Source organism: Asterias amurensis, chromosome 3 (assembly GCF_032118995.1).
Source record: "Asterias amurensis chromosome 3, ASM3211899v1".
NCBI lineage: Eukaryota > Metazoa > Echinodermata > Asteroidea > Forcipulatida > Asteriidae > Asterias > Asterias amurensis.
The window spans coordinates 17,211,409-17,430,037 of record NC_092650.1 but is presented as its reverse complement, the minus strand read 5'-3'; the positions used below and the strand labels follow the sequence as shown (position 1 = coordinate 17,430,037).

Genomic DNA, 218,629 nt, shown 5'->3' with positions numbered 1-218,629 from the left:
GAGGTGAGGGAGTCGGGGTATTCTTAATCACATCCAACTACAATGTTCATTTCACTCGGTAACCCTACACTAATCACTATTGCAGCCACACACGCATCCACAGATTTTGCGCTGATAAAGTTTGACGTCTAAAACTCCGGGGTGAGCGACGCGAGCGAGCGGGACGCTGGGGCTGCCGTGTGCGTTATAGCTGCTTGTTCGCATCAATAAAGTGAGTCATATATGTATTGGTTCTACCAATTATGGGGCATCATGTGAACAGTGAGAGGCTTGTATCTCCGACCCAGACGGGGCAGGCTGGGACTTTGCTGAATGCGCATCTTTAAAGGGCAGGTCTATCTGGACATTTGCCTGTTTGGTCTAGTAGTTCGCTGCGCGGATTCCAATTTGTTGTAACGGTTCCTCATTTAATTGATAATGCTCAAACTACTAACGAGAAAGTGATCCACCCGTATATTTTTAATATCATTGAGGCACAAGTGCACTCTAAATGAGTATGTACATATTTGACAAAAGTTCCAGGGCTAAATATACCCCAGTCTCACAGACCTGCTTAAAGACACTGGACACTATTGGTAATTGTCAAAGACCAGTCTTTACACTTGGTGTATCTCAACATAATATGCATATAAAATAACAAACCTGTAAAAATTTGAGCTCAATTGGTCGTCGAAGTTGCGAGATAACTATGAAAGAAAAAACACCCTTGAAACACGAATTTGTGTGCTTTCACATGCTTGATTTCGAGACCCCAAAATCTTACTCTGAGGTCTCGAAATCAAGGTCGTGGAAAATTTCTTCTTTCTCGAACACGTTGTCACTTCAGAGGGAGCCGTTCCTCAGTGTTTTATACCATCAACAGCTCCCCATTACTCGTTACAAAATAATGTTGCATGCTAATAATTATTTTGAGTAATTACCAATAGTGTCCACTGCCTTTGAGCACAAATATAAGCTAAGCAAAACAAAATGTGCTAACAAGGATATAGGTTACCAGGCAAAATACCATGTACAATTTTGTACTGGTATCCTGCTTATTATTTCTAGGCAGTGATTTTGTAAGCAGTATTTTCAGCTCTGTGAAATTGGTCCAAGGGGAATATGCGTCATGGCCGCATAGTGCGGAAAAGTACATTTCAATTCCGTGCTGGGGGTTTAAGTTAACCCCCAATACAGGTCAAGTGACCCCTATAAAGGTCATTTATCAAGGGAAGGGGTGTTGATGTTCCATTACTGCAAAGCAAACAACATCATAACAACACGCAATCAACCGTTCGCTTCAAACAAAGGGTGGAACAAAACACGCGGGAAACTGTTATTAATAATAATCACCTCAACATTAATTGTCTGCTCAGATTTTCATCATCGCTGAAACCACTAGGGGCTAGTCTAACCATCGCGCATGGGTAGACAAGGTGATGACTTAACGCGGGGTGACAGTACTCTTGGACCTGACAGGATTAGCAGTTTGGGGGGGGGGGGGTAGGGGGGCTTGGATGGATGTGGTCGTCCATTAATGTGGTGCCCAATACTATTGTGTGCCCGACTCCCTAGCAATTTACCTGATTGAAATTACGGGCAGATTTTGACATAATTTGATAATAGGATGTTCTATGCTGATGATGATGAGGAGAAGGGGTTGTGGTGGGGGAGGAAAACAACACTGCCTTGTTACAGGCACTTCACATTGATATGCTAAGCAAAGGTATAGTTCAGATTAGCATGGATGGGGGATACCACTGTGTTGTGAATGTTACAATAGATGGAGATATGCATCGGGGATAAAGAATATTTTTGTTTTTTGTTTTACTCATATAAACACGGTAACTGTATAAAAAAATGACAGGCCTAACTCACTAACTCATCAATATGCTAAGCTAAGTTGATGGGGGGACACCATTGTGAACGTAACGACACACTTCACATCGATATGCTTATCACACGCATCAAATCGCTTTAGCAAGAAGAAGGGAGGGGGAGGGGGAGGGGACGGAAACACCACTGCACATCACAGCGATATGCTAAGCACAGGCATAACTTTGCTTAGCAAGGAGAGGAGGAGAGGGGGAATGAATCTTATCCCAATACCAGCGCTTCACATCGATATGCTTAGCAAACTCATCATTTTGCTTAGAGGAAAAAATGTGTGGGGTATGAGAATACCAGTGCCTTTGCTACAACATAGGTAGCACTTCACGTTTCACACTTTCATTATTTGTCTTGCAACTTCGATGACCAATAATTGTTGAGCCCAAATGCAAATGTTCACAGGTTTGTTATTTTATGCTTTTAGGCTTAAACCAAGTGAGGATTGACAATTACCAAAAGTACACTGCCTCCAAAAAGCTGAAAGTGAACTCAAGTTGTTTTTCGCATATGCTTGTTTAGAATCATGTTTCAAAAACAAACAAATTATTTACAAGGGCCTGGAACTGCCCCTGGTTTGGGGGAAAAATACCAAGGATTGAAATTACATCATCAAACAAAAATGTGTGCAATTTAGGGTGTGTCTGTCACCAAACACAACAAGTTCCATGAACATCTTAAATTGCAACTTTCCTTTCCGAGTTCACCAAATATAACAATTGACATAATAATTTACTGTTCAAAACATGTTGAAACAACTGGGTATGACCCGTGAACTTTTTGGTAGAAAGGGTCAGACACGGAATGTTTTATATCAAAAGTTGTAATAAAACCCGCTCGTAAAGAAAATTGCAGAATGTTATTGACAGCACACTAAAAACAGTATTTAGAATTTCTGTACCCACTTTTTCAACATATTTCTGTGTGTGTGTGTGTGTGCATGTGTGTTGAATATTGAGCAGATGTCGAAAATGATACTAGGCATTTTCATCCTGTAAACATGTTTTAAAGGCAGTGGACACTATTGGTAATTACTCAAAATAATTATTAGCATAAAACCTCTCTTGGTAACAAGTAATGGGGAGCTGTTGATAGTATAAAACATTGTGAGAAACGGCTCTGAAGTAATGCATCTGAAAGCACACATCTTAGTGTGACAAGAGTGGTTTTTTTCTTTCATTATTATCTCGCAACTTCGACGACCGATTGAGCTCAAAATTGTCACATAAGGTTTGTTATTTTATGCATAATGTTGAGATACACCAACTGTGAAGGCTAGTCTTTGACAATTACCAATAGTGTCCACAGTGTCTTTAAAGTTTGTAAAGTGATGAATAAACTCTAAAAAGAGTTTCAGTGTATTAAATTCATAAACTGTGGGCACTGTCGTTCAACTACTGGCTGATATATGAGTCAAATATGGAGAAAAAATGTACTTGTTGGATTTTAGTTAAACCATTGATATGGATGGCACACACGGTAGAACCTTATGGCTTTATTACATACGGTATCATATGTATTTTGTGAATTCATCATTGGCTTCTGTAGAAGAGGTATTTGATTCAAGCCTTCGTAGTTTTCAAGGAGTATCACTTTAAAATGTATCAGGTGGAAATTACATTCAAAAACGTGACCGCGTATTCGAGGAAATGTTCAGTGCGGTTAAATACCTCCTCCTGCCCGATGTGATTTAAAGGTATACGGTTTTCGTTTGGTTCGTCAACGTATGATGCTGATTTATAGAAACAAAAATACCAGGAAGGATGCAATAAAAGTCACTATAAAGTTTCAGCTGAACACAGATCCTACTCAAAAAACAGCAACAAATATGACAGCTTCTCACAAGGACGTTGAATCCATCCCCCTTTAGCGAGGTGTCAGCTGGCACCAACCGCATCTCTCTGTCGCGAACGGACATAAACCCTCAACAATCTGAGAAACGATTCATTCGTGAGTCGTTCCTCACATTCATCTTTTCTCCCCTAATCAACAGTGGCTTTTCAGACGAAATAACTTAGCAGGATGCTCTCTGATGGAAAGTTTAGGAGCTATCAAAGTATGACGTATGACCGTGTCGTCTCTTCTTATAAAGACAATGGACACTATTGGTAATTGTCCAAGACTATTCTTCACAGCTGGTGTATCTCAACATATCCATATAAAATAACAAACCTGTGAAAATTTGAGCTCAATCGGTCACACAAAGTTGTGCTTTCAGATGCTTGATTTCAAGACCTCAAAATAATTATAAATTCTCGAAATCAAATTCGTGGAAAATTACTTCTTTCTCGAAAACTATATTACTTCAGAGGGTGTTTCTCACAATGTTTTATACTTTCAACCTCTACCCATTACTCGTTACCAAGAAAGGTTTTAACCTAATAATTATTTGGAGTAATTACCAATAGTGTCCACTGCTTCATTTTGTTTGAAGAGTATAATAATCAACGGGGACGTTTGGGACGCTAGGTGGCAGCAGACTTACCATGTGAATCAAACGTTCTCGGTATTGTGCGCAAGCTCAGAACTACGATAAATACTTGAAATTTACCTACAGGGGTATAAGTCTACTGCCAACTAGCATTCATAAGCATTCGTAGTTTTCAATCAAATTGGTGGTTTCCTTTCGGTGCGGAAACAACATGGTTTATCTTTAGTCAGTGATTTCGTGTGCGTTCATGCTATTTAAAAAAAAAAAAGCAATCGTACCTTTTATACCACAACAATCCATACACAGCCCTGTGTATTCAACAGAATTAAATAACTTCACTGGAGAAGTAGAAAAAAGTTGTAATCCAAAAAGCTCATGTTCTGGCTTCCAAACACAAACAACATTTCCCCTTTCATCCAACCCAATATGGAAATGCATCAATACATGGCCTACTACACACAGTCCATTTTTTTAAGGGCAGTGCACACGCAATGGCTTACAAGATAGCAATTTTCATTACCCTCCCTATATGATAAACCGTTGAAACAGATTTAAACCATGACCCCCGGAGTCAGCCCTACAGCAATCACAAACTTTATGATACTACTACTCTATGATAATCCCATTGAAATACTAAGTCTAGAACACTCCTTCGCCAATACCATAGAGTGGAGGAATAACCAACAACAAATAAGACTCTCCTGGGATGAAAATTATTCATATTTTTGCGGTTAATGAGATTAAAGCAATCTGGGTCAAAGTCTGGTTCTGGGATTCCGAGGATAAATCCCCATAAAGTGATAAGACATTAGATGGATCGAGAAAAACATTGGAAAGGAACAGATGGAAAACATCCTTGTGGAAATAGTTTCTGGTGAAGTTACTACAGTGATGAAGTGATTCGCCTTAGGGAAACATTTTCATTTCTGAATCCCCCACTCCCTTCCTTATTCGTGTTTTGCCTTTTCTTTTTGCGAAATTAAATATTTTCGAGTGTTATTTGTGTTAAAGTTTTCAATGCAAACATGGACGATGCTCACCCCAATATACAGCTTTTTGTATAATGTTGTACTCATTTTGTTAACTTAGTTTACTTTTGGTGAAATTTACTTCTTTTTGCACGGGCAGTCTTGGGTGTTCATTTTTACGTGGGTTTGATATTGTAGAATAGCTGTGCTGTGTGCAAAATTACAAAAATGCACTCAGTGAACAAAATAAAAGTTTAAAGATGAATTATGTCCGAAGGTTTAAAACAAATAAAATAAACAACAAATTACCCTTGTCACACTATGGCCACACGAAGTTGTGTGCTTTCAGATGAAATCTCGAAATCAAATTCTTGGAAAATTATATCTTTCTCAAAAACTACATTACTTCAGAGGGAGCCGTTTCTCACAATGTTTTATACTATCAACCTCTCCCCATTACTCGTAATAAAGAAAGGTTTTGTCATTTTGAGTAATAGTGTCAACCGTCTTTAAACACGGGTTTTTTTTTTTTTTTTTTTTAAACAGCTCTATGAAACCATAGAGTAAGGACTGTCCTTACTCTATGATGAAACTAAGCCCTAAACAAAAAGTGTGTCGACGCTCACGTGTTTCTAATTTGGATGCATGTTTATTTACTACGCCGGCAGTTTGCTTTGTATACGAGGCCCTACCGTATAGAAAAATGACACTTAGTTCATAGTTCAAGCTACAACCAGAACGGTGGATATTTAAGAATGTTCACCTCGCCGGCCTGGGCAAAATTACATTAGCGGAAAATACTGCCTGGCAATTTTCATGGCTAAGCAAGAACTAAGTGGGGTACAGTCGCAGCAATGGTAACTGTATGGCATTCTGGCTGGTATGCTTGGTTTGCTAAGCAGAACTATCAATTGCTTAACAATTTTTTGTGCTAGTTACATGCTTTATAAAACTATGGGCCCATGTAGGCCTAGTACTAGTATAGCAAATGGTGTACCGTGTGGTGATACCTTTTACTTAGCTACCCCTTTTCCAGCCAGTCATAATTGACTATAGCTCCCATAAACAGTGTTTTTAAAGTCTGTAAAGGCACAATCTCTGTTTGAGTGAACAGCAAATAATTTCTCCTTTTTAATCGTTTTTTTTTTGTGTATGGGGGACAATGAACGGCTCCCGCTATATTGCCAATAATATATCTCCACTCACTATCACAAAATCAACAAAGTCGGCTCACTTCAAAAAACAAATCTCCTCCGAAAAAATTATTGACAAAAACTTACGTTTATGGAAATCATTTTCTCTATGACAAAAATTAGCAGCCTGGCACATTCGGCTGATAACATCTTTCATACTCTAAATTGTGAAAAGGCAGGATTATTTTTGTTATCAACATGATCAAAGCCTGTTTTTCGGTTGGCTTACTTCTGTAATTATTCACCGTGCTGATGTTATCAGATAAAGAATTAAGGGAGCACGCATTGCAGACGAAAAAAGCGAATAAAGAGGATTTGTTTTGTACTCTCACCAGCCCATGATGCTCTCCATTAAAATTTAAAGGGTGGAAATTGTCAATGGTGTATCTCAATATCTGCATAATAAAATAACAAACCTGTATAACTTTAGGACCAACTGGTCGTCGACGATGCAAGAAAAAAAATGCAAGAAACAAATACACTGAGAAATGCCTGTATATGAGAAAGCTATAGGGTTTATGTACGAAGCGTTTCTCAGAGTCCAGTTTTGGGGGTAAAATATTATCGCTTTTTCTAAAACTACACAACTTCAAAGTGGATCGTTTCTCTCTCTCAATAGTTTCACAATATCAAAAGCTCTACTTAACAGTGTTTCTTACAAGTTGGTTTTGTTGTGGTCGTTATCCACAATACAATTCAGCAAGCCTCAAGTGAAAACAAAACCCTGCCCTCATAGGAAACTAGAAACTTCGGTCACACTGTGCTGATGGCAAATCTTTATGTTTTAGCAAAGCTTTACAAGTTCGATACTTAAGTTTAGAGCAAATGCGTGCATAATGGTCTCAACTAACCCAAAGATTAAGGATTCAAAATAATGCCTAGCTCAGTTATCTCGTGTTGTTATTGTTGTTGTTGTTGTTTTATTTTTTATTTCCCCCCTTTTCTTTTTCCTTTCCGAAGACTTTCGTCTTATCACCCCTCTGTCATTAACCATGCAATCCTCAACAACCGATGCCGATTAAATGACTCAAAATGAGGTCACTCACTAAACGCCCACATCTCCAAATTTACCCCTCATTCCTGTGGTTTATACGAACAGCACACTGCAGAAATATTTCTTTCCTCCTCCACTCGGGTCATTACCATCTGAAACAAACAAATTACACTTTGCAGTGAACCCCCTCAACATCAGCCTTCAACCCGAGGGCGTGACACACAAAACCCCACGTCAATAGACCTTTTCGCAAATACTGGGGCGCGCGCGTAAAGCTTGGAATTAGGTGCATTGTGGTCTAGCTGGTAGCAAAATTTGATTCATATCTATCCCACAATGCACCTCATTCAACAGTCTGCGCTTGCGCATTGGTATTTGCGATAAGGTCAATGACCAAGAAACAATTGGTTTTGATCCATACCTTTGGTATTTCACCTGGATTTGACTCCCGCCGTTCTCAAGTTATGTCGAGGGTATCACAACAGTTTATTCTCATGGCCCTCTAGAGGACGGTCGAGTTCGCTTCACAAGTTGCCAAGTTTGACTTGTCATCAATCATTGTGTCTGTGGGACTCTGCGGGGAAAGGGAAAAGAGGAACGCTTTGTATTTTATTTTTGTCTTAAAGGGAATTTATATCTCTGATTTTTGGAACCGTTCGATTGCTTTAATCCTTTTTCAAAATGTCCACAGATTTACATTAAACTTACAGGGTTTGAAGATAATGATAGGGAAAGCTTCTCTTTAAATATTACTAACTAAGGTTGTGTAGTTTTTGAGAAATGAGTGAAACAAGTCACAAAATCATTTTCGTCTCATGGGACCAAAATGATTTTAGCATGTAAAATCCCCTTAACCAGTTATGATATTATACCAAAACCATAGCATAACTGGTTAATACGTTTTTACATGCTAAAACTGAGATGAAAATGATTACTTTTACTCATTTCTCAAAAACTACAGCACCTCAGTAAGTAAAATTTCAAGGGAAGCTTTCTACTATCATAATCTTCACACTGTGTAAGTTTAATGTAAACTTGTGGACATTGTGTTTTTTGTTAGGAAAAAGTACATTATACCTTTTAAAGACAGTGGACAATATTGGAGTGTCAAAGACCAGTCTTCTCACTTGGTGTATCTCAACATAAGCATAAAATAACAAACCTGTGAAAATTTGAGCTCAATCGGTCATCGAAATTGCGAGATAATAATGAAAGAAAAAACACCCACATGTAGTTGTGTGCGTTCAGATGCTTGATTTCGAGACCTCAAATTCTGAATCTGAGGTCTCGAAATCAAATTCGTGGAAAATTACTTCTTTCTCGAAAACTACTCCACTTCAGAGGGAGCCGTTTCTCACAATGTTTCATACTACCAACCTCTCCCCATTACTAGTTACCAAGTAAGGTCTTATGCTAATAAGAATTTTGACTAATTACCAACAGTGTCCACTGCCTTTAAATGTGGGTATATACAATAAAAAACTAACCTGTGGAACAAAAAGGTAATTTTTCAGAGACACGTTATATCGGTTTGTTTCTGTGGAGGTTTAATTTGAGAATGACCAAGGGTTATAATTATTACATTTATTATATAAATCTAATATACAATGTTCTTTCGAAACAACAACAACTAAGTGTTTGGGAATGTTTAGGATGGTGTCCGGTTCCTTGGAAATACATGAAAGATTATAACAAACAGGACCCAAGACCTTCGATGATTCATAAACTGATATCTGTGTATTATGTTTAGGGTATAGCTCGACACTTTTCCTCCAGGCAAAGCAATACATGAAACCTACTACACATTATTAAATAAACACTCAACAAAATATCACTCAGTTAAAAAAGTCTTTTCATTTCCCAATGGAGATCCACCTTTAAAATAATAATTTCCTGTCAGTTTCTTAACCTAGATTATTTCCCCACACCCATATTCCAATTGTAATAGCTCAGGGGGAAACCACCGTGTTCCCCCATCCCCCTGCTACCCCCTCCTCCCCACACACACCGTTAAAGAAATGAGTGTTTTTTCAACCGCAGGACGGCCCAATCTATCTTGCCATGGCAAATTGATTGCCTAATCTTAGCGTGATTTCACGGCAAGCTGGGGGAAACCAGCCCCCTAACGGGGGGTAGTGATTCTGCACCACCCCGAGGCTGAGATTACGCCAGAAATGAGATCTGGTTAATAACTGGTTTGCTGCGAGCGATGATTGAGTCACATGTGTGAGGCAGGTTTTTTTTTTTTTACTCTCCCTCTCTCCCTCTTCCACTCTCTCTCTCTGCAAGCGGGACTACAACTCTTGATAGCCCCGTATAATCCAGCACAAATCCCTCAAAGCATGTTTCCATAAGCAGTTTTAAACCATCACCTTGCTGCACCTTCCTGCTCACTAAAGGAAAAAAAAATGGCATGCCACGACTCCCATCTTTCTCTCGCGGCGGAGCCAAACCAATACTGTTTTAAGAAATTCTCTTGGTGGATGGTTGGAGAGAGATGATTCTTGAGGCATAAATGTTCTTAATTGAAAAGGCCCAGGTGAAATGCTTTCAGGGTGGTGAATGTTCTTTAATTGAAGTATAGTTTACTGTTGAGATTGACCTGCAAGGTGGTCTGACATCACTGAATCTATTAATATCCCGGTTTATATGAAGTTTAAAGCTATTGTCCGTGCTTATGAATTAAACACCCTTTTGATAAATTTGGGGGATCGGAACATTTTTCTTCAGAGCTACCAAGGCTAATATTTACCAAATGAACTCATACTTAAAGGGAAGGTATACGTTTGGCAATCACTCTTAAAAATGAATGGCAAATTAATATAAATTTCGGGTTTTTTTTTTTTTTACCGGACTTGCAACGTAACCGAATTCCAAGCTCTACCAATGCCAACATTTACCATACTTTATTTGAAGGTTTACTGTAGGTCATCATCAACCTTTGCCTGTATTTGAAGCGAGTCAATTAGAGGAACACGTTTCCTTGGATCGGTCGAGTTGGTCTTTGAAAAACATTTGAATCGTTTGTCATAAAATGCCTATGGGTAGAACGATGTTTTACACTAATCCACACAAGTTTGCCTCGAAATTGCGTGGTTTTCCTTTTGCTTTGTGAACTAACACGGTCAGCCATTTATGGAAGTCATCAGGAGTCATACATTTTGACTCCCTTAAACAGCCGACCGTGTTACTTGACGTCTTTCGACGAGGTAAAAGGAAGACCGTACAATTTCGAGGCGTGTTTGTGAGGATCATTGTATTCTACTGACAGCATCTTTCTACCATAAGCATTTTATAACAAACAGTTACAAACGCTTTTCAAAGACCAACTCGACCGGTCCAAGTCAAAGTATCATTTAATGTACCAATACGAAGAATTGGGGGCCTTTCGTTTTTAAATTTACCGAAAAAGGAAATCTTTAGGAGACAGAGCGCTTCTACCATGAAGGTAGGATTTATCCTACCTCCATGGTTCAACTAACACCAAAGACTCGATATCGAGCCAAACCCAATACATTGAGCTGTTTGAGCAGAAATTATTACATAAGTGTCTGCTAAGCAAAACTCCCAGTCACAGATCGTACATGTGTGACATAGTAGTTTGGCTGGTAACCTTATTCTAGTAAGCATACTTCTGTTGTGCTTAGATGCTTCTTATTTTGCGTTCAGTTCAGTGATGAAAGAACATCATTACTTGCGGACAAAACGTGTTATTAACCAAACTCATCTTCAGATGGATGTAAAGTGTTTCATGAGTTCAAACCAGATACCTTTATTATTGTTCAGGACACATTACGACGTTACAATGATGCAATGACATTATATAATGAACAATATAGTGGATAGTGGTAGTATTGTGACGCACAGTTAATGGCGGTACTCTCACGGCAACACAAGAGGGCGCCCTTTCGTACGAACGGATCCACAAAATTTCACCATTGAGCTGAGCATGTTGTTGAGTAGACTCGAAATCGTATGGTCATGCTACCTTCATGGTATGATCAAACCATGGAGGTAGAATCAAACCATATCAAACCGTGATCAAACCACATTCTTTTACTCATCTCAGAAGCATAGCGGTTCAGGAAAGAAAAAAACATATTTCAAGGGGAAGATTTCAACTACGGCAATCCATAGAGCAAAAGTTATGTGCAAATCTAAAAACATTTAGTTTATGTTCAAATCAACCTTACCAAAATAATGCTGTTTACACTCTTAGGTCTTATGGTTTAAAGCGGCGGCTGTGCCCACATAATAGAGCTCCTTATATGTACATAAAGTCGTCCAGCCAAACAAAATTATACTTTAAAGGGAAGGTACACGTTTGGTAATTACTCAAAACACTAATTAACTTAAAAACTGACTTGGGAACGAGCATTGGAGAGCTGTTTGATAGTATAAAACATTGTGGGAAATGACTCTCTCTGAAGTAACGTAGTTTTTGAGGGAGAGGTAATTTCTAACTAAAATAATAAAAGACTTCTAGCTAGAAGTCTTTTATTCCTATCTGAAAGCACACAAATTCGTCAAAAAAGGGTGTTTTTTCTTTCATCATTTTCTCGCAACTTCGATGACAGATTGAGCCCAAATTGTCACAGGCTTGTTATTTTATGCTTATGGTGGGATACACCAAGTGAGACGACTGGTCTGTGACAATTCCCAAACGTGTACCTTCCCTTTAAATAAATGCCCATAACTACTAAGTTAAGTTTAACTCCTAGAATAACAGCCCCACAAAGGAAATAAATAAATAAATAAATAAATAAATAAATAAACAAACAAACAAACAACCAAACAAATACAAACACACCCAACATTGATATGATTACAGGCAGTGGACACTATTGGTTATTGTCAAAGACCAGTCTTCTCACTTGCTGTATCTCATTATATACATAAAATAACAAACCTGTGAAAATTTGAGCTCAATCGGTCATCCAAGTTGCGAGATATGAGTGAAAGAAAAATAACCCTTGTCACACCAAGTTGTGTGCGTTAAGATGGTTGATTTCGAGACCTCAAGTTCTAAATCTGAGGTCTCGAAATCAAATTCGTGTAAAATTACTTCTTGCTCGAAAACTATGGCGCTTCAGAGGGAGCCGTTTCTCACAATGTTTTATACCATCAACCTCTCCCCATTACTCTTCACCAAGAAAGGTTTTATGCCAATAATTATTTTGAGTAATTACCAATAGTGTCCACTGCCTTGGCAGTGGACACTGTTGGTTATTACTCAAACATTATTAATAAAACCTTACTTGGTAACAAGTAATGGGGAGAGGTTGATAGTATAAATTATTGTGAGAAACGGCTCCCTCTGAAGTGACATAGTTTTCGAGAAAGAAGTAATTTTCCACGAATTTGATTTTGAGACCTCAGATTTAGAACTTGAGGTCTCGAAATCAAGCATCTGACAGCACGCAATTTTGTGACAAGGGAGTTTTTTCTTTAACAGTTATCTCGCAACTTCGACGACCAATTCGGCTGAAATTTTCACAGCTTGGTTATTTTATGCATATGTCGAGATACACCAAGTTAGAAGACTGGTCTTTGACAATTACCAACAGTGCTCCTTCTTGCACAGTGTGTGTAACTTTATTGTCTTCAGTTCCACATCAAATACACCACACTCCATGCCCCTGGAATTTGCCTTGGTGCCACTCAAAAAGGCTTGTCCAAGATTGAGGTATCATACCTGTACATTATGAGTGAATGCAATGAATAACCAGGGGTCGAAATTGCCACTAGCCCGCTAGCCCGGGACTACCAGATTTACAGCCGGGCTACTGATTTTTCCAGTTTGATAGCCCGACGGGCTAGTGGAAAAATAATGCAAAAATCATCATCACAAACAATAAAGAACTATGTTATTGGTGTATTGTAAAGTTTGAGCCGTGACGCGAGACATAATGTGTCTTTCGGGCTACCAAAATCTAATCAGGGCTACTAAAAATTATTGGTCACTAGCCCTGCTGACTACCATGGAAATACACTTAATTTCGACCCCTGATAACTCAGCTGGAATGTAATCATTCAAATTGCTAATCAGGAACAATGCCCAATTGTTTTCAGTATTCGAAAAGAACTCCAATGAAAGTGTCTTTGCAAACTGTAAAATGGCCTTGCCCTCTCAAAGATTAAATCCAGGCCGGTTTGGCAGGAGATTCTGTCCACCCATGTGGCGAACTATGTACAAACTACTTCTGACAGCGCCCTCTTTTGAATCCTCCTCCTCCAGCCGATGTTAATGTACCATATGGGGGAAAGAATCTCCAGCAGAAGGAGTTCCCAGGGACACCGGCACTGACGTAATAGCTACAAAGTAGAGCCATATTGTTTCCTCACATCGAGAGGGACATCCACCGTGATAGGTACAGCTACCCAGTTACTTCGGTCAATCTGCGAGAGGTCATAGTTCGTACTGACGTACTCCCGTTCTCCTTTTGTTCCATCCTGTCTACACGTCAGTCCATCACCAGTGAATAATTCAAACATCCGTAGTTCACAGTACAGGAAGAGCCTCGTCTGCCAAGCTGTCTGGGGCTTCGGCAGTGAGAGATACTTCTCGTAGCTCATATACTGAGGACCCGATGTGTCACTCAGTGTTGAAATGAACTTAAAGTCGACCTCACGCTCAAAGAATTCCACTGGGTTTGCTTTAATGGTGTCCCAGTGGGTAAGAACTGATTCGAGAGCAGCAGGGTAGAAGATCTGGATGAATTGTTTCAAGCCATCCCATGTGGCAGCTAGAATTGGGTTTTCCGTCGTGTTTAGTGTTTCAGACAGAAGGATGATCCAGTATCTCGATTTCTTGATACAAACCTGAAATGAAACAAAATATACAAGAAATAATTCAATATGGTTCAGATGTGAGATATTTTTTCCCCCAAATATCATGGATGATTTTTGACTTCTTGGAGTTAAATACTGCATTGGAATTTATGAACTTGATAACTTAGCTAAGTACAGTAAAGCAAATTTAAGTAATTAATAAAAATGATATAAGAATTATACTCATGTTAGCTCACAGTCACTAACCTACAGCACAGGACCCATTTTCATGGCTCTGCTTACCGCCGAAATCGCTTACCTGCAAGCGCCGAATTTCTGCGCTGGCCTTGTAAGCAAAGAATGCCTAGTAACGCGGAGTACGCACGCGCAGAAGCCCAAGTTCGCCGCTAACCCGTGAAATATGCTTGCCGTATTGCACGAAATTCCTTGCTTCCGTAACGCAGACGGTAAGCAGAGCTGTGAAATTGGGCCCTGATAGATAAGAGAGATATTATCAATGTAAACAAACCAAAACAAAGTACAATAAAACAATTTCAAAATGAAAGTTTCCATATAGTAAACAATCATCACCTTAGAATAAATAAAAGCAATTCAGTGGTTTACTTAATCAAACTGTTAAATATAAAAATAAAAATAAATTGTTAGGCCTACTGTTCAGATTTTAATTTGTTTTTAATATTTGTAAAAACGAGGTAAAGAATTATAAAAACTATACAATTACAATGTGTAATTTCTGAACAATATCTGGAATTTGATGACAAGTGCATCCTGAATCCTAACCGTGTACATTTGTTTTACTCCCACTTTTATAAAGTAAAACTGAAATTTCTTCATTGTGTTCTCACCGTGACCTTCGGCTTGTGTACTCTAGTCTAGGATGCTGAAAATGAAAAGGCTTTGACAAGTTATTAATATAGAACATGTTTTAGTTAACATATAATTACCTTTAAGTGGATGTATTCTGGTAAAAGTCCCAAATGAAGTAGTAGTTCGTACGGTTTCTTAGCGAGCAGCGCACCGCACGCAGTTTCTGGGCCGAATATAAAAGCGGTCTTTCGGCCCGGAGCAGACGACAATATTTTCACAGTCTCGCCGTCGCTGTCAGTCGTACAAATACGTCCATAAACAGGTCTTTTTAAAAGCTCATTACATGTTTTACCTCGATAGTATTCTCTATCCGATGTTTCACTGTTGTTCAAACTTTCCAGTAATGTGCCATACTCATGTAACTCTAAAGGAAAACTGTGTTTCTCAGCCTTTTTTGAGTGCATTTTTGTTATTACCGTTCCCATGTTGTGTAGGTTTAGTTATGTCAGCATGCTTTCTATCATGACAACCACACTTCCGCAGTTCGAGTCGCCTAGGTACCCAATTAATGTAATCAACAGAGGGCGGTGTTGCTACTCAGAGGAGAACGTTCGACTAGACTACAACATTTCCACCTCCAATTCGTTAATCATGTCAGAACAGAGACTAGAAAGAATAAAGAAGTCCATCAATGCCGTGCCAGACTTCCCCAAGCCGGGTGTTTTGTTCAGGTAGGGCCAAACATTTTTACACATCGATCCTGCACTTCATGTACATGTGCACCAACCAAGTCGACCCCGGCCCATCCGAGAACATAATAAGAACGATGAAACCCCATACCTTCATGTACACACCATAGTTCATGCTACATAACAGTACACATACGTACCGAACGATCACTTCGGTACATTAATGTGCGGTCACTGTTCCGTGACTGCGTAACTGTAGCCGCCGGCTACGAGGTAGTGCTTATGAGTGGCGGGGTATTCTGCAATTGAGCCGCGCTAGATTCCTTTCTAAAACTAGATGACCGAAAATTTCAAAATTTCGAAAAAAAGGAATCTAGCACCCCAGTCACTTGGTGTACCCATGGAGCTACAAAAAGGACCATAGCTCCATGGTCTACCCGTATGGTCTACCCGGTCATACCGTACCTACCAACTATGCCTACCTGCCGATCGTATAATTACAAAGGATTAGCTATGTATACAGTGATTGAAGCTGCACAAGTAATTAAATTATGCTAATCTTAATAAAATAAAACCAATTAGAATAACAAATCCTTTAACAATCTTGAAGCTGCACAAGTAATTAAATTATGCTAATAATATTAATTAAATAAAACCAATTAGAATAAAAATCTTTTAACAATCTATTGGCATTGCACTTGTCGTTGATCATAATTGATCATAAACATGTCATTGATTTTCTAGTTTAAATCGAAGAATGAAAATGTTTAGTTTATAAAAACAAATAAAGTTTGATTGTAAATAAATTAATCATTAACGATTGTTTTTGGGAATGAATTTTGTGTTGGGCTCCCCATTTTGTCACTATCGCTTTTCGGGGGTGCAATTCAAAAGCCAAACAATCCCCTTGTGGTTTAATATTGAAAAAAAAAAATCAATTTAATTTATCTTGTTTGTCTTGCTTTTTAGGGACATTTTTCCGCTGTTTCAAGATGTGTCCGTAATAACGGAAACTATTTCCATGATGGTTGAACACGTCAAAGAGAAATTTGGCTCTGTTGATGTTATTGTTGGTAAGAATCACACCGCCCATGTTGTAAATTTTTAACTTTTGAAAGCTTGAACATTTTATTTTTCCAAGTGCTGTGTTTAGTGAAAGCACGTACATTAATGTTTCCATTTGAACGCTTCAAGTCAATGACAAATCCATTAATTTTTTGGGGGAATTGCTGAGAGAAGGAGGAAGCAGGGTTGAGGCGAGCACAAATTTCTTTTTGGATTTTAATCCAAGGTCATCCATAAACAAAACCACGGTAGAATCAAGTAAACAAATAAAATGGAAGGAGTAAAATGTGAACACAATTTTACAAAAACTTTTTCTTTTTTTTTACATGTTGTTTTGGGGTTCTCAAATCTGTCCAGATGGAATATTTGAGGGCTGTCAAAATATTAATGGGATTATGCTCTGTTGTCTGGGGTGCACCTTTAGTAAATTATGAACACCATATTGTTTCAAAAATGCTGTGTTTTTTTACTGAGCACCCTACTACCTCATTCAAACCCCTACAGGATTAGATGCAAGAGGCTTTCTATTTGGACCAATGATGGCAGTCCAATTGGGATGTTCATTTGTCCCGATCAGAAAGAAGGGCAAGCTCCCAGGGAAGTGTGTGCAAGCGGCATACACACTGGAATATGGAGACGTAAGTATACAATGGGCAAATGCATAATGTGGGGTATCGTGGCTGTGCGGATGAGAGCAACGGACTCATGCTCTGGTCAGCAGGGTGTGGTCTAATCATGGTTGACACTTAAAGGCAGTGGACACTATTGGTAGTTACTCAAATAACTATTAGTATAGAATCTTACTTGGTAACGAGTAATGGGGAGAGATTGATAGTATAAAACATTGTGAGAAACAGCTCCCTCTGAAGTGATGTAGTTTTTGAGAAAGAAGTAATTTTCCACACCATTGATTTCGAGACCTCAGATTTAGAATTCGAAATCAAACAACTGAAAGCACACAAATTCGTGTGACAAGGGTGTTTTTTTGTCATTATTATTTCGCAACTTCGATGACCAATTGAGCTCAAATTTTCACAGGTTTGTTATTTTATGCATATATTGAGATACACCAAGTGAGAGACTGGTCTTTGACAATTACCAATAGTGTCCAGTGTCTTTAACCATAACTGTTGAGTCCCTCAGATGGGACGAAAAATTTAAGGTCCTGAGTGTTGTGTATTGCACGTAAAAGAAAGAACCCAGTGCACTTTAGTTCGCAGAGAGAAAGGGCTTCCTCTGGTGTTCCTGGTCTGATCTGCAGCATATTAACCACATCAGCCAGTTTCTGTTAAGCAGTATTTGTCTGCGCTTAGTAAGTTTCTATGCGTACAGGCTTGATGCTTGATGAAGTTTGGCCCAGACAAGCACACTTTGTATTTGTTGGCACAGTATTCTGCCAGCTGGCCAGCCATCACTGAAAATACTGGACCAATATATATTTCCAAAATTGTTTTTGTTTTATCAGGATGTTTTGGAAGCTCAAGTTGGTTCCATCAGCAAAGGACAGAGAGTGGTGATTGTTGATGATTTAATCGCAACAGGAGGTAAAGTGATTAATAATATTAAAAATAATAAATAACTCTTATAATAAAGCGCCTTTCACAATAACGTCTCAATGCATTTTACATTAAAGGAACACGTTGCCTTGGATCGGTCGAGTTGCTCCCATTCATAAATGCCCTTTTGTTAAAAAACACTTTGACAATTGAAAATTTGAGGTTTGGAGTATTTTTTTCCAAAAACTTTGTGAAGAATCTGTTTGATGCGCATGGGTTGTGTGTACGCGCGCGCTTAGAAATAGATTACACAAATGCTTAGAAATAGATTACGCGCAGTTACTATTAGCTCTAAATTGCACGTTCCACGTGATATTATTGGCAAATGCGCGCGCCTGACACGTGGAAGCCAGTGGGTCATAAACAGCTCTAGCTGGTCATTTATCAACCCTGTAAACACCCACACATGAGGGGCTCTCCTCTAATAGGAGTAGCGAAACTGTTGCGGGTTTTTATGAATGTGATTTATACTGAGATTAGTGATATGGTTGATAGTACTGCTGAATGCATACACGACCAACACAAAATGTTCACAGTCAAATCTGTTTACAGTTGTGCTATCATTGTACACAGCCTGTGTAGGTGAATGGTTCAATACCGGCCAATCAACTCACTGGAAAATGTTACCAAATGACATATAGGAGTAGTAAGTGACACAAACCATCTCAATAACTTGGCTTTGCCTTTCCGAACTAGCCATCTCAGCTTTCTTAAGATATATTTCTGGATTCTCACACAGGAACAATGAGAGCTGCCTCCAGCTTAGTCACCCAAATGTCTGGAACCGTCTTGGAATGTTTAGTTCTTATCGAGCTCTTGGACTTGAAGGGATCTGCAACTCTGAAACACCCATTCCATAGTTTCTTGGAGTATTAGAAGGCTTACAATTTCATCTCTAAAAGGGCTAGGCCATTTTCATTCAATGGTCTTCCCTTCAACGGAAGTCTGAAATTCCTACTAGGAGATATAAATGCCAAGCTGGCAACAGCCTCTTGCTCAAACAAACATTGGTTTAGCATCTGTTAATATGAGTTGCACAAATCAAGAAATTGTGATTCAGTAGACAACCATTCTTGTTTTAGTCATTGTGAAATCAGGGGTTAGCTTTGGGTATTCGAACCAAGTCCTGCAGTCTTACCACTGGACCACAGTGATCGCATTTAAGCACTTCCATTGACAAATCATGAGCTTACTGAAATAATGGAAAGAACAAGCAGAAAAGCAAAGACCAGATTAGCTCGTTTAAATACCGACTAAAAACGTTTTTACTAAATTCCCAACATAATTGATCGATTTGCTTTTTTATACTGGTAGTTGGCTTAGCCGTTACTTACCTACCTACTTACTCGTCTATGTTTTCTAATTTGTAGTGTGGCGAAAAGTGCCTTTTCCCCAGAGTTTATTATGCTTAATCTTTGCTTAAAATAGAGCTGTCAAATATAATGGTGTTCAAGGGTTTATCGTATTTTACTGTGCTTGGCACTTTAACATTTAGCAGTATTCACGATACAGTCTTTGACAATAATTACCTGTAATGCCAATGAATGTTTATTACTTTAATCCTTAAGGTTTACAGGAACAGTTGTTAAGAATATATGAGAGAATGTTCTAGAATTATCCAGCTGAGATCTCGTTAAGATAATTAAGTATTCACAAGTTTCCGATGTATGTTGTTTAACGTTAGATTGTCTGTACACGTATATAAATTGCGTACGTAAAACAGCCTATGTAAATGTACATGTAACTAGTACACTCACAGAGTTCGTGAAATGTTAGCCTTGCTCAAGGCAGTCGCATTATTCGCTCCGAAAAGACGCAGCTGTAAACCCACCCGCCGTATACCCTGTGCATGGTGTGTGCGATCACACCGAATGACCCACCCGTATACACACTGTCACATCGCACGAATACTTTTCACACAAGTCATCGCACTCGTACACCACTAACCGCATGCGGAGGCCGTTAGGCCGACAGCCTTGTCGGGTCTGTATCTTCCCGTTTTAATGTGTTGTATTGAAAAAATTCCAATAGTGGACGAAATTGGGGGGGCTCTAGGATATGCTAGTATGCAGCTCATGAATATGTATATCGCTCGTCAGACCTATCAGACAACACAGGATGTGAGGCAAATGAATTATTCATTTTGACGTCCAATCACACACGCCTATCATGCTCGCTGAGCGTCCGTGGTGGTGGTGTGTGATGATGTAGACATGTTTCATCTTTCGCGGGCATTATGGTAATGAGCTGACCGTGGGATCTCTTTGCTTATTATAGTAATGAGGTCAGTGGCTTCAACACAGATCCTACAAGGCTGTCGGCCTGACGGCCTCCGCATGCGAATAGTGTACGGGGGCATCGTGTCATGCGATGTTACGCACAGTGAATACGGGTGGGTTTTACGCACAGTGAATACGGGTGGGTTTTTATACAGCGGCGGTCTTTTTTCGGAGTGAATAATTCGACTGCCTTGAGCAAGGCTAGTGAAATGTATAACATTTGTATGTGCACTTATTTCTAATCCTGCTGATGTCAAATTTACTTTGTTTAGAACCCTGAATCATTACTTTTGTACAATTCAACCCAATCTTGCAGATTTGGGGTTTTTTTCCAGTTTATTTTTTCTTGTATGATTTTAAACTGAATAGTGTTCTTCATCCTGTTGAATTCTAAAATGATGATTATTTTTTGTAATTAAAATTATATTTGATTTCTTCTGAAAATGCTCTTCTGGCACAAGGATTTTTGGGGCAAACTACCTGGGAAGAAAGACTATTCTTATTCAAGTCTCCACAGTTTCTTGTAGTTAGTTAGGCTGTGTCCGAAAAGGAGACTTTTGGTGACACATGGAGCGAGTTTGAGTGCACTCAGTAGTTAAATTCAAAATCTTCCTGTTAATCGCGCAATGATTATTATGTACTTCATAAAATTATCTAGAACAACCAAAGAAATCTAATTTTATTTTTGAATAAAAGATCAATATATTGATATTATAATGAAGGTGAAATTTATGTTTCCAATGTTATTTCTAGAGTCGCCCACACTTTCTTATTCAAGTCAAGTATGAAGTTTCAAGTTAAGCGACAACGCGCACCCCCCCCCCCGCCCCAAAGAGTTAGGTCAATTCAAAGAACATGTTTTCCCCCATGCTAAATAAAAGCGCGGATGTGGGATAGTTAAAAATCACAGCTTACAAATTTATTAGCAAAAATAAGCAGTATAAAAGCAACAGATAGAACTTGTTATATGGTATTTAGGATGGTAACCTTATTCTGGTAAGCATTCTGCTTAGCCGCTGAAATTATTAGGCCCATGGAGGAAGAACGGTGAAAAAATAGTGGTGGACTTGAAGAGCGCCCTCTTTTGAAATATTTTTGCAAATCAACAAACCTAGCACAGAGTCTAGTCGTGTAAACACGCCCGGCCCGCAGAAGCAGCAAAAGTCCGGGCTTAAAACTGAAATTTTTGCAATATTTTTAGTATAGTTAAAAAAAAAATTAGCCTCTTTAGTTCAAAGGTTGACAGCCCACCATCTGGACTCTGATTAGTCCAACAAATATCGCAGGGTTTTCAGATAATGCGTCGCCGTCGGAAGGCACTTTCGCACCATGGGTCGACTCGAGCCCGACAACGGACGCTCGCACCTGACAACGGCTTGCACGGCCGGGGAGAACCCGGTGCGTATGCCGGGGAAGAGTTGGATATCGTGATGCCAGTGCCGGTGGGTGATATAACTTAAAACAAACAAGATCAAACAATTATAACGGACGAGTAGCCAAAGAACAAAGCTCGAAGTCTATTCTCACTCACTGTCTATACTATCCCTATATAATATAGGCCTACTAATAATATACAAATATTGACTGCTTCGAGTGCTATGGTTAAAACTATGACTCCCGAGGTGATCCCCGGAGCGTTCTATAGCGAAAATAGAACGCTCCGGGGATCACCGAGGGAGTCATAGTTTTTAACCATTGCACGAGTAACAGCAGTCTATTTGTTTTATAACACCCCAAACATTTCTAAATACTGTACTATTATTAAGTTACAGACCTGAATGCTACAATCCACGGACGACGCGAATACAGATTGCAAACACTTTTACTTACTGTGTTGCATGTAGTGTCGTGCAATCCGAAATGGTTACAGACTATTAATTTATCATCCTCGTACACACAACGGACGTCTGGGTACTGCACGCCGTGTGCTAGTCTGTCGGACTAGCGCACGGCGCCGTGTGCTAGTCTTTGGACTAGCGCATGGCAAACCGACGCACTATCACACGGCCGTCGTCTAGCAAAACTAAGACATGTCATGTGACGCGCTCTAAACCAATGAGCAGGCAGAATACTTGCCAGGGGTGTTATAATATAGCCTATCAGTCACTATCACTCAGATATGTCTTAGAAGTTTTTCAATTCAAAGAAAGATTAATTAAACTTTTAATAAATAAAGCTCAGCCAATAAAAATAAATCGCTGAGTTTTTTAATTGTTTGATGTCAGTTGCTTACCTCGGAAACACACGTTTTTTCATGTAAAATGAAATTATCAGAATTGTTTTTACTAATGTTGTACTTAGACCCAGTGACTGGGGCGCTTAGGATTCCTTTTTTCGATGTCAAAATTTCGAGGAGAAAAAAAAGAATCTAGCGCCCAAGTCACTGGGTGTATTGTTTACTACTAGTATACTACAGTACAATCTCTGTAGTGTATAGTATTTGGTTGTATATTAATACAACAACAAAACCTCAAAAGCAGATTAAATATTCCCAGAAGTTTACTTCAAAAAGGCTTCCATATATGTCACACACGTAACCGGAGATAATCCATGAACAAACATCTATACAGAATAGGCCTACTTACTACTGACCACGATTGTAATTACTTGCCACAACGAAACCCTCCCCTCGACCCTTACGACTGTCCAGAGGAGGATACGGCCACGTGGCCATTGTGAGGAGAGTTACGTTATCGCAGCTATTGTTATCGCAACCTATATTGTATTTTGGACTATACTTTAGACTTTAGTTGCAATAACGTTACCCTCCTCTTTGGCCTCCTCCAGGAGGAGAGTTACATTTTAAAAGACAAGTATGTGGACTAATGTACATACCATACTAATGTACTGTAATTTTAAGCGGTAAGCACAGTGTTTTTATTCATGGGAGACCCTCTTTTTGTTTTGTTTCTTCATCACAGATGAGCCTCGAGCAAGTCAGTGTGGTATGTTTTCAACCAGCTTCCCACAAAAAATGTGACAGAATATTGTCGGGCACCATACAACTTGAAAGTGGTCTGAATTTAAACTCAAGAATTGCATCTGGAATCTACAGGCCCCAACATTCAGCAGGAAGCAGGACAACAAATCAAGGGGTCACCAGACTACAGAGGTCCAACTCCACTGACGAGACACTTTCCATGTCATCGAGGACTTCATCCACTCCTGCGAGGAGCGTGAAATTACCAACTCTTACCAAAAACACCCCAAAAAGTAACAGCAGTAAATCAGCCATCAAGCCTTGTCGTAAAAACTTAGGTGGTACCAGTAGTGGTAAAACTACAAAGAGCCAGCCGAATCGAACGAAAAAAGAGCTTGCCAATAATGTAGACTTGAAGCCGGGGTCGGCACAGCAGGGGAATGTCTCTGGTAAGCCCCCAAAGAAACCAAAGAGTGTCCCTCTCTTGGCTGCCATAACACCTGACAATGTTGAGGAGGAGAAGGCTAAGTTTTTCAGCAGCAACTATTCCTACAATCCACAGTTTACGTACAAGACTCCACCGTCTGCTAAATGTCTCCAAAGACATGGGAAGGCCTCCGACAAGCTGATTCAATCGGTGGGTCAAAAATTTAACTATGTATTTTTTACATTTTTTTATTTTTGAGAGATCGCCTAGTATCTCAATGCCACAGAAGCCACTTCAAGGTGAGGGCTACACTTAATTGATTTGGACTATCGACCCAAATCAACTGCAAACAGTGCACGTTGCCACCTACTCCTGAAACAGGGTTACCCCCTTCACAGTCCAAAACGATGTAGGCATGGGTCATCCACTAGAGCCTGGCTAGTAGAACAGAATGCACCTACCCAGCATTTGACCGGGTATCAAAATCAAACCCACACTCTGTTTCTGCTGTACTTTTAAAGCACGCGGACAACATTGGTAACTGTCACTTCATGTGACCCAACAAGAACAATGAAATGAAAAACCTTTGAAATTTTAAAGGCACATTTAATTTGAACCATTTGATTGTTTCAGTCACTATAGAAATTATGTAGAGATACAATAAAACTAACCTGTACAAATTTCATTTTTTTGTGGAAGTGCTTGAGGTAGCGCCCAAAATCTGAAGCAGTTATAAATGTCCGTGCAGGAAGAATAGTTCGTAATCAGAAAACACAATCTGAGAAACGTTTCATGCTCAAATTGAAACTCAAGTATTTAAAAGCGAGTGACCATAGGTTAAATGCTGTTTTTATTTCTGCTTATTCTCCACAGGCTATAAAAATCTTCCAAGTCACCCTTGAAAGATTTAAGACCTATAAGAAGTTTGAAACCTCAACAGGTGGGAGACCCATCACGACCTCCCAGTTCACGTCAATGTTCCACCAGTACCTAGCCCAGGAGGGTCTCGTCAACAAAGTGGCACTCAACCTCAGTGTAACGCTGGTGGCCAGGGCGTTGATGACGAGAATGAACGGCCGGCCAACGCTTAATGTCAGACCGAATATCTTGAAGTCACAGTGGTCAGACGGTTTGTTGAGGCATGAAATAGGTATGGGATACATATCATCTTGTCATTTATTTTTGTTTGTAAATATTTGAAGTATAACCTGTGCTGCCATTTGCCAGGTTGCATCATAAACTTTGGTGTATACTGCAGTGACAAAGGTTGAATGACTGGCACCCCAAACAAAGACGCTGACAAAATAGGGAGACTACCAACATTAGGGCTAGACATGCCAGTTGGTAGAGCTTTGGTACTTTAATCCAGAGGTTGCAGGTTCGAGTCCTGCACTAGTAGTTTTTTTACCTTGTTCAACCTCGCATCATTTGGGTGACTTCAACCATTAATCTTTAGAGTTGTATTTTAAATTTTGAACACAAAAGTGTTTGCGTTAATTGTGTGTTTGCGCAAGAGTGGTGTAGTTTGTTGGTGAACGTGCAGTTTGTCACAAGTGCACCATGACATCTAGCCATTGGCTTTAACTTTCCTGTTACTGATCACATTATTTCTTTTGTAGAATTTGGTAGCCAATTGAATAAACTAGCTTTGGGGCCACTCACTCCTATTCAGAGATATTCTGCCATGAATACGTCTATTTATAACTTTCCATAATTCCCTTCTTCTGTGTTTTATCAAGGCACCCATTATATCCGAAGCGCAAACAACTGCGAACACCCGTGGAGTTCAGCCAAGGTTCGAAGAAGTCATCGAATTGGTCCAGTCAAAGCAACAGAAGAAGGCATCGCAAGTCTTCACAGCGTCTTACTCCGCAAGGAGCCTGTCTTGTTCCGCTCAGCGATGTTGTACTACTCCACCTACACTGCCTCCAAGATGTCTTTTGTCGGCTTGTTTGCCGATTTGGGAGAGTACGTCGAGGATCCCGATATAAGATGGGAGTACTGCTTGAGAGCAAAGCGTGGTCAGGTCGACACGTCTAAACCAGGTCAGTGCTAGTCTCACTCTTCCTTGTTGCCTCTTCAATTTTTCAATGGAGGTGCCCTTTGCAAAATAAAAATGGCCTTGCCCTCTCAAAGACAACATTCCAGGCCTGGGACTACAAACTATTATGTCTGAGATCTTACAGCAAATGTAGAATTCTTGAGGATTTGCAGCCAGCCACCTAAACTTCTGTAATTGTACACTACAGAGGAGTTACATTAAGACAATATTGTTGGGTTGAGAAAACTATCAAAGCAGTTTTTCCTTGGAGTCAATGTTTCTTATAAACTTGTCCATTGAACAGGAAAAGCTCTTTTGCACCACGTGTCAGATTACGACCATCACAATCCTTGGAAGTCTTTTCTAATGCAAGACACGTGGTTCAAACCAGCAAGAAGAACAAATTAAACTCCACATGAACGATGAGTGAACCTACATGTAGCTGGTGAAGTTTCAATACACAGTTCTGTGTGTTTTAAAGACAGTACGTATTGGCCTCTGACTGGCAACCCAAACAAAGATATTGACATGATGTATGTAGGCAGATCACCCACATTTAAGGCTAGAAAGCTCAGTTGGTAAAATGCTGGCACATAAATCCAAAGGTTACAAGGTCCTCTCTAGTAGGGTTGTCTTTGTTCAACCCAAAATTAAATACAGTACAAATTCAGTTATGTTCCAGTTAACTTGTCACTGTACTTACACAAAAATCTCTTCGGATGACATGACCATTTTCATAATTTCAGGATGTTTTAAGAAAGACCAAGTGTACTTGGAAGGTGCCTTAAAGGTTCTACGCTATCGCCACGTCATCGACTTCCACACCCTGTACAAACTCGGGAAAGTCGCTCTGGAAGATGTGGAGAACTTAAAGGGTCATGCGGACCTCGACTCTCCCAACCTGAAAATCCCAACCTTTATGGAAGACCTCAAGGAATATCGTAAAAGACTAGACTACATCGTGCTGAAGAATGGGCTAAACGATGAAGAATTGGCTGTTCTTTATCCAGAGGAGTCACCATGTAAGGCAGTGGCTGTTACATTGCCAGTGGAACGCGAAGAGAGTTGTGATGTTTTGGAGGAGGCAGGGCTAAGTTCTGATGCGGATGATAATTCAGAAGTACATTAGCCGATGAGTTGCCAGTGAATAATTCATTAGTATATTAGCCGATGAATTGCCAGTGGGTATAATCAAAGTGGATCCACATGGATTTAGTTGACGACCCATGCTGTACTTAGACTAAATCGGGTGACAAAACGGGATCCAGCAAGTTGTTTATTACAAGTGGGAGGGATAGGGGATTGGTTTAGCTTCATTTGAGCAATTTGAAATGCTTTATGCCATGGTCAGGCATGCAACTGTAACTTCACTAAAAGAGAGGAAATTTCAAAATGTCAATGATTTTGTATAGTATTCAAAAAATTTGTATGGTAAAAATGAGATTACAAAAAGAGGAAATCAGCTGATCCTAGGAAAAGTTGCATGCTTGCATGGTTCTCCCCGTACAAGCTTGCACGTCCGACTGATACACGCAATTGGTGTGTCGGTACGGCCAACAAAATATATATGGAACTATTTCATGTATAATTTCACCAACAAAAATCAAGAGAAGACCATAGAATGTTCTAGATTTCACAGTAAGGCTTTAAACACCAAGACCTACACCAAGTAGAAACCATTCCAAAGACCTTGCTTCAATTTGGCCAAACTTCATAAAATTTAGGTCCAGTGAATGCCCCAAAATTTTGAAAATTGCCGGGGCAAACCTAGAATTGTGGACAAGTCATTAATGGTCTTCCGCAGTGAGATAGTCGAGTTGTGACGGTGCTCTCGCGAGATCACTGCTCTTGCGCGAACTGCTGGTTGCCGTCTTCTACTCCCCATTAACTAAATGGGACCGTAGTCATGGAAAGCAGTAGTCTTGCGGGAGTCTGGAATCACAGGATTCTTGGGGAGAGTTGGAATGCTATCACCGCGACAGACATTTAACGACTTGTCCACAAGTCTAGGGCCAACCCTAAAAGAGATATGTTGCAATCTTTCAAGAAATGAAATGTCGTAAGCAATACTAAGATGTTCATAATATTTTATTTCATTAGCAATGTTAACAGTGTTAAAATATATAAGCTCAGGAAATTCTTTCCATTTCATGCATCAACACCTAAATAGAGAAGTACAACCGATACAAATATGATGGGCAACGGTAATCCCTTAGCCAGGTATGCCAAGTAGACTTGAAATCACAAAGGTTACTACTGTGGCTACAAGTTTTTGTTAATAGTATCAACAATTTTTTTGTTAAGCAGTCTGAAAAAAGACTCTATTTGCCAACTGAAGGTTGTTAATTGTCATTATGCCAACACAGTTAACATGGTTAAAGTACATGCATGATTTAAAGAGGGGCTCCAAGGTTAAATTCAGTTTAAAGGCATTGGACGCTATTGGTAATAACTCAAAATAATTATAAGCATAAAACCTCACTTGGGAACCTCACAAGTAATGGGAAGAGGTTGGTGTTATAAAAATTGTGAGAAACGGCGACGTAGTTTTCGAGAAAGAAGTAATTTTCCACGAATTTGATTTTGAGACCGCAAGTTTAAAATTTGAGGTCTCGAAATCAAGCATCTGAAAGCACACAACTTCGTGTGACAAGGGTGTTTTCTCTTTCATTATTACCTCGCAACTTTGATGACCGATTGAGCTCAAATTGTCACAGTAAGGTTCACATTTATAACAAAACAAATACCTAATAACGTTGTCAAATATCCGAATATTGGAATTAATATCTTTTGGGCAAGATTGAACAAATAGTTTTCTTTTTAGATAAGTGTGGTTCGATCACTGGGCACTTAGTAGGTTGTCATTGCAATGGGCTCTTAGTGTAAGAACGTAAGAACAAACACTATATTTTTTTATATTTCTATGTATGAAAAACTAAGAGAGAATAAAAATCAAATACTTGTAATCGTTCGTATTTGCTGTATTTTGGTATTTTTGTGTGTTATTATTACAGTCATATTTTTTTGTGATTTTAATGCTTTCAGTTGTCAATGGAATACAGTTGTCTGTATTTTTAATGCAGACGTCACTAAAGAAATGAAATAGTTTAATTAAAAGGTGAAATGTTTTGAACAATTTCCAAAATATTAAATATACAGGTTTAAAAAAGTAACAAAAATAAAACTTTGTCTTTGATTATATGTTGTAAACAACTCATGAGTGAGGCAGTTCTTAGAACCATTATGATGGATGGGTGGGGGAAGGGCAGGGGACAAAGGTCCAGGTCTTACACTTGGATTACAAAGGCTGAACACAAGATTTTTACAATTTGAAAGAACTTGGAAGATTAACTATCATATAAAATTGCAACACAATTATCATTTGAACACCTAGCAGGGTTGATACGTGCGCGTTACAAGTATTTCATATTATTTATTATTTATTATAATGAATAGGGTAGATGGCCTTAGCTTTCGATCCAATCCGGACCTTCTTCAGAGGCATAAAACAAGTACAAACAAATACATATCCATTTATAGGAAAAGAGAGGGGGAAAGGAATTAAGGGAAGGATCCAGAAAGACGCGGGAAAATAACAGCCAATCAAAGTTTTTATTTCAGAGACAACATTACGGTCAGTGGCATTACAGTTTTCCTTGCCTACATGGAGCCCAAGCTGAGTTCTTATTTGGCAAAATTGGGTTCATTCCTTGTCAACAACTAAAAATAAATTGGTTTCATATGTTAGCTATAACTTCTAAGTGGAAAGAAAGTGGTGACAAAAACTTGATTTTTTTGGTGTCATGTCCATGTTTGCTATGAATTGCCCCCCTGATTTCCTGCGTTTTCTACTTTAGTTATGAAGTACAAAAACTAGTTCTGGTATAGTAAAGATAGACATAATATATTTCTAATTCTGGTATGGAGTTAATAAAAACAGCTCTTTGAGATAAACAATTCTACATATTCTAACAAATATTTTGTATAACTATTTATCCTGCACCGTACCTTTAAAGCCATTATACACTTTCGGTACAGAAATGTTCACAGATTTACAAGTAATTTACAGGGTTTACAGAAGGCAATGGTGAAAGACTTCTCTTGAAATATTGTTCCATGAAATGCTTTACTTTTTGAGAAAACATTAAAACAATATCAATTCTCGATAGCGAGAATTACGGATTTATTTTAAAACACATGTCATGACACGGCGAAACGTGCAGAAACAAGAGTAGGTTTTCCCGTTATTTTCTCCCAACTCTGATGACCGATTGAGCCTAAATTTTCACAGGTTTGTTATTTTATATTATTAGTTGTGATACACGAAGTGTTGGACTTGGACAATACTGTTTACCGAAAGTGTATAATGGCTTTAAGGCATCGGAGAGTAGTGTTCTTCTACTGAAGGCACACGACTAATTATTCTCATTTTGGTCTTTGATATTTTTTCACTCGATATCAAAGTCATAGATACCGTTGATGTAGTTGCTGAAAAACTTGAGGATCACTGAGTCTGGTAGTGCTGCCTGCTGGACTGCTGTGTCTTGCTTCATAGCATCACGGTAAGCTGTCAACTACAATGGACAACAATGACAAATAAGTTGGGACGTGCTTTACAAATGATATTAATATATCCACACAAATGGTTTTCCCTCACATTGTCACTGTCTAACCATTCAGTAATTTTCACATGGCTTCTGATTGATTGATAAACTATGCCAGTCTCCTAATGTTAATTTATCTATACAGTACACAGTCAACCCTCCTACTTTCTTAACCTTCAATATCATTTACATGGTTTTATTTGATAAACTGATTGATAGATATGCCTGCCAAATGATACCGTATAGTTAATTGATCTATACCACCTATACAGTACACAGTCAACCCTTCTACTTCCTTACCCTTCAATATCATTTACATGGTTTTATTTGATAAACTGATCGATAGATATGCCTGCCAAATGATACCGTTGATGTTAATTGATCTATACCACCTATACAGTACACAGTCAACCCTTCTACTTCCTTACCCTTCAATATCATTTACATGGTTTTATTTGATAAACTGATCGATAGATATGCCTGCCAAATGATACCGTTGATGTTAATTGATCTATACCACCTATACAGTACACAGTCAACCCTTCTACTTCCTTACCCTTCAATATCATTTACATGGTTTTATTTGATAAACTGATCGATAGATATGCCTGCCAAATGATACCGTTGATGTTAATTGATCTATACCACCTATACAGTACATAGTCAACCCTTCTACTTCCTTACCCTTCAATATCATTTACATGGTTTTATTTGATAAACTGATTGATAGATATACCTGCCAAATGATACCGTATAATTAATTGATCTATACCACCTATACAGTACACAGTCAACCCTTCTACTTCCTTACCCTTCAATATCATTTACATGGTTTTATTTGATAAACTGATTGATAGATATACCTGCCAAATGATACCGTATAATTAATTGATCTATACCACCTATACAGTACACAGTCAACCCTTCTACTTCCTTACCCTTCAATATCATTCACATGGTTTTAATTTATATACAAACTATGCCAGCCTACAAAACGATATTATGGAATGAATACATCTACACAGTACACAGTCAACTCCACAGATTCATACTATTCAATGGTTTCGAATGATATGCTTACAATAATGGGATGGGAACTTTTTAACTTCATCAAAATGTTTCTTGAAATATGGTAACCCTTACAAATTACAGTCCCAAATCCTTCTTTATCAAATTACAAAGGTAAACAGTTCAAAAGGACTGGGACAGCCTGTATAGGTCTAAACAAAAAGTGCTTTCACTGGGTCAGACATTACAATCTGACCTAAGTTCAGACAATGTGGAAAGGCGAAAGGAGCGACATGGTAGGGTTGAGGCCAAATGTTAGCAAGAATATTGAGTTCTCAAGATTCTTGTTACTTGAGAGTGGGCAATTGAAATGATAAAAATAATAATGACAACTGCAATGAATTCAACTTATTAAATTCTTGTTGAGACCATTCAACAACATGTATATGTATCTATGATACACTGCACTGGTTGAAGTAACCATCAAATCTTGTTATACCTCGGTAAAAAACTGTGAAGTTTGATTGGTCGAGAACCAATCATGTGACGCGCAACAAAACCGCATGTGACGCGCAACAAAACCGCATGTTACAAAACAAAAACGCATGTTACATGGCTCGACGGGCCGGGTAACATGAAAAGTGATGTACACCGGTGTACATCACCTTGATCGTTCCCAGGGTTGGTCGATTTCCAGCACTGTGTACGAAACAACCACGAGTTCGATGGAATTGTTTCTTGTTCGTCTGCTTATTTAACAATGAATAGTCCGTCGTAATAATGTTTGAAGATGACACAGACAACAGAACTTCGAGAAGAGGAATAACAATTATACAAAGGTATAACCAAAACAATTGTTGCCCGCTGTGACGGGGTCCATGGGTTTTGTACACCCTCAAGGGAAAATGGCACCCTCGGCCTCGCCTCGGGTACCATTTTCCCCCTCGAGTGTACAAAACTCCATGGATCCCGTCACAGCGTGCAACAACTGTATAATGTACTCATTTAGAACTCTGATAATCATCACAAATAAAAAATCACAAAACAAATGTTAAACATTTCAATTCACAAGTAAACACTTAAAAAATTGCAAAACAGAATATATGGTAAACAAATTTCAGTCACTGCAATACATTTTCTGAATGACTGTAAACAAAACACAATGCTTATTATAAGTACAAACACATTCAACATTTTCATCGGTAATTAAGTTCTCATGAGAATTACAGTCAATGCTTCACAGTCCCTATAGACCTTATGCATTGACGTCATCCAGCCACCATTTTAGAGGTACAACAGTGATGAAACAATAAAAATAAACAGATTCGTACGCTAATGAACAGCCTCCTTTTGACCTCTGGGTGAGGGCGCCCTACTGAAATGACATCATGTGCATCAGGTCTAAACACCAATCAAAGGTTTGGCAAAGACTTTGACTCTGGCTTAGCCTCTTGCTTAGCTTCTGGCTTGGGCTCTGTCCACCTGTTTGAAGGTTTATACTTTCATTTTCAAATAAATTAATGGAGCCACAGCAGAAGTTTTAAAAAGGATCATACGTCAATGTTAAATAGCAATGCAAAGATATCCAGTACCAAGGTTAAAGCAATGACTTCAGCAAAATCCTTTCAAGTAATTCTTAATAATAAATAATAAATGTAGAAACAATACTTACAGTTGGAAACTTATCGAAGGGGAATTTATCGCCGAACACGACCTGACGTTCAAACCAAGGCCAGATCAAGTAGTCCAACATCCCGGGCTTGGATCCTTCAAAATAAAACGATGGAAACAAATGAAGTTGATTGATTGATTGATTGATTGATTGAATTTAGTCAGATAGAAATACAGCAAGAACGTGCCAAAAATACAACAACAGGAGAAATGACAATGAAATAAGATAAACCAAAATAGAACACAAGATAGAAATACTGCACAAAAGTTATTTTGTCTTTCATCGGTTTTTTTCTGTCCAAGCTATGGTGGATGTAGTGTAGAATGATGGGATAGGGTTGTGGGTATTAACAGTAGAGTTGTGGGGGAAAAAGTTTGAGATCCCTAAACAGAATTATGATTATCCACCGAATCAAACAAAAGACTTACCTCCGAAAAACGGTGTATTCCTCTCTTTGAGTTTCTCCTCAATCACAGCGAGATGAGTCAGATATTCCTGGAACCACTTCTCTTCCTCTCCTTTGACAGGATAGTAGGAGCACTTGAAGAAAGCTGGACTTACCTAAATGAAAGTCACACAAAATCTATGAAAAAACTTCCACTAAAAATGTGTTTGTCTACTTGCATGCGATTAAGCTTTTTGTAAAGAAGCCCACCAGACTAGTACATGTAAGTAGTAAACTGTGCAATTTGAATTGAGTGGTGATGGGTGAGTCAAAAGGGTGGGGTTGGGATCTTAGCTATGACACTAGAGCAAGACACTTTACTAAAACTTCAGTCATTCAAGAACCACACCTTTCAACAGTGAAACCTCGCAAGCTTGCCTGGTACGATCATGTGACCCTTCACGCCGCCCTGTCCAAAAACTATCCTCCAAGAAACAGTTGAGGGCAAGCAACAGAGAGCAGACAAAGGAAATTCTGATCTGACAACATCCGCAACACGACAGGCCGAAAACATAGCTGTCCTTGTAGGCACGTCTAAGGACCGAGAACTGTTGCGATCCCCGACAGCAGATGCATCCATCATGGTACCCCAATGACCAGAAGCCAATTACATAGAGCTGCTTAAGCAAAAAATTTGCTTAAGCACGAAAATAGCTTGCTTATTTTACACAGGTAACTGGCCAAAATTTCATGCCATTATACATTGCTTAGGACTGGTATTTAGCGGTTGTTTATTTAACATATTAATTGAGTGGAGTCTTGGCCGGTTATCTGATTTTACTAAGCAAGGATTTTTTTGCTTAAGCAGCTCTATGAAATTGGGCCCAGTACAACAGTCTCAGGAAATGAGTGAAATGAACTTTCCAACAACATTTCTTCTCATACATACCTTGCTGGAGTGGTAATCCAGGACCATCTTATCTCGGGCTTTCTGGTAAGGGTCTTCTGGCCAGAGTGGATTGCTACTAAATGCATCATCGAGGTAGTCACATATGATGGCAGAGTCGGTTACGATCTTCTCATCGCTCTCTAAGCATGGCGTGGAGCCTAGAGGGTTCTTGGTGAAGTACCATTCTGGTTTCTGCTTCAGGTTAATGTTAATGATGTGGTACCTGACCATTTACATATTAAGAGAGAACAAAATGCAGATGTTACCAATAGGTAATGATTAATGGTAATAGACACTATCGGGTAAGAAGTAGGTCTACTGCAGCTGGATAGCATAATGCATCTTGAGAAACTGTTCACTTTGAAAACTGTTAGAACGATTCATGCATGAATAATTCCTCAGATTAGGTGGGATACTGAGGCCAGAGATGCTATTGGCATGATTGGGTCACCTTGCTAAACTAGGCCTACACATGTGTGTACAATATGGTTGAGATTTGACATTCTTTGTGAAAATAATGATTTTTTTTTGCTGTTTACCCGTCTAGTAGACACTGCACTCAGCTGAAACTTTCACATGTAACTGGTATTGTATCTAGATAATTTTGCCCAAATATCAGCATTACATTGACCAAACCCAATCTATGAACCTTCATTTATTTAAATGTCTGATCAACTCACGTTATTTCCTTAGCTGCAAGAGTAAGTCTTGCTCTGTGTGCAAAGGGACAGAATCCGTTGCTATAGAGACGAACCTTTCCTTGCTCAAGAGGCGGCAAAGGGTCCCCTGGACAGATGCAAACAAAATATTATGTACAGATAGACTTGCCACAATGTAGGCCTAAGTTTATTGTAAAGTAGATTCTAATATTATATGGCAAATTGATTAGTCTTTGCTGTATCTGACTGTCACTTTGTCACCCATTATAATAAGTTAGAGTACAAAAAAGTTGCGATAATCATAACCCCAATTATCCCCACCTGTGTGGCCTAAACCCCAATCCTCTTGAAAATCCGTTCCCATTGGTCAGATGGGGTTTACAATTATTGCAATAAATAGACTTCAAAGTTTAAAAAGTGTAGTGCGTTTAACTTGGCAACGGTAACGTAGCCCACTTTACATAAATAACTTTTGATGAGGCATTCACTCTGGACCCTTTCGGTTCAGAAAAAAAATAAAAGTTCACAGATTTACACATAATTTACAGGGTTTACAGAAGGTAATGGTGAAAGACTTCTCTTGAAATATTAGTCCATGAAATGCTTTACTTTTTGAGAAAACGATAAAACAATATAAATTCTCGTTAGCGAGAATTACGGATTTGTTATAAACACATGTCATGACACGGCGAAACGCGCGAAAACCGGAGTGGGTTTTCCCGTTATTTTCTCCCAACTCCGATGTCCGATTGAGCCTAAATTTCCACAGGATTGTTATTTTATATATAAGTTGTGATACACGAAGTGTGGGACTTGGACAATACGGAAAAGTTTCCGTATGGCGCCACCACTTTTTCATTCGAAATAAAATAATATAGTATCTAATTTACCTGATAGATATATATCCCTTTTTGTAAAAATGAGTGAAAAAGTGGTGGCGCCATACGGAAAGTTATCCGACAATACTGTTTACCGAAAGTGTATAACGGCTTTAAAACTTGGCAGTTTAAAAATACAGTCATATTATCGAGAAAAAAAGTGTCATGTCATTGCTTCCATACAGTATCCGTACCTAACCCATACACATTCTTCGGGTCTTATTTATAATACAATTCCGTGGCACTAGTAATAGTACTGGCAATTTACAACCATGCCACTAATTGTCTGCCTAAGGAAAACCAATCCAAAACCCCACTGAAATACCATGTTTAGGTTTAGTTTTATCACAACATAACTTGAATTTTCCCAAATTCAATGAACTGCCTTTAGTGTGGTTGAATTACCGGTGCTCTACACGTACTTCCAGTGCACCGTGTGTGTGCATGGTGTGTGCGCCTACAGTCAGGATAGTCTACACTATGACATTGACATTACATTCTGCTGTACCGTGATTGTAAATACACAGGAAATAAACAATTATAACAACGAAATTTCACTTAAGTTTCATCTTTACATATTAAACATACGTACCAGTTACAAGGTGCTTTGTTTGCTGAGGTTGCGGCATCTTGTCATTCGTTCTCCCGGTGAAAATGTGGTGAACAAAAAAAAACTCGGTCACCGGCGACGTTTCTTCCGGACTCTATGCACCCCTCTGTATATGACTAGACTACGGAACCGGCGGAGGTTTGTAAACAAAAAGCGCGTACGTGCAGCATGCAGATATCGAGGCCACTGCTAAGTAATGGGCGTGTTTGGGGGAGGGAGGGGGCGGGGCTGCACCGGGGGGGGGGGCTGCACCAAGAACATGTTCAGAAACGGCCGCACCAACTCAACTAGTGACACGTTCAAAAAGGCCCATTAAAGTATTCATTTTTGACCGTGGACACTGTCAAGTACCATGTGAAATGACCCTTCAAAAAGAATTTTTCACGTTTTGGGGAAAGAAGTCTAATTTTGTCACAACAAGATACAATGGCCCAAGTTTGACTCACCAAATATGAAAAGACCAATGTTGGCCCTAATCACAACCGAAAGGAAAAATTTTACGAGACCCCTGGCAAGTTGGTTCTGTGGGGTCCAAAACTAGGTTAAAAATGTTCTAGAAACATGTATATTATACTCTCTAATGCATGATGCGAAAGTTGCACATGGGTGAAATTTAATAAAGCAATATAAAGTTCCTCAAGGAAGACCAAGGATGATATTCTTTACAATTTGGTGGGGTGCAGCTGTAAACAATATGAACTAAAATCAGTTTTTTTTTTGAGACACCAAAGTTGGCCTAAAACATCTTTATTTTTAATTGAACATGCACTTTTGTTTACTTGCACCCCAGGCCCTTCCACCCACAAAGTATAAACAATTTTGTTTTGACCGTGAGCACATAAAAAATATGTCAAATATGTACCTGAACTCACTTAACTCTTGTAGGATCAACTGATATGATCACTCATTACAGTCAATTAAACATAATTAATGCTAAACTGTTCATATTCCACTAGGAAGAAGAAATAAAATGACATTTTTGAGGCAGGCATTAGTTTTATTTTAAAACAATTTTTTGTATTTATACAATTATAAACACAAAGGGATATAAAATAAATCACACATGAAGTTGCTTTGGCAAGATGACATATCATTTTTAACATACAAATTCTATATATTGAGTATCCAACCAGATGGAGAAGTCTTGGGTTTATTTTGTAAAAAGCGCTTACACTAATTGATTGATGCAGCAGACTATGAAAAGATACTTCCAATCAAGTCATATTGGGACGCGTTCGTTTAGCTTCCCTGGGTCTACCCGCGGTGCTCACTCGGGTGAGCCCCTAACAAGAGCTAAATGAACGACTACTCACCGCTCTCGTAGTCACGCCGTTTACCTGGGGCCAGCCCCCAAGTGACCCACTCCATAAGCAGGGCACTGGGGGCTGACCCAGGTGAGCCCCTGGAATGACGTCAAAAGCTATTGGAAACCAGCGGGGCAGACCGGGGATGACCCAGGGAAGCTAAACGAACGCACCCAATGTATGGTATCATGGCCGAGCGGTTTTAGAGCATCAAATTCAAGTTCTGGTGGTTAAGTCATCAGGAAATTGGTTTAAATCCAAGTCATACAAAACTTGTGTCCTTGATAATTGCTTCTCTTCACCCAGGAGGGTATCCTGCGTGGGGAGAGGTTGATATTGTGTTTGATGTATACTTGGAGTGCCATGGGTATGTACAATAGTAAAAAAAAAAAAAAAACTCTGTTTGGTATTGATCTCTTTCATGCCATGTGAAGCTCGACCCTTTCGTTGAAGGGCATGCGGCTCTGGCTGTACACTCCCCTGGGAGCTGAGAAAGATTACACATAAATGTTATGGGGGCCTATAACCAGGGCACTAATGTAAAGTGCATTATTACGTTATTGTAAAATGCGCTATATAAGAACTAGTCATTCCTATTAATATTATTGATGAATATCCCATTATTGGACATCAGGTACGTTTGTGACACGTCATAGAAGAGAATCAAATATGTAGCGCCTTTAAATTAAAATAAAACTTCACAGGGAGCAAGTCCAGGTGGGGTGACTAGAGTCCAGTTGAAATAACCATAGTCAATCTAGAGCAAATTGGAGTGCACACGTTTAGTTAGACTTGGCCTCTGTCTTTATCCGTAAGGATAAAGACAGGTACCTGCTACTCTCAGATCCAGTTATTTCATTGGATATAATGATATCATTAGATAAACGTGCAGTGACATGAGCTTTCCATAGATGCCCAAATAGTACACTCCCATCATGTCCGCCTTAGAATTTGACTTTACATGTATATGAAATGAATGTAGGTCGAAGGTACATGCCGGCTGAGGTCCGATCTCTGCATTTTTCACAAAATTCGAAGGGTTACGTCTGATGTACAGGCTAACATTTATTCGAACGACTCGTTTGGAAGCCTAGTCAACTATTGGTACCATGGTATTCAACACAGGGATGCCAGTGGCTCTTTCCTTCAGAGCCTGACATTTTTTTTTTGAAGGAAAAGGGTTGTGTGATGAAACAAGTTTTGTACACTGTTCAAGGTGAACAAATCTGCTTAAGTTGTGGGTTAACAATAAGTAAGTTTTTTTGGCCAATAAACTTTGCTAATCATTAAGATAATAATTTTTATTGCACTTTAAATTATGTGAGTTAGTTTTGTTCAGAGCAAATACAGTTTTGTATTAATTTCGTCGTCCTTTATTGCCACATTTGACAAATTAATGGACTAGATGCATTCGAGTGAAACACAGACCACGCATCATGAGTAATTGAAACGGCAAATTAACAACACAAAAACACCTCGGCCCAATTTTATAGAGCTCTGCCTAAGCAAAAAGCATTGCTTAACAATTTTCTGCTGAGCAGAAATGAGCAGGATACCAGTCACATATTGTACTTGTGACATCGTAGTTTGGCTGGTAACCTTATTCTAACAAGCGTAATTTCAATTTGCTTAGATACTTTTTGTGCTTATATTAATAAGTAGCTCTCTGAAAATGGGACCTGAACTTGCTAAGGTATTCTAGGCTTTACTTCGGTTGTATTTCATGGACAAGAGTTAATCTTCGGCAAGCTTGAGTACATATCCTAACGATGTCTGCAGGGTTGTTAAACAATAGCCTTCTTCGCCAAACAGATATCTGTGAAGAAAGAATTACAAATATATTACATCTTCATGAAGTTTTAAATAAGTTAAAATCTGGAATCATACTCGAGTAAGTTTGTAAAATAAATGCATTACTTATTGATTTTGTTTCAAGAGTGGGCCAAAAGGGCTTTGTTTTAAAGGAGTGTGGTTAAAAATAGGAAATTTACCAAACACAGGACCCATGATGAAATGGTCATTGCAGAAAATCTAAATATGCAGCACTCTCCTCTCTCGGCGCCGTGAACACCCAGCAGGGTGGATATGTGCGCATTACAAGTCTTATTATTATTATTATTATTTTTTAAACAGTGCTTTGCTGACCAAATGCCAGTTAAAACACCCGAGCACCAGGTCAAAATTCTCTTCAAACTATGAAGGGCTAACCCTGATGTCAGTAGGTTCTCTAGACTGGTTAAATGGTTAAGTGGTTTAACTGCAGGACTTGAAATCATAAGGTTGTGGGTTCGAATCCCCCAGCTAACTGCTGGTTTCACAATGACTATCGTCGTCTAGTAACTGAATCACAGTTTCTTGATTTGCGCAACTCATAATCATAGACCTTAACCCAATTGTATGAGAGAGATTGGCTGTTGCCAGCTTGGTGTTTATATCCCTTGGTGGGAGTTTGCCGGGTTCCCTTGATGGGAAGACCATTCAAACAAACAAACTGTGCCAGACTCATGTGTATCACAAAAGAGAAAACAGTTGGAACAAAGACTTTTATTTTTCTAAGATATGGGGGGCAGGGGACTATCTTACCCTTCATGAATGAACTCCTCCATGACGCTACATTCTGAGACGATATGAGGCAGGGCAGACTTAATGACCACAAAGCTAAGGATGGGTAGAAGGTCGTCACAACCTCTGAAGGTGAGAAGTAAGAGGAAAACCGATGTTTCATTTATAGTTAATTCTTATTGATCAAACCAGGCAAAGCTTCCAACATCACTTTACTGTTGAACATCTTGTCATGGTGGTGGACAACACTTTTCATCTGGGCCCAACTTCTTAAAGATTTTTAGAAGAAAATGCTTCTCAACAAATGTCTTTGCTGAGCGAGAAATGAGGGGGACCCCATGTCTGTTTCTGCTAAATAGCAATGTTCTGTGCTGAGCAAAATTTTGTGCACAGGCTTTTATTGGGCCCTTGTATTTAATGTTTTTCTGTAATTAAAAAAAAAATTCTCTGTATTTTAAATGCAATTCAGCCTTTTGAAAATTAAATTAAAAAAATGAGAATAAAATTTATGAATAATGAGGCTTTTGGGGAAGAAATTTAAAGAGAGCAGAGCTCAGAATAAAGGCTTTTCTATAATCTTTTAATACTTGCGTCAACTTTTCTTTATTGTTTGTTGGTTTCTCACCACAAACAGAACAGGAGAAGTCAACACAGACTCCACGTTATTACACAAGAAACTAACTCGTCAGAACAGCCTGCCCACAGTCAGTATTATACAAATAATGGTACGAATAATATGTTCGTGAGTTGAAAGATGGAATGTTCTATTCAACGAGGCAGAGGGGAGTTGAATGGAACGAAAGAAAACATTTGCACTATTGCACGAATTAAAAACAATCAGTATTTGTTTTATATACTATCCAAGTATATCTTTTTTCCATTTTGATTGGAGGATACAATATCAAAACAAAGTGTCTGTTTTGAGACTCGATGATGCCTAAATATGTGCCTTGCAGTAACATTGCTGCATTGCCCAAGACGCTCACACAAGTGATGTTTTTACTCACCGTGACATAGTATTTTTCGGATGGAACGAAAAAGTGCACGGTGAGTGACTTAGCGTGCATTAGTACTTATATTTGCTAACACGTGACGGAATTAAATGCCCTAATTATGGAGGAAAAAACTTACACAGCATTCTCAGCATTTTCTCTTGCCTGACCCTGAGCTTCATAAAAGTCTCCCACGCAGGTAATGATGGCCCGTGAAGCTTTAACTGAGACCGAAAAAACAAAATTACATTTATTTGATTACACATCCAACGGCACCACTAGCGCTGACAACAGGTTGACAAGGAAGCTAGAAGAATTGGTTAGTTTTAGATGTGGGAGGAAAACCCCTTATGGACAGGGGTGAGAGTCATTACTAACAAAAAAGGCCTGAAACTTGGATACAAATTCAAAGCTATGTTGTTGAAATAACAGCATTTCTACCGTTTGTTAACCCTGAGGTTATAGATTCCAAGGAGCTTTTGGAAACAGTATCCAAAGCACTAGAGAAGGAGACCAATCAGCAGGATTTCTGTATTTGTGGAAAAAGAAATTGTCTGATTTTCTTCACCAGGTCGACATAAAAAGTCTGAATTCAGCCAGAAGTCTGAACAATCTCATCCCTGTATGGGGGAAACCCACACTTTTTGAAAAAGGAATTACATGGAGATAACAGGTGTTAGTTGCCAGAGGAAAAGGATGTTTTTCTGGCCTTTTAAAGCCATTGGACCCTTTCGGTAAACAGTGTTGTCTGAGGCCCACACTTTGTGTACCACAACTTCTACATCAAATAACAAACCTGTGAAAATTTAGGCTCAATCGGTCATCAAAGTCGGGAGAAAACAACGGAAAAACCCACCCTTGTTTCTGCGCGTTTCACCGTGTAATAAAATGTGTTTAAAAGAAATCCGTAATTCTCGTTAACCTCATTGCCTTCTGTAAACCCTGTAAGTTATGTGTAAATCTGTGAACTGTAATTTTTTTTCTGAACCGAAAGGGTCCAATGGCTTTAAAGGCACTGGACACAATTGGTTACTACTCAAAGTAATTGTTAGCGTAAACACTTACTTGGTAATGAGCAATGGAGAGCTAATGTAATATAAAACATTGTGAGAAACAGCGCCCTCTGAAGGAACATAGTTTTGAGAAAGAGGTTAATTTCTCAATCAAATATTAAAAGACTTCAGGCCTAAAGCCTTTTTAGGCAACTGAAAGCACACAAATTTATGCAGTTAGGGTGTTTTATTCTTTCACTATTCTCTTCCACCTTCGATCACCAAATTAGTCAATAACCTTCACAGATTTGTGAACAGGTTTGTGATTTTATGCTAACTGTACACCAAGCAAAGTGAGAATACTGGTCTCTGACAATTACCAAAGGTGTCCAGTGTCTTTAATGGAGTTTTCCCGTCATGACTCACCAACACATTCCAGTTTATCAAGAGGGCTGAAGTAGCCACTGATTCTCCTCAACTCCTCAACAGCCAGCTGGTACGGGTACGAATTCTCGTCTTGAGCAGCGCCCTCTGTTGTCAGGCACAGCTTCCCGATGATGCCGATATTCTCCGGCAAGGCATTCTGGTATTTGGTCATAGCTGTTGCCGCAGCCATCTCTTTCCTGAGATTTGATCGCCTGAAGGAGCACGAGGTTCAATTGAGGAAAAGAAAACTTAAAAACTTAATTATGGGCCTAAAAGCCATGACATGTGCTGAATTGAGAATGCGTTAAACGACAAACCATGGTGGCAAGACCTTGGTCTTGAAAGAGCATGTAATGTATTGATCAAGCCATTTGAGAGTTTCATTTGATTACAGTCAGGTACAATGACGCGCTTATTCACAACTTACTGTAACAATTTGAGTTCCTGTAGACACAGGGTACTTGAACAATCAATAACCATAAAAATATACTTAGTAAAAAGCACTGGAGAGCTATTGATATTAGAAACAGCCCCCTTTGAAGTAATGTAGTTTCAGAGAACGAAACAATCTAAGAGGCTTTTTGTTCTCAGAATCTGAAAGCACACTATTCTATGCAACCAGGGTGTTTGTTTCTTTCATTATTAATTTTCTTGCAACTTCGATGACAAATTGAGCCCAAACTTTCTCAGATTAGTTGTTTTATGTATAGATATATTGAGATAAACAAAGTGACCATACTGGTTCTTGACTATTTCCAAAAGTATACCCTGCGTTTATTTGACAGTAGCAAATATCAGGCCTGATGCTTTACAGAGGCAAAAAAGGCAATTGCCTCTCCATGCTCCAATAAAATGCTACAGCAGAAATTTAAAATTTCCTCAAAGGGTGCCCTTTACCGAATAGAAAATGCCCTTGCCCTCAAGAATAAAGCATACAGGTCTGATATATTAAGGGAATCAATGTGTGGTGAAGTGGTTTAATCCCACTGGGGCCTGGTTCTTGATAATTTTACCGAGACGAAGTCGAAAGAACCAGGCCTCGGCGGGTTTAAACCACTAGTTGAAAACCGATTCAACACACTTGGATTTCCATTCATAAATACCTTTTTGGTTAAAAGGCGTAATAAAGTAAGAAACTCTGTAAAACTTATCCGTTTCCAAGTGCTTGAGCTCTGTATGTTTCCACCTCCGTGGAATGTTCAGTATACATGTTACATGGACCATGTACGATGTCCGTAAGCACGTGTTTTCTGGTTCCGTTCGTTTCTGGTTCCGTAAACAAAGGTTTAAATACCCCACGTGATGCGCTCTCCACCAATAGGAATAGCGAAACTGTCTGAGGTATTTATAAATGTAAATTAAAAGGTCAGAGAAGACCTCCACAATCAAACCTGTGTACCTGAAGAGTGTAAGGAGTGGTTGCCAGATGTAGTGGAAGAAATGTTTCTCGATGACGGCTATGCACTGCTCCTTGGCGAGGGCGCTGTCTAGTTCCTCATACACAGCAACTAACAGGGAATGTAATTTATCTGCATCACAAACAAACATTTATACATTTATTAGCGTCTGTTTTACAGATTTTAAGTTTTTATTTTATTTAAGTATTCCATCAAAAGATTGGATTATAAGGCTCTCGAGTCATAGTTATTAAGTTCTCTTTATTAATCCCGGCGATATTTAGAATTTTTTTCTTCTTATGTTCTTTCTCGTCTTTCTGACTAATGTTGCCTTTTAATTAGGACACAAGTTTCTAGTGCTGGGCGAATAGTGAAATTTTGTTATTCGGATACCGCTGGCCAACTATTCGAAATTAACCGGATATTCGAATGTTTTTTTCGCCGCTAGAGGGCGCTATTTAAAAAAAATAATTAAAAAAGTTTTATTTTTGTTTGTCGCTAGAGGGCGCTGTTCGTTTGTGAATGAGATGTTATGGGCGAATTGATATTAGTTTTAGACCAGTGTCACTCGGTTCATTCATAAAAATGACTGGATCTAATTTAAAGATGGCGATTTGCTTTTTCTTTTGATCGTGATTGACTCTACGTGTAGGAAAACTTTTGTAATCTTTGAACAAATTATGTCAGAAATGTCATTGTTTTAAATCTTCACGGAGGTGAGCATAGTTAAATACTTAATATATGTTTTTTTATGCTGTTTTAATAGAAGTTTCATAAGGATTCAGACAAAACAATTCATATCAGTTGTCGCCCGACGTCCGCGGATATTCGGATATTAAAGAATATCCGGTTACTCGGTTGTACTTACAGAATTATCCGGTTTGTAAATAGGTATTCGCGCCCTATGCGGATATCCGGTTAAGTAAAAAAAGGCATTCGCGGTTACGGATAGGAAAACATATTCGCCATTAACCAAACATTCGAATTATTCGCCCAGGCTTACAAGTTTCACGACCGGGACCCAAACCACCCCTCTGATAACTAAACCACTGGAACTTTGATGCTCTTAAAGACAGTGGACACTGTTGGTAATTGTCAAAGAAAAGTCTTCTCACTTGGTGTATCTCAACATATGCATTAAATAACAAACCTGTGAAGATTTGAGCTCAATTGGTCATTGAAGTTGCGAGATAACTATAAAAGAAAAAAAAACACCCTAGCCACACAAAGTTGTGTGCTTTCAGAAGCTTGATTTTTAGACCTCAAATTCTTAATCCGAGGTCTCAAAATCAAATTTGTGGAAAATTTCTTCTTTCTCGAAAACTACGCCACTTCAGAGGGAGCCGTTTCTCACAATGTTTCATACAATAAACCTCTCCCCATTACTTGTTAGCAAGTAAGGTTTTATAATAACAATTATTTTGAGTAATTACCAATGGTGTCCACTGCCTTTAACCACTCGGCCATTAAGTTATTATCAAGACATTTTACCTAAGTAGTTCTGAATATCCTTTGAGATGTGCTTGAGATGCCTCTGCAACGCCTCCTCCTGTAACCGGGCTATCCTCTCTTCAGCTTCATCCTCCTCTGTCTTCTTGGTTTCCTGTCTCTCCTCTGTCCTCTCATAAAGCCTCGACGACAAGTCTGCATCTTCAGAGACCTGGTATTCTCTCACTGCGTCTTCTCCATGTGTGGAGCAATCATGACTTTGGTCATCAGAATCCAAGCAAGTATCTGTGTCTTGGATTGAGTTTGATTTGAGGTTATGATCAAGAGTATCTTCAGGTAACTCTTCACTACTAACATTCTGCTTCCCTGCCGTCTCCGAGTCATCATCACAAACATCTTCAGTTCTTAAATCAGGAGCAACATCTGACTCATCGCCACTGTTGATACAGTTTGTTTCTTCTATATTTCCATTCATGTTTCTTTCCGCGACTGCCGAGTCTTCTGCGACCTGGTCTTCAAGCTCCTTTGTGAGTTTGTCGCCCTCTGTCAGGGCTTCTGCGAGATCGTCTTGGATCTCTAGACTGACACTCCTCATCCGATGAACGACATCAGTCTCTACAAAAACATCTTCTCCATCTTCTTCTTCAAGATTCTCCGAACTCCTTGAAGGTTCTCTTGATTTTTCAATATTACATTCAAGATCTCGCTGTTCCTCATCACTTTGAAGATTATTCTGTATGACATCGGTTTCCTCACCCGACTCCCCGACTGAAGCCTCTCGACTTCTCAATGGGGAATCATGTGTTGCTGCGTCTCCCTCACCACCTTCTGTCAGCTCTTCATTATTCGGCAAACGGGTCTTCAAGACCTCTTTCTCATCACCCGAGTCACCTACACTCTTAACTGAGGTAGTTTCTGAGTGATTTGATGGAGCTTCTTCTTCACCATCTCCCTTCCTTGTCTCCTCCTCGATTCCATCCTCCAGGGTTTCATCCCCGGAGTTCAGCTCATCCCACAAATCGCCCTCCTCCTCCTCCTTGTCTTGCGAGGAAGACGATGCCAGCATGTTACCATACAGAGATTCTCTTTGGTCAATGTGGCTGGATGTCCTCAAGGCTTTGAGTCGACGCATCAGGTCCTCATCTAGACTTTCATCAAGATCTTCAGGAGCTGCAAAACTATCTGTAGGGATGACTCTCGGCTTGGAATCTTAAACAGAAAGAAAGATAAGACAATGACAAATTTGTTTTTAACTGGAATTTTGTTGGGGGAAATTGAAATACAACATGTTTTAAGCTGTGTCTTGCACATCACCTTCTCTTTCAATTTGGAAAGACAGTCATTTTCAAGTTGAACCACATGTATGCAAAGAGTAGATTGGTCAATTAAAGCCATTGGACACTTTCTGAACAGAACAAAAATTAAAAGTTCACAAATTTACAAATAACTTGCAGGGTTTACAGAAGGTAATGGTGAAAGACTTCCCTTGAAATATTATTCTATGAAATGCTTTACTTTTTGAGAAAACATTAAATCAATAATCAATTCTCGATATCGAGTATAACCGATTTATTTAAAACACATGTCATGACACGGCGAAACGTGCAGAAACAAAAGGGTGGGTTTTCCAGTATTTTCTCCCGACTCCCATGACCGATTGAGCCTAAATTTTCACAGGTTTGTTATTTTATATATAAGATGTGATACAGGAAGTGTGGGCCTTTGGACAATACTGTTTACCAATGTTGTGCGAATGCTTTAAGTGTAGATTCCAAAAAATATACATTTCATCAATAGAGTGATGTCACAGAATAAGTTTAACATCAGTGCACTATGTTTCTAAAGAAACTAAAACACAACTGAATTTTCCTTGCAAGTAAAAAATACAGACCCCTCTAGCGAGTTTTCTGAACACAAGAGTTGGCACAGGACATTATTTTCCCCCAGTCATCAAGGTCGCCAGAGACCAATGTCACAGAAGTTTGGACGACTCACCGTGATGTCATGCCCTCCTTCCCATTCTTCAAGGGACAACCCGTTACTCAGAGTTTAATATGACATGATGAAATCATGTTTGGGTGCCGGCCAACCACGCTGTATAACATACAAGGTGCCTTGGTCAATGCCTTCAAACAATCTCTGTGATTGTGCCTTGATTGATACTTTGATGTCTCGGGCTGACTCCTAGTTTGTATTAAAGGCACTGTACACATTCGGTAATTGTCAAAGACCAGTGTTCTCATTTGGTGTATCCCATCATAAGCCTAAAATAACAAGCCTGTGAAAATTTGGGCGCAATCGGTCATCGAAGTTACGAGCAAATGAAGAAAGAAAAAACAACCATTTGGGAAGAATTTGTGTGCTTTCAGATAGGAATAAAAGACTTCTAGCTAGAAGTCTTTTATTATTGTATTGAGAAATAACTTCTTTCGCCAAAACTTAGGGATTAGTGTTATGGCCAAAAACTTGATCTACAAAAGGTATCAAAACCCTTTAAAGGACTAAGGTACTTTTTCAAAGTGTCCATAGATTTACAATAAACTTACAGGGTTTGAAGATAATGATAGTGGAAAGCTTCCCTTCAAATATTACTTACTTATTTGTACTGTATTTTTTTACAGAAATGAGTTTTTGAGAAATGAGTAAAACAATGAAAATACGTTCGCACATGCTTAAAATAATTTTCGTCTCATGAGACGAAAATTATTTTCATGACATTGTGTTACTCATTTCCCCAGAACTACAGCACCTCAGCACGTAATATTTTCAGGGAAGCTTTCTATCATTATCTTTGAACTGTGTAAGTTTAGTGTAAATCTGTGGACATTGTGTTTTTTGTCCTACAAAAAGTACATACACCCTTTAAGCCTTGTTTCGTAATAAGATGTCGGTCAGACTCTGGGGAAAGGTTAACCTTTTAACTCGTACTGTCAGACTGTCTGGCATGGTTTCTTCTACATGTACATCATAAGGGAACGGGGAGAGTATTTACATGTGTTATATTTTGGTCTGTATTGAACTTGTACATATATTTTTGATGTAATTTTATTGTTAACCAAATACCATTAGTCTATGACTTTTTATTTGGTCCTGTATTTTTATATGAAAACAAACCAATATTGAATTGAATTGAATTGAATGTTAACTTCTTTATTTTCATAACTAGATGTTATATCTGCATTGGGTTGTTAGGGATAAACAATATTATCAGTGTTATAACCATGCACCAAGGGGTTTTGATGCCTTTTGTAGCTCACATTTTGGGCTTTTTGACATGAATTCCTACTCTCCGTACGAAGACATATATGTAATATAATTTATCTGTAGAAGTTTCAGCTTCATTAGTTGTAATATGTTATGAAAAAATGAACACAATATTAAAGCAATGTTGTCAGGAGAGTTCTGGAAACAATTTTCTTTTGTCTCATTAAGAGAAAAAAACAGATTTTACAACGTAATATTCTAAAGGAACACGTTGCCTTGGATCGGACGAGTTGGTCAAAACAAAAGCATTTTTAACCGTTTTTTATATAATGCATATTGGTTGGAAAGATGTTTTAAAAGTAGCATACAATGATCCACACAAGTTTGCCTCGAAATTTCGTGGTTTTCCTTCTACTGTGCGAACTATCACCGTCGGCCATTTATGGGAGTCAAAATTTTGACCACCATAAATGGCCGACGTGTTAGTCGACGAGGTAAAAGGAAAACCACGCAATTTCGAGGCATGTTTGTGTGGATCATTGTATTCTACTTTTACAATATCTTTCTACCCATATGCATTTTATAAAAAACGGTTACAAACGTTTTTCAAAGACCAACACGACCGATCCAAGGCAACGTGTTCCTTTAAGGGACGCTTCATTATCTTTAATGTGTTTTGTGTCGTACACAAAATACCACAACCCTTTAAAAAAGCAACAATAATAATGGTTGCTAAATATAACAAGTGGTAGTACCTGACATAGCGAGAGGCTCCACCATCTTGTAAGGTACTCTGATCTGCTCAAGGGCCTCCGCATCTTTCTGGATGAGTGGAAGAAGACTCTGGTAGACGGAAAACTGAAACTTCTTAAGGAGTTGTGTGAAGGGATGATCTTGGCAGGCAAGGATGTGGCTGATAAGGGCGTGGATGAATTTCAGATCTTTGGGCGCCTCACGGAGCTTTTCCCTCCATTCAAGAAGCCAGGACTTCAAAGAAAAATTACAATCACAAATAATTTTGACTGTCTAGGACGACTGCAAAATCGTCAACATTTTCATTCAGACATGTAAGAGACAATTCTTTAAAAAATCATTCATTTTGGAAAATCAACGTTTTTAATCATTTTGGATGTTTTTTTTTTACATCAAAAATTTCCCCAAGCTTTAAAGGCAGTGGACACTATTGGTAATTACTCAAACTAATTATCAGCATAAAACCTCATTTGGTAACGAGTAATGGATGTTGAGATGTTGATAGTATAAAACATTGTCTGAAGTGACGTAGTTTTTGTGAAAGAAGTAATTTTCCACGAATTTGATTTTGAAACCTCAAGTTTAGAATTTGAGGTCTCGAAATCAAGCATCCGAAAGCACACAACTTCGTGTAACAAGGGTGTTTTTTCCATTCATAGTTATCTTGCAACTCAAATTTTCACAGGTTTTTATTTTATGCATATACGTTGAGATACAGCAAGTGAGAAGACTGGTCCTTGACATTTACGAATAGTGTCCACTGGCTTAAGTGATAAAACATAACAGTTACGTTACAACACTGGTTAGCAAAAGGAAAATTTCACAAAACTTAGTATTAAACAGCCACCTTCCGATTTGACTTTTTGTTACATTGAAGTACAAAGTGCTGATACAATGCAATGCCAAAAAGTATAATTCTGCGTTTTGAGATTTCATGAGGAGAGACTTCGTATAAACTATATCGTAAATAAATTTAAGTTCTCACAAAGATACTGTTAAAGGCAGTGGACACTATTGGTAACTACTCAAAGTAACTTTTAGCATAAAAACTTACTTGTTAACGAGCAATGGGGTGAGGTTGATAGTATAAAACATTGTGAGAAACAGCTCCCTCAGAACAAACGTAGTTTTCGAGAAAGAAGTATTATTCCTAGAATTTGATTTTGAGACCTCAGATTTAGAATTTGAGGTCTCGAAATCAATCCTCTAAACGCACAGAACTTTGTGTGACAAGGGTGTTTTTTCTTTCATTTGTTACATGTATCTCGCAACTTCGACGACCAATTGAGCTCAAAATTGTATTTTATGCATATGTTGAGATACACAAAGTGGAAAGACTGATATTTGACAATTACCAAAAGTGTCCAGTGTCTTCAAGCAGTTAAACTTATTAAGCTTTTCAAATAGTTGAGCTTAGAAATCTTGCCTCGTTATTTTCAAACTCCATGACGCTGGCGTAGATCTGTCGGAGTTCAATCTCCATTTTAGTCGGCTCTCCGGTGGACGAGAACCGCCTTGCAGCCTCTTCCTGGAGACGCTGGTGGCGCTCATGGATCTTCTTAGCGAGCTGGTCACTCAACAGGTCAAGGGTCAAACTACAAACAGATCTCTAAATTGAGACCAGAGATAAACGTCACACTTGTTTGTTTGGTTTTCTTTTTTAGATGATCTGTCTGTCAAGGGAAATCTGCAAGATCCAGCTGATCTCTCTCACACAAACATTAATTTTGCGGTGTCTAAACCATTTTCTCACGGCAAAAGTAGGGCAATACAAAAAATTGTTGATAAACTTCAAATTCAGAAAAATAGTTTGTAGCACTGAATTTTTGCCATGCTACTCTTAAATAAAACATTTGAGCTAAACGCTGCTCTTTTGTGAAAATTAGTTTGTCACTTTCTCATAATTAGAGTTTGTTGAAAAGTCCAAAAGGCCTGAAATCATCAACTAAATTACCAGTCAATAAAGAGAGAAACAATTTGAGTGGCGACTATATAGGAATTGCAAAACGCAGCATCGACCGCCATATTATATTTTGTTGAATTAACAAGGAATAAGTGCATGCGCATACACTTTCCCTTTTTAATAAATCAAAGATGGCGGTAGGTGAGGCATATTGCAACCCATCTGGTAAATCTGATTTGAAACAGCCATTAAAAAAAAAAAAAAAAAAAAAAAAAAATAATAATAATAATAGAAAAAAAAAAAAAAAAAAAAAAATAGAAATGTTATTTTTTTCCTGTGAAGGATACCCCTGCTTCTCGTGCTCTTGCGATGGCCATATTTTCCATTAACCTCCGTTGTAAGGCAAGGTTCTGAAGAAACAAAGAGAAAAAACAAGTGCAAGAATAAGTAATCATCAATAAAAATTTCTATATTTCAGGAAAAGTTCTGTTTTTTATTTAGTTGTCAAGACAGTCTAAAAATTGTTCAGACGTAATATTTCTGCGGAACAAAAATGGCGTAAAAATAGCCAAAACCATCACATTACAGTCTTTATGGGGATCGACTTTGAAGTTGTACACGTAGTTTTAGCCACAGCACTTAAGGCAGTCAACACTTGTATCCCCTAGAAGAAATTGTTCAAATTTTCCCTCTAAAGTTTTGCACCTCTATGATGTCAATTCATAATGAAATTAATGCACCTTTTTGATCCAAGTTAACAGGATGCCTCAAACATACAAAACTAAAAACTGTAGAATGAAGATCCATCGGGTACATTTTCACTTTGGTGAAAAAGTTCCTTCCTAACGTGACTCCTACGATCCTCACCCTAATGTTGTCAACCAGCCACCTCGAGGCTGCATGAAAAGCACGAACAATCCCCAGGGTTAAATCACAGCTACATGTAGTAAATATCCAACATAAATGTATCACCGTCCTCTCTCAATGAAGACACCTAGTCAAAGCCGATCGAAACGTGGTACATGTATCACACATAGCGTCTCCAGAACACATACTTGGCTCTCGAGATGAAAACTTAAACTTTCTCAAAGAGAATCTCACTAGCGGAGACAAGATCTGGATCTGGATAACACTGTACAGGTCATAATGATTTACACTATAGAGGTCTCGTTTTAATGCAACAATGCATTATTAAGATCAAGTACACACCTCAACGAAAGAAAACATCACCTACATGTAAATGTACAGGAGCCCTTTACTCTGTAAGAAGTACATTTATGTACAAACAGCAAGTTTATGACGAGACAGCTTCACAGTCAAAACACCAGGTGACTCTCCCAAACTCTAGGAACTACGCAAGATCAACAGCTGTGGGTTATGACACACACACACTGTGCCCTTGCAAAGAATACAATGTGTCATCCCCTTATGTCTGTAACACCTCATTGTAGTTTCAATGACTCAAGACCAGGGACCCCAATTTATGAAGCCATTAAGCACAAATAAACCTGCTAAGCACAGACAAATTGTTGCAACTAGTGGCTCACTCATTTTCTTGCTTAGCAGAGAAACTCGCTACGCATTTTTTTCTCTGCTTAACAGCTTATTGAAACTGGGCCTAAGAACCCTACTTTATGAAACCTAGGGCCCAATTTCATCGCACTTCGTAGCGGCTGATTTTGTGCTTATCCTGTGCAGTTTCTATTTCATAGCGCTGCTAACCGTAAGCACACAAAAAGACATGCTAACCTTCCGGTGCTTACCGCACGAAAATAAATGACGTCACAATGCAAATTCACCGTAAACTCCAGTATGGCTGCCCAATTTTTCTGCTAAACTGTGAAATACATTAAGGCTTAAGCAAATCTTTCTGCTACAGTAAGCACGCAAATTTGCTTACTGTTTAGTAGCGATATGAAATTGGGCTCTGTAAAGAGTAAGCTATCTGAGCTAAACAAAACAGTGCTAACCAAAAGACCAAGTCATACAATTTGTGGCTGACTTTTTTAAGCAGAAGGGGTTCGCCCCGGTGTTCCTGGCTGGATTGGCAGCATAGTGCGCCACAGCACCTTGTTAACCATTACATGGTGCTTAAGGATTAGGTCTTATATCTCAAAATTCGCCCCACTCCTTGCAATAATAATGAAAAGTTGAACTCGATTGGTCGTCAAAGTTACGAGATAACTACGAAAGAAAAAAAAAACCTTGTCACACGAAGTTGTGTCCTTTCAGATGCTTGATTTCGAGGCCTAAAATTCTAAACTTGAGGTCTCGAAATCAAATTTGTGGAAAATTACTTCTTCCTCGAAAATTTTGAGTCATTACCGATAGTGTCCAATCCCTTTAAATGGCATGGTTTTGATTGCCCACTACTTCCACGGGCTTTACAATAGTAGAGGCTACAACTTTAAGTTTTATTACGATTACAATGTAGGTGACACATTGACAATCATGGTTTAAACAATATTAAGGAAAGCTGCCTCTGACACCTGTCTGATGACACATCAAGATGGCCATGTTACTTCTAATGTTTTGCTCTGCCAAAATCTTTCAACTTAAAAGGTAAGCCTGTCATGGTCACAAGTGGCCATCTCAGCAGCAGATCAGCAGAGTGTGGGTTCGAATCAAGGTCATGACACTTGTGCCATTAAGTAAGGCAGTTACATGTAACAATAGGTTGTATCATGGAGGAATAAATTAGATATCAACCAAATTGACAAAAACATTTTATGGTCTCACGTTAAAGACACTGGACACTTTTGGTATTTGTCAAAGACCAGTCTTCTCACTCACTTGGTGTATCTCGCATTAACCTGTGAACATTTGAGCTAAATTGGTTGTCGAAGTTGCGAGATAATAATGAAAGAAAAAACACCCATGTCACACAAAGCTGTGTGCTTTCAGATGCTTGATTTCGAGATCTCAAGATCTAACTTTGCGATCTCCTAATCAAATTTGTGAAAAAAATTACTTCTTTATCAAAAGAACTCCACTAGTTCAGAGGGAGCCGTTTCTCACAATATTTTATACTCTCAATAGCTCTGCATTGCTCATTACCAAGGAAGGTTTTATGCTAATAGTTATTTTGAGACATTTTCAGTGTCCACTGCCTTTAAGACCATAGCAGAACTTTTCAAATTTTTTTAGTGGCTCATAAAATCATTTGAAATACTTGGCCTAAACTTTAGCTTCTTGCATTTTTAAGTTATACACCAATTCAGGCGAGCAGTGTTGAGCACCGTGGGCCATTGCTGGGGTGTACATGTGCCCAGTATTGTGCACAAAGACATGAGGAAATCATGTTCCTTTTCACTCTTTATGGGAATTAAATGTTTCCCTCAACGAATAACACAATTTCCTTGCCAGGACATCATGATATACTAATGAAGATCACTGACTACAAAATTTGCAACTAAATAGAAACCGAATCATCTTGAAAGCGGTGCTTGTCTTAGGTGAATTATAAGGAAAAGACTCGGAAACTGCATAAAATAGTCACTAAAATGATTTTTTTCCCCAGACTTTCAGTATTTTCCTTTGAGCTAATTAAACAAAAATAGCAAGAATGTAGTAAATTGTCATATCATGTAGCCATGTCAGAGAAATCGCATAGATTGTCGAGAAAGACATTAAGTTTCCATAAAAAGAGAAAAGAAACATGATTTCCTCATGTCTCTGTGCACATAACTAGGCAAATGTTACCTCAGCAATGGCCGCGGTGCTTAACTTTTGTGCGCCTGATGCGCGCCTGAATTGGTGTATACAAGAAAAATTAAAGCCTAAATACGAAAACCAGCTGTTAATTTTTTAATTCTGTAATTCTAAATTATTTAAATTATTGTCAAATTGTTGAAATTCAGCATCATAGAGGCTGCCTGGAACAATAGGCTATACAATAGGGATGTAATAAAATCAGAAAAATTTCATTTCGGACAAGGTGGGCCCGCTGTTGAGATGTCGCCAAAATTTGGATTATTGTAAACACATGAAGAATAAACCCCTGTAGAAATACACAACCTGAGAAGTATACGTATATAGGATTTGAGGCATTGCATGGTGAGGTATAATGTATATTTGGTTTGCGGTAACACCATGTGTGTATCTACTTGCCAGGTAGAGTTGTTCTTAGGGAACTGTCTTGCTTTATTCTACTGCCGTGGAGTAGATAATCGGAGGTCCAGGAGACTTCTCAGTTCTAAAAAGAACTGTCCTGCTTTTATAACTATTACCAGGGCGGATGGTATAGAAACTAGACTGGACTACAACTTTAGCTTATAGGATCATAATAGCTGTACTGCCGCGGAGTCAGTTCTGAATTGGTCGAAACGTTGAGACCAATTCAGAGCTGACTCCACAGCTTATAGGATCGTAATAACTGCACTGCCGCGGAGTCAGTTCTGAATTGGTCGAAACGTTTAGACCAATTCAGAACTGACTCCACAGCTTATAGGATCGTAATAACTGTACTGCCGCGGAGTCAGTTCTGAATTGGTCGAAACGTTGAGACCAATTCAGAACTGACTCCACGGCAGTACAGTTATTACGATCCTATAAGCTAAAGTAGTAGTCCAGTCTAATTTCTATACCATCCGCCTTGGTAATAGTTATAAAAGCAGGACAGTTCTTTTAAGAACTGAGAAGTCTCCCGAACCTCCGATTATCTACTCCACGGCAGTAGAATAAAGCAAGACAGTTCTCTAAGAACAAACTCTACCTGGCAAGTAGATACACACATGGTGTTACCGCAAACCAAATCTACATTAATCTGAGAAGCGTTAAGCGGAAATGCTTCTCAGATTCAAATCTTGGGGCATAAAAACTTTTAACAAAATAACTCCAGAGTGAATAGTTTCTCAACATGCTTTACTATCGGAAGCTGCTGTGGTCTCCAAACCAATACTTTTGGTTGCCGTTGATTTTAAGAGTGATTGCAAAACGTACATTTTCCCTTTAAAGTTTGAGTGGGCAAGGCTTTCTGATGGTTTCATGACAGCAGCCAATACACGTAAGTGGTTTTTCGCATCAAGCAGTTTGTTCCATTAGGGCCTATAATAAGTGTCCATCAGTCTGCCAATCAATGGAGCATTAAGAACAAACATCATCGTACCAATCAACGTTTTCTTAAAAAGGTAATGCATTCTGCTCTACCAAACACAGGCTCCTAGTCATAGTTATAGTGGATGCATGGAGTTCGGGTCATCTCGTACCCAAGTCAACTCGTACCCAAGTCAACACGTACCCAACTCAACTCGTACCCAAGTCATCTCGTACCCAAGTCAACTCGTACCCAAGTCAACTTGTACCCGAGTCAACTCGTACCCAAGACAACTCGTACCCAAATAAATTGTTACAAAATTTTGGAGTTTCAACTCGTACTGATAAATATTGTGGTTTATTTATTTTTTGCTATGTAAATCGTACATTGTTTTATTCATTGTTGTTATGATTTCTTTTTTTCATGTTGCAGATACATGTAAAAAGATAATCAGAACATACGCAAATGAATGAATTGAATGAATTTTATCATGAAATTTTCTAATGGGAACTCTTTAACAAGAAAAACACGGAACGTTTGCGTACTATACATTGTGAGTTTTTACATTGGTGAGTTTGTTTTTGCGCAAAAAAGAGAAGAACATAAAAAAAAGTTAACCTTTTTTACGTCTCATATTTTGTCTTTATAAGCACCAAACATTAAAAACGAAATTACAGCCTGCCTGTTTAAAACATTGGAAGAATACTACTGTAAAACATCTTAAAGAAATCATCCCCCCCCCCCCCCCCCCCCGAGAAAAAAAAGGGCAGAAGAGAGATGAACATCTAGCATTATTATAAACAAAATTCGTGAGAAGGTATTATTTTTGATAAAAGTAAGTAGAACATAAATTTTATTTCCCGTCGCTTATAAAATCACGCCGCACGGATTCTCCGTATCGGCGTACGTTATACGGTACGAGTTGACTTGGGTACGAGTTGACCTGGGTACGAGTTGACTTGGGTACGAGTTGACTTGGGTACGAGTTGACTTGGGTATAATATTTTGGGTACGAGTTGACTTGGGTACGAGCTGACTTGGGTACGAGTTGACCTGTTTCGGATGCATGATACCCTTGCCTACAATTGCACATCCTTATGGCTTGTGAAGGGGGTAACCCTGTGACAGTTGATTTGGGTCGATCAGTTGATTTGGGACGTGTGACCATTGTATGACAAGGGTGTTTTTTCTTTCATAGTTATCTCGCAATGTTCACAGGTTTGTTATTTTGTGCATAGGTTGAGATACACCAACTGTGAAGACTATTGACAATTATCAATAGTGTCCATTGTCTTTAAAGGTTAATGAATATGAATGAGAGCCATTACACTTGCACTTATGTACATGTATGATAAAAAAAACACTAAATTGTTTTGAACTCCAAAAAACGACAAATATCAAAGTTCATACCAGAATTTTCTTTTTGGGGTCAAATATTTCTCTCTGAAATGAAGTCATATTCAAATAAACTGTATCTGAAAACCTACAAAAATGAAAATAAAAAATACAATCAGCTGATTTGGGTTGTTACGGTAACCACTCAAATTAATGATTATATGCTAATTATGCAAAAACTGCATGGCTTTTCCACTATTTTCTCCTGACTCACACAACAGATTAAGCACAATTTTTTGTTTTTATATTAGTTATCATTGATCATCAAACACAACACGAACAGTCTCAACTACTTTGCCAGTTCTTCCATTACTGTATATCAACTTTAAAATGATAATTCAATGGATAAAAGCCCTGTCCAAAATATTTCTTTCAAAGGAGTACAAACTTACCTCCTGCAAAAAATCAGCCAAGTTGCCAAACGAGGCCTTGATAATATCCATGACTTTCGCCACTTGTGCAAACGGCAAGAAGCCCTCTGCAGACGCGGAATTGGAAACCATTTCCAACTCAAGATTGTGTGATTAGAGACTGAGAATATTAAACAGCTTAGGATGATCTTAGGATGAACTAAAGATGATGATCTGAGGATGATCTCTTACAATTTGAAAACCCAACCAGTGAGTCACAGTCATTGTCACAACAATAACTCTCATTTTAATTTTGTTTGTTAACGCTAGATCTTGGATCCCATCTTCGGGTTTGGGCCAAAAATGCCAATCAAAATTTGCTTTAATTTGTAAAAAAAAATACAAAATAAAGGCATGCCTGCTTGCAGCGCTTCGTAAGTACTTTTTGTACTCATCAAAGAGAAAATAAGTAGGGGGCCCATCCACATTCAACACAGACTCTACTCAGTATAATGCCACTTCCAAAGATTGACACGCTCCATACTGAATGATCTGTTTACTGTTGTTTATGTTCCTGTTTATTGGTTTGAATCTACATATCAACCGCCTGGTGTAGAAACAAATCCATAACCTACTAATTATTTACCCTTGGAGGTAGAAATAACTGTAAACAATAGAGGAGGATTTTGTGCTGGTCGTCCTGGTGGGCGTCATCCATTGCCTGACTGCAGGATATACAATCCCTTTGTGAGTGACACTACCAGTATATAAATCAGGATGCGTGTTTCGTAAGAGTTACTTATCAAGAGTTACTTATTGGTGGGATAACCAACAGCAGGCTTAAAATAATCCATAGCACTCATAGCAACAAGCTTTTTTGAGGAATGGCGGACAATGCTACAACACCTAAGCCCAGTTCATACTTCCTGCGAATGCGAATGGGAAGCGAATTTGATGCGAATTTGACGCCACAACCCTCCTTTCGCTTGTTGAACAGCTGCAAATTATTCGTTGCGAGTTTGTGACGTCAACATGCGTATCGCATTCGCATGAAGTATTAACCAGGCTTTATAAGCAGACCTACCAAGTCTCACGCCTTAGGCGTGAGACTCACGCATTTGCGCTCTCGTCTCACGCTCACACGCACAGCTCCCATTTTCTCACGCATTGGAGCCAGACCGAGTAAAAAATAAAAATTCACGACATGTATTGCCAAATCGCGCTCGTGTGTACAAAAAAACGCAATCTACAATGTTTTAATTATTCTAAATAGGTGTTTGATGCATTTTGGAACACCTTTTTGTCAACAAGTAAATATCTGATTTTTTTTTGTATTTAAAAAAAAAAAAAAAAAGAGTTGGGCGGCGATTTTGAAAGGCCTTCTAAAACTGGCATTTTTTTTCCCGAGGGGGAGGGGTTAGCTTTGAAAAATCTCACGCATAGCTGGCCTCTGGACTTGGCATATCTGTATAAGGTTTGGGTAAATTATATACACCCAAACCAAACAGTACCCTATCACATCCGCCATACCTCACAAATGATTATTGCTGTGGTTTTTCTGGAAGAACAAATCTGCTTTTAAATCACTACCCAGGGAGGAAGGCAATCCGCCAGCAACCTTCACTTTTTTTGATCCACCAAGCATAATTCCCTACCTTTCCATGCTAATAATTAAAACTGATAAACACTTATTTTCTGATCTCAGTGGTCTCTTGATTTCTGTTATTTATTCCGCGGCAAAACCATGAAAACTGTACAAGCATTTTATCAAGTATAAAGCCAGACAAGTGTTCGCTAAAAAAAAAAAAAAAAATTAGAATTAGAACTAGAATTATTTTATCAGCCAACGTTAAAAAGTTAAAAAACCTAAAACATCTAGCTTTAATGATCACAAAATTACATTTAAAAACATTACGAAGCAAAAAACATAAATATATGCAAGTATATACACGTGTAGGCTGCCAAAAGCAGAAAACAAACTAGTTATCATAAAAAGCACGACTAGCATGAGGATAACAACAATCTGTGAACCGCTTACTACCTTTAAAATGCTTAAGACGACGATTAGAAGGGAGGAATTTGAAAAAATCAGCTGCTGGGTGAAATTGGTCAGACTGCATTATGGAACTAGTGCGTTTACACATTCTGTCATAATAGATTGGTTCCAGTGATGGCAGGCTAGCACCGATAATCCTCTCTGCTGATCGTACAACAGAATTCAGCTTGCGAAGATCACTGGCAGAAACACGACCAAACCAAACAATGATGGATGAACAAAGGATGCTTCCAATTATAGCACGGTAAAAATTTACTAAAATACACTTACAAACACCAAATGAGTTCAATTTACGTAAAAAGAATAAACATTGACGGGCCTTTTTCAGAATTTCATGGCAATTAATGTTCCAGGTAAATTCATGGGTAATGTGAGTACCAGGTAGTTTTAAACTATCTACTTGTTCTACAACGTTGTCATGGATATAAACAGGCCCTTTAATGTTCTTATGTTTCCTACGGAAGTCCACAATCAACTCCTTTGTTTTGTCTACATAAAACAAAATGCCTCAGCTAGGTTCATTTTGAAAGTACATAGTAGAGTTGTGTGTTGATTCTTTCATGTGCCACATGATTTTTTCTCAAGGCTCTTCCGCCCATTTTACAACAGAAGTAATCTGAGCCTGATAATCATTTTCATTGTTATTTTCAATTAAACCAATTTGAGTAGTATCATCTGCAAACTTAAAGACAAGGGAATTACAGTATAGTATAGTGTGAAAATTACTTCTTTCTCGAAAACTATGTCACTTCAGAGGGAGCTGTTTCACACAATGTTTTACACCATCAACCTCTCCCATTACTCGTTACCAAGTTAGCTTTTACCCTAATATTTATTTTGAGTAATTATTAATAGTGTCCACTGCCTTTAACTCTTCGTATGCAAAATAATAATAATAGTTGTGCCTACTTATAGTGCTGCGAGAAAAATTGATACACGGTACACGACAGTTCACACTTGAAGAGTGTCCAAGTCTATAACTTGCAGCGGTTTAGAGAACGTGGCAACCACAAGCGGCATAGTACATAAATGCCTCAGCTAGGTTCATTTTCAAGTACATAGTAGAGTTGTGTGTTGATTCTTTCATGTGCCACATGATTTTTTCTCAAGGCTCTTCACTTGTCTTCCCTCTGGAAAAATTAAACACTTTCAATCTCTGGATGTGCTCCGTGGACATTGGTCGATGTGGCTTACTGCAAAAGGTGTCTTTTTAATGCAAAGGCTAGACCAGTTTCAGCAATTCAGCCTCATAGCTGTACATGTAGGTAAGGATGATGAACCTCCTAAATTAATATGACATGCTATGGCCACACTCATGCCTTCTCTAACTCTTCCATGACAACCAGCGCCCAATTTCATGGCTCTGCTTACCGCCGAATTCTGCGCATAAGGTAGCCTGTCTTTTTCCAGTGCCGCTGCTTTGAGTTCAGTGATATCACAAACTGACCATTCTCACATGTTGTCCACATATGTAGCGCATTTCTGTTCGGCCCGCAGAACAATGGCATCCCATCCACAACGGCTGCAGTCCAAAATCAAGATGGCTATAACTAATGTCTGCAACTGGCCAACAGCTAGAGAGTGTCCAATGGAAACACTTTATTCCTCATAACTTTTCTCTTGTGTTTCCACAGCAATACTGCTAGTTTATCTCGGAATCGTTTGTTCGCAACGGAGTAGATCAGCGAGGTACCTAGACACTTAAGAGTCACACAAAAGATCGACAGATAGAAAAGAAAACGTACGATTCCGTTGGTCCAATTGACAGCTTCAAATCTGTTAATGAAGAGCAATGTACTCATAGGTAACTCCACTGCCATGGTTAAGACAAACATGCTTATGATAGTGACGAACAGACTGTATTTAGCGTGTTGTATGGCAGCTCCATGGACGACGCCGCGTTTCTTAGCGAGGTGGTTAAATCTAACGAAGATCCGAACCAAACAGATAACTGCTATCATGGGGAAAATAATGACAAAGATACAGGTAGAACAGGCACCAAAATACACATACATGCTGAATCTGTACAATACACATTTTCCTGATTGTTCGTCGACACCTTTCGAAGGAATAATAGTCACTCCACAAATAATTAAAGTACTTAGCCAGTTGAGGAGTATCAGAATCCTTGCCTTGCCTCCACAGGTGAACCACAAGCGATGCTTTACGGGATAGTAAAAGGCGCAGTAGCGTTCCATCGACATGAGGCTCAGATTCACGATTGAAACGGACAGAAGGGTTGTGAGGACCAAGTGAGAAGACCAAAGGCAGCAGTTTAAACGCGACGCCACAGTCTGGTCAAAGTATTCTGTTTTCGGAATGACTACTTGCAGGATGATGATAATCGACGTACACAAGTCGATTACACACTGGTTGAGCTGAAACAGCAGTATGGAGCAGCTCTGAAAGTTGCGTTGGGTGAGGAACACCGCACACGCCAAACTGTTGCCGACGATCGCCACTGCGTTGAACAACAAGCAGATTACTTTGAAGATGGGCAGGGCGCCGAGATCAAACAGAGGTGTGTCATATACTGATGTGTTAGCCATTTTTGAAGTTGTCCGTGTTTACATGTGCAGCAGTCTCCCTTGACAGTGGTCCGCTGGCCAAATGCCAGTTAAAACAATGGAGAATTAATCAAAATTTACTCCACTTGGTCCGGCTGGCTAAAAAGGTATCGGACAAGTGAAAAGACAAGCTAACAGATCCTGTTGGACAGCCACAAAACAAGTTAAGAGCAAACCCTAACGTGCCGTATATACCTCGACTTTCATCAGATAATTTCAGGTATATATAGTTTTGCAGAAACTGAATAACCCCTTTACAATGCTTGGCTTCCGTCTAACACATCTCACGTTGCTTGTCCACTCAGCCGCTTACTTTACAGGTGATAGTTTTTCAGTATGTACTGTAGACCAAAGACAATTTGTCTATAATTCTTCACAACCTAACCTGAATGAACATGTTGGCTCCATGACGGCTTCCTGTACATGACTTTCAAATTGACAGATTGCATTATACAAATTGCTGCAGTACACCCTTGTGCAACCAGTAATCTCCCCTAACAGTGGTCCGCTGTCCCAAATGGCAGTTAAAACACCTGAGGACCAGTCAGACTTCTCTCTAAGTGGTCCAGGAGGTTAGTTCAGTGTTGAAAAGCAACCATGGTCAATACAAATTATGAACCAGCAGAGAGCGAACGCTGACGGAACAGTGAAATGAAAAGCAGAACTGATCCTGCTGGCCTTTCACTGCAAAATTAAAGAGCAAACAATGGAAACAAAGCAGTGGTTTTGCATTCAGGGCAAATACACATCCTAAATGCTGCACACGTCTATAATCAAGTTCACTTCCCTCCTTGGTTGGAAACCTTTCAATATAAATCAGGACTCCCTAATGAGTTCAGGCATTACATCAGCTTTATCATCTCATCATCAGTCAGTAGTCCATTGTCTGCTTCAGCATTCGTCCATTAACCAGTCCAGGTTGTATTACATGCGTTAAAGGCACTGGACACGTTTGGTAATTACTCAAAACAAATAATTAACTTAAAAACTGACTTGGTAAAAACGGGCAATGGAGAGCAGTTGATAGTATAAAACATAGTGGAAAACGACTCCCTCTGAAGTAACGTAGTTTTTGAGAAAGAGGTATTTTCTCACTAAAATAATAAAAGACTTCTAGCTAGAAGTCTTTTAGTCCTATCTGAAAGCACACAAACTCGTCTAACAAGGGTGTTTTTTGCTTCATAATTTTCTCACAACTTTGATGACCGATTAGCCCAAATTTCCACAGGCTTGTTATGTTAAGCTTATGTTGGGATACACCAAGTGAGAAGACTGGTCTTTGGCAATTACCAAACGTGTACCTTCCCTTTTAAGGCACTGGACACATTATTGGTCTATGTTAAAGACCAGTATTCTCACTTGGTGTATCCCCATGCATAAAATAACAAACCTGTGAAAATTTTGGCTCAATTAATAATAATAATAATAATAATAATAATAATAATAATAATAATAATAATAATAATAATAATAATAATAATAATAATAATAATAACAGGTATTTAGAAACGCTCCCCAAAGAAAACGATATTACAGCGCTTACAAAAATTGAAAAATAAACGCACAATAAACAATTACAAAAACTTATCGAAAAAGCTACATACACAATGTTTGAAAAGCATGCGAAAAAGAGAAAAGCTTAAACAGGGAAGAGATGTGTTTTCAGAAGTTTTTTTAATTGGTCAGTGGATTTAGCGGCTTTAATGAAAGAAGGGATGTTGTTCCATTCTGTGGATGCAGTAACAGTGAATGTGCGATCACCAGATTTGCTACGGGTCCTAGGAATGGGTAAGCAAAAATGGGTCTCGAGAAGAGCGAAGATTAGGGCGAGATGGGTTATGAAAAGTAAAGCAATCCTTGATATATAATGGCGTCTGGTCATGGAAGGCTTTAAAAACAAACAAAAGTACTTTGAAGAGAATTCTTTTCTTTAACGGGAAGCCAGTGGAGAGATTTAAGTAGAGGACTGGAGTCATGACGACGATCTAGCTTAAAGATAATGCGAGCTGCCCAGTTCTGTAATTTTTGCAGCCGCTTCAGGTATGCCTGGGGAACAGATGTTAAAAGGCACCAAATTTGCAAGAGAATAATGAAATACAAAAACACCCTTGCTGCATCACTTTGTGTGCTTTCAGAGATGCATAAAAAGGCTTCATTCAGCTGAAGTCTTTTATTATTTGTGTGAGAAATTATATAATTACCTCTTTCTCAAAAACTTTGTTACTTCATAGGGAGCCATTTCTCACAATGTATTAATGGGGGGAGGGAGGGGGGCTACTATATCAACAACTCAACAATGCTTCTTACCAAGTAAGTTTTTCTGCTAACTATTCTTAATACCAATAGTGTCCTGTGCCTTTAAAGGGAGATCAATCACTTCTAATAAAAAGGCGCTGCCAAGCTGAGCCAATGCTTTCTGTTACCTCATAAGTTTGTACTACTCAGTAATTAATTGGCAATATAGTGCTAGCTCGGTTCAACAGGCTAGCTTTCAGAGCTTTTAATGAATAAAAATGTCAGTCACAATTATTTTGACCGACTGAAATTGACAGTTGAGTTGTCACAACGGTTTTTCAGTCTAAAAAATATAATGGGCTGCTTAGGCCTATTACATGTATAAGTGAAAACAAAAGCATAGTTTGCCCTTTTTATCTCTCTTGCCCCTTTTTTACCAATATACAATAGGAACAAGTTTCTAATAACATCCTGTGCATATTATTGCCATTTCAATACTTTACTGAAAATCCTGCGTTATATCACACATTGATCAAAAGACTTGACCAAAATTGATGTTGATATTAGGGCATTTGTTAATATTGATACTACTCTTGCTTTAGACCTATTTCTTTTTTCCCCTCATTATGTATATTTGGTCTCTATCAGTCTTCTTTAAGTAGAAGGGCTTGGGAGATTGTTGGTTGGTTTATTGTGGTGTTTGTTTTTTTATATAAAAAAATCATAGTATTTTTTAATAATTTTTTTATCATTCAAATTTTATTTAGATCTTTACGACCAGTGGTTTGTGGAAAACGCATCTTTTTAATGACAGTTTTTATAATTATTGTTATTTTTATTATTATTTGTTTTATTTATTTTATTTATTAAATTTACAAACAAAATGACCAGCAGTAAGTAATAAAAATATTAAGAAGAAAAAAACATGTAAAAAATATAAACAATCAGACATTAAATGGCAATTTTAAAAGCTGTTGTACTTCTCTGTACTACTCCTGGTCAAGCTGTTTTATTGTTAGAAGATTTTAAACAAACAAATAAATAAATAAATTAATAAATAAATGTGTAGGCTTGAATAGACATTTCAGGCTGTGTTAATCACAATTTGTTGCAGTTTTTTCCAGGGGCTGGCAACAAAAATAGAAAATCAGTTTAAAGTAGGAAGAATATCATGCTCGCAGTCAGGACACATACATGTACAACCATAACTTCCTTGTAGACAGGGATCACACCCATGTTTACGTTACAACAATATAAATAAATAAGTAGAATAAACATTCAACCATGTACCTTTCCTCTGACCTAATTTATTTTATTGTTTTAGTTAGTATAACTGCTTAGCAATTTTATGTCTTTGTATTGAATCAAATTTGCTTACCAGATTAGTCTTGTTCTGCTTGCCTCGTCCCCTGCTAGTCTCCATGAGTTTTAGTAGCCTGGCTTGGTAAGCACTCATTAAGCGACGATTTTCCAAATAGGCGGCTTCCAATGGTGTCAACTTGTCATTTCTGGTCAATAAAAAATAAACACAAATTTTAATTAATAAATGCAGACTGTTCATCCTATTAAAAAAAATACCACTTTGATTTATTGACCACAATTCATGATATAATAACCGAGACAAGTCTGGTTCATACTTCACACAAAAGCGGAGGAGAAGCTAATTTTGGTGGCACAATACTCAGCACGCGCCGTTTTTATAAACCAGCAGGGATGGATTTCACAAAGGTAGTCCTAACTTAGGACTAGTCCTAGGCAATGCTAAGAGATAAGACCAGTCCTAAGTTAGGACCAGTAACTCATCCTAACTTAGGACCAGACCTATCTCTTAGCATTGCCTAGGACTAGTCCTAAGTTAGGACTACCTTTGTGAAATCCACCCCTGGCCCTCATGTAAGGATCCAATACAATTTACATTGCCCTCATAGAAGTGCCCCTTACCTGAAGAAAACTGCTGTGCCCCTTCAAGAAGCAAAGTTCAAGGCCTGAGAGACTTTCACTTTGAAACTATTGCAAATTGCGATGGCGCACTAACACAGGTTGGCAAAATGAGGAAACATCGTGCCTTTTTGTATGCAGCTGATAGTGGTGTGACGCATACATGTTTGTGTGTCTGCCTAGGGAACAACTCTATATTGTTTGCCAACCAGTAGTGTGTCTCCATATGAATGCAACAATGTTTTAAGCACATTTTATTGGAAAGGTGAATTGTAACCTTGTGACTGTAACTGTGGTCCAGTGGTTAGACAGCAGGGCCCAATTTCATGGCTCTGCTAACCGTAATCACAGAAACGGCGCTTACGGAAGCAGGGAATTCTGTGCTTACGGCAAGCGTATTTCACGAGTTAGCGGCGAATTTGGGCTTAGGCTTTCTACGCTTACAAGGCTAGCGCAGAAATTCGCCGCTTGCACGTAAGCGGAGAATCGCGATCGTAAGCAGAGACTTCGGCGGTAAACAGAGCCATGAAATTGGGCCCAGGACTTGCAATCACAAGGATGTGGAATCCCACCAAGCTTATTGCTGATTTCAAAATAACTGGAATAAGTAGTGTCGTCAGAATCACAATTTCTTGATTTGTGCAATTCATAATCATAGACGTTAAACCAATGTTTGTATTTAAGAGAGATTGGCTGTTGCCAGCTTGGTGTCTATATCACCTTTTTGGGAGTTTGCAGAGTTCACTTTCATACTTTACACAAAGATCACCTCTAGAAACAAACAAACAACAAACAACAAACATCTTTGTGCACCACCAAGCCTAAGTACTTAAGCAGCATCTAGCAACAGAGTCCAGCATTCTCCTTAAGACGATCAGAGCATACTGACTGAAATGTTGAGTCCTTAAAGGGTCTATGTACTTTTTCCTAACTCACAAAACACAATGTCCACAGATTTACATTAAACTTACACAGTTTGAAGATTACGATAGTAGAAAGCTTCCCTTGAAATTTTACTTACTGGGGCGCTGTAGTTTTTAAGAAATGACTAGAACAAATAATTTTCATCGCAGTTTAAGCATGTAAAAACGTATTAACCAGTTATGCTATAACTAGTATAATATACATGTAACTGGTTAATGGGTTTTTACATGCTAAATTTTTTTTCTATGCTAAAAGTCTTTTTGAGACGAAAATTATTTTGTGACTTGTTTTACTCATTACTCAAAAACTAAACAACCTCAGCTAGTAATATTTGAAGGGAAGCTTCCCAATATCATTATCTTCAAACTCTGTAAGTTTAATGTAAATCTGTGGACATTTTGAAAAAGTACCCGAATCCTTTAACCAACGATTCTTTTCAGAACCAACCCTACTCAAAAGAGGTACTCACATGGTGTTACCGCAAACCTCTCTTGGCATAAACAACAGACTGAACCAACCTTGTAACTGGTCTCTTGTAGCCCATAGGGACTGGCAATGAAGTAACCGTTCCCTGACCAGCTCTTAATGATGAGTACTCAGTATGTTGCGGCACCAGACCGAAGGCTGATGGAGGTTTGTAGGCTTGAGCGGGCTTTGGTTGTTGTTCCACCATCTTGGGCACTGGGGGTGGCGATGAGTTGAAGGTGATGGAGGGACTAAAACGTCCTGATTGGGCAACAGGTGGTGGGGACAGTTGATCTGTCTGTCCATAAGCTAAGAATCAAACACAAAGTAATTTTGGTTTGAGCAAAGAAAGAATAATTAGAGCATGTTTGCAAATTGTGAGCTATGGTCTATGGGCGGAAAGCTAAATCTGTCTGTCCATTGCTAAGCATCAAACACAAAGTATTTTTGGTTGGAGCAAAGAAAAAATAGCATGAGCGGGATTAGAACCTGTCAATTGCGACCCATGGGCATTAGGTGGTGGGGAAAGCTTATCTGTATGTCCATAAGCTAAGAATCAAATTTCTATTTATTAAGTTTGTTTACTAACTGGTTGAATGTTTTTATGAATTTTTCACTCCCGTTGTTATAATTCCGTATTTTCTTATTTTTTAATTTGTCTATTTTTCCATGTTCAGCACTCTAGAGCAAGTTTACATGATCGTGCGCTATATACATTTGGTATTGTTATTTTTATAAATCAAACACAAATTAACTTTGGTTTGAACAGAGAAGAAATTACAAGAGCGGCCCGATTAGAACCTGGGACCTATGGGGAATTAACAAGCTCAACCAACTGAGCCATCTAGCGCTAAAGCTGGTGGCCTCCCTACACTCTTGGTGCTTTCAAGATACATAAAATAGATTGTATATGTACGACCTTGGCACTGAAGAGTTAAGATCGGTTTTAAAGTTTTTATGAATTATGAGACCGATTTATGTAGCACCTTATAAGGGTTTAAAAGGAAGGTACAAGTTTGGTAAGTATTGTCAAAGACCAACCTTCTCACTTGGTGTGTCCCATCATAATTATAAAATAACATTTTGGGCTCAATTGGTCATCGAAGTTGCGAGAAAATGATGAAAGTAAAAACACCCTTGGTGGACGAAATTGTGTGCTTTCAGAAAAGAATAAAGGACTTCTAGCTAGAAGTCTTTAATTATTTTAATGAGAAATTACCTCTTTCTCAAAAGCTACGTTACTTCAGAGGGAGTCGTTTCCCACAATGTTTTATTCTATCAACAGCTCTCCAATGCCCATTACCAAGTCAGTTTTTTGTGTTTTGAGTAATTACCAAACGTGTACCTTCCCTTAAAACGGTGCTACTGCGCACACGGCAGCCACTGCCAGAAGCACTAGGGTGAACCCCTTCGCTTAGTGTTAAATGTGCTTGGTTCTTCTTTGATCAGATCTCCAATGTTTTTTACCTGTGACTTCCATAATGGCGGAAGTTCGGTCCATGCACTGCTGAGCCAACTTGACCATTCTCTCAGTACTTTTTGTCTTCACTGATCCCTGATACCCTGGTACAGAAAAAAAAAGACATAATCTTTACACCCTGGTTTATGCCTGGATAATCTATGAAAGTGGGAATTGTTCAATACAAGGCTGATCAACAAGGTATCTTTCCATACATTTTCTACTGGAATATATACATGTATAAAGACCAAATGACTAAACGAATACGGGCAGTAGAGCCACCAACATGTGTATCTTCCATTCATAAATACCTTCAGACAGTTTCGCTATTCCTATTGGTGGAGAGCGCGTCACGTGAGTGTGTATTTTATGACCAGTAAAAAGTGTTGAAAAATGGGCGTGACATGCGAGCTTGCACCTGTTCTTATAGACAGTTTCTTTATTCCTATTGGTCGAGAGCAACGGCTGAAACAGTTGTGCCACATCACGCGATACGTGCGACGCGCACAACATTCCCTTATAAGGAGTTGTTCACCAGAGGGCGGCGGAGGGCTTTACCATTTCATAGCTGGAGTGGTGTTGTATTGAAAGAAATCATTGAACAATTATAATTTTTGCATTTATTTTACTTTTTGACCAAAAAGTGTTGATGTTTTTGACCGAAAAGGTATTGATGAATGGGAATCAAAGTGTGTTGAATCGTTTTTCAACTAGTGGTTTAAACCCTTCGAGGCCTGGTTCTTGATAGTTAACCTCGACTTCGTCTCGGTAAAATTATCAAAAACCAGGCCTCGTTGGGATTAAACCACTGGTTGAAAACCTCTTCACCACACATTGATTCCCTAAAACCGGAAGATTTTGTACAACAGTCAATAATAAAGTTAGTTCTTTTTTTTTAGAGTTTATTTTACAATGGCGTATCAACACGCCTTACATTTAGTGCCCTGGTCATTGGGCTGATACACTGTAACACTATTCCTTTAATCTTTCACAGCTCCCTGGGGAGTATACAGCCTGGGGCTGTGTGGCCCCCAAAGTCTTTTTTCATACATAACATCAACTTTGTTTACCCATGGGTGAAGAGAAGCAATACACCGATCCATTCCGCCAGGCCCAATTATCCTTGACCAATCACAACCGCGAAATCTGATCACCATTTGAACCGTTTGGTGATCTTTGCACTAATGGTGATCGGGTTTCCAACTGTGATTGGTCAACTGTTAAGGAGGCGGGGCGTAATGGATCGGTCTATTCAAGTAAAGCATCCGTCTTGGACAAGTTTCATGTTCGATGACTAACATAATAGGGAAAACATTTCCAATATATCAGGGAGATTTACAAATTCTTTCATCAGAACGTGAAAAGACTGCTTTACTTTCAGGGTTGGCCATTTACACCCTCGCATATATGACCATTTGCAATAATTACTACCATGACTACTATTGAATCAAGAAAATTGAGTGGTTTGTGTATTGACTCACCCTGACTTTTGGCTTCTTGGAGTAGAACTTGTGAGATGTACTGAATGCAGGCAAGATACCTGAAGTATGCCTCCTGTAGATAAAATTAAAAGAAGGAATTTCAAGAAAGTTTTTATGATTCTTACTTTTCAGAGTTTTTACCAATTTATGACCCAACATGTACCTTTTGATAATCAACCCAACATGCAGTACCTTTTAACAAACTATCATCTACATTGTAGTCAGGGTAGTATTTAGGGTTATTCAGGGTGGCATGGTTGGCTTGTGCGTAAAACGCTCGCCTCTCTTAAAGGAGACCCCGGTTCGATTCCCAGACAGGGCCATATGTGAGTTGAGTTGTGCGTTGGTTCTCAGCTGTGCCACAAGGGTTTTCCAGACCATCCAGTTTTCATCCCTCTGGAAAAATCAAACACTTTCGCTCTTGGCTGTGCTCCGTGGTCATAATTGATTGATGTGGCTAGCAGCCAAAGGCGCCCTTGCATGCCTGCTTCTCGAATACGTTGTAGCCGCGTCCTTCCAAATTCAGCTCTTAGCTGTGAGTAAGGATGATTAGCCCCCTAATCTATCAAACTATTAATTTAGCTACTGAGCTATGGCCACAATAACATCATCATCATCATCAGTCGGCTAAACAGCAGGCGAACACAAGCTGTTCCCATTCTCTCCAGTATTGTGCGTGCTATTCTCTGAATCTCAAGCCTGGAGAGCAGAAAATCCGGAGAAACTAATCTTCCGAACAACTCAGGGTACAGAACATGTAGGTGCTGGCGACCTTGTTTGCGGCGGCAACAATAACATCACATTATAAAGAGCTTAAAGGTTCTATTTATTTAAAATGATAAATATAATGAAATGATCACTTACCCTACTGTTGCCATCACCGTCGAGCTTGATAGCCTGGCCAACAGCCTTCATTGCCGACTGCAAATGTCCCTCCATAGAAATTTTTGTGAAGGACTATACAAGACCGTCAGGATTTCACACTTAAATGACAATGAGCATTGGATCTGTTGGTATTGAAAGATTCATAAATTATTATTGATAAGAATATTGGTACAAATACATAATGGAGCCTATTTCATCTTGATTTACACATTGACAATGAGAAAAAATTGGCATAATAAATTATTGCAGTTGACCGGAGCGTGGCACTGGTTCTCCTTGACATGAGAACTTAAAAGTAAAAAAAAAAGAAGTTTGTTTCTGGTTCTCACTTTACCCGAGGCCTATTGGTCGACTAGTGAAATTTACTACTCTACTAGCGACTAGTGACTTTGACACTAGTCGCAACTAAGCTAGTCGCAACTAACTTTTCCCAAGATGGATGTTTGACTAAAATATATTAAAATTAATGGTGAAAAGATTGAAGGATTGTGTCACCCACTGCCACTGGTGTCTGATTGTGTTTTGTAAAGTACAATCGGTTCACCAAGCAGGTAGTCGCAACTATTTTCGTATTAGTCATGGCTGCACGATTAACCAAGTACTATATCAACTAGTTGAAAAACAGTAGTTGCGACTCGACTGAGCAATCGATAGTTGCGACTTTGACACTAGTAGCACAGGCTTATTGTCAATATGCTGCTTGTATTTAAGAGTGTCTAGTCCAGGGTGATGCCTGGGTATTCACAAGGATATATAACAATGATGCTGTATGGATTCTTGGAAGTTGGATTGTATTGTATAGGTTCATTCCACTATCGTTCATGAGGACAATTAGCAAACAAACCTTAGTTCTAGGAGTACTAGACAGTTTCAGGCCTTGAATTATACAGAGGCCACGGATCTTCTGTTACCCCTGGCCCTGATGTCGGAGTTGGTGCCCCTTCAAAAGCTTCCTGTATACCTTAATAAGATTTTCAAATGGCAGCGTCATTTGTAAATTTAAATGGAAATGCCCTCTCAAAAGTTGAGGTCCCAGAAAATTCTCCAATCAGGAAACGGTGATGACACACAATGGCCAAAGTATACTATTAAGCCTATAGCTACTTTACATTTTTAATACAAAATTATAATTATTTTCTGCAAAGCAAACTCAAAGCATCTCCTGCGACTTGTTGAGTTGGTTGTGCTTTGGTTGGGGTCGCCAAAACACACTCCAGATAAACGTGGAATGAGGTGCATGCTGGTCTAGCTAGCTATCAAAGTTGATCACTAGCTAGACCAGCATGCACCTCATTCGACAGTTTGCGCTTGCGCAATGGTATTTGCGAAAAGGTCTACTGCTGGGAAGGTCTTCACATGACACCCACCCTCTGTTGTTGATAAGCGCTTAATCTACCCATATCAAAATGGACTGGTCCAAACATGGTTTTTAAGCCAAGATGGCGTCCGACCGCTTTTCGTGGAAGTTAAGGTTTGGATAACTTTCTGTATGGCGCCACCACTTTTTCACTAATTTTTACAAAAGGGGATATATCAATCAGGTAAATTAGATACTATATTATTTTATTTCGAATGAAAAAGTGGTGGCGCCGTACGGAAACTTTTCCTAAGGTTTTTTTCTGGTTAAAAATTCACACTTTTCGTGAAGCGAGTCCATTATATTTATGTTTGTATTACATTATCAAAACGCACATAGTTCTAATATATCTATGGTTTATTTGCCATTTTGGAGGCATTTAAAAGTAAAACTTGTTGTCGGCGTGTTGTCAGCGCTCTGGACTTGATGTCGGCTTGTTGTCGGCTTTTAGCAGAACCGCTTATAAAAGTAACAAAATCATCAACAAATGAAATGGATTAGTTACTATGTTAGCTTAGCAGTTAGAAAGTTAGGAGGAGGGTTACGTGATCGCAACTAGTTTAGTTGCTTTTTATTCTGAATGTTATTCCACACACGAGACGGGCGGACAACACTCCACCCAACAGGAAAACAATCGTTTTAATTCCAGTCCAGAGCAAACAGGTTAAAATTTAAGGCCCCGACCCGACTGATGATTATGACAGCAGTGTCACGAGTGTGTGTGTCATCATTCAACCCCAACTCAATGGCCATTCAGTGTTGTGTGGTCACTCCTCAAGTCAATCCTCAATGCCACATTTTGTGTTTTCTTCTTCGTTCGCGCAGCTACCAATGGCTGCGGCGGCGGCCGGGTGTACAAACGGGAATACGCATTACAGTTTACACCTTTTTTATTACCTGATCGATTGAGTCCAACTCGTTCTACTGTAGATAGGTCGCCAGCTGTAAGAATTTGATAGGAAGTTCGGCAACTGGGGGGAAAATTAACTCGTCTTCTCTACACTATCACTACCACACACTTGCGCTTGACTGACATAACAAACGTTCTCACACTACAGGCTCCAATTTAACTGTACACATTGCTGTAAGGCGAGATCGAGCACCAGTTAACAAGTGGGGTCGACGGCCACAACTTGTCAGGCTCCCACTACATCTACGTTGTACGTATGCAATAATTTTGCAATCCGCTGCCACAGTATGACAGGGACCAGTTTAAACGAAGCCGTATCCATTCGCGGTGGCTGCGGCTACGGTTACATTGCTAAAAACTTTTTTAACAAAAAAGGGTGTACAATTGTTATGTCTATTTTATTACTTAGAACTTCCTGCTGAAGCAATTTGACTAATCTGATCTAAGAACTCAAACAGCATTGTAGCAACTTAGTAGCATGGGGTAACTATGCTATGTGCGGGGCGCAAAGACTAGAGGGGGGCACCATTTCTTACAGGGGGGTGGGGAAAACACGGATCAACTCACAGACAACTCACAAACCCTCCAGACCAACAGTATTTGCAGACACCTGTAGGAACAAGACCGCCAACAATTCTGACGCTGCAACCGCTGAAAGCACCATTTTACCAATATTACAATTGACCATACCATTTGTAACTATCTATTTTTTATTTAACCGTTTTCAATTAAACTATTCATGAATTGGAATTAGCTTTCATTGTCGAAAAACATTGTCTACCCCCACCCCCCCCCCAAAAAAAAGAGATTAAATACCCAGGTCAAAATGGCAGCGTCAAGCTAGCACCGGATTCAGCACCGGATTCAGTGTCGCCCTTATTCATTGTCGAAAAACATTGTCTACCCCCACCCCCCCCCCCCCAAAAAAAAGATTAAATACCCAGGTCAAAATGGCAGCGACAAGCTAGCACCGGATTCAGCACCGGATTCAGTGTCGCCCTTATTTTGGTTGTAACAGCCAGTCGGCTATGGTATGTTTTTGGTATGTAAGGTTTTCAGATACAGTTTTAGGCCTGAAGACGGTATAACAAGGAAGCAAACAGGCCTAAAACTGTATCTGAAAACCTTTTTAAAAACATACAATAGCCGACTGGCTGTTACAACCAAAATAAGGGCGACACTGAATCCGGTGCTGAGTCCGGTGCTAGCTTGACACTGAAGGTCAAAATTCCAGTTGAACCCAACTAACTGGGGTCAACTGGTTAGTGACTCGTCCATTTTCCATTTTCCATATTAACCAATTGGTTTGGACTAGGTTTAACTGTGTTCAACTAGGTTGAAATTATAAACCAGTTGGTTTCTGTCCATTTTCCATACTAAACCAACTGATTTTAACTGTGTTTAACTAGTTTTTCAACTGGTTTTCTACTAGTTTCAGTTTAACCCAGTTTAACTAGGTTCAACTGGAATTTTGACCTGGGTAATATATAAAAATTAACCTGATGGTAAGTATACATGCAGAATTGCAAAATAAAAATAATAAAAATTATTCATACACAAGCCAAGCACGCTTCTCTTTCATAAAAGTTGTATTTATTTCATATTCTTCAGTTCACTTTTTTGTAAAAAAAAATTCCACTCAACAATGTTGTAAAATATCTTTGCAAAACATTGGAATTAAATGAGCCTTGACGAAGCTGTTGATACTGAACTATCCCCTCACAAGCTTAGGAAGATTTTCTCACATAAACCGTAACTTAAATATACAGGGCTCCAGTTGAATCCCAGTCATGACACTTGTGTCCCTGAGCAAGACACTTCACTATAATTGCTTCTCTCCACCAAGGGGTGGGGGGGGTACCTGTGAGGGCAGAGATGGTTCTTTTGATTGATTTAACCGAGTAGCACATTTGTTGCACAAGGCTGATGTATTCCCCATGACAGTGACCAGGGGTAATAGTGTTAGAGTGCCATGAGCATCACTACCTGACTGACCTGAGGGCCATATAAGAATCAGGAGCCATTACTATCAAAATAGTTTCTAGTTTATAACTCAGACTGGAACACTGAAAATCATAACTATTCATATCTCAAAGATAGTCTGATAGTATTAGAATTTAACATAGAACAGAAACCAGCCCAACAAACCTTCCCCTGCGTGCTGCAACTCTTCCAAATGCTTGTTCTATCATTTCATGATGAACCAGTTAAAATAATAATTTGATAACGAGATGGGTGCATTCCAAACAACTTACACAAAAAAAAACTACAATGTACAAAATAGTTGGAAATAAATAACACTTAGATTTCCATTAAACTTCAGACTAAATACCATAGTTTTATCACACTCCAGAAAATATTCACAGTACAAGTTGAAAACATCATCAAGGACAACACTAAGGGGAACCTGTCCCCTGTCGTTCCCCTGCCCCACCCCTTCTTTTTGACACTGGTTTAACACATTGCTTACCAGACCAGCAGCCTGCTCGTCAACTGAAACGCAACATAAGGCAGCCAATAGAAGATCCTGAAAAAACTGGATATTAATTTCTCACACACTTTCAACAGATCTAAAATGAGTATTTTTTTGGTCAATAGATCTGTATAAATTTGCATAAAAAGAGTAACAGTTGCATCCCATTTCTGCAGCATTTTTCAATGTTGTGTAATAAAGTTGGGTGTTTCCGTTTTTGAAATGGCCGGCCCTTTCTGTATGTTAAACACCTGTTGAATATCTTAGGAAATAACTTCAGGTACCAAATTGGAGGACCCAAACTTTTGACCCTGTCTGAACAGAGGTCATCTTTATGATCAACCAATCTCTCGGCTGCTCCTACATCAGCGGACAGAAAAGCAGCCATCTTGAAGTCAGAATGAGACCGATGTCACAAGACAGACTGGTGCCTTGGAGGTGGTGGCAAATACCATCACCACACTCATTGCACATTTCAGGAACTAGTCATATCTCACTCTCATCAGTCACTCTCTGATGAGATCAGGCCTCTGTTATCGGACTCATAGTCAAAAGCTCCACCTAGGCTTCCATTCTCTCGGTGTGGCACCTTTAAAGACTTTTGTAGCTTAGCTTTCATCCGTCGGTTATCGGACGTCGCAGTCTGCCAAACTGTCTCAAGTTGATCCTCAACTTTCCTGAAAAAAAATTGCCAGACGAACAAGTAAAAGCAAATAAGTTAATGTCTATGTGTCACATTGGCATAAATTATTAGCCCCTGAGAAAACACATATGGTTTGCAGAGTTTTTAAAAGGGATCTTCACAATTGCTCATCGCTTACCTTTTATCAGAAGCTAGGGAGTCAAGTGAGTCCTGTTTCTCTTGTAACAACACCTTCAGATGGGACATCTCCCGCTCATACTCCCTGAGCTGGCTGGAATGAGTCGAATCCTGGGCCTGCATACGACTGGATAGATTGCCGAGCTTGTGGTCTGCTTTCGAACGGTATGACTGTAAAGTGAAACATTTTTTTGAGAGTATATGATCACAGAGATTCAAGGATCATGCAGCTGCTGTCTTGGCCTTCAGGCAAACAACCGAATGCGAGTCATCTAGCATCCTTGAGAATATTACTTCTCCCCTGAACGGGTTGCCAGTCCATCGCTCAATATTCCAAAGCTCTTGCTGGTATCCATTTGTACTCTTATAATAATAAAAATAATATCGAAGTCTATAGCGCCAGATCTACCAAACTGACTCTTATGTGGAGAGAAGTAATTGCTCAAAACTGCCAGGATTTGACCACACATTCTGTAAACAGTTACTTTAGTTTACCGCCTGAGACCGCTCAGTCAAGGCTTTATCCAGGATTTGGTGAAAGGTTGTCAAAATTTGCTGGAAATTTAAAAAGTCGGTTTTTACATTAACATGAAAATGACAGATAAAACAAGGAGTCCAAAAGACACCCCAGACCCTCCTCTGGCTAACACTTTGCGCTTCATTCTTTGCACTCATTTGAAACCTAGTTAAACCCCTGTGACTACCCTGAAATCATGAGAGATAACTTCAAATCCCTGGCTACTGATGATGGAAAGAGATCCCTGACCAAGTCTGAAAAACAAAACAAGATTAAAACGGAACATGATGAAGCTGGATGGTACCTTTAATTTCTCCTCCAGTCGTCCGATAGTGACATTACCCTCCAACAGTTTGTTCACAGCTTTCTTCTTTTCTTGTTCTTGACTCTTTGCCTTTTAATGAAAAAAAAAGTCAATAAAAGATGATCTTTAACAAAATGGAATATGAAATGATCTGGGACTCTCCAGTTTCTTTCTTTTTTCCATTAGTTTTGTAGTCATTTAATTGATTAATTCTGGCTAGAAGCCATGGATTCGCAAAAAAGTTAACTTTTGGCTGCGCTACAATGGTTAGCCAAAGATATGATTAGATAATCTAAGTGCCATTGCAAAATTGTATATCCTAAAATAGCTTTTACCTACCACTGGAGTTTAAAATCTGGTTAAACCCACAGGCAACAGTATACCTTGTATATAGAAGAGTTTGCGGTAACACCATGTAATAACGATTTCTAAATGAGTTGGGGTGGTTCTGAAAAGAACCGTTGGGTTAACTCGACGTTTCGATCAGTATGCTCTGATCGTCTTCTGGAGAATGCTGGACTCTGATGCTGCATGCTGCATCAGCAAGTATTCCTTGTCTCTGCAAGAAGCTTTTTTCATACGCTATTGACCCCTTACACGCACGCCAAACGCAGCGTAGGTTTACCTGTAAACTCTACAGGGCCTAAAATCTGCACTTCACTGACTGTGCAGACAGAGTGACATTGCCCACCAGTATGGCACATCCAAGATGATTCTGATGATGACATCAGGGCCCAGTTTCATAGAGCTGCTAAGCACAAAAATTTGCTTAGCATGAAATTTCTTTCTTGATAAAAACAGTATTTCCAACAAAATTTCCACATGATTTTCAGGATAAGCAAACAACAGTTGAATACCAATAACAAGAAATACGCAACAAATGGAAGTTTTGTTGGTAATCCTGTTTTTATCAAGGAAGAAATTTCATGCTAAGCAAATTTTTGTGCTTAGCAGCTCTATGAAATTGGGCCCTGGTGAATTGGGTCAATACAACACTGTTATGAAATTCGAGATACAACATTTTTTGCACTGACACGGTGAAATATACCCAGTTGACATGAGGTCTGCCCAAACGCAATGGGGGACTTTTGAAAGCTATTTCCATTGTTAACGTCATTTGAAGAACAATACGTTTACCCGATAAGTCTGCTGCCACCTAGCGCTCCAAAAAGTCTCCCATTGACATTTCATGTACATTGTTTAATAGGTCAATTTACTGACACTGTTTTCTCCCCAGCCTCAGTGACACTCACCACTTTTGCGAGGGAATCTCTTTCCACCGATGTCTGCTCTGCAATCTCAAGAACCTTGTTAAGATGCTGATTGGCTAATGCCAATTTGTTCTCGCTGTGTTCCAACTCCTTCTTAAGAAGCCCGATGGTGTGCTGGTGCTTTCTATGAAAATAAAGATACAAACTTGAATGAATAATCGGCGGCTCAGGACTATAAGGTCGTTCATGCAGTTTGATAAGGATTTCATCCAATTGCTTTTGCATATTAGAGTTATTGTTGGAAAAAACAAACGGTTTGTGGATTTTCACTTACTTTAAAACGTGCTAAAACTTATACTTATTTTTCATCTACCAACCTTTTGATTATTACGAGTATGAAATTTCAATGCACGACCTTGGTTATAAAACAAATACTTAACTGATAAAAGCTGATAAGAGTCACAGTGAAACCAGTAAGTAGAATTAAACAATTTCAGCTAATGCGAAACTTATAATAATAAGACTTGTAATGCGCACATATCCACCCTGCTGGGTTTTCAAGGCGCAGTAAAAACCAAAAGCACAACAAAAACAAAAACACAACACAGAGAAAAACAGACACAAAAAATTTGTCAGTGAAAACCTGTGACATAAGATAGAGAGGTAGAGAGTTCCAGATGCGTGGCGCGGCTGAAGAAAAAGACCTGTCACCCCATGAGTGTCGAGACTTGGGTTCAATGAGGAGAAGCATGGAACTTGCTCGAAGATTCCTTGATGGAGTGTAAATGAAGCAGTTCAGAATAATATTACTTACTTAAAGAGTGGTAAATGAGACTGTTAATGCCAATGTAGTTGATCTTTAGCAGCATATCCGATGAGGGAAAATCCAGAGGTTTCATCAGTAAAGTACTAATAATTATAAATAAAACAAGTTTGTTTACTTTTGTGCTCTGTTCATTGCCCGAATCTCCCCTTGCATTTGACTCTTCTCTGCCTCACTGTCCGCCATCTTCATCGATAAGCTCTTCCTCTCCCCCTGGATCGAGGACAGCTTCATCATTACATTCTGCATCTCAGACTGGTGTTTATGCTGTTCTTCTTCCAGAGCCCTAAAGGGAAAAAGAGTTCATAGTTCACTGTGTATCACAAGCATAACATTTACTGCATAGAACATGTTAGTATTTGAGGAGCAGTGGTATAATAATAAAAAACAATAATAAAAGGTATTTATACTGCGCTTTTCCCAAACATGATCAAAGCGCATAACAAAGAAAAGGATAAATTAAAACTGGCAAGAAACAAATCATTAGTCTACTATTTAGGAAAGAGATAAATTTTAAGTTTTTTCTTAAAGGTAACAACACAACAAAGGTTTACGGACATTAATTTGGGAGATTGTTCCAAAGTCCAGCAGCAGAGTGTGAAACGCCATGGGGCACGAGACCCACAATGGTACCCTAGAAAATGTTGAGGTTTATTATGATTTATGGTGCATTGTTAGCATGTACTGGGCTTTTTTTACATTGTTGTAGTTGAACATTGTTGTTGCCAGGCATATATAAGGCTTTACAAACAAAAATAAAAAAATTTGCAGTAAACAAGGAATTCCGCAGAAACACGGAAGAGTTGCACACCTGAATACAGTAACAACAGCATCCAATTTACCAGTATCCCCAATTACCTTTTGTATTCTGCCAATGAGCTCATGTGTTCCTGAATGGGCATCTTGGTTTCTGCATCTACGACGAAACGATTATGCTGCTGCTTGAGGGCGCTGTATCGATGTTTTGCGTCTGTCAGCTGGGCCTCAAGGTCACCTTTCTCTGCCTCCTCCATCGCAAGACACTTGCTCAGTTTGGAAACTATTTGGATTGAAGAATTTTTTAATTTTTTTTTTTAAATCAAATCCATTGAATATAAGGATGAATCCCACCCTCTTATAAATAGCCAGTGTTGTGGTAAAAATAAGAAAGTAATAGACTGAGACTAAGATTTCCTCTCTGAAACCTCTTCTACCTCCCCTCTTCTCTGAGAAAAATACCAAGATGTCAATGTCAGTGATCAAGAAGGCCCAGACTTCTTCAACGAGTCCAAGCCAAAGACCTACCAAACATCCCTCCCCTCCTCTAAAACAGAGAACAATGTCCAAGATCAAGACCAAGACCAAGTATTAACACTTCCACAGAGCTGCCATACTTTTACATCTTGCAAGCACGAGGATGAAGAAAATGGACAGAACGGCTTATTTTCAGGGAACTTTCTGTCGCATCAGGAAAAGTTGGAAGCTCTGACTAAAGGCCCGGTCCACACAGGCCCTGATAGCAAGAACTAAAACGAGAACGATAAAAATGCACGCCCTCGATTGGTTGAATTGCACCACGCAGCATACGCCCACACTCAATCATCCAATTGAGCGCGTGCATTTTTATCAATCTTATTTTTCATTCTCGTTATCGGGGCCTGTGTGACCGGGCCTTAAGGTGTTTTTTTCCTACCTTCAATTGAGTGTGCTTTTTGCATCTCCTTCTGCTTCTGCTGTAAGACTTCAAGTTGACTGAGAACCACCTGATTCTCCTCCAAGACTAGTCTCGCATGTTCCTGAATACGATGCCTACAAAGAAACCATTAATAGTCAAAGATTATACAAGTCATTTTCTCACATTCTCTTTCCCCCTCCATTGACCCAATTTACAATACGCCAATGTAACAATAATCTTGGTGGCGTCATTTTGAAGTCAATGTCCTTGTGTGCTATTAAATAAGTGTTGTGCACATTTGGAGTCATGCAACTTTTTATCAAATACCAGAAATTTTACAACAGATCCACACAGATAAAATGTCTTTAGTTGTCCGTTCTGTACCATTTGAAACAATAAAATCAACAACTGTTTTTTGACCCCAAATCTGACTTTTTATTTTCCAATTACAAACAGTCTTGGAAAACACAGTGTTTTTATGGTTTCAAATGATACAGAACAGACTACTGGAGACATTTTATCTGTGTGGAATGATAAATATGCCAAAGTTTGAGATTTATTGAGAATTTTTTTTAGTTTGAGTTTTTGGCCCCAAATCCCCCAAAAGTCTGCCATGCCGGCATGAAAAAAGTTGCAGATTTTGAGTAAAAAACTGTTGGTGATTTAATGGTTTAAAATGATATAGAAGAGCTAGCGAAAACAAAATTTTTTGTGAGGACTGGATTAATTATCAAAAATTTCAAAATTTATTGACAATTTTGTGGGTTTGAGTTTCTGGTTTCAAATAAAGCAGAAAGGACTATCGAATTTCAAAATTTATTGAGAATTTTGTGGGTTTGAGTTTCTGGTTTCAAATAAAACAGAAAGGACTATCGAATTTCAAAATTTTTTGAGAATTTTGTGGGTTTGAGTTTCTTGTTTCAAATGAAACAGAAAGGACTATCGAAGACATTTGATCTGGAAAGACTGGTTAAATTATCAAAATCTCAAGATGTATTGAGAATTTTGTGAGTGTGAGGACTGGTTTCAAATGTACCGACGACATTTTATCGGTGAAGACTGGTTAGTAACCCGATTTACCATTCCGCTGGAGTGACCGACGACGGCTGTCCAACCTGCTCCAGCTTCATGTGTAACCTCTGGTTCTCATGAATGACCTCTTCGGCTGACCTCCGTAATCGGTTGAGGTCATCATGGGTCATCTGAACGACCTCATCCTTGGATCAAAAGTACAGAAGGAGAAACTGTGTTAGCCAGTGGCAGAATAACCATGGGAGGCAAGCTCATCTGGAAGAGAGCGGTGAGAGGGGAGAGGGTACCGTCAACCTCGTTTCCAGGGGTGATCGGTCTCGCCGCGCCATTTTTTATCCCGGCATGCCTTGCTCGATCATAACCCCTGGAAGTGTTACTCCAAAATATCCAAATATAAGGGATATAACATAAGTGGTGCGCTGTGTGTAATAAAAGTCATAAACTTGCCTTGGCGTTCAGTGCTGCGTGACAAAAAAAATTTGGACATGCACAGCAATTAATAAGGGAGCTGAGATGCTAAAAGGAATCACTATTTCACCAAGAGTTCAGATCGATCTTAGCTGCGTTTCTAGTATAACAACTCATGTTCAAATGAGTCTTTTGCAAATGTATTAGTTCCGACAGCTCTCACCCACTTCACTTGAAATTCCAGAAAAGCCTTACAAGCAATCCATCTCTTCTAAGAGCCATCAAAACCCGGAGGTATGGCAGCTCATTTGTTCTGGCTGCCATTCAATTATATAATGGCCAGCTTGACCGGTGAGTTGCTGTATCATTCTGTATCTAAACGCCTTTGTTTTAAGTGCATTTTTACTTATGTTGTTGTTGTTTAATGTTCTTTTTCCATCTAATGCCCTTTTATCTGTCCGTGGTTCACTTTTTAACTCTGCATTTATTAGGCCCACTATTTTTATGTTCTATCCCATTTTTGATGTTGTACCTTTTTACTGGTGACTGTATTTTTATGTGAGCAATAAGGCCAAGGGAATTTCCCTTGCAGGGACAATACAGTTTTATTGTATTGTATTGTATTGTAGAATCGAGCCCAGGGGTGGATTTCACAAAGAGTTGGGACTAGTCTTATCTCGAGTTAGGACCAGCTACTCGTCCTAACTTTTAGGACTATCCATGCAATTTGTATATCTTATAGGACTACATGTAGTCCTAAGTTAGGACTGGTCTTAACTTTTTGTGAAATCGCGCCCAGGGGTAATAACATTATTGTTTCTTGTTCTTCCTGTTTCCTTGTTGTACGTATCCCTACAACTCACCTTTTCCTTCAGCGCCTCTTCGTATGCCAAGATGAGTGGGGATAAGTATTTAGTCTCTGTTAACCATCGCGGCGTCCTGCCCCTAGACGGTAATCCATGCGCATCATCTTTCTAATCATCAACATTCAAAAAAAATTAAATTGTTAAAAAATATACTTGTCATACAATCTAGAGATGAAATTCTTCTGGAAATCCTAAACACTAAAGCCCAGTTCATACTTCCTGCGAATGCAAAGCAAATGTTGACGTGCCATGGCAGTTTTCGCGCCTAAATTTTGCAAAAGTTTAACACAGTTTAACAGTGCAAATTATTTGTTGCAAATATATCACACCTGCAGGAAGTATAAACAGGGCTAAAAATGGCAAAATTAAGGCGGCAAAATAATCTTAGCAAGAAACCGAGAGCTTACCCCTGGAGGCGAGTATTTGGCCTGATATCTACTCAATTGAATATTGAGTTTATGGATGATCGTCTTGAGCTGGTCATTCTCAGTAACCACCTCCTCAGCGTGTTGCCTCATAAGAACTCCCTGGGTGTGATCTGGAGACAGATGGCAATGACAAACAAAGAAATATCGCTATGTATAGTGCAACAAGCTGTTTGGCATCTATCTCTTTTGCATCTATCTCCATCTCTATGAAAGAGTCGTGGCCGATTGGATAAAGGGACACGTTGCCTTGGATAGGACAAGTTGGTCTACAAAAAGCGTTTAAAACTGTTTGTCAGGTGTTTGTTATGAATTGCGTATGGTTAGACAGGTGTTTTAAAAAAATAAAATAAAGATCCACACATATATGCCTTGAAGTTGGATGGTTTTCCTTACACGTCGTGAACTAACACTGCACGCCATTTTGTAGAGTCAAACTTTTGACTCCATCACAAAACGGCCTAATGTATCTCTTGAAGAGCACCAAATTCAAACACTGGTGTTTCTGATCAACAGAGTGTGGGTTCGAGTCTCGCCACAACATACTATACAACGAGTAGGAATTTCTTACCTTCATCCCTGATTGACTCAGAAAGGTTCCTGAGTGTCTTATTCTCTGAATGGAGACGGTCGTTAACCTCCTTAATGGCTTGGTTCTCAAGACGTAGCTTATCACAGAGTTGGTGCATCTCGTCTAGTCTTCTCTCCATATCATCTAAATTAAAGAGAGAAAATTAACGACACAAAATGAATAGAGCGGGATTTGAACCTGCGACCTCTGATTTAAAGTGCAGACTCTCAACAACTGAGCTATCTAGCCCTATTGTTTGCAATCTCCATACTTTGACAATATCTTTGTTCGGCGGTGCCATATAACCGCTAGCTGTTATAAAGATGGTAATGGTGGCATTAGGAATCCTGCCATTCCATCTGTAGCCGCCATTTAGCTAGGGATCCCACCTAAATTACAAAATAACTTGGGTCCCAAAATCTTGAAAAAAAAGGGGAAAAAAACAAGCTGAGCTGTCATACCAGATTACATTGTAGTCCACATGTAAATGCCCTTTAAAGTTTATAATCATTGAACTATTTTCCCCGGCAGTCGACCCACCTTTGATGAAACTCAGCTTCTTCATCCCTGCCCTCAGTTCTTCCGTCTCCGCCCCTTCATCCTCACCCATCCTCCTCTGGTGGTGAGGAGGAGGTGACAAGTTCTTAATACTCCCCTGGAGCATGGACTGCGTCTGGGCCTGCTGCTGGAGAGTCTCTAAGAGCTGACTCCTCTCCTTCTGGACCATGTCTAGTTCCTTCTCCAGGCGGGAGTTGGTCCTCCTGAGGTAGTCCTCCTCCTGCGTGATCTGGCTGTCTCTGGAGTTGGCCGCGCCGGGACGCTGGATGTGTGAGTAGGAATCTAGGAGAGATTAATTGTTAAGGTTAGTTCATGTAGATGCTTGAGATGATCATAGGAGGCTCTTCAGAATGATTGTCATTAAGTTAGAATGTATGAAATATCAAACTGAGTTGAAATACTTCTTTTCACACAAACATTATCTTACAATATTCAAGCACAGTAGTCATCTGTACCCTATTAAGGTGAAAACCAGTCATCTCGCACCAAGGCCTGTCTTTACAGGGATGCAACTTTTTATTTAAAAAATCAAGTCAAAACTCTGGTGGATCAAGAAATTATAAAGAATTGAAAACTCTGTACAGGCTTAAATGTACCTTCTCGTCCTGTTCCGACCCCCATGAGTCCACGAGAACTCTGCAGTTTTAACAGAGTAATGGCTGGAGATCACTATTCTGAAAGTTCTCCACAAAAACGCCACAATCAAGTAATTAGCCAACAAACATGGCACTGTTGGGTGCATGGCCATTTTAAAACTACATGCGGTGTGCCATTCTTTTGGCGTACCTAACTTTGTCCTTGCATGATTTTAAAATTGCGCAGGATAGCTCGAGCGCAGACTTTGTACAATGCGTAATCTTTGTCTTTCAACTATAATTCTCACAACCTAATGTAAATTAAACCCTGTATGAAGAGAGTTTAGGTCTAGTGGTTAAATGGGTAAGCTCAAAGAAATGTTCTGCAGGATCTTAACTTCCGTCTGGAAGTGATACTTTTAATAAAAAAATGGGTAGAATGTCAAAAAAACAGCTCTCTTCACAAACTGTTAAATACCAAATTTTGCCACAAAGCGTGGGGATGTGACAAAAAAGCTCTCTTAGACATGTTAGACCAAAGGGTGACGGAACGAAACTCATTTTCTAGGCATCTTTTAATTTAAGCTGAATGGCCTAAAGATAAAAATCATTGCCTTGTCACTGATCTACTTTACCCAAGTCATCTTGGTTTTGTTGGGAGGAACTTCTTGGGGCTGGCACCGGGGATGGCCGCTTCATTGCACTGGTATTCGACGCATCGACTCTCTGGATAATCTGTCAAAGAAGAACAAGGACATCTCAATTATTTCATTTTATTTTATTCTGTTTTCTGATTGTGAAGCCAAGGACTCCCAGAAAATCAAACTTAATCACTGTACTGTCCAATAACTCCAATAAATGAAGAGAAGACAAGAAAAGAAGTTTCAGATTTAGATGGGAGGAAGACCCCCGGGGAGTTATTCCAGGGAAAAAAAAACCCTAGTCAGTTAGGGACTGACAACCCAATCCACGTAGTGCCTTTCGACATGATTCGAACCAGGGACTTCCAGGTGAAAGGTGGGGAATGATACTATGCAACTGTGGTCTTTAAATTAAAGGAACACGTTGCCTTGGATCGGTCGAGTTGGTCTTGAACAGCGTTCTGTAACCATTTGTTGTAAAATGTATATGGTTAGAAAGATATTGTAAAAGTAGAATACGATGATCTACACAAATATGCCTCGAAATTGTGAGTTTTCTTTTCACCCTGTCGACTAACATGGTCGGCCATTTATGGGAGTCAAAATTTTGACTCCCATAAATGGCCGACCATGATAGTCCGCGACGTAAAAGGAAAACGTGCAATTTCGAGTGATACTTGTGTGGATAATTATATTCTACTTTTTAAACATATTTCTAACCATATGCATTTCATAACAAACGGTTTCAAACGCTTTTAATAGACCAACTCGTCCGATCCAAGGCGACGTGTTCCTTTAATTCAGTCACAGTTTTAATTTGACAATGATATTTCAACAACAAAAAATGTTTGATTCAGGTGTTCCAAAAAACCAATACTGTGGGCAGTACAAAAACAATTCTGAACAAATCTAAACTGATGTAGGCCCAATTTCATTGAGCTGCTTAATTAAAGGAACACGTTGCCTTGGATCGGGCGAGTTGGTCTTTGAAAAGCGTTTGTAACCGTTTTTTATAAAATGCATATGGGTAGAAAGATGTTGTAAAAGTAGAATACAATGATCCACACAAACATGCCTCGAAATTGCGTGGTTTTCCTTTTACCTTGTCGACTAACACGTCGGCCATTTATGGGGGTCAAAATTTTGACTCCCATAAATGGCCGACCATGTTAGTTCGCACAGTAAAAGGAAAACCACGCAATTTCGAGGCAAACTTGTGTGGATCATTGTATTCTACTTTTAAAACATCTTTCCAACCATATGCATTTTATAAAAAACGGTTACAAATGCTTTTGTTTTGACCAACTCGTCCGATCCAAGGCAACGTGTTCCTTTAAGCAGACAAGGTAGCAACGCACAATGAAATTATGCTTATCAAAATAAGGTTGCCAGCCAAAATACCATGTCGCAAGGACATGTATCATATTTGGTATCCTGCTTATTTTTGCTTAGCAATGTTTTTTGCTTAAGCAGTTCTACGAAGTTGGGCCGTGGTTTATAACTAGTGATTCTTACAGGCTCCGCGACAAGGCCGTCTGTGAAATCTTGGGACGTCATTCTATCACCAGTGAGATCTTCCTCTGTTAATCTATCTGGGCTGAGTTTACCTGCTGGCAGAAAACAATAACAATCAACATAGTAAGGTTTGCAGTAGCCCTACAAAATTCAAGATTTGCGCGTCGTGCTTCTTGTGTACACACCGCAGACTGTGAGAGTACGAACACAAATTTGAATTTCTTAACGTTGGGAGCTGCATTTCTTCATGAAAATGACGGATTTGTGAAGAATATTTGACGATCAAAACCCACCGCAGAAAAATATATGCTGCCATGGAATGTGAATCTGTTGAAATTGGTGCTTTCTTGCAGGTAAGATTTGAGTTATAAAGCTTTGAAAAATTTTCCGCATCAGAAATGGGCCCTGATATCCAGGACGTCACTGTAGTACAATACGAAAGTGTAAGGCCGCCAGGGCTAGGTTTTCAGTAACACCATGTAAATGATAATCTCTAATTGAGTTGGGGTGGTTCTGAAAAGAACAAAAGGTTTCAACTTAATGTTTCAGAAAAACAAAAACAATCAGCTGGGCCTCGTCAAGAATTGAAAGGAAAAACAATCAAGGGTACCACTCTTCTACTCAATATCACTTAAAGGCACTGGACACTATTGTGACAACAGGGACAAGGGTGTTTTTTCTTCCATTATTATCTCGCTGCTTCGACAACCAATTAAGCTCAAATTTTCACAGGTTTGTTATTTTATGCATATGTTGAGACACACCTAGTGAGAATACTGGTCTTCGACAATTACCAACAGTGTCTTTACTAGTGCCTTTAAGAAATACACAAAACAATAGATACAGCTTTCTCAACTGATCAAAACGTTGAGTTGAAACCAGCGGTTCTTTTCAGTACCACCTCAACCCATTTGAGATTATCATTACATATGGTGTCACCACAAACCATTGCAAACCTTGCTATTGCGTACCTCCACCATGCCAAGTTTCAAATCCTACTTACATGTATGATACAGTTTGTGTGGTGAGAGACTCTTTTGTTATACATAATTTCAAAAAAGCTCTAAAAGCTGGGCATCTTAGGTTCAAATTGTAAAATAAAAAGGAAAAAAAGTGGCACTGAAAGAGTTAAAAGTAGCAACAGCACATTGCCCATCACACGGATGGATACTGCTTCATGATTGGTCCCATAGATTGAAGCAATTGTGTACCCAGCTTTTGAATGCGGCGTGTTTCGCAACCCCTGTTTCCATGTTGGGTGGTGTGATAACAAACTAGCAACGACACAGATACAATCACCGGACAAACCTTTTTTCTTTTTCTTGCTCTTCTGTTTCCATGGGGGAGGCGGCGTGATGAGGTCAGAGAAGTCATCTTCTTGTGGGCTTGTTACCATGGTTAAACTACTGCTCTCTGAAAGGTCGGTTGACAATCGTGGGGTTGGTTTCTGAGAGAGAGAGAGAGAGAGAGAGAGAGGGAGAGGGAGAGAGAGGACGAGGATAAGGGTCATTTCTATAGCAACCATAATCGCGTTGGAATCGTTATAAACTACATCAAAAATAACAGTATACATCACACAAACTTTGCCAAGCAATTAAAGACACTGGACACCATTGGCAATTGTCAACATATGCATAAAATAACAAACTTGTGAAAATTTGAGCTCAATCGGGTGCCGAAGTTGTGGGAATAATGAAGAAAAACACCCAGCCCTGTCGCAAAGTTGTGTGCTTTCAGACATGTCAGATGCTTGATTTCGAGACCTCAAATTCTAAATCTGAAGTCTCTAAATCAAATTCGTGGAAAATTTCTTCTTTCTTGAAAACTACATTACTCAAGAGGGAGCCGTTTCTCACGATGTTCAATACTATCAACCTCTCCCCATTACTCATTACCTAGTAAGGTTTTATGCTAATACCAATAGTAATAACCAATAGTGTCCACTGCCTTTAAAAAGCAATTAACTTATTTTACAAGCAATAAAGCTGAGGTTAGAAAAGAAAACGTTAGTATTAAAAAACGGCCAGATATATTACAAGATAAAATGGAAGAGAGAGGGAGAGGGTCAATGAAAACTATTGGAATCTGGAGCATGTCTCAAAAATGTGCGGAGCCCGGGCGTTCTCTTCGCCTATGTATGTACATAAGAGGAGGCAGCAAAGGAAATCATGTCTCGCCTTTGTTGTAAAAGAAAAACAAGGGAAGCGAGTGCATTTTGATATTGTTTAGACTGGCAATAAGTGCGAAGGATCAAACTGAAAACCAGTACATATACATTTGTACGTATATGCGTCCCTATTGAACTGGCAGTCTTTGATATTTAGAACTGTTTTTAGGCTTCATCTTGTACACAGGAAATACTTGATATAATGTGCGTATGTATACTCCATATATACTCTATACCCAATTTTCGATGTATCGGTTATTTAAACAAGTCTGACATTGACGGTGTTTGATGATTACCAACTCACTTTCTTCTTATGCTTGCTGCTCCTAGAGTATATATCTTCCACATCTTTTGCTGCAGCAGCCGTTTCTTTTCTCAAGATTTCTTTTGATTTCTTCAGGTCCGCCGTCTTCCCCCGTCTCCTTTCTTCCTCTCCTAGACTCTCCGCCTCCCCCTTCTCCAGAGTGTGATAAAACCTCTGCTGGGAAGACGAATCCATCTGCTCTTTACGTCTCTCAGAGGGTGGGGCACTTTCTTCTCCATCTTCTTCATCATCATCGTCGCTGCTGTGCATGGAGTCCGAGTGGCTGGGTGTGGCCAGCTTGGCTCGACTACTGATGGTGTTACGCTTCTGATGGATATTAAGTGGGATACTGGAATACCTGACAGTGAGAAAAATGACAGTGACTATTTCATTGGACAAAATTCATTCGGGAAAAAAAAAGGTAAGGATAATAATCTTTAAAGAGGTTTCATAAGGCTACGGATACGAATATGTCAATGCATAGTTTAACATAAACACTATATAGATCGATCCAGGCGCGCAAGTGCTGGGCACCGCCATGCACTGCAGGCCACTGCTGGGGTGTCTTTGTGCCTAGTTTTGTGCACAAAGACACGAGAAAATCGTTTTCATTTCCACTTTTTATGGGAACTGAATGTCTTCCTCGATAATCTATGAAATTTCCTTGATATAACTGCTTGATATAACAACGTACTACATTCCTGATATAACAACGTACTACATTCCTGACAAGTTTTTTAAATTAAGCAGAAAGTAAAATACCTTGCCGATAATGCATTTTAGCAACTTTTATGCAGTTTCCGCGTCTTTGACCCCTCACTCGCCTAAGACAAGCATCTTCATATCCCTGATCCATGTCTTCTCCTTCTTCTTCTTCTTCGCTGTCGTAATAATCATACATACTGCTCCTAGCCCCTCCCTTCCCCTCCGGCACCCAAATAAACCTACTGGATGTACCCATTTCATATGCATTTTCAATTGCTACACCCATAACACACCTTACACTTACCCAGGATCTTCATAACCCTGATCCATGTCTTCCCCTTCTTCTTCTTCTTTGCTGTCGTAATAATCAATACTACTCCTAGCCCCTCCCTTCCTCTCTGGCACCCAAATTAACCTACTGGATGTACCCATTTCATATATGCATTTTCAATTGCTACACCCATAACATGCCTTACACTTACCCAGGATCTTCATAACCCTGATCCATGTCTTCACCTTCTTCTTCGCTGTCTTAATAATCATACATACTGCTCCTAGCCCCTCCCTTCCCCTCCGGCACCCAAATAAACCTACTGGATGTACCCATTTCATATATGCATTTTCAATTGCTACACCCATAACATGCCTTACACTTACCCAGGATCTTCATAACCCTGATCCATGTCTTCCCCTTCTTCCTCTTCGCTGTCGTAATAATCATACATACTGCTCCTAGCCATGCTGTTCTCCATGCTAACATTCCCTTCTTGCGTTCTCGAAGCGCCGAGTTCTCCTGTGCTCTTCAAGGTGTTATTATCAGGGGGCGTGGCAATGACACGCCCTAACAAGGAGGCATTTAGGAGGGCGGAAGAGAGGGCAGATAGAGGACGCTCTTCAGGTACATCTTCCGGTGGCTCAGGGGAACGGGGAACTGCAGCAAACATTGCTCGAGGGAAGAGAGCCGACCCTATATGGGCCTAAAAACAAAAGATATAAAATTCAATACATGAACGATGCCCCAAGCTTTCAGTAACCATATTCAATCACTGATCATTGATGAACCTTAAAATAGCTTTGATGTTCTGCTCGCATTTAAAATTGTCAAAACGCAGTAGGCCTACTCACTTAAATACGTAGATACCAGACAAAACAAGTCTGCACAGAGATAACGAAATTTGTGAACGGTGCAGTTTTCGAATGGGCTATGCAATGTTTTATTTACAAAAAAAAAAGGGTTTTGCATTGACACACAAAGAAATGTTCCCTAGTTGATGAATTTAGTTTATACTTGTTGCGATAATCGTAACCCTCCCTACCTCCATGCTCCCACTGGCCGGCTCCACCATCGTCGTAATCGAGGGTTAGAATTATTCTCACAATTAACAACGTTGTGCAGCCTTGCACAAAATTGTGTTGAGGTTTGTTTGGTTTAAAATTATTATGTTTATAATATTATTTTATGAATTATAAATGTCAAAGTGGAAAGATACTTACTTTTTTAAAAGAAAAAAAGAAAGAAAAAAAAGTCAGCCTACTACACGTTGCACAGGTTTATAATTCTGGTCAAGAACCATGTTTAGTTACGAGGTACAAACAAGGGATTCCCAGCCCATCCCACCACAACAAACCAAACAACAAAGTTAATAAAAAAGGGTAGGGGGGCCTATGTGTATTATAGGTTTCTCTTCTTCATTCGTTATTATAAACTAAAATAGAATGTACTCAAAGTCAAAATCAAATAAGTCAAATGAGATATTTCCTTTAGTAAAAATGAGTAAACAAGTGGTTGCAGGATACGTGAAGTTTTCCAATAAAACTTAAAAGTGCATACTGAACCTGAATTCCATTTATTAAAAAATTTGAATTGTTGAATTTACCCCAAAATTATATTTTGTCCACATTTTAACTTGCAAAAAAAATCCTATTCCCGAGCTCTTTAGTTTAAAAAACTTTAAAATGCTGTCTGAATGCGCCATATATTGCCATTACATGTAAACAAAGTGAGATAGATCAATGATTTTGTCAAGAAATAGATAAAACACGGCGAAATCTGAACTGCCAAAGTGGCATGGCAACGTATACAACACAGTAAACACGCCTTTGTCAAAGCTCAATCACATAAAAATACGCCCCATAACATGCATTGTTTAATAATGGGGCGAACTGTGTCATGTGTGCCCACACTGCAGTAGTCATTCGTGGAACCGTCCGTGGGACCGTGAGCATAAAACACAGCAAAAATATCCCGTTTATCTCCAATTTCAAAGACATATTTGTTAATCTAAATTAACTAATAGCAAACGGTATATTGGAGTGATTCAACAGTTAAGATATTCTTACCATTGGCTTTTTGCTCTTCCCTTTGGAGCGAATTTTCGGCTTCTTTTTCCCTGCCATTTTCAAAACCGTCTGCAGAATGTACTATTATGCTTTGCGCACGCGCAATACTCGTGGTGAAATAGGATGGGGCGGGGTGAATGGTGCGGGGGGGGGGGAGATAGGTGTTTTACTTTGGAGAATAGGATTTTATTTTGCAGTTGAAATCAGTGATTTTCTTCTAATTTTGAATTATGTAGTCGGCAAGGCATCGTAATGGAAACCTCACACCAACTTTTTGTAAAGAGGACACGCCCAATGAGGAATAAAACTAGTTTTAGACATGGAGCTGGATGAGGAAAACCCCCTACATTAGCAGTCAGACGGGGACTGAAAAGCCCAATCCACATGCAAGGCCCTAGTCCAGATATCAAACCGGGTTCCACAGAGGTGAAAGGCAGGGACAGAAACCACTGAGCCAACCTGACAGCCCGCCACAAGAAATACTTATCAACTTAGGAGTATTTGGTCGGTCGCTTACTTTTAGGTCTCAGCATAGAGCAAGCCCAGTTCTCAGTTTTACTATTGAGTTTTGAAAGGAAAGCTGCATTGAAAGAACTTTTGAGTTTGACAACAAAAAGTGTACATCCTTATCACGTAGTGGGTGTGTTTATGATGAATTAATTGGGTTTGAAGTCAGCAGCCTTACTATAAAGGGCCCAATTTCATAGAGCTGCTAAGCACAAAAATTTGCTTTGCATGCAATTTCTTTCTTGATAAAAACAAGATTACCAACAAAATTTCTATTTGTTGCATATTGCTTGTTACTAGTAATCAGCTGTTGTTTGCTTGTCCTGAAAATCACATGGAAATTTGGTTGGTAATCCTGTTGTTATCAAGGAAGAAATTTCATGCTAAGCAAATTTTCGTGCTTAGTAGCTCTATGAAATTGGGCCCTGGTTTGTGCAAGATCCAACTATAAGTCCACTGCTTGGAAAAGGGATAACGTGAAGATAACAGTTGCGAGTTGCCACTGCAGAGGAAAATGATGTTTTAGACTGGCATGGTTCTTTAAAGGCACTGTACACCTTTGGTAATTGTCAAAGACCAGTGTTCTCACTTGGTGTATCCCATCATAAGCATAAAATAACAAGCCTGTAAAAATTTGAGCTCAATTGGTCGTCGGAGTTGCGAGATAACTATGAATGAGAAAAAAAACACCCTTGCCACACGAAGTTGTGTGCTTTCAGATGCTTGATTTTGTGACCTCAAATTCTAAACTTGAGGTCTCAAAATCAAATTCGTGGAAAGATACTCTTTTCTCGAAAACTATGTCACTTCAGAAGGGAGCCGTTTCTCACAATGTTTTATACTACCAACCTCTCCCCATTACTTGTTACCAAGTGAGGTTTTATGCTGATTATTATTTTGAGTAATTACCAATAGTGTCCACTGCCTTTAAATGGAGCTATCCCATAATGAGTATCAAGGGTTGTATGCAGGGATTGCAATAAACACACACAAGACAAATAATGGAAACAACAATACCCACTTTTTTTTCTTCTAGATTTTTATTTCTCAAGTTCATTAAACAAAGCAAAATTTCCTGATAATACAGACAAAAGTTGAACAGTAGAATGACAAATATTTTCAAGTACAAGTATTAACTCTGAATGAAGTTATTGAAGTTCCAAACTTCCTTTGACCGTCTTAAAGGCACTGGACACCTTAGATGCTTTCAGATGCCTAAAAAAGGCTGCAGCCCTGAAGTCTTTCATTTGATTGAAATATTCAAGTGAAAAATTACCTCTTTCTCAAAAACAATGTTACATCAGAGGGAGCTGTTTCTCACAATGTTTTATACCATCAACAGCTCTCCGGTCGTTGTGCCTTTTACCAAAGGAGTTTTTATGTGTATAATTCTCATAGAATTTTCAGACTTTCCAATGGAAATGCCCTAAGCAAAATGAAAATTGCCTTGCCCTTTCAAGGATGAACTTTCAGCCGTTTTTTGGACTGCTAATGTCTCTGGAGGGGTTAATAACAGTTATTTCTGTCTTCTATAGATGGCAGTTCGAATGAGAGCAAAACTCAAACCTATGACTTCAACAAACAAACTATACATTGAGCAAGTTCGAGCAAGAGACTATAGTTGACTATTGTCGGCCATTGGGTTATTTTGCCTGGTACCCAGGATGTATTGCATGCATAGGTTACCATGGAACATTGACTAATGGTTGACAAGTCGAAGATCGCTGCTCAAACTTGCCCTTTTTTGAAAGTTTTGCAAATTTACCCGAGGGAACTGCGAAATGAAGAGAAGTTAAAATAAAAATTGGAACTCATTTGATTCTCTAGTTCATTTTTCTTTATTTCAATACGCTTCTAAAAAATAAAAATGAATTTCTCCAAGCTAAAAAATACACCAATTGATGGATATTTACATAATTGTTTCTAAGGTTTCTTACGACAGCTGACGAAAATTTTAGAATTTCTCAAAAACAATAATTTACTGTAAACATAAAAATCAATGTAAAACCCCAAATACTAGACGACCCTAAAAGGTGAAGAAAAAAACCCTGACAGTATAGTTAACCATGCCCCTCAGATTATCAAAACTTTAAGTTGAGATTAAATTAAATTTCTAAATCACAAATTCGTGAAGCACACAGCCAATATTGAAAAAATTTAACTATGCAAGTATAAATGACAACAACCTAGTCTTCTGGAGTACAAATAATTTATCCCTATATCAAAAACATCACAGATCATTCAATATCCAGGCCATATCAAATGCCACAATTCTAAGCTTCTTCCTGTCTTTTAACAACATCAACTGATTTTCTATAAAGACAACCACGGCGGATTTCCTAGTCTTGGTGCAAGATGTTTCTCGTTTCCCTTTCACGCGCACACCGCGGCCAATTCACCGACAGCGCGCGCACCGACTCACCTGACTTAGTCCACTCACCGCCCTGGAGAGCAGTGAGTGGACTAAGTCAGGTGAGTCGGTGCGCGCGCTGTCGGTGAATTGGCCGCGGTGTGCGTGAAAGGGAAACGAGAAACGTCTTGCACCAAGACTACGAATTTCCATGTACACCTTACCTGACAGCCCAACCATTGTAACAAGTTACAGAAAAATATTTGTGTTTACTCATACACTGGTGTGTGTAAAAGGGAGCGTATATCTTAAGTTTTTTAGAAATGTTAAATTGTTTTAAAACTATATTAATTTAGACATACACCAAAAAAAACCTGAAAATTTCATTTAAAAAAAAAAGGTGGCGTATATGAAGTATCACTGAAAATCTGAAAAGGGTTATTTCCATGCAGGAACAATAATCTGCAACTGGAATACTGACAGATATGCTTCTCATATTCAATTTTTTGGAATAAAAACTGACAACTTCTTCCATAACCAAATAACTTCGGAAGTCAAATGGTTCTCACAATGTGTTTACTTTTCAAAAGTTGCAGTACTTCTTACCAAGTAAGTAGTTATTGCCATTAATTTTAAACGTATACCTTCCCTTTATGAACTATGTACTCGGGACATTCCACGAATCCTGTGTAACAAAAAAAATCTGCAGGCATATTTCTTGGGCAGGATTTAAACGCACGGTCTTCAGCATTCAAGAGAAGATGTCTTACTGGTCAGTTTTATCACCTGACTCGGGGAAAGTACCGAGTATGCAGTACTTAACACACACTGGTATATGGGTTAACACAAATAATATATTTTTCCTAGTTGCAAAAAAAAATCTATTAAAATGGGACAGAAAGTTAAATCTACTGAAAAGACAAAAATATTTTGGAAAACAAGATCTGAAAGCAATTACCTCATTTTATTTTAAATTTTTTACCATTACCCCCCAAAAAAACATTTCTATACAAACCATGACAGCTAAAAAAAAAAAAAATGGTTCACTCGTCCGAACTATGTGGTCTAAAAGTCACTGACTAGAAAGAAAACAAAACACGAGGAGCAAAAAAAAAGGGTCAAGATTTTCAAGGCAGTCTTTAGAGGACATGGGCTCTGTATCACAGATACCGACCTTAATAGTACCCACTTCACAAAGTCTGTATTTACTTTTTTTTTTTTTCCCCCAGAAATGCCCTTCTGTAAAATGTAAATTTACCTTCCCAGCTGCAGGGATGAAAGTCCAGGCCAACAGAGGTAAATCATAAAAAAACACACAAAGCATCAAACCCATCATAATCCAACTGTATTTCTTTTTTTCACAAATTGATGACAGCCCGTCATTTGACTCCAGCAGAGTTATTTACCTTTTCAAAGGCTAAAGCCCGGTTAATACTTCCTGCGAATGCGAATGTGATGCAAATTTGATATGAATTTGACGTCACAACTCCTCTTTCGCCGCGATATTGGCAAGAGAGTTGAGCACAACTCAACTCAGTACGAATTTCGTTGCGAGTTTGTGACGTCAACATTTGTATCGCATTCGCAAGTGCAGGAAGTATGAACCGGGCTGAACACTCTGCTACAGACATGCAACTTTTATAATGCCCAAAGAAAGGAACACTAAGAAAAGAGGGTAGTGCAAAGAAGAGGGGATACAGCATAGCAGTAGCACTACAAAAAGGAGTTGGGGTGGGGGGGGGGGTTGAGTTACATGCCTGAAGGAGACATGATAGAAAACATAATTCACATAGGTTTGAGGGATTCTGTTTTCATCTGCAGGCACTAGCAAAGAAAGATGGCTGAATCTCAATTGTTTTTGAATCTAACAATGATGGAGTCTACCCTTTGCGTCAAATTGTGATGCGTGGTTTTAAAGACTAAGAGAGAAAAACAAACAGTAAGATGACAATTTTGGGGGGTATTGAAATGTTTATTGATTTTTCTATTTTTCTAAACATGAAGAGAACAAATATGGGATGAAAACACACAAAAAACTACACAAAACCCCACACTCAAACAAAATAAATGCCAGGAGTAAAAAAAAAGAAAGAAGGGTAACTCATGAAGGTCTAAAAAGTTTCATGATATCTAAAATATTTGAATGATGCAGTTTTGAAATGAGCAGCAATTAGGTTCACAAGACATGGATAATCCAAAAAACTAAAGTGAGAGAAGTGACTTCTAGACCACTTAGTACATACTTACTTACACAGGGTGTGCTTTGGGGAAGACGACACCTAACGTCTTCGTCCTCGACTCCTGCTTCGGGAGCGGCTACGACGCCGTGCACCCCGCGCTGGCGCTCTGGCTTTTTCCTTCTCTCTCTGCTTGTCCTCCTCCTCTAGTTTTCGTCGACGTTCCTCTCGATCCTTTTCACGTTGATCATATTCTTTGGTTTTTACTTCAACCTATTGTATGAAATAGAAGAGCAGCAACAGCACGATGAATATAGATGAGACTTTAAAGGGTCTGGGTACTTTTTACACAATGCCCACAGATTTAAATTAAAGGCAGTGGACACTATTGGTAATTACTCAAATTAATTAATAGCATGAAACCTTACTTGGCAATGAGTAATGGGGAGAGGTTGGTAGTATATATCATTGTGAGAAACGGCTCCCTCTGAAGTGGAGCACTTTTTGAGTACACAAATCCTAAACTTCAAAGGTTAATTGAATTAGAAAGTTTTGCAGTGACACTAAATCTCTTTTGAGTGATGGTGGCTCTGAGATGAACCGGAGGGCTCAACAATTCAGACGGTGTACTCTGTTTCGTCTTCTGGATGAGCACAACTCCATTTAGTTTTGCAAATCAGGGGAGTTTTTGTATTTGCAGGGCGATATTTATAATAACATTCAACATTAGAGTTTCCATAAATCAGGATTGTCAAATTTGTGCATCAAAACATGGACAGATTAGTTGATTTTCAAGGCACTTTTTGCAGAACCAGTATTAGAGTTGGCAGCTCTGACAGACTTTTATGCATTGACATCATTGAGCTGCAATCTAAGAGCCAATTCAATGACAAAACAATAATTCTCTGAGGTTTTCCTCCGACATATAAGCGTCAAACTTCCTTCCTTTCTGACAGACTTTTATGCATTGACATCATTGAGCTGCAATCTAAGAGCCAATTCAATGACAAAACAATAATTCTCTGAGGTTTTCCTCCGACATATAAGCGTCAAACTTCCTTCCTTTCTGACAGACTTTTATGCATTGACATCATTGAGCTGCAATCTAAGAGCCAATTCAATGACAAAACAATAATTCTCTGAGGTTTTCCTCCGACATATAAGCGTCAAACTTCCTTCCTTTCTGACAGACTTTTATGCTTTGACATCATTGAGCTGCCATCTCAGAGCCAATTCAATGACAAAACAATAATTCTCTGGGGTTTTCCTCCGACATATAAGCGTCAAACTTCCTTCCTTGTCTTCTCTCTATATGGACACTTGCCTTATATAGTGGTTAAAGGGAAGGTACACGTTTGGTAATTACTCAAAACAAATATTAACTTAAAAACTGACTTGGTAACAAGCATTGGAGAGCTGATGATAGTATAAAGCATTGTGGGAAACGCCTCCCTCTGAAGTAACGTAGTTTTTGAGAAAGAGGTGATTTCTCACTTAAATAATAAAAGACTTCTAGCTGGAAGTCTTTTATTCCTTTCTGAAAGCACACAAATTCGTCCAACAAGGGTGTTTTTTCTTTCATCATTTTCTCCCAACTCCGATGACCAATTGACCAATGGAGTTCACACTGGTCTTTGACAAATACCAACAGTGTACCTTCCCTTTAAGTTTGCTTTTCTGAGACTCTTTGGCTTCAAAATCAGAGTCAACAAAATATGTATACAACCCTTTGTTGTATTTGATTTGTTGTAAACAATAATTAGTTTATCAACCTGTTCTTCAGTCAGTGGTAGCCAGTAGATGCAGGGTGTTGCTTTGGTCTTCTTGAACAGGTCATCAAGGAGCTTAGCGGGAGGCTCTTCAACTTCTTCTTTAGGTACTGTAAAATAAAACAAAGCCCAGAAAAGTTTTTTAAAGAAATATTTTTAAAGAGATATCGCCAGATGGCCACTTTAAAGACACTGGACACCTTAAGGAATTGTCAAAAACCAGTCTTCTCACTTGGTGTATCTCAACATATGCACAAAATAACAAACCTGTGAAAATTTGAACTTAACTGGTGGTTGAAGTTGCGAGATAATGATGAAAGAAAAAAACACCCATGTCACACGAAGTTGTGGGCTTTCAGATGCTTGATTTCGAGACCTCAAAATCTAAATCTGAGGTCTCGAAATCAAATTCATATATTTAAGTGAAAAATTACTTCTTTCTCGAAAACTACGTTACTTCAGAGGGAGCAGATTCTCAGAATGTGTTATACTAGCAAAAGAGCTCCATTGAAGTTTTTAAGCTCACAATTATTTTGAGCAATTACCAATAGTATCCAGTGCCTTTAAGGTGAGGGCTCAATTAACTGATTTGGGCCGTCACGCAAATTAACTGTTACCAGGGGCCGTTGCCACCTACTCCTGGGGCTGAAACAGGGTCACCCCTTTTCACAGTCCATAAGAATATATGCATGGGTATCAACCACTAGGAGGCATGGGTATCAACTACTAGGAGCCAGACTGGTAGAGCAGAATGTACTACCTTCCCACTTTTCAAGCGTTTGCTCACGAGCACAAGTGTGATGACCGGTTTTGGAAACCAAACTCTGCTGCCGACAACACCAGAGCGTGGATCCAGTGAACTACAAAGTATCATTTCTCTAGAGGTACAAAGAAAGAAAATGCCGGTAAGGCAGGAACAAACTAACTAGTGGTGTTGTCCGTCTGAAAGTTTAACTATGCCAAAGCACTTCCCTATTCTTAAATGGGACCCGCTACAGAACCTGTTTGCTGGTTATTATTGGTAACAAGACTTCAACCCGGTTAATACTTCCTGCGAATACGAATGCGAAACGAAACAGTTGAAATGTGGTAAACTGCGAAAACAGGAAGTATGAACCAGGCTTTAGGAAAGCGCTGATGGGTACCTTTTTGCTCAGCATGTCTCTTCTCTCGTTCACGGCGTCGTCGTTCTCTAGACAGACTTCTCTCTCTGTCTCGATCCCACTCCCTTACGGGCGGCTGACCCCCTCTCTGGTCTCGACCTCTCTCTTTATCTTGTTCCCGCTCTCGCTCCGATACACGGCGTTCCCTCTTGGCCCGATCCACCGCGGCGGGCTCTGGTTTGGGCTCCGGTTTAGGGATGCTCTTACCCGTGTGTCTGTCCATCTGATAGTTCAAACAAAAAATTTATTAAAAGTTGGATTTTTTGTAAAGACGACAACAGGGAATAGGACAAACAATAATAATAAATACAAGCATCTATAAAGCACATTTTCCAATACAATCCAATGCAATGGTGCTGAGGACAATAACTCCAGAGAGGATCATTGTATTGACCAGAAACCTTAATGTAAAACATTGTGTTCAGAAAATTAACTTCTTTGCAGATCTCCTTGCCCTTTTCTTATTCCAATGGAATCATTTACTTTGCTATTACAAAAAGTCTGTGACATTATTTGTACAAAAGCAATCAATAGTTAACAGGGGTAAGAGTCATTACTAACAAAAAAGTCTGAAACTTGGATACAAATTCAAAGGTATGTTGAAATGATGCCATTTATACTGTTTGGTAACCCCCAGGGTTACAGATTCCAAGGAGCTTTTGGAAATGGTATCCAAAGCACTAGAGAAGTAAACCAATGAGCAGGATTTCTTTATTTGTGGAAAAAATATTGTCTGATTTCCTCACCAGGCCTCGGAATTCAGCCAAAAGTCTGAACAATCTCATCCCCGAGTTAATGACCTGATGGTCTTTCTTGTACGCTAAATGACAACACAACAAACATAAACAGGTAACCAAGTGTAACATAAGCAGTGAAGTGCATTGGCCAAAATGTTTGTGTATTTTTATAACTTTATTTATTTTATTTTATATTGTATTTTTATTCACAGATAAAATGACCAGAAGCAATAGGAACAAGGCTAAAAGAGCCACTCATCAATAATAAAAATATAAACACAGGTAAAAGTACAAACACATTCTAAAGGGCCAAAAAAGTAAAAAGTAAAACATTGACAAAACTTTGAAAACAAACTGTCCCTATTGTAACATTCGGGCACGTTGTGGAGTGGTAGATTTCATGTATTTATCGGTGTTCAATTTAATCCTTCCAATATTGCCACCATACCTCATCTTTAGTGGCAAAGTCAACACGGAGGGTTTTGGGGTTGCTAGAGGGCCATTTAGTCCCATGAAGATCCTCCCTACAGGCTACCGCTTCTTCAGGTGATGAAAACTGGGGAAGTAAAAAAACACACATAATGACGGCATAGGAAGAGGATGAAATAGGGGTTGTAATAGGTTTGTTGTTTGTTATTTCAACTACAATAAACTCATTTCAAGCACGATACCGACACTAAAAATTGTCACGGACAAGTATCCACACTTTATGTGACACAACATACACATCTGATACACGTGATATAAAAAACCTGTGAAAGTTGTTAAGCCCAATGAAAGCATTGGAGTCACAATAAAAAAGTGAAGGAAAAAACCCAGAAAGGCATTATATTTTTACCCTGTTTTAAACAAACACGTTTTGCATTCGGAGATCATAAGTATGTTTCACTCTTTGATAAAAAACTACACTACTTGTAAAGCTCAGCACACTTGCTACTTTCAATTTCAAGTTTCATGTGATGTAACGACATAAAGAATTTGCTTCCGAAGCAATCTTTCGTCCAAGATTATTCAAACAAGACCACGAAGGAAAAACTCACCACTGCATAACAATGTGACTTGATGTTATCAATCCAGAAGCCATCCTCAGCCTCCAGCTTACCGGAACGTCCGAGCAGCTCCTTCAGCTGGTTGAGGGTGTAGGGTCTGACCAGGTTCATGACATGAACGATCGCACTCTCCGGCCGACGGGAGGGGCTAGGCTTGCTCGGTCTGCCCACAACGCGTACCGGATCGTCGATGGAGGTTCGCACGACCTCACGAAGCTTCGTCCTCTTGGCCAAAAGGGACTCTAGAAGAGACACAAGGAAACTCAAACATTTATTTATATTTCTTTTTAGAAAGCAGAGCCATGAAATTGAGCCCGATATGTATGAAGTAAGTTCTATCTATCTTTCTAAACATTTTTGATCTTCAAGAATGCTATTTCTCCACGATAATAGGCAAACTTCTCTATCACAGTTGGTACAGAAACCAGGCATGTAACTGTAGCTTCACCAAAAAAGAGGAGCTTCACCAAAAAAAGAGGAAATAACAAAATTGCACCTATTTTGTACAGTATTTCTCAATATGGAATGGTAAAACTGAGAATAAAAAAGAGGTAATTAGCTGATCCGAGGAAGAGTTGCATGCCTGAGAAACTCGGCACTTGCCCTTTTAGCAAAGAATGGTGATTTCAAGTGCACATTTTGGCAGTTCTGTGTACCCTTCTAAACATTCCTCACTTGATCATCTTCAAGAAAGCTCTATCCTCACCTTTGGCCCTCTCTTCCTTAGCCTTAAGCTTGGCGGCCTTCTGTTCCTGCCTCGCTGCCTTCTCCTTGGCTCTCATCTCTCGACGTTTCACCAAGGCCTCCTCGTCTTCTTCCGTCTTCTCCTCATCATTGTTGTCATCGTTTGAGGCCTTGTCGTCGCCAGAGTCACTGTCACTGTCATTGTCACTGCTGTCACTGTCATCGCTAGATTTAGTCCCATCTTGGTTGTCCTCATTACTAGAGGTCAACTAAAAAATTGTTAAGACAAGTTTTTATCATTTTAGTTTAATGTAAATACAACCTCAAAAGCAGGGTATAGTGTACAGTTGACTACAGCCAAGAGTTTATAGAATACACATTACGACTAAAACCACTGCAGGACCAGTGAGCTTGTCATTTCACTGGTCCGTCAGCTTTTTCACAAGCCCATACTTTATATTAAATGGGATGCTTTTTAAAACTGAACTAGCCAGCCGGACTATGAAGGGTAAAGTTGACCGGTCCTCAGGTGTTTTAAATAAGGGAATCAATGTGTGGTGAAGAGGTTTTCAACCAGTGGTTTAATCCCAACGAGGCCTGGTTCTTGATAATTTTATCGAGACAAAGTAAAGGTAAATTATCAAGAACCAGGCCACGGCGGGTTTAAACCACTTGTTGAAAACCGATTCAACACATTTTGATTCCCATTCATAAACACCTTTTCGGTCAAAAAACATCAACACTTTTGGTCAAAAAATATAAATAAATGCAAAAATTATGATTGTTCAATGATTTCTTTCAACACAACACCCCTCCAGCTATGAAATGGTAAAGCAATCCGCCGCCCTCGTGTAAACAACTCCTTATAAGGAGATTGCTGTGCGCGTCGCGCGTATCGCGTGATGTGGCACAACTGTCCCGGCCGTTGTAAGCTTGGGCGGTTCCAGAAATTTGGGGCTCGGTTCCGGTTCCAAAAAAAAGCTCGGTTCTGAGACATACCCGGTTCCAATTCAATAAAAAACATAAGCCGCCCGTCCAGAGCTCACACACACACACAAATGAGCCGATCTATTTGAACTGAAAATAACCAAGTTAATCAGACATCGGTTCCGAGCTCACACACACACACAATTGGAGCCGATCTATTTTTAACGAAAATACCAGAATACCCACCCCAATGATCAGACATCGTGCCATTGAGCACCTATTTTCCCTGCTCTGTCCTTACTCTATGATTTAAACAAGTCTTTGATTTAGCCGGCAGTATGATCGTTGTGTAGCATATGTCCGTAGTGTAGTACATCCGTAGTGCAGTACATTCGTAGTGCATGCAGTGTGTCGTCTCTGTACATACAAGTGTACTATGCCTGTACATGCCTGTACATACATACCTACAGCACTGTGTGTTTTGTGCATGGGGCTAGCTTTTATGAATATGGATATATCGGCAGCCAATCACAACGTGCTGTCTATACATGTACATGTATATGCATGACATGTACATGCATACATGTGGTGGTTGTAGAAGATGCCTATGTGTGTGCACTGTGTATGCAGCAGCCACATGTGATAGTTGATACTCATGTCGGCTTGAAGCCTTTGCACACTGTATCTGCGGTCACCGCTTTCAACATCAAGCCTCATTTTCTAGAGCCGGTTCGTCGCAGGATCGGCTCCACAGAGCCTTTTATAATTGGGACTCGGTCTTTTAAAATCGGAACCGACAAAAGCGGGTACCCGGTTCCACAGAAGAGTGGAACCGCAAGTCCGGTTTTCAACTTGGAACCGGGTAGAACCGGGTAACCGAAGGGACCGCCCAAGCTTAGGCCGTTGCTCCCGACCAATAGGAATGAAGAAACTGTCATATAAGAACAGGTGCGAGCTCGCATGTCACGCCCAAGTTTCAACACTTTTTACCGGTCATAAACAAAGGTTTATACACACCCACGTGACGCGCTCTCCACCAATAGGAATAGCGAAACCATCCATGGTATTTATGAATGGCATTATTTTCAGTGGACCAGTGGTAAGCACCGAGTGTAACCCCCCACATAAATCATAGCTTATTTTTGTAATTCTACCCCCCAAAACAAAATAAAATCTTCAGACAACAAGCCAACAAAAAGAGACTTTCTCACCTTTCCTTCTTCCTCTTTTTCCTGCCCATTTTCTTTCCCTTCCTCCCTGTCCGAGTCAGCGTCGCTCCCTGCCTGCGTCTTCTTGATAGTCTGCGTGATGGTGCGCGTGATCGTCGGCTCTCTGGGCGTGGCATCTTCTTGCTCATCGGAAGTCTCTGAAGAAGATGGACTCTTCTCGTCCGTTTCCATGACAACTGCGTCAATGGAGGTTTGCTTCATCTCTGGCATCATTTCCTAATAAAGAAATGAGGAAAAAGTTAAGATGGTGTTTTTTTTAAACAGATGTTTAAGAGTCAGATTCAGGATGCTAAATGACGAGATTGTGTGTTTAAATCCTACTTTTTGTGCTTTTGGTATGTACTCAAAATAATAATTAGCATAAAACCTTACTTGGTAACGAGTAATGGGGAGAGGTTGATGGTATAAAACATTGTGAGAAACAGCTCCCTCTGAAGTGACATAGTTTTCGGGAAAGAAGTAATTTTCCACGAATTTGATTTTGAGACCTCAGAATTTGATTTTGAGGTCTTGAAATCAAGCATCTGAAAAGCACACAACTTCGTGTGACGAGTGTATTTTCTTTCATTATTATCTCGCAACTTTGACGACCAATTGAGCTAAAATTTCCACAGGTTTGTTATTTTGTGCATATGTTGAGATACACCTAGTCTTTGACAATTACCAATAGTGTCCAGTGCAGCTCTATGAAATTGGGCTCTGCTAATTCTTGGACCATACCGAGTTTGAAATGCTACTCACCTTCAGTATATCAGTGCTGATGTTGACGCTGAGTTTCTTGACTTGAGTCACATTCTTAGTGCTCCCCCATCGTCGCTTCCTCGAGGTTGGAGCGGCGGCACCACCCGGACTTGTCTTATCCGTCGAGCTTTCGTCTTTTTCTTTTGAAGCTATCAATACCAAGAAAAAAGTAACATCATTAATTTGACAACTTTATCAATAATTTACATCTAAAGCTCGGTTCATACTTCCTTTGAATGCAAATGCGATACAAATTTTGATGTCACTTGTCGCTTTTGTAGTGAATGTTTTTGCAGGAGTTGAGCACAGGCCAACTGATGCAAATTATTTGTTGCGAATTTTATGCCGTCGAGAATCATATTGCATTTGCGTTTGCAGGAAGTATGAACCAGGCTTAACTCGGGGCTCGAATTTGGGGTAAAAAATCCACAAGACTGTTGGGCTTGTAGCTCAAAACTTTTACTGGACCAGAGATTTTTGTTACCAAGACGAGAAGAACACTATCTCAGGCCTGTATGCTTCAATTTGAAAGGGCAAGGGGCAAGGGCACCAAGGCGTTTTTACCCTTGGTCACTCTAAGAGGAAACAGTAAACTTCTACTGGAGCATTTGAAGGGCACCAAGGCAATGACCAACATGACCAGTGGGCATGGAAGCAATCGTCTTTGTTGCCTTCGTGAAGTATCAGCCCTGCTATCTACACAGTTTCACTTTTTTTTTTTTGCTGTTTTTTTAAACACTAAGAGAAACTTACAACCGAGGCCAAATCGTTTAGTTTTCACTGCAGCAGTCGTCACTACGGAAGGCTTTTCAGTCTCGTCAGATTGTTCCTGAAGTTATTCGAAGAGTCAAGAAATAAAAACATAAAGCATTAAGCAATTAACCAGCAACGTGCAAAAGAAATTAAGTGGAAATTATGTCACGACAATTGATAAAATATTTGAAATGGACAAAATTTTGAGAATCTTGTTTGGGGATCATTTCACTGTTTGCAAAGTTTGGGAGACCAATAGTTCTTTCGTCAATTTTTAGAATTCTACAGAAAGATGTTTTTTCTTGACAAGTTATTTAATGAGAACATCAGGTTCAAGTCAAAACTTGAAATTCTTTTGAGTTGTTTGCCATTATAGGGACAAGTTCCTGTTTTTTTTTCACAGAACTTGGGGTTATGAATTTCCCCACCCCAAATTGATTATGTAACTTTGGGCTTGAAAAAATAGCCTGTAGACCATCACACCTCCATCACCAGCTTCTCCACATCCACAGAAATGTCTAGAGCAGTAGGGGCAACATCAGTATGGGAGCCAGGTTACATTGGTCCTCATCCAAAGTGCCAATCATCAGATAACAGTGGAACATTTCCAGATTCTGAGGCTCCAGTTCACCTATTCACTAAGCAATACAATACAGTTGAGTGCAGATATTCCAATATGCAAATGATTTCCAGTATGCAAATGTCACAGGGGTATGAATATTCAGTAGATGGCATACAGTATTCTAATGCCTCCATTGTATCCTGTTGTTCAAAGCTGCCTGTCATTTGAGTAATTGCATATTCATCAGCAGGCAAAGTATTTTCATTGGCTGTTGTTGAAGTCCTTATGGTTATATGTATATTTTTCAAGACATAAGGTGAATACTGATGCCTTTGATGGTGTGAAGAGTTCCTCATTTCAAAGTTAATTGTCAAGTTCTTACAATGCGATCCTGGAAGACAGCGACGTAAATTTTCCTTTCTGTAGATATTGTAATTGTGATATTTAAAATTGACAGTTCAACCACATCTTTCGATAAATTCTCTTCTTGTTGTCAACAAATTGAGTTCTGGTTGTTTATGAAGATATCCTCGAGGTTGTTTTGAAAAGTGTTTGTAAAAGATCACACAGAATCTACTGAAGACCAGATTGCAGGATTCCACACAGCAAGAAAAGTTCGGGAAAACTGAATCTTGGCGTTTTCGTTCCGATAGGTCCAAGTAGATTTAGCCGATGACGTTTCAGTAAGCCGTTTCTGATATCAGTGTTATAGCACAAGTCCATGAAACAAGGTAGACAGTGTTCAGCAAGTCCTTAGCAGGAATGACATATGATTTCAGATTGTGATGTGCTAGCAAAGTTATTAGAGCAACTTGTTCCAATTCTCAACCTTGTATTTTCTAATCAGATGTTGACGTTCTAGCAAAGTTATTCGTAGCAAACTGTTTGATATCTCAGCATAAGGTAATTCCAATACCATATCTCCTCTTTATTCAGACTGAGACGTTCTAACAAAGTTATTCTGAGAAACTTGGTCCATCTCTTATCATGGCACTCATATCTCCTCTTTGTACAACTCTATTGAGACTGAGACGTTCTAACAAAGTTATTCGGAGCAACTTGGTCCATCTGTTATCCTGGCACTCATATCTCCTTTTATGGTACTACTCACAGTCAGAGGGACTGAATTTAGGGTCGGTGCGCTCGGGCGCATTAACAGGAACATCCACAGAGTACAGCGTTCAACCTTGTCCCCAGATGACGTTGGTTCTCATAGGCCCCTTGAGCTAAGTGTAATTAGGTTAGGCATGTTACATCATTGGCAAATCTTTCTCTTTTGAGTCAAACAATTTCTGTGTACAAAGTTTTGTCCGCAACTGGGGAAGTACTTTTCAAATCACTGGGGTAATTTTTTCTTTCCCGTCTGAACAACTTCTTGGGGACACTTTTGAGAACGAACTAAAAGTGATTGCCTTATGCAAGACATTTCAAATGTTCATGGAAACTTTTCAAATAAGAACATTAGTAAACTTTGGCATAAAGGAGTAGGTAACTGGCAATTTAGGTTTACCCAAAACACCAGTAACCTTCTCTTCTATGCCAAAAATTACAAATGTTAAAAAGTAAAAAGTCAATAAAATCCATTTCCCATTTTTCACATTGTTATTCAAAAATTGTACATAATGTATCTCCAACAATCAAGAGAAACTTGTTTTCTCAATTCACTTCAGATATGCAGTATTTTATGTATATTAACAGCATTTGATTTGCATTTGATTTTTTGGTACAAGGATTCAAAGCTTCAGTCTATTTCATCTTAATCTTAGATCTTGTGTGCGCCCCTCAAAATTCAAATCTCTTCTCAAAACTTATCTTATGTCACAGGTTTTCAAGGACTAACTCTGTTTGTTTGTTTTTTTTTGTTTTTTTACTGCGCCTTGATCACCCAGTAGGGTGGATATGTGCGCATTACAAGTCTTTATTATTATTATCCTGCCAAAAATTCAAAATAAGACGTGGAAACAAATCCAATTCTCCCACCCAGACTTACCTTCTCAATCTTGCTACCAACATCTACCGTTTTATCTACGGTATCCGAACTTTCATCGTCTCCGTCTTTCTTCGTTTCTTCTTTTACCTCCTCCTCTACTACCTTGGGGACTGGAGCATCAGTTTCCATGGGAACTTGCTCCTCCTTAGCATCGTCAGTTTCATCTTTGACTTCACTTTCCGCACTATAAACAGACACAAGTTTCAGTTTAATTTACAAAACCAAACCTATCTTTCAAATATTATATTCATCACCACATGCCATTCTGGCTTACGACCTGTTTAAACAAGTTTATGAGCTTAAAGCAGTTACAGAAAGGAGTGTTAAACATGGCCTGAGGAAACTGAACCAAAAGAGGGCGCTACACACATTTCACAGCCAAATTAAGTTGGTAAGGAGGTACAGATATTTGGCTCGAAAACAAGTTCCAAGCTTGTGCTCAGTAATGAAAAGAAATTCATCTCAGAGTCTCTGGCGAGTCATAGCTAAACCGCCAGATGAGTTCTCAACTTTCCAGGCATGTTTACTAACACAAAGGTATTTATGAATGGGAATAAGTTTTATGGACTCGGTCTAAAATGGCGGTCTAAATCCTCGCAGGGTGGTGGCTGTGCAATAAAGGACCATGCCCAAGGCTGTTTTAAACGGCCAATTTCCAGGCTGTAACCATCTGTTCTGATCAATTGGCAGTGATCAACAAAGGACAGTTCAACCAAAGCAGTTGAAAATTATTACCTCAAAAATGCACCCCTACTCTTAGATTCCCTTATTCAAGACACTAGACAGACAGTGTTGAATTCTCACCTCTTGGGAGGATCTGTGGTTCCTTGATCCATGGATGTATCTTCAGCTGTGTAGTAACTCTCATCACGTGGCGGCTCTCCGTCATCGCGTTGCTCCCCATCGCGTGGCTCTCCATCATCGCGTCGTCCTTCCTCTTTACTGACGGCTGCCGTCTCCATGGGTTGTTCTGTATCCTTAGTATCCTGAAAGCATAGCAAGGTTTCTTATTCAAATAACAGTTTGGAGAACATATTCATCAAACATTTCTCAGCAAAAAAAATAAATTTGGCATTGCCGGCAGTGGCTACAAAATCTTTTGTAAGTTTGGCGGAAGCACGCTGAATTGGTTCTCGATATGTTTTCTACTTGGTGTCTATATTGGTTTTAAAAGCTACATCCTACAATCTGGAGCATTCTTAGGTATTCTCTTGATGTTTTTTTGTAAAATTATAATGAAAAAAAAAAGAAAGTTGTTCACGTATTTGCTGAAATTTGTGCATTTTAGCACACCGTATCGGCACAATAAAATAGCTTGTGCATGGGGAGAACCCCGATTACATAACCCTGAAATGTAATGATGGGTTGGTCAATATAATGTACCTCTGCCGGTGCAGTTTTCTTTGCGTCTGGTTGCTCATCCTTCTCCTTATCCTCAGATTCTTTCTCAACGTCAGGTTTAGGTTTTTCTACTACAGTGGAGTCCTCGACAGGTTCCTGAGTGTCAGACGGCTCGGGTTTCTTAACCAAGACAAATGTTAAATTGAGAAAAAGAGAGAGTGTTAGAGAGCTGTTCCATGCAAAAGACATTTAGCAGTTCACGTCGGGTACATCTGTATAAGAGCTGCCATGATTTGCATATTGCAATCGGAAGATTATGTACAACAATCAGTGAGATATTTAAATTTATATTCAACATAGTTGGGGAAAAAGTTTCCATAATCAGGGAAATTTTCAAATAATTTGTTCATCAGAACATGGACAGATTGGTTGATTTTCTGCATAATCAGGGAGAAAAAAAAGTTTGAAATCTGAAGAGAACTTAAAAATTAACCCCAGTGGTATGATCACCAGACCCCCAAAAAGCTGTAAGAAAATTTTCTTACAAAAACAGACACGTTACTTGCATTTGTATATAAAGATGGTTACCTCATCTGTTTTCTCTTTGGGTGTGTCTTTCTCTTCCTGTTCCTGTGGATCTGATAATCGAGTCCCTGATCGTCTCCTGATACTTGACCTATGACCTTTACTCTCTGCCTTCTCCGCCGTGTCCTCCTCTGTCTTTCTCGACCAGCGGCGGGGTTTCTTGGTTGGCACTTGTTCTTGACTCATTTCCAGCTCTCTCTTGGATGCCTGCTTGTCCTCCGCCTCTGGAGATGCTTCTGGCTTCTCCGCTTTTGGCTTCTCCGTCTCCTCAGAGTCATCTTTGACTTCCATCTTCTCTTCCTTTGGAGACGTTACCTGCTCTTCTTGTTGGCTGTCTGGGACAGACTCTGAAGTGGCTTTAGGTGCCACATCACCAGATTCCGTCTTTTCCGCGACTTCTTCTGGTGCCTTCTCCTGTATCTTTTTCTCTTGAGCGACTTCTTGGTCCGTTCCTTCTGCTTTCTCTTTCGATTCTTCTTGAACTGGTGTCTCCTTTGATGACGCTTCCTGAACATCGTCTACACTCTGACGGTTTTCTTCAGCCACTGGCTTAGTCTGCTTCTCTCCAGCTTCTGCGGCGACTTTAAGTTCCTCTACTTTCGTCTCAGCAGCTGCCTCTTTGTCTTCAACTGCCGCCTTCTGCTCCGTCACCGCTGAACTTGAGTCTGGAACTTTGTTGGCGGGCTCTGTCGACGTGACAGACTCGTCCTTCTCTTCAGCGGCGGTGGTGTCTGCGCTTTTCTCTTCGGGCTTCTTCCTGTCGTCTTCTTGAGATTGACTCCTGGAGAGGGACTGGTGAAGCTCCTCGACCTGATCAGCCAGCGCAGCTGGTACTTCCGCACAGTGTTCTGGTTCTTCTTCTTCTTCATGTTCTAAATCAAAAGATAATAAACATCCAACCTCAAACACAAGAATGACAAGTTTTTGGACCACTGACAATGGCGAAAACAAAAAACTCAAGTTCTGAACTTTTTCTTTAAAAGGCATTTATAAATGGGAATATCAGTGTGGGGAGTCGGTCTTCACTGCTTAGTTATGACTGTTTACCGGTGGTTAGCCGCTATAAATGGACCCCATCTTCAGCTCTGTCAATTAACAGCTGCCAGCCAGGATTTTGTAGCCCATTACCTAGAGTGGCTTTTAGCCTTGTTTTTGGGTGAACTTGCATTAATTTTTTTTTTTTTAAATCACCCTACAGTCAAGACCGGGCTCACCTTACTGTTATTTCATAATAAAGAAAAGCAAGTTAGTTCCAACCTTTTTCGGGCTGTCGTTGACTGAGAAGCTCTTGCTGCTGCTGTAGATATTGCTTGATGAATGAGTTGGAAGTCACCGATTCATCCATCATCTGCATGGCAAAAACAAGAAACCAATAATAATAATCTGAATGCTCTCTTTTAAGACACTATTGGTAATTGTCAAAGACCAGTCTTTTCACTTGGTGTATCTCAACATATGCATAAAATAACAAACCTGTGAAAATTTCAGCTCGATTGGTCGTCTGAGCTGCGAGATGTTTATGAAAGATAAAAACACCCTTGTCACAAGAAGTTGTGTGCTTTCAGATGCTTGATTTCGGGAGCTCAAGTTCTAAATCTGAGGTCTCAAAATCAAATTCGTGGAAAATTACTTCTTTCTCAAAAACTACGCCACTTCAGAGGTAGCCGTTTCTCACAGTGTTTTATACTATCAACCTCTCCCCACTGCTCGTGAGGTGTTATGCAAACAATTATTTTGAGTAATCACCAATTGTGTCCACTGCCTTTAAAAAAAAAGTACTGGCAAACATTTTCTGCTTCTCTCTCTTTTCATTAATTTCAAAGTAAAATTTGAAACTTTGCATGGTGGGAGACCATGTATAATCATGTGCGGATTGCAGTAGCACCATGTGCAAATCTCTTTGTAGTTGTGTTGGTTCTTTTCAAAACCTACACTACTCAAATAAAGATGTACACTAGGTGCTACCGCCAGTGTTGTAGCTAGACCGTTTTAGAGGTGGGCTCTAAACCCAATTTAGTTTGTCAAAGGTGGGCGGTTCAACAAAATTATTCATGTTTGGATATTTGGCAATCATTGCGGAGTGCAATCTTGTGGAAATCTGCTGGGCAGTACTCTGTATTTTGCTCTTAGTGCTGGGCGAAATGTTTAAGTTCTGGGCAGGCACCCCCACCACCGCCCACAGACAACACTGGCTACCTCAAACCTCACCTCATTTCCATTCTGTTACACCAGTAATAACATTGTGTACATGTTTCGTGTTCTCACTTAGCATTGATAAAGACTCTGCTAGGGTTTAAACATCAGGGAGGGCCCAATTTCATAACGTCTGTAGGCACAAAAACTTACGAAGCACAGAATAGTATTGCTTAGCAGGAACAGGTTACCAGCCAACTTTACATTAAGTTTGTATTGTTGTGGCTGGTGCCCCACTCAATGTTTGATTAGCAAAGAAATCTGTTAATCAGTCTTTGCTGCTTAACAGCTTCATGAAATTGGGTCCTTGCCATTAACTACATTTTGGGCGAATAAAAATGTCAGTAAGTTTCTTTGATTTGTCTCTTTTTTTATCTCCTTGATGTTTCTCACCTGTTTGTTGCCATCTCCAACTGATTCTTGCTGCAACTGCTCGAGGTACATTTGCTACAGAAACAAACAAATAAATACATATAAATTTAACTGTTAAACACCAGCAGTTAAAGGCATTTGGGTACTCAAAATGTCTACAGATTTTCATTGAACTTACAGGGTTTGAAGATAATGAAAGTAGAAAGCATCCCCTCAAATAGTTATACAAATTATTTTTGCATTTAAAAATGTATTAACCAGTTATGATATTATTAACATACCGTAACTGGTTAAATACTTTTTGACATAATGCTAAAACTGAGACAAAAATTATTTTTGTGACATTGTTTTACTCATTTCTCAAAAACTACAGTACAGCACAGTAGGCCTAAGTAATATTTTAATAACGAAAGCTTTCACTCTTATTTTCTTCAAACTGTGTAAGTTTTATGTAAATTTTTTCGATGTATTTTGTGTTTCAAATGTCCGGTCTCTGCTGAAAAGCTGAACAGTGACTGGTACACTGATCTCACTGGACTCCTGTCCCTTGCCGCCCCACCACATTAGCAGTTGAGCATCAGGAAGTGTGATGACCTTACCAAACCAAATAGAATCATCCTTTTTATTAACCTTTATACACGTATCATTTGTCAAGGGGACCATTGGCTAATTCTATGGATAACTTTCCGTATGGCACCACCACTTTTTCATTCGATATGAAATAAATACTACTGTATATATTATATAGTATTTAATTTTCCCTCAAAAATGAGATATCCCTTCTTTTTTTTTAAGGAGTGAAAAAGTGGTTGCACCACACAGAAAGTGGATAACTTTCCGCACCTCGCCACCACTTTTTCACTAATTTTTACAAAAAGGGATATCTCGTTGAGGTAAGTTAGATCAGGGTTCGACCTTAACGCAGGTCCGTTGGCCAAATGCCAGTAGAAATCGCGGCGGACCAGCTGAAACACCTTGCCAACTGGTCCGGCTGACCAGTCAAAAATATCGGCAGCGGTACTACAGAACTATGACAATTTTTAAACTATTTTCAGGCTCGAATAAAATGTAAAAACATTCACTCAAGGTTTGGATAAAATATAATAAAAATTACTCGAAGTGCCGCTGAACGCTGGCAAACTTCCTACGATCACGCATACACAGCGCAAAATCCCATCATGCAACGCAAAGGCTTATAGTCTTCGTATTAGTTCACGTGTGGCAGAAAGTGTAAGAAATACTGAACGCTAGAGGGCGTTTCAGAATATTCGATAGCGTGGGAATAGACGCCCTCTATTGGTGAAAGTACGCAATAGCTTACAAAACTAGCTTCAATCGCCTTGACAGAAGATCACAAAGCAAAACACATTCTGTCAGCAGCATGGTCGGTCAACGGAGCAGATTTCCGTGTGGGAATAAGAGTCTAGCGTGTTTACGAAAAACGAGCGAGACGGTGAGGCTTCATTCAACAAAAATTACCAAGTTAAGATACTCTGGATGAGCAAAAAGGAGTATTTAATTGTGTTTAGTAAAGTTCTTCCGTCCTAATTTTGGGTAATTTTGTTGTTATTTGGGGCTTTTTTTTTTTTTTTGCGGGCGATTGGTGGGCGATCTAGTTTATCCATGGTTTTATTGGTCACATATAATGCGCGGTTGTTTGTGGTTTTTTGCGGGTTGATTTCAAGAAAGACTTGGGTTCTAGAATGCAATCATATGTTAAACAAAGGCGCAGTTGTTTTTGCTGATTTTAAAAACGTTTTTTAAATGAAAATTTTGTTCACAAAACAGACGCCGGCACCGACCATTCCATACACATAATTGAAAAAAATACCGTCAAACTCGTATGCTTCTTCATGGACTTTTTTGATGTCTACTTTTTGTTGGGGGTTTTTCTGGACGAAAGTGGGAAGATTTTGGGAACTTCGGTACGATGTATTATGTTTATGAATACTTATTAAAGCCATTGGACCCTTTCGGTAAACAGTATTGTCCAAGTCCCACACTTCGTGTTTCACAACTTATATATAAAATAACAATCCTGTGGAAATTTAGGCTCAATCGGACATCGGAGTCGGGAGAAAATAACGGGAAAACCCACTCCTGTTTTCGCGCGTTTCGCCGTGTCATGACATGTGTTTATAACAAATCCGTAATTCTCGTTAACGAGAATTTATATTGTTTTACCGTTTTCTCAAAAAGTAAAGCATTTCATGGACTAATATTTCAAGAGAAGTCTTTCACCATTACCTTCTGTAAACCCTGTAAATTGTTTGTAAATCCGTGAACTTTTTTTTTTCTGTACCGAAAGGGTCCAATGATAGGGTACAATAATAGGGTACAATAATAGGCAATGTTTATACATGATAAAATAACTTGAGCGATCGCACGTAACCCTCCCCCACAGTATTTGAAGGCAGTACATAAAAAGTTAATGATATTTTAACAGTCGGTTTTAAAGTGTTTTTTGGGGTGTTTTTATAGTAAAAACACTATTTTTTTTTTCTTCCATAAAAAAGTTCTTCTTATCTAGGAATACTTTTATGATGAGTGTTTACAATAAACCGTGGACTAAAAAAAAAACTACCTAAATAAAGATCATTTTGCTCTGACAAATAATTTGACCTGTTTTTAAATTAATTTTAATAACGCTATTGTTATTACATTTTTAAAGAAAAAATACTCTCAAATTAATTATCCTTTACGAACACAATAACTTGGTACACATAAATAAAGTATGGCTTCCAGTGCAGTTAAGTTGACGTTGCAAATCATGTTGAATTTTGAAATAGCGACGATCGAAAATCGAGCAGTTGGTATACAACAGAATACTATTAGTTTTAAAAAAAATAGCATAAAAAATTGACGGACCAGTCAAAAACCTGGCGGACCAGTGAAAAATCAAGCCAACTGGTCCTGCTGGCCAGTTGAAAAAAAAGTTAAGGGCAACCCCTGTAGATACTATAATATTATTTCATATCGAATGAAAAAGTGGTGGCGCCATACGGAAACTTTTCCCAGAAAGTTTTCCAATGCTTTATTTAAACTAGTCGTGTAGTACTTCTATTTCATTGAAACAATGTTGTGCAAAAAACGTGCTTGGATCCCCATGGATCGCTGCTCGTTTGTTTTTTTGGTGTGTTACATTGTGAAAAGAATATCACTTTTAATTTTTATATTAATATAATTGTTATCACTCGCTCAGTTAGCACTCACAAATCATGAATTAAGTGGACTGATTGATGATTTAAAACTCTTCTTCGTTACATTTATAGAAGGAGAAAGCTATGAAATGTGTTATCATATATTATAAACCATGTAAACTTATTAACTACAAAAAATACTTCAGTTTAGTAGGCACAAGTATTTTGTAAAAAAAAATTGTAAATATACCTGACTGGTATCCGGCACCTTCCAATACACAAACGATCAATACAGGGCACCAGGGAGGGGTCAAACATTTTTAGCGGGTAGCACGACGAAAAGTCGTCTCAACGTTTTAAATTAAAACAGACATAAATAAAAATTAGGTGGTATAATTACCGCTCGCAATCTTTCAACAAGGACACTCTTAGTCCCACCTATAGACAAACCCTTCTTTTTCAGCTCCTGCTTTAAGTCAACGACTCGTAAATTGTCGATAACTTTACCGTCAATCGTCATCTCCGCATCCTCCATGTCGTCCGCCATTTTATTAGGAACGCTATTTAATTTCACGAAGCATGCGCACACCCACACACACAGGAAACAGCCGTTGTAGTCAAACCTTGCCAAAAATAATTTACCAATGGCGCCCTCTCTCTCCACTCAGCAGGGCACTTCTGCTTGCCAAATTTCTTTGCTAAGCAACAAATGAGTAAATGCAATGTAATTTTGGCTGGTAACATATTACTGTTAAGCACAATTTTTCTGTGCTCTGTATGTTTTTGTGCTTAGGGCTTACGGAAAGAGTGGGCCCTGGAGCTAATGGTCCTTGGGGTGCATTTCCTTTGGCGGAAGGTCTTGAAAAAAGAACATAATACAAAAATTATGCCACTTTTAGCAAAAAGTAAAACTTTTACTCTCAAATAATTTCTTTTATTAGCACTCTGCAAAATTTCTGGCCCAATTTCATAAAGCCTGTAAGCATCAGGAACTTTCTTACAGAAAAATCTCACTTAACAGAAACTGCGTAGCCAACTGTCCAAACTTCATAGAGCTGCTAAGCACAAACAACATCTGCTTAGCACGAAAACAGGAGTGGGTTTTCCCGTTGTTTTCTGCCGACTCAGATGACCGATTGAGCCTAAATTTTCACAGGTTTGTTATTTTATATATACTTTGTGACACACGAAGTGTGGGACTTGGACAATACTGTTTACCGAAAGTGTATAATGACTTAAGTAGCTCCAATTGATTGACTCAATAAAATGAGAATCAATTTAATGTCACAATACAAATAACTGATAACTCATCTTATGATGAATCTTAGTGCTCTGCGAAATCGAGCATGCCCAGTATAATGACACAACAAAACAAACATATCATACATTATAACATATTTATTTCTGTAAAATATTTATATAATTCTTGTTCCACATTTTAATTTATGTACATACAGCTACACATCTGTATCAAATAAAAAGTGTAGGCCCCTACAACACTCAAATTAAAATAAATCTGTTGAAACATTAACCTCTTAAATCCATGTTAAATTTTGTGAACATTGCATAAAGTCTTACTCTCTATTGAATATTTATTAGTTGCAAGTGATATAAGAGTCGTTTGCATGATAGCATAAAATCAAGACAGTACAATCTTTCTGAATCTTACGCAAATACAAAAACACAGAGGAACTTTTCTTTATTTATCCAACATCTATGGATTTTTTTCCAGAAGTCAGTAAAGCACTGAACGAACAGTGCTAAAAACACATCAGTAAAAAGAAATTATACTTCCAAACTTTAAAGGTAACGAACGAGTAATGGGGAGCTGTTGATAGTATAAAACGTTGTGAGAAACGGCTCCCTCTGAAGTGATGTGGTTTTCGAGAAACAAGTAATTTTCCACGGATTTGATATTGAGACCTTAGATTCAGAATTTGAGGTCTCAAAATCATACATCTGAAAGCACACAACTTCGTATGACAGGGGTGTTTTTTCTTTCATTATTATCTCGCAACTTCAACGACCAGTTTGGCTCAAATTTTCACAGATTTGTTATTTTATGCATACATGTATGTTGAGATACACCAAGTGAGAAGACTGGTCTTTGACAGTTATCAATAGTGTCCAGTGTCTTTAATGCACTATTTTCCTCTCGTACAGAGAATCTTCCCTCACCTTAAAAGATAATATCAACAGCTCCTAGTGCTTTTTGCCAGGTAATATTTAAGGTCATAATTTTGTTTGAGTAATTACCAAAGGTTTACTGGGTGGTATACTGAAGAGGCAGAATGGGGAAGCTCAATAAGCTTCTCGCCAGTCAGGTAGCCGGTGCAGAAATGCATGATGCTGACTGATGATAAAAATAATAATATTAGTGGCTCCTTATATAGCGTGCATATCCGTCACTCGGTGACGCTCCTGGCAATGTAATATACATGTTACAAGTGCAAGGTAAGTGGGGATATCATCATGATGATGATACCCACCCTTTAAAAAGTTTTGTTGAAACACCGTCTTATTCCTTCTCTGAACCTTCATCTGGAGTGTCAAATTCATCCTCGTCATCTTCCTCATCTTCTTGAGTTGTATCATGTGTCGTTTCACTGGTCTCCTCTTCATCCTTGACCGTGGGCTTCTCCTGAGGGGTTTCTTGAGATGGGGCCACCTCAGGTTGAGAATCTTCCTCTGCATCGTTGACCATGGGCTTTTCATGAGGGGGGTCTTGAGATGGGGCGTCCTCAAAATGAGCATCTTCCTCTGTGAGAGACAAAATAAGGAAAGACATGCTGTAGTTCGAGTGTTCATTAGAAAAGGAATTTAGATGATGCAGTTAAGCAAGCAAACAAGCAGCCAGTGGCAATCTGCATCAAATTACTTTGGTTGGGGGAGGGGGGGGGGGGGGCTCTATATCCCCCGTGCCCATGACGGATACAGAGCATTATAATGATGATGATGAAGACCCGGAGAAGCTAGTATACAACTGAGTTTTTCCCTTTACACTAACATGCCTGCCGCTCATGGCTGTAGAATGATAAGCTACTCAAATTAAATTATAAAATCTAAATTTGAAAAAAAAAAAATCACCTGCTAGTCCTTTGTCTAAACTACCGCTGCTCTCCTCTGTGTCGTCTCTTTCTGTTTCCTCCTTAATTACTTCAAGAATCTCCATCTCTCTATCATCCTCCTCCTCCTCCTCCCCATCATCTCCTGCCTCCTCTCCCTTCCCCATAGCTCCTGGGGCACTACCTCCTAAGAAATCATCCAGAGCCTCCTGTTCTTGGTCGTCCACGGAGATTTCAAAGTTCTCGATTGAGCTGATGTCTGTCGGGGTCCGGTGACCATCAGGTACCACACCTGAGCGATAATGAAAACAGAAAAAAGATGGATTGTATAAATTGATTTTTACCTCAGACCAATATGTATTTAGAGGCAGTGCACACTATTGGTAATTAGTCAAAATAATGTTAAGCATAAAACCTTTCTTGGTGACGAGTAATGGGGAGAGGTTGATAGTATAAAACATTGTGAGAAACGGCTCCCTCTGAAGTAACATAGTTTTTGAGAAAGAAGTAATTTTCCACAAATTTGATTTCGAGACCTCAAGTTTAGAATTTTTCGGTCTCGAAATCAAGCATCTAAAAGCACACATTCGTGTGACAAGGGTGTTTTTTTTCTTTCATAGTTATCTCGCAACTCTGACAACCAATCGAGCTCAAATTTTCAAAGGTTTATTATTTTATGCATATGTTAATATACACCAAGTGAGAAGACTGGTCTTTGACATAATACCAATAGTGTCCACTGTCTTTAAGCACTGTATAATCAGCACTTTCCTGAGTTCTGTAAAAAAAATCCACAGGCAAATCACTTGAGTGGGATTCGAAACCACAACCTTTGCATTGCCACTACACCATCCAGAGCTAGCTCGGTGGGTAGTGGCTTAAAAGGATACTGCAGTCAGATTAATTGACTTCCAACTGTTACCCCAAACAAAATTTGGGAGAAATATGGACACTGCCACCATTAGGGCTAGAAACTGCAAGTTCAACCCAAATTATTTCAAAATTTGCTGTCCAGAGTAAAGAGTAAGACAAAATATAATTGAAGTATTTTTCAGCTTTTTATGGTACCAAAACAAAAGAGAGAAACAAAAACACAACAGGTTTACATTGCCTTTAAAGGAACAATACAGAATTGGTAAGAAAACAAAAATTGTGAAGATCACAGATTTACATCAAACTTTCACGGTCTAATGATGATGATAGTAGAAAACATCCCTTGAAATATTTCTGTCTGAAATTGCATATTTGATGAGAAACAAATAGTCTAGTTTCGCGTTTGGAGTTTATCGCTCAGGGAGCGTTTTATTCATTGTTGTTTTGGCATCGAAGCAATGCAAAATTTGTAATCAGTTTTTCACTATTCTCTCGTGACCCAGAAGGCCGATCGTTCTCAAACTTCTACAGGTTTGTCAGTTTATATATATGGTGGATTACATAAAGTGCTTACACTGCCAGCAACTGTTTTTGCAAGCAAAACCAATTCTGTAATGTTCCTTTAAGGTTACACTTACGTTGCATTTCACCATGCGTTCTGTAATGATCCATGTCGGCTGCAAAGACATCTTGGAAAGCTTTCTGTCTCTCCATCTTACCAGCTTTCTGGGATTCTTCCTTGAGGCGGACGCTTTGCTCATATTCCTCTTGAAGACGAACTGAAGAAGCGAAAGGAAAAGGGTGATTGATGAATCAATGAAACGGAAGAATCGGTAAAATCCTTGAAATGACAATAAGTTATCAACTCAAAAAGCCGTTTGCGTGTTAGATTTGAATATTGTCTGGAACAATGACGTGCTTGATAGCAAGTTACCACTTCAATTTGAAATCAACAATTATAGAGACAGTTGCTATGTCACATGATTCGGGGCAAGCTTTTGCGTAGTTACGTAAGACATGGTGAACAACCACACACAATTCTGAATGGATGTGTATTGCACAATGGTGCCAGGGTCTGCTTATCTGGAAGTTGCCGTAAGCTTGCCCTGAACCATTTGACATAGCAACTGTCTCTATAGTCTGAGGAATTCAAATTTAAGGTTACTTGTGACTTACATGTAGCAAGTCATAATACCGGTACCAGACATTATTCAAATCTAACTCGCAAATGGCTCATTCCTTTTTGTTTTCAAGAAACATTCCTTACCTTTCATTAGTTCCTCTTCTTTCCTGAAACACAAAAAATGAAAAACAAAAAAATTAAGGCAAAAACCCCATCAGAGCCACATTTTTATTTTGTCATTGTGTTAACAACAGTTATAACTGCTGACAAAGACAAACAAAACCTTACATTGTGTGTGTATGTGTAGATGCATTCACCCTGTGAAATCATATGGCAGTCTTGTATAGTGTTTGTATTAACTCATAACCACAGGCGGTGATATTCCATGGTCAGAGAGTAAGAGGGTTCACTGTGTACTATGTAGATACAATCACCAAGTGATATTGTACTGTGGGCTTGCATAGCTTCTGATTGAAACTGAAAAGGTCAAACTATAGGGGGGGGGTGACTGCACTGTGTAGGCATTTCAACTTGATGTCACATTGCAGTTTCGCATAGTTCATCTATCGTTCAAAACCACAGTTGGCGATATTGAATGGACAAACAATAGGAGGGTTGACTGCACTGTGTAGATGCATTATCAAATGATATCATACTGCAGACTTGCAAAGTTTATCACTAAGGACCCGTGCAAAGTTTATCACTAAGGACCTGTGCAAAGTTTATCACTAAGGACCCGTGCAACCCTTTCATGGCAAACTTGAAAAATGATGTGATGATCAAAGAGTAAAAAGAGACAGAGATAGGCCACATCCATACATAGTAGACCTTTGCAACTTTGAAATGGGAAAAGCGCCCTCAATTAACCCAGAAATGATCTTACATGGCTGTTAGTGTTTTGCCATGCAAGGGCCGGGCTGAATGGCCAGACAGTGCTAGGGAATAAACTAATTGAATAAAATTAAACAGTGACTTCCGGTAATTGAATAAAATATGGTACATACATTTTTTGCTGAGTGTATCTCGCCAGTTCTGCCGTCTGCGTTTGTTTGTTCCGGAGAAGTTCGCAATGGTCGATAAGATCTTCGAATCCTGAGAGCATCGACTCCATCTCTTCAAACTCACCCTCTAACTTCCCTGTAAAAAGACAATCAAAAAATGAACCCCGTTCTCTTAGCGACAAGTGTACTGGGTTTCTTTATGTATTTAACACAACAAACAGGGCCAATGGCTTTATGTCATATCCGAACGATGAAGCAGTAAGAAGACAAGTGTCATGATATCAGGACACAAACCCACACTCTGCTGACCAGAAACACCAGGTGCGCTTGACCGCTGCGCTGTAAGCATTTGAGTTTGTGGGCTGTAAGCGTAAAGTCCAGTACAGGCTCTGTGGGTAATCCTACATGTATGTGACGTCATGGGTTACATAGTCTATGCTCGTACAACACTAGCTCCAAAAGGTGCCGAACATGAAGGGCCTATGCTGTGGAAATCCTTGAATACCTTTTCGAGATATACCGAGTTTGCTTTTATTCGAGCGGAAATTAAAAATTCAATTAATTAGCAAGTATTTGTCTGAGCAGGTCAACTTTTATTCCAACCTGCAGTTTACTTTATACTAGCAATACCAATATCAAAGTTGTAATTAAGTTGTAATAGTGTTATCATATTGCTGTATTGTTCTTTGTGACGAGTGGGGTCTCTACTCGACAAGCTAATGCTTCTTGGAGACCTCGATCCTCACTCAAGTATCCTAATGTCCTGGTGTTTTCTTAATTATTATAATAAAATTTCATCACTTATTCTTTGTTATGTTGGAAAAAATAAATACAATTTTATAAATTAGTATTAAACAAAGAAAATTCTGAGAGCATTTCTTTTGTTTTTTCTCACCAATTGAAGCTGTAAGGTACTGGATGTTTTCAACGACTCTTGGTAGATCTTGAAGCTGTTTCTGGAACTGGACGATCGGTTCAGCTCTCCGCTCATAATTCAAGAACACCTGTTGGATGTGTAAATCTATCACCTGCAGTAAAAATAGAAAACATTTTAGTTTTTTGGGAAAAGGGTTGGTTCTGGTGTGTCCAAGCAGGATGGGTGCCGTATCTGAATTCTTCTGTAAATTTTGGGTTGAAATTAGAAAAAATTTCCTAGACTGACAGAGCAAACTGACACGGAAGCCACATTTGCATCTCTTGCACAGGGCCCAATTTCAGAGCTGCTAAGGACAAAAATTTGCTTAGCATAACATTTCTTCCTTGATAAAAACAGGATTACCAACCAAATGTCTACATGGTTTTCCAGGATTCAAACAACAGCCGAATACCAGTAAACAGGCAACATGCAACAAATGAAATTTGGTTGGTAATCCTGTTTTATCAACATCAAGGAAGAAATTTCATGCTAAGCAAATTTTTGTGCCTAAATCAACTGCCACCAGGGGGCATGTTGCCATCTACCCCTGGGGCTGAAAGGGGTCGACAGTCACAGTCTGTAAGGATGTAGGCATGGGTATCATCCACTAGGAGCTTGGCTGGTAGAGCAGAATGCATTACCTTCCCAACTTTTTACTGAGCAATATTATGGTCATGTGCCTTGCACAAGGGCACAAGGGCACAAGTGTCATGACTGGGACTTGAAACCACACTCTGCTGCTGACAACACAACAGCTTGGGTCCGTTGGACTAGATCGCTCGGCCTCGACGCGCCTTTTGGTTTTTACAAACGTAATAGTATTTAATGTCCTCACCAAAGCCTCTTCTGCTGATGCCTCAATCTCTTGATGTAGTTCACTCCATATCCGCTGATACCTACAAAGAAAACAGCACAGGGAAATCTTTTGTGGTCGGGCACTTTCATTTCGTTTAACTTCGTTTCATTTATTATGGTTGTGAAGTCAAGGAATCTAAAAATCTAAAAAAAAAAACGCTTCAATGTTAGATGTGTGAGGAAAACCCTCAAATATTCCAGGGAAAACACTCATGTCAGGTAGGACTGAAAACCCAATCCTAAAACCTGGTTCATACTTCCTGAACTGTGCTCAACTTTTGCGAATATTCACAGCGAAAAAAGAGTTGTGATGTCAAATTCATGCCAAATTTCTTTGCATTCGCATTCGCAAGAAGTATGAACTGGGCTTAACCCAAGCTCTAGTGTATCTGACCAGCTGAGTGTGGAATTGAGTCCCTGCTGCAGCACTTGTTTCCTTGAGCAAAGTACCTTACCGTAATTGCCTTGTCCTTCAGATGGGACATTAAAGGGTATATGTACTTTTTCCTAACAAAAAACACAATGTCCACAGATTTACATTAAACTTACACAGTTTGAAGATTATGATAGTAGAAAGCTTCCCTTGAAATTTGTAGGTGCTGTAGTTTTTGAGAAATTAGTAAAAGTAATAATTTTTGTCTCAGATTTAGCATGTAAAAACGTATTAACCAGTTATGCTATGGTTTTGGTATAATATCATAACTGGTTAAGGGGATTTTACATGCTAAAATAATTTTGGTCTCATGAGACCAAAATTATTTTGCGACTTGTTTCACTCATTTCTCAAAAACTACAAAACCTTAGTTAGTAATATTTGAGGGGAAGCTTTCCACTTATCATTATCTTCAAACCCTGTAAGTTTAATGTAAATCTGTGGACATTTTGAAAAAGTACCCGAATCCTTTAAGCCATAGGTCCCATGTACTAGGATTGAAAGTGCAGGTAAAAGAACCCAGAACACATTCATCGGGGAAGAGTAGAGGTTAACCTTGGTGTTTCTGGTTCACATAGCGAGCACCCTTGTTTACAGGTTTCCTCAGGCGTGCCACCTGCAATGATTATGTTCATTGATGAGAAATTCTTGGTTTTAATACCAGTAGGGCCTAAAGGGCACATGTGAAAGAGAAATTTGCACCTCTACTGTGTTACAAGGGGCACCAAGGCAACAGCTAGGGGCATGGAGGCATTCAAGGTATCATCTGGCCTGAATGATGTACGGTTGGTGTTCATACCTGTCCAGAAGCTCTGCTCCAGCGTCGTGATTGCAGACTTGGGGCACTGCTGGACGACTGTGTTTGGGGAAATAAAAAAAAGTGTCATATTTTTATGGACTATACCTTGAAAAAAAATCTTTAAAAAAAATGGAATGCTATAGATTTTGATCTCATGATTTTGGCTTCATGAACTGCCCAAACTGGAGGAAGATATCAAGCCCTGATTCAAGTTTCATTTATTTTCTACAGTATCACTATCAATCAAAACAGGTCCATACAAATTTTAAGACAGTGGACACTATTGGTAATTACTCAAAATAATTATTAACATAAAACCTTACTTGGTAATGAGTAATGGGGAGAGGTTGATGGTATAAAACATTGTGAGAAACGGCACCCTTTGAAGTGCCATAGTTTTCAAAAAAGAAGTAATTTTCCACGAATTTGATTTCGAGATCTCAGATTTAGAACTTGTGGTCTCGTAATCTACCATCTAAACATACACAACTCATTATTATCTTGCAACTTTGATGACCGATTCAGCTAAAATTTTCACAGGTTTGTTATTTTATGCATATGTTGAGATACACCAACTGTGATGGCTAGTCTTCGACAATTACCAATAGTGTCCACTGCCTTTAAAAACATCTTTTAGGCCTATAGATTTCAAGAACTAGATGCAAACAATGAGACAGTGCAGAGGGATCTATTTTAGAAGAAGAACTTTGCTATTGTTTTGTGTGTAAAGTGTATTGATCATTTTTTTGGAATTGCGCTATAAGAGCTGGTTTTATTATTTTATTTATGTAGGTTCCTAGTTACATGAATTGAGACAGAGAAAAACGAATATTAAGTGAACCATCATGACCATCGAGTCTAGCTACCAATACCAGGATGTCAGATGAAGAACTTTAACAGTGGTCCCAAAGAAAGCATTAGAATGTTTAAGTGAAGTAAAGGTGGTTCATACTTCCTGCAAATGCAAATGCAAAGCGAATGTTAACGTCACAAGTTCGCAACAAATAATTCGCAGCAGTTCAACTCTGCTCAACTCACTTGCGATTATCGCTGCGAGAGGAGGGTTGTGACGTCAAATTTATGTCAAATTCACTTCACATTCGCATTTGCAGGAAGTATGAAACGGGCTTAAGTTAACATGAAGTTTTGAAAACAAATTATCAGACATCGAATCATACTCACTTATCTTTCTTCAAAGCTGACAATTCTTCCCTGTTTAAAATGGAAATGAAAAGAAGAATTTAAAAGGGCATTCGGAACAAACCTTTCACAACCTGGGGCCAAATGGTGTTTCAAGAGTACAGTCAAAATCAAACTTCGTAAAAAATAGACACAGATTTTATATAACAGTAATCTGTGTACCCTTTCACATTAGGGCTTGATTTCACAACTTTAGTGTTAAGATTGATCCAACTGCGAAGCAATCTTACTTGATGAGCAAAGTGTGTCACATTACAAGTATGGCAAAACTGACAACTGATCTTTAAAAGATGATTCTAGGTTGTGCTTTTCACAGAATTTGTTCACTGGAATGGCCCAGATTTTCTTTTAGTATACGAAAATTGAAAAGAGAAAAAACAAAAGTACCTACACAGTTTAAATTTGACCGGGCACTAAAGACTAAATCTCATTTGCATTTACAACGGTAAAAATTATTTCAATACTCAAAAGAGCTGAAACTTGAAAAGAGATTTATCATCATCAAGCTGAAAGTCAACATTTAGGCCTAATTTAAAACAAAAACCCAAGACAGCTGGACTTTTCCTGTCATGAGTTACTGGCCTGATGCTAAAACTACTGGCCTCGGGCTGCGGTCTAAATTTGGAGCCCTGGGGTGAATTTCACAAAGAGTTAAGACTAGTCTTATCTCGAGCATAGGACGAGTTACTCGACCTAACTTAGGATGAGTTAGGACAAGTTACTCGACTTAACTTAGGGCGAGCCATACGTTTTGTATACCTCCTAGGAATAGTCCAAAGTTAGGACCAGTCCTAACTCTTTGTGAAATCATGGAGCTATGAAATCGACCCCTGGAAACTCATATTGGATGGGAAACATTCGGCACAAATACAAAATCAGTGATTCTTCTGATGAAAGGGACAAAATTGTCTGGTCATACCTTCGAGGTATTTTGACTTCCTTCGCTCGAGTGCTCAGGGTCTTCAAACTGTAAAAGGATAGAGAAGAAATGATGAGTTAGAAATTTATTCACTTCAACATGTTGAAAGTTACTGATCTAGGTATCAGGCCTTACTTAAATGTTTAAGTTAAAGACACTGGACACTATTGGTAATTGTCAAAGACCAGTCTTCTCACGTGGTGTATCTACTAAATACTAAATGCATAAAATAACAAACCTGTGTGTGATTGTAAAAATTTCAGCTAAATTGGTTGTTGAAGTTGCGAGATAATAATAATGAAAGAAAAAGCATCCTTGCCACAAGTTGTGTGCTTTCAGATGCTTTTGAAATTGAGACCTCAAAATCTAATTCTGGCTCTGACTGAACTGCTCATACCCATGTCCTCGATATCAAATTCGTGGAAAATTACTTGCTCTACTCTCGAAAACTCCCTTCAGAGCAGAGGGAGCCGTTTCTCACAATGTTTTACACTATCAACAGCTCTCCATTACTCGTTACCCAGGAAGTTTTTGTGCTAACAAAATTAACAATTCTTTAGAGCAATTTTTAATACTAATCCATAGTGACACTGCCTTTAAAATTAACCCACACCGGAGCATGCTTGCACAGCAATTTTGTCCTAATTAATTTGCTGCGGTGCCCTGTTTTGAGTGTGACTGTTGGTTCTTATTTATATTATTTATACAAAACAAAATGTACAGAAGGTCCTGTACACAGAATATCACCTAGTCCTGTACATGATTGTTTGTACTAGCCCAGTGTGACAACAGTATTGTAAAAAGTATATGCTTATGTAAAGGCCTAATTCTGTGACACAAATTACCCTGCTGACAGATCTTGCTGGACGTGATGAAACTTCTGTCTGAGTTGATCAAACATGGCTGCTTCCTTCAATTCCTTGATCGAACTTGTAAAAAGTTGTGTGTTGGATTCAAGTCAACTGAAATAAAAACATATTTAAACCATGGAGGACTGAAGTAGAAGGTCTAAATCACAACATAGCAATCTCACAGCTTCTGACACAACGTGTCAGCAGCGCATAAATTGCAGTTTTTGCTATTACAAAATACAAGTCAACAACCCACCGACTGTTGTTTTATCAACCCATCACTTTATCAGTTGTCTCTACTCTGTCGATAGGTGGCGGCAGACTCACCTCTGGTAAAAATACAGACACAGATGATGCAAACTCCACATCAAAATATTCAAACATGCTTAAAAGAAATTGTTAAAGTCCTCAGCCCATTGAAAAACAACGTGTATTTTTGGAGAACTGAACTTTTGATTTCTTTTTAATTTTTCAGAGGTCAACCATTTGGACCCATATAGCACACTCCTAAATGTCAAAACCCGGTTTTCATTAAGCACTTCTCTACCCGCAGACCATCCCAAGCCTATCAAGAAGTCTCCTCGAAAGTGAAGCACTGTCAGCCCCCAGACTGTCATAATTACCGAGCAATGAATCAAATTATCCTCAACAATTTTTTTTGTATTCAAAAATAATTGAGGGCATATACATTTATTATTATCAGTTTGGTGCACAAAATGTTTGTCTATTTTGTGAGGTGCAACCGGCCCACAGACTAGTCCAAACTATAAACCGCCTTTTTCAAAATACTGGTTCATAAAAAAAAAACACACACTATCTCAAAAATAAACGCATAAATTAAAGGGCAGGATGGCATGGACAACTTCGAAAGTCACGATTGAATTCAGTCCAATGTTTTTAGGTACACTTTTATTTTGTCATGCTTACTTCCAACAATGTGCTAATTGTGTTAAACATCATCTTAATATCAACTGTAAAATCTAGTGGTTAGGTTTGATTTTTCTGCAAATTAAATATTCAAACTAGATAACAACAATTAATAATCTACAATTCAAATTTAGGCAGTGGACACTATTGGTAATTGTCAAAGACTAGCCTTCACACTTGGTGTATCTCAACATGCATAAAATAACTCGTCACCAAGAAAGGTTTTATGCTAATAATTATTTTGGGTAATTACCAATAGTGTCTATTGCCTTTAATAGGCAAGTTAACTAACTTACAAATATTTATTTTTTCAATAAATATAAGAATTTTAAAAACTTTACAAGTCCAATGATTAGGAACAACATTTTATTTTGTCATGATTACATCCAATAATGTGATAATTTAGTCATGATCTTAATATCAACTGCAATGAAAGAACTTTAGAGGTTATGTTTTGATTTTTCGGCAAATAAATTATTAAAATATAGATAATAACAATATTTAAAAAAATCTACAAGAACTACAAAATTGTTTGCAATTGAAGAGGCAAGTAAACTAACTTACAAATATTTCCTTTTACAACACATATAAATAAATATTCTATATCTTTGAAAACTATTTATTATTTTAAAAACAAAATATTGTGCCTGATAGTACGAAGATTACTATAAATGTTCCGATACTCTAGGACACTATTATTTTCTCTTTTTACATAAGTATCCCCCTAAAATCGTCTTAAGAATTCCCAAGATTCCCAGAACAAAATGAAAACACAAAAGCTTACTCGTGGTTTACCGCCCCCCCCCCCCCCCAAATGTGTGTTAGCACTGCACACTCAGTACTTTCCCGAGTCCTGTGAAAAAAACCATCACAGGCATGTTACTCGGGTGGGATTCGAACCCACGACCCTTGCAATTCTAGAGCAGTGTCTAACCAACTAGACTACCGAGGTTGCCCGGTAGCTAGAGGCAGTTCAAAGCTTCCATTGGTTTTGTACGTGTTTTCCAACTGATGTTGACCTTAACTGAACAATGGACCCCATTGTCCTCTTTTGTTTACAAGTCCCCTGGTTGAACGTGTCTACCTACTCTCTTACACACTAGCCCTATATAGGACTCTTCCTTTGTACACAGATACAAAACTGTAAGGCCGCCAGGGCTATTTTACACACCAGCCTGGTTTTTACTGCATAAAAAACTGCATCACCACTTGCAGAGAAGTTTAACAAAACATAGCAGACTTGACTCGGAACTAGACCCTGTTTTCCAGAAATTTTCCAGGGTGGCTATTTTCAAAAAAACTTGCTTGTGGTCCTGAAGTGTTTGCAAACAAACTAACACACTTTAAAATTTGATGAGTACGTAAAAATTTGAAGTTAATATATCACAGACACTCGAGTCTACACTACACCAAACCAATGGGGCCTACTCCTGAATTCCAAAGAGCTGTGCACTAGAGAGTAGGCCCTATTACATGTTTCTTTTACAATTTCTCTACCCATTTATTTGCTAAGCTATAACTAAGTGTGGACTGATCACAAAGACTTAACAACACAGTACTTTGGCTAGTTGTCTAGATTATGGCCAGATCATCCTATTGTAATCTTATGAGGAACATTGATAGCAAGCTGACAAATTCTCCAGAAGGCGATCAGAGCACACTGATCAACACTAGAGTTGAAACCAATGGTTCTTTTCAGAACCACCCCAACTCATTCAGAGATAGTCATTACATGGTGTTATCGCAAACCTTTCCATATCGTATTTCCACAATACAAAGTTTCAAATCCTACTTAACACTTATTAGCTTATCAGCTCCCTGTGAAATTGGTCATGAAGAACAAACACACCATCAATCAACGTTGCTAAAATATGCACTTGAACAACATTACAACAGAATAAAGGCTAATGGACAAAGTAAGCCATTTTTGATGTGCATAGAAAGTAAAAACCATTGTACTAGTTTGCATTTTCAGTTTAGAAGACGTGTTTCGCAACGATTGACAAGGAAATTATTTCAACAATATGAAAAATTAAGTCCAGTTCAGTCGCTTGGCATGCAGCGTTTCATAAAACGGGAGGGCCACCTCTATTGCATCAAACAGGACCTTTGGAATGTTGGTAAGATCCACGGTGTTAGGGGAAGGGGGTAGCCATCCTGTGCTCTTCAGTGCATTTTCATACGCACCGGTGGCTTTGTTAAAGGCGACCAGTGCCTTCGGGATGTGCCAGGGGATCTCGGCGATCGGCTTCCAGCTCAACAGAGTGTCTCTAAATGGAATGTCTACAGCCTTGCAGAAGGTTCCTAGCACATTCTTGGGGTCGCTCTGGAGGTCATCAGCGTCTACGATCACCACTTTTTGCTTGAGCGTCTCCTCGATGTACTTGACCAGATCCACCATAGCTTCGTATCCGTGACTCTTCCCGAACATCGTCTCGGAGAACTTGATGAACATTTCAATCGTCATGCCGCTCTTCTCGGCCATCTTCTGGTTTGAGAGAAACATCTTCGTCGGGTCTCGGATGATAAACGTGTGGACGAAACCCTGAGGGAGTTTGTCGTATTTCTTATCCAGAGCGGCTGCATGGTCCTTGAAGATGATGAGTTCCTGGTCGGGATAGTCGGTCTCAAGCAACGCTTTGACGGCATCGTAGGTCAGGTCCTTCTCAGGTGGAATGGGTAGCGGGGGCGGGGAAGACACTTTCTTTTCAGGGCCAAAAGCATAAGCGCCGCCATAAAACTCATTGAAGACTTCCACTTTTCCGTAGTTGCCGAGGCTCATCACCAAGGCAGTTGAAAGTGACTTCGGGTGACTCCAAAGAGCAATACGTTTAGGCGCCATCTTGGTAAGTCAATGTTGACCAACTGTTCAAAGGTGCGCACTCCAAATAGATCTGTCATAAATAAGATAGTTTTAAAAAGAAAACATTAAGTATCTAGGTCTATTTAATTTCTTAAAGTTTTTTAGAAAAGCTAGCAATTATTGTAAGTTTGAACTAACACATATTTGCAGTTTAAAACCACACAAAAAAATAAATAGTTTCAAATGGTGCAGGTGCAGTGAAAGCCATAAACTAGGTTGCAGTAAAAGCATGGCCTTCTGCCATGGTAGAAGTAAAAATGACTGCCATAAATATTTTGTATATGTGGTCATGCTTAAATTGTCAAAGACAGTCATTATCCCTTGGTGTACCTCAACATATATGCATAAAATAACAAACCTGTGAAACTTTGAGCTCAATCGGTTGCAAAGTTGCAAGATAATAATGACAGAAAAAACACCCTGGTCACACGAAGTTGTGTGCTTTCAGATGCTTGATTTTGTGACCTCAAATTCTAAATCTGAGGTCTCGAAATCAAATTCATAGAAAATAACTTCTTTCTTGAAAACTACGTCACTTCAGAGGGAGCCGTTTCTCACATTTCATTCTATTAACCTCTCCCCATTACTCGTTACCAAGTGAGGTTTTATGCTAAATAATTAGAGTAATTACCAATAGTGTCCACTGCCTTTCAATATGCGATATAAACACGATGAGAAGTGTTTAAAACTATAGGCGTGGCGTGCTAGCTTTGTGTTGCACAATGCATTTAAATAAAACAAAATCAATTATACACACTACCCGATGTAGCAAAAAGGAGCCTATCTAAAGAAATAACACTGAGTGACAGGAATTGAAAATTTACAGAAAATTTGACAGATTTCCTAATAATAATGCTTTTAAAAAAAAGGCGCATTTATGAATGAAAAAAAAAGGCAAGAATATCGATCTTCAATGGCCCCGCGTTTCAAACCATGCAGGATCATGGCCTTGTGACGGTGATAAAGGACCCATCAGCCTGCAAGGTCCTTTGCCACCAGCCACAAATCTGTTAATGACTAATGTAGATTGCCCCCACCCCCCCCCCCCCCTCGTCTTTTTTTTTGTTTTGACATTGCCCTTTCGAACACAATACAGAACTTAATTATTGTGGTCGGAAATGCAAAAAGTCAAAACTTTAATTTAGAAAATTTGAAAATTAGTACAGAGCCGGCCCCAGTTATTGAAATAGCCCTATTTTTTATTTATGCCATGACTTGAGGCTTATCCAGATCCAAGCTCCACTTGTGAGACACAAATTGTGTGGCCAAGAACTATGCACAACGTGTAGAGCTATGCATTTTCTAATAAGCTCATCTAAAGTCCATCCCGAGGGAGAGAAACGCCCCGGTCTAGACTTGGGACTCGAGTCGAGACAGACAACTGTCATTCCCGTCCCGACGGTATTAAGTACAATGCAAATTGCGATAGAAACTGCTGGTGATAAAAGTGATAATAAATACACAAACGCCCTGAACGTACAATGAACAAAACAAATATAGATAGACAAACTTACCCACCACTTTTGTGATTGCAAGAGCCGAAAGTATTCAGTAGGCCTAAAACCCAACTTGCTCGAAAATTGGCTGGCGCCCGGCGACTGTGTATTTCTTATTCTTGCTGAAGACTTCAGTGCAGTGATGAAGTGACAGCTAGTTGTTGAGCGCACGCACACGCGAAGAGCCGCAACCTTACATCAAATGCAACCTAATACGTCCCTCATCGTCTCATATTCTAATGTCTGAAAGCATTAACCGTCCCGTTCAAGTAAAACATTATCATTTATTATGATAATGCATTGTAATGAAAATTGATGGTCACAAAGAGCGAGAGATTTTATTTAGATCCAGTGCATGGCCGGCTTGCGCCGGATTGAGATTTTGTTTACATTTTTCATGAGTTGGACCAGTTCAAAACAACGTGTGTAAAACGCTTTAGTTTAGAGGGGTCCGTCCATGAATCTAATTGTTATGAACATTTAATTACATGATATCAAATCAAGGCACAAATTGTTACTTAAAAAATAAGATATTAAAATAATTAATTTTTTCTAAAAATGTTAATTTTCAACTTAAAAATACAACTGAAAATTAACACTCCCCCACCAATCATAATGGTATCGTCAAAATTGTGGTTCTCAAGCTCCATGGGTTCTCTACAGTCTAGATAGCACATCAAACGCGTGATGACACTGACAGAATCCATTCAACAGAGGGCGAAAACCACTTTCGATCATCAACAAAAAGCCAGACATCAAGAAGCCAGATCAATCAAGAAAATTCCAGTTCCTTCTAATCGAGGTAGGGATATGATTAGCACAATCAATCTGTACATGGGATGGTGTCAACCTAGCCCCATTTATTATTGGGTTCAATGCACCGACTCGGTATCCCTTTTTGTGTTGCGTTGCAAATGAAAAATCAAACCATGGATGGATGGAGCTAGTTTGTTGGGGTGTTGGGGTGTTTGGTTTGGTTGTTTGTTTGTTTGTTTGTTTGTTTGTTTGTTTGTTTGTTTGTTTGTTTGTTTGTTTGTTTGTTTGTTTGTTGGGGTGCATCATTTTTGAATTCTTATGCAATTAGTTCCTCCATTGTATTGACGTATATTGCACATATAGAGCAACAATTGTTCACACCGTACATAGGCATAACGCTAGCTGGGTGTTGGGGTCAAGGATGGGGCTAGGCCGGAACCATTCAATTCAACCATGCATGTAGGAAGGAGTGCCAAGTTAAATTGGGCCGTTATTGGAATTATGTCACTGTCTGTCCATCGGCCATGCATTAGGTAGAGACGGGACCACAATGTTGGGAATTATTCCCGTCATTTTTAAAGGCATCAGCATGAAACTAATTGGGCAACTATTTCTGATAAACTATTTGTAGAAGACAATCAAGGTAAAAACCCTCATGATGATGATAATTATTGATTTATTTATTTGTTTATTTTATATTATATTAATTTTTTTTTTTTTTTGGGGGGGGGGGTGTGGACATAACTTACACAGTAAAAAGTTTCATTAGACTTAGACTAGAGTACTGGTAGTGGTACTTTGGTGGTTTCATTTCTTTCATAAATTCCAGTTTAATACAATAATATAAAATGCACTTGATAAAAAAGCCTATGGGGAGGGCCCTAAGCAGGGCAGGGCAGGGCAGCCTGGTGAAGGAAATTATGTTTATTGACAGACTTGGAGCCGAAGGGTAAATTAGACTCAACGTTTAGATCAGTTGGGGATGATTATTTTTAAAAAGTATTCTTCTGCATCTTAGCCACGGACCCCCCCCCCCCCATTATTGGCCATCATGAGCCCTAAACTCATTACTCGTAGGCTAAATGTCGGAGGTTGATTACAAGAGGGCGCTGTTTGTAGCAGCTATCAGGATGACTAAAAAGCTGCGATCAAAGAAGTTCACAATACACCCAACGCAGCCTCAGATCATCGAACAAATGTCTCCTCGTGTGATACCAAGGACACACCTCTTATGGTAATGGGGCTTTTTCATCTGAAGCACCAACCCTCTGGAATACTCTACCAACAAGCATTCGCTCAGCTTCTTTTCCTTAGACACATTAAAATTGCAGCTAAAAACCTATTTGTTTCCTAAGTCACTTTAATTGGGCACTCTTTTGATCCTTTTCTTTGTACAAACTTCTTTGTTTCGATTTATTTTCCTCTCCAGTACCTCGGATTAGTTGTCTAGATAGATGACGCTATATAAATGCTTATTATTATTATTATTATTATTATTATTATCAGGGGTCGAAATTGCCACTAGCCCGCTAGCCCGGGACTACCAGATTTACCGCCGGGCTACTGATTTTTCCAGTTTGATAGCCCGACGGGCTGGTGGAAAAACAATGCAAAAAATCATCATTACAAACAACAAAGAACTGTGCTATGGTGTATTGTAAAGTTTAAGCCGTGACTCGAGACATAATGTGTCTTTCGGGCTACCAAAATCTCATCAGGGCTACTAAAAATTATTGGTTACTAGCCCTGCTGACTACCATGAAAATACACTTAATTTCGACCCCTGTTATTATTATTATTATTATTAACCCAACATATTACAATCACACATTACAGAGATAGGCCCTATTACAATGACTTGAGTGTTTTTTTTATCTGTCTTAAATAGCCAACATTTCTTGTCTTTGCAGTCCTCCAGAAACCTGCGACTCCTGAGAGCCAGTTTCACCATGGCCGATTCAAAACCGAAACGTCTTGCGTTGTGGACCTGTGCTCGCTCCCTCTCCACAGCCATGGTGATGAGTTTTGGTAACTATGGAAACGTTGAAGTCTTCAATGAGATGTATACCGGTGCATGTGCCTTCGGTCCAGATCGAAAAATGGGAGTCGAGCTACCGTTTCCCGTGGAGGAATCGCTGACCTTTGAGAATGTGAAATCCCAGATGGAGGCTGACTACCCCAACAAGGATCTTGTGTTTATCAAAGACCACGCGGCTGGAATGTTTGGTCACTACGATCAACTTCCAGACGGCTTCACCCATGCTTTCATCATTCGCAACCCAGAGAAGACAATCGCATCGGGTGTGAAGCTGGCTGCAAAGACCAATTTTTCCCCCGAAGAGTATCTCCAAACGTATAAAATCTTCGCCAATTTTGATGGGTATGCTTTCGGCGATTTAGTGGCCCTAGCAGACCATATCGAGAAGGTCCTTGGGCAGCCTTTGGTGATCCTGGACGCAGATGACCTCCAGCGTGACCCCGAAAAGATGCTGCGTTTATTCTGCAAGGCGGTGGGGCTCCCGTTCCGAGAGTCCCTTCTGAAGTGGGAACCCATTGAAGAGATCCCATGGCATAATTCTCAGTCACTGCTTACAATTCACAAAGCGAATGGAGCTTATGAGGCTGCCCTGAAGAGTACTGGTTGGATTACCGGAGAGCCCAAGCCTGCAGATCTCTCTCAACTCCCACAGATTGTTCTTAATGCAATTGAAGAAGCTCGTCCTTTCTATCAGACCCTTTATGAAAAGAGACTCATGCCTGATGATTGAGGGTTAGACTCCAAATAAAGGTTATCATCCTGAAATATTTAAAATTTTTACTTGACTTACAATATGCCTTCACCTTCTTAGATTTACAATACCTAGAACTATCAGCATCTTAGCCCTATAGACTTACAGTATATAACTTCACCATCTTAGACTTACACTATAGACTTTCACTATATAAGACTTACAATATAGAATTTCACCATCTTAGACTTACAAATAGAACTTCACCATCTTAGACTTACAATATAGAACTTCACCATCTTAAACTTACAATATAGAACTTATACTCAAAATATGGAACTCCGCCATCTTAGACTTACTGGTAAATAAACCCTCACCATCTTAGATTTACAAATAGTTCTTTCACCATCTTAGACTCACAATATAGAACTTCATCATCTTATAGAACGTCACCATCTTAGACTCACAATATAGATCTTCATCATCTTATAGAACTTCACCATCTTAGACATACTGTACACTATAGAGTGTCACCATAAAGTATAGAATTTCACCATCTTAGACTTACAAATAGAACTTCACCATCACTTGTCTTTGACTTTAGACTTTCACCATATTAGACTTTATAAAATATAGAACTTCACCATCTTAGACTTACAAATGGAACTTTGAACACCATCTTAGACTTACAAAATAGACCCTCACTATCTTAGACTTACAAATAGACCTTTACCATCTTAGACTCACAAAAATAGACCCTCACCGTCTTAGACTTACAAATAGAACTTCACCATCTTAGACTTACAAAAAAGACCCCCACCATCTTAGACTTACAAATAGAACTTCACCATCTTAAACTCACAATAAAGAACTTCACTTTCTTAGACTTACAACCCTCACCTGTGACTAATGTATAAATGACGGTAACCAATCCAGCACAGCTAATCATTTGGTGCCTCATTTAGTTTAAATTACATCAATAGGGAAAAAACATAGCGGAATTAGTTACTAACAATTGTAGTAACTAGGACAATAGGACGAAATAACACAATCATAGCAGCAAACCATACAACGAAAAAAAGCAAGATTTAAAAAAAATACACACAAATTGAAGACACACTCAAAAATGTATACAATATTCCCTTTGAAGACTTCTATCCCTGTAATTGTATTTTCCCCATAGAGCTATAGTGCATGTATAACGGGGTGTTACTCTCTAGTCAATATATATAGCTCTATGATTTTCCCATAGACTTCCCACACTTAACAATTGGTTGAAGAGCACCCCAGTCCTTGTTTTGTCCTCGGTCTCCATGAGGTATGTATACATTTATGATCACTAGACACATTATCACATTATTTACACAGACAATCATAACAAAGATCAAACTAAAAGGCTATAATTTTTCTGGGTGTTTTTTGTGCCAATAATGGATAAGTTTTTGTTTTTGCTTGTATAGGCCTATGCCTCTGACGAAGGCCCGGTTTGGATCGGAAGTTTTTATATACATGTCAAAAATATAAATACAAATGTCAGTACTGATGACAAGGTGATGTCATCAGTACAGTTGTATATTTGTGCGTTGTACTAAGCGATATTGCCGAAGTAGCTTTCCTAACGGTTCTATCTACCTCTGCAGTAAATGTACTATTTTTTTGAAGGATATATTTACACACTAGATGAGCATTATAGAATATAACTGGACTATAGTTTTAATGCATTATTATTAACTTACATATTGTGAATTGTACTTACAGTATCATTCGCCGAAATAGCATTCCTTACTTGTTCCTTCTACCTCTGAAATCAGGAATGGTATTTAAAAAAAATTAAAGATAGATTAACTTATAGACTAATTGATCATGTAGAATGATTGAACTATATTTTTAATGCAATATTATTAGCTTACAATGAAGAAAAATGCAAATACCATTTTAAATTGCACATAATTATTTTAAACAATTAGTTTTTAAACCAAAAGGGCCTGGCATATATTTTTTTTGTTACAGCTTTATTAGACAGAAACACATTATATTGCCTTATGAAAATTGCATAGTTTAGAAAACTATGGAATCTTTTATCATCGATGATGCCAAAAATTTTGAAATAAAATTTCAGACCCTGGTATGTGTTTTAACAGGCCAGGTACATTTGAAAAATATGGAATAGTAGAATACAAATTATTATCATTTTAGGTCACACATCTTCGAAAACTATATATAAAAAAAACGTTAAAGGATGCAAGGTTTTGAACTTAAGGTACCGACCTTGAATTGGTTTATGTTTTAATAGGCCAGGTACATTTTGAATAAAATTTAAATTATGGAATAATATTAACACAAGGTGACTTGACACATTTTGTATCATGTAGCTGATGCGAAAATTCTGAAATAAAGTTCCATATTATTAAATAAATATATACCCACACGAAATAAAAGTTATAAATCGGTGAATGGAATTTCAGTGCACTTGAATCATGACTTAAAAGGGTGTTGTTTTCAGCGACGTTGATGGAACAAGTGGCAATCTCCACCTTCAATGCAAGGTCGGCCCTTCCCATGGCAAATCAGTTTAGAGATGAGCTGTTTGATATAATAAGACGAAGTGTAAAAAGAGGCTGAAACTTTTAAAGACACTAGACACTAGTGGTAATTGTCAAAGACCAGTCTTCTCACTTGGTGTACCCATGGTGTATCTCAACATATGCACAAAATAACAAACCTGTGAAAATTTGAACTCAATCGGTCGTCGAAGTTAAAAGATACTAATAATGAAAAAAAAAAACCCTTATCACACGAAGTTGTGTGCTTTCAGATGCTTGATTTCGAGACCACAAAATCTAATTCTGAGGTCTCCACTGCCTTTAATTGAAAAAACGCCCTCAATTTACCAAGCACAGGAGAAGAGCAACGGAGTAAAGGGGCACGTACGGTGCCTTCGAGTTGGTCTATGACAAGCGTATGAATTTGTTTGTTATATAGGGTTAGAAATATATTTTACAAGTAGAATATACAGATCCACACAAACATGCCTCGAAAAAACTGTTTTCATTTTACTTTGCGAATTAACGGCCATTTTGAGGAGTCAAAAACTTGACTCCACCATGGACGGGGAAACCTAATGTTTCCTCTACGACTCCACTAAATGGTGGGCCGTGTTCATTTACGACGTATATGAAAACCATGTATTCTGTTTTTTGAAGACAGTGGACACTTTTGGTAATTGTCAAAGACCAGTCTTCTCACTTGGTGTATCTCAAAATATACATAAAATAACACGCCTGTGAAAATTTGAGCTCAATCGGTCTTCGAAGTTGCGAGAAAGTAATGAAAGAAAAAACACCCTTGTCACACGAAGTTGTGTGCTTTTAGATGGTTGATTTCGAAACCTCAAATTCTAAACTTGAGGTCTCGAAATCAAATTCGTGGAAAAATACTTCTTTCTCGAAAACTATCACTGTAACTTCAGAGGGAGCCGTTTCTCACAATGTTTTATACCATCAACCTCTCCCCATTACTCATTACCAAGTAAAGTTTTATGCTAATAATTATTTTGAGTAGTTACCAATAGTGTCCACTGCCTTTAAAACATCTGTGGGGAAAACTGAAGGTTTCAAAACGCTTTCAAATGAATGCGGGTCTAAGTCGTCCGATCCAAGCATGCGTGCCACTGTCTTTTAGGCTAGACAGCAAAATTGAGGATGTATGACAACAGAGGTCGCTATTTATGTTGTATGGATTTCACTGAGGGAGGCTATAGGTGGGTGGTTGATCGATTTTCAGCCACCTTTTATTTTGCATATTGTGTGTGACGTGGGGCTCATAACCTCACGGGAGATACCAACCAATTCTCCAAGGAGTATCATAATCTTTTTATCCAAAGTGCAATGACCTGATGGTGGGGGGGGGGGGGGGGAGTCTTATTCATTGGTATCATAAACTGGGCTATTCCACACATCTAAAGGGGGAGGGGTTGGGTCTTAGAGATGGTATTTTATTGAAGGCCTACTTAGCGTCATCTAATATCCCACGTCAGACCTACCAAAATCTAAACGCATTGATGTCTTGGTGTATACATTTTAGGGGAAAGGGCTAACTTGGCCTATCCTTTCTTCAATCATTATAAGGAAAAACTTTCTTTTTTTTTTTTTTTTTTTTTTTTTGGGGGGGCGGGGGGCGTTCTCACCTATTTTTAATTTTCCTTGGTGCCTGTTGAAGAAGACATTTCCGGTGCTCAAGCAGGGAACTTTGTCCGCAGCTGAAGATTTTGTCACCATGTGATTTTAACATTGGCTGAAGGAGAATATTTCATCAAAAGAGGGCGCTGTCAGAAGTAGTTTGCACACAGTTTACAGTGTGAGGAATCGGTGGGTGCGCCTAGCTTCCCTGGGTCGACTCCGGTCTGCCCCCGGTACGTTCGAATAGCTTTGACGTCATTTCAGGAGCTCACCCGGGTCAGCTCCAAGGGCCCTGCTTGTGGAACTGGTCACTTGGGGCTGGCCCGAGTTGCATGACGTCACCACGAGAGGGCGAGTGCGATCGTTCAGTTAGCTCTTGTCAGGGGCTCACCCGACCGAATGAGCACCGCGCGGTCGACCCGGGGAAGCTATAATCGAACGTGCCCAATTTCAGAGTTGATTGAATGCATTGTCATAACAACTAACTTGGAAAATGGATTAAGAATGGGTTCAATGACACGAGTTCACTGTCTCACAAAAGTGTCCTTTTCCCATCTTCCGTCGTCACCATGGCAATACTTTCCAGAGGGGATAAATACACTTGTCCTAATGGCACTATATGTAAAGTCTACGCCTGTTAAAATCGTTTCCTTCCGCATTTACAATTTATCATCAACAGGCGATTTCCAAAGAAAAACAATCGGGGAAGAGAAATTTGATGACCATAAATTTTTTTCACCCTGAAAACCCCCCAAAACAATTTCGCCCGTAGCGATGTTATTGCTCGGGTGTCAATAAATTGACCAAACTCGTGACTTGAAATGCCTCCGACGAAAGTCTGTGTTGAAACTGGAAACCCTTAATAACAGTTTTGTGACGTCACACTTCCTTTGCAATTACTATTTCGACACACTCACAAAAAAATGGTTTTTGGTGAGTCGATTACTTGATCCCGACTCGATACAATGATTATGAAGTGTGATAATGTTTCATGATGTCGCCGCCAGATTCATTTTCGAGGAAATGGAGACGATGTCATTTCTAAGTAAAACGTGATGTTTTGGGGGATTTCAAATTATTGAGGTGGTTAGAAGGAGAAAGACCACTGAAAAGGGAACATAAATTGATAAAAATAAACAAATATGTATAAATAAATAAATAAATATTTACAATAAATAAATCAATTATTAAAGTGCATGCCACCGCTGCTGAAGGGCAATCGATATACCAACTGACTTTCTATTAATTGGTCTCGACGTCTAGCCAGCCGACGGAACAAGTAACAAAAACACTTTGACATGGACCGAAATAAAGTGTGAACAGATGTATTTCCCAACAAAATGGCAGGTTTGTTATAGTTATGCCCAACCATTACCTTTAATACAGTGTCTATAGAAGCTTATCTTGAAATGAAAAAGATGCGAAATTGTTTATGAGGCTCAAAATGAACTGTGCTTTAAAAAGTAGTTCCAATGTTTTAGGATACAGGTAGAGTTTATCAGATTCCTTTGTTTTTTAAACTAGTCGATAGTTTACAATAAACTAGCATATGAAAATTTCAAAAGGTAGTCGCATTTTTGAGATATTATCTCCGAAAATCTGAGCATTATGACGTCAACGCAGGAAGAATAATCCCTTAATAGAAGTACGTAATAATGTCAAGCGCTACTATGGCAACGCTTCTCAGATTCAAATGTTGGGACATAAAAACTGATATATTTTTACGGATAACCGCGTTACTTCGAAGTAAAATGTTTCAAAAATATAGGCCCACCTCCCCTTTAAGTCAGGTTTTAACATGAAATAAAATTGATTAAAACTACAGGATAACCGATCACATTCAACAAAAACGGGGCCTGATCATTATTTATCCTTCCAACCTCGGTTTGATAGATTTAAATTGAAAAGAAGAAGAACAAAATGTCTGTCACCCACGATGAAGGCCTATAATAATCTGTGTCCAAAAGGCTCCATATTCGTGGCATGTCCCTATACTATACGGGATATGTCTACCGGAAACCACAGCTCTTCCGACCCAAGCGAGAGTCAGGATTCCAGACATTTAAACAAAGTCAATTTTTAAAAACTTTCGATTTTGTTGTTGTTATAGTACAACTGTATAATCGATGGTATGGTGACAGATATGATCGTTAACACACACATGGTGAATCATAACTGTACAATGATTTATAGACGGATTTTAACTGTCATATCGTGGTTATTGTTGTAATAAATTATAACTGTTGATGTGAGTAAAACACAAATTGTCATTTTGCAATGTGGACTTTTAACTGGACACGTTTGGGAATGTCAAAGACCAATCTCGCTTGGTTCATCCATCCAAACATAACTATGCATAGAATATTTACAAACTAATTAAAATTTGGGCTCAATTGGTCATCGAAGTTGCAAGAGAATAATGAAAGAAAAACACTTGTTGCATCACTTTGTGTGCTTTCAGATGCATAATAAAAAGCTTCAGCTGAAGTCTTTTATTATTATTTGAGTGAGAAATTACCTCTTTCTCAAAAACTACGTTACTTCAGAGTTTCTCACAATGTGTATTTTTTGTTTAGTATAGTGTCCCGTGTCTTTAACTGTACTTCGAAAGACATTCAGTTTCTAGAATCGTTTGCATGTGCGTATTTCATTTACAATACATGGTAAAAGTGTAGGCACCATGGTAATGCCATCACATTGGTGATTGTCATGATGACGTCACGGAGTGCGCATCACCCATCCAATCCCACATCACGGAGGGTTGCAACTACGCGCGGGTCCGTTTTAGAAGTTTCTACAGCTGCGAATTGGCTGGCTATAAAATATGCATCAGACCCACCACACAGCAGCAGTAGACGGATTACACGTCAGGAATCAATCTAGAACGCTTACTCAAGTCTTGGATTTAGTCCCGAGTGGTGGACCTTTACATGCAAGACATTCTTGGCGGGGAAGAGGAGAAAGCTCAACACCATCTATAAGCTAGCAAGCTGAGGAAATATTAAAATGTGAGATGCGACTTCGATTAAAGTGATCTAAAAACCTCTTGCGATAATGTGAACGAGTTGATGGATGTGTAAGACGTGCACGAATGCAGGTATCTCGCCCAGCCAGTTGGGCCTTGGAAATACTATTGGTTAACCAGGAGCGGACGCTAAAGCCTACTAAGCAGGTAAGATTAAATATGCTTAGCTTGTTTGCCGCCATTTCAGTGTAGCCTGGTGAAGTGGACTGTTCAAGGTTTCGCAAAATGTCACGAGAGGAAAATCGATCTGGAAAATAAAGTGGGTTGTAAAAAAACAAAACGAGCACGGGGAACATTTTAAACAAACGCATCAGTGCCCTCAATCTACGTTTTCCAGAGTCTCTTCCAGAAAGTTAACAGCAGATACTTGGGTGTTCAAATTAACACCTTGGGTGCTGTCACATTCATGCTCATGTTCAGCTTTATTTCCATACCATTATGCAGTACACTATAAAGGAAAACTACATTGAAACCAAATATCCGTAAAATGTACAGCACTGAGTCCTGGCAGCTATGGGTGCCAGGTAAAGTGCCGTAAATTTCCCAGTGGAAGTTTGGTAAACTACCTCCTTCAGGGGACAATTTAAAAAACTTCCATCGTGAAATTTACGGCACTTTACCTGGCACCCTAGCTGCCAGGCAAAGTGCCGTAAATTGTACGGATATTTTTTTACGGTGATGGGAACTTAATTATAGTATGGGGGGAGTTCAGACAAGAAGCCTAAGCTTGTACAAAGTCTTGCCTTTTCAAAAAGAATACATAATAAGTATGAAGTTACAATCCTGGGTTTTCAAAATACATAGGAATAGTTATTACTTTTATAGAATTTTTATGACACTCAAGAGAGAATCACAGTTAACACCAATATTTTGTTTCATGTTGAATGATACTAATACTCTTTGTTAGCACTCTTTGTGTGTACGTGACCGAGCGGATAAAAGCACCGAATTCAAGCTCTGATGACTCTGTTTAGCAGACTTAGGGTTCGAATCCCGGTCGTGACACTTGTGCCCCTGAGCAAGACGCTTAACTGTAATTGCTTCTCTCCACCCAGGGGTAAATGGGTACCTGTGATTTTTTAATTTTTTATTATTAATGCAAGTCGCCCAAAACAAGGCTAAAAGCCACTCTAGGTTAAGGGTTACAAGGAAGAAAACATATACATGCAGAAACTCAGTGGAGCTGAAGGTAGGAATTGACCTTCCTCTTAAAAGATGGAAGATCATAGGATGAAGGGATACATGCACCAGGCAAGGAGTTCCAAAGAGATGCAGTACGAGGGAAAGGCTACTGGAGAGATGGTTCTTGTGATTGATTTATCATGCATTTTTTTTTACTTGTACCCCAATGCCCTTCCACCACAATGTATAAACAAAAATGATGTTTTGACCGTAAGCACATAATTATGTCAAATAATTATTTACCTGAACTGACTCTTAATAATTAAAAAGTAGACAGAACGGGTGATGGTTAGCCACTTTATATTTCGTGTGGCACCTGTACTCTACACGCGTCTGACATAGATATGGGTCCCGTGGGACCTGGCCTATCTCTGGGTCTATGACCCGGAACTGAGTCAAAATGTATAAGAAATTGATCAAACTGACGCATAATCAAAGTTAAAATCAAATTTTTAACCACATTTCGGGTCATTTTGACTCGTAATTAATGGTTGCTGCCTCTGGAACACATTATCTGGTGTAACTATTACTCTTGGTACAGTCTGAAAAAAAAAACACCCAACCATTTTCGGACAGACCAATCACCCCTCTACTGTACACCGGAATCTCAGCCCCTCAGAATATATCCATCTCTTTGGAACTCCTTGCCTATTTCCCTTCATCCTATGATCTGCCATCTTTTAAGAGGAATATCAATTCCTACCTTCAGCTCCACTGAGTTTCTGCATTTCTATGTTCTCTTCCTTGTAGCCCTTTACCCAGAGTGGCTTTTATCCTTGTTTTGGGGCAAACTTGCATTAAAACAAAAGCCATCTTGAGATATGACACTGTTAGGTTTGAGTTAATTTGTTTGTATTTCACCCAAAACAAACAGAGCTCTCCTATATATAGATGTCAACCATATCTTAAAAATCTTAAAAGGCTATAGAATGGACTTCCTCGCTCCTCTCATGTTCTTATACACAAATACAAACCGCCGAAACATGTCACATGAATAGCTAAAGTGTGTTTCACGATCGGACCAGGGAGGAAATTAAGTATTAACTGGCATGGATGTCAATGGAACATATATACAGTCAATCTTTCCGGCAGAAAATGTGGTTTTACTTCAGAGACAGAAATTTAACTGTTTGTATTTTGTATTATTATTAATAACTGGCGCAATATTACACTGACAATCTGTCATTCGCTGATGAAGAAAGGACGAGTTGGCCGCATAATGAGTAACCCGTTTAATAAGGCCTACGAGAAAACTGATGTGACTTTGCTCGTGGGTGGCATATTATGATATTAAGGGCTGATCAGATAAGTCAAGGTCAAACAATTTCGATTTTTCTTTACGAAAATGGTTTGACCCACCTACCCTAAATTTCGATTTTTAACTATAGACTGGCTACACAATAAAATCTATAAATGAATAACAATGTAGTGTATTGAATACCCCAGATTTTGTTCCCTTTAAATCCAAGGTCTCAAACATCAGTAGTTTTCAGTAGTTTTACATTGCTTTTAAAACAAACAACTTAATCGGGGTTAAAATTAGTGATCTTGGCCAGCTGGGTCTGCAGACAAGAATATCTGATGGGGACCCCGCGCAAAGAATTGTAATTAATCATTAAATTACTTCACAAAGTACAGTTGACTAAAAATGTTAAGTCTTGTGTCACAGTCCCCGAACCCTTTCTCATTTCAAAACAAACTTTAACGTCTCACATTTAAATAAAACAAATCAAGCAAAAAAAAAAGAAAAACACTGGAATAAAAACAATAAATTATAATAATAAATAAACAAAAAAATAAAAATAAAATAAAAACATCTGACCTACAAAACAGTAAGGAATAAATGATAAAAACATGTTAAAGTTTAGTTCCTGTATAGGCTTACCGCCCAGTAATTCCAACCCTTCAACTCCTATATAGTGGTCGGAAAATCACGTCAGACCTTTCACGAGTCGATACTCAATGACACATAAAGTGTTCAGAGAACACACATACAAAGTTACAAGGCATCTGAAGATCATGATACATCATCTTCAATAAAGATATTTGTGTTAATTCAGTATGGTATTCCCCAAGGAAATATATTGCTTTTGATCATGAATTCAAGGCATTAGGTTTCTTCCCTCCACGGCTGCTGTCTGCTTATACAATGATAAATAGCCTTGAAATTAAACGAAAGTGATACTGCACAAACAAAACATAATTGCAAACAAAATTCCATTCGTAATCTATTCATGAATAACAAAGTAGTGTATTGAATACCCCAGATTTTGTTCCCTTTAAATCAAAGGTCTCAAACATCAGTGGTTTTCAGTAGTTTTACATTGCTTTTAAAACAAACAACTTAATCGGGGTAAAAATTAATGATCTTGGCCAGCTGGGTCTGCGGACAAGAATATCTGATGGGGACCCCGCGCAAAGAATTGTAATTAATCATTAATTTACTTCACAAAGTACAGTTGACTAAAATGTTAAGTCTTGTGTCACAGTCCCCGAACCCTTTCTCATTTCAAAACAAACTTTAACGTCTCACATTTAAATAAAACAAATCAAGCAAAAAAAAAGAAAAACACTGGAATAAAAACAATAAATTATAATAATAAATAAACAAAAAAATAAAAATAAAATAAAAACATCTGACCTACAAAACAATAAGAAATAAATGATAAAAACAGGTTAAAGTTTAGGTCCTGTATAGGCTTACTGCCCAGTAATTCCAACAAAGTTACGGTAAGGTACGAGAAAAAAAAACCCATTGTTTATGACACAGAAGGGCCCAATTTCATAGACCTATGCTAAGCACAACAAATTTATGAGCATGAGAAAAAGTTCACATCATTTCATCTGTGACTGTATTTTCACGCTTGTTTTAGAAAGGCATAACATTAAAGGCAGTGGACATGGACACTATTGGTAATTGTCAATAGCCTTCACAGTTGGTGTATCTCAACATATGCATAAATTGACTAACCTGTGAAAATTTGAGCTTGATTGGTCGTCAAAGTTGCGAGATAATAATGTAAGAAAAACACCCTTATCACACGAAGTTGTGTGCGTTTATATGGTTGATTTCGAGGCCTCAAGTTCTAAATCTGAGGCCTCGAAATCAAATACGTGGAAAATTACTTCTTTCTCGAAAACTATGGCACTTCAGAGGGAGCCGTTTCTCACAATGTTTTATACCATCAACCTCTCCCCATTACTTGTCACCAAGAAAGGTTTTATGGCAATAATTATTTTGAGTAATTACCGATAGTGTCTACTGCCTTTAATAAGCAACATTTTCTTCATAAGTTGCTCGATATGACATTGGTCCCTTCTGGCGTGACGTACAGCTTTGCGTTAAACACACTGGACACTTTTGGTAATTACTCATAATATTACATAACATACTTACTTGCTACCGAGCAACGCTGCGCAGAGCAGAGCTGAGAATGGCAAAATATATTGTGAGAAAAAAATCCATCTGAAGTAAATGAGCTTTTGAGATAGAGGTAATTTCTCATTCAAATATTAAAATACTTCAGGCCTGAAGCCTTTTATTAGGCATCACAATTACCAATGATGTAATTTCTCACTAAAGTATTCTAGTTCTACTCTGAAACTATTTCGGAATAAAATACTCCCGGTAATTCAAGAGCTTGTTGTTGGTATTTTCGTTGTAATTAATAGCTGATTAAGTTAAAATGTGACGGGAGTGTATAATAGAAAGTACAACGAACTTAATAACTACAGTTTGCTTTTGAAGTGTCCCGGCATTATTTGTCAATGGATATTTTTCTCATTTAAAAAAAAACGTGACAAACGGCGAAAAACAAACGTCGATTTTTAAAATAATGTTTGACTTCCTTTCGTATGTTGGTATCATCAATCCCTGAAGTGTGGTAAAAACCATTTTCAAAAACACATTCTATTAAAGGGTGGAGATACTTTTGTCTTAACTTAGGATGGGCTCATTGCGTCTTGAAGATTAATCCCAAGTTAAAGGCAGTGGACGCTATTGGTAAATACTCAAAAAAGTTATTATTAGAGGTTGATACAAACCTGAGTGTCCTCAGATTTACATCAAACTTACACTGTTTGAAGGTACTGATTGAAAGCTTCCCTTACACAAACAATTTTCGTCTCAGGAGACGAACATTTTTTTAGCATGTCAGCGGGTTAACGCGACTCTCCCTAAAACAGTGGTCTGTGGTTTCCAAACAAATTGACGACTATAAATGAAGCTCAAACTATAGACGAAACTACGAAAATGTTTATTACATACATGTTCCTTTAAAGACACTGGACAATCTTCTCACTTTGAGTATCTCTACATGTGCATACAATAACAAACCTGTGAAAATTTGAGCTCAATCGGTCGTCGAAGTTGCGAGATAATAATGAAAGAAAAAAACAACCTTGTCACAGGAAATTGCGTGCTTTCAGATGATTGATTTCGATACCTCAAATTCTAAATCTGAGGTCTCGAAATCAAATTCGTGGAAAATTACTTTTTTTTATCGAAAATTATATATGTTACTTTAGAGGGAGCCGTTTCAATGTTTTATAATATCAACCTCTCCCCATTATTCGTTACAAAGTAAGGTTTTATGCTAATAGTTGTTTGGGTTAATTACCAATAGTGTCCACTGCCTTTAAAGTAAGAAGGGATTCATGGGTGTCATGGCCAAACTTGACCTACAAAGGGTATCAAAACCCTTCAACTCATATAGTGGTCGGAAAATCACGTCAGACCTTTCACGACTCGATACTCAATGACATATTAAGTGTTCAGAGAACACACATACAAAGTTACAAGGCATCTGAAGATCATGATACATCATCTTCATCAAAGATATTTGTGTTAATTCAGTCTGGTACTCCCCAAGGAAATATATTGCTTTTGATCATGACTTCAATGCATTAGGTTTCTTCCCTCACGGCCGCTGTCTGCTTATACAATGATAAATAGCCTTGAAATTTAACGAAAGTGATACTGCACGAACAAACACATTGCAAACAAAATTCCATTCGTTCCCGAAATGTTATATCCACAAAATTGAGTACAATACCAGAAACTGTCCAACCAGCGGTTCGGTTATAACGATTTGAATGATGAGGAGGAAGAAGGATATTGTACCCATCCCGCCATTGGTCAATTCACTTGTATTAACCATGCCAGCAATATTTGTCCAATCGGCGGGTTGGTTATATCGATTTTAATGAGGAGGAAGTAAGGTTTGTACCCGCTCCAGCATTGGTCAATTTACTTCAAGAATTAAACCGTGCCGGGTTGTCCAATCAGCGGTTTGGTTATATAACTCTGAATGAGGACGACACCTGATCTTTCATTGGTCAATTCACTTGAATAATACTAGTGCCATGATTACCTGTCCACTCAGCGGTTCTGTTATATCAATTTGAATCGGAGGACGTATAGTCAAAGTAAAATACACCCGTTCCATCATTGGTCAATTCACTCGAATAATAAACACGCCACGATAACCTGTCCAATCAGCGGTTCGGTTCAGATCGATTTGAATGAGGAAAAAGTAATTAAAGTAAATTAAACCCGTTCCATCACTGGTCAGTTCATTTGAATAATGACCATGTCAGGATTACATGTCCAATCAGCGGTTCGGTTATATCGATTTGAATGAGAACGACGTCAAGTAAACTACACTCGTCCATTATTGGTCGATATACTTGAATAATAGCCATGTCGGGACTACTTGCCCAATCAGGGGGTTAGTTATATCGACTTAAATGAGCGGGAAGTAAGGTTTGTACCCGTAGACCGGCAGCCCAGAGCACTTTGGTTAAAGGAACGAGGTACCAATATTTGACGACGGGAACGTTTAGCGGATAACCTGACATAATCAGATATGGATGTCTGCCGGGGACCCCCCGCTGCATGTGGCGCATGGACCCCCAACAAAGAGGCAAAATAATGGGCTGAATCAAACATTCTAGGTACCACATGAAACCAAGTGGAAATGGTCATTACCATGATACTAAGTAAACAAAATCAACCGCCAGACAAATTTTCTGCTGCATTAGGCCTGCCAGACACCCCCTTCCGCAAATATTTAGTGTACAAACCTATGGGTTGAAAATTACCAGTTGTCAAATTACCTCAGATTTACATGAAACTTTGGTTAACTGTTCCACTATGGCTAAAATGAACACAAACCAAAAATTAAATCCATACTCCATGTCGTTTCTGAGATACAGCCTCTTACAATATACTAAAATCTCCCCCTTTTGGAGCTCCGCCCCCGGCCGACACCGCGCGTCGTGGTGGTATTCTTTCAAACGTTAAGCCCGTAATTTAATAACGACACCAGCTTTGCGGCTGAAAGGTGTATACTATTTAAGTTATGGCCCTTGAGTCATAATTTGGCTGCATTGGGCCTACCAGACACCCCCACCCCCGGGGTTCAACATCGGAGGAACGACCTAAAACCAAGTTGAAATTACCAAGGCCTTTTGCACTATTCTTAACACAAGACATTATCAGGCGCCGGACAAATGTTTTGCCCGGCAGACACCTCCCTTACCCGGGTTAAACAAAGGAATCACCTGAAACCAAGTAATGACCAAACACACTATTCTTTGACGTCCAGTATCAATCACCACCAGACGAACGTTTTGCTGCATTTGGCCCGGCAGACACAGCTCCCTTCCCCGGGTTAAACATCAGAGGAACCACTGAAACCAAGTTGAAATGTGACCAATACAATATTATTCTTAATACAAGTATCAACTGCCAGATATCAACTGCCAGACGAAAGTTTTGTTGCATTTGGCCCGGCAGACAACTCCCCCCCCCCCGGGTTAAACATCAGAGGAACCCCCTGAAACCAAGTTGAAATGACCAATAACAATATTCTTAATACAAGTATCAACTGCCAGACAACAGTTTGGCTGCATTGGGCCCGGTAGACAACTCCCCCCCCCCCCCCGGGTTAAACGTCAAATGAACCACCTGAAACCAAGTTGAAAAGGCCAATAACAATATTCTTAATAAAAGTATCAACTGCCAGACGAAAGTTTTGCTGCATTGGGCCCGGCAGACAACCCCACTCCCTCGGGTTTTAGAAGAACCGCCTAAAACTAAGTTGAAATAACCAATAACAGTATTCTTAATACAAACGGAAGTATCAACCGCCAGACATTTTTATGATTCTTCATTGGGCCCGGCAGACACCTCCCCAACCCCGGGGTTAAACTTCAAAGGAACGACCTAAAACCAAGTTGAAATTACCAATAACAATATTCTTAAACCAAGGGGGTGGGGGTGTCTGGCGTGCCCAATGCACCAATTTTTTGTCTGGCGTGTTATGATACTTGTATTAAGAAGAGTGTAAATTGGTCATTTCAACTTGGTTTGAAGTGGTTTCTCTGATGTTAACCCGGGGAGGGAAGGTGTCTGCCGGGCCCAATGCAGCAAAACTTTCGTCTGGTGATTGGTACTGGTATTAAGAATATTGTTGTTGGTCATTTCAACTTGGTTTCAGGTGGTTCCTCTGATGCGTAAAACCCGGTGTGGCGGTTTCAGTTTTCCGCCGTATTCAGTTTTCCGGGACTCAATAAAGCATAACAGTATTGACTTCTTTCGGTTGCTGCGCGCAGGTGTCGCATGACGCTATGTTACCGGATTTGGTCATTCGGAAAACTGAACACGGCGGAAAGTTGAAACCGCCACACCGGGGGAGTGGGGTTGTCTGCCGGGCCCAATGCAGCAAAACTGTTGTATGGCAGTTGATAATGGTGGTAAGAATATTGTTATTGGTCATTTCAACTTAATTTCAGGTGGTTCCTTTGATGTTTAACCCAGGGGGAGGGGAGGTGTCTGCCGGGCCCAATGCAGCAAAACTGTTGTCTGGCAGTTGATACTTGTATTAAGAATATTGTTATTGGTCATTTCAACTTAATTTCACTTGGGGCCTTTGATGTTTACCCCGGGGAGGGGAGGTGTCTGCCGGGCCCAATGCAGCAGTTGATACTGGTATTAAGAATATTGTTATTGGTCATTTCAACTTAAATTCAGGTGGTTCCTTTGATGTTTACCCCGGGGGAGGGGAGGCATCTGTCGGGCCCAATGCAGCAAAACTGCTGTCTGGCACTTGATACTTGTATTAAGAATATTGCTATTGGTCATTTCAACTTAAATTCAGGTGGTTCCTTTGATGTTTACCCCAGGGGAGGGGAGGTGTCTGTCGGTCCCAATGCAGCAAAACTGCTGTCTGGCAGTTGATACTTGTATTAAGATTATTGCTATTGGTCATTTCAACTTGGTTTCAGGTGGTTCCTTTGATGTTTAACCCGGGGAGGGTATATGTGTCTGTCGGGCCGCGCCCAATGCAGCAAAACATTGTCTGGCGGCTGATATTGTCTTCTGTTAAGAATTGTGCATTAGGACTATTGGTAATTTCAATTTGGTTTTAGGTTGTTCCTCCGATGTTTTACCCCGGGGGTGGGGGTGTCTGTCAGGCCCAGTGCAGCCAAATTATGAATCAAGGGCCACAACTTAAATAGCATACAATTTTTAGCCACACAGCTGGTGTCGTTATTAAATTACGGGCTCTTAACGTTTGAAAAGAATATCACCACGACGCGCGGTCGTTCGGGGGCGGAGCGCCAAAAGGGGGAGATTTTAGCATTTTTTAAGAGGCTGTATCTCGGAAACGATATGGAGTATGGATTTAATTTTTGGTTTGTGTTCATTTTAGCCATAGTGGAACAGTTAAACAAAGTTTCATGTAAATCTGAGGTAATTTGACAACTGGTGAATTTCAACCCATAGGTTTGTACACTAAATATTTGGGGGAGGGGGTGTCTGGCAGGCCTAATGCAGCAGACAATTTGTCTGGCGGTTGATATTTTTTACTAAGCATGATGTTAATGACCATTTCCACTTGATTTCATGTGGTACCTAGAATGTTTGATTCAGCCCATTATTTTGCCTCTTTGTTGGGGGTCCACGTGCTACACACAGCGGGGGTCCCTGGCAGACATCCATATCTGATTATGTCAGGTTATCCACTAAATGTTCCTGTACTCAAATATTGGTACCTCGTTCCTTTAACCAAAGTGCTCTGGGCTGCCGCTCTACCGCTCCAGCATTGGTTAACTTACTTGAAGAATAACCGTGCCGGGAATACTTGTCCAATCAGCGGTTTGATTATATCGCTTCGAACGAGAAAGACTACAAGTTAATTGCACCTGTTATTTCATTGGTCAATTCACTTGTATAATACTAGTGCCAGGACCTGTCCAATCAGCGGTTCTGTTATATCGATTTGAATCGGAGGAAGTATAGTCAAAGTAAAATATACCTGTTCCATCATTGGTCAATTCACTCGAATAATAAACACGCCAGGATAACCGGTCCAATCGGCGGTTCGGTTATATCGTTGAACAAGGAAACTTCAGGTATAAAATTACACTCGTTTAATCATTGGTCAATTCACTGGTGACATTTATTGACGGGAAATACAGACCGCGCTAGGCGTGTACATATACTCGCTTCCTTGCTGATGACGGAATGTTTGAAAGCACCGCGTAATCAAACCGAGTTTGTTTCAGTTCGCTCTGCTGCTGCTGCCCCGTCATCGACCCCCGTTTTCGTGTTTGATCTTCAACGACCAGCAACCAGTTTAAATTAGCTCGTCGCTCAATTACCACCATATTGACCACACCGACCCAGTCTAGATAATTTTACATCTCCAAGGGAAACTTGATGAGGCTTCCGGAATCCGTATCTGTATCTACAGCAGGACAGATAGGTATAAGCATTAGCAACCCGTGGAGAAAGTTGTCTTCTTATCAACAAGATACATCAACCCGCTTTGTAATTAAGATGGATCAACATTAGACTACTAGTCACCATTATAGGAACTGGACACCTTTGGTAATTGTCCAAGACCAGTATTCGCAATTTGGTGTATCCCAACATATGCATAAAATAACAAACCTGTGTAAATTTTGACTGAATTGGTCATTGCAGTTGCAAGGGAACGTTGACAGAAAAACACCCTCGCTGCGCAATACAGGGTGTCTAAAAAAAAAGGTAATCCTACTTTAAAGGGTCTTTATGGCCAGACTATTATGTTTACCAGCAGAAAGCATGGCATCATCTTAAAGCTGAAAACTTGTGCTTTCCAATGATACATTTGGTTACATTCAAGGATCACGCATCAGCGAGCACCATTGTCTTGAAAATGTGGTGCAAAAATGCAGTTGGTTCACTTTTGAACCCATGTCATTTTGGCCTTCAGACAGAGTGTAAACCTCGGGTTGTCACAAACGGTTCAGCTAATAACAGCAGAGTGGCCAAGAAAAGGTATGAAACCAGAGAAGTTTGCTGGGATCTCTCTCACACCGCTCAAGAAGCCACTCACAGAAAGTATGTCTTCTTGCAAGATCAGGAAGCAGAAGTTCATGACGGATGTGAAGATGTGGAACAGATGGAAGTGAAGGTCCAGATGAGTGATCCGATTAAAAGTGGTGTGGTTCAGTCCAACACCATTCCGTCTTGCACTTGTCTCCCGTGGGTGGTCAATCAGTTGCTGTCGTAGGATAGCGATGTTTTCCTGAGATCTCGCTGTCCTTGGCCTTCCTAAACTTCCTTTGTTGCGATTGAGGCTGGTTCCTGATGTGCTTCATACTTTCTCACATTGGCCCAGATTGTTTCTTTGCTGGTGGTTCTCGATCTGGGAATGCTTCTCCAAATTCATCCTGTGTAGCCTGCAAAAAGTTCTGGTTGCATACCATTTCTTGACCACAAATGTTCTCTGTTCTGCCGTTAGGTGAATGAACCATTGTGACAACCTGAGGTTTACACTCTGTCTGAAGGCCAGAATGACAAGGGTTTAAAAGTGAACCAAATGCATTTTTGCACCACATTTTCAAGACAATGGTGCTCTCTGATGCATGACCCTTGAATGTAACCAAATGTATCATTGGAAAGCACAAGGTTTCAGCTTTAAGATGATGCCATACTTTCTGCTGGTAAACATAATAGTCTTGCCATAAAAACCCTTTAAAGTAGGATTACCTTTTTTTTGAGACACCCTGTAATGTGTGTGTCTTCGGATGTCTATCATAATATGGCTTCAGGCCTGAAGTCTCCTTAATTTGAGTGAGAAATTACCTCTTTATCAAAACCTGCGTTACTTATTTATTCAGAGGGAGACGTTTCTCACAATGGTTTATATTATAACACCCCTTGCAAGTATTGTGCCTGCTCATTGGTTTAGAGCGCGTCACATGACATGTCTTAGTTTTGCTAGACGACGGCCGTGTGATAGAGCGTCGGTTTGCCATGCGCTAGTCCGAAGACTAGCACATGGCGCCGTGCGCTAGTCCGACAGACTAGCACACGGCGTGCAGTACCCAGACGTCCGTTGCGTGTACGAGGATGATAAATTAATAGTCTGTAACCATTTCGGATTGTCCGACACTACATGCAACACAGTAGGTAAAAGTGTTTGCAATCTGTGTTCGCGTCGTCCGTGGATTGTAGCATTCAGGTCTGTAACTTAATAATAATAATATACAAATATTGACTGCTTCGAGTGCTATGGTTAAAACTATGACTCCCGAGGTGATCTCCGGAGCGTTCTATTTTCCCGAGGCGAAGCCGAGGGAAAATAGAACGCTACGGGGATCACCGAGGGAGTCATAGTTTTTAACCATTGCACGAGTAAAAGCAGTCAATATTTGTTTTATAACACCCCAAACATGTCTAATGACTGTACAATTCTTATTACGTTACAGACCTGAATGCTACAATCCACGGACGACGCGAATACAGATTGCAAACACTTTTACTTACTGTGTTGCATTTAGTGTCGTGCAATCCGAAGTGGTTACAGACTATTAATTTATCATCCCAGTACACGCAACGGACGTCTGGGTACTGCACGCCATGTGCTAGTCTGTTGGACTAGCGCATGGCAAACCGACGCTCTATCACACGGCCGTCGTCTGGCAAAACTAAGACATGTCATGTGACGCGCTCTAAACCAATGAGCAGGCAGAATACTTGCAAGGGGTGTTATAATACAGGTTTTAGAAATGTTTGGGGTGTTATAAAACAAATATTGACTGCTTTTACTCGTGCAATGGTTAAAAACTATGACTCCCTCGGTGATCCCCGGAGCGTTCTATTTTCCCTCGGCTTCGCCTCGGGAAAATAGAACGCTCCGTGGATCACCTCGGGAGTCATAGTTTTAACCATAGCACTCGAAGCAGTCAATATTTGTATACTATCAACAGCTCTGCACCATCGCTCGTTACAAAGTTTGTAATCCCCAAAAATAGTTTTTAGTAATCATTTACAAATAGTGTCCATGGCTTTACAGCATGTCAAGATGGTTATAAAAATACTGTCCCGTTTACAATGTAGCCTAAGACCCGAGCCTTGGTGATAGTCTTTCCTAACTGAGATTTACCGAGCGTCAAATATTTGTTCAACAGTATCGCCTTTTTCGCACTTGGTTTAATTGTGTTGAAATAGATCCAATAGCTGGTAAAGTTTGCATCGGGGATATTGAACATAATTTTGGTTTTGCCCATATACTGATTTGTGTTAGAACTGACTGCCTATACTCAGTATGCATACTTTCACTAGTTTAAAAAATCGCATGCATTACTGCTCGAGTGGGATTCGAACCCACGACCTTTGTATTTCTATACCAGTGTCATACCAACTAGACACTTTAAATAACATAGAGCATTGTTCTTCCAAACCCTTGACGACTATACCGTGAAAACATGAAACCCGCCCTAATGCCACAGTTGCTGTATTTACAACAATAATTTGAGAAGGTATGGCATCTGTAACTCTTAGGACCAAGTTGCTTTCTGGTCAACACAGACCTCGACCTGCTTTGTAATTATAAAAGTTATCACGGAAATAGGGTACCACGAAAATAGGTTAACCGCGAAAATAGGGTGCCCCGAAAAAAGGGTACCACTAAATTAAGTTACCAGTTGTGAAACATTATAGGGGAGGAAGACCACCGAGAGTGTATCCATTTGGTTCGTGTTGTAATTCTAAAACAACAAAAGGTTACAAAGAAAATAGGGTACCCAAGAAAATAGGGGACCATGAAAATAGGTTACCACAGAAATAGGTTGACACGCGTCAGTTATTGGTTAAACAGTACGGGGGAGGGGGGGGGGGGGTTGGGAACGGGGGACGACCGAGAGTGTCTCCACTTGGTTCGTGTTGTAATAATAATAAAACAACATATAACATTGTAAATATGCTTTTTCTCCCCAGTTTGATCCATTGGAGACGGGCATTTCCAGGTCGTCAAGTGAGCACAAGGGTGTCTGCTTCAACCGGCCAATAAAAGGGTGCTCCATGTATGCACGTTGGCCACACACAGGCTTAAGAGGATGCTGCATAACGTCACACACAACACTACCATGCATATACCCGACGAGGTATTCGGCCAAGTGCTCATGGTGCTCTTAACGGTGCTCATATCGGTGGTGTCAGCGGTGGGATTGTTCGGAAACGCGCTGGTCATGTTTATCGTGTTCTGCTACAAGGACATGCACACCGTCATCAACTACTCGTTCGCTAACCTAGCTCTGACTGACCTGACCCTTTTGCTCCTGGACGGCTTGCCTACTGCTGCGGATACTATGGGGACAAACTTCTCGGCTAGTCTAGGATGCAATATCCCAATATATCTGCAATATGTAAGTAAATTATAGGAGACGTATCAATCAGTCAGAGTGGTTTGACTTCATGTTGTACACTGATTAATCTTCTGTACATCGTACACAAAGAAACTATTTATACACGCATTCTCATTCTCACTCAAACCCAGCCTTGAATGATTGTAATCTCGATCATATAGGGATAAAACAGACCCGCTTCATACAACTAGACTGGTTTAATGCCTTTTTTTTTTAATTAATTGAAAGCCTGATGAGACTGTGTAATTTGGTTTTTTCATAGTTTCGATTTTTGTTAAAGGAACACCTGCCTTGGATCGGACGAATTGGTCTATAAAAAGCGATTTTAACCGTTTTTTATAAAACGCATATGGTTGGAAAGATGTTTAAAAAGTAGAATACAATGATCCACACAAATTTGCCTCGAAATTGCGTTGTTTTCCTTTTACTGTGCGAACTATACACGGTCGGCCATTTATGGGAGTCATGGGAGTCAAAGAGTGACAAACGCTTTTCAAAGACCAACTCGACCGATCCCAAGGCAACGTGTTCCTTTGATTTTATTTACACTTTTGCATACATTAAGAATAACAACACATCGCAATGTAAGCTTCAAATCAGCGTCGTATACAATGAATATTTACAGGCTGCGGTTACGCACGACGATCAAAACACGGAGAATAAGGGAAGTGCGTAAAACTACATGGATTAGGTGTCTGTTTGTTAGGTTTTTGGGGGTTTTTTTTAGCTCATATTTTGTTCAGCTCTGAACGGATTTTGTTCATCATTCATAGTTAAAAACACGACCCGGATCCTCACCTGTGCTCCTTACAATTAACTTTCACGACATAGACGGAAAAAGTAAGGAATTTGTTTTTAATACATGGATGGATCTACATAAATTTCTGTTCTTATATACGTCCCAATATTGGTTTTCGAAAGCGAGGACTCTATCGGAACACCGGGATCAATTGGGTGTCAGTCCTCAGTTTGAACGGGGCCAATCCGTGCAAAGAAAAACTTTGCGGGGTTCTTTGTTGTTCCTTTGTGTGAAAGACCCCACAAGGGCCCTCTCGTAAGCGCAAAAAGGTGAAGGTTCATTGAGTAAACTAAAAGTAAGATAAACTGGTTAGACATCAGGCATTGGTATTATAAAGGCACAATTATTTCAAGGGATGCCTCGAAGGATTTCATTGGAAAAACGTACATGAGTGACGTCAGCGTTCCATACCGGTGTTATGATTGGCCGAGGTGATGAAGTTTGTCAGCTTGCACTTTCTATTGATCGTTTGCCTGGGGAGCTTTTTCGCGGGGTTTTACCAATAACTGTTTCGGTTGCGATGGTTGATAACTGGCCATTGACCGAAACAGATTCCACTATAAAAACGCACCCATATAATACTGTTTTATTCATTAGGCCCATATAATAATGTGTGTTCATGTACATGGGTGACTTGACTGCGAATATCCACGTGAAATGGACGCGAGGTCAAAGGTTCATCTTGCAGGATCCCCAAAGCAGGGCCCAATTTCAAAGAGCTGCTAAGCACCAAAATTTGCTTAGCATGAAATTTCTTCCTTGATAGCAACAGGATTGCCAACCAAATTTCCATGTAATTTTCAGGATAAGCGAACAACAGCTGATAAGTAACAAGCAATATGCAACAATTAATAGAAATTTTGTTGGTAATCCTGTTTTTATCAAGAAAGAATTTTCATGCTAAGCAAGTTGTTGTGCTTTAGCAGCTCTATGAAATTGGGCCCAGGTATCTGGCGTTAAATCACGACGAGCCTCGAAGTGTGACGTCATACTTTCAGGCTATAATTATAGTCTCTGACACGTAAGAGCTTGAAATGAGCAATGGTTGTTTTTACAGCGTTGTACCGTCAACAGTAAAGACCATTGGTTTATACAGACGGTGACTATTTACTGTATGGTGGTATCAAAACACGATGATCGCAAAAATAGTTCATTCACGTGAGCTACGTGAGAGAAAACTCAAGGAAAAGAAATATCCCGGAGTTATTATTCTGTTCCGTTCCAATTAAACAAGGATCAATGAAAACCTATAGCTGAAGGCATGTTCACACTGCTGGTCCTGCTGATAATATTATTAGTAAGAGCAAAGACCGGGACTTGCCCGGAAGACGAAGGTAAATTTCTACAGAACCAGTGATCTAGAATACGAGACATGCGGTAACGTCTCTCCAAACCCATCACCCAAACATCCTTACTGAATGACACATGCATTTAAATATCCCTCACATAAACCCTACTTAATCATAACTATATCCGTAACCATTTAACCTAACTTATACATAAACCTAACGCAAGCACCCTAACACGGCTTAAACCCATCCCTTACAGTATAAACCCCATCCTAACCAAATACCGGAACCTCCCTAACACTAACCCTACTAATCCAAAAAAAAAAAAAAATAAAAAAAAAATATAAAAACTATCAATAACGGTATAACACCAACCTGAACCATGGGCAGCGCGCCGTATCGATACCCCGTATGGCACTAAAAACTAACCTCTACAGCGGTTCGGAACTTTTCGTGTGCTCTCGGAACATTCCGGCACGGTTCGCGACGATCCCCCACGCAGCAGGTTTGGGGAGTTGTTACATAAGAGTGGACTAACCACTAGGACCTGGTTGTTTATATTTTCATGTTTAAAAGATGCAAGCACTGCTTCAGACCTCTTTATTTAAGTCGGTTTGTAGCAGCAGGTTTGGGGAGTTGTTACATAAGAGTAGACTAACCACTATGACCTGGTTGTGAATATTTTCATGTCTAAAAGATGCAAGCATATGCAAAATGACGTCATAAGGTCATTCTCGCTCGGGTATTCTCCGATGGGCCGAACCGCTGTGGAGTTTAGTATTTAGTGCCTTCCGTCACGTATAACCTCTCGGGATGAATTGAGATCGAGCATGCTGGGAAAAATGGCGCGGCGAGATCGATCACCCCTGGGAACGAGGTACCCGTTACCCTAACACAGTCATAACCCACATCTCCATGAGATCCCCACGTTTACACTAGTATAAACTTAACCAACACATAAACATCCCTCAAATCGCCTTTAGTGTAACACTTGACCAAAACTGAAGATCCATCTTCGCAGAAATTCAAATCCCATGTCAGTTATGCCTATTACTATAACTAGGTATAACTAGGTCAGTGAAAACGTGACACCCACACGTACGTGTGCATTTATTTAAACAAGTACATTCATCAGCTCATGCTTAAAGACACTGTACTATTTGGTAATTACTCCAAATAATTGTTAGCATGCATGACACTGTACTTTTGGTCGTTACTCCAAATTAAATTACTCCATAATTGTTGGCCATACAAACTTGTTAAACGAGCAATGGGGAGCTGTTGTGCAACAAGGATGTGTTTTCTTTCACCATTCTCTTGTAATTTCAATGACTAATTGAGTCAAAATCTTCACAGGGATATGTTGGTATTTCTCAAGTGGGAATGTTCGTCTAGACAATAACCGAAGGTGTTTGCTAGTGCCTTAAACGTGTTCTGCTGCGCTCTGACGCCTGTCGTTGGCTTACTTGAGAGAAAGCGAAGGGCCATTGATTTTGATGACCACGTTAATTAGCTCTATTAATCAGGGCATTGAGAGACATGTTCGAAAAACTCCATTACAAGAAAGACTATCTGAAATTAAATAGAATAATAATACAGCTGTTGCAAACTGCTTAAATTTGGACTCAATTGAGCGAAAAAGGGGGCTTCGGTCTTTTCTTAGATTCAAACATTTGAGTGGGAAGTTTGCTCTTTCTCAAAAACTACGGTTTTTTTTCTGAGGGAGCTGTTTCCCACAATGTTTTATACCACCAACAGCCCTCCAAGTAAGTTTCTACTTGGAGTATAGTTACCAACATTGCCCAGTGCCTTCAATGGTTGTATCGACTCAAGAAGCGTATTTCTCGAAAGCTGAACGGCAGACATAACGATAAAAAAGAGTCATTGAAAACTAATTAACCAATGAGTTATTTCTATTTTATTGGCTTCATGGCCTTCTGTGAATCATTAAGGTAACTAGATGAGCGTAATTATTTTCAATTAATATTGCAAAGAATGTTTTATGACTTGAAGTTCTGAAGTGCAGCTTTCCATGCGCTTAATTGTATCATTGACACCAAGGCTGTATGTAGCCAACAGTTAAAGGCAGTGGACACTATTGGTAATTACTCAAAATAATTATTAGCATAAACCTTTCTTGGTGACGAGTAATGGGGAGAGGTTGATGGTATAAAACATTGTGAGAAACGGCTCCCTCTGAAGTGCCAAAGTTTTCGAGAAAGAAACCATCTAAACGCACACAACTTCGTAAGACAAGGGTGTTTTTTTCTCTCATTAATATCTCGCAAGTTCGATGACCGACTGAGCTCAAGTTTTCACAGGCTTGTTATTTTATGTATATGTTGAGATACACCAACTGTGAAGAGCAGTCTTTGACAATTACCAATGGTGTCCACTGCCTTTAAAAGGACAACGCACTTGTTGCAAAAATAAATAAATAATAATAACAATAATCATTGTTTTATAATAATATTTTTCGCTCATCCGCTGGAAGTTTTTTCTTTACCTGAGCTTCTGTATATTATAAAATAAATTAAACAAAAATTGCACCCCCTAAAAATAAATCATATCTTGAAGCTAGTGTAGGCATACTTGACCACAAGCCAAGGGATTTGTTAACAAAAGCATTGGGGTCAAAACGAGGTTTCGCTAGTGTATGGATACACATACAGATACTGATACGTCAACACTTTGTGTGTTCACGTGACGCGTATCCGCGACCATCATATTTTGCATACACGTTCGCAACGGATACGGGAGCTTATACACGTCGTAAAAAACGGATACTGTTCTGCAGACTTTTAGTTGTATTTTTTGTCCCAGATCAAAAACATTTCCCACGGAATTGCTTTCACTGGTATCGTGATTGATATAAATAGAAAATTGTTAGTCATTTGCAAGCAAAACGATGAGAAAATGCAGTGTTTAAAACACGGGGTCTCTAATGGTCATGTAGTTGAGAAAGACACTCATGATGAATGCGAGGGCACTCACTCAAGTCAAATAAAATACCTATAGTTTGCGAAACAAATTTCAACACGCCGCTGATGTGACGGGTACTATTATCGTATCTGTATCTGTATCCGCACGCTTGCCACTGTCCCCACATGTGCAGGCTGAACAAAGTGTCAGGGACAAGTGAAATTTGTTCTTGCTTGTTTGCTATGATATGAAGAAAAACCATAAGAAACATTAAAATAGTTAATTCATTAGTAACTAACTAATTAATGATTTTACACTGCCAGCTACAGTTTAAAACTTTAAGTGTAAATGTCAAAACCTTTAAAGGCAGTGGACACTATTGGTAATTACTCAAAATATTTATTATTATAAAACCTTTCTTGATTTCGAGTAATGGGGAGAGGTTGATAGTGTGAGAAACAGTTCCATCTGAAGTGACGTAGGTTACGAGAAAGAGGTAATTTTCCACAAATTTGATTTCGAGACCACAGGTTTTGAATTTGAGGTCTCGAAATCAAGCATCAGAAAGCACACAACTTTGTGTGACCATGGTGCGACAAGGGTGTTTATTTTCCTTTCATTTTTATCTCGCAACTTCGACGACCGATTGAGCACAGATTTTCACAGGTTTGTTATTTTATGCATATGTTGAGATACACTAACAGTAAAGACTAGTCTTTGACCATTACCGAAAGTGTGTAGTGTCTTTAAAAGTGAGTATAGCCCCAGTTGTTTATCTCGCAAGAACAATTGTTTGATACAAATCTTCTCAAGATTGTCGTTTTATTAAGTGCACTTGCTTTTTACGATGATATTGAAAGAACACTTATAAAAATGGTTTATCCCTTTGTTGAAAACTATACTGCATTGAAAAGTTGTTTTTCTTCTTTTTTTGTCCCATGCGGAAAACCAGAGCTCTTGCAATTGTTCCGATCAAAAGGCGTGGATCTTATGTGTGTTCACAAATCAAATTATTTATTTTGTTAATTTTTGTTTAGCCAAACTCGTCTGGACACACTTAATAATTCAGGTTACTTTTCTAATACAATTTTCAACATTTACAGCACAACTGAATACAATGGTACGATTGGCAACTACAAAAAGGAAATAGTAGAAGAAGTAAAAACTGGGGCGTAAAAAAAACATAAAAATATGAGTATTGTTATGCGAAGAAACCCTGGAAGTTTTAAATATTGGAGTAAATGTCACGAATTAACCACCAGTGCGTTAATAATAAGTTAATTTTTGTCAGTGTTATTGCCCCAATAGTTAGAGCATAGAAATTAATTGTAAGAGAAAAGAAATCGTGTCAAATTAAATCCGTGTCGGTTATGGAGTCAGAGTCGTCTCGGTGCTATGACACGAGCACAATATACCCTTCCCATGAAATATGTAAATTGCACGTAGCGCGTGCGCACTAACGTTTTGGTTGGCAAAATGAGGGAACATCGCGCTGTTTTGTACACGGCTAATGGGTGCGTGACGCAGACGCGATTGCGCGTCTGCTTAGTGCACAACTCTATAGACCTTATCGCAAATACCAATGCGCAAGCGCAGACTGTTGAATGAGGTGCATTGTGGGATATATATGGATCAAATTTGGATACCAGCAAGACCACAATGCACCTAATTCCAAGCTTTACGCGCGCGCCCCGGTATTTGCGAAAAGGTCTATGGTGTTTGCCAACCAACAGGGTCTGTACGCATGCGTGAATGTAATTAGCATTTTTCACGGGAAGGGTCCATTGGTCATCCATAGGCTGGGTTGTTATAGGGTTTGGATACTTTTTGTGGGACCAAAACACCATATCCACAGATTTATATTAAACTTACACGGTTTGAAGTAGGCCCTATTACTTGCTGATGAGGTGCTGTAGTTTTTGAGAATTTGGTAAAAACAATGTCACGAAACAAATTTCGTACTTATGCGACTCTCCTGAAAACATTGCTCTGTGATGTTCGCTTTTGTTTTTCTTAAAAACTTGACTACTAAATGAGCTGAGACTTCTATCGGTAAATTATAGTATAGGTTTTCTCGGTCAAATTCGGCAAATGAGCAGTCAATTTAATTTTCATGCGTTCGAATTAAAGCTGTTTTGCTTTTCCAGTTTTTACTGTGTTTCAAATTCAGAATTCGGCCAATCAGTTTCGTTTTGGGTCGAGTCAAATTCCTTAAGCACTCTGTTCAATTTAGCGTAGCGTCATTCTTTTTCGTGACACACACGCCTCAAGAAGCGTCTGCGAATTTGAATGCTGCTTTGATGAATTGTTAAATTGAATGATTATTTTGTTAATTCGAATGACGCAACATTACATTTGACTAATCCCAAAACGAAATCGAATGACCCTTTTGAGTAGCATTCGATTTTGCGCGAAATAGAATAGCTTGGTGGTTAAATTGGCTGCTCTTTTTCTGAAATTGACCGAGAAAACCTATACAGGGTGTCTCAAAAAAAAGGTAATCCTACTTTAAAGGGTTTTTATGACCAGACTTTTATGTTTACCAGCAGAAAGCATGGCATCATCTTAAAGCTGAAAACTTCTGCTTTCCAATGATACATTTGGTTACATTCAAGGGTCACGCATCAGCGAGCACCATTGTCTTGAAAATGTGGTGCAAAAATGCAGTTGGTTCACTTTTGAACCCATGTCATTTTGGCCTTCAGACAGAGTGTAAACCTCGGGTTGTCACAAACGGTTCAGCTAATAACAGCAGAGTGGCCAAGAAAAGGTATGAAACCAGAAGTTTGCTGGGATCTCTCTCACACCGCTCAAGAAGCCACTCACAGAAAGTATGTCTTCTTGCAAGATCAGGAAGCAGAAGTTCATGACGGATGTGAAGATGTGGAACAGATGGAAGTGAAGGTCCAGATGAGTGATCCGATTAAAAGTGGTGTGGCTCAGTCCAACACCATTCCGTCTTGCACTTGTCTCCCGTGGGTGGTCAATCAGTTGCTGTCGTAGGATAGCGATGTTTTCCTGAGATCTCGCTGTCCTTGGCCTTCTTGAACTTCCTTTGTTGCGATTGAGGTTGGTTCCTGATGTGCTTCATACTTTCTCACATTGGCCCAGATTGTTTCTTTGCTGGTGGTTCTCGATCTGGGAATGCTTCTCCAAATTCATCCTGTGTAGCCTGCAAAAAGTTCTGGTTGCATACCATTTCTTGACCACAAATGTTCTCTGTTCTGCCGTTAGCTGAACCATTGTGACAACCTGAGGTTTACACTCTGTCTGAAGGCCAGAATGACAAGGGTTTAAAAGTGAACCAACTGCATTTTTGCACCACATTTTCAAGACAATGGTGCTCTCTGATGCATGACCCTGGAATGTAACCAAATGTATCATTGGAAAGCACAAGGTTTCAGCTTTAAGATGATGCCATACTTTCTGCTGGTAAACATAATAGTCTGGCCATAAAAACCCTTTAAAGTAGGATTACCTTTTTTTTGAGACAGACACCTTTAGTAATAATAAAAGACCGGAATTCTCAGCACCACCTATCAACAGCTCTCCAAATAGGGATTTAATTACTTTGAGTAATTATACCAATAGTGTCAGTGACTTTAACAGTAGTTAAGATTGATTCGCACTTTGGATTATTTTGTGAAATCGAGCTCCTTGCATCTGACGGGTTAAGTCATATGAACGAGCGAGACAGATTACATTAAAGTCTGGGACTACAATACGGGCTGTGGGCCTTTTTACTCATAAGACGTGTCATTGCCCGAGATTGAAATAACAAGATGGACGGATTACACAAATCGATAACTGCGATTTAAGAACACTTCTCATTTCCTTTAAATGGTTTGAGCAAGACAGTAAACAAGCAAAAAACAATCCTAAATCTCATGATAACACAAAATGCTACCAATGAAGTCAATGACTTGACGAATCGTCCCGTTCCTGACATTAATATAATCCGAACTAAATCGGAGAATCCGAGTCAAATCTGACCGGGGATTATAAAAAAAATAAAAAAAATAGAGAGTGTCCACACACATTTTGGTTTGCGGTAACATTATACTCGAGCAGGCTAGTCGCAACATTGAGATCAATTAAGAATTCACTCCGCGGCATTGAAGTTAATAACGACAAATCACTATTCGATCCACTAAGCGAACTAGCAGTCCTGGCCAATTTTCCGCCCAGCTAGGCAGGACAGCTCTTTTCAATGAATTGTGAGATGTCTCGCACGAAGTCCGAAAAGTCTACTCCGCGGCAGTAGAATACATGACAAGACGAGTTCCCAAAATAACATAATCCACACAGCAAAAGAGATATAGGCTAGGCATATGGTGTTATACCATAAACCAAACTTAATATAGGCCTATACGTTTGATACATCACTATGCAATGCCTAAAAAAATCACACGTGTAAGCTCCACTGTCTAATTTAATTTACGAACATCAAGTTGCCTGGAACTAGACTTGATTGCAACGCAGAGCAACGGTTTATGGTTACAGGTTGGTTTACATACAGTTACCATGAATGATTTAAAAGGTGAGCCGTATTCTACTCAGGGCATGCAGAGACCAAAGGCCTTTTCCAAACCTCGGCTTAAGACTCCCACTCTCTAGCCCAAGGCTCTGATTGATGTTAAAGGCACTGTCACAACTCTTTTGCCAAAACTCTTCTTAAAGACACTGGACACTATTGGTAATTGTCAAAGACAAGTCTTCTCACTTGGTGTATCTCAACAATTGCATAAAATACTAAACCTGTGAAAATTTGAGCAGCTCAATTGGTCGTCGAAGTTGCGTGATAATATTAAAAGAAAATACACCCTTGTCACACGAAGTTGTGTGCTTTCAGATTTTTGATTTCGAGACCTCAAAATTCTAAATCTGATTGCTCGAAATCAAATTTGTGGAAATTTACTTCTTTCTCGAAAACTACGTTACTTCAGAGGGAGCTGTTTCTCACAATGTTTTATACCATCAACCTCTCCCCATTATCCGTCACCAAGTAAGGTTTTATGCCAATAATTACTTTGAGTAATTACCAATAGTGTCCACTGCCTTTAAGTTCCGTAGCCGTAGACGTTAAGACGCAATGAACCCATCCTAAGTTAAGACGAGTTATTCGTCCTAAACTCGACATAGGATTGAACTTACGTTTCGTGAAATCGGTTGCTGGACAACTTCGGTAATTGTCAAATACCAATTATTCTCACACCAGTATGGTTTATCCCAACAGAGCTATGCATACAATTACAAACCATGCATGGATTCAAATAATTATTTAAGTGAGAAATTACTTCTTTCTCAAAAATTATGCGTTTTAATATCAGAGGTAGCCGTTTCTCACAATGTTTTATATAACTATCAACAGCTCTCAAATGCTCGTTATTTAGTTATTATGATAGCAATTGTTTTGAGTTGATTGTCCCCTACGTTGAGGCCGAAACCTTTTTCTATTTATTTTTTTAATACATATTTTTGTAACAAGAATTTTTTTAAATCTTTTAAGAACGTGTAACTACATAAATTAGAAGAATTTGTGGCCAGTTTAAAAATAAATTGCTTGGCGGCCAACTTTGAAAGAAATACAAAATAATAATCAAAAGTCATCCTCCTCCTGTTTTTTGAGAAAAATCCAGACGATCAACTTTATTTTGTTTTACTCGGCCTCACAAGAACGTTTCTCAATTTTAAAAAATATTTCCGTGAAGAGTAAATCACCCATTGACGTCATAAAATGACGTCACTGTCATCCGATTGGAATAATAACACCCGTTGTTGTATCTATTTATTTATCTTTCTGGCAGGGTCGGTTGGGGGGGGGGGTGGGCATTAGTCGTTCTAATTCTGTGGGATGTCCTGTCCACTAAACACGCACCATATCCAAATTGTGTGAATTCAATCTGTTACGATAGCCATCTATACATGACAAACAAATCTCGGTTTAATCTGTTTTTGTCAAAGATTTTCCGCACCTTTCTGTTTCGATGTGGGTTAATTCGAAATTAAGTCACGGTGCCCCGATCTTGTTCAGCCCTGTGGTCATTCCCGATGTTAAATTAAATTGCGAAACCAACATTGTGTTGGACACGAAGCATAGCAAATGAAATTACCTCAGGGCAATCGCTAGTATATAACATTGCGAGAAACGGTTCCCTCTGAAATAACCGTAGTTTCTAAAAAAGAGGTAATTTCCGACAACATCATTTGAATCTAATACAAGACTTTATGCCCTTTTAGGCATCTGAAAGCGCCCAGATTTGTGAAACTAGGGTATTGTTTCTGTCAATTCTCTCTCTAGCAACTTCGATCACCAATTGAGTCAAATTTTTCACAGATTTGTCATTGTCTGCACAATGTTGGGATACACCAAGTGATAATACTGGTTTTGACAACTACCAAAGGTGTACCTTTAAAGCAATTGGACACTTTCAGTAAACAGTATTGTCCAAGGCTCATACTTGGTGTACCACAATTTATATATAAAATAACAAACCTGTGGAAAAATTAGGCTCGATCAGTCATCGGAGCCGGGAGAAAATAACGGGAAAACCCACCCTTGTTTCCGCACGTTTCGCCGTGTCATGACATGTGTTTAAAATAAATCTGTAATTCTCGATATCGAGAATTGATATTGTTTTAATGTTTTCACAAAAAGTAAAGCATTTCAAGGAATAATATTTTAAGAGAAGTCTTTAACCATTACCTTCTGTAAACCCTGTAAGTTATTTGTAAATATGTGAACTAAAAAACACAATATGTCCCGTAAGTGTATAATGGCTTTAAAGACATACAAATGTTGTCAAAGGTTTTCTGCAGGTTTCTGATGTGGGTTAATTTGAAACATGAACCAAATGGTGAAACTGATTTTTGTAGGATACAATATTGCATATATGAGATAAAAGCAACCTCTTATTTGGTACATTCAAAGACAACCAACAAATAATACAAAGAAAGAAAAGAAGAAAAAAACAACCCACAAAACATGATTATTGGGAAATGGATTCCTTTGGTAACTGTCAAATACCAGTATTCTCACTTGGTGTATCCCACCATGCATAATATACAAAATCTGTGAACATTTTTACTCAATTCGTAATTTGTTGCACAACATTTGTGTGCTTTCAGATGCACAATGAAATGCTTCAGGCATGAAGTCTTTTAAATAAGCGAGTGAGAATTCACAACGTTTTATACTTTCACAGCTCTCCGTTGCTCGTTACGAAGTACGTTTTTACACTTACAATTATATTTGAATGATCACCTGTAGTGTCCAGTGCCGTTAACAGTCAACAAACATTTTTGTACATGGACGCAAATGGCACAAAAGTCACGCATGTATAAACACTCGTCCCGCTTTTTGGAAAACTGCACCGGTAACGTTTTGCAAACCATAAACATTTTTTGATTGCAACTAAAAACAAGAGCATGTATCAATTTCTAGACACGGCTCACTCAAACATAATTGATCGTAGGCCTATTGCTGACATAAAAAAATAGCAAAAAGAGCAGAGGCAAATTGATGACATTTGTCTTTTTCAACAAACGTGCCGTAGACTATAAATTAAACCTGATGCCATCACCCTTACTGTTTTGCGAACGAACATTTTAAAGGGATACAACTATGCATAATTTGTCTTCTTTTCTTTATTAGAAGAGTCATATCTTCCTCTTCCCCTTACAAAACGTAAAACCTGTCAAGATTTCATTAACAAACCTCAAAATAAATTTAAAAATCCAGTGTCAGACTTGACCCGAATGCCGAGTCCCTGATGGGTCCTGACCCAGTCCTCGAAATAACACCAACACTTGCCGTGGTGCCCTCTGCAAGGTTCCAATCACATTCTAGCGTGAAAGTTCATCTGTGTTGGTAGTTATATACAATTTCATGTCAAGACCGAAGTTGTGATCAAAAGTTAACCTAAACTGTAAGCTTACATCTGCCCCATAAAAGTTGCCCTTCAGAGGAAGAAAATTAATGTGCCCCTTCGTGAGCGAAGTTCAAGGGCAGCTGATCTATTCCTGGGTCAATCTGCTGACCCTGGAACCTGGATATTTTGACTCGGATGCTTCGCCAGTTTAAAGTAGTTCGTGTCAAATTTGCTACAGAATTCGCATCATATTGACAACAAACGAGTCAAGCAAATAGTACTTTTCTCCTTAGTTGACTATAGATATAGATCCATGGTTCAAAAGTTCTTTTTGTATTGTTGCTGTTCTTGTCCCTGTTTGTTTGTTTGTTTGTTTTACTCTAATGTGTGATCGAGGCTCCCCGTAGTGGGCCCGCGTGCCTGTTCGGGGTTTCCCCTTTGCATCAAAATGTATCTTGATGTTCGTGCAAAGGTAATAAAACCATAATTCAGGTCAGTGCTGGCCATATAGTTTCTAAAAATGTGAGAACAAGGACCAATCGGGTTAATGTCCTGCCCGAGAATTTATACACGGCCATGAACGTGCTTAATTTGTTTGCCCCGATCGACTTAAGCAGTGTGATGGGTGCTAATTTTTAGACCATGTGGCATAAATATAATGTTTCAGTGGAAGATGGGGTGGGGTGGTTACATGAGCTAAGCACCATCAATGGGCTCTTGCAGACTGAAACTATGACAAATGGAAAACTCGAGTGTGTCAAAATTTAACTCGGATTCCGGGTACCACCAGTGGGCCTGACCCGATGGGGTCAGGCTGACCCGGTAAGTGGTATCAAAGGGATCTTGACCCGGGTTCTACGTGAACTTGAACCATTTGCGGGGCATTTTAAAACGGATTATGAATGATACTGACCAAGAAATGAGCCAAGGTGGTTATATATACATACAGCTTATAGACTAATATTATCTTGAGTGAGGACGAGTTACTCGTTAGTTAGGACGAGTTACTTGTCCTAACTTAGGGTTAGGACGAGTTTCCTGACCTAACTTAGGACTATAGTCTTACGTTTTTAATGACCCCCAAATGGCAAAGAGTCCGAGGACTAGTCCTAAGTTAGAACTATCTTTCTTAAAATCGACCACAGGCCCCGTTAAACACTGCCGTCGATTTCACAAAACTCTTCCTAACTAATAGGATTAATATTATGACTTGGGACGTGTCCTAACCCTGCACTGTAGCATGCAGACCTTAAGATTAATCCTGAGTTAGTACGAGTTACTCGTCCTAACTCGAGATAAGACGAGTCCTAACTCTTTGTAAAAATCGACGGCTGGGGCGGAAAGGTTCGTTTTTCATTCTGACCGAGAGGTTATTTTCTAGTGTAGAGAGAGGGAGGATGACGGTGAATGTCGAAGGAAAATGTTTTGACCAAAACATTAATTCACGTCTCCCTTATCACCCCATCAATAACATACTTTGGAGTGTTACGTTGGTGCGCCACTTCACTCTCAAGCACGAACTAGAAAGCATTTCAAACCTGGCCTGATCCAGATCTGCAGCCAAGTCTTGCAACAACCAAGGAATGGTCACGGATGTAGTGTGTACACAAAAGAACACTTCGTATTTCAAATAGTATTCGCTTCAAAAACGTTGAATTAAGACGGTTTTCTTTATTTGCACTCACCCCCCCCCCCCCCCCCCCCCCCCAATGTGAACGTTCTTGGGTTGTACTAGCGACTCACAAACAATGTTTCCGATTTTGTTGAGTTGATTCGTCTGGGTAAATTTTAAAGCGTGACACCACAGCCGCATATGCAAACATTATGTTTTAGAGATGTCATGGTTTATTAGATGTAAAATTTGCATCGAGGATAAAGAATGTTAATTTTTCAGTCATGTCATTCCTTATCGAATATTAAGTGGGAGTTGATTCCACAAGGCAGGTGTGATCTTGACAAACGTGGGCTGGCCAAAGCAGACAGATCTAGTTCTTAGTTCCATCAACAGATATGAACCCGAAGATATAACTTGACCTATACTTCTTAAAGGCACTGGACAACTATTGGTAATTACTCAAAATAATAATTAGCATAAAATCTTACTTGGTAACGACTTATGGGGAGAGGTTGATGGTATAAAACATTGTGAGAAACGGCTCCCTCTGAAGTGACATAGTTTTTGAGAAAGAAGTAATTTTCTACGAGTTTGATTTCGAGACCTCAAGTTTAGAATTTAAGGTCTCGAAATCAAGCATCTGAAAGCACACAAGTTCGTGTGACAAGGGTGTTTTTTTTCCTTTCATTATTATCTCGCAACTCCGACGACCAATCGAGCTCAAATTTGCACAGGCTTGTTATTTTATGCGTATGTTGGGATACACCAAGTGAGAAGACTGGTCTTTGACAATTACCAATAGTGTGCATTGTCTTTAAAGGCATTGGACACTATTGGTAATTACTCAAATCATAGAGAAATTTCTTCCTCCATGCTCAAATTAAACGCTTACTCTGTATGACGAGCGACGGAGAGCTATTGATGCTATAAAACACTGTGAGAAACGGCTCACTTTGAATTAACATATAGTTTTTATGTACCTATGGCAACTGTCATAGACCAGTATCCTCACATTAGCATAAAGTAACAAACCTGTGAACATTTGGGCTCAATGGTCATCGAAGTTACAAGAAAACAATAAAGGAAAAACACCCAAAGGGTTGTTGCACAAACGTGTGGTTTCAGGTGCATAAAAACGGCTTCAGGCCTATAAAGTCTGTTAAAGGCAGTGGACACTATTGGTAATTACTCAAAATAATTATTAGCATAAAACCTTTATTGGTGACGAGTAATGGAGAGCTGTTGATAGTATAAAACATTGTGAGAAACGGCTCCCTCTGAAATGACGTAGATTTCGAGAAAAAAAAGTAATTTTCCACGAATTTGATTTCAAGACCTCAGAATTAGACTTTGAGGTCTCGAAAACATGCATCTGAAAGCACACAACTTCGTGTGACAAGGGTGTTTTTTTCTTTCATAGTTATCTTGCAACTTTGACGACCAATTGAGCTCAAATGTTCACAGGTTTGTTATTTCACGCATACGTTGAGATACACTAAGTGTGAAGACTGGTCTTTGACAACTACCAATAGTGTCCAGTGTCTTTAAATCGTTTGAAGTACCCGCTGCTAAAACATAAGCTTCGATCAGTCTTTAGCCACCGGGCAATCTCGGTGGTCTAGTTGGTATGACACTATACTCTAGAATTGCAAGGGTCGTGGGTTCGAATCTCTCCCTAGTAATATATGCCTGTTATTTGTTTAACAGAACTGGGACAACCACTGAATATACACTGCTACACACACTGCACGGTGTAAATTGATAAAGAAACAAAAATAATATGAGTGAATCATTTATTGAACATTAAACGGTACCGGCATTTTGAGAAACCAATTATTATTAAATTATTTTTGTTTCAACATAAAAATGTACTTTAACTATATTATTTAATTGTTTATTGTATTGCACTTTCGAGGTTTGGTTTAATTAATTTATTTATAGCTGCTGTACTTTTCATTTATTTATTTGTGTTATATCATGCGAAACTGTCCCTTATTGTAATGTAATTTTGTTTATTGCAATGTAGTTTAATTCATGTATGATTTATCTTATAAGATTCTGATCATGTATGTTTTCCGTCACTTCCTATATGATTTTGTCTATAGGATTCCAATGTTATTATATCAGTCCAATATGCTTCGTTTTTTAAAGGGCCAGGGCATCATTGCATTTTTCTGCTTGGTAAAGGGCACCCTACGAGGAAATTGTTCATTTCTATTAGAGCAGTTCAAGTGCACTAAGGCACTATAGGCAATCGCATCCGTTGCCATCAGGCCTGGTGTGAGGTTTTATCACTGCACAATTGTTGCACGCTGTGACGGGGTCCATGGCGTTTTGTACACTCGAGGGGGAAAATGGAACCGGAGGCAAAGCCGAGGGTGTACAAAACCCATGGACCCCAGTCACAACGTGCAACAATTGTTTTGTTATACCTTTGTGTAATTGTTATTCCTCTTCTCGAAGTTCTGTTGTCATCTTCAAACATTATTACGATTGTTCAATAAGCAGACGAACAAGAAACAATTCCCTCGAACCCGCGGTTGTTTCGTACACAGCGCGAAATCGACCAACGCTGGGAACGATCAAGGTGATGAGCACCGGTGTACATCACTTCTCATGTTACCCGACTCCCGAGCCATGTAACATGCGTTTTTGTTGCGAGACACATTATTGGTTCTCGACCAATCAAACTTCACAGTTTGTTACCGAGGTATAACAATTCCTAATGATTAATCATAAAAACTCCTATTTAAAGGGAAGGTACACGTTTAGTAATTGTCAAAGACCAGTCTTTTTACTTGGTGTATCTCAACATAAGCATAAAATTACAAGTCTGTGGAAATTTGAGCGAAATTGGTCATCGAAGTTGCAAGAAAATGATGAGAGAAAAATCACCCTTGGTGTGTGCTTTTAGATAGGAACAAAAGACTTCTCAGTGTTTAGTAGACGTCTTTTATTTTAGTGAGAAATTACCTCATTCTCAAAATCTATGCTACGTCAGAGGGAGTCGTTTCCCACAATGTTTTAGACTACCAACAGCTCTCCAATGCTCGTTACCGAGTCAGTTTGTAAGTAAGTATTTGTTTTAAGTAATTACCAAACGTGTATACCTTCCCTTTAAAGGATTCCTTCAAGAGTGAACTGCATTTGTTTCGCTATCTGGTCGTTTCAACTAAACATGACATTGCTTTAACCACTTAGCCACTGGACCGCCCAGCCGCCTATCGGTATACTGTATGTGGTAGGAGGAAACCTTGCTAGCTTGTGTTTGTAGAAAAAAAGGAACGTCAAAAGAATCCTCGATAGTCATTAATAAGCTAATGATGATGACATAATTTAGCTCTTACCCCAACAAAACACTCATTAGTAAACACAAAGGAAACTGTATTTATTCACCATTCATGACAATATGTCGAAAACTCACGCCTTCGCATTTAATCAGTATAATAATTGAGACAAACAAACATTCGCCATAAAAATTACCATAGCCGTTTAACGAGAGACATTTATTGTTCTCATGCGAACTTGTACTTTCATACAAATATCAAGGTTCAAATTGTGCATAAAAAGTTAAGCTGTGGCTATCTTTTAAAATTTGAACTACGATTCCAGTAATTAACTGCAAGAATCTTGATATATTAGTTTTCAGCAAACTCGGGCGGTGCAGGGACTACAGGGTTAAAATGCGAATATAAATGCAGGACAAATGCGCATAATTATAAAAGTCAAGGACTATTTAGGCCATACGTTATCATTTCTTAATCTGAGTTTTCGTCTTAAATGTGTCCTTAAAAAGATTACAATCTTAAACAATATTGGTCACAACAAGCCTAGGCCTCGTTCCCAGGGGCTGCGCACCGCGTCGTCCGGTCTGGCTAAGCATCGCATTGCGGGGACGACTAAATACACTCACAGCACTTAACAGGCTACCAATAGAAGAGGCAAAATGATGTGATTAATTCGTGCCATTAACGTCGAGTCATAAATATGTGATTATTTTTCCCAAACCGTTGGACCCAGTTTAAATTTGATGATTACATTTTTTAATATCATTTATGACTAAATTATATTAATGCAGTCCCAATAAATTTTAATCCTGGATTCTTTGCCAAAGGACTCTCGTAGAACCATAATATAATTATTTTCATTAGCACTGTCTTTTTCAACTGTTGAAATGGAGAAATTGGACACAAAACTTGTTCAGCCGTAAAAAAACACACACACACACACACACACACACATGTTTGTAAATGCCGTAAACCGAGGACATCCCTTTGTTCTCCCATTGTTTGGACATAGTTTTTTTAGCGATGTCCCCAATGATTTTGTGCACATAGCCTAGCGAGGACTGTCCCCGGTATGTCATTTTCCCGGATCCCTTTTGTTATAGTCCTCGGTTTGAATGCGTAGACATGTACACACACAAAAAAAAAAAACCACGCAGACATCAAACAGAGAACAGCGAAAAGAGAAAAAAACTTACACAAGAATATATAAGTGTAGTGTAATCATGTCTGCCAGGAACCGACATGTAACTAAGGGTTGTAAATAAGGGTCACGTGGTCTCTATGCAGGGCTTACGCAAGGCGTGTTGATAATACATTTCCAAGATCGATTCTTTTCCATCAAACGTCTCAGACGACATAGCAACAACAGTTCTACTGGAACCACTATAGCACCGTATTTACTTGGCCGTAGTCAAAATTCGGCTTGCAAGTCTCATTATTCGTGTTGCTCATGGGGGGAGGGGTGTAAGGCTTGTCTTGTTTGCAAGAAAGATTGTCAGAAAAACACGAAGTCTTTGTGTGCACACCCGTAATTAAGACGAATTCGATTGGAGAACAGATCAATACTCTATCATAATGTCCAACCACGAGCGGGTTTTACCGCCTATATTTGAAATTAATCATGCGTTTTGTGGCGAGCTAACAAAGTGAGAACACAAACCGCGTGGAGTATTGATTAAAAACCACAGAAATGTCAACCCTTACACTTCAAGGTTGTTCCAGGGCAAGTCTAAGACTGAGCTGACATTATGACCTTGCGACTAGATAACGATTTATTATCCATCAGCATGATGGCACGAGCGGCGCGGATGAGGGAAAAAAAGAAAGAAAATTATACTTAGAAAGAAAATTTGATAGTACCAACAAATAAATCATAGCAGAGACGAAGAGGTTTAACTTCTTGCAAAATGGCGTTTACCGAAGCAAAACCCATCGATCTATTTATACCCCACGCAAAGCGCCATTCGCATAAACTTAATATCAATGTTAAACATAATATTATTTGTTTGGTTGAACCCAAAGAAATAATATCACCATGTTTAATTAAGATCAAGAGATCAAATTTAAGCACATTTTGTAATTGGTCTTTCTCCATCTGGCTGTGTCTTATTGAAGAGGCGTGTTGTGGCCGAGACTCAAGCTATTAAGTAGAGTGTGCGTTCAAGTCCCACAGTCATGACATTTGTAACCTTTTAGCAAGATCAACTACCATAACTGTTGTGTCCTTCGGATGGGACATTAAGCCGCAGGTGCCACGGCACATTAGGATTGTCAGTGCACGTAAAAGAACCCAGAACTTATCATGGCAGGGCAGGTATTTGCCCCAGTGTTTCTGGTTCACATATAACAAGCGTATCTTGTCTACAGGTTTCCTCAGGCTTAAGTTCACGTTTGAGAGTGTTTCTGGTTTCATTACAAGAACTTTATAATAATAATTTCTAAAAATTCCAAAGACAGCCTAAGTGGTCATACTGTTTTCCTAAAGAGATCACTTTCTATTTGTACACGATGTGTCTCTGATTCATGAGGATATTAACTGTGATGAAAACTTATAGCGCGCCGTATTTATGAGCGTTCGTGGCGCCGACGTTAATTTGCTCCTTTTTACGACAGGTTTGTGCACCCCATGCGTTATGAATAAATATGAGACCAATGGCCTGCACTTTTTTGTTCATTTTTTCTTCTTCAAATTGACACCATGTTGTTAATTAGTTTACAGATACAATATGAAAAACGACCATTTATACACCATAGAGAGTGAAAAAAACCCACTAATATCTGCAAAAATATTTAAATGTTGTGTAATTTAAAGCCATTGGACCCTTTCGGTACAGAAAAAAAAAAGTTCACAGATTTACAAATAATTTACAGGGTTTACAGAAGGTAATGGTGAAAGACTTCTCTAGAAATATTAGTCCATGAAATGCTTTACCTTTTGAGAAAACAGTAAAACAATATAAATTCTCGTTAACGAGAATTACGGATTCATTTTAAAACACATGTCATGACACGGCGAAACGCGCGGAAACAAGAGTGGGTTTTCCCGTTATTTTCTCCCGACTCCGATGACCGATTGAGCCTAAACTTCCACAGGTTTGTTGTTTTATATATAAGTTGTGATACACGAAGTGTGGGACTTGGACAATACTGCTTACCGAAAGCGTATAATGGCTTTAAACACACAATTTCTCTCAGTGACGCTCAAGGAGTTTCTTCATTCAGTATTTTCCTGCAAGGTATGCGAGATTACGTTCGGGTTATGAATCCTTGTCCTTTATACATAGCACAATGTAATGGTTTACAATGTGCTGCGGTACAATATGCTGCCAATCAAACCACGAACACCCCATCTCTTTTCGATATAATAAGTCTACGGTTTTTTTTTACGTTTGTTGTGCGTTGCACATCACACGGGACCAACGGCTTTACGACCCATCCGAATGTCTCTTCATTAACGATGTAGTTATTTTGCAAATGTTTTCTTCGTTTGCAGGTTACCGCTGAAGTAACGAGCTTGACTCTCGCATTTCTATCCTACGACCGTTACCAGCTCATCGTTCACCCTATAAAGTCACTAAGCAGACGGTCTCCAAAGAGAATACTGAAAATATTCGTCGGAATATGGCTAGGTAACTACCACTTGTTGTATCTTCTAAAGAACTTTAATGAAATATTTACACATAATTATATTTTAATTAATGCAGGTGATCAACTCGTTACGCCAAGTGAATGAAAGTGCTTTCAACTTCTTTCACCAAAAGATGTATTGTTAACGTGTATCGTTTCCGGTAACTTGTCAGCAAACGAGGGGACATTATAGTACACATTGTACCGTGCCTTGAAAGCTCCTCAAAACACCCATTAAATTTCACCATATGTGCAAACAGCAACTGTTCGTTGATGTCAAGCGATTAAAAAAACCAATAGGCAAATGCTCAATAATTTAATGATCTGTGGCCCCGGAACATCATTCAAATTCGCAGCGCCATTCGCACAAATCTCTTATTGTGTCTACTCTTCTAGATTGAATTCCGATGTCGCACGGCTAAAGATAAATTGAACTGAATCTAATGTTGTGCAAATTTACATAAAGTCAAGGTGGAATCAAAATGACGGTTTCAAATGTCATGCTCACCAAATAAAACTCAAATTTTTCGAGCTACCCATTAAGAGATGTAACAGCAATGTTGACAATCAAAATATACTTTTACTTGCTACATACAAGTAAATTTGTCATTGACATTGTTCTTGCCAATTTGCCGAGGCGATCTCGGTGAATTGATTATACAAAAAAAAAATAATAACAAAATGTAAAAACTTACATAATTATTCTCTTTCTCGGCAACTTGAATATACGTTAAGGTCGCCCATTCTTGTAGACATGTGGAGGCTGCACCTGTGAAATATCGAAGCAAATGTCAAATTTCAGTTAAATTTTCATTTAAAGGCACTGGACACTATTATTGGTAATTACTCAAAAATAACTGTTCGCTAAAAGCTTACTAATTGGTAACAACCACTGGAGAGCTGTTGATGGTATAAAACATTGTGAGAAACGGCTCCCTCGGAAATAACGTGTTTTTTGAGAAAGAGGTAATTTCTCACTGACTTCAGCTGAAGCTTTTTATTATACATATGAAAGCACACACATTTATGCAATGAAGGTGTTTGTACTTTCATTATTCTCTTGCAACTTCGATGCAATTGAGCCCAACATTTCACAGATTTGTTTTTAGATGCATATGTTGGGATACACCAATTGAGAATACTGGGCTTTGACAATGGACCCTTCCCATGAAATATGCTAATTACATTCACGCATGCGTACAGACCCTGTTGGTTGGCACACGCCATAGAGTTGTGCACTAAACAGACGCGCAATCGCGTGTGCGTCACGAACCCATTAGCCGTGTACAAAACAGCGCGAGTTTCCCTCATTTTGCCAACCAAAACATTAGTGCGCACGCGCTATGTGCAATTTACATATTTCACGGAAAGGGTCTCCAAAGGTGTCCAGTCAATGCCTTTAACATTGAGACCATGCAATAGAACACGCGTCAACCAGACAAATTATGCCATAGTAGGTCGGTAAAAATGGGATTGGTGTTAAAGGGGCATACTGCCTTTTAACATCTCAACATGTAACTGTTTGGAATGGACCGATCCTGCCTAACAATCAAACTGTGCGCGTTCACCCATTTGTTAAATCACAGCAATGATTGTGGTCGGACAAACTCGGTCATGCGTGCGCGTATATTTGGCACGCGCGGCAGAATCGTGCAGAATGTCATTGGGAGCGTTCGTACACGTGTCTTGCTCACGTGTGCGGTGGGCGGAGCTTAGTGGAAAGCCGGAACGGTCCATTGCTCCTTATCCCTTTTAAGAGTTGTTCCTGCACAAAAACGCCCACAGTGTGTTGTAATTAGTGAGTAGCGATTCTAAAACATACAGTTTGCCTGTTAGAAACACAACTTACGGTCTTCCAATGATTTTGTGCGGAGTCCAGAATTTGGTTTAACAAATTATCAAACATTATATTTCATGAAAATACACCCCCCCCAAAAAAAAAAAAACAAAAAAAAAAACACTGAGTTTCGATGGATTATGCGAATAATTACAGTGTGCAATTCAAATATTTTTCACATCATACTCATTTCTAAATAAACGCTTTATACAGCCTAAAAAGCGCCAAATCTGAAGGCGATGCGCCCCTTTAAGATCCCTCAGTTGCATGCTCTGATACTGTTTGAAAAAGCATTTGTCAAGTGTTTTCAATTGCCTTACGGTAAAGATATAAGCACCATTCGGTAAAAAATACTGGTTGCCAGTTGTTATGGATCCATGTCACGCACCTGGGAACCATGTACAACACCTGGGGTCCTTGTGAAATATCACGATTCAGGTGTTCTATGTACTTTTGAAATGATCTAGTGCATGTTGTTGGAAACCGAAAGGGGAAGGGACATTGGAAATATTACCACTTTTATCCTTTAGCAAACTCTGCAGGCTTTGTATGTACATTGTATTGCCTAAATCTAATCTAATTTGTTGGGGGGGTTGACACCATATGTGTTGGCACATATAGATACCCAATTGTAATAATGTTGGAAGAAATAAGTGTAACGTTGATTTTGTGTCAATTTTAACATTTAAGTTTTTGTAGTTTTTTTGCAGTGCATGTATAGTACGACAAAACATTCATTCGAAATCAGCGCGCAAAGTTGCTTGGAAATCCTTCGCGAGCCAATCATGCGCAACTGGGACGGCAACAGTTTATTCGCAATAACTAGAAGTTATTCCTGCGTACGCAAACGCCATGGATAAGCGTGGTCACCGTGGCCACATAGGTCACCTTGGTCACATTATGTCACCGTGGTCAGACTGCAGGAATTGCAGATACAAGGTTGTGGGTTCGAATCCCTCAGCTAACGACTCATTTAACAATGACTAGAATAAATATATATCCGTCTAGTTAATGAATCACAGTTTCTTGATATGTGTAATTCATAATCATATAGACATTAAACCAATGTTTGTGAGAGAGAGAGTGGCTATTGCCAACAGGTGTTTATATCTCTTGTGGGAGTTTGCCGAGTTCCCTTGATGGGAAGATCATTCATTCACACCAAAATACTCCTGGTAAATATTATGCTTTTGGAGTAATGGATTGGCCAATGTATACGTGGTTACAGAGTTTGAATTTTCAGGTTCATGATAAAAATATATGACAAAGTAGGCTACTTGCTGTATAACGGGAAAGGTTCTAAGAAAATTCCATGTGTTCTGCGCTGTCATTTAGCCTTCAAAAAAGAATCTGCATGCTATTGGGGTTAAAACGTTAGGCTAACATTTTCCTGTGTGCAAAATCCTAAGGACTACAATGAAAAAAAAAATTCACGTAAAAGCTCAACGGTATTTATTGAGTTGACTTGGTGTCAAATTCAGCAGATAAATATTTTCATATGAATTACTTCCCCGGACACCCAAGACTGGATCATTCGCATCATCAAAAGAAGCGCAACAAAAACATGATTTTTTTTCTCTCGAGAAATCCTTGACGAGAAGAAGTTCGTGTTCTCGATACGCTTGACCATTTAATCTCGTTAGCCTCTTTCACCCATTAAAAGGGCTGGGTGTAGGTGTGTTTATCGACGGGTGTACATGAAAAAAAAAATGATTTCATATTATTCTCTACCTTTCGGAGACAGAGAACAGAACAGAAAATGGAACGAAGAAGGTCATCATTGGAAAATTCTGAAGGCCAAGCTCCATAAGGAATTTTGTGTGCGTGCAACGTCTGTGCGGCACCATAATGTAGCCCGAGCCCTAAATGTAGCCCGGACCTAAATGTAGCCCGAGCCCTAAATGTAGCCCGAGCCCTAAATGTAGCCCGGACCTAAATGTAGCCCCAAACATGTACCTAAATGTAGCCCGGACCTAAATGTAGCCCCAAGCATGGACCTAAATGTAGCCCGGACCTAAATGTAGCCCCAAGCATGGACCTAAATGTAGCCCGGACCTAAATGTAGCCCCAAGCATGGACCTAAATGTAGCCCGGACCTAAATGTAGCCCCAAACCTGTACTTAAATGTCGCCCGGACCTAAATGTAGCCCCAAACATGTACCTAAATGTAGCCCGGACCTAAATGTAGCCCCAAACATGTACCTAAACGTAGCCCGGACCTAAATGTAGCCCCAAACATGGCCCTAAATGTAGCCCGGACCTAAATGTAGCCCCAAACATGTACCTAAATGTAGCCCGGACCTAAATGTGGCTGCATTTAGGTCCATGTTTGGGGCTACATTTAGGTCCGGGCTACATTTAGGTACATGTTTGGGGCTACATTTAGGTCCGGGCTACATTTAGGGCTCGGGCTACATTATGGTGCCGCACAAACGTCTATATAGTAGGTTCTTTAATGCACTGAGCACGTTTGGTAAATTGTCAAATACCAGTAGGAGATTATCGGAGGTTCTGACCCTTAAATGCACTGAACCCGTTGTGTAATTTAATCAAAGATCATTATTCTCACTTGGTGTATCCAAACATCTACATAAAATAACAAAAAATTTTACATTTTGGCTCAATTGGTAATCGAAGTTGGTAGAGCATAATGAAAGAGAAAAGAAAACCTGTTGCGCAAATTTGTATGTTTTCAGATGCCTATAAAAAGGCTTCAGGCCTAAAGTTTTTTTTTTTATAGTTTTAGCTGTCTTAAAACGTTACTTCAGAGGGAGCCGTGTCTCAAAATGTTTTAAACTATACCAACAACGGACCCAACAACGGAATTCTTAAAGTCACCTGGAAATAGAATTTTGTTTTCTTCAATTTCCTCAAACATTAGAGTATAAATTATGTTTATGAACAATAAAACAATTTTTTGAGTAATTGTTTGTAACGATTTATATGTTTAAAAAAAGTAGATAAAGTTGTTTTGGGGTGACTCCGCCAACCCCCTTTTGTGACGTCAATCGATCTAACATCGAACACACGTACGTGTAAGTACATGCAAGTCCTAGTCGTAAGTTTGTACGTTTCGAATAAAAAAAATTCCTTGCATTTTTTCGGCAATGTCGACCAGGTGTATTGCTGCTTGATGCAGCAAAACAACTAAAGATGTGGTCAGTTTGCAAAGTGGTCCGGTCCGACGTCTTTTCCAGCGCTGTGCAGCAAACTCTTCAAGCCGTCGTGCTTTGAGAATCCAAAAATACACCTCAAATTTTGACATGAAGCGAAAAGGTATTTTCTAAAACATGACGCCATCCCAACAAGTTTTCCAGCTAGTATGCGATGTAATGCGTTAACAAAAATATTCCTATCGTGATACGAATAGGGCGCAAGTGGAAGGCGTTTAATGTTACAGGTATAATTAGGTTCGGGGACACGACTCGTGTTCTAATTATGGTCTTGACAGGTTAATATATGTTCCCTGGACACCCACATCAGAGAAGCATTTCGGCAATTTAAACGCAAGTGCTTCACTGATTTGCAAAAAACAACAACCAGTAGGCCTACATATTGAAATGGGGTTGTTTCAAATGACGCTTCGATTGGGCTTTTCCGAGTCCAATTTGTCACACGGTCCCTTGTGTCCGTAAGAGTGAACTCATCCCCAGGTCAAAAACAAATTCAGCAGAAGTGGCCCACATAATGTTGTAACCATTTTAAAAGGTAAGAAACAGTTCTTCGGCCTGAGCTTATTGGCTTTTCGCAGGTTTTTAAAAGGTTGTGTGCACGTTCATTCCAAACCACAGTCCTCATAAGATACAGGTAATTGAAAAAAATATATATATATACATATATTTCGCGCCTTTTTTCCTGCAAAAGATGCGATTCGACAATTTAATTCTTTTTGTGTGTTTCGGACATTTATTTCAAGAAAGTGTAGTTGTTAATATTGAAATACTTCTCAAGAAGTTTGCTCCTGGCCTCAAGTCTCTTTTTTGTGTTTTTGTTTTCTTTTTTTTTCAAAGTGAGCGTTTTATACTGAAGGCGATCAGAGTAAAATATGTTCGAAACGTCTGGAGACCAAACCGGCTCTTTTCACAGCTTAAAGAGTTAGACACTGGACACTATTGGTAAGTGTCAAAGACCAGTCTTCTCACTTAGTGTATCTAAACATATGCATACAAAAGAAAAGTGAAAATTTGAGCCCAATTGGTCGTCGAAGTTGCGAGATAAGAATGAAGTAAAAACACCCTTGTCACACGGAGTTGTGTGCTTTCAGATGCTTGATTTCGAGACCTCAAATTCTAAACTTGAGGTCTCGAAATCAAATTCATGGAAAATTACTTCTGTCTCAAAAACTACGTCACTTCAGAGGGAGCCGTTTCTCACAATGCTTTATACTATCAACCTCTCCCCATTACTCGTTAACAAGTAAGGTTTTGTGCTAATAATTATTTTGAGTAATTACCAATAGTGTCCACTGCCTTTAAGGAAGTGTACACCTAAAAATAATTGTTAGCATAAAAACCTACCTGGTAATAAGCAATGTCGAGTTGTTGATGTTATAAAAAATTGTGAGAAAAAAGTAATTTTCCACTAAAATATTTGAATTAGATTTCGAATCTTCAGAATTAGATTTTGAGGTCTCGAAATCAAGCATCTGAAAGCACACAACTTCTTGTGACAAGGGTGATTTCTCTTCCATTATTATCTCGTAACTTCGACGACCAATTGAGTTCAAATTACTTTGTGCATAATGTTGAGATACACAAACTTAGCAGACAAGTCTTTTACAATGTTACCAATAGTGTCCAGTGTCTAAAAGGGGAGCAAATTCATAAAAGAAATACTTTTAATGGGGATGTATATAATTGATATCTCTTCGACACGGATGGGATATCAGGAAGGTTTATGGTTTTATGCAAGGAGTTCATTGTTACACTTCTCTATCACAAAGTATAATAAACATCAATATTTTATAAAAGCTATACTCGAAAGGCATCAATCATACAACATAATTATGTTAGTTTCGATTAGCAACGAGACATTGTGTGCACTTTATTTTGTTGGGTACTTTATTCACCTGTGGCAAGTGCAGATGGTTGAGTTAATATTGATCGGAACATTAACAAACGAACGTTACGGTCCTGCTGCACAATATACTAATTATTGCAAGCCCACGGCACTTAAAGGCACAGGACACGTTTGGTAATAAAAGACCAGGGCCCAATTTCATAGAGCTGCTTAAGCACAAAATTTTGCTTAAGCAAAAAATGCATTGCTTTAGTAAAATCAGATTACCGGCCAAGACTCCACTCAATTTTTGTGCTAAGTAAACAACAGCTAAATACTAGTCATAAGCAATGTATATGGCATGAAATTTTGGCCAATAACATGTGTAAAATAAGCGAGCTATTTTCGTGCTTAAGCAAATTTTTTGCTTAAGCAGCTCTATGAAATTGGCCCCAGTATATATGGGTCTACAAACAAAATGCCAGTTACCCGACTGGGCAGTTTTGAAAAAAACCCAGGCCACTTTCTATAATAACCTTTGTATGAGTCTTACAATCGTCAACGTTTTGAAAATGAGCTTAAAGGCAGTGGACACTATTGGTATTACTCAAAAAAATTATCAGCATAAAACCTTATTTGATGACGAGTAATGGGGAGAGGTTGATAGTATAAAACATTGTAAGAAACAGGTCCCTCTGAAGTAACGTAGTTTTCGAGAAAGAAGTAATTTTCCACGAATTTGATTTCGAGACCTCAAGTTTAGAATTTGAGAACTCGAAATCAAGCATCTGAATTAGCACACAACTTCGCGTGGCAAGTTTTTTTTTGGTTTCATTCATATCTCGCAACTTCAACGACCGATTGAGCTCAAATTTTCACAGGTTTGTTATTTCATGCATATTGTGTAGATACACCAAGTGAGAAGACTGGTCTTTGACAATTACCAATAGCGTCCACTGTCTTAAAAAAAATTACAAATAAAATAAAAACAACAACACTAACTTCTGTATTATGCGCCTTTAAAGTCACTGGGTACTATTGGTATTTACAAAGATTGAATAGCGCCGTTGGTTGTTACTCTAAATGGGTACTTACTCGGCAACGAGCAATGGAGAGCTGATGATAATGTTATAGGCATAGGAAAGCACACACATTGGTTCAACAAGGGTGTTTTTTCTTTTTCTTTTATTATTCTCCTGCGATTTCGACGACCAATCGAGTCAAAATTTTCACAGATTTGTTACTTTATGCGTGTGTTCGGATACACCAATTGAGAATACTTGACAACTACCAAAGTTGTCCAGGGACTTAAAAAAACCGCACAATATTCTTCCACTGACCCAATATGTCAACAAGTCCCAAACACATATGCATATCTTTGTTGAGTCTCAGAATCTACTGTCATTGTATAGTTTTCTACAAATCAGTGTCATTCACCGAGGAATACCAGATGTCAGGTATCTGTGGTATTTCATCCAACTGTCATTATTACCATTTTAATAAGAGTGATCTGATGAAATGTGTTAACCAGAGAGAATGCGTGTATGTTATGGTTCCCGTGATGGTGAGAAAAGTGCAAAATGAAATACAAAACAACAAAATTAAAAAGGGTTCGAAGATACAGGCCTGTATACTGCGATTTTAAAAGGGCAAGGGGCACCAAGGTTTTTTTTCTTGGTAAAGGGCACCGCATATGAGGAAATTGTACAGTTCTACTGGGGCATTTCAAGGGCACCAAGGCAATGACGATCAAGGGCATTAAGGCGATCCCCTCCGTTGCCTCCGTGAATAATCAGGCCTGAAGATACTTATACATTTCAAGCACCATAAATTTCAAGACCAGACTCAAGAGAGTTTGTTGGTGACATATCAAACACGGTACTTTCTCCTTAAAATATTTGGATCTGAATAAAAGTTCAGGCCTGCAGCCTTTCTCATGTATCTGAAAGCACACCAAATTTGTGCATCAATGGTGTTTTTTCTTTCACTATCTTCTTGCAACTTCCGACGGCCAATAGTTGACCCCAAATTTACACAGATTTGTTCATTTCTGCTTATTAAATGTTGGGATGCACCGAGTGCAAATACTGGTCTTTGACAATTACCAAAGGTGCCCGGTGCATTTAATGGTTTATTACCTTTAAAGACAATGGAAACTATTGGTAATTGTCAAAGACCAGTCTTCTCACTTGGTGTATCTCAACATATGCATACAATTACAAACCTGTGAAAATTTGAGCTCAATTGGTCATCAAAGTTGCGATATAATAATGAAAGAATAAACACACTTGTCACATAAAGTTGTCGGCTTTCTGATGCTTGATTTCGAGACCTCGAGTTCTAAATCTGAGGTCTCGAAATCAAATTCGTGAAAAATTACTTCTTTCTCGAAAACTACATTACTTCACAGGGAGCCATTTCTCACAATGTTTTATACCACCAACCGCTCCAAATACACGTTACCAAGTAAGGTTTTATGCTAATAATTATTTGGAGTAATTACCAATCGTGTCCACTGCCTTTAAAGGAACACGTTGCCTTGGATCGGACGAGTTGGTCTATAAAAAGCGTTTGTAACCATTTGTTACAAAATGCATATGGATAGAAGTAGAATACAATGATCTACACAAATTTGCCTCGAAGTTGTGTGGTTTTCCTTTTACTTTGCGAACTAACACGGTCGGTCAGTTATGGGAGTCAACATTTTTTTTTGACTCCCATAAATGGCCGACCGTATTAGTCGACGAGGTAAAAGGAAAACTGTGCATTTTTGAGGCATGTTTGTGTGGATTATTGTATTCTACTTTTACAACACATTTCTAACCATTTGCATTTTATAACAAACGCTTACAAACCCTTTTCAAAGTTCAACTCGACCGATCCAAGACAACGTGTTCCTTTAACACACATGCATCAAAATACAAAGTGCAAAAAACAAACCCGAACAGGCACGCGACCTACTAAACTGGGACCCATTTATCACATATTTGTGAAATGAGGCCGCAGATAAGGCAACTGATTAATTTTACGTGATATGACACGCGAAAGGTAGACAAGTGATCATTCAGTGACAATTTCCCTTTTAAAGGTAGACGTCACAGTTTTCAAAAATATATGAAAACCAGAATGGTAATTGATAAAAAAATCTTTGAAGGCTAACTGATAATGGGGTTCATACATGGAACAATTTTGTATGATATTTGTATTTAAAATGAAGTCAAATTCGAAAAAAGGTGTATTTTGAAAACGCTTACAAAAAAAAGCAAGCAGCTGACTTTGGTTACAGCCAATGACAATTAGGACTACATGCTGGAAACTGTGCATGGGTTTTCACTAGCTTCCCCTGCATGACTCACACAACAGGTTAATCCACAATTTTCACAATGTGTCATTTGTTGGTTGATCAAACAAAACATGAACACTGCTTGCGACTATTTGTCAGTTCCACAACTCATTTAACACCATCTTTAAACACTTTCACATTGAGGTGAAATTTCAGAAGGGTGTGTATTAACCATTCCAATCTTGTCCCGCCCCTTGAGGTGGGGATAGGAAGACGTCATCAAATGCCCCGGGCTTCATCTCAGAGGAATAACCCTCGCCACGAAGGCGTCCCGCCCCCCCCCCCCCCCGAAAAGAAAAAGAGAGAGAGAAAACAAATCTCGTTGCGCTAAAATGAGAATAGTTTCAAGAGGAATTCGAACATCTTCCGGTGAGTGTTTTTCTTGAGGGGAGCGTTCGAGAGTAACTTCCTCCCGGGACTTGTTTCGCCTTCCCATCACATGGAACGCGAACCCTGAAGTCAAAGTGGTCCTCAAAACCATGACGTGACCACAGAGTGCAGGGTGACACAGGTCAACCGTATGAGGGACGATCACCAAACCTCGTCACCGTTACGCACACATTAAAATGTAAAAAAAAACCAAAAAAAAACAACTCGCTAAATGTAATTCAATCGATTTGAGGCACAATCTTGCCACTCCGTGGGTTTAGGAGGTTTTCAGTTCACAGTTTGTCTCCGGTATCCTGCGCATCCTGCGAGATCAAACAAGGAAAATTACCTTTTGTAAAAAAAGAAACTAAGTTAGTTCGATTCTGTTTCTTAATGGAAATGAGACCTAGGCGGCTGAGAGGGTTTGTTCTTGGCAAGATACTCAAATTAGACAAAAACCTGAACGTAGCCTGAACATCTGACGATACACTTCAAGGATCGTGTAAAGACCTTTCTTTTGTTGATCAACAAACCGCCTTGGTTGGCATGGTCGGCCGAATGTTAGTAAAACACTCATTCGTAAAAACAGATGTTTCGACAAAATTCAATATTTTCTGCAAATTTTCAATTAAATAAAATACATCTCATGATGACTTGCTTTGTTTTAAACAAAATCAACAGATTTTGTTACATTGTTACCAAAAATAGCGATCTATTCTTGATTTGCACCTATGGCTTTCTATAGTTTTCCAATCTGGGTTGGCAAAAACTCGGGCTGTGACGTTGCAAAAGAAAGGTCTATATGCGAGATACCACCCTTGAGCGCCTGGCGTGACCTTTGACCTCGCATACACACATGTCTTTACACCCCTCTACACATTAAGGCCGTGTCCGAAACGACGACTTCGGCTACAGCTACGTCTAGATCAGCGCGTCTACCAGTGTTGAAGAATAGGCAGACGCGCGCGATCTAGCCGTAGCTGTAGCCAAAGTCGCCGTTTCGGACACGGCCTATGTTGTGAATAAAACAATATTACGTACGGACAATATACACGAGCGCAGCAGCAGACGATCGAAACAATCCTGATGGTGGTGTAGCTGACATTACACGTCACTTTGGAGCAGACCAATCATAACACAGATTTTGGAAAGCTTACGTCAAAGCACGTTTATCCAATGAAATAATTTTATCAAATGAAATCAATGGGCATGTAAGACCGCAAGCCTGTCTCCATCCTTGTGGATAAAGACAGAAACCCAGTCTAATCTGAATAATTTTTGAAGATGATCTCGCTCGGGAAAACTCTTGGGGCGCGCTGTATTGCGACTTGCAATGGGAATTTCTCTCGACAGCGAAACGCTTATCTGGGGCCTAATTTAATAGAGCTGCTTAAGCAAAAAATTTGCTTAAGCACGAAAATAGCTCGCTTATTTTACACATGTTACTGGCCAAAATTTCATGCCATATACATTGCTTATGACTAGTATTTAGCTGTTGTTTACTTAGCATAACAATTGAGTGGAGTCTTGGCCGGTAATCCGATTTTACTAAGCAATGAATTTTTGTGCTTTTTAAGCAGCTCTATGAAATTGGGCCCAGATAGTTGCATGGGGCTACACTTCTGTGTGTGATTTCATATTCACTACCTCATGGAGATAGAGAACAAAACAGAAAAGGGAAAACAAATAAGGTCTCCACTGGGGAATTCTAAAGACTGGGGTGCTCCACAATGAATTTTGTATACAAAGTCTTAGGGAGGTCCTTAACTACAGGGACAAAGGAAAGAACAAAAGATGCCTCCACATGGCCTGGATGTATAAAACGTAGAATGTGTTTGCTATTAGTGGACTTGGTTAATATGAAGAAAACCTCAACTGCGTTTACAGAAACGATCTTTGTTTTTGTTTTCCCCAGTTTCTTTCTTAGTACAGGTTCCCGTCACCCTTGTAGCTGGCCCGACAGCATCGGGTTCGTGTTCTGAGTTCTACCTCTCCAGCGGGGAGCGGTATTTCTTCGCCTTCGAGACGGCCTCCCTGTACTGCATCCCTTTAGCCATCATCATCTTCTGCTACGTCACGATGGGCCGAAAGATGCTAGCCGCGGGGCCTCGGAGCAGCATACGGCGCAGGCGCAGTGTGAACAGCATCCTCTTCGTCATCATCCTGTACGTCCTCTGCTGGTTGCCGGTCCATGTTGTTCACCTCTGGATGGCCTTTGACCCCGAGGTCGAACCGACTGACGCGCTCTACAACGAACTGCACACCGCCGCCAACGTCCTGTTGTTTATGAACAGCTGCGTGAACCCGTTTGTGTACACCCTTGTGGGGCCTTCATTCCGGAGGCACATTAAAACGATGGCGATATCAATCGTCAAATGCAGATTCAACCAACCGGACCCCCGTCGTCAGCAGAGTACAGTAAGAAGAAGTGGAGCTGAGAGATCGTCTGATGCATATGTTGTGAACAACAGACCGAAACCATCACCTGCATCCTCGACAAATGAACCGGTAGAACCAGGGAGTATACAATGTTCTTCAACGTGGCTATGAGCTCACTTGTACACATAGGATAGTGACACTACAAATCTTTCACTTTTTTGCACTGATATCTTTTGTATCCACTTATTACGGAAACCACTTGAGGCCTATGGTATGAACATTGAACAGGCGACAAAACTTTCGAGCTGAACTGCTTTGCACCACACACAGGCACGTACACTTCGATTTTGAAAGGGCAAGAGGGCACCAGGGCATTTTCTCCTCGGTATGGGCCGGTCATACGAGGAAATTGTGTGTTTCAACTGGAACATTTTTAGGGCACCAAGGCAATTACCAGGGAGCATGGAGGCAATCGCCTTCGTTGCCTACGTGAAGTATCAGGCTTGTCCACTCTCTTGCATGTACGCACTAAGGCCTATAGTCTGACTGAGACATCCACTTCTCGTGTTTAGAAAGGGCAAGGGCACCAATGCATGTTTGTTTTCTCCGTGAAGTGTTACGCCTGACCACCCTCTTGCCATTTATATGCACTAAGGCCATTAGTGTGACTGAGACATCCACTTCTCGTGTTTAGAAAGGGCAAGGGCACCAGGGCATGTTCATTGCCTCCGTGAAGTATTACGCCTGACCACCCTCTTGCCATTTATATGCACTAAGGCCATTAGTCTGACTGAGACATCCACTTCTCGTGTTTAGAAAGGGCAAGGGCACCAATGCATGTTTGTTTTCTCCGTGAAGTATTACGCCTGACCACCCTCTTGCCATTTATATACACTAAGGCCATTAGTGTGACTGAGACATCCACTTCTCGTGTTTAGAAAGGGCAAGGGCACCAAGGCATGTTCATTGCCTCCGTGAAGTATTACGCCTGACCACCCTCTTGCCATTTATATGCACTAAGGCCATTAGTCTGACTGAGACATCCACTTCTCGTGTTTAGAAAGGGCAAGGGCACCAATGCATGTTTGTTTTCTCCGTGAAGTATTACGCCTGACCACCCTCTTGCCATTTATATGCACTAAGGCCATTAGTCTGACTGAGACATCCACTTCTCGTGTTTAGAAAGGGCAAGGGCACCAAGGCATGTTCATTGCCTCCGTGAAGTATTACGCCTGACCACCCTCTTGCCATTTATATACACTAAGGCCATTAGTGTGACTGAGACATCCACTTCTCGTGTTTGAAAGGGCAAGGGCATCAAGGCATGTTAGTTGCCTCTGTGAAGTATCACGCCTGGCCACCCTCTTGCCTTTTAAATGCACTAAGGCCTATATAGTCTGACTTGAGACATCCACCTCTCGCACGGGCGTTTTGAAGTTAAGCTCTTAACAATGTAATCATATGGGAAGTAAAAATATGCTGCACTGGGACACTTTCACGGTTGCAGACGTTAAATTGACCACATGATATCGAGAAATTGGTTTTCTCATGGAGCTCTTAGGGTAACGTCTGATTGCACTAGATCAAATTACCAGCATCTGCCTGAGAAACCTCGGGGTATATAAAACCTATATGGTGGATAATAGTCAGCAACGCCACGAGGCAAGACTAGGCACGCGAAACACGTTAGTTTTACATCAAACTTGCAGAAAGAGACTTTGATACACTGTTTATATTAGTATTCACAGAAGTGACGTACACAAGTGACGTCGGTTATATTATAAGCACGGACGACAGGGTTTTGGAGAAGTTTGAAATTACTGTAAAATTCATCTGGTTATTGACTCTTTTATAATCAAGTACGGTATGAAGATGACAACACATACAGTGATCAATTTTTTACGTAAAACTTTTTTCGACCACACAGTATTAATCTTTTTAACATATAGTACACACGAAAGACTGTAGACTGCAGACAAAACAAATAAAACAAGGTAAGAGGAAAAGGAAGCTATTCCATACATAGGGAACATGTTCTAAATTTACGGGTTACTATTCCGTACGTACGGGTTCCCATTCCGTACATACGAACTACCAATTCGCACGTATTAATGTTTTTGTCACTATACACGTTTACGTATTAAAAAATACACTGTCATAAAAGACGAAAAGACACGCACACTTGTGAATATCCGTATGTACGATTTAGTAATAATTATTTATGTACGTAAAATCTTCTTTTTGTTATGTGGACTTCAGAAAAATATTCTCTTCAACACTTGTAAAAACACCGTGTCGACGTGTGTGTAAGTCCATAATTTTATAGTGTTTAAAAACCCTTTCTTGGGTGATGTACTTCTTTTGTTTTAAAGGCAGTGGACACTATTGGTAATTACTCAAAATAATTATTGGCATAAAACCTTGGGGAGCGGTTGATAATATAAATATTGTGAGAAACGGCTCCCTCTGAAGTGCCATAGGTTTCGAGAAAGAAGTAATTTTCCACGAATTTGATTTTGAGACCTCAAATTTAGAACTTGAGGTCTCGAAATCAAGCATCTAATCGCACACAATTTTGTGTGACAAGGGTTATTTTTCTTTCATTCAACTTCGATGACCGATTGAGCTCAAATTTTTACAGGTTTGTTATTTGATGCATATGTTGAGATACACCAACTGTGAAGGCTAGTCTTTGACAATTACCAATAGTGTCCACTCACTGCCTTTAAGGTCCACACTTCAGTTTATATAGTTGCCATCCCTCGGATTGACACATTGTATTCAAACGCACAAATTAAATTGGGACTTCTTAAAAAGGTCCGATAAAAATGCACTTCAGCATTCTTACGATTATAGGCATTGCATGGTGAGGATCCAAGAAATATTTATATATAATGTAAAATAATATTATTAACAGCTGTATATGTCATGTGATATGTGTAATATGGATAAAGTGTGTGAGTTACTTCAAATTTTAAACTAGTTAATTGTTACACTCCTAACAATGGGAGACTTTAGGACGCTAGGTGGCAGCAGACTTACCAGGTAAATTTCAATTGTTTACGTAGTTCTGAGCGTGCGCACATGATCGAGAACAATGGATTTGACCTGATAAGTCTGCTGCCACCAAGCGTCCCAAAAGTCTCCCATTGTTTGATGATAAGTTTAGATAAACAAATTATATTTATAACTATAAACAGTTTACGTTTGTCATATATTTATTGCACCTTGAATTATTTGTGATTTGGACTTTAAATTGTTTAAAATACTGAGAGTAATATCGTCAGAGCGTGGATGAGTAAATTGTTATTGGTATAAACACTGAGTTCGTGATGTCACATAGACCAAGTGACATGCGATATCACATTTGCAATAGAACAACAGAGCCTGTGGTGGATTTCACAAAGATTTAGGACTAGTCTTATCTCGAGTTAGGACGAGCAACGGATTAATCTTAAGGTATGCATGCTTAGTGCAGGGTTGGGACTCTTCCTAAGTCATAAGATCAATCCTAAGTTAGGAAGAGTTTTGTGAACTCGACGGCTGTGGTGGATTTCACAAAGAGTTAGGACTAGTCTTATCTCGAGTTCGGACCAGTTACTCGTCCTAACTTGGGACTATCCATGCAATTTGTTTATCTCCTAGAACTAGTCCTAAGTTAGGACTAGTCCTAACTCTTTGTGAAATCGACCTCTGGTTTCCTTAGGGCCTTGTCACACGAGGCAACTTTCACAGGCAACCTGGCGGCAACTAAATGCAGTGCATGCTACCGGACTACTTTGACAACACATGGGTCATTTTTCAAATAATGATCCCCAAGAAAAATATGTGAAAATTCAAATGTGAATGCCTTTTCTTCTTCGAGATTGCCTGGAACGGGTTGCCTGTAAATTGCCTCGTGTGACTTTGGCCTTAGACTTGATTCAAGCCCGTTCTCGTGTAATTAAATAGGCCATAAGCATGGCGCCAATTACCAAACAAGCCGTATATAGCAGTACGCGCTCGCCGTCAAAATGTGGTTCCGCGTGCGCAACAGGTTGGGGAATGCAGAGCATCACAAAACAATTCTGACGATGACACATGTCTGGACTTGAATCAAGTCTAGGTTTCCCTGCAATGATTTTGTTTTAAAGCAGCCCAACATTAGCACATAGGATGAAGATAGATGAAGATATAAATTCCTTAAAGTTTGTGGAGCAATTGCACAGTGGAGATTGCATCTGGGTTTAATTAACTATGGTGTGTACTAAGGGGCACATTAAAATCTAGTTCACCTGTTATTTTGCTTAACTTTTGAATTTATGTGAAAGTGATGACCAAAAATGCAAAAAGTTTCACATACAGAGTACTGCTATCTTGCCTGCCAGAAAGTCAATGGAATGCACAAAGATATTTTGGGGAAATAAAGGTTTTAACCTTTAATTTTGTTTTTTAAATTGTACAGTGCTTTTACACACCGGTGTCGTACACTGCTTTCACACACTTGGTGGGCCTATGGGGTAGCACTTGGAAAAAACCCATCAATAAGCCTTTTTGAGATATGGCGGAGACAATGCTACACCATTAAATGTTTGGGTAAATTTGTGTGTATACACCCAAACCAAACAGTACACTCCTATCACGTCCACCATACCTCAAAAAGGCTTCGTGTTTGTATCCATGTGACGATTAAATGTAATAATAACTAATAATATAGGTGAGACGACAAGATTGTCATGGGGGTAATATAGGTGATTTTGAAGAATTTTTTTTTTAAATATGAACATGTCAACAAAATACAAAATTGTGTAACCTTTAAAACAAAAAATACACATTCTTGTTAAACTCATTTATTAACATTTTCAGCAAATTTCAGGACCAAACACGTAATAGTTTCGTATTTACACTGAGTGTCGTGCCCGATAAATCACTAAGATTTGCAAATTATATTTTCGGGTTTCACAAAAAGTGACTTATCGTGGTTATCCACTTTATCAAACTCTGAGATGCGTAGATATTACGGTAGCTCAGTAACTGTTTTCAGTCGATGATTAAAGGCAGTGGACACTATTGGTAATTACTCAAAATAATTATTAGCATAAAAACTTACTTGGTATTAAATGAGTGATGGGAAGATGTTGGTAGTGTAAAACATTGTGAGAAACGGCTTCCTCTGAAGTGAAGTGGTTTTCGAAAAAGAAGTAATTTTCCACGAATTTGGTTTCGAGACCTAAGATGTAGAATTTTGAAGTCTCGAAATCAAGCATCTGAAAGCACACAACTTCGTGACAATGGTGTTTTTCTTTCACTATTATCTCGCAACTACGACGACTGTTCACAGGTTTGTTATTTTATGCGTATGTTGAGATACACCAAGTCAGAAGACTGGTCTTCGACAATTACCAATAGTGTAGCTTCCCTTTAATGGGTACGTCTAGTCGGGAATGGCGAGGAAGGAATTGGTGCCAGATCGCGGCTGAGTTTATTACCTTGTCATTTCATTAGGCCTACGGGAAACTATGAAGCTGTTATAAAGGGTACAAGGTGAGTTTTATTTCAAAGCGTCCAAAACCCGTACCTACGCTTCACTATACGCATATTACGCACATTTTGTTTAACCAATTTTATACAACTTTGTCAGCGAGGAAAAGATGATTGCTTAGCACGGAAAAGAAAAGTAAAACAAACGTTCGTACGTACGCGTTTGTAAGGTGAACGTACGCGTTCGGGGAAACAAAATTAACCATGACGTTAAAACAGCTTTGTAGAAAACCACTTTTAATTAAAACAACCATTTTAATGTAAATTTCGGGCACACCATTGAGCTTTCGTGGGGTTGTTCAAAACATGTTATTTATAAAGAGTATACATCGAGGGAAGGTTTTAACAAGCTACTAATGGTAAAGAGGTCTGATTGATTTGATATTCGTCGTTGTAATATCAATTTCTTATAGATATTGCATTGTCCTCTGAATATCACAGACAAATTATAGTTAACTAATTTGAAACACGCACTCGTTAAAATATATGATAAATGAGATTGTTATCATGTGTTCGTTTCGAAATGGAATCGGTATTTGATGATTTGTTTTTTTAATTTCCTGTGACGGTACTTATTTTAACGAGAGCCTGTTCGAATGGAAGATTCATGAAAGTCAACACCACGACGTCATTTAGAAATGAAGAAGGAAACAAAGAAAAAGAAAAAAGAAGTAACACAATTTTCCAATGTTTCAAAATAAGGTGCAAGTTGTATACGTATTGCCTTTCCCTTTTATATTATACTATTTAAAGGCAGTGGACACTATTGGTAACTATTTAAATTAATCATGAGCATTAAACCTTACTTGGTAACGATTAACGGAGAGCTGCTGTTGATAATATAAAACATTGTGAGAAACGGTTCCCTCTGAAGTAATGTAGTTTTCAAAAAAGAAGTATTTTTTACGAGTTTGATTTCGAGACCTCAGAATTAAATTTCGAGGTCTCAAAATCAAGCATCTGAAAGCACCGGCTTCGTGTGACAGGGGTGGTTTTTTTTCATTCATTATTATCTCGCAACTTCGACGCACAATTGAGCTTAAATTTTCACAGGGTTGTTATTTTAAGCAAAAATATGTTTAGATACACCAAGTAAGAAGACTCGTCTTTGACCTCTCCTTATTACTCGCTACCAAGTAAGATTTGTTGGTATTCTTTTGAGTAATTACCAATAGTGTCCACTGCCTTTAAATTTTATAGAAAAATTGTTGTTGCAAAATAGTAACCCGACTTCTACATTTTGGATGCCCAGTGTGTCTTCTTTTGAAGGTATACTGAACACCATTGGTAACTACTCAAAGTAATTGGTAGCATAAAAACTGACTCGGTAATAACGAGCAATGGAGAGCTGTTGATAGTTTAAATAATGTGAAAAACAGCTCTCTTAAAGTAACGTATAGTTTTTGAGAAGGAGGTAGTTTCTCACTCAAATGTTAAAAGGCTTCAACCCTTTTTAGGTATCTGACAGCACACAAGTTTGTGCAACAAGGATGTTTTTTCTTTCATTATTCTCCTGCAACTTCGATGACCAAATGAGTCAAAACTTTCACACATTTGTTTATGCATATGTTGGGACACCAAGTGAGAATACTGCTGGTCCTTGACAAACGTGTCCAGTGTCTTCAAAGGTACTGGAAACTATTGGTAATCACTCAAAAAAATAATTATTGACATAACAACTTCATTGGTAACGAGCAACGGAGAGCTGTTGATAGTATAAAACATCACAGATTTGTTTTTGTATATGCATGTGTTGGGATACACACAGTGAGAATACTCGTCTTTGACAATTACTAAACGTGTCCAGTGCCTTTAAAGACAGTGGACACTATTGGTAAATGTCAAAGACCAGTCTTCTCACTTAGTGTATCTCAACATATGCATAAAATAACAAACCTGTGAAAAATTGAGCTCAATCGGTCGTAGAAGTTGTAGGATAATAATGAAAGAAAAAACACCCTTGTCACACGGTGTTGTGGGCATTCTGATGCTTGATTTCGAGACCTCAAGTTCTAAACTTGAGGTCTCGAAATCAAATTCGTGGAAAATTGCTTCTTTCTCGAAAACTACGTCACTTCAGAGGGAGCTGTTTCTCACAATGTTTTATACTACCAACCTCTCCCAACTACTCGTAATCACGAAAGGTTTTATGATGATAATTATTTTGGGTAATAACCAAACGTGTCCAGTACCTTTAAATGTAAATGAGTGCTGATCATTCAGACCTATATTGAGTGCTGGCTCGCTCGTACAACCGGTTGATATTTATTTCTCTCTTGTCAACTTTTGTTGTTGTAACAATCGATCAAACTTGAAAACAATCAAGACTCTTATAGGAACATTCGAGAAAACCTTTTTCGTTACCCGCGTCACGCAGAATACTCAACAACCATCAACAAGAGTTTGATCATAACTATGCATTGTATTTAAAGGAACACGTTGCCTTGGAGCGGGGGATTTGGTCTGTGGAAATCGTTTGTAACTGTTTGTTATAAAATGCATTATGGTTAAACAGATGTTTTAATAGTACATTACAAAATCCACACAAATATGATTCGAAATTGCGTGGTTCTCCTTTTACGTCGTAAACTAAAACGGCACGTTTTTTTTGTGGAGTTAAATTTTTGACTCCAGACAATGGTCAACCGTGTTATAGTCCGCAAAGTCAAAGGAAAACCGTGCAGTTTCGAGGCATACTTACGCATCATTGTATTCTACTTTTAAAACTACTTTTCTATCCATATGCATTTTATAACAAACGGTTTCAAACGCTTTTCATACACCACTTTCCCCGATCAAAGGGAACGTGTCCCTTTAAGCCATTATACACTTTCGGTAAACAGTATTGTCCAAGTCCCATACTTCGTGTATAACAACTTATATATAAAATAACAAACCTGTGAAAATTTAGGCTCAATCGGTCATCGGAGTCGGGAGAAAATAACGGGAAAACCCACCCTTGGTTTCCGCACGTTTCGCCGTGTCATGACATGTGTTTAAAATAAATCCGTAATTCTCGCTATCGAGAATTGATATTGTTTTAATGTTTTCTCCAAAAGTAAAGCATTTCATGGAATAATATTTCTAAAAAAGTCTTTCACCATTACCTTCTGTAAAACCTGTAAATTATTTGTAAATCTGTGAACTTTTATTATTTTTTTCTGTACCGAATGTGTCCAATGTTTTTAAAGAAAGACATGGACACTTTACCAATGTTCCCTTGCGTGCACACACTAATTGGTTGTGTTGAAGGATATATTTAGCAGGTAATAGGCCGTGAAAGTTTGAATATGTTTCTCCGGGTTTATGCGAAAGGAAAAACTCCCGACAATTACCAACGTACTTGAATTTACAACACCCGCACAGTTTTTAATCATTTTTCAATTTGCTGTACTGTGCCCACGCTCCCCTGCAGCCTTTAACACATTATTTTTTGATGAAAATGTTCAAATACCTCTTTCTCAAAAACTACATTGCTTCAGAGGGAGCCGTTTCTCACAATGCTTTAAACTATCAACAGCTCTCCATTGCTCGCTATCCAAGTAAGTTTGTTATTTTGAGTAAAAGACACTGGACACTATTGGTAATTGTCTAAGACAAGTCTTTTCACTTGGTGTATCTCAACATATGTATAAAATAACAAACCTCTGAAAATTTGAACTCAATTGGTCATCGAGGTTGCTAGATAATAACGAAGGAGTAAACACCCTTGTCACACGAAGTTGTGTGCTTTCATAATATGCTTGATTTCGAGACCTCGAATTCTAAACTTGAGGTCTCGAAATCAAATTAGTGGAAATATACTTCTTTCTCGAAAACTGCGCCACTTCAGAGGGAGCCGTTTCTAACAATGTATTTTATTATATAACTGAAATACAGATCCTTTTTATTTGATTGGTGGAACTTACTTCACGTGACATTCACTATTACTCCCATCCGCACCGGCGATCAAAAAAACCTGTTCGCCCACGGGGAATAGCATTTCCCATTCAACAGTTAATTTGTGCATTGTTGCCGCTACGCCGCGCTATATGATTTTTGGTTGTCAGTAATTTGTGTGATTTTTCATATGTTATACTTTTAAAATACATCAAATGACAAGGATCTATATGTCAGTTATATAAAACAAATGTTGGGTGGCTTTAATTCGTGGAATGGAAGGAATATTATCGCTCGGTAAAATTTGGACTGTTCCATTTCACTCGGCTGCGCCTCGTGAAATGGAACAGTCCAAATTTTACCTTGCGATAATATTCCTCCCATTCCACTCTGAGCCATTCAATATTTGTATACTATCAACCTCTCCCCATTACTCATTACCAAGTAAGAAGATGTTATGCTAATAATTATTTTGAGTAATTTTAAGACATCGATCATGTCATCGCGGTTCATTCCAAAGCTCAAGGCGGATCCGAACATTTTCACCAATATTGTAGATTTAATGTGACCGAACAATATTTCCGTATTCACCTCAGGTTAAACCATGGTCCTTGCTCCATGGTTATACTAACTCTAACTTGATCCCGACAAATAGGCGTCTCCGATGACGTCTTCTTTATTTACTAAAGGGACACGTTGCCTTGGATCGGGCGAGTTGGTCTATGAAAATTGTTTTGAAACCGTTTGTTATGAAATGAATATGACTAGAAAAATGTTTTAAAGTAGAATTTAATGATCCACACTAAGCTAACCATAATGTATTTCATAACAGACCATTTGAAACGCTTTTCATAGACAAACTCGCCCGATACAAGACAACGTGTTCCTTGAAAGCCATAAGACACTTTCGGTAAACAGTATTGTCCAATAATGCCCACACTTCGTGTATCACAACTTAAATATAAAATAACAAACCTGTGAAAATTTTGGCCCAATCAATCATCGGAGTCGGGAGAAAATAACGGGAAATTCCACCTTTGTTTCCGCACGTTTCGCCGTGTCATGACATTTGTTTAAACTGAAACCGTAATTCTCGATATCGAGAATTGATAATATTGTTTTAATGTTTTCTGAAAAAGTAAAGCATTTTATGTAATAACATTTCAAGAGAAGTCTTTCACTAATTACCTTCTGTAAACCCTGTACTTATTTGTAAATCTGTGAACTTTTTTCTATTCCGAAAGTGTCCAATGGCTTTAACGTCTATTCATGATTACTCTGTATCGTGTAAACGTATACATGAATATCACACAAAGTGTCAATTTCTTGCTCTGTCTGTATCTTTGTCTACAGAGACTTATTACAGCGGGTCTATACATTTTCACCACAGTGTCAGCTGAATTTTTGTAAAAACAGAACATCGAGTTTAATGTAATATCTGGAGGGAATATAATAAATGTTTATTTTCAATATTGAGAAGAGGTGAATGTGTGTTTACTACTCATTATTTTAGGAATTACAATCTGTGCCTTATAATCTTCGGTTATGTTTGCCATAAGGCTTCTTTAAAGGCAAATGACACTATTGGTAACTAGACATTAAGTGTTTGTGAACAAACACGAAGCTGTTCCGTGTTGTTTTGCTTGGATTATGTGCTTCATTGCCCAAGGAATATATAACTGAAAAAGGTTTCAAAAAAGTTGTGTAGCTCTTGTTATAAAGTCTTACTTCCCGGTTGACCCGTAAGTAAAGGTCAACATGGGCCCACAGCTACCAAAGATTAATCTGCAATGCCAAGGAGTCTATAAAATCGGTTGTGTATATCTTGATATATAGTCCCACTTCAGGTTGACCCAGAAGTAGAGGTCAACTTGGGGTCACAGTTTTCCAAAGCTAATATTTATTGCCTTAGAGTCTATAACTGATGTTTGAACATTAGCTTTGTACTTTTTTTAGATATGGGCTCACTTCCGGTTGACCCGGAAGTAAAGGTCAACATTAGGTCAAAGTTGTTTCAAACTAATCTTGAATGCCCAAGGAGTCTATAACTGAACAAAAATTGATAATCTGTTGTATAGTTCTTGAGATATGGTCCCACTTCCGGTTGACCAGGAAGTATGGGTCAACTTGAGGTCACGGTTTTTTAAAGTTAATATTTTATGCCTAAGGAGTTTATAACTGAAAATATTTTGAAAATCTGCTGTATAGTTCTTGAGATATGGTGACACTTCCGGTTGACGCGGAAGTAGAGGTCAACTTGAGGTCACAGTTTTTTCAAATTAATCTCCAACCCCCAAGGAGTCTTTAAGAACAAACAGTTGAAAAGTCGGCCGTGAAGTTCTTGAGATATGATGCTGCAAAGATTTCCTAATTAATATGCAAATGAGGGTCACTGGTGGTTAATTAATTAATAATCTTAATATGTTTTATGATAGGAATTAAGCTAAACATCCTAACGCTTCCATTTGATATTATTTTACGTGTTTAAAAACACATATTAATTTGTAAGATACTCCTTTATTTTCCTACTCCTGCCGATAGGGGGCGCTCTTATGAGACATTTCAATTGCACGATTTCTGCACCGTAATGTCTGTATCTGACTCTGTACTTGTATGTGTACGTCGCTGAGACCAAAACTGGCATAAAAATAATGTCAAGCTATAATTTCCCCTATAGAACACGGCCCAGTTTTATGGCTCTGTCTGCTTCAACCAAACTCTGCCCATTTATTATACAACCACCATTCTCCGCTTACTTTGCAGGCGCTGAAATATCTGTGCAACTAGTTCAAAGCAAAGATTACATATGATAAGTTTCACCGCGTACAAGCAAAAATATCCCTGCTAAGCTGTGAAATATGCTTTATGTAAGCGATAATATCCGCGCTTCTGATGTGTCAATTCTTTGCTTACGCAGTGAAGCAGAGTCAAATTGGACCAGTTTCACAAGATTTCCCCTCATGTACTAACAATCTTTTTTGACTTTACATGTTTGAAGAGTAGGCTTCACCAAACCTACTTACAGGGCAAAACTACATGGTTCTTATGACCACCAAAGTCTGCGCTTACGATCACCATTTTCCGCTTACTGTGATGTGCAAGCTTGGAAAATAATGTGCGAGCTTGGAAGCACACAAACAAAAGAAATCCCTGCTATAAGCAGTCTATTTCGCTTGACGTAAGCGCAGAAATCAATGCTTCAGCAGATTACTGAATCTTTTTTCATTAAGCAAGTTCCCATCATGACTCAACTAGTCGAAATAAAATACAGATTCTGTGCCGCTATGTGCCGCAAAGGCAATATTAATTATGTTGCGAATGGGTGACCAGTGAATTTTACTACTCGACTAGTCGCACCTCAAACCTGACTACGACACTTGTCGAGATAAAATACGGATTCTCAAGATTTGTACCGCTATGTGCCGCAAGGGCAATATTAATTATGTTGCGAATGGGTGTGACTAGTGAAATTTACTACTCGACTAGTCGCACCTCAAACCTAACTACGACACTTGTCGAGATAAAGTACGGATTCTCAAGATTTGTGCCGCTATGCCGCAAGGGCAATATAAATTATGTTGCGAATAGTAGTAAGCAACACAACTGGTTCACCAATATAGTCGGGACAAATTTTTAATTATGTTGCAAATGGATGTGACTAGTGAAATTTACTACTCGACTAGTCGCACTTCAAAACTAACTATGACACTTGTCGAGATAAAGTACGGATTCTCAAAATTTTTGCCGCTATGCCGCAAGGGCAATATTAATTATGTTGCGAATAGTAGTAACCAACACAACTGGTTCACCAAACAGGTAGTCGGGACAAATTTTGTAGTCGATTTGTGGACACGATTATAACGGAGTAGAGGAAAACAGTAGTCGCGACTCAAATAATAATTTGTAGTCGCGAGTTTAACACTAAAGCACACTAGTCGCCCCTGCGTACTTTTGTCTCAAGTAAAGCACGGTTTTTCCTGCGAACGCAAATCAAATTTTTAAGTCACTGTTTTCGCAGTGAAAGTTTCGCAGGAGTTGAGCACAATTAGTCAACTGTAGCAAATTTTTTGATGTGAATTGTGACGTGAAGAACACATTCCATGCTAAGCTGTAAAATACGCTTAGCGTAAGCACAGTTCACTGATTACGTAAGCGCTGCGATTCTTTCCTTTAAAAGCCATTGGCCCAGGACCAAACTACATAATAGCTTTTTACACAAAAAGCAGCTTAACCCATGCCTCATGTTCAAGTTGTGAATCCAGGTGTTCTGCTCAATTTCTGCAATTTTGTAAAGCAAAATGTTTTGCCTGTTTATTATAAGCGGCTCTATAAAACTGAGCCACTCAACCACCAGAGAAACGATCAGCATAATAAAATCTCTGCTTTTGTATTCCTGTCAAAGAGTTTTTGTTTGTCGATCATGGTCTAATTTCCGAAAGTAACGCGAAACACTGGAATTAGTTTAGGCAATTGGTCCTCGGCGCAAACAAGGTGACTTTACCCGTAAATCATTCCAAATCCCGGGCGGTCTATTTTCGTCGTCTACGCTCGTCGCCTGAAACGAGCCCGGTGTCATGACAAAAACTGTCCGCTGGCAATAAGTGTCCGCTCATTAGCTTATTGTGTTCTGATTGGTCAAGCGTCCACGACGTCACATTGCTTACGGAAGCTTGCTAAATAGTGTCCGCGGTTAGCGTGCATCATCATAGCGTGCCTTTTTAACCTTTTAGTTTTAGTTTTATGTATTATTTTTTTGTAACGCTTTCCTGCTTGTGTTTGAATATAATAGTCGTATTATTTTATCCAACAGCTGTTCGTGTTCTAAATGACAGGTTTATCATGAATGTCTCTTTCTGATTTTAATTATATCGTACTATTTTTATCTTTCGTGTTTCGCCTGTATATTGTAATACTTTTCAGAGTTGTTTATATTATATTTCCATGTATTTTTGTAAATGGTTATTTTAGTGTAATTTGTATATAACATAATATTTTTAGACACGCAAAACCTTGTCTTTACTTGAACGCTTTCTTCGTTGTATTTTATTATACATGTCTTGTGTTTACTTGAACGCTTCTTCGTTGTATTTTATTGTAAATAATTCGTAAGAACATTTTAGCACTTTCACAATTCGTACTTTTTAAACCTGCACTGTTTTCATGATAAGATACTAATCTTGACATACTTTTGAGTGTTCTGTTCGTCTATTTTTTGGGGGCTTGTATTTACTTTTAATATAAATCAGCACTGTGCAGCACGGCGCCCGGACACTTTTTGTTGGGCGGACACTATTTGTCACGTAATACATGCCAAATAGTGTCCAGGGTCTACTGCGCATGCTCAGTGGACACTTATTGCAAAGATTATTTTTCTTGAGACGGCTGAGAAGCTTCCATGTCAGTCAGCCACTTCTGTTGAAGTTCTACCGAGCGGTGATTGAGAGTGATCGTTTGGTGGGGCAATGCAACAGCCGATGACTGGAAGCGTATCAGCCGGATCGTTCGCACCGCTAGTAAAATCATAGGTTGCCAACTTCCATCACTTGATGAACTGTATCTCTCTCGAGTTAAAAAACGAGCCCTCTCTATAGTAGATGACCAGTTTCACCCAGCACATTCCCTCTTTCAGCCCATGCGGTCTAAGAATCGTTTCCGTTCAATTAAATCTGGATCCAACCGTACTTTGCAGAGTTTTTATCCAACAGCTGTTCGTGTTCTAAATGACCGGTTTTTCATGAATGTCTATTTCTGATTTTAATTATATCGTACTATTTTTATCTTTCGTATTTCGCCTGTATATTGTAATACTTTTCAGAGTTGTTTATATTGTATTTCCAGGTATTTTTGTAAATGGTTAATTTTTAGTATAATTTGTATATAACATAATATTTTTAGACACGCAAAACCCTGCTTTACTTGAACGCTTTCTTCGTTGTATTTTATTATACATGTCTTGTATTTACTTGAACGCTTTCTTCGTTGTATTTTATTATACATGTCTTGTATTTACTTGAACGCTTTCTTCGTTGTATTTTATTGTAAACAATTCGTAAGAACATTTTAGCACTTTCACAATTCGTACTTTTTAAACCTGCACTGTTTTCATGATAAGATACTAATCTTGACATACTTTTGAGTGTTCTGTTCGTCAATTTTTTTGGCTTGTATTTACTTTTAATATAAATCAGCACTGTGCAGCACGGCGCCCGGACACTTTTTGTTGGGCGGACACTATTTGTCACGTAATACATGCCAAATAGTGTCCAGGGTCTACTGCGCATGCTCAGCGGACACTTATTGCCAGCGGACAGTTTTTGTCATGAAACCGGTCAACTCGGTCCCAAACCAACTCGGTCCCAGTCATACGTTGACAGTTTTTTTTACTAATTTCTCAAAAACTACAACACCACAGCAAGTAATATTTTAAGGGAAGCTTTCAACTATCATTATCTGCAAACTGTTTAAGTTTAGTGTAAATCTGTGGACACGATGGTGTGTCGTCGTCGTCAAAAACCCCTATTCAATTACGCACGTTCGTTTGAACGAAATCCCTAAACCTTCGTACTTTGTCGCGTGCAAAGTATATGGGCCCGGAACTCGGTTAGATTGTTATGGGTCCTGAACGATGGTAGGAAAACAGAATGAGTAGACTTCCTCTCAAGAAGTCACAACTCATGATAGTTACATACTGTATGGCATTTACCATAGAGAATGTTTAACAATAACATGGAAGTGACTGCATCCAGTTATATTCAAACGCGTAGACTCATCTCAAGAAGTCACAACTCATGATAGGTACATACTGCATGGCATTTACCAAAGATAATATTTAACAATAACATGGAAGCGACTGCATCCAGTTATATTCAAATGAAGATTACGTGGTTAATTAATTAAGATTCTTAATTTTTTTTACATTTAGAGTAAAGCTTATGTTCTAAGCTACGATTTGGTATAATAAACTCACTCTTTCGTATTATGGTTTGGGAGATTAGGCTTAAAGAAAAAAACGTGTACAAATGCTATGGGTTTTAGGCAGAAACAAAGAATAAGAAAAAAAATAAAAATCACGACAGAAACAAAACCTGTTCCGACGGTAGGTCGGAACAGCTAATTACTCAAAACAGTGGTTAGCATAAAACATTACTTGGTAACGAGTAATGGGGAGCTGTTGATAGTATAACAAATTGCGAGAAACGGCTCCCTCTGAAGTAACAAATTTATTTCGAGAAAGAAGTAATTTTCAACGAGTTTGAATTCGAGACCTCAGAATTAGACTTTTGAGGTCACGAAATAAAGCATATGAAAGCACACAGCTTCGTGTGACGAGTGTGTTTTTTCTTTCATTATTATCTCGTAACTTCAACGACCAATATTGAGGTAAAAGTTTCACAGGTTTGTTATTTTATGCATATGTTGAGAAACACCTTTGACAATTACCAATAGTGTCCAGTGTCTTTAAATTTATTTTAATTTTGTTTTGCGCTTTGTCGCAAGAAATGTACAGTTCGTGAGAAGACCTGTTTTTTGTTGTCAGAACACTACTTCGGACTTACCCTTTTAAACCTCTCTGGACGTAAACTATCTTCAACTTCATGTAGTATATTTCACAACAAGTGGTGAGAATTGTGGATGCGAGCGACAAAGATCGCACAGTGTTCAAAGTTTGCTCTCAAACTGTCCTGCGCAAAAGACGTTTAAAAATGTTTAAAATCATGCAAGATAAAAAGGTTTGCTACATACATATACATATATATATATTAAAATAGCACACCGCGCAAACTTAAAAATTACCATACTTTGTGAAGAACTTTCGGAATTGTTATCTCCAGCAATAACTTTTAAAAACCACAGAATTCTCTTCGACCGACGGGGGTCAGAACGAAACTCGTTTTCAATCCATCTTTTTATTGTCACCGTAGATGCATTTTTATGTATGATTGCATTTTGATTTGTTGAGACAATCACCGTTTCAAAATTAAACAGTGGAACGCAATCTTAATTACAAAACTGCGTGCAGTGCTCTCTGCAAATTAACTATATTATTATTTTGCTATATTCCCCTCCTGTCTTTTATTTTGAGATTTGACAATTTCCAGGAGTACAGTGGCTTTGATTAAAGAATGGTCGGGCCCTTTGAAATTTGGAATAGCCATTATGCTTTATGCAATCACAATAAAACTGAAGTGACTGCCCTGTGATGAAATATTATTTGTTTCATGAGTCCCTGGGTGAACATTCAGGGCTCATACTTCACGGAGGCAGGCGATTGCCTCCATATTACCCCCTTGTTATTGTACGTGTGCCTTTGAAATGCTCCAGTATATGTTTAAAATTATTCAAAGAGTGCCCTTACCCTTTCAAAAACGAAGCATACAAGCGTGTACTTTTATGGATCTGTTTATCTGTTATTTTTAGTAAATTATTATTAATTGTTATTATTTTTTTAAATATATTTTTAGAGAACAAACATATTTTTGACAACTTAACTTCAGATTTCTTTTACATTTTTGGCAGGTCAGCTGTTTTGCTTATTACCTCAGAAATAGACACCCCCGAAAATGTGTCCCCCCCCACTCCCCCCCAAAAAAAAAAAAAAAAAAAAAACGCGAAGCACCTTAAATGCAAAACAAACTGTATCAACTTAACGGACAAGTATAAGTATTGGGGGGTGGGGGGCACACATTATCTCCTGCAACAAAGGAGCCACACAGCGATGTAGCTAAGGGGGGGGGGGGGGTAATTAGCACTTTTGAGGAGCTTTGACGAATTAATTTGGGCTTTAAAGTTGGTCCTATTTTGACTCGGAAATGGGGGATTGCCTCATGAATTCAATTTCCACTTTGGAAAAATGGGGGGGGGGGTGGGGGTAATTAGCAAACATTTCAAACTGCTGACCTGGAAAATTTGAAGAGATATCTGAAGTCCATTTGTCTGAAACAATATCGGATTGGCTTTCAAGAGGCTGATATTTAATTTGTTTAATTAGCATTTTAACATTGGTAGGATGGGAGTTTAAGTGCGGATGCCAGAGCCAGAGCCAGAGCTGTGCATTGCCCACAGACAGAGCTAAATACGTCTCTCTGCCCAGAGCACTTGTGTGGCGCCCTCAAGAGCGATGCACACGATTGTTGCCGATTTGCGTCAATGGCGCGATAATGTAAACTAGCACAAAAAGAACCACACATTTAGCCGAGCCACACGGTTCACTCGATCATTCCTGCAAGCATCTTGGTCCCATATCTTGAACAAAATAAAATCCAAAGAATGCTTTAACTTACCAAATAGATGACTTCATCTTTTGTACTTTTACGGATCTATTTGTCTGTTATTTTTTTTAAAATTATTATTACTATTATTTTTTTATTTTTTTTAGAGAACAAACATAATTTTTGACAACTTAACTTCAGATTTCTTTTACATTATGCAAGTCAGCTGTGTTGATTTTTTGCTTATTACCTCAGAAATAAACACCCCCGAAAATGTGTTCCCTCCCAAAAAAAAAAAAATTGATTTGCTGCCAGTATTCCCGAAGCACCTTTAAACGCAAAAAACACTGTATCAACTTAAATGGACAAATGGTATTGGGGGGGGGAGGCACACATTATCTCCTGCAACAAAGGAGCCGCACAGCGACGTAGCTAGGGGTTGGGGGGGGGGGGCGGGGGGCACAAACATTTCAAGAACCTGCCCCCACAATCTATTGGTGTTCCCTCAAAGAATGGTGAACCACAAAACGTAGACCAACATTCATGCGCTAAGGTTAGTATTTTTTTGTTTTATTTATTTATTTTTGTTTTATTTACTTATTGTGTATTTATAAAAACCAGGGGTGAGAGTCTTTACTAACGAAAACATCTGGAACTTTGATACAATATTCAAAGGTATGTTGAAATAATGGTATTTCTACCGTTTTTCACCCTGGGGTTGTAGATTCCAAGGAGCTTTTGGGAACAGTATCCAAAGCACTAGAGAAGTAGACCAATGAGCAGGATTTCTTTGTTTGTGGAAAAAAAAATAGTGTATGATTTTCTTCACCAGGCCGAATTCAGCTAAAAGTCTGAACAGTCAATCTCATCCCTCAAAAAACCTGTCACAACCTTGGGATTCTGTGTTGGAACTTTTGAGGAGCTTTGACGAATTTGGGCTTTAAAGTTGGTCCTATTTTGACTCAGGAATGGGAGATTGCCTCATGAATTCAATTTCCACTTTGAAAAGAAGAAAACAAATCAGGGATTTTTTTGTTTTGTTGGGGGGAGGGGTAATTAGCAAACATTCCAAACTGCTTACCTGGAAAAATTTGAAGAGATATCTGAAGTCCATTTGTCTGAAAATATATCTGATTGCTTTCAAGAGGCTGAGATTTAATTTGTTTAAATTAGCATTTTAACATTGGTAGCATGGGAGTTTAAGTGCGGATGCAGCCGGAGCCAGAGCTGTGCATTGCCCACAGACAGAGCTAAATACGTCTCTCTTTCCAGAGCACTTGTGTGGCGCCCTCAAGAGCGATGCACACGATTGTTGCCGATTTTCGTCAATGGCGCGATAATGTAAACTAGGACAAGAAGAACCACACATGTAGCCGAGCCACATGTTTATTCGATCATTCCTGCAAGCATCTTGGTTCCATATCTTTGACAAAACAAACCCCAATTAATGTCTTCAACTTACCAAATAGATGACTCCATCTTTTGCAGAAGAAGCCTGCAACGTACGTGAATGTTAGGCATCCACATGCAGTCGTCAACACCATCTGCCCTTTGAACTGAAACATGGCCGAGAAGTCAGGTAGGTATCGTGAACATCTGACGACACACTTCGAGGGACCAGACTACATGACAGGCTACGGACCATGTGCCGACACAAAGAGGGCGGTATATAAGTCTTTGAGAAGGGCGCACCACACATAATAAATTTCAATCGCAATCAACACTGCTAAAAATATAATCAAAAGTACTTAACAAATTAATATTTAAAGGTTCTCAGCATTAAGAAAAAAAAAAAAAAAAATCATATCTTCTGACAACTGAACTTCCGATTTCTTTCAATTTTTTGGCAGGTCAACCGATTGGAATTTTTGCTGTACCCCAGATCCCCCCCCCCCCCTCCCAATCAAAAACAAATGTGCTAACTTCCCAAAACCAATTTGCATCAGGTTTTCATTTGCTTCAAGTAATTATCCACTTCCCAAGGGAAGTTTTCTTTGGTCACGTGATAGCTGAACGCCGTCTTATCGCAACTCTCTATAATACACTGTCTACTGGCGTCACCCCGTCCCCACCCTATTTGTGTTCGGCCGAAAGTGTCGTTGCTGGAAGAGAGTGCCCAGGCTTAGAAAAGGACGCCCCCAATATATTATCAACAATTATCATAACATGATAAAAAGTGTAACAGAAGCCAATTTGAGAACAGCTTTGTCGAGGTTTTTACCCAGCCCCTCCCCATGTAAAAGTATAACATTATGAACTTATTCTAGGAAGCCAGTTTTAAAGATATAACACATCGTCGTATTTCTGAAAGAGTATTTTATTTATTGCAATCATCCTCCAATAATATCAAGAAGCTTACTAGAACAATTATCAAAAATATGAATAGAATAATTTATCTTTTAATATAACAAAATAAGCAATCAAATTTGTATACAAGATTGTTTGAGATAAAAACCCCTCTAATGTTGGTCTGAAAGTTCGTTCTAGAACCATTGAAATATTTTCTTTTTAAGTGAACTCACTATCTGGAAAACTGTATCAAAAAGAAGTATTTTTTTTGTAAACTCTAACAATCCTGTAACAAATACTTGAGTTCAAGGCAAGTTGGAACTAAGCAAAATAATAAATAGTTTGTGAAGCTGTTGAACTGATTTGTTGTACTTTAAAATCGACTCAGTTACATGTACAATCATCAAATGGTAAAAGTTATGATTTCAGCAAAAGAAAAATAACAATCCTCGATTCGAAAGAAAAAAAAAAATCTGCCAAAAAAGTTACAATCCTCAAAACACATAAAAATTATGATTTCTTCAAAATATTTTACAATTCTAAAATCAATAAAAAATAATGATTTCTGCAAAAAAAAAATCCGCAACAAAATAACAATTCTTAAAAGCATGGGACACTATTGGCTTAAAGTAATTGCCGAATATTAGGTGTAATCAAATTTGTAGTATCACAAGTTTTTTTTTTTAATGTTCTCTTGCAACTTCAATGACCAAAAGGTTTGTTTCTTTATGCATGTTGGGGTGCACCAAGTGAGAATACTGGTCTAAGATAATTAACAAGGGCGTCCATTCGTGTCCAATGCCTTAAAGGTGATAAAATAATGAGTTCGGCAACGAAGAGCAGTTAGGGAAACAATCAGCAAAAAGTTCGTGGTTAGTTTCTTTGTGACACTAAAAACTATAATCACACTTCGTGGACAGTTCAGCGGGTGAGACATAAAATAAATCTGTGGATCTTGGTTGGTCAAGAAGTCGCACCGATCTCTCAATAGCCTGAAGGGCCGACTCGTCCAAATCCAAGCTCAGACTCCCACGGATGGCCGAGGCGACAATGGCCCCAAGACCGAAGCCGTCTCCTCGTGGCTGCCTCCCGGTAGCCTCCCTGAAGCAGTGGCCGGCCACACCGCCGGACCTCTGGGGCCTGGCGCTGCGTGATGATAAGTTCCCACTGATGCGACACTCGGACTTCTTGAAGCTTCTCTCCCTGGTTTGGAAGTACGGGAAGTGGGTCATGTGAAGAGATGGGATGCCGCGTTGGTAGACGTTTGCCCCGGCGTCGTGGTGGTGGTTGTTGAAGGGATGGACATCGGGTGATGAGCAGGGTTGGGGACTCGATGGCTCGGTCTTGATGAATGGATGATGGGGTAGGTCTGGACTCTGCTGGTGGTAGTGAGGTGTAACCGGGATGGACGCAAACGCCTGAAAGAGAATTTAAAATTGATATGATAAATTTGAATGTGGAAGAGAAGTGGTTAAGTATTGTGGAAAAGAG

General features: G+C 39.0%; 11 protein-coding genes and 1 long non-coding RNA gene across 21 annotated transcripts; 4 read left to right on the top strand and 8 right to left on the bottom strand.

Annotated features, from left to right (window-relative positions):
- Positions 1-12,774: 12,774 nt before the first annotated feature.
- LOC139934353 (uncharacterized) lies at positions 12,775-15,536 on the bottom strand. Its single transcript, XM_071928546.1, has 2 exons — positions 15,189-15,536; positions 12,775-14,274 (listed from the first exon to the last, which is right to left on the bottom strand). The coding sequence occupies exons 1-2, from the start codon at positions 15,534-15,536 to the stop codon at positions 13,768-13,770; spliced, it is 855 nt and encodes a 284-aa protein (XP_071784647.1). The 3' UTR covers positions 12,775-13,767.
- LOC139934354 (adenine phosphoribosyltransferase-like) lies at positions 15,534-21,361 on the top strand. The gene is made up of 5 exons (XM_071928547.1): positions 15,534-15,782; positions 16,710-16,813; positions 17,310-17,443; positions 18,271-18,349; positions 19,101-21,361. Exons 1-5 carry the CDS (start codon positions 15,535-15,537, stop codon positions 19,235-19,237), a joined length of 702 nt encoding a protein of 233 aa, XP_071784648.1. The 5' UTR covers position 15,534; the 3' UTR covers positions 19,238-21,361.
- A 406-nt stretch (positions 21,362-21,767) lies between these two features.
- On the top strand, positions 21,768-29,684 carry LOC139934664 (microtubule-associated tyrosine carboxypeptidase 1-like). The gene is made up of 5 exons (XM_071928997.1): positions 21,768-22,082; positions 23,562-24,197; positions 24,861-25,137; positions 25,727-26,032; positions 26,775-29,684. The coding sequence occupies exons 1-5, from the start codon at positions 21,939-21,941 to the stop codon at positions 27,155-27,157; spliced, it is 1,746 nt and encodes a 581-aa protein (XP_071785098.1). The 5' UTR covers positions 21,768-21,938; the 3' UTR covers positions 27,158-29,684.
- LOC139934665 (glutathione S-transferase omega-2-like) lies at positions 29,029-36,914 on the bottom strand. The gene is made up of 6 exons (XM_071928998.1): positions 36,776-36,914; positions 35,327-35,432; positions 34,647-34,869; positions 33,741-33,873; positions 33,313-33,407; positions 29,029-30,602 (listed from the first exon to the last, which is right to left on the bottom strand). Exons 1-6 carry the CDS (start codon positions 36,810-36,812, stop codon positions 30,477-30,479), a joined length of 720 nt encoding a protein of 239 aa, XP_071785099.1. The 5' UTR covers positions 36,813-36,914; the 3' UTR covers positions 29,029-30,476.
- Positions 36,915-37,784: 870 nt separating this feature from the next.
- Positions 37,785-74,963, bottom strand: LOC139935223 (VPS9 domain-containing protein 1-like). 5 transcript variants are annotated; one of them, XM_071929720.1, is made up of 16 exons: positions 74,820-74,963; positions 73,410-73,526; positions 72,545-72,687; positions 71,681-71,753; positions 70,208-70,303; positions 68,794-69,049; positions 66,792-66,921; positions 52,123-52,185; positions 51,299-51,481; positions 49,875-50,106; positions 45,958-47,124; positions 44,469-44,598; positions 43,070-43,281; positions 41,791-41,875; positions 40,681-40,785; positions 37,785-39,913 (listed from the first exon to the last, which is right to left on the bottom strand). In XM_071929720.1, the coding sequence occupies exons 3-16, from the start codon at positions 72,617-72,619 to the stop codon at positions 39,832-39,834; spliced, it is 2,889 nt and encodes a 962-aa protein (XP_071785821.1). In that variant the 5' UTR covers positions 72,620-72,687; positions 73,410-73,526; positions 74,820-74,963; the 3' UTR covers positions 37,785-39,831. The 5 variants fall into 5 exon arrangements, with proteins under 5 accessions (XP_071785821.1, XP_071785820.1, XP_071785822.1 ...); XM_071929719.1 differs by lacking the exon at positions 73,410-73,526; XM_071929721.1 differs by lacking the exon at positions 73,410-73,526 and having other exon boundaries at positions 51,299-51,439; positions 74,820-74,962.
- Positions 74,964-76,410: 1,447 nt separating this feature from the next.
- Positions 76,411-94,822, bottom strand: LOC139935221 (centrosomal protein of 89 kDa-like). Of its 3 annotated transcripts, none has more exons than XM_071929715.1 (18): positions 94,742-94,822; positions 93,059-93,378; positions 91,697-92,054; positions 90,534-90,672; positions 89,226-89,320; positions 87,705-87,804; positions 86,477-86,776; positions 85,937-86,080; positions 85,348-85,478; positions 84,938-85,048; positions 83,715-83,851; positions 82,653-82,768; positions 81,839-82,019; positions 81,099-81,266; positions 80,200-80,341; positions 78,947-79,036; positions 78,127-78,296; positions 76,411-77,982 (listed from the first exon to the last, which is right to left on the bottom strand). In XM_071929715.1, exons 1-18 carry the CDS (start codon positions 94,796-94,798, stop codon positions 77,808-77,810), a joined length of 2,934 nt encoding a protein of 977 aa, XP_071785816.1. In that variant the 5' UTR covers positions 94,799-94,822; the 3' UTR covers positions 76,411-77,807. The 3 variants fall into 3 exon arrangements, with proteins under 3 accessions (XP_071785816.1, XP_071785817.1, XP_071785818.1); XM_071929716.1 differs by having other exon boundaries at positions 89,226-89,317; XM_071929717.1 differs by lacking the exons at positions 93,059-93,378; positions 94,742-94,822 and adding an exon at positions 92,706-92,746.
- Positions 94,823-97,735: 2,913 nt separating this feature from the next.
- Positions 97,736-119,593, bottom strand: LOC139934600 (uncharacterized). Its single transcript, XM_071928888.1, has 16 exons — positions 119,411-119,593; positions 115,892-115,945; positions 114,563-114,653; positions 113,309-114,177; positions 112,763-112,900; positions 112,184-112,365; positions 111,380-111,563; positions 108,828-108,903; positions 108,075-108,223; positions 107,316-107,549; positions 105,200-105,446; positions 104,485-104,735; positions 103,893-104,000; positions 102,690-102,930; positions 101,548-101,654; positions 97,736-100,048 (listed from the first exon to the last, which is right to left on the bottom strand). The coding sequence occupies exons 1-16, from the start codon at positions 119,555-119,557 to the stop codon at positions 99,878-99,880; spliced, it is 3,249 nt and encodes a 1,082-aa protein (XP_071784989.1). The 5' UTR covers positions 119,558-119,593; the 3' UTR covers positions 97,736-99,877.
- A 395-nt stretch (positions 119,594-119,988) lies between these two features.
- Positions 119,989-131,752, bottom strand: LOC139934912 (dysbindin-like). 2 transcript variants are annotated; one of them, XM_071929334.1, is made up of 12 exons: positions 131,734-131,752; positions 131,040-131,156; positions 130,195-130,242; positions 129,258-129,287; positions 128,076-128,132; positions 126,824-126,884; positions 125,968-126,100; positions 125,076-125,208; positions 124,216-124,238; positions 123,587-123,727; positions 122,098-122,367; positions 119,989-121,770 (listed from the first exon to the last, which is right to left on the bottom strand). In XM_071929334.1, exons 2-12 carry the CDS (start codon positions 131,093-131,095, stop codon positions 121,529-121,531), a joined length of 1,194 nt encoding a protein of 397 aa, XP_071785435.1. In that variant the 5' UTR covers positions 131,096-131,156; positions 131,734-131,752; the 3' UTR covers positions 119,989-121,528. The 2 variants fall into 2 exon arrangements, with proteins under 2 accessions (XP_071785435.1, XP_071785434.1); XM_071929333.1 differs by lacking the exon at positions 131,734-131,752 and adding an exon at positions 131,302-131,325.
- Positions 131,753-131,906: 154 nt separating this feature from the next.
- Positions 131,907-136,687, bottom strand: LOC139934913 (uncharacterized). 2 transcript variants are annotated; one of them, XM_071929336.1, is made up of 2 exons: positions 136,350-136,687; positions 131,907-134,866 (listed from the first exon to the last, which is right to left on the bottom strand). In XM_071929336.1, exon 2 carries the CDS (start codon positions 134,812-134,814, stop codon positions 134,005-134,007), a length of 810 nt encoding a protein of 269 aa, XP_071785437.1. In that variant the 5' UTR covers positions 134,815-134,866; positions 136,350-136,687; the 3' UTR covers positions 131,907-134,004. The 2 variants fall into 2 exon arrangements, with proteins under 2 accessions (XP_071785437.1, XP_071785436.1); XM_071929335.1 differs by having other exon boundaries at positions 136,354-136,687.
- Positions 136,688-137,012: 325 nt separating this feature from the next.
- Positions 137,013-142,275, top strand: LOC139935351 (uncharacterized). 2 transcript variants are annotated; one of them, XM_071929889.1, is made up of 2 exons: positions 137,013-137,133; positions 138,998-142,275. In XM_071929889.1, exon 2 carries the CDS (start codon positions 139,037-139,039, stop codon positions 139,853-139,855), a length of 819 nt encoding a protein of 272 aa, XP_071785990.1. In that variant the 5' UTR covers positions 137,013-137,133; positions 138,998-139,036; the 3' UTR covers positions 139,856-142,275. The 2 variants fall into 2 exon arrangements, with proteins under 2 accessions (XP_071785990.1, XP_071785991.1); XM_071929890.1 differs by lacking the exon at positions 137,013-137,133 and adding an exon at positions 137,526-137,546.
- Positions 142,276-147,001: 4,726 nt separating this feature from the next.
- Positions 147,002-196,412, top strand: LOC139935039 (G-protein coupled receptor 54-like). Its single transcript, XM_071929488.1, has 4 exons — positions 147,002-147,166; positions 161,478-161,905; positions 183,182-183,317; positions 195,778-196,412. Exons 2-4 carry the CDS (start codon positions 161,597-161,599, stop codon positions 196,410-196,412), a joined length of 1,080 nt encoding a protein of 359 aa, XP_071785589.1. The 5' UTR covers positions 147,002-147,166; positions 161,478-161,596.
- Positions 161,783-216,386, bottom strand: LOC139935040 (uncharacterized). Its single transcript, XR_011785749.1, has 4 exons — positions 216,312-216,386; positions 213,197-213,322; positions 184,011-184,084; positions 161,783-161,896 (listed from the first exon to the last, which is right to left on the bottom strand). It is a non-coding gene; the product is annotated as an uncharacterized lncRNA (long non-coding RNA).
- Between the last annotated feature and the right edge of the window lie 2,243 nt (positions 216,387-218,629).

Bases quoted from the DNA above. Each gene is read 5' to 3' on its own strand.
- LOC139934912 (XM_071929334.1), bottom strand. From the start codon at position 131,095: ATGTTTGATCAACTCAGACAGAAGTTTCATCACGTCCAGCAAGATCTG. The intron at 128,133-129,257 runs GTGAGTATGATT...CCCCAAACACAG, and splicing joins TCAGCTTTGAAGAAAGATAA to TCGTCCAGCAGTGCCCCAAG. The intron at 121,771-122,097 runs GTGATTTTTTTT...TGTCTCTCACAG, and splicing joins TTTAGACAAAGGACTAGCAG to AGGAAGATGCTCATTTTGAG.
- LOC139934600 (XM_071928888.1), bottom strand. From the start codon at position 119,557: ATGGCGGACGACATGGAGGATGCGGAGATGACGATTGACGGTAAAGTT. The intron at 111,564-112,183 runs GTGAGAATTCAA...GTCTGTTTATAG, and splicing joins ACCACAGATCCTCCCAAGAG to TGCGGAAAGTGAAGTCAAAG. The intron at 107,550-108,074 runs GTGAGTAGCATT...TTTCTTTATTAG, and splicing joins TCAGCACTGATATACTGAAG to GAAATGATGCCAGAGATGAA.
- LOC139934354 (XM_071928547.1), top strand. From the start codon at position 15,535: ATGTTGTGTAGGTTTAGTTATGTCAGCATGCTTTCTATCATGACAACC. The intron at 15,783-16,709 runs GTAGGGCCAAAC...CTTGCTTTTTAG, and splicing joins AAGCCGGGTGTTTTGTTCAG to GGACATTTTTCCGCTGTTTC. The intron at 18,350-19,100 runs GTAAAGTGATTA...ATTCTCACACAG, and splicing joins TGATTTAATCGCAACAGGAG to GAACAATGAGAGCTGCCTCC.
- LOC139935039 (XM_071929488.1), top strand. From the start codon at position 161,597: ATGCTGCATAACGTCACACACAACACTACCATGCATATACCCGACGAG. The intron at 161,906-183,181 runs GTAAGTAAATTA...CTTCGTTTGCAG, and splicing joins TCCCAATATATCTGCAATAT to GTTACCGCTGAAGTAACGAG. The intron at 183,318-195,777 runs GTAACTACCACT...TGTTTTCCCCAG, and splicing joins ATTCGTCGGAATATGGCTAG to TTTCTTTCTTAGTACAGGTT.
- LOC139934353 (XM_071928546.1), bottom strand. From the start codon at position 15,536: ATGGGAACGGTAATAACAAAAATGCACTCAAAAAAGGCTGAGAAACAC. The intron at 14,275-15,188 runs GTAATTATATGT...GTTTCATTTCAG, and splicing joins CAGAATACATCCACTTAAAG to GTTTGTATCAAGAAATCGAG.
- LOC139934664 (XM_071928997.1), top strand. From the start codon at position 21,939: ATGCGTCGCCGTCGGAAGGCACTTTCGCACCATGGGTCGACTCGAGCC. The intron at 22,083-23,561 runs GTGGGTGATATA...TCTTCATCACAG, and splicing joins ATATCGTGATGCCAGTGCCG to ATGAGCCTCGAGCAAGTCAG. The intron at 24,198-24,860 runs GTGGGTCAAAAA...TATTCTCCACAG, and splicing joins CCGACAAGCTGATTCAATCG to GCTATAAAAATCTTCCAAGT.
- LOC139934913 (XM_071929336.1), bottom strand. From the start codon at position 134,814: ATGGCGCCTAAACGTATTGCTCTTTGGAGTCACCCGAAGTCACTTTCA.
- LOC139935221 (XM_071929715.1), bottom strand. From the start codon at position 94,798: ATGGCAGGGAAAAAGAAGCCGAAAATTCGCTCCAAAGGGAAGAGCAAA. The intron at 82,020-82,652 runs GTAGGAAAAAAA...CAATCCAAATAG, and splicing joins AAAAGCACACTCAATTGAAG to TTTCCAAACTGAGCAAGTGT. The intron at 81,267-81,838 runs GTAATTGGGGAT...TTTTCCCTTTAG, and splicing joins TCATTGGCAGAATACAAAAG to GGCTCTGGAAGAAGAACAGC.
- LOC139934665 (XM_071928998.1), bottom strand. From the start codon at position 36,812: ATGCCGCAACCTCAGCAAACAAAGCACCTTGTAACTG. The intron at 33,874-34,646 runs GTATGTATGAGA...ACTTTCATTTAG, and splicing joins TGGATTACCACTCCAGCAAG to GTAAGTCCAGCTTTCTTCAA. The intron at 33,408-33,740 runs GTAAGTCTTTTG...TTTATTTTGAAG, and splicing joins GAATACACCGTTTTTCGGAG to GATCCAAGCCCGGGATGTTG.
- LOC139935223 (XM_071929720.1), bottom strand. From the start codon at position 72,619: ATGGAGGGACATTTGCAGTCGGCAATGAAGGCTGTTGGCCAGGCTATC. The intron at 47,125-49,874 runs GTACTACCACTT...TTTCTGTTTAAG, and splicing joins GGAGCCTCTCGCTATGTCAG to ATTCCAAGCCGAGAGTCATC. The intron at 43,282-44,468 runs GTACACAGGTTT...GTGCTCCTTCAG, and splicing joins CCACTCCTTACACTCTTCAG to GCGATCAAATCTCAGGAAAG.